Here is a 288,358-nt window from a genome sequence, read left to right as displayed (position 1 = left end):
AACAAACAGCAATTGCTTTTATCAGATCCAGACAGCCATTGTTGTCCACTGCATGCCATCTTCTCATTATTCATTACCTGTTCCACTTTTTGTCCGCATCTTCTTCTGAAAGTGAGGGCCCACAGGGCAGCCTCTCCTGTCAATTTCAGAAGTAATGTCAGCAATCAACAAGCATGTAGTCAGTAATTCCAGTCCCACTTGAGGGGACTCGTCTACGAAGACAAAGTTTCTTGATTCTGCGTAATCCAGCCATCTGCTTTGAGGGAAATGGATAGGGGGAGTCTGGAGGAGGAGGATAGAGGATCATGATTGAGTTGTGAACTTGTGAACCTCAGGAATGCAGACCGCGGCACCTTCAAATCAATAAGGAAATAACATGAAGACAGTGCTGCTGATGGACTTGTTGTGATCAGGTGATTAGAGTTTTGTTGTGGTAAAAGTTGCAAAACAAAGAAAGACACACAGCATTTTAGCCAGCTTTGCGTTATACAGACGTGCTGTTGGGCGGTTGCGTTCAAATGGCGCCTCCGACAAAAACATGCTTTTTATGGTGGTTTGGACCATTTTACATGATGATGATGATGATGATGCAGACTTCTTCAAACTAGTTAGGCTCATTGATGTACTTTTTCATATTGGTGTCTCTCCCAGACTCTTAGTGTGGCTCATACATGTTGCTGGGGTAGAGAGTGTGGGCGCTACCACTGCAGTGCTGCTGCCAGGGGTACTGGGTGCACCAGAAAAAATGTCTGTCGCTTCTTCACTTCCCCTCTGCACGATCAGCCCCTCGTCATCATCAGATGCAGTATGAATGGATACATTTGGATTTGTTGTACTTATTTATTCCCGGATCTTCCTTAGGTGCGCCTCCCAAATGATAGTGTGGTGTTTCTGGAGATGACCTCTCTGGCCTCTGGTACCATAGTTGGTACCAAGCTTACCGCGACTAACTACACTTTTACAAATCGAACAAATGACCCTGTTTTCAGACTTTTTGCTCACACTAAAGAAGTCCCAAACTGGGGACTGGAGATGTCTGCTGGTGGTGGAGGTGCTACTTTCAATGCCAGATGAAGTGGAGGATGGGCATGGATGAATTTGACTCTGTTGTGCACTTACAGCACCACTACTTGAGGTCAATGAGGTCGAGCTGGATTGAGGTCCCTGCCGGCCCTTATGACAAGAAAATATGGAAGCTGTAGATCGTGTTGGTGTAGTAGTTAACTGCATTGGTGTCGGTGGTGGTACCAGTGCCACGCCTCCCACATCACACTCAGCAGCATTTCGGGATAGGGTGAAAATGTCTTTCTGCTGCATGTCCGCTGGGACTGGAGTTACGACTGTGATGACTGGGTAGTCGTCAGACTGTTCATCAGCGGCAGAATACACCACTTCTTGTTCGTCGTCATCACCCATAACTGGAAGGCTTGCGGGAACCTTCCTTTTAGGCTTAGCTACCTTTGTCGGCTCATGGCGTGCCTCACTCTCAGACTGCATTGGTGAGTTCCAATTGACATCAAGATCATCAGAAGGAAGGGTGCTTGAAGAAGTAGCCCTCCTTGACCTTTTTCTTGCTGGGGATCTGAAAGACAATGGATCATCATCAGGAGGAGTGGCTTCCTCGGATGATACCTCCGCTTGAATCTCGATTTCCTGATGTTCCCCTGCCTCTGGAGGAAGAAGCAGTTGTGCCGCTCCATGCACCTCTAGTTGCGCCTCTCCATGCGCTTGCGCCTCTCCTTGCGCCTCTCCTTGCTCCTCTCCTTGCCCTTCTCCTTGCGCATGTACTTGCGCTTGTACTTGCGCTTGTACTAGTTGCACCTGTGGTTGTCGTTGCGGCTGTGGTTGTTGAACACTCGTCAGATGAGTTACACTATGCATTGATTGGATGCTACTTTCTTGCGATGAGCCAACATCACTGGTCGATGGTGATTGAACAATTACAGTGGCTGCCTCTGCAGCACTCATGGTCTTGGACCTAACTTGGCGTGGTGGCACTGAGCCCAATGAAGCGGAGGTGCTGCTCCCAGCCTGGTCCCCGGCGGACACCGCTGCTGCTGCAGGTGTTGGTTTTTTTCCCCCAAAAAGGTGTCTGTGGGCACACTAGTCTCCTTGGTAGGTGGTGCCACTTGCTTCTTCTACTCCTTCTTACTGGCAGTGGCACTGGCAACTTTTTTCGTAGAGGCGTTACGGCCACCTTTCTTTGGGCCCATCTTCTTCAGATGTCAGAACAGCAGGCCGCAGTTGCACGAGTTGCAGAGTTGTCTGTGGCCACACGTGACGTCACGTGACGTTGTGCTGCACACACCGCTGCAGGACTTCTTCCTGGCACTGATGATGAACGATGACTGATGTGATTCTCTTGTGCACCTAAAAGCAAAGGAAGCCAGAGGAACATCAGTTAAATAAATGTTGCATATGTCGTGCTTCAATTAATATTTGCAACTAGGCATTGCATTTATTATTATTACGAAAACACACCCAAAAACGGAAAGACACAAAATAAAAATTGCAAATCTAATCCCAAAAATGGATGTTTAAATTAATAAAAGAGGTACCACACAGAGAGAGTTGGTGCATGCACCACTGACTACCCCTGGGCATAATGGATGAAAGCAATTCAAACTGGGTGCAGGCCTGAGCAAACTCCCTGGCTTCAAAATGGCCCCTAGACACCCAGCCACAAGGCCAGGCCCTGCCTGGACCAGGCCTCAAAATGGCCCCCGACCACATGGCCAGGCCCCAAAACCAACCCAAGAAGTCGAAAAACACACAAAAATCACCACAATCCAATGCCATCCATGCCCTCAATGATGTTTACATTACAAGACACCCCACAGAAAGACTTGGTCCATGCACCACTGAGTACCCCTGGGCCTAATGGATGAAAGCAAGGCAAACTGGGTGCAGGCCTGAGCACACTGCCTGGCTTCAAAATGGCCCCTTGACCCCCAGCCACATGGCCAGGCCCTGCCTGGACCAGGCCTCAAAATGGCCCCCACCCACATGGCCAGGCCCCAACAACACCCCAAGAAGTAAAAAAACACACAAAAATCACCAAATCCAATGTCATCCATGTCCTCAATGATGTTTAAATTCAAGACACCCCACAGAAACACTTGGTCCATGCACCACTGAGTACCTCTGGGCCTAATGGATGAAAGTAAGGCAAACTGGGTGCAGGCCTGAGCACACTGCATGGCTTCACAATGGTCCCTTGACCCCCAGCCACATGGCCAGGCCCTGCCTGGACCAGGCCTCAAAATCGCCCCTACCCACATGGCCAGGCCCCAACAACACCCCAAGAAGTCAAAAAACACACAAAAATCACCACAATCCAATGCCATCCATGCCCTCAATGATGTTTAAATTCAAGACACCCCACAGAAAGACTTGGTCCATGCACCACTGAGTACCCCTGGGTCTAATGGATGAAAGCAAGGCAAACTGGGTGCAGGCCTGAGCACACTGCCTGGCTTCAAAATGGCCCCTTTACCCCATGCCATATGGCCAGGCCCTGCCTGGCCAGGCCTCAAAATGGCCCCCACCCACATGGCCAGGCCCAAAACACCACCCCAAGAAGTCAAAAAATACACAGAAATCACCACAATCCAATGCCATCCATGCCCTCGATGATGTTTAAATTCAAGACACCCCACAGAAATACTTGGTCCATGCACCACTGAGTACCCCTAGGCCTAATGGATGAAAGTAAGGCCAACAGGGTGCAGACCTGAGCACACTGCCTGGCTTCAAAATGGCCCCTTGACCCCCAGCCACATGGCCAGGCCCTGCCTGGACCAGGCCTCAAAATGGCCCCCACCCACATGGCCAGGCCCCAACACCACCCCCAAAAGTAGAAAAACACATAGAAATCACCACAATCCAATGCCATCCATGCCCTCAATGATGTGTAAATTCAAGACACCCCACAGAAAGACTTGGTCCATGCACCACTGAGTACCCCTGGGCCTAATGGACGAAAGAAAGGCAAACTGGGTTCAGTCCTGCACACACTGCCTGGCTTCAAAATGGTCCCTTGACCCCCAGCCACATGGCCAGGCCCTGCCTGGACCAGGCCTCAAAATGGCCCCCACCCACATGGCCAGGCCCCAACACCACCCCAAGAAGTCAAAAAACACACACAAATCACCACAATCCAATGCCATCCATGCCCTCAATGACGTTTAAATTCAAGACACCCCACAGAAAGACTTAGTCCATGTACCACTGAGTACCCCTGGGCCTAATGGATGAAAGCAAGGCAAACTGGGTACAGGCCTGAGCACACTGCCTGGCTTCAAAATGGCCCCTTGACCCACAGCCACAAGGCCAGGCCCTGCCTGGACCAGGCCTCAAAATGGCCCCCACCCACATGACCAGGCCCCAACAACACCCCAAGATGTCAAAAAACACACAAAAATCACCACAATCCAATGCCATCCATGCCCTCAATGATGTTTAAATTCAAGACACCCCACAGAAAGACTTGGTCCATGCACCACTGAGTACCCCTGGGCCTAATGGATGAAAGCAAGGCAAACTGGGTGCAGGCCTGAGCACACTACCTGGCTTCAAAATGGCCCCTTGACCCCCAGCCACATGGCCAGGCCCTGCCTGGACCAGGCCTCAAAATGGCCCCCATTCACACGGCCAGGCCCCAACACCACCCCCAAAAGTCGAAAAACACACAAAAATCACCACAATCCAATGCCATCCATGCCCTCAATGATGTTTAAATTCAAGACACCCCACAGAAAGACTTGGTCCATGCACCATAGAGTACCCCTGGGCCTAATGGATGAAAGCAAGGCAAACTGGGTGCAGGCCTGCACACACTGCCTGGCTTCAAAATGGTCCCTTGACCCCCAGCCACACGGCCAGGCCCTGCCTGGACCAGGCCTCAAAATGGCCCCCACCCACATGGCCATGCCCCAACATACCCCAAGTAGTCAAAAACACACAAAAATCACCACCATCCAATGCCATCCATGCCCTCAATGATGTTTAAATTCAAGACACCCCACAGAAAGACTTGGTCCATGCACCACTGAGTACCCCTGAGCCTAATTGATGAAAGCAAGGCAAACTGGGTGCAGGCCTGCACACACTGCCTGGCTTCAAAATGGCCCCTTGACCCCCAGCCACATGACCAGGCCCTGCCTGGACCAGGCCTCAAAATGGCCCCGACCCACATGGCCAGGCCCCAACACTACCCCAAGAAGTCGAAAAACACACACAAATCACCAAAATCCAATGCCATCCATGCCCTCAATGATGTTTAAATTCAAGACACCCCACAGAAAGACTTGGTCCATGCACCACTGAGTACCCCTGGGCCTAATGGATGAAAGCACAGCCAACTGGGTGCAGGCCTGAGCACACTGCCTGGCTTCAAAATGGCCCCTTGACCCCCAGCCACATGGCCAGGCCCTGCCTGGACCAGGCCTCAAAATGGCCCCCATTCACACAGCCAGGCCCCAACACCACCCCCAAAAGTCGAAAAACACACAAAAATCACCACAATCCAATGCCATCCATGCCCTCAATGATGTTTAAATTCAAGACACCCCACAGAAAGACTTGGTCCATGCACCATAGAGTACCCCTGGGCCTAATGGATGAAAGCAAGGCAAACTGGGTGCAGGCCTGCACACACTGCCTGGCTTCAAAATGGTCCCTTGACCCCCAGCCACACGGCCAGGCCCTGCCTGGACCAGGCCTCAAAATGGCCCCCACCCACATGGCCATGCCCCAACATACCCCAAGTAGTCAAAAACACACAAAAATCACCACCATCCAATGCCATCCATGCCCTCAATGATGTTTAAATTCAAGACACCCCACAGAAAGACTTGGTCCATGCACCACTGAGTACCCCTGAGCCTAATTGATGAAAGCAAGGCAAACTGGGTGCAGGCCTGCACACACTGCCTGGCTTCAAAATGGCCCCTTGACCCCCAGCCACATGACCAGGCCCTGCCTGGACCAGGCCTCAAAATGGCCCCCACCCACATGGCCAGGCCCCAACACTACCCCAAGAAGTCGAAAAACACACACAAATCACCAAAATCCAATGCCATCCATGCCCTCAATGATGTTTAAATTCAAGACACCCCACAGAAAGACTTAGTCCATGTCCCACTGAGTACCCCTGGGCCTAATGGATGAAAGCAAGGCAAACTGGGTACAGGCCAGAGCACTCCGCCTGGCTTCAAAATGGCCCCTTGACCCCCAGCCACATGGCCAGGCCCTGCCTGGACCAGGCCTCAAAATGGACCCCACCCACATGACCAGGCCCCAACAACACCCCAAGAAGTAAAAAAACACATAATAATCACCACAATCCAATGCCATCCATGCCCTCAATGATGTTTAAATTCAAGACACCCCACAGAAAGACTTGGTCCATGCACCACTGAGTACCCCTGGGCCTAATGGATGAAAGCAAAGCAAACTGGGTGCAGGCCTGAGCACACTGCCTGGCTTCAAAATGGCCCCTTGACCCCATGCCACATGGCCAGGCCCTGCCTGGCCAGGCCTCAAAATGGCCCCCACCCACATGGCCAGGCCCCAACACCACCCCAAGAAGTCGAAAAATACACATAAATCACCACAATCCAATGCCATCCATGCCCTCGATGATGTTTAAATTCAAGACACCCCACAGAAACACTTGGTCCATGCACCACTGAGTACCCCTAGGCCTAATGGATGAAAGTAAGGCCAGCGGGGTGCAGGCCTGAGCACACTGCCTGGCTTCAAAATGGCCCCTTGACCCCCAGCCAAATGGCCAGGCCCTGCCTGGACCAGGCCTCAAAATGGCCCCCACCCACATGGCCAGGCCCCAACACCACCCCCAAAAGTCGAAAAACACATAGAAATCACCACAATCCAATGCCATCCATGCCCTCAATGATGTTTAATTTCAAGACACCCCACAGAAAGACTTAGTCCATGTACCACTGAGTACCCCTGGGCCTAATGGATGAAAGCAAGGCAAACTGGGTATGGGCCTGAGCACACTGCCTGGCTTCAAAATGGCCCCTTGACCGACAGCCAATGGCCAGGCCCTGCCTGGACCAGGCCTCAAAATGGCCCCCACCCACATGACCAGGCCCCAACAACACCCCAAGATGTCAAAAAACACACAAAAATCACCACAATCCAATGCCATCCATGCCCTCAATGATGTTTAAATTCAAGACACCCCACAGAAAGACTTGGTCCATGCACCACTGAGTACCCCTGGGCCTAATGGATGAAAGCACAGCCAACTGGGTGCAGGCCTGAGCACACTGCCTGGCTTCAAAATGGCCCCTTGACCCCCAGCCACATGGCCAGGCCCTGCCTGGACCAGGCCTCAAAATGGCCCCCATTCACACGGCCAGGCCCCAACACCACCCCCAAAAGTCGAAAAACACACAAAAATCACCACAATCCAATGCCATCCATGCCCTCAATGATGTTTAAATTCAAGACACCCCACAAAAAGACTTGGTCCATGCACCATAGAGTACCCCTGGGCCTAATGGATGAAAGCAAGGCAAACTGGGTGCAGGCCTGCACACACTGCCTGGCTTCAAAATGGTCCCTTGACCCCCAGCCACACGGCCAGGCCCTGCCTGGACCAGGCCTCAAAATGGCCCCCACCCACATGGCCATGCCCCAACATACCCCAAGTAGTCAAAAACACACAAAAATCACAACCATCCAATGCCATCCATGCCCTCAATGATGTTTAAATTCAAGACACCCCACAGAAAGACTTGGTCCATGCACCACTGAGTACCCCTGAGCCTAATTGATGAAAGCAAGGCAAACTGGGTGCAGGCCTGCACACACTGCCTGGCTTCTAAATGGCCCCTTGACCCCGAGCCACATGACCAGGCCCTGCCTGGACCAGGCCTCAAAATGGCCCCCACCCACATGGCCAGGCCCCAACACTACCCCAAGAAGTCGAAAAACACACAAATCACCAAAATCCAATGCCATCCATGCCCTCAATGATGTTTAAATTCAAGACACCCCACAGAAAGACTTGGTCCATGCACCACTGAGTACCCCTGGGCCTAATGGATGAAAGCAAGGCAAACTGGGTACAGGCCAGAGCACTCCGCCTGGCTTCAAAATGGCCCCTTGACCCCCAGCCACATGGCCAGGCCCTGCCTGGACCAGGCCTCAAAATGGCCCCCACCCACATGACCAGGCCCCAACAACACCCCAAGAAGTAAAAAAACACATAAAAATCACCACAATCCAATGCCATCCATGCCCTCAATGATGTTTAAATTCAAGAGACCTCACAGAAAGACTTGGTCTATTCACCACTGAGTACCCCTGGGCCTAATAGATGAAAGCAAGGCAAACTGGGTGCAGGCCTGCACACACTGCCTGGCTTCAAAATGGTCCTTTGACCCCCAGCCACATGGCCAGGCCCTGCCTGGACCAGGCCTCAAAATGGCCCCAACCCACATGGCCATGCCCCAACATACCCCAAGTAGTCAAAAACACACAAAAATCATCACAATCCAATGCCATCCATGCCCTCAATGATGTTTAAATTCAAGACACCCCACAGAAAGACTTGGTACATGCACCACTGAGTACCCCTGGGCCTAATGGATGAAAGCAAGGCAAATTAGGTGCAGGCCTGAGCACACTGCCTGGCTTCAAAATGGCCCCTTGACCCCATGCCACATGGCCAGGCCCTGCCTGGCCAGGCCTCAAAATGGCCCCCACCCACATGGCCAGGCCCCAACACCACCCCAAGAAGTCGAAAAATACACATAAATCACCACAATCCAATGCCATCCATGCCCTCGATGATGTTTAAATTCAAGACACCCCACAGAAACACTTGGTCCATGCACCACTGAGTACCCCTAGGCCTAATGGATGAAAGTAAGGCCAGCGGGGTGCAGGCCTGAGCACACTGCCTGGCTTCAAAATGGCCCCTTGACCCCCAGCCACATGGCCAGGCCCTGCCTGGACCAGGCCTCAAAATGGCCCCCACCCACATGGCCAGGCCCCAACACCACCCCTAAAAGTCGAAAAACACATAGAAATCACCACAATCCAATGCCATCCATGCCCTCAATGATGTTTAAATTCAAGACACCCCACAGAAAGACTTGGTCCATGCACCACTGAGTACCCCTGGGCCTAATGGATGAAAGCAAGGCAAACTGGGTTCAGTCCTGCACACACTGCCTGGCTTCAAAATGGTCCCTTGACCCCCAGCCACATGGCCAGGCCCTGCCTGGACCAGGCCTCAAAATGGCCCCCACCCACATGGCCAGGCCCCAACACCACCCCAAGAAGTCAAAAAACACACACAAATCACCACAATCCAATGCCATCCATGCCCTCAATGACGTTTAAATTCAAGACACCCCACAGAAAGACTTAGTCCATGTACCACTGAGTACCCCTGGGCCTAATGGATGAAAGCAAGGCAAACTGGGTGCAGGCCTGAGCACACTGCCTGGCTTCAAAATGGCCCCTTGACCCCCAGCCACATGGCCAGGCCCTGCCTGGACCAGGCCTCAAAATGGCCCCCATTCACACGGCCAGGCCCCAACACCACCCCCAAAAGTCGAAAAACACACATAAATCACCACAATCCAATGCCATCCATGCCCTCAATGATGTTTAAATTCAAGACACCCCACAGAAAGACTTGGTCCATGCACCACTGAGTACCCCTGGGCCTAATGGATGAAAGCAAGGCAAACTGGGTGCAGGCCTGCACACACTGCCTGGCTTCAAAATGGTCCCTTGACCCCCAGCCACACGGCCAGGCCCTGCCTGGACCAGGCCTCAAAATGGCCCCAACCCACATGGCCATGCCCCAACATACCCCAAGTAGTCAAAAACACACAAATATCACCACCATCCAATGCCATCCATGCCCTCAATGATGTTTAAATTCAAGACACCCCACAGAAAGACTTGGTCCATGCACCACTGAGTACCCCTGAGCCTAATTGATGAAAGCAAGGCAAACTGGGTGCAGGCCTGCACACACTGCCTGGCTTCAAAATGGCCCCTTGACCCCCAGCCACATGACCAGGCCCTGCCTGGACCAGGCCTCAAAATGGCCCCCACCCACATGGCCAGGCCCCAACACTACCCCAAGAAGTCGAAAAACACACACAAATCACCAAAATCCAATGCCATCCATGCCCTCAATGATGTTTAAATTCAAGACACCCCACAGAAAGACTTAGTCCATGTCCCACTGAGTACCCCTGGGCCTAATGGATGAAAGCAAGGCAAACTGGGTACAGGCCAGAGCACTCCGCCTGGCTTCAAAATGGCCCCTTGACCCCCAGCCACATGGCCAGGCCCTGCCTGGACCAGGCCTCAAAATGGCCCCCACCCACATGACCAGGCCCCAACAACACCCCAAGAAGTAAAAAAACACATAAAAATCACCACAATCCAATGCCATCCATGCCCTCAATGATGTTTAAATTCAAGACACCCCACAGAAAGACTTAGTCTATGCACCACTGAGTACCCCTGGGCCTAATAGATGAAAGCAAGGCAAACTGGGTGCAGGCCTGCACACACTGCCTGGCTTCAAAATGGTCCTTTGACCCCAGCCACATGGCCAGGCCCTGCCTGGACCAGGCCTCAAAATGGCCCCAACCCACATGGCCATGCCCCAACATACCCCAAGTAGTCAAAAACACACAAAAATCATCACAATCCAATGCCATCCATGCCCTCAATGATGTTTAAATTCAAGACACCCCACAGAAAGACTTGGTCCATGCACCACTGAGTACCCCTGGGCCTAATGGATGAAAGCAAAGCAAACTGGGTGCAGGCCTGAGCACACTGCCTGGCTTCAAAATGGCCCCTTGACCCCATGCCACATGGCCAGGCCCTGCCTGGCCAGGCCTCAAAATGGCCCCCACCCACATGGCCAGGCCCCAACACCACCCCCAAAAGTCGAAAAACACATAGAAAGCACCACAATCCAATGCCATCCATGCCCTCAATGATGTTTAAATTCAAGACACCCCACAGAAAGACTTGGTCCATGCACCACTGAGTACCCCTGGGCCTAATGGATGAAAGCAAGGCAAACTGGGTTCAGTCCTGCACACACTGCCTGGCTTCAAAATGGTCCCTTGACCCCCAGCCACATGACCAGGCCCTGCCTGGACCAGGCCTCAAAATGGCCCCCACCCACATGGCCAGGCCCCAACACCACCCCAAGAAGTCAAAAAACACACACAAATCACCACAATCCAATGCCATCCATGCCCTCAATGACGTTTAAATTCAAGACACCCCACAGAAAGACTTAGTCCATGTACCACTGAGTACCCCTGGGCCTAATGGATGAAAGCAAGGCAAACTGGGTATGGGCCTGAGCACACTGCCTGGCTTCAAAATGGCCCCTTGACCCACAGCCACATGGCCAGGCCCTGCCTGGACCAGGCCTCAAAATGGCCCCCACCCACATGACCAGGCCCCAACAACACCCCAAGATGTCAAAAAACACACAAAAATCACCACAATCCAATGCCATCCATGCCCTCAATGATGTTTAAATTCAAGACACCCCACAGAAAGACTTGGTCCATGCACCACTGAGTACCCCTGGGCCTAATGGATGAAAGCACAGCCAACTGGGTGCAGGCCTGAGCACACTGCCTGGATTCAAAATGGCCCCTTGACCCCCAGCCACATGGCCAGGCCCTGCCTGGACCAGGCCTCAAAATGGCCCCCATTCACACGGCCAGGCCCCAACACCACCCCCAAAAGTCGAAAAACACACAAAAATCACCACAATCCAATGCCATCCATGCCCTCAATGATGTTTAAATTCAAGACACCCCACAAAAAGACTTGGTCCATGCACCATAGAGTACCCCTGGGCCTAATGGATGAAAGCAAGGCAAACTGGGTGCAGGCCTGCACACACTGCCTGGCTTCAAAATGGTCCCTTGACCCCCAGCCACATGGCCAGGCCCTGCCTGGACCAGGCCTCAAAATGGCCCCCACCCACATGGCCATGCCCCAACATACCCCAAGTAGTCAAAAACACACAAAAATCACCACCATCCAATGCCATCCATGCCCTCAATGATGTTTAAATTCAAGACACCCCACAGAAAGACTTGGTCAATGCACCACTGAGTACCCCTGAGCCTAATTGATGAAAGCAAGGCAAACTGGGTGCAGGCCTGCACACACTGCCTGGCTTCAAAATGGCCCCTTGACCCCCAGCCACATGACCAGGCCCTGCCTGGACCAGGCCTCATAATGGCCCCCACCCACATGGCCAGGCCCCAACACTACCCCAAGAAGTCGAAAAACACACACAAATCACCAAAATCCAATGCCATCCATGCCCTCAATGATGTTTAAATTCAAGACACCCCACAGAAAGACTTAGTCCATGTCCCACTGAGTACCCCTGGGCCTAATGGATGAAAGCAAGGCAAACTGGGTACAGGCCAGAGCACTCCGCCTGGCTTCAAAATGGCCCCTTGACCCCCAGCCACATGGCCAGGCCCTGCCTGGACCAGGCCTCAAAATGGCCCCCACCCACATGACCAGGCCCCAACAACAACCCAAGAAGTAAAAAAACACATAAAAATCACCACAATCCAATGCCATCCATGCCCTCAATGATGTTTAAATTCAAGACACCTCACAGAAAGACTTGGTCTATGCACCACTGAGTACCCCTGGGCCTAATAGATGAAAGCAAGGCAAACTGGGTGCAGGCCTGCACACACTGCCTGGCTTCAAAATGGTCCTTTGACCCCCAGCCACATGGCCAGGCCCTGCCTGGACCAGGCCTCCAAATGGCCCCAACCCACATGGCCATGCCCCAACATACCCCAAGTAGTCAAAAACACACAAAAATCATCACAATCCAATGCCATCCATGCCCTCAATGATGTTTAAATTCAAGACACCCCACAGAAAGACTTGGTCCATGCACCACTGAGTACCCCTGGGCCTAATGGATGAAAGCAAGGCAAACTGGGTGCAGGCCTGAGCACACTGCCTGGCTTCAAAATGCCCCCTTGACCCCATGCCACATGGCCAGGCCCTGCCTGGCCAGGCCTCAAAATGGCCCCCACCCACATGGCCAGGCCCCAACACCACCCCAAGAAGTCGAAAAATACACATAAATCACCACAATCCAATGCCATCCATGCCCTCGATGATGTTTAAATTCAAGACACCCCACAGAAACACTTGGTCCATGCACCACTGAGTACCCCTAGGCCTAATGGATGAAAGTAAGGCCAGCGGGGTGCAGGCCTGAGCACACTGCCTGGCTTCAAAATGGCCCCTTGACCCCCAGCCACATGGCCAGGCCCTGCCTGGACCAGGCCTCAAAATGGCCCCCACCCACATGGCCAGGCCCCAACACCACCCCTAAAAGTCGAAAAACACATAGAAATCACCACAATCCAATGCCATCCATGCCCTCAATGATGTTTAAATTCAAGACACCCCACAGAAAGACTTGGTCCATGCACCACTGAGTACCCCTGGGCCTAATGGATGAAAGCAAGGCAAACTGGGTTCAGTCCTGCACACACTGCCTGGCTTCAAAATGGTCCCTTGACCCCCAGCCACATGGCCAGGCCCTGCCTGGGCCAGGCCTCAAAATGGCCCCCACCCACATGGCCAGGCCCCAACACCACCCCAAGAAGTCAAAAAACACACACAAATCACCACAATCCAATGCCATCCATGCCCTCAATGACGTTTAAATTCAAGACACCCCACAGAAAGACTTAGTCCATGTACCACTGAGTACCCCTGGGCCTAATGGATGAAAGCAAGGCAAACTGGGTGTGGGCCTGAGCACACTGCCTGGCTTCAAAATGGCCCCTTGACCCACAGCCACATGGCCAGGCCCTGCCTGGACCAGGCCTCAAAATGGCCCCCACCCACATGACCAGGCCCCAACAACACCCCAAGATGTCAAAAAACACACAAAAATCACCACAATCTAATGCCATCCATGCTCTCAATGGTGTTTAAATTCAAGATACCCCACAGAAAGACTTGGTCCATGCACCACTGAGTACCCCTGGGCCTAATGGATGAAAGCACAGCCAACTGGGTGCAGGCCTCAGCACACTGCCTGGCTTCAAAATGGCCCCTTGACCCCCAGCCACATGGCCAGGCCCTGCCTGGACCAGGCCTCAAAATGGCCCCCATTCACACGGCCAGGCCCCAACACCACCCCCAAAAGTCGAAAAACACACATAAATCACCACAATCCAATGCCATCCATGCCCTCAATGATGTTTAAATTCAAGACACCCCACAGAAAGACTTGGTCCATGCACCACTGAGTACCCCTGGGCCTAATGGATGAAAGCAAGGCAAACTGGGTGCAGGCCTGCACACACTGCCTGGCTTCAAAATGGTCCCTTGACCCCCAGCCACACGGCCAGGCCCTGCCTGGACCAGGCCTCAAAATGGCCCCCACCCACATGGCCATGCCCCAACATACCCCAAGTAGTCAAAAACACACAAAAATCACCACCATCCAATGCCATCCATGCCCTCAATGATGTTTAAATTCAAGACACCCCACAGAAAGACTTGGTCCATGCACCACTGAGTACCCCTGAGCCTAATTGATGAAAGCAAGGCAAACTGGGTGCAGGCCTGCACACACTGCCTGGCTTCAAAATGGCCCCTTGACCCCCAGCCACATGGCCAGGCCCTGCCTGGACCAGGCCTCAAAATGGCCCCCACCCATATGGCCAGGCCCCAACACCACCCCAAGAAGTCGAAAAACACACACAAATCACCAAAATCCAATGCCATCCATGCCCTCAATGATGTTTAAATTCAAGACACCCCACAGAAAGACTTAGTCCATGTCCCACTCAGTACCCCTGGGCCTAATGGATGAAAGCAAGGCAAACTGGGTACAGGCCAGAGCACACTGCCTGGCTTCAAAATGGCCCCTTGACCCCCAGCCACATGGCCAGGCCCTGCCTGGACCAGGCCTCAAAATGGCCCCCACCCACATGACCAGGCCCCAACAACACCCCAAGAAGTAAAAAAACACATAAAAATCACCACAATCCAATGCCATCCATGCCCTCAATGATGTTTAAATTCAAGACACCCCACAGAAAGACTTGGTCTATGCACCACTGAGTACCCCTGGGCCTAATAGATGAAAGCAAGGCAAACTGGGTGCAGGCCTGCACACACTGCCTGGCTTCAAAATGGTCCCTTGACCCCCAGCCACATGGCCAGGCCCTGCCTGGACCAGGCCTCAAAATGGCCCCAACCCACATGGCCATGCCCCAACATACCCCAAGTAGTCAAAAACACACAAAAATCATCACAATCCAATGCCATCCATGCCCTCAATGATGTTTAAATTCAAGACACCCCACAGAAAGACTTGGTCCATGCACCACTGAGTACCCCTGGGCCTAATGGAGGAAATCAAGTCAAACTGGGTGCAGGCCTGAGCACACTGCCTGGTTTCAAAATGGCCCTTTGACCCCCAGCCACATGGCCAGGCCCTGCCTGGACCAGGCCTCAAAATGGCCCCCACCCACATGGCCAGGCCCCAACACCACCCCCAAAAGTCGAAAAACACACAAAAATCACCACAATCCAATGCCATCCATGCCCTCAATGATGTTTAAATTCAAGACACCCCACAGAAAGACTTGGTCCATGCACCATAGAGTACCCCTGGGCCTAATGGATGAAAGCAAGGCAAACTGGGTGCAGGCCTGCACACACTGCCTGGCTTCAAAATGGTCCCTTGACCCCCAGCCACACGGCCAGGCCCTGCCTGGACCAGGCCTCAAAATGGCCCCCACCCACATGGCCATGCCCCAACATACCCCAAGTAGTCAAAAACACACAAAAATCACCACCATCCAATGCCATCCATGCCCTCAATGATGTTTAAATTCAAGACACCCCACAGAAAGACTTGGTCCATGCACCACTGAGTACCCCTGAGCCTAATTGATGAAAGCAAGGCAAACTGGGTGCAGGCCTGCACACTCCGCCTGGCTTCAAAATGGCCCCTTGACCCCCAGCCACATGGCCAGGCCCTGCCTGGACCAGGCCTCAAAATGGCCCCCACCCACATGACCAGGCCCCAACAACACCCCAAGAAGTAAAAAAACACATAAAAATCACCACAATCCAATGCCATCCATGCCCTCAATGATGTTTAAATTCAAGACACATCACAGAAAGACTTGGTCTATGCACCACTGAGTACCCCTGGGCCTAATAGATGAAAGCAAGGCAAACTGGGTGCAGGCCTGCACACACTGCCTGGCTTCAAAATGGTCCTTTGACCCCCAGCCACATGGCCAGGCCCTGCCTGGACCAGGCCTCAAAATGGCCCCCACCCACATGACCAGGCCCCAACAACACCCCAAGAAGTAAAAAAACACATAAAAATCACCACAATCCAATGCCATCCATGCCCTCAATGATGTTTAAATTCAAGACACCCCACAGAAAGACTTGGTCTATGCACCACTGAGTACCCCTGGGCCTAATAGATGAAAGCAAGGCAAACTGGGTGCAGGCCTGCACACACTGCCTGGCTTCAAAATGGTCCCTTGACCCCCAGCCACATGGCCAGGCCCTGCCTGGACCAGGCCTCAAAATGGCCCCAACCCACATGGCCATGCCCCAACATACCCCAAGTAGTCAAAAACACACAAAAATCATCACAATCCAATGCCATCCATGCCCTCAATGATGTTTAAATTCAAGACACCCCACAGAAAGACTTGGTCCATGCACCACTGAGTACCCCTGGGCCTAATGGAGGAAATCAAGTCAAACTGGGTGCAGGCCTGAGCACACTGCCTGGTTTCAAAATGGCCCTTTGACCCCCAGCCACATGGCCAGGCCCTGCCTGGACCAGGCCTCAAAATGGCCCCCACCCACATGGCCAGGCCCCAACACCACCCCCAAAAGTCGAAAAACACACAAAAATCACCACAATCCAATGCCATCCATGCCCTCAATGATGTTTAAATTCAAGACACCCCACAGAAAGACTTGGTCCATGCACCATAGAGTACCCCTGGGCCTAATGGATGAAAGCAAGGCAAACTGGGTGCAGGCCTGCACACACTGCCTGGCTTCAAAATGGTCCCTTGACCCCCAGCCACACGGCCAGGCCCTGCCTGGACCAGGCCTCAAAATGGCCCCCACCCACATGGCCATGCCCCAACATACCCCAAGTAGTCAAAAACACACAAAAATCACCACCATCCAATGCCATCCATGCCCTCAATGATGTTTAAATTCAAGACACCCCACAGAAAGACTTGGTCCATGCACCACTGAGTACCCCTGAGCCTAATTGATGAAAGCAAGGCAAACTGGGTGCAGGCCTGCACACTCCGCCTGGCTTCAAAATGGCCCCTTGACCCCCAGCCACATGGCCAGGCCCTGCCTGGACCAGGCCTCAAAATGGCCCCCACCCACATGACCAGGCCCCAACAACACCCCAAGAAGTAAAAAAACACATAAAAATCACCACAATCCAATGCCATCCATGCCCTCAATGATGTTTAAATTCAAGACACATCACAGAAAGACTTGGTCTATGCACCACTGAGTACCCCTGGGCCTAATAGATGAAAGCAAGGCAAACTGGGTGCAGGCCTGCACACACTGCCTGGCTTCAAAATGGTCCTTTGACCCCCAGCCACATGGCCAGGCCCTGCCTGGACCAGGCCTCAAAATGGCCCCAACCCACATGGCCATGCCCCAACATACCCCAAGTAGTCAAAAACACACAAAAATCATCACAATCCAATGCCATCCATGCCCTCAATGATGTTTAAATTCAAGACACCGCACAGAAAGACTTGGTCCATGCACCACTGAGTACCCCTGGGCCTAATGGATGAAAGCAAGGCAAACTGGGTGCAGGCCTGAGCATACTGCCTGGCTTCAAAATGGCCCCTTGACCCCATGCCACATGGCCAGGCCCTGCCTGGCCAGTCCTCAAAATGGCCCCCACCCACATGGCCAGGCCCCAACACCACCCCAAGAAGTCGAAAAATACACATAAATCACCACAATCCAATGCCATCCATGCCCTCGATGATGTTTAAATTCAAGACACCCCACAGAAACACTTGGTCCATGCACCACTGAGTACCCCTAGGCCTAATGGATGAAAGTAAGGCCAGCGGGGTGCAGGCCTGAGCACACTGCCTGGCTTCAAAATGGCCCCTTGACCCCCAGCCACATGGCCAGGCCCTGCCTGGACCAGGCCTCAAAATGGCCCCCACCCACATGGCCAGGCCCCAACACCACCCCTAAAAGTCGAAAAACACATAGAAATCACCACAATCCAATGCCATCCATGCCCTCAATGATGTTTAAATTCAAGACACCCCACAGAAAGACTTGGTCCATGCACCACTGAGTACCCCTGGGCCTAATGGATGAAAGCAAGGCAAACTGGGTTCAGTCCTGCACACACTGCCTGGCTTCAAAATGGTCCCTTGACCCCCAGCCACATGGCCAGGCCCTGCCTGGACCAGGCCTCAAAATGGCCCCCACCCACATGGCCAGGCCCCAACACCACCCCAAGAAGTCAAAAAACACACACAAATCACCACAATCCAATGCCATCCATGCCCTCAATGACGTTTAAATTCAAGACACCCCACAGAAAGACTTAGTCCATGTACCACTGAGTACCCCTGGGCCTAATGGATGAAAGCAAGGCAAACTGGGTGTGGGCCTGAGCACACTGCCTGGCTTCAAAATGGCCCCTTGACCCACAGCCACATGGCCAGGCCCTGCCTGGACCAGGCCTCAAAATGGCCCCCACCCACATGACCAGGCCCCAACAACACCCCAAGATGTCAAAAAACACACAAAAATCACCACAATCTAATGCCATCCATGCCCTCAATGGTGTTTAAATTCAAGATACCCCACAGAAAGACTTGGTCCATGCACCACTGAGTACCCCTGGGCCTAATAGATGAAAGCAAGGCAAACTGGGTTCAGTCCTGCACACACTGCCTGGCTTCAAAATGGTCCCTTGACCCCCAGCCACATGGCCAGGCCCTGCCTGGACCAGGCCTCAAAATGGCCCCCATTCACACGGCCAGGCCCCAACACCACCCCCAAAAGTCGAAAAACACACATAAATCACCACAATCCAATGCCATCCATGCCCTCAATGATGTTTAAATTCAAGACACCCCACAGAAAGACTTGGTCCATGCACCACTGAGTACCCCTGGGCCTAATGGATGAAAGCAAGGCAAACTGGGTGCAGGCCTGCACACACTGCCTGGCTTCAAAATGGTCCCTTGACCCCCAGCCACACGGCCAGGCCCTGCCTGGACCAGGCCTCAAAATGGCCCCCACCCACATGGCCATGCCCCAACATACCCCAAGTAGTCAAAAACACACAAAAATCACCACCATCCAATGCCATCCATGCCCTCAATGATGTTTAAATTCAAGACACCCCACAGAAAGACTTGGTCCATGCACCACTGAGTACCCCTGAGCCTAATTGATGAAAGCAAGGCAAACTGGGTGCAGGCTTGCACAAACTGCCTGGCTTCAAAATGGCCCCTTGACCCCCAGCCACATGGCCAGGCCCTGCCTGGACCAGGCCTCAAAATGGCCCCCACCCATATGGCCAGGCCCCAACACCACCCCAAGAAGTCGAAAAACACACACAAATCACCAAAATCCAATGCCATCCATGCCCTCAATGATGTTTAAATTCAAGACACCTCACAGAAAGACTTAGTCCATGTCCCACTCAGTACCCCTGGGCCTAATGGATGAAAGCAAGGCAAACTGGGTACAGGCCAGAGCACACTGCCTGGCTTCAAAATGGCCCCTTGACCCCCAGCCACATGGCCAGGCCCTGCCTGGACCAGGCCTCAAAATGGCCTCCACCCACATGACCAGGCCCCAACAACACCCCAAGAAGTAAAAAAACACATAAAAATCACCACAATCCAATGCCATCCATGCCCTCAATGATGTTTAAATTCAAGACACCCCACAGAAAGACTTGGTCTATGCACCACTGAGTACCCCTGGGCCTAATAGATGAAAGCAAGGCAAACTGGGTGCAGGCCTGCACACACTGCCTGGCTTCAAAATGGTCCCTTGACCCCCAGCCACATGGCCAGGCCCTGCCTGGACCAGGCCTCAAAATGGCCCCAACCCACATGGCCATGCCCCAACATACCCCAAGTAGTCAAAAACACACAAAAATCATCACAATCCAATGCCATCCATGCCCTCAATGATGTTTAAATTCAAGACACCCCACAGAAAGACTTGGTCCATGCACCACTGAGTACCCCTGGGCCTAATGGAGGAAATCAAGTCAAACTGGGTGCAGGCCTGAGCACACTGCCTGGTTTCAAAATGGCCCTTTGACCCCCAGCCACATGGCCAGGCCCTGCCTGGACCAGGCCTCAAAATGGCCCCCACCCACATGGCCAGGCCCCAACACCACCCCCAAAAGTCGAAAACACACAAAAATCACCACAATTAAATGCCATCCATGCCCTCAATGATGTTCAAATTCAAGACACCCAACAGAAAGACTTAGTCCATGTATCACTGAGTACCCCTGGGCCTAATGGATGAAAGCAAGGCAGACTGGGTGCAGGCCTGAGCACACAGCCTTGCTTCAAAATGGCCCCTCGACCCCCAGCCACATTGCCATGCCCTGCCTGGACCAGGCCTCAAAATGGCCCCACCCACATGGCCAGGCCCCAACACCACCCCAAAAAGTCAAAAAACACACAAAAATCACCACAATCCAATGCCATCCATGCCCTCAATGATGTTTAAATTCATGACACCCCACAGAAAGACTTGGTCCATGCACCACTGAGTACCCCTGGGCCTAATAGATGAAAGCAAGGCAAACTGGGTGCAGGCCTGAGCACACTGCCTGGCTTCAAAATGGCCCCTTGACCCCCAGCCACATGGCCAGGCCCTACCTGGACCAGGCCTCAAAATGGCCCCCACCCACATGGCCAGGCCCCAACACCACCCCAAGAAGAAAAAAAACCACAAAAATCACCACAATCCATGCCATCCATGCCCTCAATGATGTTTAAATTCAAGACTCCCCTCAGAAAGACTTGGTCCATGCACCACTGAGTACCCTTGGGCCCAATGGATGAAAGCAAGGCAAACTGCATGCAGTCCTGAGCACACTGCCTGGCTTTAAAATGGCCCCTTGATCCCCAGCCACATGGCCAGGCCCTGCCTGGACCAGGCCTCAAAATGGCCCCCACCCACATGGCCAGGCCCCAACACCACCCCAAAAAGTCGAAAAACACAAAAAAATCACCACAATCCAATGCCATCCATGCCCTCAATAATGTGTAAATTCAAGACACCCCACAGAAAGACTTGGTTCATACACCACTCACTACCCCTGGGTCCACTGGCTAGTGTGGATTTATAGGCACCCAAAATTAAAAAAAAGATTCCACATATAGTGAGCTAAAATTCAATGACATAAATGAGATTTAAGTTCAACAAAACTCACAGAAACAGTTGTATCATGCACCCATGACTAGCCCTGGGCCTACTGAATACTGTGGCTACCCACAATATATTTTTAGGTCTCGCTGGCGTTGCAGCGCGAAGCGCTGCACCAACGAGACTTATAGTCACCGTGTTTGCCTCCAAGGGACACATACCTGGAGACAGACCTGTGCACGAGCCGATTGTAGTATGGGCACGAGCCGATTCAGGTCTGTGAACGCGCTTCACAGTGGAACAGCTTGTGCGCCGCAAGTAACAATTATCACAGCATGAGACCCCACTTATTACAGCATGTCAACAGGCGCCCCAGGCTGCTGGAGCACTCAACTATAATTAATGCGCAGTTGAGTGCTCCAGCAGCCTGGGGCGCCTCTCTGCATGCTGTGATAATTATCACTTTGGGGCCTCATGCTGTGATAATTAGGGTGGCATGCTCTATTTGCAACACTGAACATTTTCAAAGAAGGCGAAGCCGGGACATTCATTGGAGACACGACCTATTTGAAGACGCTTGTTTCACTGGGGTAAGTTCTGAGAACTGTTTAGTTTGTTTACTTTATTAAAGTCTAACTGGCAGGGTTGGCAAAATTTTGCGAGAAGAGGAAAAAAATGCAGGAGATGATAGTATGACCTTGTACACCTTATAACTTTCGGCCACTTTCGAATTACAATTCTTAACATTTTTGCACTGCTAATCCTCGACTGTCACTCTTTGCTGTTAGTCTCACAGTTTCTCTTGCTGTAAGGAACTCGAGTTTAATATATTTATTTTACAGTGCTTCCAACTCCTCCCAATGTAGGGTGTCGGAATGCCTTCGGTCGTATGCACACATTATACATTGCCAATAATATTATATAAGTGGTAATAGTATTACTTTATTTGATTCAATTAATTAAAATTGTTATAAAAGTGTCAAAGCACAAAAAATTCGAAAAAAACCCATTAGTTGGCATGATGTTCTCTTAAAGGTTTTGGACGTTATTGTGCAAGTGTATAAATCAATGTGAAGGATGCTAGTAGATGCTAGCTGTCTCTGCCAGGTGCTAGCTGTCTCTGCGCCTGTCAGGTGCTAGCTGTCTCTGCACTTTGAGATGCTCTCTGCTTCTGCATTTGTGAAGGTTTTCTGGAAATTGAGATGTTGCCTGTGCCTACAGTTGTGAGATCTAGGCTTTGCAGCATTTGTGAGGCGCTCTCTAGGTCTGCACCTGCGAGATGCTGGTTGTCCTTGCACCCCTGAATCTCGGCTTTCAATTGACTTGTGAGAAGAGGGCTGTGTCTGCACCCGTGACATGCTGTGTCTACACCTGTGACTTGCTTTCTCTGCACCCGTAACATGCTAGCTGTGCGTGTGACATGCTGGCTGTCCTTGTGAGAAGCTGGCGGCTGTGCTGGTGGTATGCTGGTTGTGCATGTGACATGTTGACTGGTTGCCCTTGCGCGGTTGATGTAGTGCTGATATTAAGACTACACCTGCAGTCCTGGCCTGGCTGAGGATTTCTGGGGTGCAGGAGTGGAGTGCGCTGTATGTGTGGTTGGGATACGGTACCGTGCAGGGGTGTGCATGGACTGGTGTGGAATCATGCGTCACCTGACCTATTTCATTTCCAGGGTGCGAAGCTATAAAAGAGGTGGGTTCGAGCTGTGTGCTGGTGCTGGGGCAGGCCCCCGAGTTCCCACAGACCCGCCAAAGATATCATGGACTCTATATATATGTGCAGGAGCATGGAAGCAGGTAGGACTAAAGCATCTTCTAGGTACCTGCGTCGGTGTACGCACTGACCTGCCAACATGCGCAGGTGTGTGCAAAAACGACGTGTAATGCATTAAAGGGTTTCAAACGCATGTTTTCTCTTATTTAAAATATACCACATACTGAGACTGTTATGGCCATGCAGCTACAGTAAAAAATACTTTTATGTGTTAAGATTGACAGGCGAGCAATACGTACAACCCCAAATTACGTTATTTTTTTACACACTCGGCGACCAAATGTCGCCCAAAAATGAAATGTGCACTCTGTTGTACCATAATTAAACACATTAGTAGCCTATTAAAAATAAGGAGCAATGACTACGCAAGAAATGCCCAGTTTGAAACACATTTTCAGTGCTTAAATTAGTGCCGGTGCTCAGCACCAGCAGTTAATTCAGAGGGCCGGGAGTATAAATTCCTTCTTTTGCGGTCAACATTTCGGATAACTGTTTAAAATAAAATAAACATACCTGCAAATATAACTGCCTGAGAGAATTCCTCATATGTCTCCACAGACTGGCTCACTGCTTTCACTGACTGGCCCACCACCGCGTTACTGTTCCGGCATTATGAGTGTTTATTTGTATTCTGTGAGTAAGGCCATCATGTCTTCGTGCCTCAGCCCTCGTCAATTAGTCAATAAACAGAGCAGGGTTTGCGCATCCAATCATCCATGCCCTTGCTTGATGCAGCCTGTCTTCGCCCTCCTATTGGAAGATTTCAGATGAGGGCTGGATCATTGCTAAACATAGGCAAGGTAGGCTGTGAGACCACAGGCAAATGTAACGTAAAGGCATGTGAGGAAAAAGTAAAAGCGCAAACTTTTCTTTCGCTTTGCTTCCTAGAACTGCCAGCGACATGTGGTGTTCATGGTTCACAGCACCCGAACTCCTCCTATTAGCATTCTGCTTAGGGCTGTGCCTGCTGGCCTCACACCTTGAACGGCGCCCCATTTATCTAGGCCTAAACAATCGGTAACACATGGAAGAACTGGTGACTCTCTTCGCATATTCTGCAGTCGGGCACCATCAATTAAGCGTTAAGCCGCTGCCGCACACTTCAATTGCTGAGCTGGGCAAGGGGAACGAACATTGGGCATCAGGATACCAGGCCTGGACTGATTAATGACCTCACCAGCGCCTGGATGACCAACTGTGACCCGCCATCCTCGAGGTTTGCATGGAGCGGGAGCAGAGGAGACCATGGTTGGCAATACGTTTCCAGTGTGCCTCACAAATCTGAATATCCCACAGTCCAGAGATTCCAGCACTGTTTGAGCAGCAGCAAAGTGTGTGAAAACAGGGCCCGATTGACATACAGACATTACAAGCCATGCAGAGAGCCAATGCCAGGAGGTTAGTAGATTATTTTCCAGTGGTAATCTAACAGCTCAGAGTAGCTCACATCATCAGATGGCTTAGTGGTTGGCCACTTGGTTGCCAGTGATATAGAGCGCTTAAGAGTCCCATATTCATTTGTGCGTGACGCATTTAGTTCAGAATGTACATGTGCATTCTGGTATTTGTATGCCAGTTGATTTCTATCAAGAAAACAAGATTACAAGTTTGTACATGTGGCACAGTGTAACACACACTCTAAGAGGCTGTTGTTTGCTGTACATGTTGGCATTTGTATTGGGTATGGGTATGTGTAGATATACCAGGATGAGCTCTGCGGAAGTGCCGTAAAGAGTGCCAGTGTATATTCACATAACTAATAGGGACATTTAAATTCTACAGTGAAGTGACAGATTAGGTTATGGGTTAGTACAACCCCAATTGACAAATGTAGTTCCCCTATAGATGTGTCCTGTGCTTGTGTAGTCCTACTAACGTTCTGCATGTATGCACCACAGAAACAGGTGTCTTATCTCCTCCTCACCAGTCAAAGATGTGTCAATCACAAGTAACACTGAAGTCAGAACCAGGTAAATCACTCCGTTAGGCTAATTATTGTTGAGTTTCCGGTACAGTTTAAATTTTGTGAAACGAAGGTGCAGGGTTTCAAGGCCTCAGTGTACAATGTTTACTCTCCGTGTGATTTCACATGCTCTGCTGATGGAGCCTTTCAGATTGTGTAAACAGCTTTGCCAGTTTTGTCTGTGTTAGTTTTAAAGACCTTCATTAGTTTTGATGTTCATGGCTTGTTAACTGAGCAGACTCTGCACTAGTCTGTCTTTCATTTATACTTGGACCTTTTGCACTTGCTTTGGAGGCAGACTATATGTTGTTCCTCTTACCAAACTATACTTTGATTCTGGCTTCTACGTACTTTAGAAGTATACCTTTTGTTAATTCTCTTGCATTTTTTTATATTGACTTATAATTGCTGATTTTCCATAATTTGGCTACTTTTTCCCTCTGAAATATTCCTAATTTTGAAAAAACTCCTATGGGTTTGGCTTAGATTCTTGTCCTATGGAGGTTTCATTTCTTGGTTTAGGACCTAGTCTTATGACAGCTTAGACAATCCCGATCCAACGCCTCAACCCTCTTGTTTTAATTAGAGCTTTGACGCATGTTTTGGATTCAATCGTGAGCACTGATTTTAGTTAAATAAATCGCTTGTTGTGAATTTTTTCTTGTAAAGCGTTGTTGCCTACTTAGATTTATTTTCACTGAATACCTTCTGCTTATTCATTTTCACTGAATATCTTCTGCTTGGGTGTACATTATTTAGCAAGGATTGGTGCAAGGAAGATGGATGAGAAGGTAATGGTCTGTTAGTTACTGGTAATCTTAATTACACTCAGTCCTGGTTTTCATTGTCATTTTCATGTTATCACATGAAGCTCCTTTTCTAGGTTAAGAGAAATATCTGGTTACATCGGAAGCTATATGGAAAGGGTGTGACATACTTGTGATGTTTTTTCATTCAGAATGTTTTCTTTGAAACCTCAGGACTCTCTTTGGTTCAGTTGAGAGAAGCTGTCTGTGGGCGAGATACTATATCCATTAAAGGCCAGCTCCATCGGTAAAAGGCCAGAGCCGAAAGCTATGGAGGGCTATGAGGCTGTGTGTGTGGTGCTGTGAGTTGTGGCGCTGTGTGGTTGTGGCGCTGTGTGTATGTGGCGCTGTGTGTGTGTGGCGCTGTGTGTGTGTGTGTGTGGCGCTGTGTGTGTGTGGCGCTGTGTGTGTGTGTGTGGCGCTGTGTGTGTGTGGCGCTGTGTGTGTGTGGCTCTGTGTGTGTGGCACTGTGTGTGTGGCGCTGTGTGTGTGTGTGGCGCTGTGTGTGTGGCGCTGTGTGTGTGTGTGTGTGTGTGTGTGGCGCTGTGTGTGTGTGTGGCTCTGTGTGTATGTGTGGCTCTGTGTGTGTGTGTGTGGCTCTGTGTGGCTCTGTGTGTGGCTCTGTGTGTGTGTGTGTGTGTGTGTGGCTCTGTGTGTGTGTGTGTGGCTGTGTGTGTGTGGCTCTGTGTGTGTCTGTGTGTGTGTGTGGCTGTATGGGTGCAAATGCAATAGGTTTCGCATTTGCGCAAGATTAAGCTATTGGCATTGTAATTGACAATGTCATTTATTTATCTGTTTTCAAAACCAACACATAAATAATAATTTTGTCATTTACAATGCCAATAGCTCTACGTTTTGCAAAGGCGAGACCGTTGCATTGTAAATGCTTGTTTTTTAAGTTGTGAAAAAGTTTTCAAATTGTAGTTGCAGCAACTGCAATGCCCCAAACAAACAACACCAACTTACTTGTAAAATCTCAAATCCAAAAGTGATCCAAAGACTCCAAAGTCCAAAAAGTCCTCAAATACAAATATCCAGCAGCAGCCACAAAAAGTAATTCTTCCAGCTCCAGATCCAAATGAAAAGTGACCAGGAGATGGACAAAGCACTGGGAGGAGCCTGCTGGACAGGAACAGGAAGTTGGAGACTCTGGGGCACTTCCTTCCTCCCAGCCCCCCCCATAAAAATGGACTCCTTGCACAAAAAAGTGCAGCCAAATGTCAATCTGAGGAGTTATTCTGATCAAAATCATAATTTTCAGAAGGTTTATGCTGCCTGCGGTGGATTTCTTGTGCAGAATTGCAAATCTTTGCAAGTTCGGGAAAGCGAGCTGTTCAAATCTTCCGCCGGATGTCAGCTGCGCTACATCTACATGTTCGCAATTGTTTACTCCCGTGATACGTGATCGCAAGCCCTTAAGACGTACTCAAGATAGTGGGCTGTGATGCCGTACACGCGGTTGAAAAACTCTTGCGCGATCACGCCGCAAGATCCAAATTGGCGCAGCACACGCAAACTGGGAGAACAACAACTCGGCGGACTCAGAATCACGGTAAGTCAATGCAGCGCGCGCGATATTGTATTTTTCAAGCGCGACCAAGCAAAAAAATCTGCCAGCTTGCGAATTGCGGATTTTTGGGCAAATTCGCACGATTCGTGGATCGCGAAATTGGCAAAAATCCGCAAATTCCGCGAGCGGAACGGATTTTACGCACATACTTAATAACTATACTAGGAAAAACAACCTCCTAAGCATAAACACACATTTAGAGGTATAGGCAAAAAGGTAATGTATATATCACATTAGACAAGTATCACATTTGCGCAAAAGATCACAGAACTGACCCCATGCCAACTTGGCCTCTCAGGGGCTCACAGGCCCAATGTCCAGAAAGTCTGGGCTGGCTGCCCAGGTAGCCAAGGAAGAATGTGCAAGGGCCTAAACGATGCAGCTGCCCACTAAGTGCTGGGCAGCTGGAACTGAGCCTGGCACCAACGTGCCTCTCGGCTCTCCTCTGGCCTCTAATAACCTAACAGTGCCCAAAAACAACATGGGAACCTCGTGGGCTCTATACCAAAATGCCCCCATTGGAGCCTCGTGGGCTCTGGAGTAAAAGGCGGCCACCAACGTTGGAGCCACAAGGCTCTGAACGGCCAAGAAATGCCCCCGTATCAGATGGGAGCCACGGGGCTCTGAATTAAACTTGCTGCCACACTGGGGGAGCGGCCCGCTGCCAACTGGGGCCGCTCTACCTCCAGAAATGCCCCAGGACGAAGTTAGCACAACCGGGGGGGCGGGCACCTGATGCCCCTTCTAGCCTCAATGCACCCGGGCAAAGGTGGGGTGGCCCATTGCCATCTGGGGCTGCCCTAACTCTGGGTTCCATGGGGGAGAGGGTGTCTCGTTGGGGCAGCCCTCTATCAAGCGGGGCTACCCTGGAGGCAGGCACCGGCGTGGTGCTTCCCTTTTACCTTCCCCTCTGCCGGCTTCACTTACCGGCTTGGCACGGGGAGGCTCTCTCTTCCTCGGGCGGCGGTAGAGCTTTGCGGGCTCTCTCTCCTCATGGGATCCCCGCCTTCACTTTGCCCGGTCTTCACCCGGTCCCCCACTCGGGACAGGGACTTAGTGTGTGGAGCCTTCGTGGCTCCGGGCAGCAGTCTCCTCTACCGGCCGGGTGCCGGCCAATCCCAGCACGGCGGCGGGCGGGGCTTCCTTTGACAAACCGGAAGTCCTGCCTACGGTCAGGTGCAATGCTGCCTGACTTCCGGTTTCGCCTTCGGCTGCGGTGCTGATCTCTCAGGGGCAGAATGAGGGGTAGGCACCCTCACTAGCACAAAATAAGTGGGGTGGTCACCCGCTAGGGGCAAAACAATCGGCACCAGGTCCCTGGCGCGGTGGGCACCTGCTAGGGATCTTAAAGTACGGCAAAGATGCGAGGTGGGCACTTGCACCAAAAATGAGCAAAAGGGGGATCCCCACGCCAGGGAATCCCTCGAGAAAGGGATCGCTGCGCAATGCACTATTTTCGAGGGGAACCAGCGCTTTCCAGGCGCTGGCAGGCAAAACTCCAGAAGCCTTTTAGGAAGCAGGGGGGGCAATGTAGGGCCCAGGGGCCAGCACACAGGGCACTCCAGCAAGGAGACAGCCCCAATGGCGGTCCTTCCTGGGCCCCACCATCAGCAAGGCCCCCTCTGTCAGGAATCAAAAAGTAGAAGGGTCCCAAAGAAATCCTCCACCATCCAGGTCATCCAGGGGCTGGGCAGGGCCCAGGGAGGCAAGACTTCCCCTGGGCCCCAGCAGCAGCACACCTCTTGTAGATTCAAGTTGAGCACAAGAACATTTTACATGAGGTCACTGCCTCTTTTTATACACCCAATTCCTTTGTCTATAGGGTGCAGGGTGGGGAAAAACCAGACGCAGCTTGTTCTGGAACACTCTGTTGTGCTCAGCCCCTCTCCCCATTCACAGGACAGGCTAGGAACATCAGTCGCACCACAGGGGGCGGAGCCAGCATTGTGTAGGGAAGGCCCAGCCCTATTCAGGTCCCAGGTGCACTCCTCCCACCCATCTGGCTGTCAATCTCTCTATTCACCACCGGGGCAGACCCATCCTGACTCCTGGAGCCAGGCACACCAGCCAGCTCCAGCCAATCACAAGTCAGACAGTCAATTCACATTTATTACACAGACATACCAACTTCTAGAAGTGGTACTTCCACCCTAGACACATTAACGCTGCACGCATCATCGCACAGCATTTAATCACACGAGTCCACACATACCAAACTCGACCCTGCACTCCCCACACACTAGGAACTACGATGGACACACATATCTCCCATGCATTCCTATGGGAGGCCAGGCCAATCTCACACATGCACTCAGAGAGCGCACGCACTTTACACTGGGAAACAGTGTCAAAGTGCGCAAAGACCAGAAATCACTATAATGATGTAACATTAAAAGGTAAAAGTTCATGGGTGAACCTGCCAGAAGGGCCAAGTCCAACAACTTTCTTTCCCGAAGTTACCAAAAATAGCCTTGTAGCAGCCTCGTCTGTTTGGCCAGCCTAGGATGGGCTGAGCCAAGCTCCTGATTAGGTGTGAAGAGGCTTGGGCTAAAACAAGGATACTGTCTGGTAGGAGGAGATCTGCTGCTGCAGATGTCAGGATAGGTAGGGGGCTGAGTAGCCAAACCTGTCTTTGTGGTATGTGGTGTCTAGTTCCTGCCTGCTTAGCATCCGACTTATGTCGCAAGAGGTTCTAAGTTTCTAGGTTCCAGGTGGAGAAGGAGTGAAGTGAGAAAGACGGTTACAGGTTGGAGTCCTTCTACGTGAAATAAATAGATATTATACTTATTCTACCTGAAGTCTCTGCGTTTATTTGAAGTTCTAAACCACAATTTTCAAAGGGAGAAATACAGATTTTACAGGAACCAGGCACATGCCGACTTCCTGCACCCCCAGACAGACAGGGGCCTCTGTGATTCAATTAGAAGAGGTACTGGAAGGGAGGTGTAGGGAAAGGTTAGCCACACCTGTGTGTTGGGTTAGTGGACTTGAACATTTAGGAGGGATTTTCTCCACTTTGATTTTTAGTAAAGAGTGCAATCTGCAACATAAATATGCCATACATCTAAGGAAGTGGTAATCACAGAAGGTGACAACTGGAACCCCATTGGTCAGGGGTGCCCCCTGTCACATCAGAGACCCTCACACAACACGCAGGAGACGGTAGGGTTCCAGCAGGCATTTCCTTTATTACAATAAACGCATCTCTGTACAGCATGCTCTGTGCCCTGACCTCTTGTCTCGAGGTCCAGATCCCAACTGACCCCTGATCCCCTCCCCTGACCGGATGTGGTGTCCGGTGTCCCTGTCCCCAAGTCCTGAGTCCCCAGGGTCCTAGTGCCATCGTGTGGGCACGACATCTCCCCCCTTGTTGCGAACAAAAGTTGCTTGCCAATTGTCCCATGGCTCATGTCAGTGATAGAAAAGCGTAGAGAGAAAGAGAGAGAGAGAGATAGGGAGAGAGAGAGAGAGAGAGAGAGAGAGAGAGAGAGATATACATCGGAATATGCGGAGAGATGTGTTGAAGGATATTCCTTCACATCTCTTCGATCAGTCTCTTGGTCTCTTTGCATTCTCTCCTTGGTCGCTGTTCTCCGACGTCTGGTGCTGGGTCTTCCTGCGATGTATCTCTGGTCTGTTCTTGCTTTGGCGTCTCTGTTTCTTCTTTGGTTTTCACTTCCTTAAAGTGGGAACTGTTTCTAGTGATCTGGCGTTGGCTGGCTGCAGCTGTGATCATGGGCCCCTTCACTTTCACCACTTTTAGTGGTTCCCTTGCGAACGCGCTGTCCGACTTTCTCACCTGCCGCTGTTTCACAAACACCATGTCCCCTTCCTCTATCTTGTGGTTTGTTGCATGTTTTCTTTGATCCGCGTGTTCTTTCATCTTCGATTTCTGCCCCTTGTCTTTGATGGCGATGTCTTCCTGGTCCGCTTTTTTTTCTTCCTTTATCTGTGGCAGTCGTGTTCTGCTCACTCGCCCTAGTACCAATTCGGCGGGACATCTTCCCGTGGAACTGTGGGGTGTGTTCCGATAGTCCCTAAGTACCTGGCATAAGGCTTGTCTGTAGGAAGGTGGCTACCTGACTATGGTTACCCCAGATTTTTTGCCCTGTGTTTAGCTGGTTTTCGACTTAGTTGGCCTGGTTCCCTGCTAATCAGGGCCCCAGGCTATCTGCTCTCTCTGTAAAATGGATTCCATGTACCCTAGGTGCATAACTAGATTGGCTTGGGTCACCTTATCAGCCCCTGTACAGAGCACTATAGGTGCCCAGGGCATAGGTGCATCCAAGGCCTACCAGGGGCTGCAGCATATCTTTTGCCACCCCTGGCTGGCTATCTAAATTGACACAACTGGCTGATCACTCAGCTGGGGCAAGTGGGTGTAATCACCCCTTGCTTAGATATAGTATACCTATATCTAAACCTATATCTGGACACATATATAGCCTGTAAGCCACTCCTATGGAAGGCCTCCTCAATCCTGGAGGCAGAGTGCGTGGTTTTATGTGAGATGGTGCTCTGGCGTGAGCTGAGCCTGTCTGCAGCTGTCGGGAACAACTCCCTAAGCTGATCCGGGATAATGCCATACCATATACTCTTAAGCGCATTATAATCCTCGCGGTTATATAGCAACTTTGGTTTGGCTTTATCAAAACATGTCGTGTAAGGTGTCATACGAATTGGAATACTATCCCCTCGCCAGTTCTGGCGACGGGGATAGCATTCCACCCTTCTAGAGGGAGAAGACATGTTACTTTACTGAAACGCGGTTGATTTAAAATGAGCCTCAGATCCACAAAATGGATGCCCCTGCCACAGACACGGGTCTGACCTCCTGCTGCTGACCGAAACCCGGCAGAGGAGGCCTGGACAAAGAGTTTCCTGTCACAGGGCGGTGTCAAACCACCCCAGACAGGAGATAGTGGATTGGAGTAGGGAGGTTTCAATGAAACCAGACACTGCCTGGGGAGCACAAGGCTGCCCCTTGCAGGATCCGGCCAAACCGGTTCTGGGGCCTCCCAGCCCCTGTCCCAGCGCGGCCAGGATCAAAGGAGAGGGGTGTAACCACCCCCTTCCTGGGTCCCACCCATAGGAGGGGACCTAGCAGGATGTCCAACCCCCTAGATTCGAATAAGAGGGGGAGCAGTCCCAACGGACCTCAGATCATCCTGAAGAAACATAAGAAACGAAATCTGGACCCTTCGACTTTCTACACGACGTGAGAAGACTGAAGAATCTCCCTTGTGGTCAAGGAGTGACCACCCTGTGCAAACAGGCACCATCCAGCCCTCGACCCTTGCTTTGTTGCAGTTCCCGCCGGAACTCGAGCGACAGAGATCGACGAGATCAAGCTTGCCTGCCTTCTACCTGCCCGATCCACAGTCCCTGCCGAGCTGAGACCCGTGGAGGCGACCGGAAGCGTGGGGCACGCCATCTTGAAAAGGCCACGAGACGCTGACCGTGCGGCCCCCGAGTGACCCTCGAAGCTGTACACCGGGGTTTGAGAAGCCCCAGCCCCGAGCTCCACTTGCACCAAAGCTCACCCCTCCACACTCGCTGAGTGCTGCGTGGGGCCCTTCTGCTTGTGTGCGCTCGACGCGTTGGCCCGGTCACTTGCCAGCTGGCTTGTGGCCCCTGTGCCGACGAACTTCGAAATACGACTTGCTTTTCTGGTTGCTCCAGATCTGCACCAGCTCCTGTGAAAAGGAGCACCCACTCTGACCCTCCTGGTTCGAGTGATAAGCAATCTCCCGGTTCCGCGTGGATTGCTTTTGCCAAGTGCTGTTTGCTACAATCTTCAAGCCGACGGTGCTGACGGCGAGAGCCTACGTGGGACAGATCGTGACCTGCTCCTGGACGTCGCAGATGCCCCAGAGCCCACGTGACAGCGGAGAGAAGCCTATCGACAACCGCCTGATTGCGCCCGACATTGCCTGGTTCCGTCCTGGTTCCACCCTGGTCACTGCTGAGTGACCCAGACTCTGTCCCCTCTGCTTTCAGGTACTTTTCTACATCGATCCACCCTTGGATCGCACCGGACACTTCTGCTTCACAGCGCCTGCAGCTGCAACAGCTCCAAGCACCCAGAACCTGCGTGACAGAACCCGACGCCACTTCGACCCTGTGCACCCACGGCCTGTGGGTGAGGTAACTTTGCAACGCCGGTGTCTTTACACTGGCACACACCTCTAGGGTCTGTGTCTAAAGTTTTGTGTTCCTAGGTTCAGCGGAAGTATCTTTTTATTCACTTTAACTGACTTTTACGCACCATTGACAGTGCATTGGTGCGCGCTGCACTTTCCGTGCTGCACCCGTCTCCTGTGGGCTACTCCCGACTTCTTCATTGCTTGTCCTGACTGCTCCCAGCGAATCTCTAGGCCCTAGGCCTAACCATTGTTCGTAAAGTGTTACTTATACCACTTTTTTGATATATGGTCTGAGTGGCCCCCCGCCCTCAGCCATAATTGTGCCAACTTTCTATGTGTAACAGTGCTTTTGATTTAACGCTTGTGCCCCTTTCCTCATAAAGAGTACTGGGGAGTAATTTAGTAATAAATACATATATTTTTATAATATATACTTGTGTGGTGTCCTTTCATTTGATTACAGGATTGTATGTGGTAAAACAAGCTCGCTTAACACGACCTCTTAAGTTAAGCCTTTAAGGCTGCTTAGTCCATGCTACCACTAGGATAGCTTGTCTACAAGGTTGACTTACAACCTGACATCTCTGGGGTTTGTTTGGACTGATAACCAGTGGTTCCAGAATTGGAAACACTACCTATCAGGCCAACTTCTCACATTGGTGTGCAGCGGTGCGGATTTGAGCTTGCTGTTTGTTTTACCATTGCAATCTTTATCAAATTGAAAGATCACATCAAGTACCTCTAGGTACATATAAATCAAAAGCTTAGCATATTAAGTTCTACTGAACTTAGTAGTTGTAGATTAAAGGGATTAGCACACCCTGACTACAACTCACTAGCAAGGTACAGTAGGAAACCACTTAGTGTAGGTAAGTGCACCACTTACACCTCACTAGCAGTCATGTCTGATACAGGTAGAGCCTCAGGCTCTGCTCCTGTAGAAGTTGATCCTATAGGGACAACATCCAGATATGACAACCTTAGCCACAAAGACCTGAGTGCCTTGTGCACAGCCAGGGGGCTAAAAAAGGGCAGAGGCCCTACCATTCCTTCCCTAATAGCTCTCCTAGAAAAGGATGACCTAGACAAGGCGATTCAGACTCCCTTAGAAACAGAGGAAGGGATAAACTCCCCTGAGAATGAGGATCTTCAAGAAGGAGTAGAGGAGGAAGAGGAAGACCCAGAAGAAGGCTCTGATGTAGATGAGCCTGAAGATCAGGATCAGGTGGGAAACCAGGTACAGGTTGCCAGGCTTAACCAGGCCAACTTGGACCTACATGGGAATGGAGGGGGCCAGCACCACTCCAGATCTCATAACCAAATTCCCCCAGGTAATAGAAGGGAGAGATCTCTGTCAAGGGACTCTCACCTTTCTAGTGCCTCAAGAGAATCTCAAAGAGGGATGACTCCCTCCCAGAGAAAAGAGCATAGGGCCAGGATGAGGGCTGTCCAACTCCAAATAGAAAGGGAAGAGGTAGCCTTGGCTCAAGCTAAACTTGCTTTAGCAAGAGAAAAAAAATTGTGTGGCTTAGATGCCACTGGTGGCAGCAAAATTCCTAAAGACAGGTCCTATGATAGTAGAAACCTGACAAAGATTGTGCCCCCCTACAAGGAAGGGGATGACATCCACAAATGGATGACTGCTCTTGAGAGAGCCTGCATGGTACAGCAGGTTCCTGAGGAACAGTGGGCAGCAATCTTATGGTACTCCTTTTCAGAGAAAGGGAGGGATAGGCTCCTCACTGTCAGACATGAGGATGCCAGCAATTACAAAGTCCTGAAGAGTGTTCTGATAGATGGGTTTGGCTTAACCACTGAACAGTACAGGTTAAAGTTCAGAGATACCCAGAAGACACAGACTCAGGACTGGACTGATTTTGTTGATTGTGCAACTAAGGCTCTGGAGGGTTGGCTGAATGGCAGCAAAGTACATGACTTTACAGGATTGTATAATTTGATTATGAGGGAGCAGATCCTTAGTAATTGTCAGAACCAGCTCTTACACCAGCACCTGGTGGACTCAGATTTGACCTCTCCCCAAGAATTGGGAAAGAGGGCAGATAAATGGGTCAGAACCAGGATTAGGCCTAAGAATCAGGACAATAACCAGAAGAAGGAGTCTACCAAGCCTCAAGATAAGGGTGGGGATAAAAGTAAAGAAAACACTTCCCCAGGGCCCCAAAACTCCAAGAAGGGGGGTGGGTCCCAAGACACTTCTTCAACAGAGAAAAAGCCTTATTGCCATGCCTGTAAACAGGTTGGGCATTACAAAACAGACAGCTGTTGTCCCAAGAATGGCAATAAAGAAAACATACCTCCAAAGCCAGCTCCAACACCTCCTGTTACTGTCAGCAGTAATCCCCCAGGAAGTGGGAGCACACCCAGGAATCTGGGTGGGTTTACTTTTGGAGCCCAAGGAGACCCTGGCCTATCCAGGTCTCCATCCCCAAATAATCTTGTCTATGAGACTGGCATGGGGTTTGCCAACTTCTCTGTTTGCCCAAATACCTTGAGCAAATATAGACAGGAACCCATCATCAATGGTTTGAAAGTTGAAGCTTTTAGAGACACAGGGGCTAGCATCACCATGGTGGCTGACTGTATAGTCCCCTCTAAGCAACTTTTACCAGGTGCCACATACCAGGTAACAAACATTGATGGTATCCAAACAAATCATCCCATGGCAGTAGTAAGTCTCAGCTGGGGAGGTGTCATTGGCCCAAAGAGAGTGGCAGTGTCACCAAACTTGCCTGTAGACTGTCTACTGGGTAATGATTTGGAAATCTCAGCCTGGGCTGAGGTTGAACAGGAAATCCATTCTAGAATGGTAAATTCCAATGGAAAGGTTAGTGGGGCTGTACTGGCTATAGCCCCAATTCAAGATGTCCTTCCTGAAAAGGTTGGTAGGGCTGAGCAACTCTCTGCCCCATCTTTACCAGAAACTCTTCCAAGACAGAATAGCAAAGCTGTTATGATAACAGCAGAAACCCAAACTGAGTCTCCTCCTGAAAAGGTTGGTGGGGCTGTGATGGCCACAGCCCAAACTCAAACAGATATGTGTGTTGTGAAGCCTGAAATGATGGATCACTCCACCCAAACTGAGAGCATAGAGGAGGAAGAGAAATCTCCCCCTCACCAGACAGTAGGACAGGATCAGCCTCCTCAGGGAACTGATCTTACCCCTGATGAAGGAACTGCCCCAGAGGTTGTTAGGCCTGGCCTGACAGAGCCTCTGATGGCAGTGGACCCTTCTCAGGTGGGATCCAGTCTGGAGCAGGTAACCTGCCCCTCTCTACCTTGCCTTAGTCAGCCCAGGGCTGCAGAGGACAAGAAGGACAGTGAGACCCAGAGGGCCCCCTGTCAAATAAAGCACCCCCATCAACAGATTAGGGGCACCAAAACTAGTAGGCCTAGTAAGGTGAAAACTTTAAAAACTCCTGAGGGAGCCCCCTTAAAAACAGTTAGGGACCTCCCACAGATGGATTCTGTTGGGCACAGCCAAACCTGGGACCCAAAGGGCCCAAACCTGAACTGTCCCTCCAGCAAGCCAAACAGAGGGACCCAGCCTCCAGCTTTAGGTAGCCAGAGGTTGACCCTGAGAGCTCAGTGCAACTCAGTTGAAGAAAGAAAGGCACATATGGTGGAAGATAATTGGAGGAAGTTGAGCCCAAAAATAGTGGAGCCTCACTTCAATACTCCATATCCAAACCAGCCTTTAACTTTGCATAAACACACCCCAGGTAGTGATTCCCTATGGTGGAGACCCTCTAATACCCCTAGGGTGAGGGACTGCTTAGTGGACCATGAGACAGGGGGTACCCATGCTAGTGCAGGTACTTCCTTATATGGCCACTCAGGCAATAAAGGCTTACCTGGCCAAGGATAGCCTTATCTCCTTTCGTTTGGGGGGGGGTTATGTAGGAAGGTGGCTACCTGACTATGGTTACCCCAGATTTTTTGCCCTGTGTTTAGCTGGTTTTCGACTTAGTTGGCCTGGTTCCCTGCTAATCAGGGCCCCAGGCTATCTGCTCTCTCTGTAAAATGGATTCCATGTACCCTAGGTGCATAACTAGATTGGCTTGGGTCACCTTATCAGCCCCTGTACAGAGCACTATAGGTGCCCAGGGCATAGGTGCATCCAAGGCCTACCAGGGGCTGCAGCATATCTTTTGCCACCCCTGGCTGGCTATCTAAATTGACACAACTGGCTGATCACTCAGCTGGGGCAAGTGGGTGTAATCACCCCTTGCTTAGATATAGTATACCTATATCTAAACCTATATCTGGACACATATATAGCCTGTAAGCCACTCCTATGGAAGGCCTCCTCAATCCTGGAGGCAGAGTGCGTGGTTTTATGTGAGATGGTGCTCTGGCGTGAGCTGAGCCTGTCTGCAGCTGTCGGGAACAACTCCCTAAGCTGATCCGGGATAATGCCATACCATATACTCTTAAGCGCATTATAATCCTCGCGGTTATATAGCAACTTTGGTTTGGCTTTATCAAAACATGTCGTGTAAGGTGTCATACGAATTGGAATACTATCCCCTCGCCAGTTCTGGCGACGGGGATAGCATTCCACCCTTCTAGAGGGAGAAGACATGTTACTTTACTGAAACGCGGTTGATTTAAAATGAGCCTCAGATCCACAAAATGGATGCCCCTGCCACAGACACGGGTCTGACCTCCTGCTGCTGACCGAAACCCGGCAGAGGAGGCCTGGACAAAGAGTTTCCTGTCACAGGGCGGTGTCAAACCACCCCAGACAGGAGATAGTGGATTGGAGTAGGGAGGTTTCAATGAAACCAGACACTGCCTGGGGAGCACAAGGCTGCCCCTTGCAGGATCCGGCCAAACCGGTTCTGGGGCCTCCCAGCCCCTGTCCCAGCGCGGCCAGGATCAAAGGAGAGGGGTGTAACCACCCCCTTCCTGGGTCCCACCCATAGGAGGGGACCTAGCAGGATGTCCAACCCCCTAGATTCGAATAAGAGGGGGAGCAGTCCCAACGGACCTCAGATCATCCTGAAGAAACATAAGAAACGAAATCTGGACCCTTCGACTTTCTACACGACGTGAGAAGACTGAAGAATCTCCCTTGTGGTCAAGGAGTGACCACCCTGTGCAAACAGGCACCATCCAGCCCTCGACCCTTGCTTTGTTGCAGTTCCCGCCGGAACTCGAGCGACAGAGATCGACGAGATCAAGCTTGCCTGCCTTCTACCTGCCCGATCCACAGTCCCTGCCGAGCTGAGACCCGTGGAGGCGACCGGAAGCGTGGGGCACGCCATCTTGAAAAGGCCACGAGACGCTGACCGTGCGGCCCCCGAGTGACCCTCGAAGCTGTACACCGGGGTTTGAGAAGCCCCAGCCCCGAGCTCCACTTGCACCAAAGCTCACCCCTCCACACTCGCTGAGTGCTGCGTGGGGCCCTTCTGCTTGTGTGCGCTCGACGCGTTGGCCCGGTCACTTGCCAGCTGGCTTGTGGCCCCTGTGCCGACGAACTTCGAAATACGACTTGCTTTTCTGGTTGCTCCAGATCTGCACCAGCTCCTGTGAAAAGGAGCACCCACTCTGACCCTCCTGGTTCGAGTGATAAGCAATCTCCCGGTTCCGCGTGGATTGCTTTTGCCAAGTGCTGTTTGCTACAATCTTCAAGCCGACGGTGCTGACGGCGAGAGCCTACGTGGGACAGATCGTGACCTGCTCCTGGACGTCGCAGATGCCCCAGAGCCCACGTGACAGCGGAGAGAAGCCTATCGACAACCGCCTGATTGCGCCCGACATTGCCTGGTTCCGTCCTGGTTCCACCCTGGTCACTGCTGAGTGACCCAGACTCTGTCCCCTCTGCTTTCAGGTACTTTTCTACATCGATCCACCCTTGGATCGCACCGGACACTTCTGCTTCACAGCGCCTGCAGCTGCAACAGCTCCAAGCACCCAGAACCTGCGTGACAGAACCCGACGCCACTTCGACCCTGTGCACCCACGGCCTGTGGGTGAGGTAACTTTGCAACGCCGGTGTCTTTACACTGGCACACACCTCTAGGGTCTGTGTCTAAAGTTTTGTGTTCCTAGGTTCAGCGGAAGTATCTTTTTATTCACTTTAACTGACTTTTACGCACCATTGACAGTGCATTGGTGCGCGCTGCACTTTCCGTGCTGCACCCGTCTCCTGTGGGCTACTCCCGACTTCTTCATTGCTTGTCCTGACTGCTCCCAGCGAATCTCTAGGCCCTAGGCCTAACCATTGTTCGTAAAGTGTTACTTATACCACTTTTTTGATATATGGTCTGAGTGGCCCCCCGCCCTCAGCCATAATTGTGCCAACTTTCTATGTGTAACAGTGCTTTTGATTTAACGCTTGTGCCCCTTTCCTCATAAAGAGTACTGGGGAGTAATTTAGTAATAAATACATATATTTTTATAATATATACTTGTGTGGTGTCCTTTCATTTGATTACAGGATTGTATGTGGTAAAACAAGCTCGCTTAACACGACCTCTTAAGTTAAGCCTTTAAGGCTGCTTAGTCCATGCTACCACTAGGATAGCTTGTCTACAAGGTTGACTTACAACCTGACATCTCTGGGGTTTGTTTGGACTGATAACCAGTGGTTCCAGAATTGGAAACACTACCTATCAGGCCAACTTCTCACATTGTCCAATTGAGATTTCTGTTATCTTTGCACCGCCTTTTTGATGGTCCTCATGAACCTTCCAGCCATTCCGTTTGCTTGCGGCCACAGGGGCGTTATGCGTCTGTGATGTATGCCTAGGTATGCCATGAATCTCTTGAATTCTTCGTCTGAGAAAGGTGGGTCATTGTCTGTTTTTAATGTCTGCGGCGAAACCCATGCCACAAAAATGTCATCCAACATTGGCAGCGTTGCGTTCGCAGACGTCGATGACACTGGCTTTACTATGGGAAACCTTGAGTACTCATCGATCACTACTAGAAAGTAATTTCCTGTTTCTAGAGGCCCGTAGAAGTGTGCGGCCAACTCTGTCCACACCGCTTTTGGTAGTGGAGACATTTTCAGTGGTTCCGGTCTTGAGGGTGGCCCTATTATTTGACATACATGGCACTTTGTCACCATTTCCTCTACCATGCTGTCAAGTCCCGGGAACCACACCTTTTCCCGCAGCATCTTTTTGGTGGCCACCATGCCCCGGTGTGACTCGTGCGCCAATTCCACTGTCCTTCTTTGGGGCATCACTATTCTAGTGCCTCTCATTATTGTTCCGTTTTCACATTCTGATAGTTCCTCGTTTATTCTTTTGAATGCCAGCAGTTCTTCTTTGTCTACTCCTTTACCTACGCACATGTTACTATTCACGTGTCTCCATCGTTGAGCCTTGTTAATCCTCATTGCCTCTTGCATGGTGTCGTCCTGTCTCGTTGCTTGTTCCAGTTCACTCACTGTTATTGTCGCAGGTGTACTGAGTTTCAGTGCAAAATTTAAGTACTCTTCTGCCATTGTGGTCGCTTGCGAGTTTTGTGGTAGGGGGTGTCTTGACACGTAGTCTGCTGGATTTTGTTCTTTGCCTGGCTTGTGGATGATTTTAAAGTTGTAGTCCATGAGCCTGATTCCCCATCTTTCTATTCTTGGCGGTATCTTTGCATTCCGGTTGCCATATATTGTGATCAAGGCCTGATGATCCGTTATGATCGTGAACGGCTTTCCGTACACAAACATGTGGTAGTGTTCACAGGCCCACACTACCGCCAGACTCTCTTTTTCAGGTTGTGAGTATCCTTTCTCAACGTCTGTCAGACTCTTGCTCCCGTACGCAACGATGTGTCTTGGGGAATCTCTCCCGGGTTGATGTTGTGCTAGAATTGCTCCCAAACTCACGGGGCTTGCATCCACTGTCAGCTCTGTGCATAGTTTCGGGTCGAAGTAGGCCAGATGATCCACTGCTGTCACTGCCTTTCTTATCTCCTCGAACCCTTTGTCACACTCGCTGGTCCATCGAAAGTTCTGTCCCTGTTTCGTCAGCTCTCTCAGTGGTGCGCTGACGGTGGCGAAGTCCTTGATGTAGCGCGCGCAGTAGCTCGCTAGCCCCAGAAACGATCTCACTTCTGCCACGTCCGTGGGCTTCCTTGCCTTTTCCAAAGTTTCCACCTTGCTGTGGTCTGGCCGCATTCCTTTTTTGGAAAAAATGTGACCGAAGAACACCAGCTCATTTCGCCCCAGTTCGCATTTTTCTTCATTCAGCGTTAAACCTGCTTCTTCTAGATGTGAGCATACCTCTCTTAGGGCAGTGTTGTGTTCTTCATCCGATTTGCCGAACACCAGGATATCATCACTGTAATTCAGGCTGTTCTTGACCGGCCTGATGACTTGACGAATTGTCTCTTGAAAGATTTCCGCAGCTGACGAGATCCCGAAGCTCAAACGCTTGTATCTGAATAGCCCTAGGTGGGTGGAGAATGTCGTAATATATCGCGACTGAGGGTCGAGTAAGTTCCAGTTGGAGGTACCCTTTGCATAGATCCAATTTTGAGAATCTTCTTGTGCCCGTGAGACAGCTAATCATATCGTCTAGGTGTGGGCCTGGGTGTCGCTCACGTTCGATTGCCTTGTTCGGAATCCTCATGTCCACGCATATTCTTATTTTTGATTTGTCTTTCTTTGGGACGGCCACGATGGGTGACACCCACGATGTCGGTCTATCTGCTGGTTCTATGATGTCCTGTTTTAAAAGGGCTTGCAGCTCTTCCTCCACTTGTGGTTGTAGATGTATGGGCACCCTTCTGTGATGTTGCGCAACTGGTCTTACTGTTTCATCAATGTGTAACGTTATCTGTCGACCTTTCAGTTTTCCTAACCCTTCTATCAGCCTTGAATATTCTTTTAGAATATTTTTTTCTCTGACATGTGATACGTCATTTCCATCAGTCCCATCACTTGTGCTGTGACGTTGCTCAACAAGCATGGCACGGGGATGTCTCCTTTGAGCACATGTATCTGTTCCATTAGCCTTTGATTCTTGTATCTTAATTCTTCTTTGAATTTCCCCAGGTTGATACCTGGTCGCTTTGCCCCCCATGTGAAGACTTTCACTCGGGATGGCTTCAAGGTCGGCTTGATTTTCATTTTCTCATACTCAGAGACGCACATAATATTGCACGTTGCACCACTGTCCAAAACAAAAGGGGCATCATGTGACCCCACTTTTATTGTTACCGACTCCGTTTTCTTTATTTTCTTCTTGTCCACCAGGCGTATTGTTTCATTGCACTCTTCCTCATCTTCCTCTGAGTCTGTGTTAACCTCTGTCATGAGGTACAGTCGCTCTGTTTTCTCTTCTTCGCAGTCTTCCCCTGACTCTGCGGATGAACTTCTCACTCCAGTCTCGACATGCCTGATGTGTCTCCGGGTCGACATTCTTCCTCTGCTCGTTCTTCCACGGTCGTTCCTGAACTGTGTTCCTCGACACACGCTTGCATAATGGTCTCTTCCATTGCATTTTCTGCACGTCTGGCCAAATGCTGGGCATTGGCCTCGGTGTGGGAACTCTAGTCCGCATCTGTAACACGTTCCTTCATTCGGCTTCCTCACTGTCTGGTCACCCCTGTCTTGTCTCCAGTTTCCTGTTTTGCTGTTGCTCGCCATCCGATGAATTTGTTCTCCACCTCTTCCTTTGCCACGTTTCATTACTTGTGTGTGTGTTGTTGCTCGCGCTTCTGCCCTCCCTAGTGTGAGGATGTTCTCTAGGGCTATCGGTTCTTTTAGTATTCTCGTTCGGAATTCTATGTCCCGACAGCCTGTGATGATTAGTAGTCGTATGGCCTGCTCCTTATCGAATCTATCAAATTCACAGTGGGTCACTAATTTCCTCAACCTCGTTGCGTAGTCGTCTAGTGATTCCTCAGCTTGTTGGAAAGCAATCGTGAAGCTGTATCTCTCAAAATCCACATTTCTTTGTGGGTCAAACTTGTCCGTTAGGCATTTTATTAGTTTTTCATAGGTGTCAATGTCTTTGGTTGGCAGTGTCACCAGCAGGTCCTCGACCTCATCACCCACTAAATTTAGAAACAGTCCTCGTTTTTTTGCCGCTGTGACATCTGTTGCCTCTGCATAGTTTTCAAAACGCCTGAGCCATTTCTCCCATCTTATCCCTGTTTGCGGTTCAGACAGGCTGAATGGCAGTGGTCTTCTATATTGCGCGCTTGGTTTTGGGTCTGCCATTTCTTGTTTCTGCTTCTTTTTCTCCTTCTTATGTGTGTTTCCTTGTTGTCTTTGGCTTTTTTGTCTCTTTATTTCCTTCTTTATCGCCTTTGTTAAACTGTTATTGCTTCTATTGCTTTCTGTGTGCTTGGTGCTCTTTTTCTATTACTTTTGCTTTTTGTTGCCCTTCTATTTGCCTTTGTTAGCCTTTTCCTTCTTTGTGTGCCTCCTATTGTGCTTATTTGGGTGTTTTTCTGAAAACACCGGCACTTTCCCTCGAAGATCGATCTCTTCCTGACCGTAAGATGGCCGCCGAGCCGTTCTGGCTTCCTATTGGTCTATTTGCCTGGTTCCAAGATGGCCGCCAATAATCTCGCGGGACTTCGCGGCCAATCCTATTCTTTCCTGACTCTAAAATGGCCTCCGGTGCTTTTCTGCCTCCTGATTGGTCCTTGCGCCTGCTTCTAAAATGGCCGACGAGACTCTCGCGAGAGCTCGCGCCACAGACCCTTAAACTTTGCGCTTCTTCACTCAGCGCTTACCGGCACAATCGGGCACTCCTCACAGCGATCGGGGTGGGCTCCCGCATCGCTGCGTTTCTTCTTCTCTCCTCACGTCGGCTTCTCCACTGGGCACGACGATGCGCTCCCGACACGAGGGACGCTCTTTTCATCGATGGGCACGCAGGTCACTGCGGTCGCTTTCGTCGCCAGTTGTCACATCGGAGACCCTCACACAACACGCAGGAGACGGTAGGGTTCCAGCATGCATTTCCTTTATTACAATAAACGCATCTCTGTACAGCATGCTCTGTGCCCTGACCTCTTGCCTCGAGGTCCAGATCCCAACTGACCCCTGATCCCCTCCCCTGACCGGATGTGGTGTCCGGTGTCCCTGTCCCCAAGCCCTAAGTCCCCAGGGTCCTAGTGCCATCGTGTGGGCACGACACCCCCCTTCTTAACAGCTCAGAAACTGCAATTAATATGGGACAGGTTCAGAGCACCTCATGTCCCTGCCTGGAAACCTCAAGAGCAGAAAGACTAACCTGCTCAACCCCTGGTCTACACAAAGAGAAGAGTGCACTCACAAGGACTGCCCCTGCTGCACACTCTGTGCTTCACAAAAGAGTACTTTGCCTTGTTCCAAAAGATTAAGGAGTGGGCTCCCTGAAAGCAACAGGTAAAAAGGAGCTAAAAGTAGTCACCTTCAACAACTGCATCACATACAAGCCCAGCTGACTGACTCACTTCGACTTTAAAGGATTTCACCAGGTGTATTGTGGTAATTCTAGTCCCAAACCTCCAAGTAGCAACTTAGACCTTCTGGACCCTTGGCTGTGGTTTTGGACTCCCAAATTCCCTCAAGAGACCTTCTGTAAGAAGATCCAGACGTTTGAGAAAATTTGGACAACTCTTGTGAAAAAGCTCCTTAACTTCACCGACCTCAAAGACGAGAGTCAAGCCATCAACGTTGAAGTGTGATTCGGCCCAAATTTCAGGCTTTCCCTGCTGAAAGCTCCGGAGCTCTTCTCCATCGACAATGAAGACAAAAACCTTCAGGAGTCACAGAGGCATAGTGCTGAAGCAAGCCACCATTATTAAACTGAAAGCTAGATTGAAGAGTAGGCTTGCTCAATGTCGGGGTAAAAAGATCCAAAAAAGTGACTGAGTGCGACCACACTCACCCAAAGTATCAGACCTGCGTTCCATCGCGGATGGCCTGAAACTATAACTTGGTCCCAGCCCAGTGTGACCAGATAGCGATGGTTGGTGTGATGGAGCAGGGGTGAGATAAAAATGTATGTGTACCCCTTGTAAAATCATACTAACATAACTATAATCAATGTAATCGTTTGAAGCATGAATAACTAACCAACAGCAGTACATTTAGACATCATGAATGAATGAATGAAATAAAATGTCTATAGCGCGTAACTACCCTGAGGCCTCGTAGCGCTTATGACCAGACAGAAGAAAGCACAGCAAGTTATTGAGTGGCATTGAAGAGGTGGGTTTTAAGCAATTTACGGAAGATTAGTAGATAGGATTCCCTACAGAGAATGAGAGGAAGAGAGCTCCAGAGATTGGAAGCATTCAGAAAAAAGGAGCGTCCGATCCATCTGGATCTTCATACCTTCCTTGTAGTAGCAAGGAAGGCATCACTAGAGCGAAGACTCAAGAGAGATAGGTAGGGGAGCACCAGAGGATGAATAATGGCAGGTCCAGTTTTCCGAATAGCTCCATGGGTAAGGCACATGGCCTTAAAATGTGTTCTAGACTGGATGGGAAGCCAATGAAGTGACCTCAATGCGAGGTTCGCAGACTGCCTCCGGGGAATCTGGAGGAGTAGGCGGGCTGCACAATTCTGGATCACTTGAATTTTTTTGACAGTGCCAAGAGGGGTGCCCAGGTATAGGGGCGTTCCCATAATCCAGTCGGGACAGGATAAGGGCTTGCACCAAAATCCTGCACGCCTGAAAGGGGATTAGAGGTAGAATTTTTCTTAGCGTCCTCATCAGGCCAAAGCAAGTAGCTGAGAGCTTGGCAGCCTGATAGTTGGAACAGAGGGCACTGTCAAGCTAAATGCCCAGGCTCTTAATCTGCTGCTTTGGAACGGGAATAGTGCCAAGACAGGTCATCCAGGATAGTTTCAGAGAGGGAGAAGGTGATTTGCCCAAGAACATTAGTTCTGTCTTGTTCCTGTTTAGCTTAAGGTGGGATAGTTCCATCCATTCGGCTACCGTCTCTAGGCAAGTGCCTAGGGCACAAGATGAACCCTCCGGGTGGTTTAATGCCACCACCAGTTGGGTATCATCTGCATAGGTAATGCTGTGAATGCCGAATGGAAGTACTATCCCTGCCAATGGAGCCATATGGGTGTTAAAAAGCGTGGGGCTCAGGGAAGAACCCCGCGGAACCCCACAGCTGAGAGGCCATTGGTTAGATGTTACAGTATACATAATAACCTGAAAAAATCGATCCTTTGAAAAGGACTGGAGCCAAGTGAGAGCCATGTGTGTTACTTCCAGGTTTTTTAAACGTTCAAGCAAGATGGTATGATCAACAGTGTCAAAAGCGGCACTGAGACCAGCAAGATAATTGCTGCTGAGCCGCCCTGGTCTACCAGTCTCCTCGCCTCTTCTGTTACTGCCAGTAAGGCAGTCTCTGTCCCAAACTTAGGATGAAACCCTGTCTGGGACTCATGTAAATGTAAATGTAAATTGATACTTGTATAGCGCACTACTCACCCACAAGGGTCTCAAGGCGCTTGTACGAATACCGCTGTGGAACCCATCCTGGTTTTCCCTGTGGGGCGTCCACTCCTGGGCACCCCCAAGGTGGAGGCCAGGCATCCTTAGCGTTGTGGGGGCTGTTGTGGAGATTAAGCAAGCTATTGCCCAGAGTTGCAGAGTGGGACTCCATGATTGGAATAGGCACCGAGGCGAGAATTATCAGGTCCGTGGAATTTTGAGCCCAAGACCCGCCGAGGCGGGGAATTGAACCCTGGTCCCGGGCTAGACCTCTGCATCAGGGTCTGCCTCTCTAATGATTGATTGTTTGATTCCAAGTAGTGGACTAGAGTGGAATTCATGTGCCTTTCGGTCAGCTTACTCAGCCAAGGAAGAAGAGAAATGGGACGGCATTTGGCCAGGTTGGAAGTATCTAGGATTGTTTTTTTCAAAAGAGCTCTGACCTGGGCACATTTCTAGGCTGAGGGTACCTTTCCCGTGGTGATGGAGACATTTAGGGCCTTTAGAATTACTGGGCAGATGGCTTCCGTAACTAGAGTAAGATAGGTGAGCGGGAGGTTACCCTAGGGATAAGTGTGTTCAACGTCACCTCGTCTAACAATCAAAACTCGGCTAGTGAACACTGTGGTTTGGAGAAGGAGCTCTTGCTGCTAGAGGCTGCTAACTCACTCCGGTGGGGAGGGAATGATTGGGATATCAAGTGAATTTTTTGATGGAAATATTTTGCCAGATTATCACAGCAAACTTGTGCATCGTCTGGGTTGGGGACTTTATGTGGTATAGTTGTGAGGGATTTAACAATCCGGAAAATTTATTTCGGTGAGTTCGCAGCTGCATTAATCTTCTCCTGGTAGAATGAGGATTGAATGATTTTAATTTCAGCCTTGTAATTCCTTATTGCCTCTCTATAGACATTTTTCCTTTCATCTGCCAAGTCATATCTCCAACTCCTTTCAAGTTTCCTACAAACTTGCTTAAGTTCTCTTAATTTAAGGGCGAACCAAGGGGCCAGCTTTTTGTTTGGATTTCTTACAGGAAAGTTTTTTTGGAAGAAGTGTGTCCAGTGAGTTTTGAATCCAAAAATGTAAGTTACTATTTGCCCTTTCCAGATCCAGATAAGCAGAGGGAGTAGTGGCGGCTAAAGTTGTAAGCCACCGACTAGGGGACAGATTTGCCCATTTCCTTTCTAGCTGCAGAGTAAAACTCTGCAAAGGAGGAGAGACTGCAGTTTCCCAAGCCAGGGGAACTAGTAAATGATCAGTCCAAGGGAGAGGGATGGGGGAACCTACAGAGAGAGCCTGATCATTGCTGCGCGTCTTCTTCATGGTAGTTAAATAGGCCGGTTCGAGTTAGCACTCAAGCGTCAGCCTCCTAAGATGGCCACTTGTGAATGTCCCACCGGAAGTGAGGGGAATGCCTCTTCCTCCTAGCGTCTACTCCCTCCACACAAACAGCATTGAAAGCTGCGGGGGACCGGGGAGACTGACGCGCACAACACAAACAAGCGCAAGAGTGCACAATTAGTAAAAGTTAAAGCACAGATGTTGCTATTAAAATCAGGTGAGCAAGGGGGTAAGTATTATGCAAATACAGTAATTTTCTTTATTAGCGCTAGCGCAGCTCAACGTTCAGGTGAACTAGCCTGCCTGTCCATCATTATTATCATCATAATTACATGTGGGTATTAAAAGCTTATTTGCAAAGACTAGGGCCCAGATGTAGGTAATAGCAAATTACCGAATGGTAAATACCGAATGTTACCGATTTCGGTATTTACTATTCGGTAATTGCTATGTAGGTAAAGTATTCAGTAAAAATACTGAATCAGTAAGATTCGGTAGTAACCGATTCGGTAAATACCGAATCAGTATTTGCTATTGAATCCTATGGGCCTTGAAGCCCATAGGATTCAATAGCAAATACTGATTCGGTATTTACCGAATCGGTAAAAATACCGAATTGCAAAGGAGGACATGGTGTCACTTTGACACCCTGTTGCACCCCTGTAACTGGCTTGTGCCAACTCCAACGACATCACCCCCTCTCAAGCCCTCTGCGACTCCCTAGCCTCATTCTTCCACAACAAGACTGCAGAAATCCACAACAGCTTCGACAACCGACCCGAAGACCAACCCACCCAACCCTCTGCAGGACCCCCACCCCCCTTGAACATCCTCAACGACTGGAACCCAATCTCCACTGAGGACACCATCCGCCTGATGAACTCCATCCACTCAGGATCCCCCGCAGACCCATGCCCTCACCACATCTTCAACAAAGCAGACTCCATTATAGCACCGCACCTCCGAGACATCATCAACTGCTCCCTCAACTCCGCTATCTTCCCGGAAAGTTGGAAACATGCCGAACTCAGCGCCCTACAGCTGACCCCACCGAACTCAAAAACTTCCGCCCCATCTCGCTCCTTCCATTCCCGGCCAAAGTCATCGAGAAAGCTGTCAACAACCAACTCGCCGCCTTCCTCGAAACCAACAAGTCCCTCGACTCCTCACAGTCCGGCTTCCGAGCCAAACACAGCACTGAGACCGCACTCATCGCAGCAACTGACGACATTCGAACTCTGCTAGACAACGGAGACACAGTCGCCCTCATCCTCCTCGACCTCTCCGCAGCCTTTGACACAGTTTGTCATAGCACCTTAATACAATGCCTCAGAAACATCGGAATCCAAGGAAAAGCACTGGAATGGATCACCTCGTTCCTTGCCGGAAGAACTCAGAGAGTCCGCCTTCCACCATTCAAATCAGAAGCCACAGAAGTCATCTGCGGCGTGCCACAAGGATCTTCACTCAGCCCCACCCTCTTCAACGTATATATGAGCCCCCTCGCAGCCATCGCACGCCAACACAACCTCAACATCATCTCCTACGCTGATGACACCCAATTGATACTATCACTCACCAAAGACCCCAACACCGCCAAAACCAACCTACATGAAGGAATGAAAGAAGTAGCCGAGTGGATGAAGTACAGCCGTCTAAAACTGAACTCCGACAAAACTGAAGTCCTCATCCTTGGCACCTCCCCCTCCACCTGGGATGACTCTTGGCTGCCAGAGGCCCTTGGAAAAGCACCCATCCTGACGGACCACGCACGGAACTTAGGTGTCATCCTGGACTCCTCACTTTCTATGAACAGACAAGTCAACGCCGTCTCATCTTCTTGCTTCAATATTCTTCGCATGCTCAAAAAAACATTCCGCTGGATCCCCACCGAAACTAGAAAAACGGTCACCCACGCACTGGTCACGAGTCGCCTGGACTACGGAAACACCCTATACGCCGGTACCACCGCAAAACTCCAGAAAAAACTCCAACGCATCCAGAACGCGTCAGCCAGACTCATACTAGACATCCCGCGTAAAGACCACATCTCTGGACACCTGAAAAACCTCCACTGGCTCCCCGTTAACAAGAGAATTACTTTCCGCCTCCTAACCCGCGCACACAAAGCACTCTACGAACTTGGACCCGAATGCCTCAACTCACGACTTTCCTTCTACACCCCTTCCCGCCACCTACGATCCTCCAACCAAGCCCTTGCAACTGTACCTCGCATCAACAAAACCACCATGGGAGGCAGATCCTTCTCCTACCTGGCAGCTAAAACCTGGAACTCACTTCCCACTCACCTTCGCCTCACTCAGAACCACCTTACATTCAGAAAGCAACTTAAAATCTGGATATTCGACAAGTAACTCCTCACCCTCCTCAAGCGCCTTGAGACCCTCTGGGTATGTAGCGCGCTATATAAATCTCTTGACTTGACTTGACTTGACATGTGGCACACAGACATGCCCTTAGGGCATGTCTGTGTGCCACATGGCACAGGTGTACATGCACAGATGTGCATGTACACAAGAATTCGTTATTTACCATGCAATTGTATTGCATGGTAAATACCGAATCCTAAAAGCCCTGTACCAGTGTTAAAAGTGCTACCTACATAGGAAAATACAGATTCAGTAATTTTACCGATCGGTATATTTACCGAATAGGTAAAATTTACCGATTCTGTAATTTTACAGAATCGGTAATTTTACCGATTTGGTAAAATTACTGATTCGGTAAAATTACCGAATCTGTATGCTTCCAGAGCCCCTACATACCAATGTCAAAATACCGGTCGGAAACGGCCGAAAATCGGTATTTTCGGCCGATTCCGACCGGTATTTTGACACCTACATCTGGCCCCAAGTTATTAACAGGTGTGAACGAGTCCTACTGATATAGTGCTACAATATGAAAACCGCATGTGTGTTTTGCTTTTATAAATGTGTATGTCATTGTGGCTAAAAATAAAATGAACGCGTATGGTAAGTATAAAGCTATACGTGTGTGTGCGCTTCAGCTAGGTAACTTACTAATGGGAATATTAGAAAGGCGGGTGGTTAACAGTGAGAATAACAATTCTATATTTTAATATTTTATTTGTGTGTGTTTCTCACTAGTTCTTATTAATGCCTATGTAGCCTGGTTGCTGAAAATGGCTACTGTCTGCAATGTTAGCGTTAGCCTGAAGCTGAGAGGTTGTGCGTGTGCGCATGAATGAAAATATAAACTCAGCAACAATTGCCTGGCAAATCGAGCAACGGATGTCAAGGCCAGCTTGACCCAGTAACGAAGGAGGATGGCAAGGGCTATGTTGCATCTGAGACCCTGGGAAAACAAGGAGAAGTAACAAATGAACTGAATGACAAAATCTGAAACGGACATGACATGTATGAGAACGGACATGAGTGACTATGCGTTTTGGAAAACCGGTTCTGTCAAGGTTGAATGAGGTGATCGTTGTCACCCCATTGCTGAACCAATCAGAATGAATAATGGACCCTAAAAGTTTTAATTTTAGTCAATTAGCTAGTGAAAAAGGGTATAAAAGATCTAGTTCGAAAAGGATGGAAAAAGCTTGCTCCTAAATTTATTTTGCACCACAACTTGCTGTCGGTCTGAATGATTTTAAGGTGCTAGAGACTTTGAAATATTTTTGGACTTTAACTTTTTGGAGCAATGAAGATGATCGAATGCAGAGAGTTTTTATTTGAGGCGTTAAGAAGAATAGAGAGGCAGATGGAGACTCGGGCAACTCTGTTATTTCTATATGGCAGAGTTAGGTATTATAATTTCTGATTTCCGTTTTCTTTTAACATGTACTAAATAAATGCTAAAATTCTTGGATGTATGTTGTTACAACGCATACTTTTACAACGCATACCTTTACAACGCATTTTTTACACCGCAACATCCATTACAACGCATTCCATTACAACGCATTCCATTACAACGCATGCCATTACAACGAATTCTTTAAAACTATCTTTACAACGCATTCCACTACAACGCATACCATTACATTGCATGTATGGTGAGTATTGGATAGTGTAGGGGTAAAAATTACTATTCTAACTCCAGGTGGTGCAACAGTAGGGTAAGTATTGGAGAGTGTAGGGGTAAAAATTACTATTCTAACTCCAGGGGGTGCAACAGTAGGGTAAGTATTGGAGAGTGTAGGGGTAAAAATTAATATTCTAACTCCCGGGGGTGCAACAGTAGGGTAAGTGTTGGATAGTGTAGGTATGCGTTGTAATGGTAGGCGTTGTAATGACTGCGCTGTAATGACATGCGTTGTAGTGGTATGCGTTGTAGTGACATGCGTTGTAATGGTTGCGTTGTAATGGTATGCGTTGTAATGGATGTTGCGTTGTAAAAGTTTCATTGTAAAGGTAGTGCGTTGTAAAAGTTGCGTTGTAAGTGTTGTTTCCCAAAATTCTTTTGTCCGAATAAACTAAATTTCTGTTTCCTAAAATGAGTAGATAAAATTACTTTACATTTTAATTTGAGTTGCGTATCATTTAAATAAAGTCATGACTAAGTAAATGTTAATGTTTTATTTGGATTATCATGATTAAGCTGGTCTTGATCGCCATCAACTAACTTCTACTAGATTATCTATTAGTGGAGTGCCTTGGTGTAGGGTTTTCCAGGTAATATGTTGACATATAATGAATAAAAGTTAATGTATATAGTTTAACCTAGGTACCCCGCTAACCTGCAGCTCTACCTTGTTGACACGGATTCAGATGCTGTGTATGAATGTGACTTGCGGTGTTATGAGCCCCACCGATGAGTAATAGGGATTGCGTCTGGCAAAGGTGAAATGTACATAAAAGGTTTTTAGAGAGCTGCGCTGGATCAGGTGCTAGAAAGCCAATTTTTACATTTAATCTGAAAAATTAATATCTCTGGTTCCCTCTATTGAGTTTTTGTCATGTTAGCGTCATTTTAATCATACAAATATTTCCTATTGTTATAAATTGGCGTCAGGGTTTTTTGGGGTGTTATGCCTTACTTATTTACTGTTTTGGTGAATAAAAATGTTTTATACATGTGTTTCCCAAGTTCAGCCTGTCTGCTCGCAGCCGACCCATCAAGGGTTGAGCAAGGATTTATTTATTGAGACTTCATGGACTTTATTTGTGATTGTGGTGTTATTACTAAGTGTAAGTACCTACCTGCACCTACCAGTAAACCACCTTCCAACAGTAGTGGTATCCATTGGTGGGTTATAAAGGTGACATTTTAGTGAAACCAGTGTGGGAGCCATGGACAGAACAATAAGGGATAGCTGAAACGTTATGTATATATGTCTTTATTTTCAATAAAAATTACTGAAATAAAAAAAAGAAAAGGGATGTGTAAACAAGGAGGTAAAGGAAAGGGTTAGAATATTGGGGAATTGCTAAATTGGTGGATGGTAAGGGCAAGTGGTAGGCCTGCAGTCTTTGTTTTTAGGATGAAAGGTATCATCTCTTCTAAACACTGTTCTCTGCATCTGTTGATAGCTAGGTGCAAAGGGCTCACAACATGTTATGTCTCTGTTGAGGGTTCTTCATGCTGGAGACTCTGTGGCACCAGCAGAGAATCCACGCCCCCTGTCTGCTGGGAGTGTGTAAAACTGGGAACCCTTGATCATCTGTCTGTGATCAGGAAAGACAGAGTACTCAGAGGAGGACCGAGCAGCCAGGGCAGTGTTTGCCTGACAGCCGGCTTCCCAGAGGTGGCCATCCCCTTAAGGCTTACCTTGCTCATAGAAGCAGATCCTCTGACCAGATGTTCCTAAAATCCAATCTGTCTGCGGAGGGAGGGCCAAGGTTGCAGTAGATGTGACTGTCCAGGGAGTGCCGGTATGAGATCCCAATTGAGTGTGGGCCCATCAGAAGAAAGAAGACTGGAGAGTGATGTGTGCCCTGAGGAGGGTGGGCCCAGTCTCCTTGTGATAGTGATTCTGGGGTGCAATAGCAGACATTGATATATAAACGGGACATACATCTATACCATCTCCAATCTCTTGGGGACCCATCAGAGGTGAAACCCCTCTCCCTTCATGCCTAACCTTTGACACAGTAAGGGCCACATGTACAAAACCTTTCTTGTGGGCTGTTTGTGACCGTAAAAACATGTTTTAAATGTACAAAAGCCAACTTGCTATGCAGTAACATGCTACTGAATCACAATTTGAGTTTGCAAATCGGCAAGGGGCGTTTTTAGGGCGTCCCCTCCTAATACCGATTCATAGTAGTATTTTTGAATGTTTTGTGGCCAATTTACAGTCACAAAACATGATTTTTTTTACAAACAAATCATTCTTAATTTGATTAGATTGGAATTGATTTTGGGTTTTATAGAGTGCTCTGATGCCCAAGGCGTCTTGGAGCTAGCCTGAAACAAGAGAGTTGTGCATTCACAATAAGCTATTAAATTCCTGGCAGTTAGATCCTATTGCTTGCTGTAAAGCCAAGTTTTTTATGTTTTCCAAAGACACAAACGAGTGGGGGCTCTGTTTATATCAAGAGGCAGTTCATGCCCGAGGAGTGCAGTGCTGTTCACTGAGCCTCTGCCGCCACAGGCAGCCAGTCTGTCTCGGGGCACAGCACGCCTCTCTCCAAAGCTGGATCGGAGGAGTCTCTTTAGAAAGAACCATCTGAACTTGTGTTTCAAGTAAGCAGGGCCTGTTCCAGCTAAGGCTTTCAAGGCGATACAAAACGATTTCAAAGTGGCTAGCTTTTCCACGGGGAGCCAGTCTGTCTCGGGCACAGCACGCCTCTCTCCAAAGCTGGATCGGAGGAGTCTCTTTGGAAAGAACCATCTGAACTTGTGTTTCAAGTAAGCAGGGCCTGTTCCAGCAAAGGCTTTCAAGGCGATACAAAACGATTTCAAAGTGGCTAGCTTTTCCACTGGGAGCCAGTCTGTCTCGGGCACAGCACGCCTCTCTCCAAAGCTGGATCGGAGGAGTCTCTTTGGAAAGAACCATCTGAACTTGTGTTTCAAGTAAGCAGGGCCTGTTCCAGCTAAGGCTTTCAAGGCGATACAAAACGATTTCAAAGTGGCTAGCTTTTTCACAGGGAGCCAGTCTGTCTCGGGCACAGCACGCCTCTCTCCAAAGCTGGATCGGAGGAGTCTCTTTGGAAAGAACCATCTGAACTTGTGTTTCAAGTAAGCAGGGCCTGTTCCAGCAAAGGCTTTCAAGGCGATACAAAACGATTTCAAAGTGGCTAGCTTTTCCACTGGGAGCCAGTCTGTCTCGGGCACAGCACGCCTCTCTCCAAAGCTGGATCGGAGGAGTCTCTTTGGAAAGAACCATCTGAACTTGTGTTTCAAGTAAGCAGGGCCTGTTCCAGCAAAGGCTTTCAAGGCGATACAAAACGATTTCAAAGTGGCTAGCTTTTCCACTGGGAGCCAGTCTGTCTCGGGCACAGCACGCCTCTCTCCAAAGCTGGATCGGAGGAGTCTCTTTGGAAAGAACCATCTGAACTTGTGTTTCAAGTAAGCAGGGCCTGTTCCAGCAAAGGCTTTCAAGGCGATACAAAACGATTTCAAAGTGGCTAGCTTTTCCACTGGGAGCCAGTCTGTCTCGGGCACAGCACGCCTCTCTCCAAAGCTGGATCGGAGGAGTCTCTTTGGAAAGAACCATCTGAACTTGTGTTTCAAGTAAGCAGGGCCTGTTCCAGCAAAGGCTTTCAAGGCGATACAAAACGATTTCAAAGTGGCTAGCTTTTCCACTGGGAGCCAGTCTGTCTCGGGCACAGCACGCCTCTCTCCAAAGCTGGATCGGAGGAGTCTCTTTGGAAAGAACCATCTGAACTTGTGCTTCAAGTAAGCAGGGCCTGTTCCAGCAAAGGCTTTCAAGGCGATACAAAACGATTTCAAAGTGGCTAGCTTTTCCACAGGGAGCCAGTGAAGCTCAATTAGGGCTGTGGTTGCAGGGTAGACCTTAGGGACGTTTAAAAGCATTGTAGCCGCAGAGTTCTGCAGAGTCTGTAATTTCTGCATGAGGTTTACTTGCAGATTAACACACAGGCCAATGCAGTAGGCAATGAACCAGTGCAAGGACTACTGTTTTCAGATGGTTGAATCGGATCAGATGCCACATTCTCTTCAAGGTTTTTAAAACGAAGAAGGGAAAGTTACTGCATTAACCTGGTTTTATAGGTTAGTCTGTTGTCCAACATGACTCCCATGTTCTTTGGAATAGGAAGACTTCCCATGCAATGCTGCCAGCGCGATGGGGTCCAGAAGGATGTGTTATGTCCGAACAGCATCACCTGTGTTTGCGTGAATTTAGTTTAAGGCAATTTTTGCCCGTCCAGTCACTGACTGCAGCCAGACAGTTTCGAAGGGGTTAATCAATTCGCCATGATTGGTGTTAGAGAGGGACACCACTATCTGGATATCATCAGCACACGACCCCAACGAGAATCCAAAGGATCTGGTGAGTGCTGCCAAAGGGGTAACACAAATACTAAACAAGGATGGACTTAAAGATTACATATGGGGAAAACCACGGGGTAAGATGTAAGGTTCTGAAGAGTAGTCATCTATACCTACTGGTTGAACTCTATAAGTTAGGAAGTAATTGAGCAGAGCCAGAGCATGGTCTTTAACATCCAATCTTCTCAGTCGGTCGACCAAACATGCATGGTCGACCGTACCAAATGTTGCGGAGAGGTCCAGTAGGACCAAGGCCGCTCTACCGTCACTATCCAAAGAGAAGTGAATCTCCTCTGTAGCAACTAGAAGGGCAGTCTCCGCGCCATGTCCACTATGGAACTCGAACTGGGATACATCCAAGTAGAGTCTTTGTTCAATGAAGGAGGTTAACTGTCTGTTCATTACCTTTTCCGGAAATTTGGCTGGAACGGGCGGCATTGCTATATAGGATGATAGTTGTTCATATCAAGGGGATTAAGATTAGGTTTTTTCCGGAATTTTATGCCATAGACAAAAGGATTTGCAATTACTGGTCTTTAAGGTACAAACAGTGGTGGAGAGAAGTTTGATTGTAAAGATCACTGCTTTATGATCAGACCACGTTAGGTCAAGCGCCTGCACCAATTTGACATTCGTGCTGTTAGTGAAAACTCAGTCCAGAGTACGGCCTGCGGAGTGAGTTGGGCAACTAAACATTTGAGAGAAAGAAAAAGCAATCATGGTGTGGGTGATGTCCACGGTGTCCTTGCCTCCAGTGTTCTCTTAATGGTCATTAAAATCACCAAGAAAGATGAAGTCGTTTTTAAGGGAACGTGATTCCAGCAGGCGGCTAATGTTCTGTGGGAATATAGCACTGGAACCTGGGGGACATTATAGCAATTAACAATAAAGGATTGATTTTTAGAAGGTTCAATGCCAAAGAGTAATGCTTCGCATTCATAGAAGGAGGCTGGTGAACATGAGACCGCGAAGGAGTCTCTGAGAAGTAATAGCAGTCCTCCCCCTTTCTTATGTGTTCTTCCCAAGCAGAGGAGGTGGTAACCATGCACCAATGCACCAATGGAAAGGGGTGTGTGGGGGACCTCTTCCCCTTTTCAATGACAAATATTTTTTAAGAGCAGGCAGTGGTCCCATGGACTTTTTGGAAGCATACTGTATTCCTATAGGGAAAACGGGCGGAATCTAATAAAAAAAGAATTTGCTTTATCAAAACGCTATCACAGACACGGTGATCTGTGATGGCTATCATTCCTAATGGGTTGCAAACTGCGACCTACCTCATTAATGTTCATGAGGTAGGTCGATTTGCAACCCCCTAGGAATCGCTAAATATAACTCAATGTGTCTCATACATTAAAAATGTCAATTTCCCAATTGCGATTCGGAGAAAATCGCAAATAGGTCATCGCTATCCCTAAACTTGTACAATGGCCCTTAGTTTCTGGCCAACTCCAGCTGCTAATAGTGCGAGAAGCCTGCTACAGTGTCCAGGCTCCACCAACACCATTCTGGTTGTGGCTAGGACGCCTGCTTGTGATCTTTAGGGTGTGCTGCCGTGCTGCCTCCTGCTGCTCCTGATGCATTCTCCTCACCCCTGTGTTCCACTTCCATCAGGGAGGCGCGAAATGAAAATCGAAAGAAAGCAAGGCCCACATGCGCACAAACACACTCAAATACATTGGTCAGTCACCAGGAGGAACCAGTTGAGGCTTAGCTGGCGCACGCTCAGCCCTTACCAAAACTCTACTTAGACCGACCATGAGCACAGCTGATAATATATGGCAGTGCTCCTGTTCTGCCAAATTCTAAATGACCTACCACCCTGATCATTGCAGGAGCATTCAACTCAAACCACAGTGCAAGCCAGGGAGATAATGCTGTGACTTAATGTGCGGAAGCCAGGCTAGAGTTTGCCGTGTGAATTGAGCTCTATATATTATACTCAAAAAGCCACTTTAAAACATGAAACAAAATAATGGGAGATATTGTGTTCAAATGTGTTTAGAGCAGATTTTCCATGTGTTATTAGTGGCTGTGCATGCCATTGGACAGTCACTAGCATGTAAAACCTGGTAGTGAGGGTGTGTGTTAATCTCGGAGCACTCATGACTAATCCTGAGCAAATGAAGGGCACTAGTGACAAAACATCTGCACCCTGCTCTGGAACTTTTTTAAATGATTGTTTTTAGAGTTTTATGTAGCACAAACGAGACCCGAGACATCAGGTATCAGAACGCTTTACATGAGCACCAGTTTCTTTACACATGAACACATTCATTTTTGTTAGGCTAAAGTGATTTGCCCAGAATCACAGGATGTTGAGCGTCGTTGCCGAGACTCGAACTGGGTTCCTCATGTCCAAGGTCGCCCACTCTAGCCGTAGGGTTACATCCTCTCCCCATTTACCTTTTGGGTCTAAACTACCCTCTAAATAAAGTGCCAACGTACAGTAGCTCCCTTACTCTGACACCTTTAGCTCCATGTAGAGTATGTGAATTTATTTAACTATCAAAGTAACCCATAATGTCCCAAAACTCTCTAAAATTTCACTAGAGCCTTTCTTGCATATCTCTGGTAGATCTGTGGGAACCACTGAATTGTTCTAATGTCACTCAGAGGTCTGGGGTATCTCCATACAAAAGAATAAGGTTTTACCTCGGCCTACTTATCTCGGTCATTTCCCCAAGAGGATCCTGACTCATGTCCATCCCAAAAGGTAACTGGCTTTGCTGTGTGGAGAAGTGTTTAAACCTGCTACACCACAGTGTAAGGATTGTTCTTGCTTCTTAAATGACCCTTCATGCTTGGGTCTGTCCTACTGGTGATCTATAGCTCCAGTTTTACCCAAAGGGTGTTTTGGGGTCATCAATAAATGATGAGATCCATACGTCAGCCATACGTCTTCTGCTGCTTCCGAGATCCTCCAGGGATCTCTCTGTCGAGCAGGTGCGTGCTCAAAGTGCTTTTACTCTGCACATTCCTGCCCAATGAGGCCCCGTGTGCTCGCCATCAAGGGCACTTAGGGCAGAGCTTCACAGGATCCCAGCGCCGCCATTACCGCCCCTGACAGGGGCCAGTACAATGGACATTGAATTTCCTACAAATGTTCAACCAAATGGCTGAGCCAAACTCTTTAGGGGCACAAATGTCAAATTCCTGACATGCTTCATGCCTTACAGCACAGTGGTCTGTCCCAGCTTGGAGAGCAAAGGATTACATCCCAGATAGGGTTAACTTCCTGGAGCAATTGATTCTGGAACAGGTTGTACCACCACTGACGTCCAGGAAATGACCCGAGGCCAGTGCCCGTTCAATGCTCCAGGAAGTGGCACATCAGAGTGTTTACACCATGGGGAGCCGGGATACTTTGCAGCGCGGGTGGTTGGCAGGAGTGCGGTGACTGACACCATTGTCAGAAGGGCAAATCATAGCATCGCATACGTCATTCACGCATCAGTGTGTTTGCATGTGAGATTTCTATAGCACTGCTCCTGCCAAAAGGCAAGAGCTCTTAAGTTGTCTAGTACAAGCCTAAGGTCAAAGACTAGGAGGAGAGAAAGATGGCTTGTGGGTGGGTGATACATTGGGAGGTAGAAGTGAAGCTTTAAGTCTTTCCTGACCTGAGCATCTTTGGCGCGAGCCTGGTGGATGCGAGGATGCTGTAGGTCTGTAAGTGACGCAGCAGCTTTTAAAGATGGCGCTGGCCAGCAAGGGGAGCCAGTGGATTTCCATCAAGACGGGGGATGGCCTCCCAAGATTTACTTCTCAGAACTTTGCATCTCGAGTTTTGTTTGCAGATGAAAGATCAGATTGTTGGGAGGTGCTTAACATGTTTTGGGCTTGATAGGGGGGAAATCTTGGAATCATGGAAAATGCGGTGAGCCGATCCCAGGTACTGCCTGACCTTCTGAGGTACTGCCTGACCTCAGAAAAGAACGATAGAAAGCATACCTTTGGAGATGAATCTGTTGTATTTCTTTACACAGATATATATGACACACACACAAACTGAGCTCACCCTCACCCTGCCGGGCTGCTGCTTCTCAACACACCTCCCACAGAAGGAACACGCACAGGTCCACCGCTTCCACTTCGGAGCATTCACACGCGGGTTTGTTTTTCTGCGTGAATTCTTGAATCGCCGGGATTATAAAGGAAGAGATGTACGGGCCTGTTGGTGTGAGGGAACCCCTAAGGTGTGCTTGCTGAGACCAGAGATCCGCACCTCAACGCCATGACAAGAGGCAGGCCCGGAGCAGGGGCGTCTGAAGCATTTCGGGGGCCATGGGCCAAACTCATCTCGGGGGGCCCCTGTTCAGAGCAGATTTGAATTTATGATCGCAGCTGAGCTCTGTCATGCCCTCTTTGGCTAGGTCACTGACGGGCACACAGGTCCAAAATCTGAATGTGTTTACATCCAATATGTAAGGATAGTGAGGCGCGTTTTCAATATTGTAACACAGTGGCAGTTCACGAATATTACTGTAAATAATCTATGACACCCTCCCATTTCCTATATGTGAGGTCCCGTATTAACCTAAAAGAAACTTTTTAAAAATGCTTGTAATATACTTTCACAGATTACCCACATTAAAAATAAACTAAAGGGAAGTAGTATTTAATACAGGCGTTTTAAGGAATATTGAAGGTTATCTGAACAAGACTCTGCAGACCAGAGCTGGTTGTATCAGGGGGCCTGAAAGGCTGGGCCCTGGGCAAAAGCCCACTTTGCCCATGCCTTAAATGACGCTGCACAGGAGAAAGGGGGTGTCAGGTCATGCTCGGGATGACGTGAGCCTCCCGAGGGCATAAGGCCATCATGCCGGGACCTGAATAACCAATACATGCTCACACGAACAGGGGGTGCTAACTGGAATTCCTCTCCCAGGCAAGGTATGCTATAAGAGTGCCGAGCGAGAGGGCACTAAAAGGTATAGATGATGGTCGTGTGAGAGCAGGAAAGGATAGTCTAGTCTATGAGTGACACACTTGGGTGAATTAGCAACACTCTAGGCTGCCTGCGCCCAGAGCGAGCTGAGCTATACTCCAAGCCAGATGCAAGCAGCGCGGATCGTGCTGTCAGCTTTCTGTCACTGTGCTAGTAATTTAGAAGTGCTCCGGCGTGTTCACAACCCAGGAGGCGCTATAATAAATGCGTGACTTTCCATTTTAGTGCGGTGATGCGGACCACCCCACTGAAGTGCGTCAGTCTAATGCATGATGCGTGATACTTGGCAGGGCTGAAGGATTGTGTGCCATCTCATGGCATAAGGGATGATTGCAGATGGCAAGAAGGCAAGCACCATAGAGATGGCAACAAGGATGTTTTAGAGCGCCAATTGAAGGGGTCCTCATGGGTGTGACACAAATGTGGTGAGGCGAGTGGTCCAGATGTATGAGGAAGAGACAGTGTCAGGGGCAGAAGGCCCATGAAAATGAGACGAAGAGACAAGGACATGGAGAGCCTACGGGGCAGCCTGTAGGATCCAGGAACTAGCCAATATAGGGGGACCTACAGATGAGGGGGCTGGGGACTCCCCAGGTTACAAAAAGGATTAACCACTGGAGTGTCGACAAGTCAGATGGTCTAAGGTGACAGCAGGAAAAGACCAGGTCAGTGGGTCAAAGTTGGGGTCTGTTAGCTCCACGAGGGCCTGGCAGTGTTGTTCCGAATCCAAGGAGGCAGAGCAAATCCGGCCGGTGGGAGACAGAAAACAATGATTCTTTGTGGCCAATGCTAAGCTCCTTGGCGCCCACCTGGTGCCCAACATGAAAGACGATATTGGGAGTGGGTACGTATGGCTGTGTGTAGGGGCCTTCACAGGAAACACCCTGTGAAGAAAAGCCAGAAGATAAACAGAGGGACCTGATGGGGGCGCACATGATTAATGACTATTATGTCTAGAATATTACTGGAAGGCTCCCTAGCAGTATTTCAAAGCATGGGTGTCATATTGACAGCTCTGGGGAAGGGCCTGGCTCCAGCATGATGAAGAATGACAGGCAAGAGTGACTAGCGGACCGCGGCGCTGCCCTCTGATCCGTTGCCACAGTGGAAGGTCCTTGTGAGCCCTTTGGCATCAGTGAGCATCCCCAGTGGCCTTTCATGTCCATACTTGCCCCAACCACCCCTCCTGAGGGTCCTCCGAAGGATGGTGGTGGAACACAACAAAGCACCTAGCAGACAAGCGCGCTGGTCGTGTAACAAGGGGTCTTGATATTGGCCACTCTGTTGTCCAATCTTATTCTAAACAACAGTGGTCATTAGGTTTACCGAGTCTACACATACCTGGGTATACTTACCTTCACCTTACGGTTGAAGTCAGTATTCTGGAGTCAATATTGGTGTGAGCTGATATAAAATGCTATTCGAGCTGAGTATAAAGATATGTTGAATTGTGTTCAGGGGATGTAGGGGTGGAGTCTTAGTCCAATAATGTGAACTCAACACAAGATGATTGTTCGCATGTTCCGTGTTGGCTGGGGATGGCTGCTATGAAGGCCCAACGCTTTACACAGCAGAGGAAAGCGCGGAGTGCTTTGTGCACCTTGATCAGGTTGCTGCGGTACCCACCTCTTTTGAGATGTGCTGACATCCCCCTGCCCTGTAAGGTAAGTGGCATGGGTTCCGTGCTCCCTGTTCCTATGCATGCAAGCGGCGCCTGACTGAAGAGGCCACTATTGGCCACAACTGCTCTGGAGCTGCTGTGTTTCTATTCAGGGAGGACCTGGCTTGGCAGTTCTGGGGGACCTATTACTATACAGCAGGGCCAAGACTGATTAGCATATGGCTGGGTCTAATCTGAGGTGGCATGGTGGGCAACAACGAGCCATGGCCGGGGATGAGGCTCTGAATATTTCCCTGTATCTGAGAGTGATTCGAGCATTCAATCTGCTCTGTGCTTCTCTGCACTGTAATGAGCCATCAGTGTAGATTAAGCTTTAACTACATAGGAGCAGAGATTTTTTTCTGCATGAATTCTGTTCAATAAAATAGGGTGAAAGGTCACTGATGTAGAAGACCTGAGTCACTCTTCTCACTAAAACTCTGAGGTCGACTATATGAGGAGAATTGTGAGAGGCAAATCCCTTACGTTGAGACAACAAATCACCTCAAATAATGACAATTCTCTCAAAACTCCAACATTTAGCAGACAGAATCACTCACATCTTCCCGCGTCACACTCACATTACTCCACACCTGAAGGAGCTCCACTGGCTTCCAACTCACAGACGAGCACTATTCAAACATCTCACCCACACTTTCAAGGCACTACATACCACTGGCCCAGCATATATTAACAATAGCCGATGCCCTCACAAACCCTCAAGAGACCTTTGCTTGTGCGGACTCCTTAGACACATCCCATGCACACAGAAACTCCAGCCTTCTTCTACATCACTCCAAACCATGGAATGAACTGCAGCTAAACATCAGAGCCTCCTCCTCACTGCTTGAATTAAAGACCTGGCTTTCCAAGAAGTCCTATGAAGCCTTAGGTCTGGCTAGACTCACACCTGCTCAGCACCAAGATACCTTCCTGGGTGTTAGTGCCTTCTGCAAATCTGCATATCATCTCAGACTGGCAGTCTTGAACTACAGACAACACTCCAACACACTGCAAAGTAGCAGACACACATTACCAGAAGCATTTGGACACCCCTCGCGGACCAGTAATGTAACCCAACAACTGGTCGCACACTGCAGAGAGCACTCACATCCTTCACAGAGAAGCAACCTTACACTGCAGAGAGCACTCACATCCTTCACAGAGAAGCAACCTTACGCTGCAGAGAGCACTCACATCCTTCACAGAGAAGCAACCTTACACTGCAGAGAGCACTCACATCCTTCACAGAGAAGCAACCTTACGCTGCAGAGAGCACTCACATCCTTCACAGAGAAGCAACCTTACGCTGCAGAGAGCACTCACATCCTTCACAGAGAAGCAACCTTACACTGCAGAGAGCACTCACATCCTTCACAGAGAAGCAACCTTACACTGCAGAGAGCACTCACATCCTTCACAGAGAAGCAACCTTACACTGCAGAGAGCACTCACATCCTTCACAGAGAAGCAACCTTACACTGCAGAGAGCACTCACATCCTTCACAGAGAAGCAACCTTACACTGCAGAGAGCACTCACATCCTTCACAGAGAAGCAACCTTACACTGCAGAGAGCACTCACATCCTTCACAGAGAAGCAACCTTACACTGCAGAGAGCACTCACATCCTTCACAGAGAAGCAACCTTACACTGCAGAGAGCACTCACATCCTTCACAGAGAAGCAACCTTACACTGCAGAGCACTCACATCCTTCACAGAGAAGCAACCTTACACTGCAGAGCACTCACATCCTTCACAGAGAAGCAACCTTACACTGCAGAGAGCACTCACATCCTTCACAGAGAAGCAACCTTACACTACAGAGAGCACTCACATCCGTCACAGAGAAGCAACCTTACACTGCAGAGAGCACTCACATCCTTCACAGAGAAGCAACCTTACATTGCAGAGAGCACTCACATCCTTCACAGAGAAGCAACCTTACACTGCAGAGAGCACTCACATCCGTCACAGAGAAGCAACCTTACGCTGCAGAGAGCACTCACATCCTTCACAGAGAAGCAACCTTACGCTGCAGAGAGCACTCACATCCTTCACAGAGAAGCAACCTTACGCTGCAGAGAGCACTCACATCCTTCACAGAGAAGCAACCTTACGCTGCAGAGAGCACTCACATCCTTCACAGAGAAGCAGCCTTACGCTGCAGAGAGCACTCACATCCTTCACAGAGAAGCAGCCTTACGCTGCAGAGAGCACTCACATCCTTCACAGAGAAGCAACCTTACGCTGCAGAGAGCACTCACATCCTTCACAGAGAAGCAGCCTTACGCTGCAGAGAGCACTCACATCCTTCACAGAGAAGCAGCCTTACGCTGCAGAGAGCACTCACATCCTTCACAGAGAAGCAGCCTTACGCTGCAGAGAGCACTCACATCCTTCACAGAGAAGCAACCTTACGCTGCAGAGAGCACTCACATCCTTCACAGAGAAGCAACCTTACGCTGCAGAGAGCACTCACATCCTTCACAGAGAAGCAACCTTACGCTGCAGAGAGCACTCACATCCTTCACAGAGAAGCAACCTTACGCTGCAGAGAGCACTCACATCCTTCACAGAGAAGCAACCTTACGCTACAGAGAGCACTCACATCCGTCACAGAGAAGCAACCTTACGCTACAGAGAGCACTCACATCCTTCTCAGAGAAGCAACCTTACACTACAGAGAGCACTCACATCCTTCACAGAGAAGCAACCTTACACTACAGAGAGCACTCACATCCGTCACAGAGAAGCAACCTTACGCTACAGAGAGCACTCACATCCGTCACAGAGAAGCAACCTTACACTGCAGAGAGCACTCACATCCTTCACAGAGAAGCAACCTTACGCTACAGAGAGCACTCACATCCTTCACAGAGAAGCAACCTTACACCGCAGAGAGCACTCACATTCTTCACAGAGAAGCAACCTTAAACTGCAGAGAGCACACACATCCTTCACAGAGAAGCAACCTTACGCTGCAGAGAGGTCTCACATCCTTCACAGAGCGGCAACCTTACACTGCAGAGAGCACTCACATCCTTTACAGAGAAGCAACCTCTCTCACATCCTTCACAGAGAAGCAACCTTACACTGCAGAGAGCACTCACATCCTTTACAGAGAAGCAACCTCTCTCACATCCTTCACAGAGAAGCAACCTTGAACTGCAGAGAGCACTCACATCCTTCACAGAGAAGCAACCTTACACTGCAGAGAACACTCACATCCTTCACAGAGTAGCAACCTTACACTGCAGAGAGCACTCACATCCTTCACAGAGAAGCAACCTTACACTGCAGAGAGCACTCACATCCTTCACAGAGAAGCAACCTTACACTGCAGAGAGCACTCACATCCTTCACAGAGAAGCAACCTTACACTGCAGAGCACTCACATCCTTCACAGAGAAGCAACCTTACACTGCAGAGAGCACTCACATCCTTCACAGAGAAGCAACCTTACACTGCAGAGCACTCACATCCTTCACAGAGAAGCAACCTTACGCTGCAGAGAGCACTCACATCCTTCACAGAGAAGCAACCTTACACTGCAGAGAGCACTCACATCCTTCACAGAGAAGCAACCTTACACTGCAGAGAGCACTCACATCCTTCACAGAGAAGCAACCTTACGCTGCAGAGAGCACTCACATCCTTCACAGAGAAGCAACCTTACGCTACAGAGAGCACTCACATCCTTCAGAGAGAAGCAACCTTACACTGCAGAGAGCACTCACATCCTTCACAGAGAAGCAACCTTACGCTGCAGAGAGCACTCACATCCTTCACAGAGAAGCAGCCTTACACTGCAGAGAGCACTCACATCCTTCACAGAGAAGCAACCTTACACTGCAGAGCACTCACATCCTTCACAGAGAAGCAACCTTACGCTGCAGAGAGCACTCAAATCCTTCACAGAGAAGCAACCTTACACTGCAGAGCACTCACATCCTTCACAGAGAAGCAACCTTACACTGCAGAGAGCACTCACATCCTTCACAGAGAAGCAACCTTACGCTGCAGAGAGCACTCACATCCTTCACAGAGAAGCAACCTTACACTGGAGAGCACTCACATCCTTCACAGAGAAGCAGCCTTACACTGCAGAGAGCACTCACATCCTTCACAGAGAAGCAACCTTACACTGCAGAGCACTCACATCCTTCACAGAGAAGCAACCTTACGCTGCAGAGAGCACTCAAATCCTTCACAGAGAAGCAACCTTACACTGCAGAGCACTCACATCCTTCACAGAGAAGCAACCTTACACTGCAGAGAGCACTCACATCCTTCACAGAGAAGCAACCTTACGCTGCAGAGAGCACTCACATCCTTCACAGAGAAGCAGCCTTACGCTGCAGAGAGCACTCACATCCTTCACAGAGAAGCAACCTTACACTGCAGAGCACTCACATCCTTCACAGAGAAGCAACCTTACGCTGCAGAGAGCACTCACATCCTTCACAGAGAAGCAACCTTACGCTGCAAAGAGCACTCACATCCTTCACAGAGAAGCAACCTTACACTGCAGAGAGCACTCACATCCTTCACAGAGAAGCAACCTTACGCTGCAGAGAGCACTCACATCCTTCACAGAGAAGCAACCTTACGCTGCAGAGAGCACTCACATCCTTCACAGAGAAGCAACATTACGCTGCAGAGAGCACTCACATCCTTCAGAGAGAAGCAACCTTACACTACAGAGCACTCACATCCTTCACAGAGAAGAAACCTTACACTGTAGAGAGCACTCACATCCTTCACAGAGAAGTAACCTTACGTTACAGAGAGCACTCACATCCTTCACAGAGAAGCAACCTTACACTGCAGAGAGCACTCACATCCTTCACAGAGAAGCAACCTTACACTGCAGAGAGCACTCACATCCTTCACAGAGAAGCAACCTTACACTGCAGAGAGCACTCACATCCTTCACAGAGAAGCAACCTTACGCTGCAGAGAGCACTCACATCCTTCACAGAGAAGCAACCTTACACTGCAGAGAGCACTCACATCCTTCACAGAGAAGCAACCTTACACTGCAGAGAGCACTCACATCCTTCACAGAGAAGCAACCTTACACTGCAGAGAGCACTCACATCCTTCACAGAGAAGCAACCTTACGCTGCAGAGAGCACTCACATCCTTCACAGAGAAGCAACCTTACACTGCAGAGCACTCACATCCTTCACAGAGAAGCAACCTTACGCTGCAGAGAGCACTCACATCCTTCACAGAGAAGCAACCTTACGCTGCAGAGAGCACTCACATCCTTCACAGAGAAGCAACCTTACGCTGCAGAGAGCACTCACATCCTTCACAGAGAAGCAACCTTACGCTGCAGAGAGCACTCACATCCTTCACAGAGAAGCAACCTTACGCTGCAGAGAGCACTCACATCCTTCACAGAGAAGCAACCTTACGCTGCAGAGAGCACTCACATCCTTCACAGAGAAGCAACCTTACACTGCAGAGAGCACTCACATCCTTCACAGAGAAGCAACCTTACGCTGCAGAGAGCACTCACATCCTTCACAGAGAAGCAACCTTACGCTGCAGAGAGCACTCACATCCTTCACAGAGAAGCAACCTTACACTGCAGAGAGCACTCACATCCTTCACAGAGAAGCAACCTTACACTGCAGAGAGCACTCACATCCTTCAGAGAGAAGCAACCTTACACTGCAGAGAGCACTTACATCCTTCACAGAGAAGCAACCTTACGCTGCAGAGAGCACTCACATCCTTCAGAGAGAAGCAACCTTACGCTGCAGAGAGCACTCACATCCTTCACAGAGAAGCAACCTTACGCTGCAGAGAGCACTCACATCCTTCACAGAGAAGCAGCCTTACACTGCAGAGAGCACTCACATCCTTCACAGAGAAGCAACCTTACACTGCAGAGAGCACTCACATCCTTTACAGAGAAGCAACCTCTCTCACATCCTTCACAGAGAAGCAACCTTACACTGCAGAGAGCACTCACATCCTTCACAGAGAAGCAATCTTACACTGCAGAGAGCACTCACATCCTTCACAGAGAAGCAGCCTTACACTGCAGAGAGCACTCACATCCTTCACAGAGAAGCAACCTTACACTGCAGAGAGCACTCACATCCTTCACAGAGAAGCAACCTTACGCTGCAGAGAGCACTCACATCCTTCACAGAGAAGCAACCTTACGCTGCAGAGAGCACTCACATCCTTCACAAAGAAGCAACCTTACACTGCAGAGAGCACTCACATCCTTCACAGAGAAGCAACCTTACACTGCAGAGCACTCACATCCTTCACAGAGAAGCAACCCTACGCTGCAGAGAGCACTCACATCCTTCACAGAGAAGCAACCTTACGCTGCAGAGAGCACTCACATCCGTCACAGAGAAGCAACCTTACACTGCAGAGAGCACTCACATCCTTCACAGAGAAGCAACCTTACACTACAGAGAGCACTCACATCCTTCACAGAGAAGCAACCTTACACTACAGAGAGCACTCACATCCTTCACAGAGAAGCAACCTTACACTGCAGAGAGCACTCACATCCTTTACAGAGAAGCAACCTCTCTCACATCCTTCACAGAGAAGCAACCTTACACTGCAGAGAGCACTCACATCCTTCACAGAGAAGCAACCTTACACTGCAGAGAGCACTCACATCTTTCACAGAGAAGCAACCTTACACTGCAGAGAGCACTCACATCCTTCACAGAGAAGCAACCTTACACTGCAGAGCACTCACATCCTTCACAGAGAAGCAACCTTACACTACAGAGAGCACTCACATCCTTCACAGAGAAGCAACCTTACACTGCAGAGAGCACTCACATCCTTCACAGAGAAGCAACCTTACACTGCAGAGAGCACTCACATCCTTCACAGAGAAGCAACCTTACACTGCAGAGAGCACTCACATCCTTCACAGAGAAGCAACCTTACATTGCAGAGAGCACTCATATCCTTCACAGAGAAGCAACCTTACACTGCAGAGAGCACTCACATCCTTCACAGAGAAGCAACCTTACGCTGCAGAGAGCACTCACATCCTTCACAGAGAAGCAGCCTTACGCTGCAGAGAGCACTCACATCCGTCACAGAGAAGCAACCTTACGCTGCAGAGAGCACTCACATCCTTCACAGAGAAGCAACCTTACGCTGCAGAGAGCACTCACATCCTTCACAGAGAAGCAACCTTACGCTGCAGAGAGCACTCACATCCTTCACAGAGAAGCAACCTTACGCTGCAGAGAGCACTCACATCCTTCACAGAGAAGCAGCCTTACGCTGCAGAGAGCACTCACATCCTTCACAGAGAAGCAGCCTTACGCTGCAGAGAGCACTCACATCCTTCACAGAGAAGCAACCTTACGCTGCAGAGAGCACTCACATCCTTCACAGAGAAGCAACCTTACGCTGCAGAGAGCACTCACATCCTTCACAGAGAAGCAACCTTACGCTGCAGAGAGCACTCACATCCTTCACAGAGAAGCAGCCTTACGCTGCAGAGAGCACTCACATCCTTCACAGAGAAGCAGCCTTACGCTGCAGAGAGCACTCACATCCTTCACAGAGAAGCAACCTTACGCTGCAGAGAGCACTCACATCCTTCACAGAGAAGCAACCCTACGCTGCAGAGAGCACTCACATCCTTCACAGAGAAGCAACCTTACGCTGCAGAGAGCACTCACATCCTTCACAGAGAAGCAACCTTACGCTGCAGAGAGCACTCACATCCTTCACAGAGAAGCAACCTTACGCTACAGAGAGCACTCACATCCGTCACAGAGAAGCAACCTTACGCTACAGAGAGCACTCACATCCTTCTCAGAGAAGCAACCTTACACTACAGAGAGCACTCACATCCTTCACAGAGAAGCAACCTTACACTACAGAGAGCACTCACATCCGTCACAGAGAAGCAACCTTACGCTACAGAGAGCACTCACATCCTTCACAGAGAAGCAACCTTACACCACAGAGAGCACTCACATCCGTGACAGAGAAGCAACCTTACACTGCAGAGAGCACTCACATCCTTCACAGAGAAGCAACCTTACACCACAGAGAGCACTCACATCCGTCACAGAGAAGCAACCTTACACTGCAGAGAGCACTCACATCCTTCACAGAGAAGCAACCTTACGCTACAGAGAGCACTCACATCCTTCACAGAGAAGCAACCTTACACTGCAGAGAGCACTCACATTCTTCACAGAGAAGCAACCTTAAACTGCAGAGAGCACACACATCCTTCACAGAGAAGCAACCTTACGCTGCAGAGAGGACTCACATCCTTCACAGAGAAGCAACCTTACACTGCAGAGAGCACTCACATCCTTTACAGAGAAGCAACCTCTCTCACATCCTTCACAGAGAAGCAACCTTACACTGCAGAGAGCACTCACATCCTTTACAGAGAAGCAACCTCTCTCACATCCTTCACAGAGAAGCAACCTTGAACTGCAGAGAGCACTCACATCCTTCACAGAGAAGCAACCTTACACTGCAGAGAACACTCACATCCTTCACAGAGTAGCAACCTTACACTGCAGAGAGCACTCACATCCTTCACAGAGAAGCAACCTTACACTGCAGAGAGCACTCACATCCTTCACAGAGAAGCAACCTTACACTGCAGAGAGCACTCACATCCTTCACAGAGAAGCAACCTTACACTGCAGAGCACTCACATCCTTCACAGAGAAGCAACCTTACACTGCAGAGAGCACTCACATCCTTCACAGAGAAGCAACCTTACACTGCAGAGCACTCACATCCTTCACAGAGAAGCAACCTTACACTGCAGAGAGCACTCACATCCTTCACAGAGAAGCAACCTTACACTGCAGAGAGCACTCACATCCTTCACAGAGAAGCAACCTTACACTGCAGAGAGCACTCACATCCTTCACAGAGAAGCAACCTTACGCTGCAGAGAGCACTCACATCCTTCACAGAGAAGCAACCTTACGCTACAGAGAGCACTCACATCCTTCAGAGAGAAGCAACCTTACACTGCAGAGAGCACTCACATCCTTCACAGAGAAGCAACCTTACGCTGCAGAGAGCACCCACATCCTTCACAGAGAAGCAGCCTTACACTGCAGAGAGCACTCACATCCTTCACAGAGAAGCAACCTTACACTGCAGAGCACTCACATCCTTCACAGAGAAGCAACCTTACGCTGCAGAGAGCACTCAAATCCTTCACAGAGAAGCAACCTTACACTGCAGAGCACTCACATCCTTCACAGAGAAGCAACCTTACACTGCAGAGAGCACTCACATCCTTCACAGAGAAGCAACCTTACGCTGCAGAGAGCACTCACATCCTTCACAGAGAAGCAACCTTACACTGGAGAGCACTCACATCCTTCACAGAGAAGCAGCCTTACACTGCAGAGAGCACTCACATCCTTCACAGAGAAGCAACCTTACACTGCAGAGCACTCACATCCTTCACAGAGAAGCAACCTTACGCTGCAGAGAGCACTCACATCCTTCACAGAGAAGCAACCTTACACTGCAGAGCACTCACATCCTTCACAGAGAAGCAACCTTACACTGCAGAGAGCACTCACATCCTTCACAGAGAAGCAACCTTACGCTGCAGAGAGCACTCACATCCTTCACAGAGAAGCAGCCTTACGCTGCAGAGAGCACTCACATCCTTCACAGAGAAGCAACCTTACACTGCAGAGCACTCACATCCTTCACAGAGAAGCAACCTTACGCTGCAGAGAGCACTCACATCCTTCACAGAGAAGCAACCTTACGCTGCAAAGAGCACTCACATCCTTCACAGAGAAGCAACCTTACACTGCAGAGAGCACTCACATCCTTCACAGAGAACCAACCTTACGCTGCAGAGAGCACTCACATCCTTCACAGAGAAGCAACCTTACGCTGCAGAGAGCACTCACATCCTTCACAGAGAAGCAACATTACGCTGCAGAGAGCACTCACATCCTTCAGAGAGAAGCAACCTTACACTACAGAGCACTCACATCCTTCACAGAGAAGAAACCTTACACTGTAGAGAGCACTCACATCCTTCACAGAGAAGTAACCTTACGTTACAGAGAGCACTCACATCCTTCACAGAGAAGCAACCTTACACTGCAGAGAGCACTCACATCCTTCACAGAGAAGCAACCTTACACTGCAGAGAGCACTCACATCCTTCACAGAGAAGCAACCTTACACTGCAGAGAGCACTCACATCCTTCACAGAGAAGCAACCTTACGCTGCAGAGAGCACTCACATCCTTCACAGAGAAGCAACCTTACACTGCAGAGAGCACTCACATCCTTCACAGAGAAGCAACCTTACACTGCAGAGAGCACTCACATTCTTCACAGAGAAGCAACCTTACACTGCAGAGAGCACTCACATCCTTCACAGAGAAGCAACCTTACGCTGCAGAGAGCACTCACATCCTTCACAGATAAGCAACCTTACACTGCAGAGCACTCACATCCTTCACAGAGAAGCAACCTTACGATGCAGAGAGCACTCACATCCTTCACAGAGAAGCAACCTTACACTGCAGAGAGCACTCACATCCTTCACAGAGAAGCAACCTTACGCTGCAGAGAGCACTCACATCCTTCACAGAGAAGCAACCTTACGCTGCAGAGAGCACTCACATCCTTCACAGAGAAGCAACCTTACGCTGCAGAGAGCACTCACATCCTTCACAGAGAAGCAACCTTACGCTGCAGAGAGCACTCACATCCTTCACAGAGAAGCAACCTTACGCTGCAGAGAGCACTCACATCCTTCACAGAGAAGCAACCTTACACTGCAGAGAGCACTCACATCCTTCACAGAGAAGCAACCTTACGCTGCAGAGAGCACTCACATCCTTCACAGAGAAGCAACCTTACACTGCAGAGAGCACTCACATCCTTCACAGAGAAGCAACCTTACACTGCAGAGAGCACTCACATCCTTCACAGAGAAGCAACCTTACACTGCAGAGAGCACTCACATCCTTCAGAGAGAAGCAACCTTACACTGCAGAGAGCACTTACATCCTTCACAGAGAAGCAACCTTACGCTGCAGAGAGCACTCACATCCTTCAGAGAGAAGCAACCTTACGCTGCAGAAAGCACTCACATCCTTCACAGAGAAGCAACCTTACGCTGCAGAGAGCACTCACATCCTTCACAGAGAAGCAGCCTTACACTGCAGAGAGCACTCACATCCTTCACAGAGAAGCAACCTTACACTGCAGAGAGCACTCACATCCTTTACAGAGAAGCAACCTCTCTCACATCCTTCACAGAGAAGCAACCTTACACTGCAGAGAGCACTCACATCCTTCACAGAGAAGCAACCTTACACTGCAGAGAGCACTCACATCCTTCACAGAGAAGCAGCCTTACACTGCAGAGAGCACTCACATCCTTCACAGAGAAGCAACCTTACACTGCAGAGAGCACTCACATCCTTCACAGAGAAGCAACCTTACGCTGCAGAGAGCACTCACATCCTTCACAGAGAAGCAACCTTACGCTGCAGAGAGCACTCACATCCTTCACAAAGAAGCAACCTTACACTGCAGAGAGCACTCACATCCTTCACAGAGAAGCAACCTTACACTGCAGAGCACTCACATCCTTCACAGAGAAGCAACCCTACGCTGCAGAGAGCACTCACATCCTTCACAGAGAAGCAACCTTACGCTGCAGAGAGCACTCACATCCGTCACAGAGAAGCAACCTTACACTGCAAAGAGCACTCACATCCTTCACAGAGAAGCAACCTTACACTACAGAGAGCACTCACATCCTTCACAGAGAAGCAACCTTACACTACAGAGAGCACTCACATCCTTCACAGAGAAGCAACCTTACACTGCAGAGAGCACTCACATCCTTTACAGAGAAGCAACCTCTCTCACATCCTTCACAGAGAAGCAACCTTACACTGCAGAGAGCACTCACATCCTTCACAGAGAAGCAACCTTACACTGCAGAGAGCACTCACATCCTTCACAGAGAAGCAGCCTTACACTGCAGAGAGCACTCACATCCTTCACAGAGAAGCAACCTTACACTGCAGAGAGCACTCACATCCTTCACAGAGAAGCAACCTTACGCTGCAGAGAGCACTCACATCCTTCACAGAGAAGCAACCTTACACTGCAGAGAGCACTCACATCCTTCACAGAGAAGCAACCTTACACTGCAGAGAGCACTCACATCCTTCACAGAGAAGCAACCTTACACTGCAGAGCACTCACATCCTTCACAGAGAAGCAACCCTACGCTGCAGAGAGCACTCACATCCTTCACAGAGAAGCAACCTTACGCTGCAGAGAGCACTCACATCCGTCACAGAGAAGCAACCTTACACTGCAGAGAGCACTCACATCCTTCACAGAGAAGCAACCTTACACTACAGAGAGCACTCACATCCTTCACAGAGAAGCAACCTTACACTACAGAGAGCACTCACATCCTTCACAGAGAAGCAACCTTACACTGCAGAGAGCACTCACATCCTTCACAGAGAAGCAACCTTACACTGCAGAGAGCACTCACATCCTTCACAGAGAAGCAGCCTTACACTGCAGAGAGCACTCACATCCTTCACAGAGAAGCAACCTTACGCTGCAGAGAGCACTCACATCCTTCACAGAGAAGCAACCTTACACTGCAGAGCACTCACATCCTTCACAGAGAAGCAACCTTACGCTGCAGAGAGCACTCACATCCTTCACAGAGAAGCAACCTTACGCTGCAGAGAGCACTCACATCCTTCACAGAGAAGCAACCTTACGCTGCAGAGAGCACTCACATCCTTCACAGAGAAGCAACCTTACGCTGCAGAGAGCACTCACATCCTTCACAGAGAAGCAACCTTACGCTGCAGAGAGCACTCACATCCTTCACAGAGAAGCAACCTTACACTGCAGAGAGCACTCACATCCTTCACAGAGAAGCAACCTTACGCTGCAGAGAGCACTCACATCCTTCACAGAGAAGCAACCTTACACTGCAGAGAGCACTCACATCCTTCACAGAGAAGCAACCTTACACTGCAGAGAGCACTCACATCCTTCACAGAGAAGCAACCTTACACTGCAGAGAGCACTCACATCCTTCAGAGAGAAGCAACCTTACACTGCAGAGAGCACTCACATCCTTCACAGAGAAGCAACCTTACGCTGCAGAGAGCACTCACATCCTTCAGAGAGAAGCAACCTTACGCTGCAGAGAGCACTCACATCCTTCACAGAGAAGCAACCTTACGCTGCAGAGAGCACTCACATCCTTCACAGAGAAGCAGCCTTACACTGCAGAGAGCACTCACATCCTTCACAGAGAAGCAACCTTACACTGCAGAGAGCACTCACATCCTTTACAGAGAAGCAACCTCTCTCACATCCTTCACAGAGAAGCAACCTTACACTGCAGAGAGCACTCACATCCTTCACAGAGAAGCAACCTTACACTGCAGAGAGCACTCACATCCTTCACAGAGAAGCAGCCTTACACTGCAGAGAGCACTCACATCCTTCACAGAGAAGCAACCTTACACTGCAGAGAGCACTCACATCCTTCACAGAGAAGCAACCTTACGCTGCAGAGAGCACTCACATCCTTCACAGAGAAGCAACCTTACGCTGCAGAGAGCACTCACATCCTTCACAAAGAAGCAACCTTACACTGCAGAGAGCACTCACATCCTTCACAGAGAAGCAACCTTACACTGCAGAGCACTCACATCCTTCACAGAGAAGCAACCCTACGCTGCAGAGAGCACTCACATCCTTCACAGAGAAGCAACCTTACGCTGCAGAGAGCACTCACATCCGTCACAGAGAAGCAACCTTACACTGCAGAGAGCACTCACATCCTTCACAGAGAAGCAACCTTACACTACAGAGAGCACTCACATCCTTCACAGAGAAGCAACCTTACACTACAGAGAGCACTCACATCCTTCACAGAGAAGCAACCTTACACTGCAGAGAGCACTCACATCCTTTACAGAGAAGCAACCTCTCTCACATCCTTCACAGAGAAGCAACCTTACACTGCAGAGAGCACTCACATCCTTCACAGAGAAGCAACCTTACACTGCAGAGAGCACTCACATCCTTCACAGAGAAGCAGCCTTACACTGCAGAGAGCACTCACATCCTTCACAGAGAAGCAACCTTACACTGCAGAGAGCACTCACATCCTTCACAGAGAAGCAACCTTACGCTGCAGAGAGCACTCACATCCGTCACAGAGAAGCAACCTTACACTGCAGAGAGCACTCACATCCTTCACAGAGAAGCAACCTTACACTACAGAGAGCACTCACATCCTTCACAGAGAAGCAACCTTACAATACAGAGAGCACTCACATCCTTCACAGAGAAGCAACCTTACACTGCAGAGAGCACTCACATCCTTCACAGAGAAGCAACCTTACACTACAGAGAGCACTCACATCCTTCTCAGAGAAGCAACCTTACACTACAGAGAGCACTCACATCCTTCACAGAGAAGCAACCTTACACTACAGAGAGCACTCACATCCTTCACAGAGAAGCAACCTTACACTACAGAGAGCACTCACATCCGTCACAGAGAAGCAACCTTACGCTACAGAGAGCACTCACATCCTTCTCAGAGAAGCAACCTTACACTACAGAGAGCACTCACATCCTTCACAGAGAAGCAACCTTACACTACAGAGAGCACTCACATCCGTCACAGAGAAGCAACCTTACACTACAGAGAGCACTCACATCCGTCACAGAGAAGCAACCTTACGCTACAGAGAGCACTCACATCCTTCACAGAGAAGCAACCTTACACTGTAGAGAGCACTCACATCCTTCACAGAGAAGCAACCTTACGCTGCAGAGAGCACTCACATCCTTCACAGAGAAGCAACCTTACGCTGCAGAGAGCACTCACATCCTTCACAGAGAAGCAACCTTACACTGCAGAGAGCACTCACATCCGTCACAGAGAAGCAACCTTACACTGCAGAGCACTCACATCCTTCACAGAGAAGCAACCTTACAATGCAGAGCACTCACATCCTTCACAGAGAAGCAACTTACACTGCAGAGAGCACTCACACCCTTCACAGAGAAGCAACCTTAAACTGCAGAGAGCACTCACATCCTTCACAGAGAAGCAACCTTACACTGCAGAGAGCACTCACATCCTTCACAGAGAAGCAACCTTACACTACAGAGAGCACTCACATTCTTCACAGAGAAGCAACCTTACGCTGCAGAGAGCACTCACATCCTTCACAGAGAAGCAACCTTACGCTGCAGAGAGCACTCACATCCTTCACAGAGAAGCAACCTTACGCTACAGAGAGCACTCACATCCTTCACAGAGAAGCAACCTTACACTGCAGAGAGCACTCACATCCTTCACAGAGAAGCAACATTACACTGCAGAGAGCACTCGCATCCTTCACAGAGAAGCAACCTTACACTGCAGAGAGCACTCGCATCCTTCACAGAGAAGCAACCTTACACTACAGAGAGCACTCACATCCTTCACAGAGAAGCAACCTTACACTACAGAGAGCACTCACATCCTTCACAGAGAAGCAACCTTACACTGCAGAGAGCACTCACATCCTTCACAGAGAAGCAACCTTACACTGCAGAGAGCACTCACATCCTTCACAGAGAAGCAACCTTACGCTGCAGAGAGCACTCACATCCTTCACAGAGAAGCAACCTTACACTGCAGAGCACTCACATCCTTCACAGAGAAGCAACCTTACGCTGCAGAGAGCACTCACATCCTTCACAGAGAAGCAACCTTACGCTGCAGAGAGCACTCACATCCTTCACAGAGAAGCAACCTTACGCTGCAGAGAGCACTCACATCCTTCACAGAGAAGCAACCTTACGCTGCAGAGAGCACTCACATCCTTCACAGAGAAGCAACCTTACGCTGCAGAGAGCACTCACATCCTTCACAGAGAAGCAACCTTACGCTGCAGAGAGCACTCACATCCTTCACAGAGAAGCAACCTTACGCTGCAGAGAGCACTCACATCCTTCACAGAGAAGCAACCTTACACTGCAGAGAGCACTCACATCCTTCACAGAGAAGCAACCTTACACTGCAGAGAGCACTCACATCCTTCACAGAGAAGCAACCTTACACTGCAGAGAGCACTCACATCCTTCAGAGAGAAGCAACCTTACGCTGCAGAGAGCACTCACATCCTTCACAGAGAAGCAACCTTACGCTGCAGAGAGCACTCACATCCTTCAGAGAGAAGCAACCTTACGCTGCAGAGAGCACTCACATCCTTCACAGAGAAGCAACCTTACGCTGCAGAGAGCACTCACATCCTTCACAGAGAAGCAGCCTTACACTGCAGAGAGCACTCACATCCTTTACAGAGAAGCAACCTCTCTCACATCCTTCACAGAGAAGCAACCTTACACTGCAGAGAGCACTCACATCCTTCACAGAGAAGCAACCTTACACTGCAGAGAGCACTCACATCCTTCACAGAGAAGCAGCCTTACACTGCAGAGAGCACTCACATCCTTCACAGAGAAGCAACCTTACACTGCAGAGAGCACTCACATCCTTCACAGAGAAGCAACCTTACGCTGCAGAGAGCACTCACATCCTTCACAGAGAAGCAACCTTACGCTGCAGAGAGCACTCACATCCTTCACAAAGAAGCAACCTTACACTGCAGAGAGCACTCACATCCTTCACAGAGAAGCAACCTTACACTGCAGAGCACTCACATCCTTCACAGAGAAGCAACCCTACGCTGCAGAGAGCACTCACATCCTTCACAGAGAAGCAACCTTACGCTGCAGAGAGCACTCACATCCGTCACAGAGAAGCAACCTTACACTGCAGAGAGCACTCACATCCTTCACAGAGAAGCAACCTTACACTACAGAGAGCACTCACATCCTTCACAGAGAAGCAACCTTACACTACAGAGAGCACTCACATCCTTCACAGAGAAGCAACCTTACACTGCAGAGAGCACTCACATCCTTTACAGAGAAGCAACCTCTCTCACATCCTTCACAGAGAAGCAACCTTACACTGCAGAGAGCACTCACATCCTTCACAGAGAAGCAACCTTACACTGCAGAGAGCACTCACATCCTTCACAGAGAAGCAGCCTTACACTGCAGAGAGCACTCACATCCTTCACAGAGAAGCAACCTTACACTGCAGAGAGCACTCACATCCTTCACAGAGAAGCAACCTTACACTGCAGAGAGCACTCACATCCTTCACAGAGAAGCAACCTTACGCTGCAGAGAGCACTCACATCCTTCACAGAGAAGCAACCTTACACTGCAGAGCACTCACATCCTTCACAGAGAAGCAACCTTACGCTGCAGAGAGCACTCACATCCTTCACAGAGAAGCAACCTTACGCTGCAGAGAGCACTCACATCCTTCACAGAGAAGCAACCTTACGCTGCAGAGAGCACTCACATCCTTCACAGAGAAGCAACCTTACGCTGCAGAGAGCACTCACATCCTTCACAGAGAAGCAACCTTACGCTGCAGAGAGCACTCACATCCTTCACAGAGAAGCAACCTTACGCTGCAGAGAGCACTCACATCCTTCACAGAGAAGCAACCTTACGCTGCAGAGAGCACTCACATCCTTCACAGAGAAGCAACCTTACACTGCAGAGAGCACTCACATCCTTCACAGAGAAGCAACCTTACACTGCAGAGAGCACTCACATCCTTCACAGAGAAGCAACCTTACACTGCAGAGAGCACTCACATCCTTCAGAGAGAAGCAACCTTACGCTGCAGAGAGCACTCACATCCTTCACAGAGAAGCAACCTTACGCTGCAGAGAGCACTCACATCCTTCAGAGAGAAGCAACCTTACGCTGCAGAGAGCACTCACATCCTTCACAGAGAAGCAACCTTACGCTGCAGAGAGCACTCACATCCTTCACAGAGAAGCAGCCTTACACTGCAGAGAGCACTCACATCCTTTACAGAGAAGCAACCTCTCTCACATCCTTCACAGAGAAGCAACCTTACACTGCAGAGAGCACTCACATCCTTCACAGAGAAGCAACCTTACACTGCAGAGAGCACTCACATCCTTCACAGAGAAGCAGCCTTACACTGCAGAGAGCACTCACATCCTTCACAGAGAAGCAACCTTACACTGCAGAGAGCACTCACATCCTTCACAGAGAAGCAACCTTACGCTGCAGAGAGCACTCACATCCTTCACAGAGAAGCAACCTTACGCTGCAGAGAGCACTCACATCCTTCACAAAGAAGCAACCTTACACTGCAGAGAGCACTCACATCCTTCACAGAGAAGCAACCTTACACTGCAGAGCACTCACATCCTTCACAGAGAAGCAACCCTACGCTGCAGAGAGCACTCACATCCTTCACAGAGAAGCAACCTTACGCTGCAGAGAGCACTCACATCCGTCACAGAGAAGCAACCTTACACTGCAGAGAGCACTCACATCCTTCACAGAGAAGCAACCTTACACTACAGAGAGCACTCACATCCTTCACAGAGAAGCAACCTTACACTACAGAGAGCACTCACATCCTTCACAGAGAAGCAACCTTACACTGCAGAGAGCACTCACATCCTTTACAGAGAAGCAACCTCTCTCACATCCTTCACAGAGAAGCAACCTTACACTGCAGAGAGCACTCACATCCTTCACAGAGAAGCAACCTTACACTGCAGAGAGCACTCACATCCTTCACAGAGAAGCAGCCTTACACTGCAGAGAGCACTCACATCCTTCACAGAGAAGCAACCTTACACTGCAGAGAGCACTCACATCCTTCACAGAGAAGCAACCTTACGCTGCAGAGAGCACTCACATCCGTCACAGAGAAGCAACCTTACACTGCAGAGAGCACTCACATCCTTCACAGAGAAGCAACCTTACACTACAGAGAGCACTCACATCCTTCACAGAGAAGCAACCTTACACTACAGAGAGCACTCACATCCTTCACAGAGAAGCAACCTTACACTGCAGAGAGCACTCACATCCTTCACAGAGAAGCAACCTTACACTACAGAGAGCACTCACATCCTTCTCAGAGAAGCAACCTTACACTACAGAGAGCACTCACATCCTTCACAGAGAAGCAACCTTACACTACAGAGAGCACTCACATCCTTCACAGAGAAGCAACCTTACACTACAGAGAGCACTCACATCCGTCACAGAGAAGCAACCTTACGCTACAGAGAGCACTCACATCCTTCTCAGAGAAGCAACCTTACACTACAGAGAGCACTCACATCCTTCACAGAGAAGCAACCTTACACTACAGAGAGCACTCACATCCGTCACAGAGAAGCAACCTTACACTACAGAGAGCACTCACATCCGTCACAGAGAAGCAACCTTACGCTACAGAGAGCACTCACATCCTTCACAGAGAAGCAACCTTACACTGTAGAGAGCACTCACATCCTTCACAGAGAAGCAACCTTACGCTGCAGAGAGCACTCACATCCTTCACAGAGAAGCAACCTTACGCTGCAGAGAGCACTCACATCCTTCACAGAGAAGCAACCTTACACTGCAGAGAGCACTCACATCCGTCACAGAGAAGCAACCTTACACTGCAGAGCACTCACATCCTTCACAGAGAAGCAACCTTACAATGCAGAGCACTCACATCCTTCACAGAGAAGCAACTTACACTGCAGAGAGCACTCACACCCTTCACAGAGAAGCAACCTTAAACTGCAGAGAGCACTCACATCCTTCACAGAGAAGCAACCTTACACTGCAGAGAGCACTCACATCCTTCACAGAGAAGCAACCTTACACTACAGAGAGCACTCACATTCTTCACAGAGAAGCAACCTTACGCTGCAGAGAGCACTCACATCCTTCACAGAGAAGCAACCTTACGCTGCAGAGAGCACTCACATCCTTCACAGAGAAGCAACCTTACGCTACAGAGAGCACTCACATCCTTCACAGAGAAGCAACCTTACACTGCAGAGAGCACTCACATCCTTCACAGAGAAGCAACATTACACTGCAGAGAGCACTCGCATCCTTCACAGAGAAGCAACCTTACACTGCAGAGAGCACTCGCATCCTTCACAGAGAAGCAACCTTACACTACAGAGAGCACTCACATCCTTCACAGAGAAGCAACCTTACACTACAGAGAGCACTCACATCCTTCACAGAGAAGCAACCTTACACTGCAGAGAGCACTCACATCCTTCACAGAGAAGCAACCTTACACTACAGAGAGCACTCTCATCCGTCACAGAGAAGCAACCTTACGCTGCAGAGAGCACTCACATCCTTCACAGAGAAGCAACCTTACACTGCAGAGAGCACTCACATCCTTCACAGAGAAGCAACCTTACACTGCAGAGCACTCACATCCTTCACAGAGAAGCAACCTTACGCTGCAGAGAGCACTCACATCCTTCACAGAGAAGCAACCTTACGCTGCAGAGAGCACTCACATCCTTCACAGAGAAGCAACCTTACACTGCAGAGCACTCACATCCTTCACAGAGAAGCAACCTTACGCTGCACAGAGCACTCACATCCTTCACAGAGAAGCAACCTTACACTGCAGAGAGCACTCACATCCTTCACAGAGAAGCAACCTTACGCTGCAGAGAGCACTCACATCCTTCACAGAGAAGCAACCTTACACTACAGAGAGCACTCACATCCTTCACAGAGAAGCAACCTTACGCTACAGAGAGCACTCACATCCTTCACAGAGAAGCAGCCTTACACTGCAGAGAGCACTCACATCCTTCACAGAGAAGCAACCTTACGCTGCAGAGAGCACTCACATCCTTCACAGAGAAGCAACCTTACGCTGCAGAGAGCACTCACATCCTTCACAGAGAAGCAACCTTACACTGCAGAGAGCACTCACATCCTTCACAGAGAAGCAACCTTACGCTGCAGAGAGCACTCACATCCTTCACAGAGAAGCAACCTTACGCTGCAGAGAGCACTCACATCCTTCACAGAGAAGCAGCCTTACGCTGCAGAGAGCACTCACATCCTTCACAGAGAAGCAACCTTACGCTGCAGAGAGCACTCACATCCTTCACAGAGAAGCAACCTTACGCTGCAGAGAGCACTCACATCCGTCACAGAGAAGCAACCTTACACTGCAGAGAGCACTCACATCCTTCACAGAGAAGCAACCTTACACTGCAGAGCACTCACAGAGAAGCAACCTTACACTGCAGAGAGCACTCACATCCTTCACAGAGAAGCAACCTTACACTACAGAGAGCACTCACATCCTTCACAGAGAAGCAACCTTACACTACAGAGAGCACTCACATCCGTCACAGAGAAGCAACCTTACGCTACAGAGAGCACTCACATCCTTCTCAGAGAAGCAACCTTACACTACAGAGAGCACTCACATCCTTCACAGAGAAGCAACCTTACACTACAGAGAGCACTCACATCCGTCACAGAGAAGCAACCTTACACTACAGAGAGCACTCACATCCTTCACAGAGAAGCAACCTTACACTGCAGAGAGCACTCACATCCTTCACAGAGAAGCAACCTTACACTACAGAGAGCACTCTCATCCGTCACAGAGAAGCAACCTTACGCTGCAGAGAGCACTCACATCCTTCACAGAGAAGCAACCTTACACTGCAGAGAGCACTCACATCCTTCACAGAGAAGCAACCTTACACTGCAGAGCACTCACATCCTTCACAGAGAAGCAACCTTACGCTGCAGAGAGCACTCACATCCTTCACAGAGAAGCAACCTTACGCTGCAGAGAGCACTCACATCCTTCACAGAGAAGCAACCTTACACTGCAGAGCACTCACATCCTTCACAGAGAAGCAACCTTACGCTGCACAGAGCACTCACATCCTTCACAGAGAAGCAACCTTACACTGCAGAGAGCACTCACATCCTTCACAGAGAAGCAACCTTACGCTGCAGAGAGCACTCACATCCTTCACAGAGAAGCAACCTTACACTACAGAGAGCACTCACATCCTTCACAGAGAAGCAACCTTACGCTACAGAGAGCACTCACATCCTTCACAGAGAAGCAGCCTTACACTGCAGAGAGCACTCACATCCTTCACAGAGAAGCAACCTTACGCTGCAGAGAGCACTCACATCCTTCACAGAGAAGCAACCTTACGCTGCAGAGAGCACTCACATCCTTCACAGAGAAGCAACCTTACACTGCAGAGAGCACTCACATCCTTCACAGAGAAGCAACCTTACGCTGCAGAGAGCACTCACATCCTTCACAGAGAAGCAACCTTACGCTGCAGAGAGCACTCACATCCTTCACAGAGAAGCAGCCTTACGCTGCAGAGAGCACTCACATCCTTCACAGAGAAGCAACCTTACGCTGCAGAGAGCACTCACATCCTTCACAGAGAAGCAACCTTACGCTGCAGAGAGCACTCACATCCGTCACAGAGAAGCAACCTTACACTGCAGAGAGCACTCACATCCTTCACAGAGAAGCAACCTTACACTGCAGAGCACTCACAGAGAAGCAACCTTACACTGCAGAGAGCACTCACATCCTTCACAGAGAAGCAACCTTACACTACAGAGAGCACTCACATCCTTCACAGAGAAGCAACCTTACACTACAGAGAGCACTCACATCCGTCACAGAGAAGCAACCTTACGCTACAGAGAGCACTCACATCCTTCTCAGAGAAGCAACCTTACACTACAGAGAGCACTCACATCCTTCACAGAGAAGCAACCTTACACTACAGAGAGCACTCACATCCGTCACAGAGAAGCAACCTTACACTACAGAGAGCACTCACATCCGTCACAGAGAAGCAACCTCTCTCACATCCTTCACAGAGAAGCAACCTTACACTGCAGAGAGCACTCACATCCTTCACAGAGAAGCAACCTTACACTGCAGAGAGCACTCACATCCTTCACAGAGAAGCAACCTTACGCTGCAGAGAGCACTCACATCCTTCACAGAGAAGCAACCTTACGCTGCAGAGAGCACTCACATCCTTCAGAGAGAAGCAACCTTACACTGCAGAGAGCAGTCACATCCTTCACAGAGAAGCAACCTTACGCTGCAGAGAGCACTCACATCCTTCACAGAGAAGCAACCTTACGCTGCAGAGAGCACTCACATCCTTCACAGAGAAGCAACCTTACGCTGCAGAGAGCACTCACATCCTTCACAGAGAAGCAACCTTACACTGCAGAGAGCACTCACATCCTTCACAGAGAAGCAACCTTACGCTGCAGAGAGCACTCACATCCTTCACAGAGAAGCAACCTTACACTGCAGAGAGCACTCACATCCTTCACAGAGAAGCAACCTTACGCTGCAGAGAGCACTCACATCCTTCACAGAGAAGCAACCTTACGCTGCAGAGAGCACTCACATCCTTCACAGAGAAGCAACCTTACGCTGCAGAGAGCACTCACATCCTTCACAGAGAAGCAACCTTACGCTGCAGAGAGCAGTCACATCCTTCACAGAGAAGCAACCTTACGCTGCAGAGAGCACTCACATCCTTCACAGAGAAGCAACCTTACGCTGCAGAGAGCACTCACATCCTTCACAGAGAAGCAACCTTACGCTGCAGAGAGCACTCACATCCGTCACAGAGAAGCAACCTTACGCTACAGAGAGCACTCACATCCGTCACAGAGAAGCAACCTTACACTGCAGAGAGCACTCACATCCTTTACATACTAGTAGTTTCAATGCAAAAAGCACTCCCTCGCCCACACAAATAGGTGTGTGAGTGGAGGGATGAGTGGCCAGGTGTCTGCATGGCAGGAGGTTGAGTGCACAGAGGGATGAGTGTTCCAGATATGAAAGAATCCCAGTCGTTCAGTCATAAGCCAGACCATTGGCTCTCATTGCTTGTTTTTAATGGTTGCTGCTGGATCCGGTGCAGATGACTGGTGTCGCCATGAAGTTGTTAGACCTGTGAGCTCATGTGAAAGCATTTAATTGAAATGAAGCCTGTATTGCAAATTCGATGTTGCTGAATAACCCAGGGCCATGTCTATGCAAAGCACCCTTAACTTACCCTATTCCACACAGACTTTCTCATTTATAATGGGCAACTGCGAGTAGCCACAGGTGAGATGAGAGAGAACATGGCGGTGTGGAGGAGGTGATAGTGAGACAGAAGACTGAGGAAAGATATCGGGCACGAAAGTAAGGCTGCATGAGGTGAGGAGGAGGAGGAGGAGGAGGCTGTAGATAAGAGACCAAGGATGCCTCGTTGAGTGGGTGTGGCTGGAGGAGGAGGAGGGTGAGGGAGTAAGAGGAGTATATCAAGAGCTGCCGGAGGGGCTGAGGGAAGAGTGACCTCTCGGAGCCATTGGAGAGGAGAAGGGAGACGAAGATCGAGAAGGCAGGTGAGAAAAAGAGAGAATGAAAGGAGGGCTGGACGAAGTTCGAGGAAAAGGAGGATGAATGGCACAAGAGGAGATGGAAAGGCACAAGAACCAGGGGCAGACTTACCACACAACAGCGCAGCAAGACACCCTGCTGAGCTGTGCTGCGTCACAGGGAGAGGGCAGAAAGGCACCATAGTTAACATTATAGGGCGCAATCCTGTCCTCGCTTTGAGCTGAAGCAGTATGCGCTGCCTTGGGCCGAATCAGGCACCCTCTGCATTGCAGGCAAGGCACCTGCCTGCTCAAAAACAATCATTTGAGGCATTTACCCCTCTTTACATGCGCTACAGAAAGAGGGAGAAGCGAAGAAGGATACATAAGTATATTTATTCTCTGTACACCCTACCTGGGAAGGCGTAGCACCATAACACATTCCCAGGTTTACATTCACAGAAAATCTGCAAGTGGGATACAATGCATGAGTGAGTGAGTGGGAACACCTGTGTTTCACCCATAGGACACCTCCCTGGGGCAGAGTGAAGCAAGTCAGCGACGTGCGCTGCCTTATGTTGTTCCAGATTCACCAAGCCACACACGGCCATGCATGGCGGAAGGGCGACACCAAACCTAGGAAAAATATGCTCCCCAGCATCAAATGGAAGGAGGAAGGGCAGTAGCAGGAAGAAGAGGAATATTAAAGACATGTTAAAGTAGAATCGAATAGGAAAAGCTTCCAAAGCAGAGAGAGTGAGGTTAGAGAGCTGAGGGAGGCTAGGGACACTGCAGGAGTAACCATGAGGGGCAGCAGCCAGTGACTACAGGAAAGACCGAGACACAGAGGGCTGCACAATGAGTAATTACAGAGAGGGGGAGGGGAGAGGAGAGGAGAAGGGAGGAGAGGAGAGGAGGGGAGGGGAGGAGAGGGGAGGGGAGGAGAGGGGAAGGGAGAGGAGATGAGAGGAGAGGAGGGGATGGGAGGGGAAGGGAGGGGAGGGGAGAGGAGAGAGGAGGGGAGGAGGGAGGGGGGAGGGGAAGGGAGGGGAGAGGAGGGGTGGGGAGGGGAGAGGAGGGGAGGAGAGAGGAGGGGAGGAGAGGAGAGGAGGGAAGGTGAGGGGAGGGGAGGGGAGGAGAGGGAGGGGAGGAGAGGAGAGGGGAGAGGAGGGGAGGTGAGGAGAGGGGAGGGGAGGTGAGGTGAGGAGAGGGGAGGGGAGGGGAGAGGAGGGGAGGTGAGGAGAGGGGAGGGGAGGGGAGGGGAGGAGAGGAGGGAAGGTGAGGAGAGGGGAGGGGAGGAGAGGGGAGGGGGGAGGAGAGGGAGGTGAGGAGAGGAGGGGAGGGGAGGGGAGGAGAGGAGAAGAGGGAAGGTGAAGAGAGGGGAGGGGAGGGAAGGGGAGGGGAGGGGAGGGGAGAGGAGGGGAGGTGAGGAGAGGGGAGGGGAGAGGAGGGGAGAGAGGAGAGGGGAGGAGAGGAGGGAAGGTGAGGAGAGGGGAGGGGAGGAGAGGAGAGGGAGGGGAGGAGAGGAGGGGAGGTGAGGAGAGGGGAGGGGAGGAGAGGGGAGAGGAGGGGAGGTGAGGAGAGGGGAGGGGAGGGGAGGGGAGGAGAGGAGGGAAGGTGAGGAGAGGGGAGGGGAGGAGAGGGGAGGGGGGAGGAGAGGGAGGTGAGGAGAGGAGGGGAGGGGAGGTGAGAAGAGGGGAGGGGAGGAGAGGAGAAGAGGGAAGGTGAAGAGAGGGGAGGGGAGGGAAGGGGAGGGGAGGGGAGGGGAGAGGAGGGGAGGTGAGGAGAGGGGAGGGAAGGGGAGGAGAGGGGAGGGGAGGAGAGGAGAGGGGAGGGAAGGAGAGGGGAGGGGAGGGGAGAGGAGGGGAGGCGAGGAGAGGGGAGGGGAGGAGAGGAGAGGGGAGAAGGGAGGTGGAGTGGGGAGAGGGAGAGGAGAGGAGAGGAGAGGAGGGGAGGGGAGGTGGGAGAGAGGAGAGGAGGGGAGGTGAGGAGAAGGGAGGGAAGGGAGGGGAGGGGAGGAGAGGGGAGGGGTGGGGAGGGGAGGAGAGGAGAGGAGGGGAGGTGAGGAGAAGGGAGGGAAGGGAGGGGAGGGGAGGGGAGGGGAGGAGTGGGGAGAGGGAGAGGAGATTGTTGTAAAAAGAATTATAAAGGCATTGCGTGAAAATGGAGCTCTGCTGTATATACTGCGAGAGCTCTGCCTTACTCTCTCCCCCGTTAATTGGGAGAGGGACTAGAGTGATATACTCATAGCTGCTTTATGACTTTAAAACCCTAAACTACATATAATATAGTCTTAACTATAAAACATGATTCCTGGTGGGCTGTGATCTTTAACACTTTATAGACCAGTGTTGTGTAGAAGAAATAACATCATTAAAAAGCAAACCACATAGCTGACGGATTAGCTTGCTCCATCTGGAATACTCTATACACTGCTATCCAACACATGATAGGCCATATATAGTAATATGCCTGATAATATTACCCACCACCTGCAATACACATGATTGACCAAACAAATCAATTAATTGTCATAATTATATAAATTGTGTATATAAATGTGTTAAATGTATGATGCCACAGTACCAAGTGATATTGATGTGATTGACTGTATATGGTACTGAACCACTATAAGATGGCCGCCACAAGTAATGTTGTAATTACAAGCTCTGTGCCATTTTTTATGTTTACCCTTTTAAAACACGTGACAGATTGTCACTATGAATTTTATTTAAATCACTTAACAACAAAAAATGCTGGTTTACACTGACGAAGGCGGCAACGTCGAAACGCGTTTGTAACCTTGCCAAAAACTGCAAGAAGTTTCTGCAGTAAAACTACTTGGCGAAACCACGCTGGAGCGGCTTTGAGTGCTCTTTTTGAAAATCGAGTCCCGAGGACCGTGGGACTTGGCGTTGGAAATATATGTATATATATACAGTCAGCAGCAATGGACCCCTGGTGATATGTGCTCTGTAATAAGAAATCCAAATCAGGCATGAGAGTCTATTGGCCTTCCCTCAGTCACCTCAAGTATGCCCTCAAGAAACAGTGAGCCTATCCTCACTCACCCCTAGCTGGTCCTAACACTCCTCCAACGAATCCTTCATGGCCTTCAGTGAGCCCAAAGACATATCCAGCTGACCTTCAAAAGGCACTTAGAGATCCTGAGAGGGGCCTCACACCTCACCTCCAGACACAGAGCATCTGCCCTCAGGGAGCACCAGTCAGTCTCAGACTTTGTCCACAGACACCAGTTCCATTGGCCCTTACAAACCTTCATTGGGTCAACAGTATCTTGGATTTCAGTGACAGCAGGACATGTTGAAACCCCTCATACTCCCTACACCCAAACTACTCCCCTTACATACCTTTATTTAGGTAACAAAATGTCCTGATCTTTATTGACTGGGGAGCAGGTTGGAACACCCTTGCACACATTCATTTGATCACAAATGTCCTGGTTTTCAGTGATGTGGCTCAGAATGATTATAGCTTCCCGCCCCCTGAAGTTACCCCCCTGGATGGAAACAATTCAGGTGGAATCGATGCACACATATAGGCCTAGGTTGGGGTTGAGTAAAGGCTCTTAAATTGTATAATGCATGCCAAACACTAACAGTTGTTATTGTGTCTCTTGCAGGATGGCATTATTGCATTCCATTGCAGCGTTTTTCTTCGTTCTCCTTCTTGAGACCCGCCAAGGCAAATCGGCAGGTAGGAATCCATCATGTGTGTCTCCTGTCCAGTATATCAGTTACTAACATACGAGAAAATATATTCAAGGAGGGAAAGGTAGAAGCTTCCCTTTACTGAGAAGACAGCTAAAGCCATCCACCTGCAAGGCTTGCAGCAAAAGGAATGAATGGGAAATACCTTTTAGTGAGGGACAGGTGTTGGGCCAGCGCTAAATCTTTTTGACACCACTGCATGTGGCCATGGGGGCTGCACGTATGCTGATTCTGGGTAGAGATTGTCGACTCCTAAATGTCCTAGTAGTGTTTGAAGCTGCGCCTTTCACCTTCACTACTTCTCTATGAACTCCATAGATTTGTAGGTTTTTTGGTGGTTTTTAAGGATGCATCATCCTGGGGGTTGCACCTGCCAAGTTTCTACGGGAAGTCTATAAACTCTTGCATCTCCTCTGGTTTCTTAGAGCCTATTTACAAGTGCAGCGGTCTTCTGACCTCCACACTCGCGGTGGTGCACCACTGACGGTCCACCATCTGCTCGATGACAGCTCTCAAAGTCGTTCCAGTGTTGGACCACTGCCTGCGCCGGGGAACAGACATTCCCTGGCAGTAGCAGAGTCGCCACACAATGTAACATGCTCAGCTGCTCTGGCGGAGTCCAGCTGAGCATATTACGAGTTCCTGCACTGCCAACATGTCCATGGCGGGGCTCCCACCATGAAAAAAACTGGCAGTGCAGAAACAAAGGCCTTCCCCTGCCATGGGGATGGGAGGTACTGACCGCTGCAGTTCAGACGGCTCATAGAGCTCGTCGGCCAAGCGGTCGGAATGTATTCCCTGTAGAAGGAAGCATGACCAGGCAAGCGGTATGCGTGGTGCGGCGAGGGTAGAGGAGCAGGAACAGACAGCATTTTTTTGCAAATTTAGTAGCTCACATTGTGTAGCCTCGAGCCAGGAAACGTTTGAAGTGCAAGGAGGTAAAAAACTGATTTATTCATCTCACAAATATTTCCTCCTAGCAGGTTTCTGAGCGTGTAAAGTTCTGTCCATACTTTTTACTTGCTTTTTTTTAGAGCCTTTGATACCCAGATCACAGCGCCTTATTAGGGAATTTTAAATTGCTATTTGCTTGTTTATTTGTGGTCTTTGTTCCGCTCCGAAAAGCTATTTATTGTGGCTTTTATTTTTCTCTGTAAATAAACAGCACATGGCCAAAATGTGAAAGTGAGAAGATAGGAGCGTTTCCCACGCCTCTTGTCTTGAGAGAGGTATGGTCCGAGCCTCAGGATCATGATTTCTACCCAGTACAAGCATTGGCAGAGCGGCCGCGAAATAAAATAAACAAGCATTGGCCACGCGCACATCGGCGCCGTGAAAGTGAAAGGAATTGCAGCTGTAAGGGTGCCCACGAGATGGCACCTGTGCTCTTAAGCGCTCCCCAAGTGCGCGTAACCACTCGCTGGTGGCCATAGAAAGCCATTCAAAAAGCCAGTTACTATATGTCTCGCTGACAGCGCATGTGCACTGGATCAGTGAGACCTAAAAATGGCACTGGCAGTTTTCTCCTCATGCATATGGGTCATTTGTATTACTTCCTCTTTGATACCACCAGGCTTTTCCTGATAGTCCTGCACAGGAAACATGTTTGCAGGAAAGACTGTCCTGAGTGAGGTGGGCCTTCGTGCATACATAGACTGATTGTCATATGTGGGTGTGAGGCTGGTCGAAGGTTTCTGATGGTGAAGCCAGCTGAGGCATGGCCACAGAGATCTGGCTCCTCCTCTGCCACGTCTAAGTGAGTTGGGAGAATGCCAGGTTTGGCAGGGTATAGCGGGGTTCTTGCTCCACCAGACTTTAAATGAGGCCCAAAGACTCTTGAAGGCTCAAGTTGCCCTCTTCAGCTTGCCCTTGTGTTAACATTTTAGCTAATGTTCCAGCTTTATTTCCCAGTAATAGCGAAGAGGTTGATTAATTAATCAATAACGTTTTACTTTGGTTATCTGCACGTAAGGACTTAAATATTTGCAATTACAATCAGATTATTTCTGAGAAGAAATCCCTGTTTTGGCCGTCCTCCAGGCCCTAAAATCCTTCGAAAGGGACTGAATTGTAATGAATTTTAGTCTAGAACCGCTATTTATGTTCTCAATTTGTTATTTTGGAATCACTTCTCTGCTATTAAGCAGACCTGTATTATTGGCCGCCAGTGCTGTTGAAACAGCCATGATTCCAGCTACAATCCCTGCGACCAGTGTGAAAATCATGGTCCATCACTCGGTGATAACAGCATTGAGTTAACTAATCGATATTCAGTCGTACCTAACTGGACCGTGGCGGATTGACTTGAACCGGTAGTAAACCCACAGCCGTTTAGAAAATCTGCTTTTGATATACCCACAATAAGGAATTCAATTTCTAATAGTGGCTCACAGTTCCATCATCATTTGATTACCCTTGGTAGCTGGGACATTGCGGGCATTCATTCAAATCCTTCGTAGCCTGCCTGGGTTTTTATGATTAATAACGATGATATAGTTTTGTTACAGAATTCTGTTAAATTGCCCCACTGTTATTAGATGGGTTTATGTTTTTCTGTTCATGGGGAGCCAAGGGAGGCCGCTTTGCATTGTTCAAATTGTCATTAAAGGCTAAGATAGCTTATTTGAACACTGTTTGTGAGGTGTTTCAAGCATTTTTAAAAATGGACTGAACAATTCCATTTTTGTAAATTAATTTTTACAACACCTCCCACGTTTGGCCCTCACCCTTACTGCAGGAATTCAGCAAGAAACTCAAGGCCTGGCTTTTCAACATGATCCAATCGAGCAGCAGAACCCCCAGCGCCTGGATTCCCTTTCTATACATTAGAAAAAAAAATGTCAACTTTTGTTCAATCTTATAATTTACCTCTCCAAAAAAAGGCTTCCAATCCTCAATCCAATTTGCTAATTTGCTGTGATTAACTGTTAATAATTATGTCAGCTGATTTGGTAATATTTTATAAAACACCATCATTTCCATTTGGGCATTTTACAAAGGTAATGCTTTACAAGATTAAATTCTGGCTAGGGACTTAATAAATATGCATGAGCTCCTCCCTTCCAAAAATGTATAAATTGACAACTTTTACTAGTTGAGGATGTGCCTCTACTATAGCCTTATAGCCTGCTATAGTGGGTTATACCGGCCATTAAAGGCCCCTACCAGTGTTAAAGGCCCGAGCCGAAGGCGATGGCCTTTAACAAGGGAGCGGGACTTTAATGGACGGTATAGTCCAGCCACAAAGGGTAGTAAGGCTATTAGAACATTCTGTCACTAGAGGGCAGAATGTTCTAACAAATTAAACAAAGACCTCTTGGAACTTGAGGGGGTTTAAATTTCCTCTAGCTCCGAGAGGCCTTTGTTCACAGCAACAGCTGTGAACAAACACAACAAGGAATGTTGCTCTGCAGGCTTTCACCGGCCCCTTGAACCTCAGAGCACTCCACTGTATTCAATAGAGTGCTCCACATTGCAATGTTCTAATATAGATTGTGTTTTTATGTCCTGTGGCTTTCTGAGATATTAACTATAAGGTGATATCTTGGATGCGGATTATGGGCATCATTATCCTTCAACTCTGGACATTGTGCCTTCTTCAAGCAACATTCGTAAATCTGTCGACTATTTATGTTCACTATCAGCTAAACACAATCGCATGAGGTTAGTATAAAATCTCCCTTCTCCTTCAGCATTTTGAAAGAAATTGGCAGAATCCAATCTCCACATTTGCTTGTCTTGCTCACCTGATACTATAAGCGTCTTGAAAATCAAAGCACTCCAGATGGTTTGATGCTTCATGCTCCTTTGCCAACTGGTATTTGAGAGAGACATTAGTGAGAAAACGTACAATTAAGGATGAAGTTAAGTTCTGTTAAGTACTCTATAAACTTGGTATTAAAACTAGGAAAATGAAATTAAAGAATATGATTTGGGACATTTTAGTGAATACTTTTCAAAGGTGTAACCTAAAGATTTTTTGGCAGACCATACACTTGATAAGGGCTAGTGACTGCACTTTGACCACAACGAGTACACTTTTTTCTGAATCCCAATGGGTCTCTCATTTTCAGTCTATTTATGGACCAATAATGTCACTCCATGTGTACAAACTAGTACCCTTGCCCAGATAGCTGCAAATTGTTTTTTTAATTATGATGAAGTATTTTTAGATATACTCTAAAGTTCTTCTAGAATTCCAGGAGCTGATGAGGCTCCAATGGACCTTATTAAAAGCAGGACCTATGGACCCCTCATTTAACTAATGTTTTTAATAACAGTAGTACAACAGAGCGGGTATTTTCCTGAGCAACATCTGTGATTATTCCAATCTTTGCAAGGGTAACAGATTAGAACCCCAATGCTATAAACCAATATCTTTCATTGATTCCTCAGTTAAAATCATAGAAAGAGTACATTTTAGTAGAATCCAGTAATTGGCTAGCATAAATAGTATTTTAAGTTCCGGTCAGTACAGTTTTACAGAAAATGTAGGCATTGTTGCACAATATCGTACCCTTCATTTGTTAATAGGGAAATATACCATTGCTTAACATCGACTTTTATATTTGGTTTTAAGGGCCAATGTAGCACATTTGAGAGGCTCACTTGGTCCAATTTATTTTATTCTGTCAACTGAGATGGGCCTTGGTATTGCTTTAGTAAATTTTCTTTCAGATTTGCATTGTAACCTGTTAGATTTGGGGGTATCTGGTTGGCACAGGTAAGTACTTGTGACAAACAGGGACCCTCTCCTCTAGTCAGGATAAGGGGATCACCCTTTCAAATAACCCCTGCTCAACCTTTAGGTAGTGTGGTGCAAGCAGACAAGGCTAATCTCTGGGCGTCATAGGCTAAGCATTTGTAAAACACATACAGTAAAAAATGACCCACCACAAATGGACACCAGGCTGTGCTTTATAAAAATATGTATGCTTTATATAAATATAGGTAACTCTTATGCAGACATATACAAGACCATAAATAATGTGTTATCTCTGATGCACACAATACTGTTATATTAAAAAGAGTTTTCTGGTAAGTAAGCTTAAGTTCAGGGTTGCGTAATTCCCAGGTACTGGGATGGCTCTCTGCTGGTGAAAAAGGACTGGAGAGCGTTTATCAAACAAATGGACTCTCTGGTCCGCGATGGGCACTCGTGGGTGTGATGCACAACAGTACCTGGTTGCTTGGGGGGAAAGTGCGGGCAAAAGGAGACGTTCCTCGGCAGTTTCCGTAGGGAGGTCTGGCTGTAGAGAGGCGCCGCGGTGCGGCGCGTCCCAGCGGGACTTCGTGCGGCGCTGCGGAGGGTTCGACTCGTAGGCGATCCTTGGTAACAAGCCCAGATCCTCGGAGGCGGCAATGCGGCATGAAGCGTGCGGTGTGGCCTCGTGGGGTGTCACTCAGTACGGGGCAGTGCGCTGTGAGATGTATGCACCGTACCCTCGTGGAGGAAACACCAAGGCTGGATTTTACGTAGGCGGCTTACGAGCCGTATCTCTTCTTGCAGGCAGGATTTACTGGGGCGGCAGTGCGGCATGTAGTGGCCCTGTACGGATCGTACCGGGCAGCTTCTCTCGTGCAGCTCGACCCCGGGAGGCGGAGACACAGTGCGATTGAGTGCGCTTCAAGTGCACTCGTCGTACCTTGCTGGATGCTTGTGGAGATCGCGGCGGCTGTCAGTAGTGCGGTGCGGCTCCAGCCGGGAAGAAGTCAAAGGCGAGGCAGGTGCGGGGCGGCCCTGGGGGGACATGGTGTGGCTACGGCTGCAACCAGCGGGGCACTGTAATGACCGGGTTCTCGAACTAGATGGGATCAGCTCCTGAGAGCCCCTCCAACCCAGCCGGAACGTAACCACCTCCCTCCTCAGGACCCATCTATCCAGGCACCTGGGTACCTACCTGAGGATGGGGAACTCGCAATATACAAGCTCATATCATTAGAAACACCACTAAATCTATAGGGATTACTAGGAATACTCACTGATTACTAAGGACGTCCATGCCCTACACCACACTCATACCTCATAGTCTCGCGACCACATGGGTCCAGACTAATCTACCCTGGGGCAGTTCTGATTATTTACCATTACACACTGATAACCATCAGTGCTCACTCGACACGCAATCCGGCGTGCCATACACACTGAGCTGCAGCCCCAGTGCTCTCTTTTTATCCGGTCCACAATCCGGCAGACCTACACACCAGTCTCCCACCTGGTGTTCTCATTAACGCCGCTTACCAACGACGATCTCATTACACACCGTATCCCCCCGGTGCTCTTCAAGCCACAATCTTGTGGGTATACACACTGACCACAATCAGTGCTCTCACTAACGCCGCTGCACAACGACGATCACTTTCCTATGAATACCTTCAGCTCTCTCTCTCTCTCTATGTTGGGAAGTCTCTCTCACTATTCACTAAAGGTTCGCTACTACAATAATATTATGGGTTGGCCGAATCACTTAGTGTCAATAATTCCCTAGCTCAAGGGCTCCTCTCGCTCCCTAATTATTCAGTGGCTACTTACCGGATCAGGGGCAGCATCTGTTCTGGCTGTAACACCTGACTAGAAGGAAAGGTTACCTGTACTTTAAGAACAAGAGACACACATTGTATGCAAGAACAACACATGCACACTGGTTCACTAAGAACTGGGGTATCTTTATTACAATAACAATAGAATACACATACACAAATCTGCGGGGTCTCTGTAACTAACAGGAACTGTAACACACCGCTGAAAGAAAAGGGATTAGACATACAATAGCCTAGGGAATAAAGACAAGATTAAGGTGTAAGTGTAAAGCAAGCTAAATTAGACTACCTCACCTATTAGAAGGAATGTTTCTCTCTGTCTCTGGTGGGATCAGGGCTCTCTCTGCTCTCCCTCCGTCACCACAGCTTCACGCCTCTGGCTCAACTGCTTCAGCTGACAGCCTCAACTCCTCCATCTGCTTTAATGCATTCTGATAAACTGGCAGCCCCAGCTGATAGTTCCAACTTTGTTCATATGACTGCTCTCTCCAGCTTCAGCAATCATCTGCCTTCTTTCTCCATTCCAGAAAACCAATAGAACTGAACTATACTTTTCAGCTCCAGCAAACATTCTACTCTTCACTCTTCAAGAACCAAACTGACCACTCCTCCTCTCCTGCAATTCGCTAATATGGAATCCTCTCCTCTAGTGGAAAGTTCCAGCCAGTAGCCTCCTCCCACCAGGCCCATGCACCGGGTTCCTTGCTCTAGACGCTCCCACAGTGATCAGCTGCTTGTTTCGTCTAGAGACCTGAGCCCAGGGACACTTCTTGATTAGATTCAGCTCTGGCCGGTTCTCTCCGGTTCGCTTAGGATGAACAACAGCTTTAACTATAAACATTACCTTTACCCTTCAAGCATCTCAGCTCTGCAGGGACAAAAAGCAAAATGGAGTCTCTCTAGTTCTGGGCCTTGTAGGCCTGAGAAGGATGAAATAACCCTTAGCTCTGTCAGAGTACCTACACAAACCATACCAATATGTAATATAAAGTCAGGACTACAGTATCCACCCTCTACTGTAGGCAGGATAATGAAAGGACTCATAATTATGTCAAAGCCAATAGTCAATAGATGGATTAGAGTCAAGAGTAAGGGATCTATCATCATATAAAGCAGCTATCCTCTTCTAGGTCTGGAAAAAGGGCTTAAAAGGGCCAACACAAGGTAAGAATGCAGACTATAGGTGTGAGCAAGCTTAAAGTCTTCATCACTCCGAAATAGAGCCAAAAAACCTGTCAAGACAGGCACACAATGTCGGGCCGCCACGGCACGGACTCAGGAACACTTCAGGGCTAAATCAAACTCGGTGAGGCACACTGCAACGGCGTTTCAACGGCGCGAGCATAGGCAGCCCAGCAGTTCGTCATTTGAAGGGGGAAAGAGAGCCCAATGGTCCCGAGCTCAGTTCAGGGGGCCAGCTCTCTTCCAGGCCCTTGGATATTGTTTTTGAAGCACAAGTTCTTTAAAAAAAGAAGTCAAAGCAAGTCTTTAAAAAGGGTTTCTTCCTCTCCTTTGGCAGCAAGGCAAACACTGTAGGCCAGTCCCCCAGGATAGGGACAGTCTTCCTCCTTCAGCTTCCCTGGTTCCTTCTCCTCAGGCAGAGGGGTATTCTTGGTTCAAAAGGCAGGATCTCATGTTTAGGAGCAGGGCTCCTTCTTTTATACACAGTTTCTTTTGTCTTTCCAGGCCAGGGGGCCTGAGCCTTGTTCAACCCAGTTTTGGAGCACTTTCTTGTTGAGCCTCTTGCTGTTTCTTTCAGGGTGCAGGGCAGGGACATCAGACGCTCCGCAGGAGGTGGAACCAGCATTGCGGTGGCATAGCACAGCCCTATTTAGAGTCAAGGGGCACTCCTCCCACGTACCCTGGGGGTAATCCCTCTATTCACCACCTGGCAGGCCACACTGTCCCCTGGAATCCCCCAGCCCTGTCACTCACAGAAACCAGACAGCAGATACACATCCTAGCAGAGGCGGGCTGAAATAGTCAGGCAAGCAAATGCTAACTTTCTAAAAGTAGCATTTGCAAACACAGGATATTAAAATAAACTTTACTAAAAGAAGTATTTTATTTTTCTGAGTTCAGGCATACTAAACTTGACTTTCTACCATGTTCCCTGAGCCTGCTGGGATTATAGAGTGTAATAATTCCAGCAGCCCATTCTGGCCTGTGAGAAAAGGTAGCCTTACAATAGTGAAAAACGAAATTGGCTGTAATTCACTATTAGGACATGCCACACACATCAGGGCTTGTCCTACCTTATTCCTGCAATGCACCCTGCCCTGGGGCCTACCATAGGGCTGACTCACATGAAGTAAAGGGAAGGTTTAGAGGCTGGCAAGTGTGTGCACTTGCCCAGCCAGCATGACAGTAACAGACTGCACGCAGGTTCTGCTATGGCACACCTTAGACACATATTAACAGGCTGCTTCTTTGGGTGGCACAACCAGAGCTGCAGGCCCCCCACTAACAGCATTTGTATATACAAGCCCTGGCACTCCTGGTGCACTTTACTGGGGACTGACAGTAAACCAAATAAGCCAATCATGGAAATCAATTATAGGTACACTTTTCATAGGGAGCACTTGCACTGTGGCACTGATTGGCAGTGGCACAGTGCCCTGAGCAGCTAATACCAGCAAAACATCTGAGGCACATCAACAAAAAGTGGAAGGGAGACTCACGCCAAGGTGCTAGGTCTAACACGTGTCCCCTCCAGATGAAATGTGGGGAGAACTACCCTACCCCAGGGAGTTCCTCATCACTTAGGCGGAAAAACCTGGATAGACCGTCAGCATTGGCGTGATCTATGCCAGGGCGATGTTCCACCATAAAGTCCATACCCTGTAGAGAAATGGACCATCTCAACAGCTTTGGGTTCTCACCCCTCATCTGCATCAACCATCTGAGGGGCCTGTGGTCTGTCTGAACCCGGAAGTGAGACCTAAACAAGTAGGGTCTTAGTTTCTTCAGTGCCCAGACCACAGCAAACGCTTCTTGCTCAATTGCAGTCCACCTCTGTTCCTGTGGAAGTAACCTCCTACTGATGAAGGCTACAGGTTGGTCCCAGCCCTCCTCAGTCATCTGCGAGAGAACAACCCCTACACCATGCTCTTAAGCGTCTGTTTGCACTAGAAATTCCTTGGAGAAATCTGGGGTCAGGAGCATGGGCGCCGTGCACATGGCAGTCTTCAGGGTGTCAAAAGCTTTCTGACAGGTGTCAGTCCAGATCACATTCCTGGGCTGATTCTTAGAAGTTAGCTCTGTCAAGGGTGCAACAATGCTGCCATCCCCTTGACAAACCTCCCATAGTACCCTGTGAGTCCTAAGAAGGCTCTCACTGCAGTTTGGGGTTTGAGAGGCTCCCAAGCCAGGATGGTTTCAATCTTGGGTTGCAGGGGCGCCACCTTGCCGCTCTCAAATTGGTGTCCCAAGTACACCACTGAACCCTGCCCGATCTGACACTTGCTTGCCTTGATCGTGAGGCTTGCCTTGCGCAGTGCCATCAACACTTCCCAGAGGTGGCGCAGGTGTTCCTCCCATGTGCTACTGAACACTGCAATGTCATTCAGGTAGGTGGCGCTGAACTCAGCCGGTCCGCCGGCATCGAGTAACTCTTCCATGTCTTTGACCATAGTCTAATAGTGGCTCCGCCCCCAACTCCGCGTAGCTGCCGGCGGAGTTTGCAGAGACGAGTCTGATTACCGCGACTTCGCCTCTCTGTGCCTCAGATTCAATTATCACAGAACCTTCCCCCGTAACGGAACGTTTGTACTTGGAAGGCCCGTTCCACTTAGCTCTGCTTTGACCTAATAAAGAATAGGTTTTCAAACAAGCGATTGAACACGCAACAGTGTCACAACAGAATCCACTTCGGTTTTGCCCAGAAAAATACAATTGGTTATATTGGCATTCTTTTAAGTGATAATTCATGAGGCAAAGTGACATCAGGCACCACATTCGAATTGCATAGACTACCAGTGTAACTACTCCTGTGTAGTTAATTTGGTGTTTTCTTGGAGCAGCTAGTTTTACCTGGAACAGTAACAAATTGGACATCTTTCCACTTCAGCAATTTGATTGTTCTAAGCTGAAATAGGACTGCCCCACCCTACTTCATCTTCCCTCCCCCCTGCACCTGTCCTGATGAAGACCCCGGTAAAGGACTGTGAGGTGGCGCCCCCGCGGGCCCCCCAGGAGGGCTGTTCTACCCCGCACCTACCTCGGTCTTTTCCACCACCGGGACTACAAAAGCACACACCATATCCTATGGTAAAGACAGAACTCGGCATTCCGGCCATAACCCACGAGGCTCCGCCCTTCTCTCTTCCCCAGGGACCAACCAGAACCATGAGCCCGGAGGAAGTATATCCCTCCGACCCCGGAAGTCCCGCCTTAGCGGCAGAGTCAGCACAGGATAAAAGCGGGATCCGAGTAGAACACCCCGTCGGAGTTTTGTGGCAGGAGATTCGGACTGGAGCTGAAGAAGGAGAGCAGACGTGTGACGGGGAGGTGTGGACCGAAGAGTGGTGGAGCCCACAGGAGGTGGCTGAAGAGCGGCCTTAACTCACTTGGAGAGTTACGGTGGACCGAGTGAGTGTCTTAAGCCTTCCTTACCCCTACTCATTAGGAGTCCTATTAACGCCCTGTAAATAAACCCTTCTCTTTAGCATCACGTACCCCTCACTGTAGTATACTTGTATAGCACTCGCACTGTTTGAAGTGGCCCCCGTGTCCCCGTTCCCACACACCCCTTCCCGACACCCTTTCTAAAAACCCCCTTGTGTTCCGGCCTCCCTACACCCTCCTTTCCTCACGGTCTCTTTTCTCTTCCCGCCCCCTCACGACCCGGGTGACGGTGTTCGGTATAGCATCGGATCATAAGGATAAGACTAACGGTCCTTTGTTTCTTCCTCTTACTGCCCTCCGTGGAACTCCCCTACACCGGAGCTGTCGTCGGAGAATCCCAGACCCTGGACTACACCCAAGACCCGGAGCGGACTGCAGACCCGGAACCCTCCTTACATTCCTTTTGTTGTGACGTTGATTCTGCCTCCTTGTATAATAAACCTACAGAATAGCACACTACATACGGCCTCCTCGCCTGCTTTTCCGGCCCGCAGATCGCCCAGCATTACAAGGACTTAATGTAGCCTACGGTTAGGGGTCGAAACGTCGACGACTTTTCTCACTTGGGACCTCCGGCACATCCCCCTGATTACATTGAACCATGTATGTGACCGTTGAATGTCCCTAGGTTAATAGTGTTACAATGCATGCCACAATTGTGTAGGCTTTTTGTTTTTGGGAATGATTCCAATTACGATTTGAAGATTGTAATAACCTAATTTCTTTGACTCTTTGTACCTTTCTTGACTTTACACCGCTTTGAGCACATTTTTCTCTTCCCTCTCCTTTCTCCCGTTTGGGGCCATTTACTTAATAATTATGAATGTAATGTCTTATTGATTTATACCTAGTGTTGTTAAATAAATGACAATACTGTTTATGAGTAACCCTTGATTATCTTTGATTAATGATTTTTGTTTCATAACTGTGTCAGTGTGTGTTTTATACAACACGTTCTCCTTGCGGGGACCCCTCTTTACACTTACCATATAACGCCCAGGTCCCCGCGACTGCATGGGTTCAACCCCCCTTTTTGTAATGAACTCAGCCAGCCCAGCCAACACCTGGTCGACCAACCTCTGGAAGGTGGCAGGGGCATTCTTCATCCCAAATGGTATAACCTGGAACTGGAAATGCCCATCTGGTGTGGAGAATGCTGACCTCTCTTTGGCCCCATCAGTCAAGGCGATCTGCCAGTACCCAGACGTCAAATCTAACGTGCTGAGGAACTGGGCAGCCCCTAACCGATCGATGAGCTCATCAGCTCTGGGGATGGGGTGCGCGTCAGTCTTGTTGACTGAATTGAGTCCTTGGTAGTCCACACAGAACCGGAGTTCAGGTGTGGCTCCCGGCGCTGCAGCCTTTGGGACCAAGACCACTGGGCTGGCCCAAGGACTGCTGGAGGACTCAACCACTCCAAGAGTAAGCATCTTTGAGACCTCCTCTTTGAGGCAAGCTCTGACCCTGTCAGTCACTCTGTAAGCCTTGTGCTTTACAGCAAGCTCTCTCCTGTGTCCACATCATGGACGCACCAATCTGTGACACCAAGAACCAGGGAGAACAGATCAGGAAACTGCCCCAGCAATTGGCGGCAGTCATTCTGTTGTTCAGGAGTCAGGGTGGGTGAGAGGTTAACTCCATCCACTGACCCATCTCGCTCTGAGGCTACCAAAAGGTCAGGAAGAGGGTCGGTCTCCTCCTCCATCCCATCATCGGTTGCCAAGAGCATGCCCCCTTCGGACCTCTCCAAGTGGGGCTTAAGGCGGTTAACATGTAGGACCCTCAAGGGGTTCCTGGGAGACTGCATGCCCACCAAGTAGGTGACAGGACTCTTGCGCTCCACAACCTCAAATGGACCTGTCCACTTATCCTGAAGTGCACAAGGCTCCACTGGGGCCAAGACCCACACCTTTTGTCCAGGTTGAAGCTCTACCAGAGTGGTATTCTGGTCGTACCACCACTTCATCTCTTCCTGGCTGGCTTCCAGATTTGCTTCAGCAAGTTGCCTGAATCGCCTAGTCTGGTTTCTGAAGGCCAGCATGTAACTGTATACATTCTGGGGAGGATTCCTGGGAGATTGCTCCCAGCCTTCCTTAACTAGACTCAGAAGTCCTCTCACTGGGTGGCCATACAGAAGCTCAAAGCGGCTGAACCCTAGAGACTTCTGTGGCACCTCACGGTATGCAAAGAAAAGACATTGCAAGAAGACATCCTTCTTACGCCTCATGGGTTCCCCCAAACCCATAATCATGCCTTTCAGAGTTCGGTTGAATCTCTCAACCAACCCATTTCCTTGGGGATGGTAAGGTGTGGTGAACTTGTAGGTTACACCACACTCTTGCCAGAGGGATTTCATATACTTGGAAATGAAATTGGTGGCCCTGTCAGACACCACCTCTAGAGGGAATCCCACTCTGGAGTAAATTCCAATCAGTGCCCGTCTCACCACGGGGGCGTCACTGTCCTCAGAGGGATGGCTTCAGGGTACCAGGTGGCATGGTCCACCAAGACCAGGAGGAACCTGTTGCCCATGGCTGTCTTGGGGTCCAGTGGCCCCACAATGTCAATTCCCACTCGCTGGAATGGGGTACTGACTACAGGGAAGGGTTGGAAAGGAGCCTTCTGCTTCCTCCCACTCTTCCCACTATCCTGGCAAGTCTGGCAGGACCTACAATGAGCATCTGAGCTCCTGTGCATTTGGGGCCAATAGAAGTGGGAGACAAGCCTGTCATAGGTCTTGTCCATCCCCAAATGTCCTGCTAAGGGCACATCGTGAGGCAGCCCCATTAGGAAGGCACTGAACGTCTGGGGTGCCACCAGCGCACGGGCTGACCCAGGTTCAGCAACCTTAGGCTCTGAATACAGGAGGTCATTCTCCCAGTAAATGAAATGTGTACCGGACTGATCACCATTGGCCTGGTCTGCAGCCTGCTGCCGCATACCTATGAGAGAAGGGCATTCTTTCTGCTCCCTACAGAATTCCTCCCTGGAGGGGCCTCCTTCCTGCTGCCAATGGGTAGCTCAGGTAGGTCCCCCAGTTCAGCTATCTGTTCCCCGGTAGGCTCCAGGGCATCCCCCTCAAGGTCTGCTTCCTCCTGGGCCATGGGAACTTCAGGGGCCGGTTTCCCGCGCCTCCTGCGCCTTCTCTCTAAGGCCGGTTCCTGGGCCTCTCCCTCAGGCTCCAGGACCTCTTGAGCACCCCTACTGGCTGCCATTGACCGGGTGGTTACGCACGCCCAGTCAGGTAAACCCACCATCCTCAGGTGAGTTGTCTTCTCCACTTTTTCCCAAGGTGAGCTCTCCAAGTCATTCCCTAGCAAACAGTCTACAGGCATGGCAGTTCTCACAGCAACCTGCAGAGTACCAGAGACCCCCCCCCCACTCAAAGGGAACTTGAGCCATGGGACAATGACTCTCTGTGTTGTCAGCCTTGACAACACGGCAGTAGGCATGGGGTACAACCTGCTCTTGAGACACCAGGTGCTGCCGGACTGCAGTCAAACTGGCTCCTGTATCTCTAAGAGCCTCAACCTTCTTTCCATTGACGGTCACTACTTGCCCATATTTCTTAGTGTTGGAGGGTAAGTAGTTCTCAGGGACGATCTCACTGTCTCCTAAAGAGACCAGGGTCATCTGAACAGGATTCCCCCCCTTGGATTGCTACTTGCTCCCCAAAGGATACACTAGCCATCTGCCGGGGCGGAGCACCAGTGGGTGCTGGTTTTCCAAACAGGCGACACTTAGGATCAGTGGCAAAATGACCCAGGTCACCACACTTGTAACATTTGATGGGCCCTCTTTGAACAGGATTACCTGTCAGGGCCCCGGTCTGCTTCTGGGGTGCGGGAGGCTGAGAACCTTTCCCTTGGTTCCCTTGGGGATTACTTTGGGGCCTCTTCTGAAACTCCCTTTGTTTACCCTTGTCCCCCCCACTCTTCTGCTTGGGTCCCTACCCACCCTTGGCTGAGTCTCCCACTTGACCTTTGTGGACCCTGGTGCTGAGCCAGTGGTCCGTCTCCTCAGCAAGCTTCCTCAGGTTAGTCAGCTTGCTATCAATCAGGTGCTGGCGTAGTTCAGGAAAACAATTACTGGACAAGTGCTCCCATGCAATAAAATCAAAGAGACCTTGGAAATCATTCACGTTGCTACCCTTTACCCAAGCATCCAGTGCTCTGCAGAAAAAGGTAACATACTCCACATAGATACCCCCAGGAATCTTAGTACAAGCCCTGAACCTCTGTCTATATAATTCAGGAGTTAACCCATACCTGGTCATGAAGGCTTCCTTCATGTGGGGATAAGAATTGTAAACTTCAGAGGGTAAATCTAGCAGGGTGACCCGCCCCTCACTAAGGAATCACCCCCACAACCCCGCTCCCCAATCTCTCTCAGGGACCCGGTGGGAGGACATGGCTACTTCATAGGCCTTGAACCACTGCCCTATGTCATCCCCCTTAAAGTATTCCTTTACCACATCTTTTGGCATGTACGCCCTTGACTCTACCTGCACCGGCGTTGTACTGCCACCAGAAGGAGTATTTTCCAAACTTTTGGCTTTCAGCTCCAACTCCTTCAATTTCATTTCATGTTCCATTAGGATCTTTTTCTCTTCCATTGCCAATCTTTGTTTTTCTATTTCCATCTGTCCATTGAGTTTTGCCATCTCAACTTCATGTGCCCTGGTGGCTGCCCTGTCTGCCAACTCCTCTGGCGACAGGACTCTGCCAAATTCATGGATACTTTCTGCGTGTTCAAGATCCACTCTATTCTTAGGTGCCCTTGACTCAATCCAGGCCCTCAGCGCCTTTAGGTATTGAGGCTTGTTTCTAAATCCAGTTTTGGGAACTCCACATTTTTCACAGAAGCCCTTTAGCTGTGGTACTGTGTAGCATTCTAGCCTTTCTTCTTCCCAATCTACTTCTTCTATTTCACTTCCACCAGAGAATATGGACGCTGCCTTCCCTACAGACTTTGGGGCAGGCATGATTTTTCAAAAAATTGAGATCTTCTTAGAAAAAACAAAAATCAATAGTATGTGGCTGCATTATTAGTCTGAACTCACTACGTGGCGTTCAATAATCACTGTACATAGATCACAAATGCAAATTCAGAATCCTCACCGCGGACCACCAATGTTAGATTTGGGGGTCTCTGATTGGCACAGGTAAGTACTTGTGACAAACAGGGACCCTCTCCTCTAGTCAGGATAAGGGGATCACCCTTTCAAATAACCCCTGCTCACCCTTTAGGTAGAGTGGCGCAAGCAGACAAGGCTAATCCCTGGGCGTCAGAGGCTGATCATTTGTAAATCACATACAGTAAAAAATGACCCACCACAAATGGACACCAGGCTGTGCTTTATAAAAATATTTATGCTTTATATAAACATGCAGACATATACAAGACCATAAATAACGTGTTATCTCTGATGCACACAATACTGTTATATTAAAAAGAGTTTTCTGGTAAGTAAGCTTAAGTTCAGGGTTGCGTAATTCCCAGGTACTGGGATGGCCCTCTGCTGGTGAAAAAGGACCTGAGAGCGTTTATCAAACAAATGGACTCTCTGGTCCGCGATACCTGTGGGTGCGATGCACAACAGTACCTGGTTGCTTGGGGGGCCAGTGCGGATAAAAGGAGACGTTCCTCGGCAGTCCCCGGAGGGAGGCCGGGCTGTAGAGAGGCGCCGCGGTGCGGGGCGTCCCAGCGGGACTTCGTGAGGCGCTGCGGAGGGTTAGACTCATAGGCGATCCTTGGTAACAAGCCCAGATCCTCAGAGGCCTCAATGCGGTATCAATCAATCAATCAAGAACATTTATATAGAGCACTACTCACCCGGAGGGTCTCAAGGCGCTTGGGGGGGGGGGGGGGGTCCGCTACTGCTCGACTAGCCAGGTCTTGAGCTGCTTCCTGAAGGTGAGGTGGTCTTGGGTCAGGCGGAGGTGGGTCGGGAGGGAGTTCCAAGTCTTGGCGGCCAGGTAGGAGAAGGACCTTCCTCCTGTGGTGGCTCTTCGGATGTGGGAGACGGCGGCGAGGGCGTTGCTGGTCGATCGGAGCTGACGAGTGGGAGTGTAGAAGTTGAGGCGGCTGTTGAGGTATCTTGGGCCTTGGTTGTGTAGGGCTTTGTGTGCGTGGGTGAGGAGGCGGAAGGTGATTCTCTTGTTGACCGGGAGCCAGTGCAGGTCTCTCAGGTGTCCGGAGATGTGGCTGTGTCGGGGATGTCGAGGATGAGTCTAGCTGAAGCGTTCTGGATCCGCTGGAGTCTCTTCTGGAGCTTGGCGGTGGTTCCGGCGTAGAGGGCGTTGCCGTAGTCCAGTCGGCTGGTGACGAGGGCCTGGGTGACCGTCTTCCTGGTCTCGGTGGGGATCCAGCGGAAGATCTTACGTAGCATGCGCAGGATGTTGAAGCATGACGAGGAGACGGCGTTGACTTGTCTGGTCATGGAGAGGGAGGAGTCCAAGATGAAGCCCAGGTTGCGTGCGTAGTCTGTTGGTTTGGGTGCACTGCCCAGGGCGGGGGGCCACCAGGAGTCGTCCCAGGCGGAGGGTGAGGAGCCCAGGATGAGAACTTCCATCTTGTCTGAGTTCAGTTTCAGGCGGCTGTCCATCATCCACTCGGCTACGTCTTTCATCCCTTCGTGTAGGTTGACTCTGGTGGTGGCGGGGTCGTTGGTGAGGGAGAGGATCAGCTGGGTGTCGTCGGCTTAGGAGATGATGTTGAGGTTGTGTTGGCGTGCGATGGCCGCAAGGGGGCTCATGTAGACATTGAAGAGGGTGGGACTGAGCGAGGAGCCCTGAGGAACGCCGCAGATGACTTCGGTGGCTTCTGATCTGCACGGTGGTAGGCGACTCTCTGTGTTCTTCCGGCGAGGAAGGAGATGATCCATTCTAGTGCCTTCTCCTGGATTCCGACGTTGCTGAGACGCTGCACTAGGGTGCGGTGGCAGACAGTGTTGAACGCCGCGGAGAGGTCCAGGAGGATGAGGGCCGCTGTTTCTCCGTTGTCGAGCAGGGCTCGGATGTCGTCAGTGGCTGCGATGAGGGCGGTCTCGGTGCTATGGTTGGCCCGGAAGCCAGACTGCGAGAGGTCGAGGGATCCGTTCGTCTCGAGGAAGGCGGCCAGCTGCTTGTTGACGGTCTTCTCAATGATTTTGGCCAGAAACGGGAGAAGCGAGATGGGGCGGTAGTTTTTGAGTTCGGTGGGGTCCGCTGATGGTTTCTTCAGTAGAGCGCTGAGTTCAGCGTGCTTCCAGCTCTCCGGGAAGGTGGCTGTGTCAAAGGAGGTGTTGATGATGTCTCGCAGATGGGGTGCGATGACAGCGTTGGCTTTGTTGAAGACGTGGTGAGGGCAGGGATCGGTTGGGGATCCGGAGTGGATGGAGTTCATCGTGCGGATGGTGTCTTCGGTGGTGATCGGGGTCCAGGCGCGGATGGTGGTGGTGGGGGGCGTCGGTGCGGTCGTGGGGTGCGTCGGTTGTGTGCTGAAGCTGTTGTGTATGTCTGTGATCTTGTTGTGGTGATAGGAAGCGAGGAAGTTGCAGAGGTCTTGCGAAGGGGTGATGTCATTGTTTCCGGCGCTGGGGTTGGAGAGCTCTTTGACGATGGTGAAGAGTTCCTTGTTGTTGTGTGCGTTGTTGTCCAGTCGTACCTTGAAAGCAGTTCTCTTGGTGGCGTGGATCAGTTGGTGGTGTTTTCGGGTGGCGAGCTTGAGGGCGGTCATGTTGTCTGGTGTCAGGTCTCTGCGCCATGCTTTCTCGAGGGCTCGACAGTTCGTCTTGGAGCTCTTGAGTTCGTCGGTGAACCAGGATGCTCTCTTGCTGCCGGGTCTGCTAGGCGGGGTCCTCAGTGGGGCGAGGTCGTTTGCGCAGTTGCTGATCCACTTCGTGAGGTAGTTGGCGGCCTGGCTGGGGTTCGCTGAGCTGGTGGGTGGGTCCTGGCTCAGGGATGCGGTGAGCTGGTCGGCTGTGATCTTGTTCCAGCTTCTGCGTGCAACCTGTTGCTGGTGGTGGTGGGTCGTGGTTCTTCTGAAGCCGAAGTGGACGCAGCTGTGGTCCGTCTAGTGGAGTCCGGTGGCGTGGCTGAAGACGATGTCCTTGCTGGAAGAGAAGACGGCGTCGAGTGTGTGTCCGGCGTAGTGGGTGGGGGTGGTCACCAGCTGCTTGAGACCGAGGTTGTCCAGCAGGGTGGTGGTGTTGCGGTCGTTGTTGTTCTCCAGGTGGAAGTTGAGGTCCCCGAGGAGGATGTAGTCAGCGGAAGGGAGGGCGTGCGGGCTGATGAAGTCGGCGATGTCTTCGCTGAATTGTGTGCGTGGTCCCGGGGGTCTGTAGATGAGGGTGCCTATGAGGGTGGTCTTGGGGTCGGTGTGGATCTGGAAGTGCAGGTGTTCGGCGGTTGTGAGGGTGTCGTTGGTGTTGGTCGTGATGCGGATGGTGTTCCTGTGGATGATGGCGATGCCTCCTCCCGTCTGGTTGGTGCGGTCCCTCCGGGTGATCTTGTATCCGTCCGGGATGGCGATGGCGATGTCGGGTGCTGAGGAGGCGTTCATCCAGGTTTCCGTGAGGAAGGCGACGTCTGGAGATGTGGTGTCGAGGAGGTTCCAGAGTTCGATGGCGTGCCTGTGGACGGAGCGGGTGTTGAGCAGGATGCACTTGAGGTGGTTGCTGCTGGTGTTCGGCTTGGTGGGTGCTGGTGTGGTGTAGGTCCGGCTGCAGGTGTACTTGCAGGAGTGGCAGCGGAAGGGTCCGTGGGTGCGTCTCGGGGTGGCTCGGTAGCATCCCGGAATTCGGCCGGCGTTGAGTGCGTTGAGTTCGGTGGAGTTGTAGGTCCGGCGGGTGGGCTGGTGTCTGCGGGGGCAGGGGTCCTGGCGCTGGGCACGGTCCAGGCGCGGACGGGCGCAGACGGGCTTACCTTTGGCGCACCTTTGGCGCTCAATCGGTGCTCCCGCTGCGCGCTCTGGGGGCGTCATAAGTAAGGAGCCGGGAGGGCGGGTCAGCTGGGTAGCGGGAGCGGGGCGGCCAGTGGGCAGGGGGGGCGGAGTCGCCGGAGGACAGTGGCGGGAAGGAGGGCCGAGGGCGGCTCAGCGGCGGCTGGGTCGTCCGGCGGCTGAAAAAGGATGCAGGTAGGGGGAGGGCAGCAGAGGGGGGGAAATGGGAGTACAGAGGCTACAGGGGACTACAGAGGCAAGAAACAAATGGCAAACGGCAAAAGGTGAGCGGGGCACACAAGGCAAAATACAGGGGCGAGAGGCAAAGGGGAATACAGAAGGCAAAACAGATGGCAAACGGCAAAAGGTGAACGGGGCACACAAAGGCAAAATACAGGGGCGATAGGCAGAGGGGAAAACAGAAGGCAAAAACAAACGGCAAACGGCAAAGTACACAGAGGCTATCGCAGTCAGCAGGGCACTGGCAACAGCGGGCAGGAGCAGCGGTGGGTGGGGGCGACCTCGCCTGGAGCAGGCTCAGCGGTCGCTCCCTGCCCCTGCACTCGGACCCCTTATGAAGCGTGCGGCGCGGCCTTGGGGGTGTCACTCAGTACGGGGAAGTGCGCTGTGAGATGTACGCACCGTACCCTCATGGAGAAAACACCAAGGCTGGATTTTACGTAGGCGGCTTACGAGCCGTATCTCTTCGTGCGGGCAGGATCCCAGGGGCGGCAGTGCGGCACGTAGCGGCCCTGTACAGATCATACCGGGCAGCTTCTCTCGTGCGGCGCGACCCCAGGAGGCGGAGACACAGTGCGATTGAGTGCGCTTCGAGCATACTCGTCATAGCTTGCTGGGTGCTTGTGGAGATCGCGGCGGCTGTCAGCGGTGCAGTGCGGCTCCGGCCCGAAGAAGTCAAAGGCGAGGCAGGTGCGGGCGGCCCTCGGGGAACACGGTGTTGCTACGGCTGCAACCAGCAGGGGCACAGAATGTCGGGCGGCCACGGCACGGACTCAGGAACACTTCAGGGCTAAATCAAGCTCGGTGAGGCACACAGCGACGGCGTTTCAACGGCGCGAGCGTAGGCAGCCCAGCAGTTCGTCGTTTGAAGGGGGAAAGAGAACCCAATGGTCCCAGGGCTCAGGTCAGGGGGCCAGCTCTCTTCCAAGCCCTTGGATATTGTTTTTGAAGCACACGTTCTTTAAAAAAAGAAGCAAAAGCAAGTCTTTAAAAAGGGTTTCTTCCTCTCCTTTGGCAGCAAGGCAAACACTGCAGGCCAGTCCCCCAGGATAGGGACAGTCTTCCTCCTTCAGCTTCCCTGGTTCCTTCGCCTCAGGCAGGGGGGTCTTTTTGGTTCAAAAAGCAGGATCTCATGTTTAGGAGCAGGGCTCCTCCTTTTATACACAGTTTCTTTTGTCTTTCCAGGCCAGGGGGCCTGAGCCTGGTTCAACCCGGTTTTGGAGCACTTTGTTGTTGAGCCTCTTGCTGTTTCTTTCAGGGTGCAGGGCAGGGACATCAGATGCTCCGCAGGAGGTGGAGCCAGCATTGCGGTGGCAGAGCACAGCCCTATTCAGAGTCAAGGGGCACTCCTCCCACCTATCCTGGGGGTAATCCCTCTATTCACCACCTGGCAGCCCAGACTGTCTCCTGGAATCCCCCTGCCCTGTCACTCACAGAAACCAGACAGCAGATACACATCCTAGCAGAGGCGGGCTGAAATAGTCAGGCAAGCAAATGCTAACTTTCTAAAAGTAGCATTTACAAACACAGGATATTAAAATTAGCTTTACTAAAAGAAGTATTTTAATATTCTGAGTTCAGGCATACTAAACTTGACTTTCTACCATGTTCCCTGAGCCTGCTGGGATTATAGAGTGTAATAATTCCAGCAGCCCATTCTGGCCTATGAGAACAGGTAGCCTTGCAATAGTAAAAAACAAAATTGGCTGTAATTCACTATTAGGACATGCCACACACATCAGGGCTTGTCCTACCTTATGCTTACAATGCACCCTGCCCTGGGGCTTACCATAGGGCTGACTCACATGAAGCAAAGGGAAGGTTTAGAGGCTGGCAAGTGTGTGAACTTGCCCAGCCAGCATGACAGTACCAGACTGCACGCACGTTCTGCAATGGCAGACCTTAGACACATTATGACAGGCTGATTCTGTGGGTGGCACAACCAGCGCTGCAGGCCCACTGGCAGCATTTGTATTTACAAGCCCTGGCACTCCTGGTGCACTTTACTGGGGCCTGACAGTAAACCAAATAAGCCAATCATGGAAATCAATTATAGGTACACTTTTCATAGGGAGCACTTGCACTGTGGCACTGATTGGCAGTGGCACAGTGCCCTGAGCAGCTAACACCAGCAAAACATCTGAGGCACATCAGCAAAAAGTGGAAGTGAGACTCACGCCAAGGTGCCAGGTCTAACATAACCTTACTGTAAATATTAGGTTAGAAGTAGAATTAAGTGATTTTTTCTGTTTGGAAAAAGGTATCCACCAAGGCTGTATACTTGCGCCAGTATTGTTCATTCTATGTATAAATAAATTCAAGGCTATCTGATGTTCCTGTGGTCCATGGTAAATCGACGCCTGTTCTGCTATATGAAAATGATGCTGTACAGTTTTGATCTTAGCACTAATTTCTCAAAGTCTCAGCTTATGCTCTGATGATCTTGAAGTTCCAATTTGCGCAACTTCAACACAGATAACAACAGATTGGAATTAGTTCCGATTTGTCCATATTTGGGTGTAGTTTTTCCATCTTGTTCATGCTTTGGGTCTAATATCGTTTTAAAACTCCTAAAATGTATTCATGCAATAGGTGCCTTGTTTAATCTTTTGTCATCTTTAGGAGGGAAATCAATTACACCGATTGTGGAAGTTTACAAGCTTCAGAGTAGAGGATTTGCCAATATTAACTCTTTACATTGATTTCTTTGGCATCTTCTCTCACTGCCACCTTGTTCTTCCATATACTTATGTAACACAAAGCTATGATTTTTCTATTTGGAGGACTTAATCAAGGTTTCCCCCTTAATATTATGGAAGGAAACGGCCTTTACATTGCAGTCATTACACTGTGATGCCATTACAATGCGGTCGTTACAGCGACCCAGTTGTAACCACACAATGCCAGTACTACGCAAGTCATAACATCGACTTGCAGTAGACGGCACGCTAACATAAGGATTAGTATAGTTTCTATTCCAACACCTTCCCTACTGTTGCTTAGACTGGAATCATAAACTATACTTTCCTAATGTTAGCGAGCAATGTACTGGAAGTCGATCTATTGACTTGCATGGTAATGGTGTTGCATGGTAACAACGCAGTTGTTGTGACGGCTGCGTTGTGAAGGCAAGCGATGTAATGGCACACGTAGTCATATTCATTATGGATCTTGATTTGGTCTAATTGGCAAGCAATTCCTTTTCAGTCAATAATTAATGACAGTTTGTCTTGTATCAAAGATCTAGAAAGTCTGTGGTTGTCATACATTGATGAACATTTAAAAAAATGCAATTGTTTGTTCTCCGTTTTAGAATCATTCTGCTATTATAAAGAAGGACAAACAATGGGTGAAAAGATTTTTTTTGTATATGCATTTTATAAGTGAGGGTGTGCTTATTTATATATTTAATTTATTGCGTGGGCCACTTTCACTTTAGCGGAAGTGCTGATTTATTAATTTAATTTAGAGCGCGACCACTTTCATTTTAGCATCTCTGTTACAAAAGCTTTTTTATTTATTTATTTTTACACTTTGTGTAAAAACGCTCCTTATGCGGTGTCACTTTATTGTAACAAGTCATATTCGTTATGGATCTTGATTTGGTCTAATTGGTAAGCAATTCCTTTTCAGTCAATAATTAATGACAGTTTGTCTTGTATCAAAGATCTAGAAAGTCTGTGGTTGTCATACATTGATGAACATTTTAAAAAATGTGATTGTTTGTTCTCCGTTTTAGAATCATTCTGCTATTATAAAGAAGGACAAACAATGGGTGAAAAGATATTTTTTTGTATATGCATTTTATAAGTGAGGGAGAAGAATTAACCTAGCCCTCTTTAAGACATGCTATTTTGAAGTCATGTGAGCCCTATTTGAAGTTGGTTCTAGGGCACTGGGAAAGAAATAACTTTATTGATTTGGGTCTGTCTCTATTTGATGGTCAATCTGATTCACATTAGGGCAATACAGCTCTTCTGACATCTGCATTTGCCCCTGTGTTGGAGTCTCAAGTCAGTCTCTGTTACATTTCACTTTTTTTGTAAATACTACCAGGGTTATGCAAAATGCCTGTTTTTGCCTCTTCTGAGAGTACATACCTTTAAAAGATGTCAGATTGCCTTATGTTTCCTTCAGATCTTAAGAGATGAGGTTACATTTTTAAGGTCGAGCCTAGGCAGCGCATGCGCTGCTCTGTGAGGCATGCTGTACTGAGGTATGGCATAGAAACTCTGCCCATTCCTTCATCTTTTCAATTGGCTCCTGTTACTCTCCTTTCAAAATCGTTACTTTCCATTTGTGAATAGGCTTAGTAGTCCCTCTTTGGTACCCCCTTGTCTGCATTTGTAGCCTCCCATAACAATTGGACTTTTTACTTGTGTTGTTACACAGCCAGCTTTTCTATCTGTGAGCACTATTTACTTGAACCTTTTCCAGGCTCATGACGAGGTCAGCTCGTCATGAAGCACGGTGCTCCGGTGCTCATGACGAGCTGAGCTTGTCATGAGCACACGAGCAGTGTGCCTCATGACAAGCTGACCTCGTCATGAGCATGGGGGCGCTGTGCGCACCACCCTGCCCACCAGCACAGCGGGGGAATTACCCCCGCTGTGAAGGGGCTAAAAATCCTTCATATTGATATTAGTCATGTATTGCTTTTATTTCCCGTGTGGTCCGCTTTTTTATAGCAGGCGCGCTTATTTAATTATTTAATTTATGACGTGGTCCTCTTTCACTTTAGTGGCTGTGCTTATTTATATATTTAATTTACTGCGTGGGCCACTTTCACTTTAGCGGAAGTGCTGATTTATTAATTTAATTTCGAGCGCGACCACTTTCATTTTAGCATCTCTGTTACAAAAGCTTTTTCATTTATTTATTTTTACACTTTGTGTAAAAACGCTCCTTATGCGGTGTCACTTTATTGTTGGCTGTGTCCCTTTCTTCAGACACTGCTCACTGTAACCTGAATATGGCGAGCAGTGTCTAAAGAAAGTGGCGCATCCACCATTAACCCCTTCGCTGCCTTGCCTCCCCCCACCCCCCGTGCCACACATTTTTTGGGCTATTTGAGGTAGATCACGCTTATGCCCCTGTAACATATTGACCACATAAGGTATCAACGCCAAATTTGCGTCCTTTTTTTCCAACATCATGGGGATTCTAAAGTTACCCAGGGTTTGTGGATTCCCCTGGAGGGGACGCAGAAATTAGCCAAAATACATTAATTTATTAAATGTTTTTTTAAAAATGGGAAAAAGGGCTCCAGATGAAAGCGTCTGTTTTTTCCCTGCAAATGGTATCAAAAAAGGAGTTGTAGTGCTGCAATCACCATCTTCCCAGCTTCCAGTGACAAGCAGACCTTTGTCTGAAAACCAACATTTTTTACACAGTTTTGTCATTTTTCTGGGACATAGCCTATTTTGCTATTTTTGTGCTTTCAACCTCCTTCCAGTTAATGGTACAAATGGGTATGAAAGCAATAATGGATCCTGGAAAGCTATACATTTTAGAAAAGTAGACAAAATTCTGAATTCAGCATGGGGTCATCTGAGTAGATCCTTCAAGGTTTTTTATAGAAACTAACAGTTGAAAATAGAAAAAAAAAATTAGTTAAAAAAAAAACAGCCATTTATGCCAACGTTTTCACTTTTAACACCTACTAAGTATGACAGATGTTTAAAACCAATATATCATGACATCCGCTGGATTGTTCTGGTTGTGCGGATATATAGGGCTTGTAGGATCACCAAGAACCCGAGGAACCCACAGCCAATAACTGAGCAGCGTCTTGAAATGGTTTCTTATTATGTACCGGGTATATAGCAATTATTTTGGGAAACTGTATACATGGGAAACATCGGTATGAAAGACACCTATGTATTTCTGAGATGGGAACAAAATATAGAGTTTTGAAACAGTAGATATTTGCACATTCCCGAAATTGGGAATACCCATACTAGCATGAAAATGATAGGTCATTTTTACACATTGTGTTTCATTTGGAAGGCAGAAATGCATTGAAAGTCAACAGGTAATAACAGTTGCTCTACAGTTCTGTGTTACCTGTAGTCTCCCGATAAAAATGGTACCTCACTTGTGTGGGTAGGCCTTGTGCACACAACAGGAAACGGCTCAAAACACAACGTGGACACACCACATTTTCGCAGTGAAAACTGACCCTTTTTTTGCAAAGTGCCTAGCTGTAGATTTTGAAATCTAGCTCTGCTGGCACCGAGGCAAACCTATACATTTTTGAAAACTGCACACCCAGGGGAATCCAGGATGGGGTGACTTGACTGGCTCTCACCAGGTTCTGTTACCCAGAATCCCTTGCACACCTCAAAATGTATTAAAAAATAACATTTTCCTCACATTTCTGTGGTGGAAAGTTCTGGAATCTGTGTGGATCCTTAAAATTCCACACACCCAGCGGTCCCCAAAGTCTTCCAAGAAAAATTGTTCCTCACTTGTGTGGGTAGGCGTGGTGCCCACGACAGGAAACGTCCCGAAACGCAAAGTGGACACACCACATTTTTACAGTGAAAAATACCCCCTTTTTTTGCAAAGTGCCTAGCTGTAGTTTTTTAACCCTAGCTCTGATGGCACCTAGGGAAACCTAGCAAACCTATACCTTTTTTAAAACTACACACCCAGGGGAATTTACGATGGGGTGAGTTGACTGGCTCTCACCAGGTTCTGTTACCCAAAATGCCTTGCAAACCAAAACAATTATCAAAAAAACAAATTTTCCTCAATTTCTGTGGTGGAAAGTTCTGGAATCTGTGTGGATCCACAAAATTCCACCTACCCCACGTTCCTCAATTCCGAGAAAAATGGAACCTCACTTGTGTGGGTAGGCCTAGTACCCACGACAGGAAACTGCCCAAAACGCAAGGTGGATACACCACATTTTCACAGTGAACAATGCCTCCTTTTTTTTGCAAAGTGCCTAGCTGTAGTTTTTGAACCCTTGCTCTGCCACACCTAGGGAAACCTAGCAAACCTATACATTTTTAAACTCGACAACAAGAGGAATCCAGGATGGGTGACTTGACTGGCTATAACTAGGTTCTGTTACCCAGAATCCCTTGCAAACCTAAAAAATTGTCATGGAATCTGCATGGATCCACAAGATTCGACCCTCCCTGTGTTCACCTAAGTCGTCCAAGAAGAATGGTATATCACTTGTGTGGGTAAGCCTAGTGCCCGTGACAGAAACCAGCCCAAAACGCAAGGTGAACACACCACATTTTCACCGTGAAAAGTTACCCTTTTTTTAAAAAAGTGCCTAGACAGGGAGGTATGGCTTGCGTGGATCCCCCGATTTTTTCTTACCCAGAATCCCCTGCAAGCCTCAACTTTAGCTGGAAAAAATCACTGTTTCCACACATTTTTGTGTGGGAAAGTTGTGGCATCACCAGGCTCACACAAATTTCCTACCACCCAGCGTTCTCCCGGGTCTCACAATAAAAATGGTGCCTCACTCGTGTGGAGGACCAAGTACCCGCGACAGGCAAGGGCCCAAATAGTATTGAGGCAACATCAAAATTGCCTATCATAAAATGACCTGGTTTTGCAAGAAGGGTCACCTGGGTTTTTGCCCCTTACTCGGCAGCCAGCTAGGGAAACCTACCAAACCCACACATTTCTGAAAACTAGAATCCCGTGGGATTCCAGGGAGGTATGGCTTGTGTGGATCACCCAATGTTTTCTTACTTAGAATCCCCTTCAAACCTCAATGTAGCTGAAAAAATCACCTTTTCCACACATTTTTGTGTGGAAAAGTTGTGGCATCACCAGGCTAACAGAAATTTCCTATCACCCAGCGTTCCCCCTGTCTCTCAATAAAAATGGTGCCTCACTCGTGTGGAACCCGCTTTACTTCTCAGCAGCAGTAATTTCAGCTCACTAAGTAGCTTCTATTTCCCCAAATAGATGTTTGCGTTCTAGGAACATTACAGTTTTATGTCCATCTGTGTGAAACGAAGGCTGAAAAGCACGTCTTTTAATTCTTTGGTTTATGGCCCTACCTTAATTCCATCATTTATTTTCTCTGGCTAATGTTTGTTTTCCAGCCTTTGCCTCTGAGGCACATCCCGGTTTGTAAGTGGGTGTTTGAGATTCACAAAATCTTCGCTGATGAGACCAGAGATTGTTTACCTGATGCAAGGTGAAAGGGCCTGCTCCTAGCTCATTTCACACTACTTTATATGTAATGTAGAGATTAAACAGGAATGTGAGTCATCACAGAGCGAGTTCACATACATTTCTAGAACAACTCTATACACCCTTTTAAGAATATGTTGATGGCTGGGGCCTATCCCTTGACTGCATTTGTGGCAGGCAGACCACTGGAATTATATAGCTTTGCTGATGCAGCGTTTTCTTCATAATTTTGGGATTGCGGCATTCGGACACTAACCCAGCATCAGATAAATATTCTGCAAATTAAATAAAATAGCTTCTAGCTCGAACAGATCAAAAGTTATTAAAAATGTCAGTGATTTAGTTTCTCTTTAAATTTCACTTCTACTTAATCTTGTATTCCATAGGAGTGCTCAATATTTCCAGGATGTTGTATTTGTGTATTTTTTGTGCAGCATATTTCTCTTGTGTAGTGCTTACTTAGAACTAACGGCCAGATTCATGAAAGACCCGTTTTGCGAGTCTGAAATAGCGATTCATAAGGAATCGCTATTACAGACTCGCAAAACGGGATTCATGTAGGAATCTCAAAATTAAATGCGATTCCTACAGATTCCTTATTTGCTATTAGCAAATTGCTAATCGCAAATAAGGAATAACTCCCCATTCATTCCTATGGGCCAAAAGGCCCATAGGAATGAATAGGGAGTATTCCTTATTTGCGATTAGCAATTTGCTAATCGCAAATAAGATAGCGATTTGAAGGGTGCCAGGGGTGTCCAAAGGACACCCTGTAGCACCCCTTAAATGCACATTTCAACAGGTGTTGCGCACACATATGTCCTAAGGACATGTGTGCGTGTAACATGCAACTTAGAAAAATGCTTTAAAAAGCATTTTTCTAAGTTTTCGCTATTTACCACAAGGTTTGACCTTGCGGTAAATAGCGGCCGAAATTTGCGATTTTGCAATTTTAAAATGTTTCAAGAATAGCATTTAAGGAATCTCTAATAGAGATTCCTTAAATGCTATTCCTCGCAAATTTGCGAGTTTCTAAATAGCGATTTTTGCATTTGGGATGATGAATCCCAAATGCAAAAATTGCACTCGCAAAGGGCCAGATTCTCAGAATCTGGCCCTTTGCGAGCGCAAATATGATTGATGAATCAGGCTGTAAGTCACCTTCAGGTAACCAATGAGAGATCTGGAGCAAAGGCTGAAGCCAGTGCGAAGTTCGCGCAGTGCCTGTTAGTGGGTCAAAAAGGTGTTGAGAACAAATAGTGCAATTGGCACTTATTCCAGTTTCAAATGGGATTGCGTGCAACTTTGTATAAAGTAGGAACATACAGCTAGATTCATCAAGCTTAATTGCGCTCGCAAAGGGCCAGATTCTGAGAATCTTCCCCTTTGAGAGTGCAATTTTTGCATTTGGGATTCATCATCCCAAATGCAAAATTTGCTAATAAAGAATTCGCACATTTGCGAGGAATTGCATTTAAGGAATCTCTATTTGAGATTCCTTAAATGCAATTCATGAACCATTTTGAAATTGCGAAATCGCAATTTAGGACCGCTATTTACCATGAAGTCAAACCTCGTGGTAAATAGCGAAAACTTAGAAACATGCATTTAAATGCATTTTTCTAAGTTGCATGTTACACACACACAGGTCCTTTGGACATGTGTGAGCACAACATTAGTGTAAAGTCACATTTCAGGGGTGCTACAGGGTGTCCTTTGGACACCCCTGCACCCTTGAAATCGCATCCTTATTTGCGATTAGCAAATTGCTATTCGCAAATAAGGAATAACTCCCCATTCATTCCTATGGGCTTTTAGGCAAATAAGGAATAACTCCCCATTCATTCCTATGGGCCTTTAGGCAAATAAGGAATAACTCCCCATTCATTCCTATGGGCCTTTAGGCAAATAAGGAATAACTCCCCATTTATTCCTATGGGCCTTTAGGCAAATAAGGAATAACTCCCCATTCATTCCTATGGGCCTTTAGGCAAATAAGGAATAACTCCCCATTCATTCCTATGGGCCTTTAGGCAAATAAGGAATAACTCCCCATTCATTCCTATGGGCTTTTAGGCAAATAAGGAATAACTCCCCATTCATTCCTATGGGCCTTTAGGCAAATAAGGAATAACTCCCCATTCATTCCTATGGGCCTTTAGGCAAATAAGGAATAACTCCCCATTTATTCCTATGGGCCTTTAGGCAAATAAGGAATAACTCCCCATTCATTCCTATGGGCCTTTAGGCAAATAAGGAATAACTCCCCATTCATTCCTATGGGCCTTTAGGCAAATAAGGAATAACTCCCCATTCATTCCTATGGGCCTTTAGGCAAATAAGGAATAACTCCCCATTCATTCCTATGGGCCTTTAGGCAAATAAGGAATAACTCCCCATTTATTCCTATGGGCCTTTAGGCAAATAAGGAATAACTCCCCATTCATTCCTATGGGCCTTTAGGCAAATAAGGAATAACTCCCCATTCATTCCTATGGGCCTTTAGGCCCATAGGAATGAATGGGGAGTTATTCTTTATTTGCGATTAGCAATTTGCTAATCGCAAATAAGGAATGTGTAGGAATCGCAATTTATTTAGCGATTCCTACATGAATCCTGTTTTGCAATTCCTTAATAGCGATTCCTTATGAATCGCTATTACAGACTCGCAAAACGGCCCTTTGATGAATGTAGCTGATAGTTGCTTAAATATTGAGAAGGCAAAACCAAATGAAAACACAATCTTTACAGGTGAGTCGGTGCGTTTGGGCATTGTGAAGTTAAGGAGATGCGAGGAAGTGCATTCAGGAGTCATTGAAAGGAGGCTTCAAAACATAATAACATAAACAGATGGTCGAGATGTGGTAAGAAAAGGGTGCAAGTGTCTAACAGGCATGACTGAGACACTCTGAAGACCACTACCCCTTCCACAAGCCTCAGTAATGTTTAATTCACAGACTAACTGCATTATTATCTCAAAGTCTGTTATGCAATTCTCTGGTTATACTGAATAAGCAGCTACCTACATCATTTTCATATGAATTCTCTCTATTAATTTGATAAATACACTTTCACAACTGATTTATTAACCTTCTTGCTTTCTCAAACTTGCTTGAAAACGCACAACTTTTGCACTCTTTTACCGGGGAGAACACCCCCAAACCTCGCTCACCAAAGGGCACTCATCCCAAGCTTTTATGCTCTCACCACTTTCAAATGTTACCCGTCGCCACTGCTAGGAGACAATACATATATTTTAAAATGTTACTTTAAAATGAATATCCTATCCTATTGGACGCAATATGTGTACAAACAGAATAGTAGCTGCAATTATTACAAGTAATGCGCACAATAGAAAATATTGCAACATATTGGCTTTTACATCAAACTCTCGCCCATATCTTTGGATTACTTAGCTAAAGTCAGCACCAAATGAAAAACCTAATTTGAGTTTTAAAAATGGCTCAAGCTTGCGTACCTGTTTTGAACAATAAAGTTACTGGTCACTATAATAGAATACTCTGTTACTCTCACCTGACCTGGAAGGCAGGCTAATAAGCTCAGCAAGTGAAGGCTAAATGTGCCTCTGCCAGCTTTCAGCAGAAATTCGGGAAGTGATTCTGTATGGCTGTCCCTTTTGGTTTCCATGAATGAAGTTCCTCTCTTCACTTTGCATTCTGCTCTTAACTTACATAATAATCTCTGGTCATTGTTAAAACTTTCTGACAAAACAATTAGCAGAAGGCCTGATGCCCTTTTGATTATTTCATTTTGTGAAGCTGAGCAATTTCTATAATGACAAATAAGAATTTAAACTATCAGCTTCCATGAAATCTTATTCACATCTCAAAAAATATTATTTAGAGCGGCAAATTCAATTCAGATTAAATACACTGAATATGTTATGTTATGTTATACCCATTTATAAAGCGCATAGCTGCCCCAGCAACAGGGCACCCCAACACCAGCAGACAGTAGCCAGAGAGAGACGAGCTAGATGGAAGAGAAAAGCCAGGTCTTAATCAGTTTCCTGAATGCCCAATGATCTTGTGAACTACGCGCAGCCAATGGAATAGAGTTCCATAGAACAGGGGCCTGGGCCTTAAAGGATTGCCCCCCTGCCCTACACCAGCGCACCGAGGTGTGCAAGCCAGATGCGGGTAGAAGCATCGAAGAACCCCAGAATAGGTTTTAGGCCACGTAAAAGGCCAAAACATGTACCAGCCACTTTTTTTGCATGAGGCTCAAATGAAAGGGCATTTTCGACCAGGACCCTTAAATCCTTCACCGTAGATTTAGGTTGGGGCGGTGTACCCAGAGCCGCGGGCCACCCTTTGGAGTCCCATTTATAGTAGGGGTGGGTGGAATTTGCGTAATTGCATTACGCAAATCTCCGCAAAATAGTAAAACATCTCCGCGAACACGCAGAAATTTCGCGAACATGCAAAATTGCTTTTTCGCGATGCTTTTTTACTGTTTGCAATCGCTGTTTGCGTGCTCGGGGGAAATATCTCGTGAACATGCATTTGGGAGCGCGAACAAGCAAAGATTTTCACGAAGTCGCAGAACGCTGAATTTTGGGCAATTTTGCGTTACCCAATTACCCAAATTACCCAAATTCCACGAGTGGAACGGAATTTACCGCCCAGGCCTAATTTATAGGTATCTCAGCCTACAAGGAGCACCTCTGTCTTGGCTGAATTAAGTTGAAGATATTGTCCGCCATCCAGTCTGAGATGGCCAGAACATCATCACAGAATTTTATTTGGTCCTGTGCAGGGGTGTTTGAAAAAGTAAATACCAACTGGGTATCATCAGCATAGGATACCAAATTTATGATCCGTGCTTTGCCCAGAAGCTCTAGTGGGTGGACATACACGTTGAATAACATGGGACTCAAGGCAGAGCCTTGAGCCACACCACAGCTAAGGGGGTGAACACTACACAAATAGGGTGGGGCGTGGACCTGAAATGAGCGCTCAGATAGAAAAGAAGCAAACCAGGCCAAAGCCCCTCCTGTAACCCCGATCTCCTCTAGCCGTTGCAGAAGGATCCTATGGGAGACTGAGTTGAAGGCCGCACTAAGTTCGAGTAAAAATAAAGCTGTAGTGTTACCCTCGACTAGCGTGCTCCACAACTGCTCTGTGACCGCCAGAAGGGCTGATTCCGTACTGTGTTTGGACCGGAACCCGCTTTGTGTACTGTCTAAAATCTCATTGTTTTACCAGTATTTGGTCAAAATGATGTTCACATGGGACTCCATAATCTTTGCCAAATATGGGAGCAAAGAGATTGGCCTAAAGTTCTCCGGCAGGGACGCGTCAAGAGTAGGCTTTTTCAACAGTGAAAAAACCTTAGCATGCTTCCATGTCTTAGGGATCACTGCCAACCGAAGCGATCTATTGATGAGTTCCCTGCCCTCAGTCATCAGACAGTCGAAAAATTTCCTGAAGGTATCCAGTTTGATGGGGTCGTCAGGAGGGCCTGATTGCAGCCAGTACATCCAAGTCTTTAGGAGACAGGGGTGGAAGGTTTTGCAGGGAGCAAGGGAAACCTGTAGGCACGGAGGTCAACAAGGATTCTGAGGTATTCTGCCTCATGTTGAGTGCACTGTAAATGCATTCAACATTGTTTATAAAATACCACACCAGTGATTCGCATTGTGTGCTAGAGGATATAGTATTGTTACTACCTGTCGGGGATTTTAACATATCCTTCATAAGGGAAAAATTAGTTTTAGATGGATTAGAGCTCGATACCATCGAGTTGGCATAGGCTTTGGTCTTTGGCACAAATTTGTGGTAGGCATTTATTGCCTTCCTATAGGTATTTTTTGCAGTGTCATTGTATCTGCGCCTCCAAGCTCGTTCTAGGATTTAACATTTTTTCTTATCCGCCAACAGGGTCTCGTTATACCAAGTGTGCGTTTACGTACGCTTAGAGCCTTTCAGTTTCTTCGGGATGCACTGGTCGAGCGTGTTGTTGAGCCAGCCCCTGAAGGCGGTGTCAGCTGCCTCCAGGTCAGTGGGCCAATCTGGGCGGGACGAGTTTAGAATAGAGACAAAAGTAGACTTGTCCAGTTAATGCCAAGGGCGTTTCAGGGATAGCTGGCAAGGGGACCTCAAAGGAGCGCCAACAGTAATGAGACGCCTAGAGATAAGAGAGTGATCAGTCCTTGTCAAAGGGAGGGGTGTTTTGACTGTCAAAGTTTGAAGATTTGAGAATATTGGGTCCAATAAGTGACCTGCCAGGTGAGAAGGTCCCACCACTAACTGAGTCAAATGACAGGCATCCAGGTCACCTAGGAATTTCGAAATCTCCTGGGAGTCCTGGCACTCTAGATGCAAGTTAAGATCACCTATAATGTTCAAATTCACTGACTCTAAGACAAGAGTGGATACAGTATGGACTAGAGCCTCTTGAAAGGCCCTCGCTGGGCCTGGTGGACGGTAAATAAGAAGCCCTGTTAATGTAAAATTGTGTAATATAGTGATTTTAAACAGAGCACTTTCACAGTCCGCAATAGTATGTGGGGAAAAGATACAGTGAAAAGCGCGTCTAAATATAACCGCTAGGCCGCTTCCTCCCCTGCAACGCCTATTCTGTGTAAGAAGCCTGGAGCCCGCAGGAAGAGCCAGGGCGGGAATCGCTACGGAATCAGTGGTTAGCCAGGCTTCTGTCAGAAATCGTATGTCTGGAGCAGAGTCCAGAAGGAGATCAAATATCTCAGCATGATGTTTTACAAGAGACCTGCAATTGAGACTATATAAATTGATGTGATTGGAGCCCGAAACCTTATCGGGGAACCTAGCACCCAACCTAATTTTGAACCGACATTTATTGCACTGTTTCGGAGTAGTGTCAAAATGCCATTTATAATGCTCACATGGCTGTTTAGGTTGTAGTGCGAGCAGGAGTTCCCGTGAATAAACTGTCCTGTGTAAAGACCCAGGACCAGGGGTCCTGGCGCCTGGCGATGTACAGGCGCGGACGGGCACAGACGGGCGCAGACGGGCTTGCCTCTGGCGCACCAGTGGTGCGCCCACTGCGTGCGCCTGCTGTAGCATTCAACTTAAAAGGTGGGGGCGGCGATGTGAGCCCGCCTCCTCCACGCCCCGGAATGCGTCACCAGCGAGGGGCAGGGTAATGGTCAGGTCTCTCCCTCCACGCAACTGGCATCAGCCGTGGTGCACTGGGGCACGACCAATATATTCAAGCAAACGTGATTATCACATTGCAAAGAATAATTATATTGATATATGTGCATCCTATATTAGTCAATTATATCTAAGCAGTGAACATGTGCAGCTTGGAGCAAAGGATACTTAGAATGGGAAAGGAATGATCATTATAACAGAGTGACTTCTGTTGACTCAGAGGTTTCACCTGTGCAAAACTACTGCTTCAATAGCTGGAGAACCAGTCACTAATTCTGTAAAGTAAAGGCCAATTGTAGTCCGCAAATTTACAAACTATCAACCGGGAACTCGAGGGGGAGAAAATCCACTTTTATGGGGACACTGCCAGATTTACCATTTATTTCAGGGTGTGATTTTGATCGGCTCTTCCTCTTTATAGTCGTGGCAGAGAGATTCTCCAACCAGAGGGTATGAGCTCATCAGTGGCATTGTGAGTCTGTACAGCTGCACCATTGGACTAACATGGCCAGATTAGTTCCATTTTTCAAAAGGACTGCATGATGTGCCAGACCAATTATTTGTTGTAAGTGCTGTATTAATTAGATTTTCTGTGTATGCTATTTTTTTGTCAGTGGCACCCGCAGCTCATACCAAAAACCTTCCAATACAGTTGGGGGCCAGCATTCTCTTGCCATTAAAGTTGCCATCATAAGGTGCAGTGGCTTTCTTTTCCCCATTAATGCGCAGAACCAAGAGAAAGAGTCTAACTCGGGCTCTTCCTGCTGCAGCCAGGCAGAAGGTGGACTCGCTCTTATATTATTCGTAGATTGCAAAATGTCCAACATAGCTAGAAAGAGCACCTTACAAAAAACAACCCTCCTCTTTACGAACAAGAGATACATTTACACTGAGTACTGCACAGTAGAGGTGAACGAAACAACACCCAGATAGCTGATATCATGGTGCAACTACCATTAATATCCATACTAATATAATAAAGAGAGAGCCCAAACCTTTGAGGCGGGTAATCTTAGGAACCACAGCACCAATCACAGCACCCAATACAGCGTTGGAAAGGGCAGTTGCAGCAGAAGGACATTGGCTATGCAGACGCCCACCATATACATTTAAAAGGTAAAAGAACCGTGCCAGCAAAGTAGTCCCTTGTGGGCGTGTCTGAGTTGTGCTATGGGCGTGTGCTGGGGCGTGACAAACGCTGGGGGCGTGTGGTACGTTCCGCCCTTCATGCCATGTCTCATATCGTGTGCTAATCCCACCCTGCTCCCTTTAAATACCCCTGCACCCCAAAATCATAACCCACCCTTACTCCTTAAAATACCCCAACACCTTTAAACACTAACCCATCTTAACCCTATAAATATACCCTGTACCCCAAAACCCAAACCTATCCCTAAACCCTAAAAATACCCCTGTACCCCATAACCCAAAACTATATCTGAACCCTTAAAATGCCCAAACACCCCAAAACATATACCTCAGTACCCCAAAACATATACCCCTATACCCATACTTACCTTATCCAAACATTAAAAAAAAAACATGCTTTTACCATTCATGCATTTACAACGAATTTCGGTGTAAATGTATGTGTGGTAAAAGCATATAAAAAGTAATGCCATGAGTTATAATGGCATTGCGGAGTCATGGTACTTTCGTAATGAAAGTATGCGGAGTGATGGTATACGGAAAGAAAGTTGCGGAATAATGGGTATTTACCTTCCCCCTGTAAGTACATTGGTGGCACGGCGACCCACATCTCCAGCAACATACTCATATTTTTTCACCACCGCTGTGAAAAATGCACAGGTCTCTCTCATTGATGGCCAGCACCGACATACACTTTTGGACACACCTCCCGCCACAAGTTTTAGAATTGCGTACTTTAGAGCTGGGGAGCTATGTTCGAATCTCGGCATCCGCTCAACATCCTGTGATTCCAGGCAAATCGCTTTGTTTCCCCGTGCCTACCACAAATGAAGGTGTTCTTCTGTAATGTAAATTGTGCTCATGCCATGTTGTCGAGTTCGCGCTATATAATATTGCAAGGAAAAATAAAGTAGGGAAACTCGAGTTCACACACTACTGAACGCGCACTCTTTACTGCTTCAGCAGTGCACTGTGAATCGGAGCGTTTCACAGGCCTGTCACAGATATGAAATGCTATCAAAACGAAATCCTACAAAACAATATACTACTGGCCGGCAGCAATTCATACCCGGACAACGTCGGGACGGGCTGCTAGTACTGTATAAATGTAAAAGAACACAACCAACTTCCAACATAGCAGAAATCGAAAAGTGAAGTATAGTTAAAAATTGTAAAGACATTAAAGAAGCTAGCACTTATACCTCAGCACCTACAGCATCACTAAATATTCTTTAAGAAGTAATGTAGCAGTTACCAACAATTCCAAAGGTTTTAAGGGCAAAAAGACGATCCACAGCCTATGGTCGTGCACAGTTGGGGGTGGGCCGCAAGGCCTGGCCCTGTGGACAGCCCCCTGCATGCAACTTACCCCCTGCTGCGCACAGCCTTTGTGCACAGCCTTTGCGCACAGCCTTTGTGCAGTGGGGTGTCTGCCACAAACCTGCAGACCAGGCCTGCAGTCCGGCCCTGTGGCCAACAACTCACTGCACCATCAGGATTCAAGCAAGCCGGGTCGAAGACGGCTGTAATGCCTGAAACCGGTCCCCGGAAGCTTGTTTCCTTTCCAGTAAAAGAATTGGCTTGGTAGTTTGGTCTGCCCTGTTCCCATGATGCACTGGGCCAGGGACAGACTAATTTGCATGTAGCCAGGTTCTGAGCTGGGATGGTGCAGTGAGCTAAAAAACGGTGATGGATCAAGCCCTGATCTATTGACTGGGTAGGAGTGTTCTGCTTAATTCAGATACTCTGTCCATCAAGACCCCCTTATCTGAATCGTTTTGCCCACCACAAGCGTGGAAGGGTATGCTCAGATGTGAGTCCCTTGCTTACTGCACCATCAGGATTCAAGCAAGCCGGGCCGAAGACGGCTGTAATGCCAGAAACCGGTCCCCGGAAGCTTGTTTCCTTTCCAGTAAAAGAATTGGCTTGGTAGTTTGGTCTGCCCTGTTCCCATGATGCACTGGGCCAGGGACAGACTAATTTGCATGTAGCCAGGTTCTGAGCGGGGATGGTGCAGTGAACTAAAAAACGGTGATGGATCAAGCCCTGATCTGTTGACTGGGTAGGAGTGTTCTGCTTAATTCAGATACTCTGTCCATCACCACCCCCTTATCTGAATCGTTTTGTCCACCACAAGCGTGGAAGGGTATGCTCAGATGTGAGTCCCTTGCTCACTGCACCATCAGGATTCAAGAAAGCCGGGTCGAAGACGGCTGTAATGCCAAAAACCGGTCCCCGGAAGCTTGTTTCCTTTCCAGTAAAAGAATTGGCTTGGTAGTTTGGTCTGCCCTGTTCCCATGATGCACTGGGCCAGGGACAGACTAATTTGCATGTAGCCAGGTTCTGAGCTGGGATGGTGCAGTGAGCTAAAAAACGGTGATGGATCAAGCCCTGATCTGTTGACTGGGTAGGAGTGTTCTGCTTAATTCAGATACTCTGCCCATCACCACCCCCTTATCTGAATTGTTTTGTCCACCACAAGCGTGGAAGGGTATGCTCAGATGTGAGTCCCTTGCTCACTGCACCATCAGGATTCAAGTAAGCCGGGCCGAAGACGGCTGTAATGCCAGAAACCGGTCCCCGGAAGCTTGTTTCCTTTCCAGTAAAAGAATTGGCTTGGTAGTTTGGTCTGCCCTGTTCCCATTATGCACTGGGCAGGGACAGACTAATTTGCATGTAGCCAGGTTCTGAGCTGGGATGGTGCAGTGAGCTAAAAAACGGTGATGGATCAAGCCCTGATCTGTTGACTGGGTAGGAGTGTTCTGCTTAATTCAGATACTCTGTCCACTACCACCCCCTTATCTGAATCGTTTTGTCCACCACAAGCGTGGAAGGGTATGCTCAAATGTGAGTCCCTTGCTCACTGCACCATCAGGATTCAAGCAAGCCGGGCCGAAGACAGCTGTAATGCCAGAAACCGGTCCCCGGAAGTTTGTTTCCTTTCCAGTAAAAGAATTGGCTTGGTAGTTTGGTCTGCCCTGTTCCCATGATGCACTGGGCCAGGGACAGACTAATTTGCATGTAGCCAGGTTCTGAGCTGGGATGGTGCAGTGAGCTAAAAAACGGTGATGGATCAAGCCCTGATCTGTTGACTGGGTAGGAGTGTTCTGCTTAATTCAGATACGCTGTCCATCACCACCCCCTTATCTGAATCGTTTTGTCCACCACAAGCGTGGAAGGGTATGCTCAGATGTGAGTCCCTTGCTCACTGCACCATCAGGATTCAAGCAAGCCGGGCCGAAGACGGCTGTAATGCCAGAAACCGGTCCCCGGAAGCTTGTTTCCTTTCCAGTAAAAGAATTGGCTTGGTAGTTTTGTCTGCCCTGTTCCCATGATGCACTGGGCCAGGGACAGGCTAATTTGCATGTAGCCAGGTTCTGAGCTGGGATGGTGCAGTGAGCTAAAAAACGGTGATGGATCAAGCCCTGATCTGTTGACTGGGTAGGAGTGTTCTGCTTAATTCAGATACTCTGTCCATCACCACCCCCTTATCTGAATCGTTTTGTCCACCACAAGCGTGGAAGGGTATGCTCAGATGTGAGTCCCTTGCTCACTGCACCATCAGGATTCAAGCAAGCCGGGCCGAAGACGGCTGTAATGCCAGAAACCAGTCCCCGGAAGCTTGTTTCCTTTCCAGTAAAAGAATTGGCTTGGTAGTTTGGTCTGCCCTGTTCCTATGATGCACTGGGCCAGGGACAGGCTAATTTGCATGTAGCCAGGTTCTGAGCTGGGATGGTGCAGTGAGCTAAAAAACGGTGATGGATCAAGCCCTGATCTGTTGACTGGGTAGGAGTGTTCTGCTTAATTCAGATACTCTGCCCATCACCACCCCCTTATCTGAATCGTTTTGTCCACCACAAGCGTGGAAGGGTATGCTCAGATGTGAGTCCCTTGCTCACTGCACCATCAGGATTCAAGTAAGCCGGGCCGAAGACGGCTGTAATGCCAGAAACCAGTCCCCGGAAGCTTGTTTCCTTTCCAGTAAAAGAATTGGCTTGGTAGTTTGGTCTGCCATGTTCCCATGATGCACTGGGCCAGGGACAGACAAATTTGCATGTAGCCAGGTTCTGAGCTGGGATGGTGCAGTGAGCTAAAAAACGGTGATGGATCAAGCCCTGATCTGTTGACTGGGTAGGAGTGTTCTGCCTAATTCAGATATGCTGTCCATCACCACCCCCTTATCTGAATCGTTTTGTCCACCACAAACGTGGAAGGGTATGCTCAGATGTGAGTCCCTTGCTCACTGTACCATCAGGATTCAAGCAAGCCGGGCCGAAGACGGCTGTAATGCCAGAAACTGGTCCCCAGAAGCTTGTTTCCTTTCAGTAAAAGAATTGGCTTGGTAGTTTTGTCTGCCCTGTTCCCATGATGCACTGGGCCAGGGACAGGCTAATTTGCATGTAGCCAGATTCTGAGCTGGGATGGTGCAGTGAGCTAAAAAACGGTGATGGATCAAGCCCTGATCTGTTGACTGGGTAGGAGTGTTCTGCTTAATTCAGATACTCTGTCCATCACCACCCCCTTATCTGAATCGTTTTGTCCACCACAAGCGTGGAAGGGTATGCTCAGATGTGAGTCCCTTGCTCACTGCACCATCAGGATTCAAGCAAGCCGGGCCGAAGACGGCTGTAATGCCAGAAACCGGTCCCCGGAAGCTTGTTTCCTTTCCAGTAAAAGAATTGGCTTGGTAGTTTGGTCTGCCCTGTTCCCATGATGCACTGGGCCAGGGACAGACTAATTTGCATGTAGCCGGGTTCTGAGCTGGGATGGTGCAGTGAGCTCAAAAACGGTGATGGATCAAGCCCTGATCTGTTGACTGGGTAGGAGTGTTCTGCTTAATTCAGATACTCTGTCCATCACCACCCCCTTATCTGAACCACTCAAAGGCAACCTATCTGTTGGCCCACACCCTGGGCCACTTTTGACCCCGGGGACCCCATCCCCAGCAGCCCGGCAACATATTTGAGGGGATGGGGGTCTTGCAGCTGCATTGATACAATAGCTGCTCCCTTCAGAGCATGGCTGGCTCCTGCACATGGGAGGAGATGGCTAGGACTGCAGGGGCCCTGAGGCTTGACCCTCCATCCCCAACGTGTGAATGGTGGGTGCCCTGGGTGGGCACCCAGCCTTGAAATAATGTGGGCACAGGGGGATGAGGTCCCTATGGAAATAATAAGCTCAGGAGCTCGCGGCCCCCCTCCCCTTTAAAATACATACGCTCTGGGGAATGGGGCCCCCAGAGCCTAATGTGGACCCCCTGTCCCCCCTCCACTTAAAAAGAAAAAAATGCCTTGGGGGATGGGTCCTCAGGACCTAATAAGACTTTTGGTGGGCACGTGTCCCACCTCCTTTTTTTTTTTAAAACAATTTTTATTATTTTCAGTGCGTTAAACCATACACATTGACAATCAGTACGACAATAGTTCTGCAATGTTCTAGATCTATAGTTATACATAATCGGAGGTAATAAAGACAGTTTCATGAGAGGCAGTCATTATACAGTCTGTTATGGTTAGCAGTTTTAATGTCACAGTCCCATTCCCCATCATCTTCTTCTCCTGAGTCGGCATCTTCCTCCTCTGGCAGTGGATCGCACAGTTCCCCCCTGTAAGTGTTCCAATGAGTCCAGACTTTGTTCCACTTACGAGGACAAGCCCTAGATACATACACCGCTCTTTCAGTAAACATCAGTAGGTCCATATTTCTGCACCATTGCGCCAGTGTGGGTAGGTCAGCTGTGCCCCACTTCTGCGCAATATCTCTCTTTGCCACCATAAGGGCCAACGTACCCCATATCAACCCATATCTGGATAAGTCATTTGGATCCCAAACATTCAAAATGCATTTACGTGGTTCTGGAGTCAGTGACACCTTTAGCGTTTGTGAAATCGTGCACAATATTTGGCGCCAGTAGGCTGTTATGAATGGGCAGTCCCAGAGGGTATGAAAAATGTACCTTCTTCACCACAGTTCCGAAGACAATAGGGATGTGGTGCCCTCTGAAGTTTGTGTAATGTGGTTCGAGTGTAGTACACGCGGTGTAAGATTTTTAATTGTACTAGCCTGAATCTAGCCGAGGTCCCACCTCCTTTTAATGTACATAGGCTTCTAACCCAGCAGTGCTCTTTTGGTTCCTCTCCTTTTCACTCACAGTGTGCGTTCAATATTTGTGAGCACCCACAAAGACATGACACGTTGGTCACCAAGTTCCAGGTGGCCATCATTGGGAATACCCAGGTCTCCACCAACATACCCAAAGCATAGTGTAGGACAATGCTGCCATGCTGCCAGGTTTATGTAGCCATAAGTAGCATCTAATGCGAGATAAATCCTGACATTCCCGTTCAGTAAATCAGGATTTGGGAATACTTTTTGCAGATGTATTGTATTTTATTTTAGTGTGGTTGATACGGGATGCAATTTATAATTTACCAACTCTTTAAAAACAAGGAAAACTGCTGCGTTACCTGTCTAAAAAGGAATTCAGATTAACGTGGCATTGTACTGTATTGTTTCCTACCTGCTCCTAAACGTTTTGTTTTTTTACATTGAACAGCTGTCCTTACTGTGGAAGGTCCCAGTAAACCTATCCAGGCTGCTGTTGGTGAGGATGTTACCTTCTTTTGCCATCTACGCAATGAAGTGAGTGCTGAGGACATGGAGGTGCGATGGGTGTTCCCCAGGCGGTCCTCCCCATCCCTCGTGCAGGTATACAGCAATGGCAGATGTGACAAACAAGAACAGGACCCCTATTTCCGAGGGAGGACAGAGATCCTTTCAGATGGCATCAGAAAAGGAATTGTTGGTCTGAGACTGAAGAACGTCCAACCTTCTGATGAAGGCACCTACTCCTGCCAGTTCCAATCAGGGGCAACAACTGCTGAAGCTACTACAGAGGTCACAGTGTCAGGTACGGGTCTATTTCAGTGACGTGGTGACGTCATACTCGAGGACCGAGGGGTCGTGTGCTCAGAATCGTGATGTCTAAAAGGACCGATGACTATGCAGATGACCATAATCATGGAATAGCTCCCAGAAGTAGACAGTACAAATAGGCCACGTTACAAGGCATGCCATAACAACGCGGTCATTACAACGACAGAGGTGTTACGCCACATACCATTACAATACAAGTCATCACAACGACTTGCTGTGGGGGGGGGGCACTGATTTTAGAATAGTATAATTTACTTTTCCAACTCCAGTCTGTGCAACAGTAGGAATGGTGTTGGATTTAAAATCCAACACTTCTGCCCCCTACAGCAAGTCTTTATAACGACTTGCGTTGTAATAACATGCGATGTAACAAGTAGGGATATGGAAGCAAACAATCACAGGAGCGGCTTTCATCAAATATGCCACTGTTCTAAACGGTCCGATTAGTACAGCGGCATATTTGATAAAAACCGCTCCTGGCCCTTTTTATTAGGTTTGGAAACAATACGTGAATAAAAGTGTTTGTTTGCTTCCATATCCTTTTTAATCTTTATATTTTTTGGCACTGCACATTATATTTCCATTGACTATCTTGAACATATGTTAGTATGAGTAAGTCTATCCATGTTTTCGATCCAGTTTGGTGGATAACTTTGTTACTGCTGTCTGACTAGTATGACTCTCAATCCACAGTGGCACCCCTCTTGGCTGTGAGGTGCAGTGGTAGACATGCAGGAATTCCAGATGATGACTCTGGCCACCATGGGCAGTTGATGGAAATCCTATAGCCCCTTGATTGTGTTATAAGGAATTCATCTGTATGACTAGTTACTGGATGTAAGACATGCGTTTGTGACTATATCTATAGAAGTTGCATTTCTCTTTGTCTGTAGTTGATTGACCACCAGATTCCACTTGTGTTTGTACTAGTATGGTCTTGGGGATTGAATCTGGATTTGGTCGGTAAACATATTTCCTTGGACCCTTCTTTCCTTCTGGAATTGTATATAGTATGCGATGTAACAACACAGTTGTTGTAATGACCACCTTGTAATGGCATGCAATGTATCCACATCGTTGTCTTATGTATCAACATAATGCAGATTTTAAAATGAATTTAGACACCAAAATGAACACAATTGGCTTCATATAAATGGAGTTATGGACTTTAGAAAAAATCATAAATCAGTGTAATTCAATACGGCAAACTTTAAAATTGAGGTCAATGGTAAAAAGGTACTAGTGACAATCGGTCACTTGCAGGTCGAGTTACATGGAATCCACGTGATGCAGGTCCCCGGACCAAGCCACAATAGTCAGTTTAATTTGACTCTGCTCGAGAGTCCCAGGTGCAGAGTTGTCATGGCTGTCCTTGGTGCTGAAGCGGGAGCCGCTGGAGAGCTGGGTTTACTGCTTAGACAGTGCTGGGGAGAAAAGTGATGCATAAGGTTGACAATTGGGCCACTGCTGTGGTCTGTTGAAGGTGTTGCATAATTCCCTCTTGTTGCAGCGTTGAAAAATGGAGGTGGTAACCTGGCTGGTTACCAATAAGCCTTGGTAGTAGTAAGGTCAGCAAGACTTCCGGAGGTCCAGGGGAAAACAGTAGCCACCTGAAACTTGCTGGAGGTCAGGGCTATGTTTCCCACAATGCACTACACCATCTACTTTTGGGTGATCCCTCAGAGGGCCCTATGGCCATCGATTCTTTGGTTCCAGGACATTGGTTTTACCTGCGGTTGCAGGGGCCTTGTGCCATTAGGGAGTATGGAGTTGCCTTTGGTTGTCAAAGGGATCCCTCAGTCTAGGGGGGGCAGACTTTCGTCCAAGAACAGTCTCAGTCATGCAGTTCCAGAAGCGGTGTCACCGGTGTAGAGTATCCCTCCTTTGGTTATGCAGCTACTGTTGTTGCAGACATGGGTCTCTTCTTTGTCCTTCGCTGCAGTCTTCACATATCTGAAGTTCTGGTGTCAGGGGTGTCCTTGAAATCCTAGAATTTGGGGCGTTTGAGGTGTGGGTGGAAGTGGCCAATGGACTACAAGCCCCAGCAGCTAATCCGCTCCTGAGGCGACCACATCCGGAGAGTTGTGGCGCCTTAAATATCCAGAATCCTCTATTCTGATACTTCTAATAATGACAGAAAACTTCCTTGGCTGTACAGACCAGGTAGCCCACCCTAGGAGTGTGGCTAGCCTTCTGGGGGTGTAGGCTGTGAGACCTTACAGACTTAGGGTGGACTGTCCCACAACATTTTGCATTCCTCCTTACATTTTTCTGATCTCGTTTTTGTCTGTGTTAGGACTCTGTGCACTTTACTCCTGCTAACCAGTGCTAAGTGCGTGTGCTCTCTCCCCTAAACATGGCAATATTGGTTTCTCCTCAATTGGCATATTTAGTTTATTTGTAAGTCCATAGTTATGTTATGTTATGTTAAATAATATTTATAAAGCGCACGTACGCCCTTGGGCTTCATGGCGCTGAGGTACGGGAACATAACAAAGAAAGGAAAAAAGACAGCCAAATTAGGAATAAACATTATTTGAAGGCCTGTCTAAAAAGCCAAGTTTTAAAGTGATGTCTGAAAGTGAGAATGTCAGGGCTCTGTCTGAGGGGCAGAGGAAGCGTATTCCAAAGGCTGGCGGCTAAAAAGTCAAAGCAGCAGCCGCCTGAACGTTTTTTGTTAAAGGAAGGAACAATTAAGAGGTCCTTCTTTGCAGAACGGAGATTAAGTGCGGGGGTGTACCTGAGTACCAAGCCTTCAATAAACTTAGGGCCAGTGTGTTGAAGAGCTTTGAAAACCATGCAGCCCGTCTTAAACATGACCCTCTGCGCCACCGGGAGCCAGTGCAGTTGTTCCAGGCCAGGGGTGATGGATTGCCACTTTGGCTGCTTGAGGATCAGTCTGGCCGCTTGGTTTTGAACTAGTTGTAGTCTCTTAAGTTGGCCAAGCGGAAGTCCCAGGTAGATGCTATTAGAGAAGTCCAATCTGGACATAACCAAAGCAATGACCACCTGGATCAGAGCTGAGTGGGTAAGGAATTGGGAAATCTTTTTTATTTTCCGGAGCTGAAAGAAAGCCCAGGAGACAACAGCACCAATTTGACCCTTAAGAGAGAGGTCGGCGCTGATTATGACTCCCAAGCTTTTCACAGATGAGGATTTGCACGGGGGCTGGCCCATGATGCTAGGCCAAAAATGAGGACCCCAACTAAGCTCACTTTTCCCAGGCAAGATCAGTTCGGTCTTGCCTGGGTTAAGTTTGAGGTGGTTGAGGTTCATCCATCTATGGATGTGATCCATAGCATTGTGGAATTCAGTGACTGAATCTGGTATATTGAGGGGGAATATAAGTTGTAGGTCATCAGCATAATTAAAAATGGAGACCTGATAATTCTTTAGTGAGTGAAGCAGAGGACGAAGATAGAGATTAAATAAGAGAGGTGACAGTGAGGACCCCTGTGGGACCCCACAGAATGAAAACAATTTAGGAGCAGAAAACGAACCAAGTGTGACAGATTGTGATCGGTCAGAGACAAAGGAGGTGATCCAATTCAGGGCCGAGCCCCTGAGGCCGGCCTGCTCGACACGGCTGACCAGGATGGAATAGTCAACCGTGTCGAACGCGGCCGACAGATCGAGGAGTATCAGCACCTGATGGATGCCTTTGTCAGTGTTCGAACGGAGCTTGTTCTGGACAGCCACGATGACGGCCTCTGTCTAGTGGCCGGGTCGGAATCCCGCCTGGTTGGGCTCCAGATACTGAGTTGTCTCGATGAAATTAGACAAACAGTTTGTTACATGAGCTTCCAGTACTTTTGAGAAATAGGGGAGTATGGAGATAGGTCTGTAGTTGGTAGGGATGAGAGGGTCAGTGCCTGGTTTCTTGAGAAGTGGAACAACAGAAGCATGTTTGAAGTTTTTTGGCACAGTGCCACTGGAGAGCGAGTTATTTAACAGGGTAATTATCCCCTGCGGGAGGGACAGACCGATATCTCTGAGAATGAGCGGAGGGCAAGGGTCAGATGGAGAGCCAGATTTGACCCGGGCAAAAAGAGTAGTCAATGTTTCTAAGGTAATAGGAGTAAATTAGTGCAGTAGCGACGGGTTAGAAGAGATATCACTTAAAGGGGTGGGTGAGGGGCAGGCCAGGATACTCTTTTTGATGGTGTCAATTTTTTCCAAAAAGAAGCTGTTAAGGGAATTGCACAGCTCTTGGGTGGGGATAACAGAGGGAGTTGTTCGGTCACAGCTGCTGAGTTCATGCACTATCCTAAATATGTCTTTAGATTTGTTGTGTGAGTTAAGGATAATTCCCGAAAAATACTCAGTTTTTTGTTTGAGAATGGCTTTCTGGTAATTTTTACGGGCTGCACAGTAGGCCACTTTATTTGGAGTAGAATAGCTAGCTCTCCATTTCCTCTCAAACTGGCGAACCTCCAGTTTCTGAGAGTTAAGTTGGGAGGTAAACCATTTGTGGGCATTATTGGGGCGGGAATGAGAGACTTTAACCCAAGGAGCATGGGTGTCTGCCGCGTTCACAAGCCAGTCCGAAAGGGATTTCTCCATCAAATCCAAATTTGATGGTAAAGCAGTACCCCTGGTACACAGGGCTTGTAGATTAAATGCTATCAGTGGGCATGCAGCACTGATTGTACCACCACTTAAGTACACCTTTAACAGTGTTTCAGGCTTGCCATTGCTGAGCTTGTGGGTGCAGTTACACTGCCATGTCAATCTGGCAAAACAAAAATGTTGCCAGGCCCAAACTTCAATTTTTATACATATACTTCACCTCTAAGGTATGCCCTGTGTATCCCTGAAGGCAGAGTTCAATGTATTTAAAGGGCTGAACATGCAATTCTATGTTGTACATGTCTTGGTAGTGAAAAACTCACAAAGTTGTTTTTCACTATTGTAATGCCTATCTCTTCTGCAGGATAACATTGGGATTACTTTTTTATAATTTATAAGTGTAATTTGTAATTGGAAATAGATAAGACTCCAAGTCTGGTGTCTCTGGAATCACATTTTAAAATGACAACTTATCGTGAGTCGAATTGTAATTGCAACTCCAAAAATGCCACTTTTACAAAGTTGCCATTTTCTGACTTTAGCAATTTGATGCCTGCTGCCTGTCTCTGATCAGCTTGGGGTGGGTGACAGCTAGGCTTTCTATAATCCCCCTAGACAGCCACATACAATGAGAGCTTAGGTGTGACCTAACAGGCCACCCTGGTTTGATGGGAGGGAGGGGCAGGGCACAGCATCACCCTCTGTGTCCTGTCTCCACAAAACGGGCTGTATATACCCCCTGTAGGGAGTCTAAAGCCAGGGCAGGAAGAGAGGACATCTGGGCATTTCCAAGCCCTGTCTTTAAAGTCTCCTTAAATTCAAAGACCTGACCAGGAATATATAGGGGTGGGCGGTAAACTCCGCTCTGCTGCCTTAGTTCACAGAGTTTTGCCACGGAGCATGAAGTTCAGCAAAAAACGTGTCCACCGCCGCATGGCGAAGTTTATCAGCGCACCCACCCCTGCTAGTTTCCTTTAATTCTATTTGTAGCAACATTCTTACTATGGCAGGCAGAGCTAAGGAGTAAATACACAGCAAACTGTTTGTAAAAGTTTAATAGTAACAAAATACATTCAATTTGTGGGTGTGCACCTATCTTTGCAAGTGCTGTAACCCTGAAATGCCCACTCTATTAATTTGCAAGTACAGACATAAAAAAAGCTCACTTATGCTGAACCCTCCTAGTTCACTGCAGGGGACCACATGATACAGAACTTGGAAGCAACAGCCGCGGCTGTGGAGGGAGTTTCAGTGGGGCAGAGAGGCGGGACGGGGGAGGCGCAGGGTGGGGGATGTTAAAAACAGGAGTATGGATAATTGAAGGTAAGTAAACAATTTAATAAATAAAACGAATTTCGTAGCGCTCCCTGCATCACATTTTGCGATGCCCCACCAAAACTCCCTCTACGGGCCGCGGCTGCTGGGATGATGGAAGCCATCACCCCTCTTACTGAATATAATAATATAATACCAGTATTTGTAAAGCATGAACAATTTCGCAAGGGTGTCAAGGTGCTGGGGGCCGCCAGGAAGATTAAGCAAGCTATTGTCCAGAGTCACATGGTGCTGGGCTAACCTACCGCCGGCGCCGGGGATCGAACCAATAGGCCCGGTGTCCGAGGGTACAGCGTGACCCTGCAGGACATGCAGCAGAAGGTGGCATTCCCACAGCGGCTGGGGCAGCAGAACAACCTTAAACTCAGCCTCAACCAGGTAACCAATGGATACCATTCAATGGCCAATTATAGGAAGACAAAGACAAATGTGATTGACATTTTGAATCTGATCAGGTGAAAACCTGTGAATCCAGTGGTTTTATCGGTATTGCAGTTGTGATTCATGCTGAGCAGCTAGTTTGATTTGGCCTATTTTGCATGCTAATCATACCTTGGAAACAGCGCAGGGTTCACTTGCCTTCCTGCAGGTAATTGCCCGGCACATGCGTATATATCCTCCTCTGTGAAGTGCGCGCTGCAGCAGGGCCGGCCTTAGGCATGTGCAAGCTGTGCACCTGCACAGGGCCACCAAATCCGAGGGGCCACCACATCAATATATATCCTTAATATAATAATCCTCTGAGGATGGATACATATTTGTGTGGTGGCCCCTGGTAGGGATTTGGTGACCTCTGGCTCTATACAACTTCCAAACACCATGACCCTCCCTTTTCACTGCCTCCGCGCTCTGCCCCACCTGGACCCCCTCTTCCGGGGCCCCCTACCTACGCTTCCTGCCCAGGGCCACCATGAACCTAGAGCCGCCCCTGGCTGCTGTCACTCTAATGCTTGCAGATTCATCACGCGGGCAGCCGGGGGAGCTTTTTTGCAGAACGATGTTGCGAAACAAGTGTGCCACGTGGATTAATTTGCCGTTGCTTATTAAGGACATATGTTAATAATAGAATATTTGAGAGGAAATAGGTGTTTCTATGTTTTCCAGTAGGCTACATCACTTTGTTATGCGGTAGAATGTATGTAACAGCAAGTGCATACTTCTATATATGGACTAAGTTGCAAGGCTCAGGACTATCACCTGATCTGAAACATTGCATTGCAGCGAAACCATTGCTATATTTTTAAATATATAAATGCCACATAATGTATAACCTATTAGCTCTGACTGGTCAGTGCATAAACCTGCAAATCACTCAATTTGTTTTTTTTTCTAAACCATGCAATCATTCTATTATTTTTATTTTTTTATTATTAAAGTTTTGTACAGTGCGAACATGACCCAAGCAGGTATAAGAGCGTTTTACATACATGTTGTGGAAGACATCGGGTAGAATGCATAAGATACATATACATACAGGATGAGAGATACATAAAGTATCACATAATAGCTGGCGACTTCAAGGCGGTAAAACATGACATGTAGCAAATTGGTGGACTAATCCCGGAACGGGATAAAAGGAGAAAGTCATCTAGTTCAGCGCAGTCTTCATCAGTAGTGTTTTCACTTCCCTCATGAAGGCAAATGTTGAGGTGATCAGTCTTGTTCCAGATCCTCTGGGCAGTACCAGAGATGTCTGCTTGTAGATGTTCATCTTCTTGAATTTCTCGGCTTGAGCAGCAATGTGCTCGTTGAGGGCTGGGAGCCTCCTGAAAGTTTGTGCTTATTTGCCAGGTAAAGAGGAGTGTTGAAGTGTAGTGCTCTATGGGTCATACAGGCGATTTTTAGTCGGATCCTTGATTTAAATGGAAGCCAGTTAAGCGATTTGAGGTCCGGAGCGATGTGGTTTGTTTTCTTGGAGCCTGGTAAGAGCTTAGTCGCAGCATTGAGAGATGCTCTGAGGGGGGCTAAGCTGAGTTTCGGAAGTCCGCATAGCATAGCACTGCCATATTCTAGTCTTGAGATGACAAGTGCTTGAACAGCATATTTAAAGTTATCATACGGAAGGGAAGGTTTGAGTTTTCTAAGTATGCCAACTTCGACGTTCGCTCCTTTGGTGGAAGCTCTGATATGATCTTGCATATTTAGGTCCTCATCTAGTACAATTCCCAATGATTTTTTGGAATCAATGACGTGTGGTGTGGAGTTGAGGGCAGTGAGGTTTCTTAGATATTTCTCAACAGTGGAGGTTTGCCTAGTGGGAGAAATGAGGAGGAATTCTGTTTTAAGGACATTTAGTTTGAGGTGGTTCGAGGTTAACCAATTGAGGGTTTTGTGCAAGGTTTCGTTGAGTGACTTGATGTCTTCAGGGGAGGCGATTTTCATGTACAGTTGGGTATCATCCACATACATGTTGAGAAGTGTGGCTTAGGGGTTAGAGGCGGCAGACCTGGAGCTTGAGTTCGGCCCGGGACCAGGGTTCAATTCCCCGCCTCGGCGGGTCTTGGGCTCAAAAAATTCCACGGACTCGTTAATTCTCGCCCCGGTGCCTTCTCGACTCACGGGTTCACACTCTGCGACTCTGGGCAATAGCTTGCTTAATCTCCACAACGGCCCCTCGCGGTGGGATGCCTGGCTTTCACCTTGTGGATACCCTGCCAGGGTATCTCACAGGGGAATACCAGGACGGGTTCCCTAAGCAAGCGCTGAGATGCCCCAGGGTAAGTCGTGCGCTATATAAATCTCATTAAAAAATAATAATAATAATATTGGATGTTTTGAGGATTACCGTAAGTGGTTCAATGGAGAGGGTGAAGAGCGTCGGTGAGAGCGAGGACCCTTGGTGGACACCCAGAGTGCAGGGACTGGAGTAGGATAGAGTTTCATTGGATTTAACTCTCTGTGTCCTGTTGTTGAGGAAAGAGGCAAAACATTTTAACATAGTACCAGCTATAGCTCAATCCTATCTTTCAAAAGATTAAGTAGGTTGTCATATTTGACAGTGTCAAATGCAGATGAGAGATCAAGAAGTAATAAAAGGCAGGATTCATTCTGGTCAAGCAAAGTGAGGATGTTAACCACTATATGAGTGATGGCTGTTTCAGTGCTGTGGCCTGGATGGAAGCCCGATTGGAATTGGTCCAGAAGTTTGAATTGCTCAATGTGTTTGCGCAGTTGCTGGTGTACACATTTCTCAAGTAGTTTTGCCAGTGTGGGGATGTTTGCGATAGGTCGATAGTTATTCAGGTCTTTAGGGTCCGCCGTGGGTTTTTTGAGAATAGGGAGAACTAGGCCCACCTTCAGGCAGTCAGGGATCTCACCTTGGTGAAGAGAGGCATTGATGATCTTGGACCATAGCGGGACTAATGATCCTTTCATTTCCTTTAAAGAATTTGGGGGGGAGGAGATCATTGAAGTGGTTAGAAGGTGTCAGAGTCTAGAGTATGTTAAGGATGGAAGTGTCAGTGATGGGTGTGAATTGACTCCACGAGGCATTGTTTTTAGGGGAGAGACCGGTAGGGGTGAAAGGGGTTCACAGGTAGGGAGGAGTCAGGAGAGGGCAAGAGCTAAGTCAGCGCAGACTTTACATCTGATTCTATCTTACTGACCTTAGCAAGGAAGAAATCAGCAACGGCATCCCAGTTTGGTTGAGGGCAGGAGATGAGTGGAAATTGGTAGCTGTGTGTTATTGGATTGTGAGTTAATTAACTTGAATAGCTTTTTCTGGGGATTTTTGGCTTTGTCAAGTTGGGATTTGAAGACAGTTTCTTTCGCAGCTCTGATGAGTTTGTTGTATCTACTCCTTTTTAGCCTTAGGGTTTTTTGAAGAGCCGTGGATGGAGCGGAACTCCATGCGCGTTCTGCTAGTCTCATGTTGCCTATGTCAGTGTTTAGGTTGTCATTGAACCATAGTTTGGAGTCTTTGATGGATTGTCTTTTTAGGTGTAGGGGGGCTGTTGCATTCAGGGCAGACAGCATGGGGTTGTGAACGCTGGACATGTTTACAGTTGGGGGGAGGGCGATATTGCAGTGAGATATGAGCTTGTTGGCATTTGTGTCAAGGAACGTTCTTTTCACTTTTCCAATGTTTTTTTTGTGGTTGGGATCTGTTGGAGCTCTAGGTTTTTAGGATATGAAAGGAGATAGAGTGAGGGTCTGACCAATCACAGGGTAGAATGGATTTGAGCTGAATGAAATTGGGGTTGGAGATGATTAGATCTAGTGTTGAGCCTAGGTTGTGCATGGGACTGTCATAGAATTGTGTAAGTCTTGGATCGGTAATGACTTTTTTGAGACTGTTAACCGTCTGGTCATGCGGGTCATTCCAATGGAGATTGAAGTCACCAAGGAAGATTTGGGGGCAGTGTCGGCCCTGGTTGGAAAAGATAGTTTCCATAGTTTTTTTGATCAGGGCTCGGTTGTCTCCTGGGAGGTGGTAGAAGATGTGTAGATTGCATAGGGGTCTGTGTCTGCTCGCGAAGTTGATACATAGATATTCACAGGAGGAGAGATTTGCTAAAGGAGACTGCTTAGCTGAGAGAGAGTTGAGGTAGATGCAGGCTATGCCACCTCCCGTTCCCTTGATTCGATCAAGTCTAATAATGTTGTAGCTTGGAGGGAGTAGGATGGCAAGAATGGGAACAGAGGCGTCAGTAAGCCAGGTTTCGGTGAGGATAAGGAGGTCAAGTTCCTGAGCAAGGATGAGTTCGGCCAGGTCTGGCATGTTTCACAGCTTATTTACAGTTGAGTAACATGCATTTCAGGTGGGATTTGTGATTAGTGAGAGATGGTTGTGTTATGGGGATCTGCATGAGTTTATTGGTGTTTGTTATTGTTGTTGAGTCTGGGAGCTCTGTGAGGGTTAGATGTGATGGTTTGAATAGCCATTGTGTGTCCTTGTTTGGGATTAGTCACTCGAGTTGTAGTTGGGGGCACGGTTTGCAAGGTTTCTGCAGGGCCTAGGATGATTGTAGGAGAGGAGTTGTAATCCTGGAGTAGAGCGAGAATATCTGGATTTTAATATTGATTTATGGGTCAGGTGGGTCCAGATGTGTGTTAAGGTAGGGAGTGGACTTCCAAATGTGGCCTGGGGCTTTCTGCCAGAGGTCTAACGCTAACAGTGTGGAATGAGATGGTCATTTGGGGTGATGTTGGAAGATAGGCAGGATCTCCTGGGAGTTCTTTTTTGGCAAGAGGACATGGGCGAGATCCGAGGTGATGTTAGTGAGATTTAGTATATCATTTATGATTTTTTGGAGTTCACAATAAATTAGCTTGAGCTTAGAGGCAGGATCTGATTGAGGTACATAGCTCATATGGAGGAGAGGTAGCAAGCTGTTTACTAGGTATCATCCCCTGTGTTGGACTTCCAACTCTGTGATAAAGTAGAGCAGGGTAAGTGGATGCTAGTTTTGTTGTGCGGCCGAGGGGTGGGGGAGCGTCCACTGAGGAGGGCTTCCGGCTCTTTTGTAGTGTAGCATGAAGAGAGTGGGCGTTATAAATGTTGTGGTGGGGGACTTTGGGTGGTAGAGGGGCCTGACTCGAGGGGTGAGGATAAGATATGTCGAGAGGAGGGATTTGGGTGGAAGGGCAGGACTCGAAGTTTGAGGGTAGGCGAGGGAGCGATATCACTTGGTGTTCAGGTGGCAAGGTGGAACTGATTCACTGGTGTAGAGTGTGTGAGGTCGCTGTGGGGAAAGGGAGATATGGGGTGAGAATCAGGTAGATGGAGAGTGGTGTCATTGTGGGAGCAGTGGTCAGAGCTAGGGATAGCATTAGCACCCGCATTACCGGATTGGAGATGGTTGGGACTGAGTGTTTGGGGAACGGAAAGTGAGGCTGAGGTGCTTCGATTTGGCGGAGCTGGGGCCCTATGAGTGTTATTCGGTGTAGGTATGGTGGTCAGCGTGTGGTAGTGATCTGGTGTCCTCTGAATGTATTCAATGTAGGCGTGGCAGTCTTCATATGGTTGTGGCACTTAAGAGGGGGATCAGGAAGGTCTGTGATTGATATATGGGAGGCAATTTCCTCGCGTGAGTAGGCATGCCACTATGGTCCAACAATTAATTTATGAAGGTGAATCTGTCATCAAAGATGCCCAGGTTGCGATCGGAGGCCTGAATTAGGATAGTCCCATTGTTGTAGATGGATATGGTAGCATTGGCCCTGAATGTGGGTGATGACATAGCCAAGAATCTTGTGCTGTGAGGAAATTTCTTAGCCGATGCGATACTGAGTAGAGATTGGAACACTAATCTCCATTGAGCTCTTCTTTTAGTATAAAAGATCAGGTCACTGAAAATAGCACCTTTTTTTGACAGAAATAGGGGTCAGAGATGAGGGTTTCTGGATAAGATTTGAATAGTGTTTCATTATTTTTGTCGAATTTTTGGAGAGGTTGGTCTGGTTTTTATTTAAGTAGCTATTTGTACAAAGCTCTTCTAGTCTGGGTCAAGTTTGTCCTGCGTGATGGAGGTCATGGAGGAGAGTGCAGAGATCTCCAGTAATAATAGAGCGGTATAGGCGTATAAGATTGGAGGGTGTGGGCCTCATTGACAGGGGGACTAGCAAGACATAGCGGGTTCAGTAAGGTGCTGTCATGATGTTCCAAGGTAACAATACTAATATGGTCTCCATCTGAGTTAGAGACATATTTTTCTAGACAGTCAGGCCCATACCCGTGATCCTACAGATCTTGTGCCATAGGAGTAGGGCTGAGTCCTTTCTAGGGGTGTGTTACTCTTACAACGCAACTATTACAACGTAATGCTGTTACAACGCAGCTATTACAACGGAAATACCATTACAATGCATGCCATTACAACGCATGGCATTACATAGCAGATGCTATTACAACGCATACCATTACATCGTAAGTATTGGTAAGTATTTAATTTTTTTTAATTTTATTTAATATTTTATAATTGATTTAATTATTATTAATTATAAATAAAAATATTTATTTCGTTTTTAAATATTATAAATTAAATATATTAATTTAAGTAATTTTTTAAATAAGTATGAGTATAGGAGTATATGTTTTGGGGTACTGATGTATATGTTTTGGGGTGTTTGGGTATTTTTAGGTTTTAGGGCAGGGTTTGGGTTTTGGGGTACAGGGGTGTTTTTAGGTTTTAGGGCAGGGTTTGGGTTTTGGGGTACAGGGGTGTTTTTAGGTTTTAGGGCAGTGTTTGGGTTTTGGGGTACAGGGGTGTTTTTAGGTTTTAGGGCAGGGTTTGGGTTTTGGGGTACAGGGGTGTTTTTAGGTTTTAGGGCAGGGTTTGGGTTTTGGGGTACAGGGGTGTTTTTAGGTTTTAGGGCAGGGTTTGGGTTTTGGGGTACAGGGGTGTTTTTAGGTTTTAGGGCAGGGTTTGGGTTTTGGGGTACAGGGGTGTTTTTAGGTTTTAGGGCAGGGTTTGAGTTTTGGGGTACAGGGGTGTTTTTAGGTTTTAGGGCAAGGTTTTGGTTTTGGGGTACAGGGGTGTTTTTAGGTTTTAGGGCAGGGTTTGGGTTTTGGGTTACAGGGGTGTTTTTAGGTTTTAGGGCAGGGTTTGGGTTTTGGGGTACAGGGGTGTTTTTAGGTTTTAGGGCAGGGTTTGGGTTTTGGGGTACAGGGGTGTTTTTAGGTTTTAGGGCAGGGTTTGGGTTTTGGGGTACAGGGGTGTTTTTAGGTTTTAGGGCAGGGTTTGGGTTTTGGGGTACAGGGGTGTTTTTAGGTTTTAGGGCAGGGTTTGAGTTTTGGGGTACAGGGGTGTTTTTAGGTTTTAGGGCAAGGTTTGGGTTTTGGGGTACAGGGGTGTTTTTAGGTTTTAGGGCAAGGTTTGGGTTTTGGGGTACAGGGGTGTTTTTAGGTTTTAGGGCAGGGTTTGGGTTTTGGGGTACAGGGGTGTTTTTAGGTTTTAGGGCAGGGTTTGGGTTTTGGGGTACAGGGGTGTTTTTAGGTTTTAGGGCAGGATTTGGATTTTGGGGTACAGGGGTTTGTGTTTTGGGTTACTTAAATTATATTTACCATTTTTAAATTAATTAAAATATGTTTATTAAATTAAATTAATTTTATTTCATTAATTACATTTTTAAATTAAATTAATTAAATTAAATAAATTATTCCAATTAATTAAATTTCATATCAATTTTAAAAATATGTACATTAACTTAATTTTATTATTTAAATTAAATTAAATTATTCCCATTTTTTATTAAAATTACATTTATTAAATAGATATTATTTTATTTAATTAAATTAATGGCTATTTTAATATGTATTTTATTTAAATTAATTAAATTAAATTAATTAAATTAACTTTTTTTACATTTTTAAAAAAAGGTATACTTACCCATACTTACGATGTAATGCCATGCGTTGTAATACCATCTGCTATGTAATGCCATGCGTTGTAATGGCATCCGATGTAATGGATCCTGCGTTGTAAAAATTCCGTTGTAACGGAATGCGTTGTAATATTTCGCGTTGTACTGACACCAATCCCTTTCTAGGTAGAGCTCGTGATAGCAGGATAGATGATGCATTGATTGTAGTGGAAGGATAATGCCATTACCAAGAGTGGCAAGAGGGAGCCGGTCTAAGTGCGGCTAAGGAGACTGGGGCCAAGGGACAAGAAGGGGCAGAAAGGGCCCAGGTGCTAGCCAGAGAGGGCCTGAGGATGAGGCTCCATAGACTGGGGCTGGGCAGAGAGGAACTGAGGATGAGGCTAAGGGGACTGGGGCCAGGGGACAGCGAATGGCAGATAGATCCTCAGTACTAGCCAGAGAAGGCTAGAGGATGTACACCGTGATTAGGGAGTGGCCAGTTTAAGTGGTATGGTTATCATAGGGTGGCGGGGTCATGCACATAGCCGTGTTGTCATCAGAAGTGGAGAGCAGGGTGTTGGCTCTTACCCAGTTCACCGAGAATACTCAAAGATGAGCGGGCCTTAGGTATAATATAGAAGGCCATAAACTGGTGGGGTCACGCCAATAGTTCTTTTATGTAGATGTAATCAGGAATTGGTCAATTTTAGTTGGAACAGTTTTCGAAAGTTGGTGGGGCCAGGGAACAGTTTTCATGAGTTGGTGTGGTCATGTAGCCAGTCAGGTAATCCTCAAAGTTTGGAAAGCAGGGTGTGGGCACTAACCCAATTCTCCTTGAGTTGCAAGAGCAGATAGAATAAGAGCCAGGCCAAAATTCAACACACGGCACAAGGAAGAGCTCTAGTACGTTGTCCAATAAATAGTTAATGACCATGCAACCCTACCCCGCCTCCATAGAAGAGTGCCAGATATGGCAGGAGTATTATAAACACGGCATGCTAAAGTTCCCTCGTCTACTACAAAGGGGACCAGGGGAACACTTAGCCACATAGAAGCCAGGTGGAGGAGCAGGTGCGGCTTTTCACAACTGAACAAAGGCACATGAACATCAACAGCTCAGGACGGGTGTAGAGCAAGCAAAAAGCAAATCAAGAACTAGCAATTACAGTGCTAAGTCCCGGAAAGGGCTTTGGGAAGTTGTCACAGGTGATTGTCACGTGTGATAATTATTATTCTTGTACACCTGCTCCTCCACGCTAATTACCTTTGGATATGCAAATCAGGCCTATTGCATCATGCCCCTGGTCTCATCCCCTACAGATAAGAAGATGCTCAGATGCTGGATTTAAATAGGATAATGAACGGCAGGCCCACTGTGGCTTGGCAGTGGAGGGAGGAGGATGAGCCACAGCTGATCTTTTCTCCCAAAACAACAACACGTGTCTCTGTCTTTCTGGCACTCCAAGTCCCCTCCATCGCTGGGACATTGGTAGGAGCAGATTGGTGAAGTGTCATTAGAAGAGAACACCCAGTGGCCCCAGTGCCTTCTTCGGAGACCAGACGGCCATCCACAGCGTTCCGTTAAGATTTACTCTAAAGCAAGAAACCACGACGTGTGACAATTTAAAACACACAAGGAGCTGTTTTGACAGTTAGGATGGCCTTTGGTGCGCCCTCCCCCACATAAACAGATGATATTATTGATGAAAATCAGTTGTGGAGCCATATATATAAATAGATTCGAAAGGAGATCGGCTGATCTCTTACAGAGCTATTGTTCCTGATGAGAACTGGGTCTAATAACACCTCAGTTCGAAACGCGTCGACCACGCATCTCTGCTCAACAAGTGCTACCAAAGAGGAATCCCTTTGTCTGAGATACTGTAAAAAGGTAATGAAATAATTAGGACATAGAGAGGGTATATACAAAATAGGCACTGTTGACTTCAATATTGTATAGTCAAATCAAAAAGAAAAACTTTAATTTTTCAGTGTATGTAACTTTTTCATGTCTAATTTTTTTATGTTTAATTTTTATATGTTTATGTGTTATTGTATTTGTTTGTAGGTAATGTCCAAAATGATTTTGATTGTTTAACATGTTGTATAATAATTTTTGAAAATTGTGGGTGTGGGTTGTACATATGAAATTTGTGTGATTCAAAATATTCAAGTCTTTTGATACTAAGAAAAAACAAATACTAATTGAAAAATAAATAAAAAGTATGTCATTCAATTTGCCTTGGTTCACATTACCTCACAGATGTGTTGGCAATAGAAACTAGGACCATGAGTGCTTAACAGTATCGGCAATTGTATTGGTGTTGTTGTTCTTCGGTCATTGGCAAAAACAACATTGTATCATTTCTTTTAGTACATTTCGAACAATTACACAAGGCATAGAAGTAAGAGTCCATGAAATGTGGAATGTACCCACTAATCTGTCTACCTTTAGACCGAGGCTTGGTCTTTTCTTATGAGTTCTTTAAGTTGATATGCAAATGTAGCTAGCCTATCCAGTTCCATGGGTGTCTCGGAATTAAAAAGAAGTTTAATTGCATCTGGTCATGGGCGGGTGTCTTTATTTAGAAACAAAGGTTTCAATAAAGTGAGGCACCGTTATAGATGCTTAATGTGTCCATTGCTTTTTTGCAGACCCGTCTTTGTGTGGTCCATTAAGACCATATCGTCAGCATACTGCATTAAGAACAGTCTGGTCTGCCCAATTTGAGGTGATAACAAGTTAGCTTTTGATATTGATTTACCAAGGTCTGCAGTATATAAATAAAAAAATAAAGGCGACAATACGCAGCCTTGTTTCAGCCCTCGGTCCATATACACCTTCTTTGTTGCTGTGTTCCGGGTTAGTTTGATGCATACCCAAGTTCTTGTATAGAGGGCAATAATGGTGCTCAGCAGCATGATTGGAATCCCCCAGTTCTTTAGTTCTAGCCAAGTAAATTCCTATTAACACAGAAAAATGCTGCAGAATAATCTCTGAAGCATGCAAAAAGGGGGTGGTGTTTTTCCTGGGTGGACTGTTCAACTAGGCAATCCAGGGCTAGAATGTTGTCTATTGTTGAGGATCCAGCCCTGAAGCCAGATTGATATGTTGGTAGTATTCCATCCTCATTAGCCCAGTGGTGTAGTCCTTGTAAAAGGATGCTTGCATGTGCCTTTGCCCCAATATCCAGAAGGGCTATCATCCTGTAGCTGGTTAGATCTGCAGTGTCGCCTTTTTTGTGGATCTGTTGTAGTAGGGAACCTTTCCAGTCTTTGGGGTTTGTTGTATTGGTCATGCAAAACTGGTATAATGGGGTAAGTATAGTTGCCCAGAACTCATAATCATCTTTGAATAGGTGTACAGGTAGACCGTTGGGCCCCGGGGCTCCGTTGCTTCTGCTGTTCTTTAATATTGTTAGCACAGGGTTGTGCACCTCGAAAGATTCAGTTGTTCCTTCAGTGATTGTATGCTTTGCCCCGCTTCTTTCCCAGTGACGTTATGCTGGGTGGTGCTTGTAAACGCTCGTTGGTAGTCAGGAAGGGTGCTGGAGATAGACTTGCAGTACATTGTTTTCACATGGATGATCCATGTGTGGCTTGGAACTCTGTTTTGTCGGTCATGCAGAGCCCTGTAACCTAGGAGACTTCTGCCACAATATATATTGCTGAAAAATGACATTGAAATTTAGATTCCAAATTTTCAGACAAAACAAGTGAATGTAAACAATATAGAACTTTTCTATCACTACATCGTAACCGACAATCCACCACCCGCACCAATAAACAAAGGTCATCATCATATCCATAGTCCCTCACTCCACAGGTCCGGACAACTACCCCAGGATAGGGGAATCTACTGGGGCTATGGGTTGTAGGTGGAGACCTTGATAGTCTTCCCATCACTTCCAGATCTTTGTGCTGGCATCCCTGGCTTTAAATATCGGGATTTCCAACCCCATGCAGGAGTCAAGGCATTTCTTCCATGCTGACAGAGAGGGTGGAGATGCTGCTTTCCACTGTCTGGCAATGTCTCTCTGGGGCCAAAATAAACCCCAAAAGCAATAAATGACTCTTGTATATATTTCCCAGATACCCTCCATTATGTGTAAAATTACCAACTTTGGTGAGGAGGGGAGCTCCCACATTAATACAGAGGTATTGGGGTGGGAGCTCCCCTCCTCAGGCTAAAATCCCTCGCCAAAATCTAGCAAGTGCTGTGCAATGCCAAATCATATGTATGAGAGTCCCCTCTTTCCGACCACATCGTAGGCATGTCCGGGATAACACTAGGCCCACCTGCACAGCTTAACCCTTTTATAATGCACCCGGTATTTAAACTGAATGAGGTGTTGCCACATCGAAATCGCAACTTCCCAAGGGGAGGCCAGCGCCTCTGTCCGATCGTCTCCCTCTAGTGAGACAAGGTCCCCTTCCCATGCCTCTCTAACTTTATCTAACATGGTAGAACTAATTGTCACTAAGGACTGATACATTTTGGAGATTTATGGTCTTGAAGATCGCCCATAAACACATTGGCTTCGAATGGGCTAAACTCAGGAAGGGTCTCCAACCCATGAGGCTGGGGGAGATGGCATGTCTAAATAGAGGTGCTTGTAAAATTGGGTCTTCCGCATCTGATATTCCTGCTGGAGATCCTGGAATGACTTCAAGACCAGAACGTGCATCTCATCCCCTAGAGAAGAGATACCTATTTTGTCCCACCCACAAAATACATGTAACCCAGCCAATTGTGGCAGATGCGCAGATGCACCACAGAGGGGTCTCCCTTGTCAATTTGTCCCACCACCCCATCTTACAGAGAGCCTGTTTCCATACCTGGAATAACACCCTTGTGGCTGGTGGTAGAGAGTTACGCAAAGGCGCCGAATATAGGATAGTATGTAGAGTAGAGTCCCCCATACATCTTCGCTCCACCACATATGCGGGATCCGATCTGTCCTCATACCACCATTCATTAAATACCAGCAGGTGTGAAGCCATATAGTATGAATGAACATCCAAGGTAGCTAACTCCCCACAGTACATCGTCTGAAAACAGGTCCGCAAGGCAACTCTGGACGCTCCTCCAGCCCACAAAAATTTACCAGAGACTGCGTTGAATTGTCAAAACCATTTTGGGGGACGGGGTATAGATAATTTTGCAATTGGTATAGCAGACGCAGCATAGGTACCTTCTTGAAGATGGCCGACCTGCCATAAATGGAAAGATTCAGAAAAGGGGGTGGTGATGAAAAGAGTGTCTGAATTAAGCAGACCACTCTTACCCAGTCCAAAGATCAGGGCTTGATCCATCACCGTTTTCTAGCTCACTGCACCATCCCAGCTCAGAACTTGGCTATATGCAAATTAGTCTGACCCTGGCCCAGTGCATCATGGGAACAGGGCAGACCAAACTACCAAGCCAATTCTTATACTGGGAAGGAAACAAGCTACCGGGGACCGGTTTCTGGCATTTCAGCCGTCTTCGGCCCGGCTTGCGACCATGCTTTTAACTCCTCATGAACCCGAGCCCATATTAGAACAATATTTCTATCCCAGGACACTCTTGATGAAGCCGTTAGAAAGACTCCCAAATACTTCACCCATACCGTAGTGACCTGCACCGCAGAGGCCCAAGACCCCAGTTCTGTCCTTTCCCCCAATACCCACAGGGTCGACTAACAGGAATTCATAAAAAGGCCCGAAGACTCCCCAAAGATTTGCATGATGCAGAGCAGCCTTGACGCTGTCCTATTGATGTCTGTTAAGAAGAAGAGAATATCATCAGCATACAGTGCTAGGTGGTCCGTGAGTCCATGTGCCCACTCAAAGCCTGACTATTTGCATCTATCCGCACCCACGCTGCTAAAGGTTCCATTGCTAGAGCAAAAAGGTATCGTGACCGGGGACAGCCCTGATGTGTGTCCCTGCCAATAGAGAATGTGATATAGCCAGAATGCGTGGGCCCATATTTAGACGATCCAAAAGTGCAAATAAATGTACCCAACAATGGGAATCGAATGCCCTATCCATATCAGCCAGTAAGAGTGTGGCTTGTTTGACCAATCCCTGGATAGCAACTATGGCAATGTGCGTGCAGTGAATATTATAGCGCGTAGCTCTCTGGGGCATAAAGCCAACCTGATCAGGGTCGTTATATGGGATTGGAGGCGATTGGTCAATGCTTTTGCCAAGATTTTTGCCTCGACATTCAATAAGAAGATGGCACGATACAAGGTGTGCTGGCCCAGGGGTCAGCCCAGTTTTTGGAACACTACCACCTCTGCGTGTCTCCAGTCTCACGGGAGGCAGCCCTGCTCTCTCGCCTCATCGATCACCCGAAGAAAATGGGGCCCCAGTTTCGAGAAGTATTTCTTAAAAAACTCACATGGGAATCCATTACGACCTGGCACCTTCCCTGAGTTAAAATCTCCTAGTGCTGTGTTAAGCTCCTCTTCAGTGAGCGGGAGATCCAGCTCTGCGTGTGCCTTGTCTGAAAAGGGCCGGGCGGTAGGCCTTCTATAAACGCGGTGTATCATACCTTCCTGAATAAATTCCTTGGGAGTATATAGCTCCGCCTAATAATTGGCAAAGATCTCCACTATCGAGGAAGGGTCCCCAAGAATCCTTCCATCAGTGCCCGGTATGCTAGGAAGAGCCTGGGGGCACAAGTCACCCTTGCACAGTCAATGGAGAAGTTTGCTAGACTTATTCCCGCACTGGTGAATCCTACTGCAGGATGCCAGCCACGCCAAGTGGGCTTCATCTATGAGGAGGTCTGCATGAGTCTGTCGCCCCAGTAGCAACTGGTGGCATATCGGACCTCCTCCTTCCTTCCTGCTATTCCGTTCGAGTTCTTGAATGTTAGCCTCCGGGAATGTGGCTGAGTGGCGGAGCAAGATGGCCGCTAGTTGAGGTACCTCCGTGACTCCCTCCCCGTACCACGAATCGGTCACATCAATCCATTCCTCTGAGGCCACAATCATCAGCCGAAGGAACTGCTGAGTGCACCGACCCCGGTATAGGGGAAAACAGACACCCAGGGCCAAAGATACAGACATTCTCAGCTGAGGCCTATTCGGACGCAGGAGCCGGGACCTTGAGTGATGGCCATGCCTGGAAAGTGGTTGTGACTGGCGGAGTGTCTCCTCTCCCTTCCCCCGGTGACCCTCGCAAACCAGAACTGCATTCGGGGCTTCTGTGCGGCCCAGAACACTCTAGAACCTTGAGGGCCCCAGCCTTTGTCTGTCCTCCAGGCACGAGCTCTGAGGAACAGAAATCGGCACAGCCTGCGAAACTGCGAAATGTGCACGAAGTACAGATCCTGGCGGTAAGAGGGCAGCGCATCACAAGAGCCCGCAGTGGGGCTGGAAGCTGTGGACGTGGAGTGGGAACCGGGAGAAGGTGGCAAAATTTACACAGTACTCGGGTGAGGCACACCCACCTGTGACTTGACTGAGGTGATCCTGGTTGCGCCCCTTAGAGACTACTGCAGCACCAATATCCCAAGACCTGCCTCACATATTGAAGCACCTGTATTCTGCGCCCAAAGCACTGTAGTGGCCTGCTCGGGTCCTGAAATGGTGCTGCGCTCTCTGTAACCAGGCTAGGAGTGTGCAGCACCACTGAGCCTGATATTGTAAGAGGCCCTTGTGTTTCGCTGTTGGCTAACAGTCAGCCTTACCGGGCTGCCCGAAGGGCCCGGCCAAATCTGATGGGCTTCAATTGACACAGAGGTCGCCTAAAGACAAGTGGAATACACCCCTGGGACTAGTGGTGTCAACTCCAGTTGCGGAGCTCGGACTAGGCGACCCCACAGACTGCGCCATATCTGGTACAAAGGGCATCAAATCAACCCAGCAGAGCAGACTGGACCATGACACCTGCCCGAAGGCGGACTTACCCGATCATAAGTTGATGAAAGATAAACAACAAGGAGGTGCAGAATGCAACTCTCCAGACCTTATGTTAAAAGACGTAATGGAGGCCATAAATGGGGTGCGCACCTCAATGGAGCAACGGATGACACCCTTTCCTCAGAAATGACGCTTATCAGAGCCGACCTCGCCAAAAACAGGGAAAAGGTCAAGCAATTGGAAATCACCACCATGAGTCTAGTGGAAGATACCTCGCAATTGCAATCTAAAATCCAAGAACTAAAAGCGTTTTGCAAACTCACTAAAAGCAAACTGGATGATTACGAAGGGCGCACGAGACGCAATAATGTACGCATTCTTGGCGTGCCGTAAAAATCGGAAGAGCCTGCCACAGATCTTTTTGTGGAATATCTATTCACTGCACACCTGTAACCAAAGGACCTATCCAACCTGTTTGTGATCGAAAGAACACACGGGGTGCCGGGGGGCCGCCTGAGACCAGGATCCCCCCGTCCCATATTAGCCAGGCTGCTGAACTACAGAGATAGAGACACTATCCTGCAAGCCGCCAGGGCTGCCCCAGCAATCAAGTTAGACAACTCGAAAATCACGTTCTTTCCAGACTTTACGCAAGCTGTGTGAAAGCAATGGCGCTCATTTCTGGACGTCAAAAAGAGACTGGGACAGGGGCCAGAAATACGCCATGCTCTTCCCGGCACGTCTCCAAGTTGAAGCTGAGGGAAAGACCAGATTCTTTGATTTCCCAGAAGCCGAGTCTGACTAGCTTGACAGATGGAGGAAGACGAAGGAGAAAGGCTCCAGTGGCCACTGGAGCTGATCGCCTAATTTCTACAGTAAGACTCTCAGAGATCCCTGGTCGCTCGCCCTCCCTCCCCTCTCCGCTGATTTGGCAGTCACCTGTTAAAATCTGATTCAGGTAGAAAGCTCCTAAGAGAGGTGTGCACCTATGGGCTTCGACGATAAACTCATATTGTAACTTTGGCCCTCCTGGGCCCAGAAAACATTTGTCCTAGAGTAACGGGGAGGTGGGATGGAGGGTTACCTTGTTCTCCCCCAGTTTCTTCTTTTAGTTACTTGTTGGGCGACAGGCACTCTGCATTTGGTAAATTATGGGCAGTTTTGAGCCCAGACTGCAGGGAAGCAGGGAGGGGGGTTGTTGGGAGGGATTAATGTTTTTTTGAATGGTTTTTGGGTTTGCATCGACAGTACAGTTTTGATGTATCCTATATGCAGCCACACCTTATTTTGTTATAAATGTGTGCTCAGTGGAAGGAAAATATCAAAATTTTGAGTTGGAATGTTAATGGTCTTGAGGACAAGATTAAGCGCTGTGTCGTCCTTAAGAGACTTGCACCAGACACTGTCCTGCTCCAGGAAGCACATTTGGTTGGCAACACGTGTAAGGCAATGCACAGATGGGGCTACTCAATGATCGCACATGCGGGTTTCACAACAAACTCTCAAGGGGAGGGCATTATGATGAAAAAGATGTTTTCCCTGTCGCTTATCTCCACATGGACTGATGATCGGGGTAGGTACATCGGGGTCACAGGCACATGGGAGGGGCAAACCATAACGCTTCTGTCCATATATGCACCACCAGGCTTACATTCCGCCATGCTTAAAGATTTAAGCACTATGTTATTGGCACTACCAGACAGGTTGCTGGTACTTGAGGGGGATTTCAACTGCGTACTTTCAGGCACACTAGACTGTACCCCCCTCGTGTACTATCTCAGTCTTCAAATTCGCTATCCGGCTACCTGGAAGCCATGGGGCTGGTCGACGGGTGGAGAACCTATAACCCAAGCAAAATTCAGCATACCTTCCATTCCGGGGAACATAATAATCTCTCCCGCCTGGACTACATCATAGTCCCCGCACCACAGGTCACGAACATCCACAAGATCAGGCTCCTAGCCAGGTGCATCTCCGACCACTCCCCATTATGGGTACACATAGTCCTCGATCACACGCAGGTGGGAAGAGTTGCCCCCATCAATCCATGGTACTTACGAGATCCTAAACTCCGTAAAGACCTGATCAAATACATAGACAACTACTTTCTAGAAGATAAGGGATCACTTTTGGAGGCTTTTAAAACTGTGCTCCAATGTCAGGCCCTCTCCCTGATAGCTAGAACAAAAAAAGATGGACTCAAAGACATCTCCGAAGCAGAGCAGGAGATATATCGTCTAGTACAGGACTTGGACTTGAATGTGACACCTGAGGTACTCCACGCACTCTGCCTCAAACAAGACAAATACAGGGCACTAGTAACTGACAAGCCAAGGCACTGGGATGGGACAAGATGGGCAGGATCTACGACTGGGGCGATAAGGCAGGGAAATTGATAGCCTGGCTTAACAAAAGGGAATGGGCTAGCAGACTTGTCCCCGAGCTTAAAGACGCTGAGAAGACTCCCATAACGGACCCACAAGCTATTGTTGGACATTTTGCCGATCACTTCTGTACTGTTTACACCTCCGTTGACCCGCACACTGAAGCTGACTCCGCAGATCTTCTCAGGGACATTTCTCTACCCACTCAATTGGTCGACGACCGGTCGTACCTTGATAGTAGCCTTTCCACAGACGAAATAGCACTTGCGACATGCACACTACATCCTGGGAAGGCCCTGGGACCAAATGGCATCCCTATTGATCTTTACAAACTTTGACCAGACAAACTGGCTCCGTACCTAAAAGCCATGCACGAGGAAAGCCTCAAGAGAGGATTGTTGCCCACAGACCAAAGAATTGCTACTTGTCACTATCCATAAAGAAGGGAAACTTACAACTGACCGCGCCTCACACCACCCTATCTTGCTCTTAAACGCTGAACCTAAAATTCTAGCAAAAATTACTAGCTAACAGACTAATCAAAGTCATAGGAGGCCTTGTACATCCTGATCAATCTGGCTTCATGCCATGTAGGAACACTGCATTAAACCTGCGCAGGGTCCATTGCATTTTGGGTAGGGTGACCACCATACTAGAACAGGCGACTATTGTCTCCCTGAATGCCACCATGGCATTTGATACGGTCGAATGGCCCTACCTCTTTGCTGTTCTCACGAAGATGGGATTTGGACCAGGCTTTATTGAGTGGGTACGTCTCCTATACTGCGACCTGTGGCTCAAGTAGTCGTAAACAACAAAAAATCGGACACCTTTATACTCAGTCGATGGACTCGACAGGGATGTCTTCTATGCCCCTTGCTATTCGCACTTGCCCTAGAACCCCTCGCGGCGTAGATCCGGAGAGACCCAGTCATTTGCAGAATGCGCTTGTCCCCGGATTGGGAAGATCATATTTCCCTCTACGATGATAATACTCTGCTATACCTCATGTCCCCCAAAAAGTCCCTGGCCATCTTCGGTAGATACTCCGGGTTTAGTATTAATTGGCAAAAATCCCTCCTTTATGTCATCTGGGAAAAGCCTCCTCCACTACCACCAAATACAAACCGTCACAGATTGTTTTAAATACCTGGGAATATTTATCTCTCTAGACCAGATGCTCCGTTATTCCCACAACCTCATCCCCCACTGCAAAGACTCAAACAAGACATTGCGAATTGGAAGTTACTTCCACTCTCAATGTTGGGCAAATCGTCCCTTTTTAAAATTATGTGATTGCCCCGATTTTTGTACCTGTACAAACTTCAGCTGCCCCTGTACCTAATTCATATTTCAAAGCAATAAAAGGACCCCAGCGCGAGCTTCTGTGGGACGGTAAACCACGTATCGCCTTGCACAAACTCACACTAAACTGGTACAATGGGGGAATTTGTTTACCGGATATTAAAAAATATTATTGGGCTGCGTACCTTGCAGCCATCATTCACAGCATCTACGGCTGCCCAGATGACCCGGGATTCAATATGGACAGGTGGCTCTTCCCCAGAGGTGTCTACAATCGAGTGCTCTACTCCAAACTGGGTAAATACCCACTCACGGGACATACCAAACACGCTGTTGATGACTGGTACTTAACTAATAAATCGCTGAATGGGACCAAAAACGTACACTAGCAACGCCCCTATGAGATTCTCAGAGGTTGGGTGAACTGTGGAAATTAAAGGGCTTTGACAAGTGGGAGCTAATAGGCATCTCGCGTCTAATGGACCTCTGGGACAAGGGTGAAGTGAAATCCTTTGCCATGCTCCAGCACCAGCATGAGTTGGCGGAATTGGAACGGTTCCGATACCTACAGGTCCGTCATGCTCTTCAGTCGACTTTACCCAAAGGGTCCTCCCCCCCGGCGCTTCCCCACTAGAGGAAAGGATACTTGACGGACATTTGCCTGAAAAAACTGTTTCCCTCATACATAAAAAACTCTTAAACAACATGGAAAACCACCTCCGCACACGGCGGGAAAAACGGGTCAGAAACAGCATCGAACTAGATGATGAAGAGTGCCAGGAGGCTTTTTCCTCCCCAGAACAGTCGCAAACCCAGCAGGTCTCTGATTAATACAATTTAAAATTCTCCACAGAATCTATATCACAGGACCTCAACTACTGCACATGGGGGTATCCAATGATGGGAACTGTAGAAGGGGTTGTACTCAACTGGGTACTTTTAGACATACAATCTGGCACTGCAAACCTATCCAACGTTACTGACAGGAGTTGCATGAAGTGATCAGTGAGGTTCTGACATTTGCTTTCCATCTAGAGTCACACAGGTGCCGATTAAACATTTGGGAACCCACTGACCTCAACACTTACACAACTCAATGGGTTACACCTGGACTTATGGTAGCCAAGAGGATCATCGCTCAGCTCTGGGGAGCTACACAAGCACCAACAATAGCAGACTGGAAGAAAGACCTCGACTGGTGTATGCACAGGGAAAAGACAGTCTACATAGCCCGTGGCTGCCCCCGCAAATGGTTCAAGATTTGGGACTCCTGGAACTCGTATAGTGGTAATATTTGTGTCCCGCCCCGTAGTATTGTCTGTGATGATGCCCCTTCTCCATGACATCGGATGTAATATCCTATTGTATTTGTGATTGTATTTGGTCTCCACTGTGTTTTTCAAATGTCTTATTCATTGTACTGTAAGTTTATGTCAATACATGTTAATAAAAAGATATAAAAAAAATAATAATGGAATGTGAGACTCCGACCTCAAAATCTACCTCCTCCAGGCTTGATGTGGCGCTAAGCAAAATGATATATCAATACCCCGTATGGTTTCATTGCCTCCCACACAGGTTCGGCCTCTGCTACTGATCCTACATTGATTTCCAAGTATCCCTCGATCGCCTGCCCAATATGTTCCCAGTAGTTCGCTGGACCCAACAGTAGCATGAGAACGACTTGGGAATGATCTGATGGACCTCTCTGGACCTCTCTGGAGGATCTCTGCGGCCCTTACCCTACTGGCTATACCTGGCAACTGGCTATACCTAATGGCACAAATATAAGTCCAGTCGGGAATATGAGTCATGTACCGCCGACAGATATGTGTAGCCCTGCTCCTCCTCGTGTAGGCGATGCCAAGTATCTGCCCAGCCTAACCCCTTCGTTTGGTGGTTTGACAAGTATTGGAATGATCCCCTTGCCTCCATCTATCCCTGATCATGTCCATAACATCATTCCAGTCTCCTCCTCTTATTGCCAAACCCATCGGGTACATCCGCCCACAGGGACATAAGGCACTCAACTAGCGCCTAGGATAGCGGTGGGGGGCATAGACACAAACCAACACCACTTGCTCTTCGTATATAGTGCCCTTGATAAAAACGTATCTCCCCTGGGTATCTGTCCATGCCTTGGAGTGTTTATAGGAACCATTCAGTGGATTAAAATGGCAACCCCAAGAGATCCCCTCATGAACCCAGAATGAAACGCTTGAATATAACATATCTAAGAAGGCACAAGGTGTCTCCTGCAACATCAGGATGTCTGCACAATAGTGTTTGGCCTGTTAAAGTATATTTACAACAAGGGTTGGTGAGGGACAGAGTCTCTGAATTAAGCAGAAAGCTCTCACCCAGTCAAGAGATCAGGGCTAGATCCAACACCGTTTTTTAGCTCACTGCACCATCCCAGTTTCAGAACCTGGCTGTATGCAAATTAGTCTGTTCCTGTCCCAGTGCATGATGGGAACAGGGCAAACCAAACTACAAAAGCCAATTCTTACACTGGGAAGGAAACAAGCTCCTGGGGACCGGTTTCTGGAATTACAGCCGTCTTCGGCCCGGTTTGCTTGAATCCTGATGGTGCAATGAGCAAGGGTCTCACATCTGAGAATACCCTTCCACGCTTAGGGTGGACAAAAATATTTACAACAAGGGGTGGTGAGGGACAGAGTCTCTGAATTAAGCAGAAAGCTCTCACCCAGTCAAGAGATCAGGGCTAGATCCAACACCGTTTTTTAGCTCACTGCACCATCCCAGTTTCAGAACCTGGCTGTATGCAAATTAGTCTGTTCCTGTCCCAGTGCATGATGGGAACAGGGCAAACCAAACTACAAAAGCCAATTCTTACACTGGGAAGGAAACAAGCTCCCGGGGACCGGTTTCTGGCATTACAGCCGTCTTCGGCCCGGTTTGCTTGAATCCTGATGGTGCAATGAGCAAGGGTCTCACATCTGAGAATACCCTTCCACGCTTAGGGTGGACAAAAATATTTACAACAAGGGGTGGTGAGGGACAGAGTCTCTGAATTAAGCAGAAAGCTCTCACCCAGTCAAGAAATCAGGGCTAGATCCAACACCGTTTTTTAGCTCACTGCACCATCCAAGTTTCAGAACCTGGCTGTATGCAAATTAGTCTGTTCCTGTCCCAGTGCATGATGGGAACAGGGCAAACCAAACTACAAAAGCCAATTCTTACACTGGGAAGGAAACAAGCTCCCGGGGACCGGTTTCTGGCATTACAGCCGTCTTCGGCCCGGTTTGCTTGAATCCTGATGGTGCAATGAGCAAGGGTCTCACATCTGAGAGTACCCTTCCACGCTTAGGGTGGACAAAAATATTTACAACAAGGGGTGGTGAGGGACAGAGTCTCTGAATTAAGCAGAAAGCTCTCACCCAGTCAAGAGATCAGGGCTAGATCCAACACCGTTTTTTAGCTCACTGCACCATCCCAGTTTCAGAACCTGGCTATATGCAAATTAGTCTGTTCCTGTCCCAGTGCATGATGGGAACAGGGCAAACCAAACTACAAAAGCCAATTCTTACACTGGGAAGGAAACAAGCTCCCGGGGACCGGTTTCTGGCATTACAGCCGTCTTCGGCCCGGTTTGCTTGAATCCTGATGGTGCAATGAGCAAGGGTCTCACATCTGAGAATACCCTTCCACGCTTAGGGTGGACAAAAATATTTACAACAAGGGGTGGTGAGGGACAGAGTCTCTGAATTAAGCAGAAAGCTCTCACCCAGTCAAGAGATCAGGGCTAGATCCAACACCGTTTTTTAGCTCACTGCACCATCCCAGTTTCAGAACCTGGCTGTATGCAAATTAGTCTGTTCCTGTCCCAGTGCATGATGGGAACAGGGCAAACCAAACTACAAAAGCCAATTCTTACACTGGGAAGGAAACAAGCTCCCGGGGACCGGTTTCTGGCATTACAGCCGTCTTCGGCCCGGTTTGCTTGAATCCTGATGGTGCAATGAGCAAGGGTCTCACATCTGAGAATACCCTTCCACGCTTAGGGTGGACAAAAATATTTACAACAAGGGGTGGTGAGGGACAGAGTCTCTGAATTAAGCAGAAAGCTCTCACCCAGTCAAGAGATCAGGGCTAGATCCAACACCGTTTTTTAGCTCACTGCACCATCCCAGTTTCAGAACCTGGCTGTATGCAAATTAGTCTGTTCCTGTCCCAGTGCATGATGGGAACAGGGCAAACCAAACTACAAAAGCCAATTCTTACACTGGGAAGGAAACAAGCTCCCGGGGACCGGTTTCTGGCATTACAGCCGTCTTCGGCCCGGTTTGCTTGAATCCTGATGGTGCAATGAGCAAGGGTCTCACATCTGAGAATACCCTTCCACGCTTAGGGTGGACAAAAATATTTACAACAAGGGGTGGTGAGGGACGGAGTCTCTGAATTAAGCAGAAAGCTCTCACCCAGTCAAGAGATCAGGGCTAGATCCAACACCGTTTTTTAGCTCACTGCACCATCCCAGTTTCAGAACCTGGCTGTATGCAAATTAGTCTGTTCCTGTCCCAGTGCATGATGGGAACAGGGCAAACCAAACTACAAAAGCCAATTCTTACACTGGGAAGGAAACAAGCTCCCGGGGACCGGTTTCTGGCATTACAGCCGTCTTCGGCCCGGTTTGCTTGAATCCTGATGGTGCAATGAGCAAGGGTCTCACATCTGAGAATACCCTTCCACGCTTAGGGTGGACAAAAATATTTACAACAAGGGGTGGTGAGGGACAGAGTCTCTGAATTAAGCAGAAAGCTCTCACCCAGTCAAGAGATCAGGGCTAGATCCAACACCGTTTTTTAGCTCACTGCACCATCCCAGTTTCAGAACCTGGCTGTATGCAAATTAGTCTGTTCCTGTCCCAGTGCATGATGGGAACAGGGCAAACCAAACTACAAAAGCCAATTCTTACACTGGGAAGGAAACAAGCTCCCGGGGACCGGTTTCTGGCATTACAGCCGTCTTCGGCCCGGTTATTTTGAATCCTGATGGTGCAATGAGCAAAGGTCTCACATCTGAGAATACCCTTCCACGCTTAGGGTGGAAAAAAATATTTACAACAAGGGGTGGTGAGGGACAGAGTCTCTGAATTAAGCAGAAAGCTCTCACCCAGTCAAGAGATCAGGGCTAGATCCAACACCGTTTTTTAGCTCACTGCACCATCCCAGTTTCAGAACCTGGCTGTATGCAAATTAGTCTGTTCCTGTCCCAGTGCATGATGGGAACAGGGCAAACCAAACTACAAAAGCCAATTCTTACACTGGGAAGGAAACAAGCTCCCGGGGACCGGTTTCTGGCATTACAGCCGTCTTCGGCCCGGTTTGCTTGAATCCTGATGGTGCAATGAGCAAGGGTCTCACATCTGAGAATACCCTTCCACGCTTAGGGTGGACAAAAATATTTACAACAAGGGGTGGTGAGGGACAGAGTCTCTGAATTAAGCAGAAAGCTCTCACCCAGTCAAGAGATCAGGGCTAGATCCAACACCGTTTTTTAGCTCACTGCACCATCCCAGTTTCAGAACCTGGCTGTATGCAAATTAGTCTGTTCCTGTCCCAGTGCATGATGGGAACAGGGCAAACCAAACTACAAAAGCCAATTCTTACACTGGGAAGGAAACAAGCTCCCGGGGACCGGTTTCTGGCATTACAGCCGTCTTCGGCCCGGTTTGCTTGAATCCTGATGGTGTAATGAGCAAGGGTCTCACATCTGAGAATACCCTTCCACGCTTAGGGTGGACAAAAATATTTACAACAAGGGGTGGTGAGGGACAGAGTCTCTGAATTAAGCAGAAAGCTCTCACCCAGTCAAGAGATCAGGGCTAGATCCAACACCGTTTTTTAGCTCACTGCACCATCCCAGTTTCAGAACCTGGCTGTATGCAAATTAGTCTGTTCCTGTCCCAGTGCATGATGGGAACAGGGCAAACCAAACTACAAAAGCCAATTCTTACACTGGGAAGGAAACAAGCTCCCGGGGACCGGTTTCTGGCATTACAGCCGTCTTCGGCCCGGTTTGCTTGAATCCTGATGGTGCAATGAGCAAGGGTCTCACATCTGAGAATACCCTTCCACGCTTAGGGTGGACAAAAATATTTACAACAAGGGGTGGTGAGGGACAGAGTCTCTGAATTAAGCTGAAAGCTCTCACCCAGTCAAGAGATCAGGGCTAGATCCAACACCGTTTTTTAGCTCACTGCACCATCCCAGTTTCAGAACCTGGCTGTATGCAAATTAGTCTGTTCCTGTCCCAGTGCATGATGGGAACAGGGCAAACCAAACTACAAAAGCCAATTCTTACACTGGGAAGGAAACAAGCTCCCGGGGACCGGTTTCTGGCATTACAGCCGTCTTCGGCCCGGTTTGCTTGAATCCTGATGGTGCAATGAGCAAGGGTCTCACATCTGAGAATACCCTTCCACGCTTAGGGTGGACAAAAATATTTACAACAAGGGGTGGTGAGGGACAGAGTCTCTGAATTAAGCAGAAAGCTCTCACCCAGTCAAGAGATCAGGGCTAGATCCAACACCGTTTTTTAGCTCACTGCACCATCCCTGTTTCAGAACCTGGCTGTATGCAAATTAGTCTGTTCCTGTCCCAGTGCATGATGGGAACAGGGCAAACCAAACTACAAAAGCCAATTCTTACACTGGGAAGGAAACAAGCTCCCGGGGACCGGTTTCTGGCATTACAGCCGTCTTCGGCCCGGTTTGCTTGAATCCTGATGGTGCAATGAGCAAGGGTCTCACATCTGAGAATACCCTTCCACGCTTAGGGTGGACAAAAATATTTACAACAAGGGGTGGTGAGGGACAGAGTCTCTGAATTAAGCAGAAAGCTCTCACCCAGTCAAGAGATCAGGGCTAGATCCAACACCGTTTTTTAGCTCACTGCACCATCCCAGTTTCAGAACCTGGCTGTATGCAAATTAGTCTGTTCCTGTCCCAGTGCATGATGGGAACAGGGCAAACCAAACTACAAAAGCCAATTCTTACACTGGGAAGGAAACAAGCTCCCGGGGACCGGTTTCTGGCATTACAGCCGTCTTCGGCCCGGTTTGCTTGAATCCTGATGGTGCAATGAGCAAGGGTCTCACATCTGAGAATACCCTTCCACGCTTAGGGTGGACAAAAATATTTACAACAAGGGGTGGTGAGGGACAGAGTCTCTGAATTAAGCAGAAAGCTCTCACCCAGTCAAGAGATCAGGGCTAGATCCAACACCGTTTTTTAGCTCACTGCACCATCCCAGTTTCAGAACCTGGCTGTATGCAAATTAGTCTGTTCCTGTCCCAGTGCATGATGGGAACAGGGCAAACCAAACTACAAAAGCCAATTCTTACACTGGGAAGGAAACAAGCTCCCGGGGACCGGTTTCTGGCATTACAGCCGTCTTCGGCCCGGTTATTTTGAATCCTGATGGTGCAATGAGCAAAGGTCTCACATCTGAGAATACCCTTCCACGCTTAGGGTGGAAAAAAATATTTACAACAAGGGGTGGTGAGGGACAGAGTCTCTGAATTATGCAGAAAGCTCTCACCCAGTCAAGAGATCAGGGCTAGATCCAACACCGTTTTTTAGCTCACTGCACCATCCCAGTTTCAGAACCTGGCTGTATGCAAATTAGTCTGTTCCTGTCCCAGTGCATGATGGGAACAGGGCAAACCAAACTACAAAAGCCAATTCTTACACTGGGAAGGAAACAAGCTCCCGGGGACCGGTTTCTGGCATTACAGCCGTCTTCGGCCCGGTTTGCTTGAATCCTGATGGTGCAATGAGCAAGGGTCTCACATCTGAGAATACCCTTCCACGCTTAGGGTGGACAAAAATATTTACAACAAGGGGTGGTGAGGGACAGAGTCTCTGAATTAAGCAGAAAGCTCTCACCCAGTCAAGAGATCAGGGCTAGATCCAACACCGTTTTTTAGCTCACTGCACCATCCCAGTTTCAGAACCTGGCTGTATGCAAATTAGTCTGTTCCTGTCCCAGTGCATGATGGGAACAGGGCAAACCAAACTACAAAAGCCAATTCTTACACTGGGAAGGAAACAAGCTCCCGGGGACCGGTTTCTGGCATTACAGCCGTCTTCGGCCCGGTTTGCTTGAATCCTGATGGTGCAATGAGCAAAGGTCTCACATCTGAGAATACCCTTCCACGCTTAGGGTGGAAAAAAATATTTACAACAAGGGGTGGTGAGGGACAGAGTCTCTGAATTAAGCAGAAAGCTCTCACCCAGTCAAGAGATCAGGGCTAGATCCAACACCGTTTTTTAGCTCACTGCACCATCCCAGTTTCAGAACCTGGCTGTATGCAAATTAGTCTGTTCCTGTCCCAGTGCATGATGGGAACAGGGCAAACCAAACTACAAAAGCCAATTCTTACACTGGGAAGGAAACAAGCTCCCGGGGACCGGTTTCTGGCATTACAGCCGTCTTCGGCCCGGTTTGCTTGAATCCTGATGGTGCAATGAGCAAGGGTCTCACATCTGAGAATACCCTTCCACGCTTAGGGTGGACAAAAATATTTACAACAAGGGGTGGTGAGGGACAGAGTCTCTGAATTAAGCAGAAAGCTCTCACCCAGTCAAGAGATCAGGGCTAGATCCAACACCGTTTTTTAGCTCACTGCACCATCCCAGTTTCAGAACCTGGCTGTATGCAAATTAGTCTGTTCCTGTCCCAGTGCATGATGGGAACAGGGCAAACCAAACTACAAAAGCCAATTCTTACACTGGGAAGGAAACAAGCTCCCGGGGACCGGTTTCTGGCATTACAGCCGTCTTCGGCCCGGTTTGCTTGAATCCTGATGGTGTAATGAGCAAGGGTCTCACATCTGAGAATACCCTTCCACGCTTAGGGTGGACAAAAATATTTACAACAAGGGGTGGTGAGGGACAGAGTCTCTGAATTAAGCAGAAAGCTCTCACCCAGTCAAGAGATCAGGGCTAGATCCAACACCGTTTTTTAGCTCACTGCACCATCCCAGTTTCAGAACCTGGCTGTATGCAAATTAGTCTGTTCCTGTCCCAGTGCATGATGGGAACAGGGCAAACCAAACTACAAAAGCCAATTCTTACACTGGGAAGGAAACAAGCTCCCGGGGACCGGTTTCTGGCATTACAGCCGTCTTCGGCCCGGTTTGCTTGAATCCTGATGGTGCAATGAGCAAGGGTCTCACATCTGAGAATACCCTTCCACGCTTAGGGTGGACAAAAATATTTACAACAAGGGCTGGTGAGGGACAGAGTCTCTGAATTAAGCAGAAAGCTCTCACCCAGTCAAGAGATCAGGGCTAGATCCAACACCGTTTTTTAGCTCACTGCACCATCCCAGTTTCAGAACCTGGCTGTATGCAAATTAGTCTGTTCCTGTCCCAGTGCATGATGGGAACAGGGCAAACCAAACTACAAAAGCCAATTCTTACACTGGGAAGGAAACAAGCTCCCGGGGACCGGTTTCTGGCATTACAGCCGTCTTCGGCCCGGTTTGCTTGAATCCTGATGGTGCAATGAGCAAGGGTCTCACATCTGAGAATACCCTTCCACGCTTAGGGTGGACAAAAATATTTACAACAAGGGGTGGTGAGGGACAGAGTCTCTGAATTAAGCAGAAAGCTCTCACCCAGTCAAGAGATCAGGGCTAGATCCAACACCGTTTTTTAGCTCACTGCACCATCCCAGTTTCAGAACCTGGCTGTATGCAAATTAGTCTGTTCCTGTCCCAGTGCATGATGGGAACAGGGCAAACCAAACTACAAAAGCCAATTCTTGCACTGGGAAGGAAACAAGCTCCCGGGGACCGGTTTCTGGCATTACAGCCGTCTTCGGCCCGGTTTGCTTGAATCCTGATGGTGCAATGAGCAAGGGTCTCACATCTGAGAATACCCTTCCACGCTTAGGGTGGACAAAAATATTTACAACAAGGGGTGGTGAGGGACAGAGTCTCTGAATTAAGCAGAAAGCTCTCACCCAGTCAAGAGATCAGGGCTAGATCCAACACCGTTTTTTAGCTCACTGCACCATCCCAGTTTCAGAACCTGGCTGTATGCAAATTAGTCTGTTCCTGTCCCAGTGCATGATGGGAACAGGGCAAACCAAACTACAAAAGCCAATTCTTACACTGGGAAGGAAACAAGCTCCCGGGGACCGGTTTCTGGCATTACAGCCGTCTTCGGCCCGGTTTGCTTGAATCCTGATGGTGCAATGAGCAAGGGTCTCACATCTGAGAATACCCTTCCACGCTTAGGGTGGACAAAAATATTTACAACAAGGGGTGGTGAGGGACAGAGTCTCTGAATTAGGCAGAAAGCTCTCACCCAGTCAAGAGATCAGGGCTAGATCCAACACCGTTTTTTAGCTCACTGCACCATCCCAGTTTCAGAACCTGGCTGTATGCAAATTAGTCTGTTCCTGTCCCAGTGCATGATGGGAACAGGGCAAACCAAACTACAAAAGCCAATTCTTACACTGGGAAGGAAACAAGCTCCCGGGGAACGGTTTCTGGCATTACAGCCGTCTTCAGCCCGGTTTGCTTGAATCCTGATGGTGCAATGAGCAAGGGTCTCACATCTGAGAATACCCTTCCACGCTTAGGGTGGACAAAAATATTTACAACAAGGGGTGGTGAGGGACAGAGTCTCTGAATTAAGCAGAAAGCTCTCACCCAGTCAAGAGATCAGGGCTAGATCCAACACCGTTTTTTAGCTCACTGCACCATCCCAGTTTCAGAAACTGGCTGTATGCAAATTAGTCTGTTCCTGTCCCAGTGCATGATGGGAACAGGGCAAACCAAACTACAAAAGCCAATTCTTACACTGGGAAGGAAACAAGCTCCCGGGGACCGGTTTCTGGCATTACAGCCGTCTTCGGCCCGGTTTGCTTGAATCCTGATGGTGCAATGAGCAAGGGTCTCACATCTGAGAATACCCTTCCATGCTTAGGGTGGACAAAAATATTTACAACAAGGGGTGGTGAGGGACAGAGTCTCTGAATTATGCAGAAAGCTCTCACCCAGTCAAGAGATCAGGGCTAGATCCAACACCGTTTTTTAGCTCACTGCACCATCCCAGTTTCAGAACCTGGCTATATGCAAATTAGTCTGTTCCTGTCCCAGTGCATGATGGGAACAGGGCAAACCAAACTACAAAAGCCAATTCTTACACTGGGAAGGAAACAAGCTCCCGGGGACCGGTTTCTGGCATTACAGCCGTCTTCGGCCCGGTTTGCTTGAATCCTGATGGTGCAATGAGCAAGGGTCTCACATCTGAGAATACCCTTCCACGCTTAGGGTGGACAAAAATATTTACAACAAGGGGTGGTGAGGGACAGAGTCTCTGAATTAAGCAGAAAGCTCTCACCCAGTCAAGAGATCAGGGCTAGATCCAACACCGTTTTTTAGCTCACTGCACCATCGCAGTTTCAGAACCTGGCTGTATGCAAATTAGTCTGTTCCTGTCCCAGTGCATGATGGGAACAGGGCAAACCAAACTACAAAAGCCAATTCTTACACTGGGAAGGAAACAAGCTCCCGGGGACCGGTTTCTGGCATTACAGCCGTCTTCGGCCCGGTTTGCTTGAATCCTGATGGTGCAATGAGCAAGGGTCTCACATCTGAGAATACCCTTCCACGCTTAGGGTGGACAAAAATATTTACAACAAGGGGTGGTGAGGGACAGAGTCTCTGAATTAAGCAGAAAGCTCTCACCCAGTCAAGAGATCAGGGCTAGATCCAACACCGTTTTTTAGCTCACTGCACCATCCCAGTTTCAGAACCTGGCTGTATGCAAATTAGTCTGTTCCTGTCCCAGTGCATGGTAGTTTGGTCTGCCCTGTTCCCATGATGCACTGGGCCAGGGACAGACTGATTTGCATATAGCCAGGTTCTGAGCTGGGATGGGGCAGTGAGATAAATAACGGTGATGGATCAAGCCCTGATCTTTGGACTGGGTAAGAGTGGTCTGCTTAACTCAGACACTCTGTTCATCACCACCCCCTTTTCTAAATCGTTTTTGGCCACTATAGGTGTGGCAGGGTATACTCAGACATGAGTCCCTTTCTCACTGCTCCATCAGGATTCAAGCAAGCCGGGCCGAAGAAGGCTGAAATGCCAGAAACCGGTCCCCGGTAGCTTGTCTCCTTTCTGGTGAAGAATTGGCTTGGTAGTTTGGTCTGCCCTGTTCCCATGATGCACTGGGCCAGGGACAGACTGATTTGCATATAGCCAGGTTCTGAGCTGGGATGGGGCAGTGAGATAAATAACGGTGATGGATCAAGCCCTGATCTTTGGACTGGGTAAGAGTGGTCTGCTTAACTCAGACACTCTGTTCATCACCACCCCCTTTTCTAAATCGTTTTTGGCCACTATAGGTGTGGCAGGGTATACTCAGACATGAGTCCCTTTCTCACTGCTCCATCAGGATTCAAGCAAGCCGGGCCGAAGAAGGCTGAAATGCCAGAAACCGGTCCCCGGTAGCTTGTCTCCTTTCTGGTGAAGAATTGGCTTGGTAGTTTGGTCTGCCCTGTTCCCATGATGCACTGGGCTAGGGACAGACTGATTTGCATATAGCCAGGTTCTGAGCTGGGATGGGGCAGTGAGATAAATAACGGTGATGGATCAAGCCCTGATCTTTGGACTGGGTAAGAGTGGTCTGCTTAACTCAGACACTCTGTTCATCACCACCCCCTTTTCTAAATCGTTTTTGGCCACTATAGGTGTGGCAGGGTATACTCAGACATGAGTCCCTTTCTCACTGCTCCATCAGGATTCAAGCAAGCCGGGCCGAAGAAGGCTGAAATGCCAGAAACCGGTCCCCGGTAGCTTGTCTCCTTTCTGGTGAAGAATTGGCTTGGTAGTTTGGTCTGCCCTGTTCCCATGATGCACTGGGCCAGGGACAGACTGATTTGCATATAGCCAGGTTCTGAGCTGGGATGGGGCAGTGAGATAAATAACGGTGATGGATCAAGCCCTGATCTTTGGACTGGGTAAGAGTGGTCTGCTTAACTCAGACACTCTGTTCATCACCACCCCCTTTTCTAAATCTGTTAAAGTATAGCCCCTAATTTCACTTTATCTAGCACTCCCCTAACATTCCAGCTCACTATCCGGAGATCTCCATTATGGGTTGGCAACCTATCAGTTGGGACTGCCATCAATAAGGCCTGTGATGTTGTGCGTGAGACCATCAACAATCTGTGTGTGAGTAGTGGCTCTGTATGGCAGTGATGTAGTGCAATCGTAAACAGGAAAACTCCAACTTCCCCCCTTATACCTCAAAACTGCTGAAGTATTTGTCACTACAGGAGTACCCAGCCCACCCCCGCTAATGGATCCCCAATAACTGGCCCATAGTCAGTGGCCGTCCCCGCTGTCAATTGATTCCTGGCAAAGGTACTAGCCCCTCCATGTGTTTCTCTGGCCTAAGCAGCTGGCTCCAACAACCCCCTATCCGGGGGAATTCCAAGCCAGCTATGAGGCAGATGTCCCTTGCTGAGGGAGAGATGTGGACTGGCCAGGATCACTTCAGGATTGAGATCGACGTCTCCTATAGCTTTGGGCTTGGGTGGTCTCCAGACGACATCACTGTATGATGAATCTGATTCCCTCCTACGCTGTGTGCGGGGTCGAACCTTCACTGTAGCGTCTTTCCAGTTGGAAACATCCTTGGGGGATTGAAAAGAAGAGGGTATGGGATTTATAAACCACCCGCAGTCTGGCGGGGTACAGCAAGGAATATGGGAGTTTCAATTCCCGCAGGTGTGCCTTGGCTGCCAGGAAGGACTGCCGCTTCTGCTCTATAAGTTGCGTGTAGTCGCAAGAATGCAAGCATTGTCATGGGTCAGGGGCTCTTTGGCTTTGGCTTGCTTCAGGATCGCATCCCTGTCATAGTAGTTTAAGATCTTGGCTATGATGGGCCTCGGTCTGGCTCCTAGAGGCGGCTTCTGCGTCTGCGACCTCTGCGCCTGGTCAACAACAAAACTGCTGGACAATGACTCTGGGGAAAGCCAGCTGGTGAGCCACTGAGTCAGGGACCGCTCCGCATCCCCCCCCCACAACCTTCAGGGAATCCAACAGACAATAGGTTGTTCCTTCAGGCCCTGCCCTCTGAATCTTCTACTCATGTCGCTAGATCTCTGGTAGCCGCTTCCAGCAAGGCGACTTTTTTGTGTAGGGTAGTGACGGAATGTTTCACTTCTGAAATCTGGTCTCGGCCTCTGTGATACGTTCCACAAATCTTGCCACAGGAGCATAACATCAGGGCCCACTGCCCCGATTTTCATGACTAGAAGATCACTAGATTGCGTAATGGCAGTCATAAGGGCTGCATGTCTGGCATGCCCCCAGTTGCGCCTCCTGCTTGGCCGCTGCTGCCCCAGTGCATCTGTACAAAGTGCTCTGTGTAGGGAAGCCAAATAATCACGCAGGAGAAGAGTTAAAGATGGACGGGGGTTTATTTAGATGCTCTCGTCTTAAGTCTCAATTCAAATGACAACACAGTATCCCAATGCACGAGCTTGTCACGAGCTACCAGACACCTGAACGCTCGTGACAGCTCACATGAACATATATACATACCCAACACTCTGCTTGGTGGAGCCCCCACTGCTTTATCCCTCATCATGATTGCCTCAGATACGTGCCCCCACAAGATGGCTGCACCACCACTCCCAGCGCAATCTAACTAGATGATCCACGCTTATGTAGATTGGGCTGTAGAAAGCTTTGTTCCTTGCCTGGTCCACAGACCAGCGTCATCTCTGGACCAGATCACTTAGGAATTGCGGGCTCGGGCGGAGACCCCTTGCCCACTAGCTGCACCGAGCACTGACCCGGCTGCCTCCTTAGACAGACATGTCCCCCCTCCCCTAATGGGTGCCCCGCTGTCCACCTGCCTGGCACTCGCTCCAGCCGGGGTTAATACGGTGGCAGACCCACTTCAAAGTCTAGCGCTAGAAGGGTGTAGTAGGCCCGGCTGTCCATTAGACAAAAGTCGGCGACAGGGGCCAGCCAGCACAAGCAGTCCACCTCTCCACCAAACTGCAATATGCAGTCCTCCAAAGGGAAAGCGCAGTGTTTGACGCGTGAGGAACAGCAACGCATCAATCAGCTGCACCCCGTGTCTTTATCGTCACAAACCAGGATTAAGGTACTTTTGTTCAGCGGGCCTCACTGGGTCTTGGTTCTGGTTTCCCCTCCATTGCGGTTGTCCTGAACCTTTGACTTTGTACCGGTCCGGCGCAACCAGATATCCCAAGTAAGCACTGTAAGAAGCTGGCTCTGTATATACTATACCAAAGAGAAGTGTGGTGTCCACAGAATCCAGGGAATCCTAAGAGGTATAGCTGAGGCTAACATAGATAACACCTTACTTTCTTTTGTGGTAGTGTGGTTGAACAGTTAGGTTTATCAGAGGGTAGTGTTAAGCATTTGTTGTACACACTCAGGCAAGAAATGATGTTACACATTCAAAGACTGAATCCAGACCATTTGGTACGTACAAAAAGTTATACTTTGTATTTTATTGAAGAACCAAGGGTTACTTTAATGTAGATAAGTTGTAATACTTTCAAGGTATGAATGCTTTCCAGTACAAATGCAGTTCAGGTTTTAAGAATGTTGAAGTACACTTGTACAGTTGACTTTTATAATTGTAAAACAACTACAGTTTTAGTCTAGGCAGTGAAACAGATAGACAGTGGAAGGCAATAGTTGAGAGTTCATTGTAATCCTTTGGAGGAAAATGAAGTTAGTAACTTACAGGTAACTAAGCAGTCTTGTAGTTCAGTCTCGGGCTAGTAGCACTTACACTGGACAAGGGTCAGGTAGGAAAAGAGTCTGCAACCTCGGCGGCACAGTGGTGGCCTGGTGCAGAGGTCAGAGGGGAGGTTGAGACCGAATGTAGTGCAATGGAAACTTGGGGTACTCTGAAAAGCACAGGTAACAGGCAAGTCCCTGCGAATTTAGGGCCAGCGTCCAGGAAGTGAAGATCAACACAAAGGGGGCCAAAACAGAGCACAAACAGCGCACCTCCAGCGGCACTCGGGCGGCAGGGTGTAGTGTGCAAATTAGCGTTGGCATTCCAATGGAACTGAATTGGGGATGTCCGTCACGAAGAAATGCTGCAGACTCGACACAGGAGACTTGGAGAAGAGACCCAATTACTGGAAGGTGAGGTTGAAGGGCTGCTGGATAAAGGGGCACTATAGGTTGGTTGCCCCAAGGCCAGGGGGAGGTGGGTGCAGGGGTGTCTTTTCGTGTCAGGTTTTCTCACCAGAGTTGAGTTGAGGCTGCAGGCGGTGAGGTGAAGATCAGAGGAGGTCCTCCAATGCTGGATCCCAGGTGAGGATCACTGAGGAGACCTCTCTCTGGTGTTGGGCCACTCAGACTCAGGCCATGGGCTTCGGGTGTACAATGGTGCAGCCATGCTGTTCGGTACTGATCCGGTGTTGAACTGGAGTTGGTTGTTGGACAAATCTGGTGTCCACTGGAGATCAGAGTCTGTCTTTGAAGGCAGGGCAGGTTGCTGGGGCTTATGGAGGCTGCTGCCTGCAGAACTAACTGGGTTCAGGTTGCGGGTGTTTCTGAAGCAGGAGACAGACTGGCAGGACTGGGGCCAAAGCAGTTGTCATCATCCTCTTCTCTGCAACACAGCTCTTCGGTCTTTCTTCTTCTTCTTGTCGAATCTGAAAAGGCAAGGGTCAGTTGAGCCCCTAAATATTAGATTTTGGGATGTTACAATGGTATGAAGGTAGGGACCAATGAGACCCTTCCCTGGGGTGTCTACGGTCCCAAGTATGCCACTCTCCTGTGAGAGGGGGGCATAGAACTCTGCATGATTGGGTATATCCCCATATATTCAAAATGGAGGAGATTGAGATGTGTGCTTCACTTTGCCTCCACCACCTGAGAGGTGTGGTTGATAAAGGCAGGCACACCTCCCTTCCTGGATAGGTTTTCCTGCTGGGTCTTGCCCCCAAATGGGGGTCAGAACCGGAGGGAGCCAGTTGCTGATAGCAACAAAATGCTGGGGTTAGCTAACAAAGGCGGAAGCTCCCTCCAAGTTGACCCTGCCCATCCTTGGGAAGGAGACGCAGAGACACAGAGGACTCTCTACACCAGATTTGATAATTTTTCAGGGGCGTCTAAAAGATGCCCTCTGTGTGCACTTATTTCTTCAACCCCTTCCCTGCGGGGCATATTCCCCAGCTGTGCTGAGAGGAGGGGGGCGCGCACAGCGCTCCCATGCTCATGACGAGGTCAGCTCGTCATGAGGCACAGTGCTCGTGTGCTCATGACGAGCTGAGCTCGTCATGACCACACCCGTTTGTGTGGAACACTTGCACAGCAGGGGAATTAGCCCAGCATGCGAGCGTTCCAACGGTCATGACGAGCTCAGCACGTCATAAGCACACGAGCATCGTGGCTCATGAAGAGCTGACCTCATCATGAGCATGCAAGGTGTTAAATCCAACACTGGCATCAGTGTGGGTTTAATGTGCTGGGAAGTTTGGTACCAAACTTCCCAGTTTTCAGTAGATCTGTGATTACAATGCCTGTGAGTGGTATATTGCTAATCCAGCTATGCCCTCACCTTTGGTGTGGTGCACCCTGCCTTTATGGATTTACGGCTGTGGTACTTTCCTTAGGGGCCGTGAACCCTGCAGGTAATTTAATGTTCTGAAGTTTTTTTTTTTTTAAAGAGTGTCAGTAGGCACTAAAGAGGGTCGTGGGAGCATGGCCGATAGCAGATTAACTGCATATGCTCCAGCGGGCCTCTTCTGTTTACTGATCACCTCTCACATTCCACAAAGGCCCTTTAAGGTCATCTGTTGTGCTTTCACAGCTGCTTTTAGGGGGCCTTATGGAAAGCTTCCTGCTTCCTTTGTTGGTGACGACGTCTCCGCCCTGTATCTTTTGATTGGCGTGCATCACAATGAGTATTTCTTTTATCAAGACAAGATAAACAGTGCACCGAGGTTCTGGACCTGAAACTCGTAACATTCATGATTTACTTTTGGGTATGTAATTTGTTAATGAACAAATTCATCACTTTCATGAGATGCACCAGGATAATATGTTCTCCAAAGCAACACTATAAAACGAAAATTACAATCATTAATTTAAAATGCGTCTCTTTGAATTTTGACAGTTTGCCCTTTACCTCACACACTCTCATGTCTTTTCTTTGATTTCCAACAAATGGGGTGCTTGTTAAGTAATGACTATTGCTATTTTTTTTATTTCATATTAGTAAAAATGTCACAATAGCTATACTTTTCAAAGTGTAAAGTTAATGGAAAGAAACTAATGAACTGTGGATGCACATTACCGAAAACGTCACAAGAGGTGAGAATTGATAGTTTTTGACCTTGATTGACAGCTCACAGGGATTGACGTGCTCTGTGGCCTAACGCATCTGGGGTGAGCTGTTGCTGTCTGCAAGAACACCAGTGGCAGCAGTGGAAGAGACTTGAGAGCTGAAGCATTTGTGAAATGCAAACTTTATGTTGCGCCAAAAGTACGATTTACTAACATTGCAACGTTTAAAATGTTGAGACTGCGTGCAACTGTATTCGTCATGAGCCAGAGAATGGTAAGAAGATAGTAACTGGTGTTATAGGGAGTCGAACCGTCCTGACTCTGCTGGACACGGTCGCTCCCTCCTGCCCTGCTCTTCCCTTAACGCTGGCTGGGTATCGTTAGCGCTGCTACTGTGCATACTTTGTTTGAAGCATTATTTAAATGCGCCTCTGCTTGCTGGAATTTACTGTATCTCGCTAGCGCTGTAAGAGTGCCTACATCGATTGTAGCCTGCTATTTTGCACAGTGCCTTGCTCCTAGAGATAGCGCTTTGTCTGGCTGCTTGACTGTCTGCGCCCCGCTACTCACCACAGATTGATTAATTATTTAACTTTTTCTCCCCAACCCGGTCGGCTATTGCCTTTGAGCCGCCATTACCTGGGTTGTTGTTGTTGTGGCCGGAGCCCGCCCCCTACACCACGCACCCGCCTCCCAGCAGCTCCTCCCTCGCCCCTCCCCCTTCCACTATCCTTATATGACAGTTGTCCCAACGCGCAGCGTGTACGCGCAGCGATCGCGCCCAATCCGCGCCGAAGGTGCGCCAAAGGTAAGCCCGTCTACGCCCGTCCGCGCCTGGACCGCGCCCAGCGCCATACCCCCTGGTCCTCGTAATGCCCACCCCACCCGCATTACGTACGATGCCACCACCCTCCTAGCCCTCAACCCCGGCCGTTCCCCCAACTGCGTCCAAGCTGCCCCTGGACACACCCATGGACCCTTCTCCTGCAACTCCTGCAAGTTCGACGGCACCAAGAACAACTCCTCATCCACGAACACAAAACAGATAACCGACCCCAACCATCTAAAATGCATCCTACTCAACACCCGATCGGTCAACAGACACGCCATTGACCTCTGGAATCTACTCGACACCATCTCTCCGGACGTCGCCTTCCTAACAGAAACATGGATGAATGCCTCTTCAGCCCCAGACATCACCATTGCCATCCCGGAAAGCTATAAGATCATTCGCAAGGACCGTACCGGCCACACAGGAGGAGGCATCGCTATCGTCCATAAGAAATCCATCCGCATCTCAACCAGCTCAGACGTCAATCTCACCAACTCTGAACACCTTCACTTCCAGATCCACACCGACCCCAAGACCACGCTCAGAGGCACCCTCCTTTACAGACCACCAGGCCCCCGCGCACAATTTAGTGAAGACATCACGGACTTCATCACTCCACACGCGCTCCCCTCCGAGGAGTACATCCTTTTGGGAGACCTCAACTTTCACCTTGAAAAGAACAACGACCGCAACACCACCACCCTTTTGGACAACCTCGCCAACCTCGGACTTAAACAACTTGTCACTACCCCCACCCACATCGCAGGTCACACACTCGACCCTATCTTCACCTCCAGCAAACATGTCTCCTTCAGCCACACCACATCTCTCCTTTGGACTGACCACAGCTGCGTTCACTTTACCTACACCAAGCCCACATCCAACATCCACCCCCAACCCACCCTGCGAAGAAACTGGAACAAAATCACCATCGACCAGATCTCCTCATCGCTTCTGCAAAACCCCCTAGCCCACTCCTCAAACCCAGACCAAGCAGCCACCAACCTCACCCAATGGTTATCCAACAGCGCCGACATCCTAGCACCACTGAAAAAACGACAAATCAAACTAGGCAGCAAGAAGGCCTCCTGGTTCAACGATGATCTTCAGAATTCCAAGAAACTTTGTCGCTCCCTTGAGAAGGCCTGGAAAAAGACCCAACCACCAGCACCAAGGACGCCTTCAAAAACGCCACCCGCATACACCACCAACTGATCCGGAATGCCAAGAAAGCCGCTTTCAAGGACCGACTAGATAACAACGCCCACAACAGCAAGGAATTATTCAACATCGTCAAGGAATTTACCAACCCCTCGGCCAACTCCAACGACATCACCCCCTCTCAAGCCCTCTGCGACTCCCTAGCCTCATTCTTCCACAACAAAATTGCAGACATCCACAACAGCTTCGGCAACCGACCCAGAGACCAACCCACCCAACCCCCCGCAGGACCCCCACCCCCCCCGAATAGCCTCAATGACTGGAAACCAATCTCCACTGAGGACACCATCCGTCTGATGAACTCTATCCACTCAGGATCCCCCACAGACCCATGCCCTCACCACATCTTCAACAAAGCAGACTCCGTCATAGCACCACACCTCCGAGACGTCATCAACTGCTCCCTCAAATCCGGCACCTTCCCGGAAAGCTGGAAACATGCCGAACTCAGCGCCCTTCTGAAAAAACCCACAGCTGACCCCACCGAACTCAAAAACTACCGCCCCATCTCGCTCCTCCCATTCCCGGCCAAAGTCATCGAGAAAGCGGTCAACAACCAGCTCGCCGCCTTCCTCGAAACCAACAAATCCCTCGACTCATCACAATCCGGCTTCCGAGCCAAGCACAGCACTGAAACCGCCCTTATCGCAGCAACAGACGACATTCGAACTCTACTGGACAATGGAGACACAGTCGCCCTCATCCTCCTCGACCTCTCCGCAGCCTTCAACACGGTCTGTCATAGCACCCTTTTACAATGCCTCAGAAACGTCGGAATCCAAGGAAAAGCACTGGAATGGATCACCTCGTTCCTCACCGGAAGAACCCAGAGAGTCCGCCTTCCACCATTCAAGTCAGAGGCCACTGAAGTCATCTGCGGTGTACCACAAGGATCTTCACTCAGCCCCACCCTCTTCAATGTATACATGAGCCCCCTCGCGGTCATCGCACGCCAACATAACCTCAACATCATCTCCTACGCCGACGACACTCAACTGATCTTATCACTCACCAGAGACCCTAACACCGCCAAAACCAACCTGCATGAAGGAATGAAAGAAGTAGCCGAATGGATGAAACACAGCCGTCTGAAACTGAACTCAGACAAAACAGAAGTCCTCATCCTAGGCACCTCCCCCTCCGCCTGGGATGACTCTTGGTGGCCAGAGGCCCTTGGAAAAGCACCCATTCCGACAGACCACGCACGGAACCTGGGCGTCATCCTGGATTCCTCTCTTTCGATGAACAGACAAGTCAACGCCGTTTCTTCATCTTGCTTCAACATTCTTCGCATGCTCAAAAAAACATTTCGCTGGATCCCCACCGAAACTAGAAAAACAGTCACCCACGCTCTGGTCACGAGCTGACTGGACTACGGAAACACCCTTTACGCCGGTACCACCGCAAAACTCCAGAAAAAACTCCAACGCATCCAGAACGCTTCAGCTAGGCTCATATTAGACATCCCGCGTAAAGAACACATCTCTGGTCACCTGAAAAGCCTCCACTGGCTCCCCGTCAATAAGAGGATTACTTTCCGACTCCTAACCCACGCGCACAAAGCACTCTACGAAATCGGACCCGAATGCCTCAACACACGACTGTCCTTCTACACCCCCCCCGCCAGCTACGATCCTCCAACCAGGCCCTTGCCACTGTACCTCGCGTCAACAAAACCACCATGGGAGGTAGATCCTTCTCCTACCTGGCAGCTAAAACCTGGAACTCACTTCCCACTCACCTTCGCCTTACTCAGAACCACCTAGCATTCAGAAAGCAACTTAAAACGTGGATATTTGACAAGTAAGTCCCCACCCTTCCTCAAGCGCCTTGAGACCCTCTGAGTATGTAGCGCGCTATATAAATTTATTGACTATTGACTATTGACTATTGAACTGAGTATGCCAACAAGAAAATGTGTATATAACAGCAAATATTGCGTGAGTGCAACCATATGCAGTATCTTGCAGCTGCTCACCAGACGCACTAGAAGCAGGCCTCTATGTGGGTTTTGTACATCACAAAAGAGGAAGTGGTGTGAGTCTCCTTTCCTGGACAAAACATCTCGGCTCATCAGTCCACACATGAAGTAGAAGTAATGATGGCGCAAGATTACCAGCTCAGGTTCACTATAAACTGCCAATGCTCAGCTGGGCCCATACGCATTCATACATTGAGCCAGTAATTCTCGCTGCAATCAGTTTGAATATACCTGTGTGCTGACTTTACCTTTACCAAGTCTTACCATTCCCGTCTCCTTGAATCTTATTTCCTCTGGGCAATAGATCTGGGTGTTAGAAGAATAAGCAGAAATAACATGAAACTTTGTTCTTCGAATAATCACAGACTCAACTGAGTTTTAAAAGCTTTATCTAGTCAATCATTTTGTGAGTTGAGTTCCAATATACGTTACACACAAACTTCAGGAAGAAATCAATCAGATCAATATAAGACTTCCACGACTTCTCCCTAGGTGATAGGATTCTTCTTAGGCAGTATCTCGATTTCTTTGGGCCTCAGACAGCGTCTTTGACCGCTGGAGCATCTGCCATTAGTATAGAGTCTTCTGTGACAGGTCTCTCATGGCAGCTATCTAATTAACCTACCCCTGTTATACTATTCTAAGTGTATGTACCACTCCCCAATGTTTCAATATCGTTTAAACCCCTACTTCTGATTGGGCAAGGAGATGGAGAGAGGTCTTCTCACCATACTAATGTAATGCCTTTTCTTTAGTTCATTGTTCAATATTTCCGCCCCTTAATTTTACTTTCCCAAGCTTTATTCCCACCCATATTTCACATAGATTTTCATATTGTATACAAAATGTATTTAATTCTCTTCCTTTTGTAGGGTCACGAGGTAATGTTCTCAGGCGCTTCTTGTCGGAGCGTCCTTGGCTGAGTTTCAATTGTGGAATCACTATTCTGGATGGGTTTGGGTGCACATGGGCACAATGGGACAGGATAGGGTTTTCAGTCATCATCCAGGCCCAAATACGAACTAGTAATGAAGTCAAAGAAAAAAATGTTGATATACAGAAATAAATGAATGCACTGTATACTAGCTATCTCTACTCTATTCCCTTTTACTTATTTAATCTAGCGCATTAGCAATATTAATAAAACGTGCGGGTTTAGTTTTAAGCATAGCATGTGCATTATCATGTGAGTTTCAAGCAGCAATATTGATAGCTTTTGCGCAGCTGCAAAGTTTCCCCCCAAAAGCAAAAGTACGTCATAATACGTAGATGCAGTATATGCATGTGCAGAGAAATCCCACGTTTTCGGTGGCCATCTTTAGTCACTCTGGTTACTTCTTAGTAAACACATATGCAAGCTTCAACTAGATCCTATATATATATATATAAAGTGTAATACAACATTAGTATTAATGAACAGATTGATTACAGTGTTAAAATACATTGAGAGGATTGCTTCCAAGCAAGTTTTTTTATTTACGAAACCTTGCTCCATCAATCCCCTCTCTTCTGGCATTTAATGCTATCAATAATTTCTATTACCAAATCAGATGCCAGCTTTAGCAATTTTCCATTTCAATTTATTCTTCAACTCTTTCATTTTTCCCTTTTCCTTTCTTATATTGTAAACCTTTCATTCTTTTATAAATATCTCCTCTCATCTCTTCTAACTGAATTTCATCATATTTTCTCTTTTTCCCTTTCTCATTCACTTCATATAGTTTTCTTTTCCTGCCACATTTGCACCAAAACATTATTGCTAAAACTAATAAGGTTATTCCCATTATCGGCATTATTATTTGACCTATAATACTTTTACCTAGGTTAGAAAACCAACTACCTATGAAGCTAATACCATTTGTTAGTTTCTTCCATACACTGTCAACTTCCAGTGGTTTCAAATCTTCTTCCAATTTTGTACTATTCTATATGTATCATCCAATTTCAACACTTTTATCTGGAATATAAGTGCAACAATGTTGCGCTTTCAACATTTTACAGACTCCGCCCTCTTTTGCCAAAAAAATATCAAGAGCAAGTCGACTTTGCAAAACCATAGATCTGACCGCAACCAATTCGGTATTGATCAACAAAAATCCTCCAGCAGTGTCAGTTGATAACCGATAAACTACTGTAGACAATTGACAGATTTTTCATGAATTCAAAAGAACTCACACTGAAGGTATCAATGCACCAAATATATCACCTACTATTTCAGAAAAACTAGCCCTTCTATTTCGTGTTAGCCCGTTATTTTCTGCATTGCTTCCAGTGATTCTTTTAACATGTTATAGTTTAGGGAATACTATTCCAAAATAGTAACTCTCATATCAATGGTCAGGCAGCCTAAAATATGCCTTGTTTCCAATACATAATAGATTCCAGGAAATACTGGATCTATTCCACCTTTTAGTTCTCATCCCCCAATTACTAAAAAATTGTTTTCACATTCACTGGAACCATTAAAGATACATGTAACTTACATGTTAAATTGTTATTGTATTGCTTCAGCTATATCTATTGTTTTCATCATTTGAAAATATTCACCCATGAATTTTGAGTCTCTAGTACTAAGAACTGGGTTCATGCACTTTCGCATAGGAACCTCAGAAAAAATCACATCTTCGTTAGAATAATAATGTTGTGACTCTCCAGTCCGACAAAATAAACTGGCTAAAACATTACATGAAATTCCATATGTCAAAGTTAAATGATTATATGTTACACTTTCGGCTACTGAGGTTGGCAGTTTCATACATACATAACAATCACTAACTCCCATGGTTTCTACATAGTGTACTAACAGATTTGCAAAAACATTTAAATCAGAATAATTTTTGTTCACTGTGTGATGTAGATCTAACTCATCTGGTGCTTCTAAGTTTACTCTGTCTTGTTTAATGTTTGCCACTCTTCATGTGTATTAGTGCTATTCTGCTTATTCGTACCCATTAAATAGGGAATAGGTATGGTCAATACTTATCATATTATTAGTATTAAAATAGGCTACATGTACATATTCTAAAGCATTTCTTTACACAGTTTCGTTTTGGTTTTCCAGCAGCTCGATTGTCAGGCATATTTGGGGTAAGGGAATTCCACCCTCTTTCTTAAAATATAGCACAGATTATAACCTAAGGAGTTTGTCTTTTACTCAAGTTGGTCTCACTTCTTCGTCAATTCTGCATTCAATTCTTCGTCACTTTCTCCACCTATTTCAAGAGTCTCAAAATCTTCAAGAATTACATATGTCCATTCAGGACCTTTGAATTTATTATTCAATCTCTTTAGTCTTGGACTTCTTCTTTAAGGTTTTTCAGTGGGCTGTCCAGATTGACTTGATACTTTGTTTACTTGGTCAGGTTCTTCACTTATGATTTTAAGTTGATATTTTAGTCTTTTGATAACACAATGCCAATTGTCGCCTTTCCTGACCCTATTAGCTTGCACAGCGCTTTCAGTTTCTTCACAAGTTCTTTTATTTTCATTTATTTGTGACCCAACTTGATTATTTTCGTCTTCAGATTTCCTCTCTATCTGACCATGCCCAGGGCTTATCACCTTATCCCCTTCTGCCTAGATGTGTTCTTCTTCCCTAATCTGACCCTGTTCAGGATTTGTTTTGATTTGTGTTTCTTCTTCTTCTTGAACTTGTTTTTCTTTTCCTCAGTGGTCCTGCTCAGATCTTTCTGTTTCTTGATTTTCTTCTGCCTGAACGTATTCTATAAAACCTATCTGTCCCTCCTCAGACTCGTGGATGGGGATTTTAAATGTGTCTCTGAGTAGATTGTTCTTTCCTTATCTGATCCTGCTCAGGTTCCCTCACATCTATTTCCTCATTTAACCGAGCACGTTCTTCTATTCCTACCAGGTCCTCGCTCTCATCCTGTCTTTCTAATCTAGTTTGACTTCTTGTTCTCACAATCACTTCAGGTATGTCAACTAATAGGATTCAGTCATCCTGACTAGTGCTTCGTTGTTCCTGATCAGCTACTTCAGGATCGGTTATTTGTGATTCCTCAGCTGCACAACCTTCAGCAACCTCAACTTCTTGAGTCAGTTGTGGTTCTTACTCGTCAGGTGCTTGTACTCTCTTAGTATGGCTTGCATGAATCCAGTTAGGCAAGCCTGCCCATTTTACAGCTGTTGTGGTAACCAATATAACCTGATGTTGTTTTTCTCACCTTGGTGATAGGCAGGTTTCTCGAGTGTGTTTCTTTACAACTGCCCACTCACCGGGATTCAGATCATGCCCTTGGTTTGACTGCCTGGCAACTGCGTCTTCCCCAACCTGGTGAGAAATAGAATGCACTTGGTCAGCCAACTCTTTGCAATACCCCAGTACCAAATCATCAGATATATTCAACAGCTTGTTGTATTTCTATCTAGGACCCTGTTTCGATATTCCCGATTTATGTCCTTATGTGGTTATAACAAACGATATCCTTCTAAAGGCATATGAATCATATCCATATTTAGTAATAGCCCATGCAGTCCAAATACGGGAAGGCTACTCCCCTAGACTCCTAGAAAGTACAACGCGTTCTTTAAACAAACCAAGCCTCCAGCAGCCCGGGAAATCCCCCTGCTTTTGTTTTGATTTGAACAAGAACTCCTGGAGTCCAGAAAGAACTGTTAGTTCTTAGTGACGTCTTATGTCCAACCTTACGTCAAACCCGGCACCTTTCAGGTATAAATATACCAACGCTGCCCTAAGCAAACACACGGTGGTTTGGAGCAGAGCGGCTATCTACTTGCCCGAGAGCCCAGCTGATGCGAGAGCCCACGGAAGCCGCCCCTCCCCTTTGACGCACTGAGAAAGACGCTGTCTTTTTCTCCAGCCGAGAAAATCCAGCTCTGGTGTTTCCAGCCACCCTTGCGGGTCGCTGGGAGATCGAGTCTGAGGAGAGAGATACAAGACCTCCCACATTCTATTACCAAGGTACGGAGCTGACTAAACCCTTAAGAGAATTCTTGATTCAGATTCTTGGCAAAACCAACTTAACTTAAACTGCTACTTAGTTACTCCTTCCCATGTATTAGGCTTAGGTCAGGTACACCGGGGTAGGCGTATTTAGAAGCACCAGTTGAGTACGTTGGTCAATGTTTTATGTATGTATATATTTTATCCATTTTAAAGTATCATATGGCTACGAAACCATATCAATGCTTTTACAGTATTATTTCATAATAGTACTTTTACTGTACGCACTTTACTTCATGTTAAGTATTGCAATTGTGGCAATTCATTTCTCTTGCATGAGAAAGAAGACTGCTCAATAAATAACACCTTTTATTGAAAACACCCGTCTCTCTATTTCTCTGCACTCTGGTGAAACTAAGTACGCACGATTGACTGAGTAAAATAGCTGTCTATTGTTTTCACACGACTCTAGAGATACACTCTTATTCTGAGGGAGCAAAGTTGTCATGTTATATGGTTGTCAGAAGCTAATCCCTTCTTGTCTAAGTCTGGAGAGTGAACTCTTTCCTGAACATTCGAGAAAGTTTCTAGCGACCTCTGAGCTAGCTGGCAAAACTATTTAAGTCTAACATAGTCAGTAGAGACCTAGTCGACCTCCGTCCTACGTCTACACTGCTGTTTATATTATTCCAATGCGCAGAGCCTATTGGGAATATAGGAACTACACTACATGGCGCCCAACGTTTGGTAAGGCGATAATCCAACGCAAGACACTAGAGTAACTCAGTCGTGCTTTTTCACACAGAACCCTTTTCCCGTAAAAACTCCAAAAGACGTCTGGAGTGGGTAAAAGGTTAAAATCCGCCGGAACTTAGTAGGAAGAGATTCCTATGTATTAGTTTTTGGTTTAGTCAACTTTGAAGGATACAGTGTTCCAAAATATTGTGCACCTAATCTTTGTTTCCTTGAAACTTGATCTGCAACAAAACTTTCTTTCAGTAAAATGGGGGAACGTGAAGACGAAAGAGAGAGAGCTAGAATAGCAGCTCAGCTCGTAGCCGATGACACAACTATCCAACAGAATGACCCGGATGCTCTAATCATCCCGGCAAATATAAGAAGAACTATAACTCCTAAACTTATAGAAAATGGACTAACAGCAAGAGGTGGTACAGTCATATTCATGGTAGAGGCCCATGAATATCGGCAGACAGAGCTATTCTATTCATGGATAAACTTTCCAGCAGCAAACGCTGTAACACATGAATTCCACTATTACAAAATAGAGGAACCTCTGGATGAATACACTCCTTTCGAGGACGTTGAAATCCCACTTAATTACCAAGAGCACCTGCTCTGGTTTAAAGGCACCCTAGAACATCATAATCACATCACTAGGCTAGGTCCAACAGATAGACCAGGAGCCACATGGCCGGTTCTAGCCAGCTACACACCACATCCAGACATTGATAAAATGTCAGACCGGGAACTTTTAGCTCAGCTAAAACTATTAATTAAAATACATAGACAATTGGTCCAATATGTAATGCGGACTTCCACAGTCCAACCAGTGATTAACATTCCACAGCTGACCCCTCATCAGGGGAACACAAACAAAATTGCACCACAGAACATACAATCATGTCTTGGTAAAATACCCTAAAAACGGGAACAAATCCCATTCTGGTTAGCACAAAATATCACTCAAATAGAGACAGTATTTCCTAATACTACAGCTCATGAAAAACACAGAATTCTGACTATCTGTCTTCCAATGGGGATCACACCACATGTGGTAGACTGTGACACTTGGGGCACAGTCTTTGCTTCAATATACACAAAAACACATGGTGTTCCGTCTATGGCGATAATACCAGATGTACTAAGACAGATTCAAAATGAATACAGTCCAGAACCTGCTTTAACTCTGGGTATGAAATTACTGAAAGACTTCAAGCAGGTCTCGGCTATATTATTAGCCAACATAAAAGGAGAAGCAGCATCTGTGGCGATCCGCCAGAAATTGAAAGAAACAGATATAGCAGACCAATCATTTGAACTTGCCAGAATCATAGAAAAATCCTATTCAGAACTAGGTAGAGATAGTTTGGGTGGGAAACCAGTAAAACCCCAACTAACTGAAAAACCTGAAAAAACATTTATTAAAAATAATCTAAATACTCCAAAAAAGAGTTGGGATGGTAATAAACAATCCACTCCCAGAAAAAAAATGATTCCAGTCCAGAGGAAGGTCTCCTCAAAGGAGAGAAAGATCTCCTGACCGAGGAAACAAGTATCCCCAGAGGGAGCCCTCTGAGAAAAGATACAACCTTAGAAATAGGGATAATTTGAAAAAACCTGATAGATATCAAGATATTGATACATGTCCCTCTCGATCTTTTCAGACTTCCTCACAGAAATCGGAAAGAAGAGGACGGTCAGAACACAAGGAAGAGCACGTCAAGTCCAAAGACAAGGAACCTGCTCATCAAAGTAAAAAATTAAAATTTCCAAGAAAGAAGGTAGCCAGCATTAGAATTAAACATGCCGAGGATTCTGAGGACACAACTGAAAAACGGAGAGACAATGCTAGACAGCGCAGCAGAAGTGACCATAGCTCGCAAGATCCTGATGAATCTTCTGGAGACAGTGGACACGAATGAATACATTCAAGTGGAAACTGCAGATACCAGAGTTAGCAAACCTCAGAAATTATACGAAATAGCATTGCGTATAGAGGGGGACAAGACTAGGAAAGTAAGGGGTCTCTTTTGGGATAACCTTTCTAAAGGCTATGACATCCTTCTAGCTGAGAAAGACTGGCCACCAGAGTTTGTCAGGGAGTGCCCTCATGGCAAGAAATGATTATGCCTGCCTTCTCAAATCATATTCCAATTCATAAAAAATATACACTTGCAAGAAAATGGGCAGTAGCCCAAGCTCCTGCATTATATAAAAACCATGTAGGATGGAATGAGGACTCTCATCCTCACAAAAACCAGTTAAAAAATCAACCCACTGCACAAAGGCAGTACCCAGTTAAACAAGAAGCTAAAAAGCAAGTCTGGGAGATCTGAGATCAACGTGAATATCAGGGGGTGATTGAAACATGCACCTCACAAATGAACAATCCTTTGTTTCCTGTCTCCAAGCCAGACAATTCATATCGTCTAGTTTTGGACTACAGACACCTAAACTCCTGTTGCAAAACATTTGCAGTACAAAACTCATACAGTGCAGCACTAATGAATAACATCGTGCGCAAAAAATACAAAAAGACATTGGATATCTCTAATGGATTCTTTTGTCAAAACATTGCACCTGAAAGCAGGTATTTGACCGCTTTCTCAATAATGGGGTCGCAGTAACACTTCTGTCGACTCCCACAGGGATTCAAGAACAGCCCAGGATTATTCTCAGCAAGGGTAACGGAGTTACTACAAATATATGATGATGAGGCATTATCCTCTGTCGATGACATCTATCTCACAGATGATGACCTGGAGACTCACTTGAAAAGAGTGAACACCATAATACTTGGGTTTGCAGCTGAGGGTTACAAATTCAACTTTAAAAAGTCACAAATTGCCCATCTAACTGTCCTGTTTTTAGGATATGAATTATCATGTGAAGGCAAAAGCCTAGCAGACAACTTCTTAGAGAAGTGCGCTGTACTCCAAGCACCAAAAACGCTGAAGAATTTACAATCAGTACTAAGTTTCCTGAATTTCGTAAGAACATACATTCTAAATTATGCAGAGAGGGTTAAACCTCTCTATGAATTAATAAAACCTGATTTCAAACCAATAAATTGGACTCAGAAACACACAGAAATTTTAAGATCACTGCAAACAGACATGTTAGCTAAAACAAAATTGCAAACTCGCGAAAACGAATGCAACCTTATAATCCGAGTCATCCCAGGAAGAGGCGGATTCACGTACCTGACCTCTAATGAGATAGAAACGGTACCAATAGCTTACAAATCACACTTGTCCACACAAGCTGAAATGAAAATCAGTTCTACTGAAAAAATTCTAATAGCGGTTCAAACTGCTGTAGCAAAAGAAAGAACTCAAGCCCAAGGCAGAAGGATAACTGTTTTAACAACAGAATCAGCCTTTGAGGCATTAACAAGCCCACGCTATTTCACTGCTGTGGCATTAGATCCAAAATGGATACAATGGGAAAATTCTCTTGCTGCAGAAGACGTGAAATACTATTTTGACCCGAAAATGAAAAAAACTAGATCTACAATATGAAGAAGAATATCCTCTGCCAATCGAAATTCTGCCTCTCGAACAGTACACATGTGTAATCTACATGGACAGATTTGCACAACATTACGATGTAGAGAAAAAATCCTACAACGCAGCGTGCGCAATTGTTAAAGATCGCTGGCACTTTGATAAATTCAGACCAATAATCACCAAAACTGAATCACTGAGAAACTGTTCAGCTCAGCGAGCTGAAATCAGGTCTTTAAAGATGGCGCTTGAAAATGACGATCGTGAATTCCTGACACTAATAGTGTGTGATTCGCATTTCTGCGTCAGGTCTTACAATAATGACTTGCAGAACTGGGTTCAAAATGATTACAAAGATGACACAGGTGCCACAATAAAGCATAAAAAGCTTTGGGAACAAGTAGTTCTTTTGCAGAAAGAACTACGAAAGACTCACGTGATACATACACTGAGTCATCAACGTGATGGCGTTCACGTTGCAGGGAATTTATTGGCTAACAGAGCCACAGCGGAAGCAGCTCAACCGGCTTCCGTAGCCACAAAAAAGCGTTCTAAAAAATACATAAACGGAGAAACCATGCTGGCGGTAAAATCGTCTTTAAAAGGCGACTATTCAGCATTACCTCTGAACTATCCACTCAGTAATACATACATAATTGATGCAAACTCCGTTCATTTTGCTCAAATCCCTGGAGTGGGGGATAAAGTAATTCCAAACACGAACCGGAGAGTCTTCTTGATTGAAGGGGCACACATGGGATTGGGTTTAAGGCACCAGAGATCTTGAAATCTCTTAAAGAATTACAATCAGAATACTGGTGGCCGGGGATGAGCCTACAACATTACAAATTTGCGAAGGGCTGTCCAGACTGCAACAGAGATCGCAGTCGTGAACCGACCTGAGTATTGCCAGGACCCTTTTATTAGAAAAGTATCAGGCTATCTATACGCAGAAATCCAGTAGGAAAAATGCATCCCCATAATATTTAAGACTAGATTCACTTAAAATGTAGACACCAGCGCTGGGCTGACGCCAGAACTGTTATACAAAGATTTGCGAGTCTTTATCGGCATATACGCAATTGGCATGCTACATTCTGACCAGGGTCCTGCGTTTAGCTCTCGGGCTTACAAGGAGGCCATGGCCAGCATGGGCATTGCATTGCAGTACTCTTCTGTATTCCATCCTGAGGGAAATGCGGTAGTGGAAAGAAAAAACCGGGACATAAAGCAATCTATAACGGCGAGGGTATTAGGTTCGGGTGATGGGTGGGTCCAACATTTAACAAGTGTCCAACGTAGTCTTAATAATCTGTCAAGAAATTCTCTAAAAGGTTTCACTCCATACGAACTATTGTACGGTACTAGAATGCACATTCAGGATCTTGATTGTCACACTTCAGTGTTAGAAGAAAAATCCTTTGATATCAAAGACCGTTTTCCTGTTTTACAGGACTTAAATGAAATAAGAAGCCTGAGTGACATAAAGTTAAAGCAACAGCCAACAGCCACTGAAGAAAAACCACCTGTCCCAGCAAGACCTGTCTGGATTCCAAAGATTGGGGATCTGGTCAGAGAAAAGATCGCGGTGAAGAAGGAATTTGGGCCTTCTTACAGAAAAGCAGTACCTGTCTTAGCTGTCAGCGGAACAAGATCAGTTGTACTACTGCCCCTTGCTGATAAAAAGGAGAACCGAGTTGTATCCATTGACCTGGTAAAACCACAATCATATGGCCAATAATAAGTAGTAGGCCCAGTGGACTCCCAAGAAATAGCAGAATACCAAAATTTGCTACAATCCAAGAGGTTCAAACTTAGAGACTAATCACATTTGATAAACCTGCAGTGAATAAAAAAGGACTATGCAACAAAGCAATGGAACTTGTGCCTCTTGAAACCCAAATTGCAACAGTTCGTCAAGAAAAAGCTGTCTACAACGATGTAGCCTCAGACTATGCTAATGAAACAAAGAATGATCCAAAGACAATCAAAAATCCGGAAGCAATTCCAACAGTTGACAGAACTGCATCTGGCTACTTCATCAATTTCGACAACTTTTCCGAAGATCCAAGCGAGCATGAAGAAACGCCAGCAACAAAAACTTTCAAAGAAAAAATGACTGAACTTTTTCACCAACTAAAAGAAACATATCTGATTTCACCATGGATTGAATTTTGGGTGGTGCTAGGTGTACTTTTCCTCCTGCTTTGGCTCATCATGGTTCTATGTTTGGGAAAATTTATTGATGGAAAATATAGTACAATGGACACAGCAAGTCAGAACATCAACTTGGTCCTAAAGCCTCACACATCCTCTCACATCGAGAAAAGAGAACTGTCATCAGTGAACATCACAGCCAATCCAATACCCGGTGGGGTAGCATGGGACAGAACTGATTATGACATTTTTGGCCCGATTGAGCTCTTGAAATATCCACACCAGTTTAAGGTCTCCTTAAGTGACTTTGTGACACCAAGTACTGTCTCTGATGAGTGGGACTTTGAAAACATTAATAATATGATGTCAGATTTAGTAATGTCAGCAACATTTACAGAACATGATTATTTGCAGGGTTCATCAAATTATGAAGAGTTATATTGTTATAATCATTTTGGTGATCACTATTTGCATAAAACTGCTCAGCCTAGAAATGTTTTTACTTATAATAAATGGGAACATTGTCCAACTCCGCCAAATGGCAGCTCGAAAACATTTTATGACAAATTCCAATACTTCTCAGGGTTTAACAACAGTGATCCAGAAACGTTTTATTTCAAAACTAGCAGCCCGCCCCTGCCTTGACCGGGGAAGAAAGGGGCTGGGTGCAGCATTGCAGCAGGAGAGGAGCAGCAGAGCGGCCGCTTCTGCCCAATCTTTGTCTCCCCCGACGTCCCGACTTTCACTCTCTGTTCATGGCCCCCGCCCGGTCATCTCTGCGCACCTGCGGCTGCTTGACTTACCTCATCCACCACTCCTCCCCGCGCTGCTGTGTTTACCGCTCCACTGCTCCCCTGCTTTCTCGACGCTCCTGACCGCTTGTCCGCTACCTCATCCGCCGCTCCTCCCCGCGCTGCCACTGCTCCTCCGCTTCTCGCCACTCATTTCCGCTTGTCCTCCGCAGCTCCTCCCCGCGCTCATGTCCTCCGCTCTTCCTGTTGCTCCTGAACGCCGCTCCTCCCCGCGCTCCCGATGTCATCACGCAGACGTCGCGGCCGGCGCTACTTTCTAGGGACTACTTCATTTTCATTTGTAAATGTTTAAAATAACGTATATTTTTTATTTTTATTTCGCCTATGTCCTTCTGCTTGCCCTGAGGTTTTCATAGATGTCTTGGGTGTGTAGATTGGTGGTGTACTTTTCGAGTTTACCTGGCTCGAAGGACAGACTTCTGTCTTTAATAATAGTAGTATAGATAGTATAGATTATGGATAGATACAATTGATTTCACAAGCACAGCGCAAGCGTTATGCACGAATAAACTAAAAAGTGCAGACAATCAGGGGTGGCTGGTGACATTTGAAAGTGGTGCAGCGTAAACTAATTTGCATATTGCACCGCAGCGAGCGAGCCCGAACCACCTTGCATCCATCCATACATCATTCATGCATCCACCCATCCATCCACCCACCCACCCATCCTGCATCCATACATCATTCATTCATGCATCCACCCATCCATCATGCATCCACCCATCATGCATGCATCCATGCAACCATACATCATTCATGCATCCACCCATCCATCCACCCACCCATCCTGCATCCATACATCATTCATTCATGCATCCACCCATCCATCCACCCATCCTGCATCCATACATCATTCATTCATGCATCAACCCATCCATCCATCATGCATCCACCCATCATGCATCCATCCATGCATCAATCCATACATCATTCATGCATCCACCCATCCATCCATCCATCCACCCATCCTGCATCCATACATCATTCATTCATGCATCCACCCATCCATCCATCCACCCACCCATCATGCATCCATCCATACTTCATTCATGCATCCACCCATCCATCCTGCATCCATGCATCCACCCATCCATCCGCCCACCCATCCTGCATCCATACATCATTCATTCATGCATCCACCCATCCATCCATCATGCATCCACCCATCATGCATGCATCCATCCATACATCATTCATGCATCCACCCATCCATCCTGCATCCATACATCATTCATTCATGCATCCACCCATCCATCCATCCACCCACCCATCATGCATCCATCCATTCTTCATTCATGCATCCACCCATCCATCCTGCATCCATGCATCCACCCATCCATCCGCCCACCCATCCTGCATCCATACATCATTCATTCATGCATCCACCCATCCATCCATCATGCATCCACCCATCATGCATGCATCCATCCATACATCATTCATGCATCCACCCATCCATCCTGCATCCATACATCATTCATTCATGCATCCACCCATCCATCATGCATCCACCCATCATGCATGCATCCATCCTGCATCCATACATCATTCATGCATCCACCCATCCATCCATTTACCCACCCATCCTGCATCCATACATCATTCATTCATGCATCCACCCATCCATCATGCATCCACCCATCATGCATGCATCCATCCTGCATCCATACATCATTTATGCATCCACCCATCCATCCATTTACCCACCCATCCTGCATCCATACATCATTCATTCATGCATCGACCCATCCATCCATTATGCATGCACCCATCATGCATGCATCCATCCATACATCATTCATGCATCCACCCATCCATCCACCCACCCATCCTGCATCCATACATCATTCATTCATGCATCCACACATCCATCCACCCACCCATCCATCCTGCATCCATCATTCATACATCCATCCACCCATCATGCATGCATCCATCCATGCACCCATCCACCCAACAATCATTAATGACCCACCCTGCATCCATCATTCATGTATTTTTCTGACCATATAACTTGCACACAGCTTAGCACCACAGTCTCATAAACTTGGGCTTCTGGTCGCAGTGGTGTCTGCAACCCTCGCCAGGGGGTGTGTAAAAACGCATGTTGCAATGTCACTGTAATGCTGACAAACCTTAACATGTGCAGACAATTTATAATGCCACAATTCCCGTAAACTGGGGCCTCTGGTCGAAGTGATGCTGGTATCTTCACGCCCTGATTAAACGCCTCATTGATCACTGTAAAGCAGCGCTTTGGCAGAGACCTGATAAAACCTCAGCACCCAAATTGTTTGCGATGTAGAATTCCATTTTTTATAAATGTGATTTTATAACAGGAGAGACATTTACTGTGCGTGGTGTTAAAGTGGAAACAGCACCAAATATGAAATGGAATTCACACCCAAGGCCGTATTGAAGCGCAACCGCCCAGAGAAAAGCTGAAACCATGATGCCTTAAGGGAGAACCAGGAAACTCTGGAGGTTATGGCCGTTTTGGGATTTACTGCAATCCTTTGGCGCTGAAGGCCTTTTAGAATGTTCCAGAATCCTTGTGGGAGTTTAGGCCATTTCGGAAACTTTGAGGAGCTGAGATGCTTAAGGAAGTTTCCAGACTCCTCTGGCAAATGAGTGCCATTTTGGAATATCGTGAAATTGTTTTGGGAGTGGGTCCACTTCAAAAAGTCTCAGAATCCTTTGGGCAGTGGGGCCCATATGCTATGAACGATGCCAGCGGCTGTCTGAAAGTTTGACAGCACGAGATGGTACACAAGCTTTCACTAACTTTGGTTCTCATACCTCCGTTTTTTTTCTTTTTACTTCCACCATACATTATTTTTGTCTTTCTCTCACAGGATCTCATACTTGCTGCTGTTCTAAATTGATTTGTGTGTCAGTCTGGGCAGGTGTTGTACGGAATACCCAGACCCTTTGCTGTGGTTTGAAAAGAAATGTGTTGTGTTTTTATGTATTCATCATTCCAACTACTGATAGCAAAGGGGCAAAAGGCATGTGTACTCTGTTAATGTCCTTTAAATTATTGCGATTTTCGTCCTACTTACATGTACACATATAGTGACATTTTCCCCATGTAAGGGGAAATAATAAAAAACCGTAATCAAACAAATATGAAATGACTTCACCCGATGAATATCACAAACCACTGATTCTCTCTCCCCACCCTCCCTCCCCCGCCTGCCGCGTCCATGTTCCGTTATCAGGTGTTTTGATCAACTATCTCTGCCTCTTGTGAGTCTCCGTAGCTCCGGGGGGGGGGAGGGGATGGGGGGGGTGGGGATGAGGGGGGGGGTTCAATCCGGGCCTCAGTCCCTGTATTCCTGCACACTTTTTCCGATTCCGAGTAACCACAGGGCTGTTTTATTTATTTTTCTGAGTTGTCGAGGGGCCTTCTTTTTCCCTGTTTATTCATTTATTTGTAGCCCGTCACGATGTTGTCCGGGAGCAAAAGGATGCTTCTGGGCCCCCGGCCGCCCCAACGTTAAGGCTGCTTCAGGGCCCCCTGCAATACTGACACCCGTCACAAATGGTCTGCTCCTTTCCGTGCTCCAGGAAGTCCCTTACCTCGCGTCCCCACTGTCGCCGCTGCTCTCTTCCGTGCTCCTCCCGCCGAACGCCGCATTAGCTGTACTCCTCGTGCTGCTGATGATGTCAGCACGTTCGTGCACACGGCCGGCGCTACTTCCAAGGGACTATTTTTTTTGTAAGTTATATTTTTTAAAGAACGTATATTTTTGGGGGTTATATAGCCTATGTCACTCTGCAGACCCTGCCAATTCCAATGATGTATTGGGTGTTTGGATTGGCGCTGTGGTTCCCGAGTTTACCCGCCTCAAAGGTGCCCAGTTCTTACTTTATAATAGTAGTATAGATGTTAAATAAGACAGGAATGAAAACAATGTTGACAAATACTAAATTGATTTATTCTGAAAAGTTTTATGATAGAATGTCTACATTTGGTTTCGAATTTTGGAAAAACAACATTGAAACAAAAACCATCTGGGGTGCCAAAGATTGGCAGGTACAAGGCCTGGAAGCATTATTTAGGGCCTGCATGATCCCAGAACAAATGATATTTCTTTGTTTAAATCTGTTTTTATTGTGAACACAGCGATAAGCCTACAACCTCGTGCCGAGGCCGGCCGCGCAGAGGAAAACTTGTGTGTCTATACCAACTGGGACGGGAAAGAAGCTTTAACACGGCGCCTTGCCTACAACCCCTCGAGGGGGGCCGGCCGCGTGGCTTAAGGGTGAAATACGCAGAGGTTGGCCTCGTGCAAGTGCTTTTCTGCTTCGTGAGGGAGGCGCATGGTGAATAGCTGACTGTAATGTCACAGAAATGAAAGGCCCAACAGGGCGTAACTGCCTCGTAGTGAGGCGAAAGCCAGATTGGCAAGTAGGAAAGGAGGGAGAATCAGAGGGTAGCTAGCCTGAAAGTAAGGAGAGACAGCGAGAAGGTGCGGCGGTTTTGTTCGGTGGTTCAGGGGGCAGGGTGTGGGAGGACATGTGGAGCTGCAGCAGCGCTTGTGGGGAGAATGGTGATCAGGGGCAAAGTCTGGCGGGGTCCGCAGGGATGAGGGCGTCCTCAAAGAGGTGCAGAGCGCGGAGTCTAGGAGGCATATGTCGCGCGTAACTGACAGAGCAAAGGTGGCGCACTAGGGGCTCCCAGACCGCTTTGAAGCGTGTGTCCCTCGCTTGTATCCGCGCCGTAAGCATTTCCATTGCCAGGACCTGCCAGAGACGCACAAACCAGGAAGCTATTGGCGGTGCCTCGGCCCGCTTCCAGTATAAAGCGATGAGTTGCTTAGCTGCGCCTAGCATTTGGAGCGTAAGGATCCAGTCGCTGCGTGTGAGTGCCCTAAGCGTGGAGGGTCGGACGCCAAGCAATATCGTGCTCACCTCCTCAGGTAGGGGAAAGCCCAGCACCCTTTTAATGTGGCTGAGTACCTCCTTCCAGAAGACAGCTAGGGTCGGGCACGTCCACCATATATGCACAAAGTCACCAGTCGCAGATCCACACCTCCAGCATAGCGGCGAGGTGGTAGGGAACATCTTGCTAAGCCGCAGTGGAGTGTAGTACCATTGAGTGAGCAACTTGGATGCGTTTTCCCTCTGGGGGGTTCTGCAGTAGATTTTGGGGATGTCGCTCCACAGCCTGTTCCATTGGGAGGGTTCAATGTCTATGCCTGCTGCTAACTGCCACTGTTTCTGGTAGGAATGTGCAGGTGTTGAGGTAGGGTGTTGCAGTATGTGGTATATTTGTGAAATAAGCCTCTTCAGCCCCCCTAGGGAACGTGCCAGTTTCTCAAAGGGTGTGTAGGCCCTAGTGGCCGCCTGGTACATGTCGTCGCCCATAGTCCAATGGCGTAGCTGGGCGTATTGTAGGCCAGCTGTCGATGGTATTCCGAATTCCTCCCTGCAGTCCTTCCACGTTTTGGGCGATCCTCCGATGAAGAGGTCCCCAATGACCCTGCAGTCTCCGTTCGTCCAGCTGTCAAATGCTCGAGTCCGGAAGGCCGGGGGGAAATGCGGATTTCCGGCAATTGGGGTGTGTGGGGAGGGGAACGTAGTCAGACCTCTAGGCACCGATATCCTGTCCCAAATATCCAGGACCGTTTTTGTCGGGACCGCCATGTACGCACTTCTGGAGCGCGCCACTCGCGGAAGCCAGGGTAAGTCCCATATAGTACGCCCTGTGACCGCTCGGTCCATGTGGAACCAGTGCTTGTCGCTTTCACGTGCACCATATTCCACCACGAAACGGAGGTGTGCCGCCCAGTAGTAGTGAATCAAGTTCGGGCATGCTAGGCCGCCCCTGTCTCTCGGTTCCATAAGGACCTTCTGGGAGAACCAGGGGTGTTTCCCGCCCCAGATGAAAGACGTGATCTCACGCTGAAGGCTCCTAATGCAATGAAGTGGGATGGGGTGGGTAGACATTGAAAGACGTAGAGGATTCTGGGAAGGATCGACATTTTAACTGCGTTAAGGCGCCCCAGCCACGAGACCATCAGGGGTCTCCACTTCCGAAGATCTGCCAGTACCTCTTTGCGGCATTCTGTCCAGTTTACAGAGGACCAAGATTTTAAATGAGGTGTCAAGTCAAGTCCCAAGTACTTGATGTGATTCTCCGCCCATTGGTAGGGCACAGCCCTCTTTAGGAACGGGATCTCTTCCTCAGGTATGGTGAGGTTGAGCGCCCAGGATTTGGTATGGTTTATTTTAAGGCCAGATGCCCGTTCGTACAGGCAAAGCACCTCGTGAACCGCTGGGAGGGATTCGCGAGGGCGCGTAAGAGTGAGGATCAGGTCGTCCGCGAACAGCGCCACCTTGTTGTCTCTTCCCCCATGAGTTATTCCGTGGATGCTGGGGGTACGCCTTATCAGTGCCGCCAGTGGTTCTACCGCGAGAGCGAACAAGAGCGGCGAGAGTGGACACCCCTGCCTCGTGCCCCTGTGTATCACGAGCGGCGGCGTCAGTTGGCCGTTGACCCTGATTCCGGCTTGTGATCCTATATATGGGGCCATGATCCTCGCGATCATTTTGGGGCAGATACCGACTTTCTGGAGAACCTCTTTCAGGAAGGCCCAGTCCACCCGATCAAAGGCCTTCTCCGCGTCGAGCGAGAGAAGACAGGCAGGGATGTCCCAGTGTTGCACCTTCCCTACCAGATGTGCCAGCCTGCGCACATTATCAGCCCCCTGCCGGTCTCGAATGAACCCCACCTGGTCCGGGTTTACCAGTCCTGGCATATACGGGTCGAATCTTTTTGCCAGTATCTTGGTATATATCTTCAGGTCGGTGTTTAGAAGGGCGATAGGGCGGTAGGAAGCACACAGTGTAGGGTCTTTCCCTGGCTTAGGTATCAAGGCGATTTCCGCCATGCCCATATCGGGGGACGGGCCAGAGGTGTCTGAGAAAGAGTGGTACAGCCTCAGTAGATACGGGCGGAGCTGAGTCAGGAAGATTCAGTAGAAGGTCATCGGTAGGCCATCCGGTACCGGAGTTTTCCCGGTGGGGAGGTCTTTGATAGCCGCAGAGATCTCCTCTTCCAGTATGGGTTCTTCTAGCTCAGCCGCACAGACCGGTGGCAGCGGGGTCCCTTCGTAGTCAGCAAGGACATACAGGGAGGAATAGTATGCAACAAAGGCATCCTGCTTGGCTCTTTCAGTAGTGGCACAGGTGCCATCCTGCCGTTGTTCATTGGCTATATGGGCTCTAGCCGTTCGAGCCCGCAGTCTACCAGCCAGGAGGCGCCCTACCTTGACCCCACCCTCGTAGTAGTTTTGTTTTAGTGCTAGCAGAGCGCGCTCCGCCTTGTTGGTGCGCAGTGTTTGGAGTTGTCCCCTAAGGCTGGCAAGGGTTCTCCTAGACGCCTGAGAGGGACAATCTCTGTCTCGGGTCTCCGCCTGTTTAATCTCGCTCGTTAAGTCGTTCTCTAGTTTAAATGCCTCTCGTCTTCTCGCTACCGCCAGGGAGGTAAGGTGGCCTCGGATAGTGGCCTTGAAGGCATCCCAGACTGTCGGGAAGGGCGTTTCCGAGTTGTCGTTAACGGCGAAGTACGAGTCTATGGTTTCCCGTATGTTGGCAACATCTTCCGGGTCCCGAAGGATGCTCGGAGGGAGGGTCCATCGCCGCTCCCGAGGGGTGTGGGCCAGCGGGTCTTGTAGTAGGAGTTCCATATGCGCATGATCCGATAGCGAGATATCTGAGATGGCGGCCTTCAGCATATCTCGAGTCACGTCAAGGGAGGTAAAGAGATAGTCGATACGTGAGTACGTTCTATGAGAGTGCGAATAAAAGGTGTAGTCTCGGAATCCCGGGTTATGGTAGCGCCACGTGTCAACGAGCCCTAGGTCTGTGATCTGTGCCCTAAGAGCAGAGGACATCGCGCCCGTGCCTTTAAACGCAGCCCCCGCACGGTCCAGCTCCGGATCCCACACTAGATTGAAGTCCCCTCCCAGTATCGTATGCGAGTCGCCAGCCCTAAACTGGTCTCGCAGGAGCGTTTGGAGGTATTTATCTTGCGACTGGTTGGGTGCATATACACAACCCAGGGTGAACTGTGTGCCCCCCAACTGTACCGTGGCCCGGAGGAAGCACCCATCATTACTCTTGTAGGGTTTAGCAGGTCCCCGCTTAAAGCCAGCTCTACACAGGATAGCCACCCCGCCGTTTTAGTGTCAGCTGATGCCCAGAATTGTGTGGGGTACCTAGGGTGCGCCATGCGACTAATGTCCCCCCGCATAAGGTGTGTCTCCTGGAGAAAGATGATGTCAGGGGAGTGATGAAGAAGATAGCGCCATATCTGATTCCGCTTATTGGGGGAGTTAAGTCCTTTGACATTGAGCGACAGGATCTTTAGGGGAGTGGGAATGGTCGGCGTCATGGCACTAAGGGGGTCGAGGCCGCTCTATCGCCCAGTGCCCACCACCCACAGCGGTTAGGGCAGTGCCCTCCTCCCTTCACCTCAGCTGCGCTGGCACCTGTGACAACCACCAGACCACCACACTACACGGATAGAATAGGGGCCAGGAGAAGGGATAGCGCAGGCGAGAAGTAGGAAAAGTAGAAAAAGTAGGAAAATAGAGAGTACTTAGAAAGAGTATAACTGCAACAGGCCAACAGGGCCACAGTACAATGTCCCAGGTACCGGGCATCCTCTTCCCGAGGGTTTGGATGATCACAGGAATGTCACTTCCTATGGGACAAAGTGGGGGGCGGTTTTCTGGAGGGAAGAATCCTGATCGTCCCGCTGCCCGTCTGCCCCGCTGCCTCGGGCAAGTTCGGGGGCAGCAAGAACTGTGACCTCTCAAAGGTAGATACGTCATGTCTAGAGATTCAAATGGCATCAGGGCCCAGTAGGGAGGGTCTGATCACCAAGGGAGAGGGACGTCGCGTCTGGCCCCCTCGGTTTCTCTAGAGGGGGCGGTAGTGCCCCTTGAAGGAGGATTTGGGCCCCCTTCATCGCTGGTAGCATGGCAAGTCCGTCTTCAGTGACTGGATAGCCCCGTACAGCTGCATGGCAGATCCATCCTCTGGGGCATGTGCCCTCCTTGCGTTCAGGGCGGATGGATTCAGAGGAGTTGCCGGGGTGCACGGATCATCTTACTGCGTTGAAGGGGGCATCCTTCTCTGTGGTAGGTGTAGAGGACTGTTAACTAGGAGAGTGTCAGCCGTGTCCTCGCCAATCAGTGACTATCTGAAGTCAGGGGCTGGTCCTCCCTTTCGGTCTCAGAGGTGTGGGGCTGTGAGGCCTGTTCCCCGCGGTCACCTTCAAGAGAGCGGATGTGCGCTATAATGTCTTGCTTGGCCTGAGATGTGGAGCAGCCATCCACCGGGGGGGTTCGACGACGTCGGCGCACCGAGGTCCATTCCGGTCGGGAAGGGGCCCTTTCCTGATGGTGAGAGCGGAAGGGGCTGTGCTCCGGGGACTCCGACATGTTGAGCACTTGGGCCTCCTCGGGATAGGACCGGATGGCCCTGCGTTTGTCCTCCCAACGAAAGATGAGGGCAAAGGGGTATCCCCACTGGTAGGGAATGTTGAGGGCCCGCAGTCGCTCAGTCACCGGACGGAAGACTTTCCTCCTGTGTAGCGTGTTGGGGGCCAGATCCTGGAAGATCTGGATCTTGTGTCCTCCATAGCGCAGGTCCGGTTTGTCCCTCGCCGTCTTCAGTATGGCCTCCTTCTCTGTAAAATAGTGCAGTCTGGTTACGATGTCAGGTAGGAGGCCTGCCTTGTTTCCTGCCCCAAAGACTCGGTGGGCATAGTCTAGGAGTGGCGGGGAGGCGTCATCTTTGCCCCACACCCCGTGCAGGAGTTGGGCCACATAGGCCATGGCGTCAGTCCCCTCCTCTCCGAGTGGTACACCCCGTATACGGAGGTTATTGCGACGTCCCCTATTTTCAAGGTCCTCCTGCTTGACCTGGAGCTCGATGTTTTGTTCCTCCAGGGCCGCCACTCTCTGCCACAGCTGCTCCAGGTCTTCCGTGTGGGTGTCGACAACTTTCTCAAGGCCATCGATCCTATCGCCCAGGTCGGTCACCTCCTTCCGCAGCTCTTTGACACACAAGTGTACCTCCGATCTCAGGGAGCCAATTTCGGATTTCAAGTCGGTCATGAATGAGGACATAAAAGCCTGGGTCACCGGGGGGGAGTCGGCGGGCGGCCGTGGCGTTCCTCCAGATGATGGTGGCGTGCCCACTTTGCCCCACATGGTGGCCACCGACATGCCCTTGGTCGCCGCCACCGGCGGGTCTGTCTTACCCCCTCTGCCACGGGTCATCGCCAGCTCCGAGTGTAAGGCACCGTCACCTAGTGCGTCGCCCTCAGCCGTGGGTGCGGACCTCTGTAGTCGCTACAGCAGCGTGGGGTTGAGCGATTCGCCACCAGTGGCCTCTTGCCCTCTCAAGCGTCGTCTCTATTGAGGATCCCCTTAGTCCGATATGTGGAGTACAGGCCACGTCCCCAGGGGTCTTGAGGGTGCCTCAGCGCGCATAGGATCCGTCGTGAGTGATGGACCCCACTCTCAATCAGAGGCGCTGCACTGACCTCCCTTATAGAGAATGAGGGCACCCCCGTGGGCATGCAAGGTGCCCCCCAGCTCCCCGACCGCTAGTGGCTTACGTCTCCCAAACGTCAGGAGAACCGCGTTCCAGTCCGCCCGGGCTGCTTGAGTAGGTGGAGGGGTACTCACGCGTTGCCAGGCAGTCCTTCCGTCTGTATCCAGGGAGGGAGGGAGAAGCACACAGTCCCCCTCTGTAGCCCCCAGGCGATGTCGTCCGCTTCAGGGTGTGGGTCCAGCACAAATCTGCAGGTATGGGTGGCAAAGGTGTGTTGCGAGCAGGGGTAGGGCTAGTGTGAGTCTCCCCAGGCCGCAGTGCCCAGCTGTGGCGCTCCCTCGTGCTCGGTGCCCTCCCACTAAGTGGCTGTCACTCACCGGGGCCCCGATAGTCAGTTAGGCCAGGTCCCAGGGCCGAAGGCGCCAAGCAGTGGATCAAAAATGGCGGGCAGAGTCAGGGGTCCCCCACGGGCAAGGGGGAGGGCATCCTAGCTGCTCCCTCTGCCCCCTAGATGCCAACTCGATGCCAACGGGGGACAGCATGGTCAGGTGGGATGACCTCCACAGCATCAGGTCTCGCAGCTGTGGGCGCCTGGCGAGGGGGCAAGATGGCGGTCAGCACCGCTGTGAGGCCCGTATGTAGCAGGGTGCATCCGTCTGCAGACGGGGGAGGGAGACTCAGGGAGGGCAGCTCACCAGAGGTTTCCTGCGGCAGCCAGAGGGATCAGAGCAGGGCCTCGCAGTGACAGGTCCGTCGGCGGCTTCTCCGGGCGCGGCCGTCTGACTCCGCCGAAGCGGGGGCCTCTCGTGATGGTCGTGCCCGGGTGGTCGCAGCGCCTCCGTGCGGGGGTTGTCCCCGCATCGACAGCCGCGTCCCCTCTGCCCGTCGGACCCCCGACAGCAAGTCGTCCCCAGGGGGGTCCGTTGTAGGCGGTTCACTGGCGTCCTCCGCTACCTCCTCGATGTCAGGGGTCGGCCGCATGGTCAGCAGGGCCAGGCGTCTTGGTGGCAGACCCGGCAGCAAGATGGTGGCCAGAGGTTGGTCGCGGAGCTTCCAGGTCTCCGGCAGTTCCCAACAGGGTCTCCCACGCCCGGGACACTCTCCGAGGATCTCATTGCAGACAGGGCTCACCTCGTAGGGGGGGCGGGGGCCCAAAATAGCCCCCGAACTCCGCTTACTGAAGCTTATGATGCAGCAAGGCGACGGAGCTCGCTCAGAACGCGTCCGCTCACATCGCTGCCTCGGCCACGCCCCCACAAATGATATTTGTGAATGATATAATTCATCAAACTACTTGTCTTGGTCTAGCTAAGATAAAAGACTTAAATAAACCTTCTATTCCAAAGCCAACACCTGACAGTAATAGCACTACAGATGTCAAGATAGACGTATCCCATATTTTACACCAAAACCGAACACATCCTGATTGGAAAAAATGGTTGATCTGGCCCACAGACACAAATAACTGTCAAGATAGAAACCTGAACAAAACACAGGGGTTCAAAATGACCAGGCCAGACCCAAGATACTCCCAGAGACAACATCCAGGGATAGTTACAACATACAGTGTAGGGAAACTATGCCTTGAGTGGCTACAGAAATCCACACTGGCAGAAATTAAGCAACACTTGACTTTACTTAAAGACGGTGCTGACTTGTGTGATTTCATACTGGGACCACACAAACAGCGTCAAAAACGTTTCATATACGCCGGTATATACCCTGCTTACAACGAGGCTTGGAAAGTAACACAAATTGAAACAGCAGAAAAAATACTAGAAATTGATCGTATTAATTTGGAAAAATCACTTTCTGTAGTGGACAATGGGTTAATGACTCTGTCCTCCAGAATATATTCACTGGACAGCATTGTATCATCTGCTATTGATATAATAGAGCAGGGCTTGCTAATGTTACAACATGGTTAGTCCCAATTGCGTTCTATTGTACAGCTTGGCTGGACGTTGCAAAATCTGCGTTCAGGCTACGTGCCATGGCATTTAATCAACACAACATCATTATTCTCAATCTTTAACCTTACTGATAAACAAATCAGCTTGGCACAAAAAGGAGCGGACTTTACGATTCTGAGCATTGAAAAACTTGAGAGATTACCATTGACAATGTCAGAAAGACCTGTCATTGAATGGATAATACACGGAACAATCACAATTCCGATAACAACTTTCCAGTTTAAATATTGCCAAGAGTATATACCAGCAGGCCTGTATGAAAAGTTGGGTAAAGGATACATCAAATCAACCTGGGATTTACCTTACACACACAAATGTTATAGTGAAGGAAAAAAGGAGGTATTCCTTAGTGGTACACTTCTGTGTCAAGGTATTAACTTGCATGGAGCCTGCGAAGGGTCTTCAAATAACCTTTCATGTCACCTGCGTGGCACTCCTGCAAAACAGATAGAGCCGTTTTTCAGACAGCTTTCCAAAGGCAGCTACGTTCTAATAAGTGACCACAGCTGTTGTGGAATGGTGCCAGGAAATCCCTATCTCGTAACCGTTAGCTCCAGGGTCATTTGCTGTATGCAAGTATTGTATCCACACAGCAATCCAGACATGGAGGCTGCGTTGTGGCCTTATTTGAATATCTCTTCCATTCGAATTGATACTTTAAGCAGAATGAAGTCTATTCTTTTACAGACAACTGTGCCTTTAACCTCGTCCAAAGAGACGTATGATCTGCAAGTTGCAAGGACAGCGGCAGAGATACATTCCTTATTATCAACAAATTGCCCCATCCATTTTGTAGAAATGTTAAGTCAAATCTTAAACATGTTAGATACCAGTGGCATCACACATGTATTTAAGACAGTTTTTTCGGGACTGTTAACACCCTTTGAAACAGTTCTGGGCCTCTTTCTGAATTTTGTCCATTCTGTCTTTGGCGGCCTACCTCTACTTTTGGGACTCGTAGCAGGAATTTTATTTTTGATCCTTCTGCTTCGATATGGCAAGCCAAGCCGCAGACAAGACTAACGCAACAATGGGAGAAACGATCCTAGCTATACACTACCGGGACCGCATCACTAAAGTCCTCGGATTAGCCCGGCTAAGAGATATGAATACGACCTGGTTTCTTTCATTCAGACCAATCTGGCAAGATTGCATCTTACCTGTGCTTCGATGTATGTTATGCGGAGAAGAATGCGTGTTGGACGTCTGTCTTACACTACCATCAGCAGTACCAATGGATATAGATACCTTGCTAGGTCCGGTAACGACTCATGCATCGTGTTGTCCCCAGCGGTTACCTATTCTGATGACGGCATTCGTTGAGACTTCACCACTACGAGTATGTGGCAGTGGAGTACAAGATGAGAGCAGCACCACACAGGTACAACCTTCTGTGAGCATTGCTGATCCTGACATCGATGATAGCAATCATTCTCACACATGCACTGTTTCGGAATTTTCAAACTTGGTCGAACTTTCACCTGATGTTGTAGACCAATTTTTTGCGAGTCTGTCTGATATGATGTTCTCTTCAGTCAACGAGAATCACTTTTAAAAACAATGAGCACACAGCGTTCCCTGAACACTGAATTTGGCCTTCGGTTTTGATAAACACAGCCACTGAAAACATTTGGAACTATTTTTCCCCTGAAAGCGAAATTAATTTTTTTCACTTCCAAAATATTTACCCTTTTCTGGCACATGTACTCTGCTTAAAGTAAAACTATTCTTAAAGAACAGAGCTTCTATTTTTAGGATACTAGAGACAATATTTTACCTCAGCCTCTAGCATATATACAGTATCTTGTATAAATATGTGATGAAATGGTCTCGAATTCTTTTCTGTATTCAGAGCCATTTCATGTGTAATTTTCGCAATTCATTCAGCTGATATATATATGCATTTTAACTGAATGATACCACTGCTTGAAAAGCGTACAGTACAAATACTCATTTTCGTGTATTTACCATATACCATTTCAAATGCCATTTATGTATTTTGGGGTGGGTTGGAAAACACACATGCATCGTTATATGGTTACTATTGCTTAGTTTTAGTAATGATGGACATTAAATCGTGGAGTGGGTGTTGTATTTCTATCTAGGACCCTAATTCGATATTCCCGATTTATGCCCTTATGTGGCTATAACAAACAATATCCTTATAAAGGCATAAGAATCATATCCATATTTAGTAATAGCCCATGCAGTCCAAATACGGCAAGGCTACTCCCCTAGACTCCTAGAAAGTACAATGCGTTCTTTAAACAAACCAAGCCTCCAGCAGCCCGGGAAATCCCCCTGCTTTTGTTTTTAGTTGAACAAGAACTCTTGGAGTCCAGAAAGAACTGTTAGTTCTTAGTGACGCCTTATGTCCAACCTTACGTCAAACCCGGCACCTTTCAGGTATAAATATACCAACGCTGCCTTAAGCAAACACACAGTGGTTTGGAGCAGAGCGGCTATCTACTTGCCCGAGAGCCCAGCTGATGCGAGAGCCCACGGAAGCCGTCCCTCCCCTTTGACGCACTGAGAAAGACGCTGTCTTTTTCTCCAGCCGAGAAAATCCAGCTCCGGTGTTTCCAGCCATCCTTGCGGGTCGCTGGGAGATCGAGTCCTGAAGAGAGAGATACAAGACCTCCCACATTCTATTACCAAGGTACGGAGCTGACTAAACCCTTAAGAGAATTCTTGATTCAGATTCTTGGCAAAACCAACTTAACTTAAACTGCTACTTACTTACTCCTTCCCACGTATTAGGCTTAGGTCAGGTACAACGGGGTAGGTGTATTTAGAAGCACCAGTTGAGTACGTTAGTCAATGTTTTATGTATGTATATATTTTATCCATTTTAAAGTATCATATGAAACCATATCGATGCTTTTACAGTATTATTTCATAATACTACTTTTACTGTACGCACTTTACTTCATGTTAAGTATTGCAATTGTGGCAATTCATTTCTCTTGCATGGGAAAGAAGACTGCTCAATAAATAACACCTTTTATTGAAAACGCCCGTCTCTCTATTTCTCTGCACTCTGGTGAAACTAAGTACGCACGATTGACTGAGTAAAATAGCAGTCTATTGTTTTCACACGACTCTAGAGATATACTCTTATTCTGAGGGAGCAAAGTTGTTATGTTATATGGTTGTCAGAAGCTAATCTTTTCTTGTCTAAGTCCGGAGAGTTAACTCTTTCCTGAACAATCGAGAAAATTACTTTCTAGTGACCTCTGAGCTAGCTGGCAAAACTAATTAAGTCTAATATAGTCAGTAGAGACCTAGTTGACCTCAGTCCTACGTCTACACTGCTGTTTATATTATTCCAATGCGCAGAGCCTATTGGGAATATAGGAACTACACTACAAGCTTGTGTCCTGGTATGCATGCCTGCCTCATTACCCTTCCCATAAGTATTGCCCAACCCAGTTTTTTTGTCTGGGATACTTCTTAGTCCCATCGGGACAAGAGGTAAAGCATCAGGCCAGTCCAGTGGGGTGGATGCACACACCTTTCACAGTCTTGACTTGATCGTGCCATTTATCTTTTCTACCACTCCAGAAGCCTCTGGACGGTATGCACAATGCAGCTTTTGTTCAACTTTAAATGCTTCACAAATCAATTGAATTATTTTATTATTAAAGTGAGACACTCTATCTGATTCAATAGTTACTGGGAAACCATAATGAGGAATGAGTTCCCTTCATAGGAGTCTGGCCTCTGTCAAACTGTCTTTTCGTCTGGTTGGGTATGCTTCCACCCACTTTGAAAATAAACAGACTATAACACGTATATATTTCAGTCCTCGGCAAGCAGGTAGCTGAATAAAATTGATTTGGAGTCTTATCAATGGGCCTTCTGCCTTTCCAATTTTTCCGGTATAAACTACTGTTTTCCCTCCTGGATCCATTTGTTGACATGTCAAGCATCTCTGGCAAAGACTCTCTGCAACATGCCTGAACTTTGCATTAAAACAGTCTTGTCTGAAATGTCTAACCATAGCATCTCTGCCTATGTGAGTGTCTCCATGATACATCCTAGCCATGGGTGCAAGCATACAATCTGGCATCACTGGTCTGCCATCCAAATAGACACACACCATCTTCACCTATTCTCTGACAACCTACTTTCTCCCACTCCTCTTTTTATTTTAATTCACTTGCCTCTTTTAGGTCTTTTCCTTCCTCCCATCTTCCTATACCTCCAAGTAGCATTACGATTACCTGCTGTCACATGATCATATCCTGACTGGTGAGCAGCACATTTGACCACTGCCACTTCTTTCGGTAATTTAATTGCCTCTAGATATTCTCTCACAAAATTTAAATTTTTAATAGGGGATTCTGAAGAAGTCATGAATCCCCTCTGCATCCATAGCTGGCCGAAGTCGTGCACAACCCCGTAACCATACTGACTATCAGTGTAAATGGTTACTTTCCAATTTTTCCCAATTTTGCATGCTTTAATTAAAGCAATCAATTTGTCTTCTTGTGCAGACCAGACTCCTGGTAAATAGGATGCTTTGACTACTCCAGCCACTGTACACACAGCATAATCAGCACTCAATCCTCCTTCCTCATGGCACATACATAAACCAGCTACAAAAAGTTCATGTTCTGCATTCTGCATGGGCTCTTCTTGTATATCTGGACGATGTTTAGTACTAAGCTCTGTCACATCAATACACTCATGTTCGACTTCATCTTTCACCTCTTCGTGATATTGATCAGGCAGCAATGTAGCTGGGTTTAGAGCAGTACACTTGACCATGGTCACATTTTCAGCGCCTAGTTTGATCCTTTCATATTGTGTTAATCGACTAGGGGTAAGATATTGAGTTTGAGTTCTTGTCAATAGAATTACCACCGCATGAGGGACATACACCTTAACAGGGTGTCCCATCACTATTGATTCACTTTGCTCCAAACTCACGCATGTTGCAGCCATAGCTTTTAAGCAACCTGGCAATGCGGATGCTACGGGGTCCAAAGTAGCAGAAAAATATGCCACAGGGTGTTGCATTAGGCTATGTCTCTGAGGAAGGACTGAAAGTGCGCAGTTATCTCTCTCGTAGCATAACAATGCAAATTATTTCGAGTAGTCTTGCTTACCTAAAGCAGGTGCTTCACATAGACAATTCTGTAATTTCACAAAAGCTTCCATGCTTTCGTCATCCCATTATATTGGGTCTTTTGCTCGTTTCTTGGTCATTTGTATCAAGGGTTTAGCCAATAATAAAAATCCCACAATCCACTGCTTGCGGAATCCTACAACTCAGAGAAACATCCTTATTTCTTTTTTATTTTGTGGTGATTTGTCTTATTATTCTTACTCTTTCTGTATTTACTTTTCTAACTCCTCTTTCTATTTGGTGTCCTAAATACTTCACTGAATTTTTGCAAAACTGTAACTTTTCTGGTGATACTTTATACCACCCTTTTGCCAGATGGTTCAGTAAGGCAAATGAGTCAGTGACACAGTCACTTTGTGTTTTTGATGCGACCAGTAGGTCATCAATATATTGCACCAAATGAGATTCTCTGGGCAACACCATTGATTCGAGACATCTTTTCAATATTTTGTTAACCTGAAGGACTGTCAGTGTACCCTTGAGGAACACGATTCCAAACAGACATGCTCTTCAAATTTAAATGAAAATAAAAACTGACTGTCAGGATTCAATGGAATGGAGAAAAAGGCATGGCATAAATCAAATACAGTAAACCATCCTGCTGCCCTTGGTATCTGATATAAAATCACTGCTTGATTTGGCACAACAGGACAACATGGTTTTGACAATTTTATTTACCTTTCTCAGATCTTGACCCACTTCATATTTTCCATTAGGTTTTTTTTATACCAATCATGTGTGAGTTACAAGGACTACTCATTATTTTTCTCAGAATGCCTTGTTCGACTAATCGAATAATTTCTGCTGCAATACCAACTTTAATTTCTGGACTCATCTTGTATTGTTGGGTATTTGGGTAAACTGCACCTTCTTTCACAGTCATTTTTACTGTATTTACATTGGCTATTAACCGTACTTCCTTTCCAGTGAAATCTCACACTTCAGGATTCACAGTGTCTTTGACCTCATCTGGTAGCTCGTTTTTGTCATCATGGAATACATTTCATTTACTTCTGTTCCTTGTTTCGCTAGCATGATTTTGCAAACTCTGTCTTCATCTGGGGTCTGCATTGCAACCCCATCTGGTGTGCAGAAAATCATTAAACTCATTTTGCGCAATAAATCTCTTCCTAGTAAATTGACGGGACTTGAGTTGCACACTACAAATTTGTGAATTTCTTTGAAATTGCCAATCAATACCTCCATTGGTTTTGTAATAGGGGTCCAGATGTGCTTATTAGAAATGCCCACTACTTTGATAGATTCTCCCAAGAGGGGTAGGTTTGGGATGTCTGCTGTTCTCACAGTAGAACGGCTAGCACGAGTGTCCAACAAAAAGGTGATATCATTCCCTTCAACCTTGTTATCTATATATGGACCTGACTGATCTACCAGCAAGGATGCACCGAGTACGCACTCCGCTTCCTCCCCTCTCACGCACCGTCATTGACTTTCACTATTGAAATAGGAATCCTGCAAAAGAAACTGTGGTGTTACGAAATTTTTCCTACCACTTCCTTCCTGGAATCCGGTGTCCACACTTTACTTGGCTTGACTCACCAAATTTGGCATAGAGGCAGGTGACAATTGACTCTGTGGATTTATAACCTGCTGCGGTTGACTCATTATCACCTCATTCTGCTTCTGTGGATTTAAATTTAGATTTTGATGTTATTCTGTATGGTTTTACACTTGTTTTTCCAATGCCCCAATTTTCCACCCCCGTGACAGGGAAACGTTTTCTTTGCCTTTTCCCTGCTCATTCGCCTTCTCGGTTTACCCCCACTATTTTCATCTTGTCCCTGCCCTTTTCCTCGATTTCCTGCCTGATTATTTATCTGGAGTTCTTGTTCTGCTCATTTGACTTGAGCCCACATTACTTTCTCTTCTAAATTCTTTCGTCTGTTAAAAATCTCATCTCCACAGTACTTTGCGTACTTAAGAATCTCATCTATAGGCTTCGCTTGCCAACACAGCATATGCTGTTTAATCATTTGAGATATATCTAATCTTAACCAGACACAAATCGGTACACGAAATGAGTCATGTCTTTGTTTTCAATACTCTCGAATCCGCTGTACTGTTTAAATACCTGCAAGAGGCGTTCATAATATGCATGCACAGACTCATCTTTCTCCTGAGTTGTTCTATCTATCTTTACCCAAACTGTTTCTTTTGGGTGAATTTTCCCCTTCAGAAATGTAATCACCTGGTATTATTTTTTCATTACTTCTTCTGATAGAACTCCAGTCTTTTCATCCCTAGGGTACTCATCATTTGGCCAATATGCAGTAATTTTACATTCTGTCCACAAATCGGCAGGTACAACTATAGCAAACAGGCCATCCAAATCTTTTTAAAAAACCTTTGAAACCTTCACAAACGATTCCACTGGCTTCTCTTTCAACTTTGGAAAATTATTTGTAAGAGACAAAAGATCCTGTCCGGACCAAGGAACATGCACATATCCCTTTCCTGGGACTTCTCTCATTGGGTATAATCTTTCAAATTGTTCTGTTTCTTTCATTAAATACTAAGGTGTTGACCAGATTGTCTGTGCCTCTTCTTTTTTCTTTGTCCATCTTGTTTTCCACCTATCTAAATCTCCCGATTTCTGTAACAGCGTCAACAATTCTTTTATCTGTAACTTCCTTCCTGACACTTTCATGTTTACCAAATCTTTATCAGAAAATTCTGCTCTATAGGGTTTCTGTAATACATTAGACCTCCCTATGTCAATTCCCATTTCTGAAGCCAAATTCATTAACTTTTCATCAAATATTTTTGTATTTTGGGCGATGCTTCTGCATATGAACAATAACTCTTCTTCACTAAAGGTGTTTAATCTATCTAATTCCACATTCACAGCTATCATTTCTTCCAGTTCCACTCTTAATTTAAAAATGTCTAATATTTTTGGTTGGGGTTTTGGTCTATTTCTTGCGTCCACCTTTCTATTTCTTCTGGGGTTACTATTGTGGCACTTTTTGTTCCTGTGGATGTCTCTATTCTCACTTCTTTTGAACAACCTGGCGTAACTCTTCTGGGAGAATCGTCTATTTGCCCTCTTATTGATAAATCCATTAATGAAATTACAGATTTACATTCACTAACTTCATCACCAACTGTTATGTTTTCTTTTCTAGGTTGCGTGATTGGTGTAGTCATGACAGGTGGTTTAGGACAACTTAGCTTGTCCCCACATAAGGGAACAACAGGACCTATAGTTACCGGTATTGTCAATGCTCCAAGGGGCGTCTTTAACTGAGTTATTTTCTGTTTTAAATCACTTCTGTTCTTATTTATTGCTTCCTTTTCTTTTTCTTGAAGTACCCTTTCAATTTTAGTCTCATGAACAACGTGTGGAATCAAAGGTGTTTTCAAAATCGGGGCACAAGGGACAGTTCTATTTGTTTCTTCTTGGAAAGATGGAGGATTTTTCATTCATATGTCTTCTAAATAATCATCTTCTGAATCTCTGCTTCCTATCATTAAATGTTTAGTTTTCTCTGTGCATTTACTTCCTGTCTGTTCTTCAGTTAATACAGGATATAATCCTTCCGCCACCATAGCTTGTCTCCATTGTTTCATCTGGCTATCTCGGGTTTCTCGAGGAAATTTGGGATAAAATGTACTAAGGTTTCTATCACTTCGTAATCTATCACGCTCAAATGTTTCCATTTCCCATTCCTCTAAGGCCTCGTACTGGGTCATTCTAGGTCTTGGGTTTAACTCATTCATACGAGTTCGTAAATTATGTAAAACTCTCCCATTAAAGGTTCCAAACTCAGGAAATGCTAGCACTTCATCATCTTTTGTATATTCTATCCAATTTTCTAGCCATACACGGGTATGATAGCCTCTCTCCATCATGATTTATGATGCGGGCATTTTCGGGGGAGGGATGAGAATTCCTTCTCTAGTATTAATAGATTTAACCTTTTTAAAATAATTTTTGATTTTCTACATAAAGGACATTTTTCTTTTTTCTCCGTACTTTGCGGGCTTGTGCTGGTTAAGATACTGTTTGTAAGCAAAAACCTTAAATATTCTATCTGGATGAGTCCCCATTTATGTTGGATCGTACATACAAACTCCGCTATCTATTATTATTACCAGGGCTTCTATTTTGATGACTAATCAAATGTTTGCTTTTACTCTAATGCTTCTCCAATACCAGTGTGTCTTTTATTTCTGGTGTCCAATCAACTTCTAGTTTGCTTATTCACCCAACCAATGCCTGCGCTACTTTTCTGTGATGTCAATATCACTCCTCACTACTGACCTCTGCTATACAACTTCGCATCAGCAACACGCCAGCCGTCTCGACCAATCCCAGCGAGGCTCTTTGTGACTACAGTACAGCACCCGCAACTGACATAAAACATTCGCTACTTTGCCTGATTCCACTAAATTCAAAGTATAGACAGTTTCTTTCATTACGTGTAAAACTTTCAACGTACTCTTCACATACTATGAGTAAAACATCTTCTGCTTACTCTTCACTCAAGCATCAAAGAACCTGCTACTCCTTCAGTATTACCCTTTCTATGTGATATAAGACCAAAGTTTCACCAGCGAACTCCTTTGCTACCAATCACTCTCACGTTTAAAGAAAAATAATCCCTAAATTAGTGCTTCTAGTTTTGCGTACCTTTCCACACTTTCCTAATCAAGGCAAGTAACCTCACGTCAGTATGGCTTCCATTTACCACCCGCTATTCAATATTCCCGGGAATTTCCAGACAACATGTAACAAACATGCGGATGTGGTTAATACATAAATCAATAATTCAATACACACACATTCTACCTAACTAACTAAACCCTAACCATAGCTCTGCTACAAAGGCGTGAGATTACCAGCTCAGGTTAAATATAAACTACCAATACTCACCTGGTGATCCAAGGTAGATCAGGACAAATAGACAATATTATGATTGAGTCACATAAGAAATTCCCAGAGTCGATAGTTTTTTTGTGATATTTTTCTGCTGATAAGAAAACTCCTGAATAGAAGATTATTCCAAAAAGGTAGCCAACATGTGTTACCCCCCTTTACATGGCCATCCGGCCTGGGGAATCATCAGGGCGTTTGTACATATAAGGTCAATGTCCGTCCTGGCAGTTCCGGGTAAGGGTCCTACAACTATAGTCACGGCGTGAGTGCCTGGCAAATATGAGTCTCAGCACCCAAAGTCAGAGCCCGCCTTTTCTCAATACTCACCTGGGCCCATACGCATTCATACAATGAGGTAGTATTTTTCGCTGCAATCAGTTTGAATATACCTGTGTGCTGACTTTACCTTTACCAAGTCTTACCATCCCTATCTCCTTGAATCTTATTTCCTCTGGTCAATAGATCTGGGTGTTAGAAGAATAGCCAGAAATAACATTAAACTTTGTTCTTCGAATAATCACAGACTCAATTGAGTTTTAAAAGTTTTATCTAGTCAATAATTTTATGAGTGAGTACCGATATAGGTTACACACAAACTTCAGGAAGAAATCAATCAGATCAATGTAAGGCTTAGTTAAAATATCATGATGACAGTACCTGGAAAGGGAGGAAATAGAGAGCAGTACAAGGACATACAACACAGAATTATATTTACCTAGAATGATGTGACTACTAACCCCTGGCCATGGAGCTGGATAGAGACCTCTGATACAAACAGGAGACCAAGGTTCAGGACAGGTTCAGGACAGGATAGGTGACCTCTTCTAAGTGAAATGCCAGTGTCGCACCCCTCTCTGGCACTACTCTCTTTGATTTTCCCCTTCCTCGAATGCGCCTCCTCTATCTTCTTCTGCGACTTCTCCCTAAGTGATGGGATTCTTCTTAGGCAGTATCTTGATTTCTTTGGCTGTCAGACAGCGTCTTTGACCTCTGCAGCATCTGCCATTAGCATAGAGTCTTCTGTGACAAGTCTCTCAAGGCATTTGTGCGACTAGCTAAATAACCTACCTCTGTTATATTATTCTACGTGTATGTACCACCCTCCAATGTTTCAATATTGTGTAAACCCCTACTTCTGATTGGGCAAGGAGATGGGGAGAGGTCATCACACCATACTAATGTACTGCCTCTTCTTTAGTTCATTGTTCAATATTCCCGCCCCTTAATTTTACTTTCCCAAGCTTTATTCCCACCCGCATTTCACATTGATTTGTACATTGTATACAACATTTATTCAATTTGCTTCCTTTGGTAGGGTCAAGAGGTAATGTTCTCAGGCGCTTCTTGTCAGAGCGTCCTTGGCTGAGTTTCAATTGTGGCATCACTATTCCGGACGGGTTTGGGTGCACATGGGCACAATGGGACGCGGAAGGGTTTTCAGGCATCATCCAGGCCCAAATATGAACTAGTAATAAAGTCAAAGAAAAACATGTTGATATACAGAAATAAATGAATGCACTGTATACCAGTTATCGTTACTATTTTTCCATTTACTTATTTAATTTTTCCCATTAGCAATATTAATAAAACGTGTGTGTTTAGTTTTAAGCCTAGCCTGTGCATTATCATGTGAGTTTCAAGCAGCCATATTGACAGCTATTGTGCAACTGCAAAGTTTCCCCCCCAAAAGCAAAAGTACGTCATACTACGTAGATGCAGTGGACGCATGCGCAGAGAATTCCCATGTTTTCGGCGGCCATCTTTAGTCACTCGGGTTACTTGTTAGTAAACACGCATGCAATCTTCAACTAGATCCTATATATATCTAAAGTGTAATGCAACATTAGTATTTACGAACATATTGATTACAGTGTTATAGGTTATTCTATAGGATTGCTTCCAAGTAAGTTTCTTTATTTACGAAACCTTGCTCCATCTGTAACAAAACAGAGTAATCCTCACATTTATGATTGGCACTGATATAAACATATAATTCATTTTTCTCGAGGCCAATTATTCCGTCACTAGAGTAACAAGTATCCCCCTGTCAGAGCCATGGGCCAAGCAGGAGTTACTGGGCCCAACTGTGGGGGCTCCGGTAAGTCTTTCACCTGTAGCCCAGGTGGGCTGTGGTCAGCTATCATCGAGATCCTCACATGGCAGTTGCCTGGAGAATTCTCAATGCTACTCCGATGCTGGGTAAGTTCTTTGGTACCTCCCACAGGTGGGGAGGGTGGAGATCCTGGTATTGTGTTACTTGTAGCTTTGAAGTTACTTCTGCTTTTGAAATACAGCATTTTCTAGTAATGTTTTGAAAAGGTGGTGTTTTTTTCAACTTTAGCCGAACCTCCACTGACCCCACCCTCACCCCCACACTGACCCCACCCCCTCTGGTGTGGCCCTTCTTCCACAAACCACACTGTAAGTTTGTCCAATGAGAGAAAGTTAGTGAGTTTCCATGCTTTAAGTCCAGCTAGGGGGTGACTTACCTGTGCCACAGGCCGTGTGGGGGGACATGGCACACAGGGATGTGTGCCATGTCGACCCTTCAGTTTGGTCTTCACCATAACATGTAGCCTGCAATGGCAATATATGGGTGTTAAGGTGAGGGGTCTCTGAGGTTAAATATATAACAAAAGGAGGGAGGGAGAGGGAAAGTGGATTCGGTCTCCCCTGGTAAATCACATAAACAAAATGGAATCCACTCTGGTAGTGGTAGTGGTCCCCACAGTGGTGGGAAGCACACAGTGTTGTTTTGAATACCCCTCACACACCAACAGGCCCCTTGGTGTCATGCTTCATCATTGGGGTCTTCACACCCCTCTACGGGATGCGGCGTGCTACGACTCACAACTACGTAGGAGCACTTTAAAGTGTACTATGTGTTGGTGTGTGTGAGAAAGATAGGTGTGAGTGGTGAGGTAGTGAAATGTGATGCTTAAAAGATACCTGGCTCGTAGGTAGAAAAATAAAATGTATTAAGTCCTCGGCTGGTATCGTTAAAAGGGGTGCAGAGTGAGGTTGTTACTGTGTATTAGGGTACATCAACCTCAGAAAGTGCGTCGACATGTTTCGGAGTATGAAAACTTCTTCTTCAAGACGAGGATATGCACAGCTCTCCTCATGGCCTCTAGGAACTTCCTGAAGAAACGGGACAGGCTGCTCTGGGACACCCCACCTATCGCTGCAATTACACTCTGGTAGCTGCCAGAGGCAAGCAGGTTTAGGCTACAGAGCACCTGCACATGGGGTGGGATGGCATGCGCCCTTGGGGTTGGGTGGTCCAACAGTGGGTGCAGGTCCCTGATCAGGTCCAGGATGGTGTGGGGGTGTAGCCTGTACCTTTGTAGGATCTCTGCCTCAGTCAGTTGGAATAGGGTGATCCTCTGCCTGTAGACCTGCTCCTCCCTTCTCCAGACCCTCTCTCCTTCTACCTGTAGCCATAGCCGCCTCGCTATCACGTAGAATGCCGCCATTCTGGTCAAACTGTTGCATTTTGGGCCTTTTTTTATAGCCTGCACCTGGTTACCACCTGCTTTCAATCCATGGTAAATACCGACTCTTAAATACCGAATTTCATGCAAATCCGTAATTTAGAGGTTACCTACATCTCAATAGTCATTTTTTCCACTTCTTAGTTACCGATTCGGTACATTTACCGATTCAGTAATTTTACCATTTCGGTAAATTTACCGATTTGGTAAAATTACTGAATCAGTAAATTTACCGAATCTGTACATTTTTTGCCACCTACATCTCGATTTCCAAATACCGGTCGGTAACCGACCGGTATTTGGTTATGTACATCTGGCCCTTAGTCTTGTAATGACTGGCTTATTGCCCCCATGTGTAGGGGATAAGGAATCTATATTCAGTCCTGGTCAGGCTGACTAACAAATATACATTCAGCAGCCTGGGTGCCCTATGCTGCAGTTCATTATACACCAGTGACCCAGTCATAGCATGGGCCCTTCTTTACAAGCCACAGCTGTCTGGAATACCTCACTCACTCAGAGAAACACATGACATATCTGCTGCTTCCTCCTTCCCCTAGACCCTTGAGGGATATACCAACATGTGAGGCATCACCCCTAATTTCCATCATTGGGAGGGGCACTTCCTTTCTCCTGGTCTCATACCCAAAAGCTTTCTGTCCAGCTGCTCTGGGGTAGGACATAATGACCCAATTGAGAGGTTGCATCTGATATTGGGTCTGTCTCTGCTGACTTCTCTCTGTGGTCTGCATTTTACATCAGATGAAGATAGCAGGGACCCGGTCCTTGCTTTGCACCATCCCAGAAGAGTATGGGAAAGGTTTCGCTGCCTGCAGCTCATCTGCAAGCTCCTCACTCATTCCCTGACAGTAAACTTGAGTACCTATGTCCTCTCACACAAGAACCACTCACTTCGCTGCATGAGCACACCACAAAGATCACTGCAGGCTCAGTCACCCTGGAACATGCCCATTGCATAGCTGAGTACCTCAACTTTCCTTCCTGAGTACAGGTGCACTGAACCTTCATCAAGGGCTGGCTGTTGGGGCCTCAGGGACCTGCAACAAAGGCGCATCTGCTGTGATCACACTGAGCTTTACACACACATTCTGCTGGGAAGATGGCCCTGTGTCAGCGGAGCATTACTCTGCACAGTCAGTCAGTAACTGTTATTGGTGGCCTGCATCGGATTTATGGTCCAGAGCCCAAGGCAAGGACATATAATCATTGCAGGGGACAGTAACAAGCAGCACTGCCTAGTACCCATGTCAGTGATACCTGCAACGTGTGGATGTGCCAATTGTGTCCCCCCCTTTCCAAATCTTAGTAAACCTGGTCGAGTTGGGATCAGCACCTGTTCATTTTCATGCGACCTGGGACTCGAATTCAAATTCTCCAAGTTAATGCATGAACTTTAAACAAAACTAGTTGGTAACAGGGAGCAGGGACATCTCTAAAGCACAAAAAGACAGGTGTATGGCCCAACAAGATACGGCCTCGGGCCTTAGGTCACATAAATAACTTGACAAAGCCAGGTCATTTCAGAGACTGAACAAGTAATCATTTGGAGCAAAGATGCCAGCTCCATGATGCTCTCTATATTCGAAGCTGGGCTTGTTTCACAAACCATTGAGCTGAGACAATTAATACTATAATCAAAAGCATATTTAGGCAAGAGGATAATTTGTTTGCAATTATAAGAAGCATTTTGCCTTTCCTCTGAATTTGTTTTTCTTTTTCAGGTTACAAGAATGATTGCGAGTCAGAGGGTGTATCTCCTTCCACGAAATTAATTTGCTCTCCCAAGGGAATCTCCTTCTATATGGACAACGGCAACTACTGGAGCTCAACGCCGGATGCGATCCGAGGAAACAAACAGATAGACGACTCCTGCTGGTTCCAGGTGTGCCTGCTGGACTGTGGGAGAGCGCACATCACCGACCACGATGGCGCATTCCTGAGTCTGGATTTAAATAGCCGGCTCATCAAGCCCTTGAAAGAGAAGGATGGACCCAACTCTGAATTTAATGTTCAATATAAAAAGGGAAACGTACTTTTCCGGACGTCGAATGGATTGTTTATGTGTGAAAGTGGAAACACTTTAAAGGCTTTAAAGGGTGAAAACGATTACGACAATACGTGCTTTTTTAACCTGATCGAAGCTCATACCCTAAAGATTTAAAGGGGTTTCAACACACCCATCCTGAGATTATTGAATAATGTTCCAATCAAAAATAAATAAACACATTGGCTTTATTGTCAGGCAAATACGTTACAAGCAACAGAGATGTTGATGAATAAGTGTGCAATCTGTAAAGTATTGAGATTTCAATGTACACCACATAATAGAATGTTACCATAAAAGAAAATTAAGCATCTGCACATTTGATGTCACATTTTTGATTTTTGTCTTTGGTTAATCGAGCTATTTTATATTGACTCTAGCTTTCTCTTTTTGCAACTTCAATACTAAACAAACGTAGCACAAAATACTGTATCTGTTTGCTTCCTGAATGTGCTAATTTGAAAGAATGTTCAAGTAGTGTCCTACTGTGATGATGAATAAAATTAATGCAATTAAATATAAAAAAGGTGGACTATATTGATATTTCTTTTCTCTGGTATGTATTCCTTTAGTTTGGATCACTGTTCTACTGTTCTATCAGATGTAGGGGCTGTGGGCAATGCCTACAAATAACATGACTTTATCAAGCTAAGGAGTTAGGTCCATATCGGGCATGGGGTAGGCTGGACCTTATTATTAATGAAAAACAACAATTTGCCTCCACCACCCTTATTTATAATTCCTCTTACTTATAAAGGTCGACCAACAAAATGTTTAGTTTGACCTGGTACTTTTATTTATACCATTCTGTTTTATTTTTTCTTTTGAAAAACTTTTTTTTGGTTTATTAAGGCAGAAAAATTGGAAAATACTGTACATTCATATATTTACACTAATATACAAAAACACTTTGTAGACATCAATTTACATTGCATATAAACACTAAATTAAAAAATACAAAAATACATCACAAAAAGGACATTCAAAAAGGCCTTTCAATTGTTTAATGAAATGGATGCAAATCGTTTTTATTCTAGGTTCGGCAGTTCAGTGCTGAACCAAACGTCTTCCATCAAAGAGCTGATTTCAGTAACTGCTCTCTTCGCCTTGTTTTGTTCAGGCTAAAGCGGTCCCTTTTCATGGAGCTCCGCCACAGTCTGATTCTCTATCATAAAAACGATTTGCATCCATTTCATTAAACAATTGAAAGGCCGCGTGGTATATTAAAATTGGAGACGGGGCCCACATTTCGAGATAAATAACACTACGGATATGAAGTAATTCTTTGACCTTCCATTGATACCATGAGTCACTGCATTTTGGACTAAGGAAAGGCTGTATTAAAGCCCCCTATCTCAAAAAATCGATAAATGACAAAGCCCTGATGAGACTCCGGGAACTGGTTTCCCGGATTAGAAACGCGTCGGCGAATTACAAGGAGTGAAATTTATCATCTGCAATTCAAACTAGCAAGTGCTAGCGCAAAGATTGTTTTCATTTAATGATTGTACTCCTTGCATCTTCTTTTTGACTTTATCTTTCATTTTTTGAAATCGAAAACATATATAAGTATATAATGTTTTGTCTTTTTGAATGGTCTTTTGTGATGTATTTTCGTATTTTTTGATTTAGTGTTTATATGCAATGTAAATTGATGTCTGTGTTTTTGTCAGTCAGTCAGTCAAAACTCTTTATTTCGATTAATTAAAATCATAAAAGAAACAACAATACATAAATTCATTTGTGCATAAAATCGATAAAATTGATGCAATTAAATAAATATGTATACAATTGTGGACATTCATATATATACAATATTTACATCTCATGAATTGTGCAAAACAATACGTTGACTATAGAACCACAATGTGTACCATGATACAAGAGTATAAAAACATCAATTCACTTTACAAAATTAAAAAGACTCGGGAGCTCCCCCTCTCCTTTCAGATTGCTTTGCTTAATGCATGTCAATTTCTTTTTTATTGTTTACTCTTGCTGAGGCCACCATGAAACTGGCTACGCTAAAAATGATACGCACGCTACTCAACAGTTGCAGAAATAGAAGTGCGGGTCTGACCTGCATAAACCCCGCTTCACGTAGTATTGGACATAAGAATCTTTTACGCGCTTTTGAGAATTTTTCACAGAACATAATCAGATGTAGAGTGTCCTGTGTAGAAAAATTGTCGCAGGAACATGGTAGGGAATCCTCTGGTTTTCCCCAATATGGGAAATTTCCTAAGGTGAAATGAATTAAGTTAAACCTGAACCTTGTCAGCAAAAAGCGATGGAAAGGCTTGGTGACAATCTTAAGGTAGGGTTCAATGTCTGGGGAGGACTGTAGGATGTGACTGTAGGATGTAAATGCTTCTAACTCCTGGTTTTTTCAGCTCCGTTTCTTCCCTATCTGCCTCTAGCATGGTTCGGAAGTTGTGTTTAATCCACGCCAGGTCCTCTTTCCTTATATCCTCCGGGGTTGTGTATAGCTCAGGGCGTCCCAATCTAGCACACACCGCTCTAATGTATGCCGGCCATGGGATACTATCTGCTCTATCAAGTGCCAGGCAATCTTTAAGAATAAGATGGTTAAGGGTAATTTCCTCATTGAGCCACGTCTTGGCCCAACAGATCAATGGGGCTGCTTTTAAATAATCTGTTATATAACCCAGTCCTAATTCTGAATGAACAGACAGAGTCGGAGACGACTGAGGTACCGCCAGTAATGATCTAAGGAACCTATTTTCAACTATTTGTATTTTGTCCACAGGTGCGTACCCCCAGATTGCTGCCCCATAGGAGGCTATTGCACAGCACTTAGATTTGTATATCTTTAGCATAGCTTCCATGGGCCTCGAACCCAACCTTTTAGCAAAGCTAAGGAGGGCTGCTGTTGATCTTGCTACAGCATTACTTTTATGTTTTTGCTGAGGTCCCCAGTTGCCCTTCTCGTCGAAGAGTACCCCCAGGTAAGTGAACACCGGAACCCTAGAAACCTCCGCACCCAGACATTTGAAAGTTTTAACCTTGGGGATCTTTCTTCGGGCCCGACAATCATAACATGGGATTTGTTGCTATTTACTTTTAGGTCTAGCGACTCCATAAATGTACCAAAGTTGTCCAGCAACCTCTGTAGACCCAGGCCTGTGCGTGCAATCAGTACGGCATCATCCGCATACAGGAGGACTGGTATATCCGTTCCCCCTGCACGCGGAATATCCTTACTTGCCCCAACAAGAGATTTCTCCAAGCCATTGATGTAAATCGTAAACAATAGGGGGGCTAGAATGCAGCCTTGTCTGAACCCCCCGTTTGGAACTGAATTTGTCTGTGCATCTACCTTCCTGCGTGACCCTAACGGCCGCCACTAGGTCTTGGTGAAGGTCGCTCAGGAAGTGCACCAAGGGTGCATCTACTCCCATGTCCAACAGAATAGACCATAATTTGGAGCGATTCACCAGGTCGAAGGCTGATGACAGGTCCATGAACCCAAGATATAAAAAGCCCTCTTTTGCTACGGTGTACTTATTAATCAGAAGATGTAAATTTAGGCATTGGTCCATGGTGCTTCTATGTTGCCTAAAACCATACTGGAGGTTCGAGAGCACCCCCCTGTCCGACATCCAATCTCCCAGTTTCTGCAAAATGACTCTGCCCATGATCTTAACCGCAGAGTCCAACAGGGAGATTGGCCTATAGCAAGTGGGGTCCCCTCTGCTCCCCTTTTTGAAAATGGGCACGATAACGGACGAGGCCCAAGAGACAGGAAAGCCCACTGTCGCTGCTGCATTAAACACATTGGCCAAGATCTTTGCACAGAAGTTAGGGTACATGATATAAAGGTCGACAGGGACCCCATCTGGTCCAGGCGCCTTGTTTTTTAAAGTGTCTCTAATGGCCCTTTCCACTTCCCCCGGGGCAAAGTTAATTGAGTTACTGGGCATACGGAAATGCCTAATCCCGAAGTTATCTTCTGATGTTCATTATCTCCATAAATGCTCTTGAAGTGCTTAAGCCATATCTCATCTGGTATAGCACAGTCTGTGTCCAAATTATCGCTATCTGAAAAGAATGGCTGGTTTATTGTGGCCCAAAACATTCGGCTGTCCCTAAGTACATCGGTAGATCGTAAGTTGTCCCAGGCCTCTTCTTTGATTATGTTTTTCCGCCTGTTAATTGTTAGTTTATATTCTTTGCGGAGAGAGGTCACTAAGGCCTTGTCTCTCGGGGACCTCTTCAGAGCGTTTAGTAGAGCCTCATGTGCCCTGGAACATAGAGAATCAAACCATCTCCGTGTCTTCCTGTTGTGGGGCCTGCCCCCCTTGTGTAAGTTTAAAGCAACTTGCTTGCATATTGCAGAAAAGGCGGTTATTGTTCCTAATCCCACGGCATGCTCATCCAGACAGATGCATATATTTGTTTCTGCCTTAGCGACCAGTTCCTCAAAAAAAGCCTCCGGGACAACCGCCTCCCACTTTAACCGTCTGCCTTGATCTTTTGTAGTTAGGTCCCTTGCTGATTTTAATCTTTGATCAGTGCTGAGTGTCTTGCACCCCAGATCTACAGCCAGTTCCAGAGGGTTGTGGTCACTGAATGTTGACATAAGCACTTTGTAAGTCAGGGTTTTGGTCAGTACTAGGGGGGATAGGAAGATGTAATCAATGGTAGAATTGGCTCCTCGTCCTATGAAGGTTGGAATGCTCTTGTTATCTGTTTTTTTACCTGGTTCAAGTAAATTTAAATTAGAGAGTAGTTCCTCCAAGTCTTCACCCTGTTTGCCATGTTCAAAATAGCGTGCCCTCCCAAACATATGCCCATCAAGACCATCCCCATAGCAATCATATAGACAGGGATGTATATTAAAATCTCCCATTAATAAAATCTCTGACACAAAAGAGTTATTGAGCCTGTAGACTGACAAGAATTGTTCTAAGACATTAAAATGCTCTTTCTGTGTGGAGCCTTCCATAGCCTTATATAGCTTGATCAACAAATAATGTTTATCAGAGATGGTCCATTCAAGTATGAGGAAATTGTCTGACACCCCCTCTAATTTTCTGAATGTTCCAGCCAGGTTTAAAGAGATAAGGAAGAGTAAGCCCCCCTTTGGTCTTCCCGCAGGCCCTCGAACTGCCGGGATGATAAAGCTATGATAACCGTCCAGGACGAAGTTAGATTCCGGGTCCCAGGTTTCCTGGAAAGCCAGAATGTCAAATTGTTGAATGAATTGCAGCCAAATGGGGTCAGTGTTTTTAGATTTAATTCCTGTCACATTCCAGCTTAAGATATTACATGCATCTGACTGATTATTTTCTATTGAAATTGCCCCACCTGACCCAGGCCTTTGTCTCGAAATATCGGGGCCCAGTCAGTCATTCCATTCCATTTGGGAAAGGGGTGAAAATCGGTTGCAGCAGTCTACCTCCCCCCTTGGTTGGTAATGTGCCGGGGATGCCTCTGTGATAGGTGTTGGTGCAGAAACTCCTCCCTGAACATATCCCTGTGTCTTTCTATTCTGTGCACTCATCATGGCCTGATATGATAGTGTACTGTTGTTGATTGGGCGGGTATGAGACCTGGTGGGTGGCTGCGGGTTTCTATAAGCCCTCACTGGGGGGTAAAAGAATCCCAAAGGAAGTGGTCTTATGCCTTTGTTGTGTAGATCCGAACCGTTCCAAAATAGTCTATCAGCCACATGCCTGTTGTTAAAATTCACCACCACGCAGTCACCCGGAATGTCCTTAGGGCGTCGCCCCACCCAGCGGACCCTCCTTGCCATGGTAACAGGGCTTGCAATATCACCTCCTCCTGAACTAAATTGTTCACACCACTGTCTAGCCGAGTTCATTAGATCAGTCGAGGTCTCACCCCGGCCCCCTCCAAGAGGGGGGACCCCAGTGAAATCCGCCACCAGAGGAGCTGCTTCTGGGGGTAACTCCAGGGTGTAGCCAAGGTGGCGTGTACGTATATTAGTATCATCCGCTTGGTTCAATTTGGGGTTTAATTCGGGCGTGTCACTCCCTGGTCCATCCCTTATAGTTGACAGACCTATTATAGTTGAGGACCCCTCTAAACCGTGAGGTCATCAGGATCTAGAATTAGACAATTAGACAATTGTCAATGGGGCCAGCAGACTGGCACGGGGCCTCCTTTAACACTCTATGTTGTCTCATTAGTTCATCAATTTTATCACATTTAGAAAGAAGCCCCGCCACACAGGTATTCAAAGTGTCTACAATGTCCTTAGCAACGGACACAAGAGCTGGTTCCAGACGTGAAACAAATAGGTCCTCAATTAATCTTCCAATTTGACCTTTAAGACGATGATCGAGTCGATTAGTTTGTATTGAGTCTTTTCTCAACCTGCTCGTTGTGCTTAGCAACTTTCGCTTCTTCTGTGGTTTCTCGATGGTGACTGCTGGTGTTATGGGCAGAAGGTGGGATGGGGGCTCTTGGGGAGTGATTGAAGGATTATGTGTTGGGGTTGCTTTCCGATTAATGATAACAATATCAGGTTCCAGTGGTGTCACCCTACTATGCTCTAAAGGTATGTCCGTACCATCATCCCCAGAGTTCAGGCCCAGCTCTTCCTCTGCATTCGCGATCTCTTTTTTCAAAGTCCCTACTGCGGAGGTTAAATATGAAATAATGGATTCTGACTTTCTGGGGTGTTTCGCTTTAGATCCCCCATCTTCCTTGGCACATACCTGTTTCCTCTTGCCCATTATAGATGTTAGGGAGGTAGCCCAGCCCGGCCTCCTTCGGCCCCTGACGGCCACAGACGGCCCGCCCTCTGCCCGAGCTCAGCCCGGCGCCACCCACGCGCGTCCCGCGATGTGGGAGGGGCTGCTTGCTCTTGTCTGCCTCCAGGCGGGGAGTGGGAGGTGAAAGTCATGGGTCGCACTCCGACTCCACCCACCAGTGGGTGAACCCCAGGAGCATCACGGTAGATGCAGTCTTTGTAGCGAGTGCGCTATTTCGAAGGGTTGTGTGTTTTAGCAAGTTTGCAGCACCAACTCTGGACACCGGTGTTTCGGAATTATTGTTCCTCGTCAGCAGAGTGTAGGTCGTTCAGGGGTTTGCTGTGCAGGCTGCCAAGTGTTCTCAGGTTGATACCTCTCAAGGCGCGTGGGTGCGGGATCTGAGCTCGTCAGCTCTTAGCTCGAGGGAGCCATTTAACTGAAAGTCATGGGTCGCACTCCGACTCCACCCACCAGCGGGTGAACCCCAGGAGCATCACGGTAGATGCAGTCTTTGTAGCGAGTGCGCTATTTCGAAGGTTCGTGTATTTTAGCAAGTTTGCAGCACCAACTCTGAACACCGGTGTTTCGGAATTATTGTTCCTCGTCAGCAGAGTGTAGGTCGTTCAGTGGTTTGCTGTGCAGGCTGTCAAGTGTTCTCGATTCGATTAGTCTTTATTTCGAATGGTAAAAATTCATAAAAGACAATACACAATCATATACACTATAAAATTCACTAGCAATCCCTTGTACTAAAAAAGCACAAGCATGACAGTATACATAAAATACATCAAAATGGAACGATCAATGCAAGGGTGCGTTCAGTTTCTTAATTCGAATCAGCCAAGACCATCCCAGGAATCTTGCAACACAAATCACCACTATTTCAGATCTTATTACTTGCATTTTCCTAAGTGCATCACGAGAACCACTACAATTCAGGGATGCACAGATGGGTTTTAGCCACTTATTCCTAGGATCACGATAAACAGGGCAACCAAAGAAGAAATGACCAATGCTTTCTTCCTGGTCCAAACACCAAGGACATTTGCTTCCTGACTTCGAATCCCATTTAGCAGTAAAGGAGTTGACTGGCAAGGTGCCAGTACGAAACTGATGATAAAGCTTACGATCTAACACCTTGGGTATCAAATCCCAATACTGCTCTAGTGCAGGAGTGACCTTGTGCGACAGAAATATTCCTGTTAGATTAGTGTCCAGGGATTGGGATACCAAAATAGATTTTTTCCATGCCCAAAAAAGAGCTTTAAACTCAGATTTGGATGGAAATGTGGACCCCCCTGGATTTGACCAGAGCTCTGGAAGGCCCATCATATGTAGGGTGATTCTAACTTCCCTAAACCAGTGTAGTTTTTGCGCGCCCCATAGTGATTTAACCTCGTCCAGTTCCCGGGCAAAGAGACTAAGCTCGGGAGTGGACCAAAGGCGACGCCAGAGTGACACTATACGATACTGGGCCAGATCATTAATTGGTCTACAACCTAGGTCTAGTAGCAAAGGTTTTATAGGTGCAGACTGTGGAAGACCAACCAGGTTCCGTAGGAACCTATTTTGTGCCACAGCCAAACCTGATAGGTCTTTATGACCCCAGACTTCGGCTCCATATAGGGTTGCGGAAAGGACTTTTGCCTCATAGATCTTAAGGGCGGGGGTGATACGTTTTGTAAACGAGTTCTTTTGCTCAAGAACCAAACAACCGGCCAGCCTATTAAATTTTAATTTAGATGTCTCCAGTTGGGAGTTCCAATCAAGATGCTGATCAAGAGTCACACCAAGATAAGTCATAACTTTGACCTGCTCAAGTTGGACCCCGTTTAGAGACACCGTACAGGTTGGGGGGGTTTTCTTACAAAAGACCATAAATTTGGTCTTTTCAACATTTATTTGTAGGTCGTTTGCATTACAAAACTCCGAAAATCTATTCAGGGCAACCTGGAGCCCTCCTCTTGTTTTAGAAAGAAGGAGGGTGTCGTCAGCAAATATAAGCATAGGATATTTGCGACCACCCAACATTGGTGCATCGGACTGGATATTGTTAAAATAATCGATGACCTGATTAATAAACAAGAGGAACAGGGTGGGTGCCAGGACACAACCTTGTCGCACCCCACGTTGTACAGGGAAACACTCTGTTACCTGGCCCTGGCTGCCCCATCTTACCTGGGCGAAATTATCCTCGTGTAAGCGCTGAACGAAACTCAAAAGCTCTAAGGGAAGACCCATTGATCTAAGAGCTTCCCATAGCTTCTTCCTTGGAACTAAGTCAAAAGCCGACTTAAGGTCGACAAACGCGGCGTAAATTACGCCACCACCCAGCAAGACCACTTTCCAGAAAAGAAGTGAGAACCGCAGAACCTGGTCAATAGTACTAATGCCAAACCTGAATCCTGCCTGCATAGGAGAAAGTATGTTATTGGTGTCGATCCATTCCTGGATTCTTACTAAAATCATCCTAGACACAATCTTCTGAAGTGCATCGATCAGACTGATTGGCCGATAATTATTTGGGATGGAGCGATCACCCTTCTTATATACTGGCAGGATTTCCGCACCTTTCCAGGATTTTGGGATCTCTGCGCCTGCGGCTATGTAATTAGCCAATTGCGTGATATAAGGGACCCATAAACCAGGATTTAGCTTAAAAAGATCAGCGGGAATGACATCGAGGCCAGGGGCTTTTCCCGACTGGACTGACTCCAAGGCTTGTGAGGCATCAGTTTCCAGAAAGATAAGTCTATCTCCTGGCAAATATAGAGGACTCTGTGGGATGGTTGCTATTGTGTGATCTAGGGCTATATTTGGGTCATTAAATTGTGCTGCAAAGAATTTAACCCAAGATTGCGCTGACACGTGATTATTGGGTGTTTGGGCGACTGAAGCCCTTCCCCTCCTCACAATCAGCCAAAATTCAGTTGGATTGGAGGACTCACAGGCCCTAAGAAGAGCGAGCCAGTAAGAGTCGTCCCAATCCCTCTTGGCCACCCAAAGAGTTTGTTTATAACGCTGCCTAGCAACCCTAATATCTGCGGTGTTCCTGGCCTTGACAGCCTCTATTAGGCTGCTATGAGCTACTCTGCAGCTCTTGTCATACCATTTTTTGTGCGCCTTAATGGGGGCGGCTTTAGAGGGCTTAGTAAGGAGGTTTTTTAAACTCATAAAACACTCCTCATGGAGATTGATAAAGGCTGGGTCAACTGCACCAAAAGAGGATAGTGATGGCATCTTACTCCTCGTGCTCCTGACCTTCTCCTCTAACTCGGCAATAAGCGCTGGATCATCCAACACTCTGGTCCACTTTACGCGTCGTCTATTGTCACACAGGACCACGTCAGATGTCAGGCAATTAGTTCCACAGGCTTGCTCACCCAGGCCGGTGACCAAAATCTCGAGTGAGAGAGGATTGTGGTCACTCTCTGGACGGGGCTCTACCACCATATCGCGCACAATCGACCAAAATTCAATATTGATCAAAATGTAGTCGATACGGCTGGAGCTTAAGCCATTGTCAAAAGTATGTGTCCCTAATCTATCAGAGCGCGTGCGCCCATTGACAGCCCGAAGGCCCCGTTCCAAACAGAGGCCCAGCCAATGAAGTGCTGCCTCAGTACCCCTGACTCCCTTAGAGATAGTTAACGGAGGAATATTCCAAGCTGTGTCCTCCTCAGCGCCCACGTCCTCAGCCAAAGTAAGTATAGGCTCAAAGGAGGAATTCAAATCGCCCGCTACCATAACGATCTTATCGGCAGTGAGGTTCTTCAGTGCCAGGTCAAGGTGGGATGTGACAGTTTGTTTCCTCCCACCCTGGCAGCCACGAGCATAAACATTAACCAAAAAGAGATCGATGGCATTAACCTTGCTCAAGGTGATACACAGAAGGTCCAGGCTCTCTACCAAGGTTTCCTTGCCATAAAAGCCCAGATTATTTTTAATCCAGATGGTTAATCCACCTGAGGCCCTACCCTTAATACTCGGAGTGGCGGGTTTTGAGAAGTTAAGGTAACCCACCCTATATAAGGGGACTGTTGACCAAGTTTCCTGGAAGATAATGATATCATACAGGTCGATAAAGTTAGTCCAATCATCATTATCCAGGCGTCCCCTTAGCCCTGCAATGTTCCATGATACCACTCTCAATGGGTTATCCATACCGTTTACTAGGTGGATGGAAGCCAGTCCCTGCGCGTCAACCCCAGACATAGCCGGAACAACGCTAGGGTCTGGCGGTGAATACAGGTTTCCAGACATAATGGGTCCACAACTTAACGAGGTTAGAATGGTGGGTTGAGCTACCTCCCTAGTATAGGGAGAATTCGTCAAATTTCTGGAAGAAGTTGGACTTACACCAGATTTTACGGGGGTGGTAAATGAGCCTGTATCCTGAGTAAGCGGGAGGTTATTTAATGGCGATATGTCGACCGACCCCCCATGTCAGTCGACGTCCTCCAGACAACCAAACCTATTTGATATCGGTACCCCCTGCCACCAATTGTGCTGGGTGTACCCATCAGCCACATAAGCTGGCTGTCTAGGGTGCTGAACATTTGACCATAGAGTGTTCTTCATAGGTTGATGTCTAGGAGGGTAGAAAAAAGTAAGGGGCCTCACGACAATGGTGGAATTAGCTCCATGGGAAGGCCATGTACAGAGATGCTGGGCTGAGTGAGGGTCGGCAAAGGATACCACAACACAGTCACCCGCTATAGACTTATGCGTGGGGCCTATCCAAGGCACTCTCCGTACCATTAGGACACTACTTCTATGCTGACCAGGGAGCTGGGCATTAGTATTAAGCCAGTGAATGACCTTGTTTTTTAGGGAAAGATCATTCTCCTGGGAATGAGGGTCCAATTCAGGAACACCAGCTAAAATGATGACATAGGACCCTACTTCAGGGGGAAGGTCAATAAACCCTCCACGAAAGTTAGAGCGGGTAGCCTGTCGAGGTAGATGTTTCGTACGTTCTGGCCTTGAATGTTGGTGAGCTACTACTCTTGGGACAAGATTCTGTCTAATGGCTGATTTTTGCAAAGGAGGAGATAAAGGGACAACTAAACTAGGGGTAGGTACTGCAGGATTGGGAATAATGGTGCGGGGCTTAGGTGTTGGTTTTGATACTAACTCGGTCACAGGATTACTTACAGGTGCATGTGGGAGAGATGGTATGGTTACAGGTGCCTTAGGTTGGAGATCAGGGTCAGTTACACATGGAAGCTTAGCTTCCATGCTTTTTAGGCTTAAACTAGCCAGGGTGACTATTGTCCTGTCCATTTCCAACAGATTGTTCTCTATGCGGGAGAGTCTTAATTCCAAAGGGGATAGTAATTGCTTAAGCGTACCCCAAACTAACTTGAGGAATTCTTCATCCCCCTCCCTTCCTTTCACGGGACAGCTCTCCCGACACTCTGGATTAACCACACTTTTCAACTCTGGAGAGATGACAAGGATGGTATCTTCCACCAGGCTAGGAGAACTGGGAACGTGTTCCCCCCCCATACCGCTAGGAGCTATATTCTGGCTATCAACTTTCGCCCCAAGAGAGCCCATGGTACGTCTGTGGTTAAAAAACTGTGATCTTGCCATTTTGGCTTTCTTTCGTGCATAAATGGACCTCGCTAAACATTTCTTTTTAAGGGTTGCTGCTTTCTTAGCACTACCCGATTTGGTAACTAGGTTAGTTTTAGAAAAGAAAGAAGAAATAGTGCCTATGCCTTTAATTAGTGGGGCAAGGGCTTTGCTTTGCTGCACTGAATGTGGAGTGGGGATGGGGGGGGAATTTATTAGGGTTGATGGCGGTGCGGGATGAATAGCTGCCGTTGTTACTATTAAGGGCCGAGGAGCTATGGTACGATCAGGAGTACGGGCAGATGCGATATTTCCCAAGGATGATTTTTTTGTGTTGGCAATATGTTCTGACAGCCTTCTTGCAGCATCAAGTTCTAGGGAGACCTTGTGCTGCATTTTGCTAATTTCTTCGTCAATGGCCAAATTGGTCTTGACCAAGAAATCATCCAAGGTTCGATTACAGTTGCTAGCAGCCATGAGGGTTTTGCTCCGACTACCCCGTGAGCACATATTACAGAATACAAGTGGATAAATAACAATACAAACAACAATAAAACTGTAAAGTGTACCAACAAGGGGGGGTGGCCCAGCCCAGTCCTCTTAGTCCTCGAACGGCCTCAAACGGCCCGCTCTTTGCCCGGTCTTCGCCCCGGGCTGCGTCCCGCGCTGCGGGAATGAAGGGACAATAAGTAAGTGGACAGGTAAGACAAGGGGGCGTGGCAGCAGGGAGAGCGGACCGGATGTCAATCAAAGGTCTCGCAGGGGCTCCTGGGCAATGGAGTCCCCTGCACGCTCGCAGCCCCGCTGACCGCACTCACCCGGTGGCCGGTGTCCAAGACAGCGAAGCGGCACCCGCGGAGCGGGTGCGGCGAGTCGTCCTGCTGGGTCCTGAAGGGTACAAGGAATACCACAGGGTCAGCGTCCAAGAAATCCTCCAAAGTGCCTCTGTGCAGATAAATGCGTCCCGCAGGTGAAGAGAGAAAGAGGGTTTTTAAAACAGCCAGGGGCGGGGGGCGGCAGCAGGGAGAGCGGACCGGATGTCAATCAAAGGTCTCGCAGGGGCTCCTGGGCAATGGAGTCCCCTGCACGCTCGCAGCCCCGCTGACCGCACTCACCCGGTGGCCGGTGTCCAAGACAGCGAAGCGGCACCCGCGGAGCGGGTGCGGCGAGTCGTCCTGCTGGGTCCTGAAGGGTACAAGGAATACCACAGGGTCAGCGTCCAAGAAATCCTCCAAAGTGCCTCTGTGCAGATAAATGCGTCCCGCAGGTGAAGAGAGAAAGAGGGTTTTTAAAACAGCCAGGGGCGGGGGGCGGCAGCAGGGAGAGCGGACCGGATGTCAATCAAAGGTCTCGCAGGGGCTCCTGGGCAATGGAGTCCCCTGCACGCTCGCAGCCCCGCTGACCGCACTCACCCGGTGGCCGGTGTCCAAGACAGCGAAGCGGCACCCGCGGAGCGGGTGCGGCGAGTCGTCCTGCTGGGTCCTGAAGGGTACAAGGAATACCACAGGGTCAGCGTCCAAGAAATCCTCCAAAGTGCCTCTGTGCAGATAAATGTGTTCTCAGGTTGATACCTCTCAAGGCGCGTGGGTGCGGGATCCGAGCTCGTCAGCTCTTAGCTCGAGGGAGCCATTTAACTGAAAGTCATGGGTCGCACTCCGACTCCACCCACCAGCGGGTGAACCCCAGGAGCATCACGGTAGATGCAGTATTTGTAGCGAGAGCGCTATTTCGAAGGTTTGTGTGGTTTAGCAAGTTTGCAGCACCAACTCTGGACACTGGTGTTTCGGAATTATTGTTCCTCGTCAGCAGAGTGTAGGTCATTCAGGGGTTTGCTGTGCAGGCTGCCAAGTGTTCTCAGGTTGATAGCTCTCAAAGCGCGTGGGTGCGGGATCCGAGCTCGTCAGCTCTTAGCTCGAGGGAGCCATTTAACTGAAAGTCATGGGTCGCACTCCGACTCCACCCACCAGCGGGTGAACCCCAGGAGCATCACGGTAGATGCAGTCTTTGTAGCGAGTGCGCTATTTCGAAGGTTCGTGTGTTTTAGCAAGTTTGCAGCACCAACTCTGGACACTGGTGTTTTGGAATTATTGTTCCTCGTCAGCAGAGTGTAGGTCGTTCAGGGGTTTGCTGTGCAGGCTGCCAAGTGTTCTCAGGTTGATACCTCTCAAGGCGCGTGGGTGCGGGATCCGAGCTCGTCAGCTCTTAGCTCGAGGGAGCCATTTAACTGAAAGTCATAGGTCGCACTCCTACTCCACCCACCAGCGGGTGAACCCCAGGAGCATCACGGTAGATGCAGTCTTTGTAGCGAGTGCGCTATTTCGAAGGTTCGTGTGTTTTAGCAAGTTTGCAGCACCAACTCTGGACACCGGTGTTTCGGAATTATTGTTCCTCGTCGGCAGAGTGTAGGTCGTTCAGGGGTTTGCTGTGCAGGCTGCCAAGTGTTCTCAAGTTGATACCTCTCAAGGCGCGTGGGTGCGGGATCCGAGCTCGTCAGCTCTTAACTCGAGGGAGCCATTTAACTGAAAGTCATGGGTCGCACTCCGACTCCACCCACCAGCGGGTGAACCCCAGGAGCATCACGGTAGATGCAGTCTTTGTAGCGAGTGCGCTATTTCGAAGGTTCGTGTGTTTTAGCAAGTTTGCAGCACCAACTCTGGACACCGGTGTTTCGGAATTATTGTTCCTCGTCAGCAGAGTGTAGGTCATTCAGGTGTTTGCTGTGCAGGCTGCCAAGTGTTCTCAGGTTGATACCTCTCAAGGCGCGTGGGTGCGGGATCCGAGCTCGTCAGCTCTTAGCTCGAGGGAGCCATTTAACTGAAAGTCATGGGTCGCACTCTGACTCCACCCACCAGCGGGTGAACCCCAGGAGCATCACGGTAGATGAAGTCTTTGTAGCGAGTGCGCTATTTCGAAGGTTCGTGTGTTTTAGCAAGTTTGCAGCACCAACTCTGGACACTGGTGTTTCGGAATTATTGTTCCTCGTCAGCAGAGTGTAGGTCGTTCAGGAGTTTGCTGTGCAGGCTGCCAAGTGTTCTCAGGTTGATACCTCTCAAGGCGCGTGGGTGCGGGATCCGAGCTCGTCAGCTCTTAGCTCGAGGGAGCCACTTAACTGAAAGTCATGGGTCGCACTCCTACTCCACCCGCCAGCGGGTGAACCCCAAGAGCATCACGGTAGATGCAGTCTTTGTAGAGAGTGCGCTATTTCGAAGGTTCGTGTGTTTTAGCAAGTTTGCAGCACCAACTCTGGACACCGGTGTTTTGAAATTATTGTTCCTCGTCAGCAGAGTGTAGGTTGTTCAGGGGTTTGCTGTGCAGGCTGCCAAGTGTTCCCAGGTTGATACCTCTCAAGGCGCGTGGGTGCGGGATCCGAGCTCGTCAGCTCTTAGCTCGAGGGAGCCATTTAACTGAAAGTCATGGGGGAGTGGTAGGTGGCAGTAGGCGTCCCCATCCCAGGGGACGCTGGGAAGTGTAGTCCGGTTTGACCTTCCCCACTCGGCGACCGCGTTGGTGGACCTGCGGCAGCGGGGGAAGGAAAGGAGTGTCGCGTTCCTGCAAGGGCTCGGTAGGTTTTGCCCTGGAAATGTCCCCCGCTCAGCCGGAGGGGCTGCTTGCTCTTGTCTGCCTCCAGGCGGGGAGTGGGAGGTGGCAGTTGGCGTCCCCGTCCCAGGGGACGCTGTGAAGTGTAGTCCGGTTTGACCTTTCCCACTCGGCAACCGCGTTGGTGGACCTGAGGCAGCGGGGGAAGGAAAGGAGTGTCGGCGTTCCTGCAAGGGCTCGGTAGGTTTTGCCCTGGAAATGTCCCCCGATCAGCCGGAGGGGCTGCTTGCTCTTGTCTGCCTCCAGGCGGGGAGAGGGAGGTGGCCGTCGGCGTCCCTGTCCCAGGGGACGCTGGGAAGTGTAGTCCGGTTGGGGACCTGCGGCAGCGGGGGAAGGAAAGGAGTGTCGGCGTTCCTGCAAGAGCTCGGTAGGTTTTGCCCTGGAAATGTATATTAGTGTAAATATATGAATGTACAGTATTTTCCAATTTTTCTGCATAAATGAACCAAAAAAACTTTTTCAAAAGAAAAAATAAAACAGAATGGTATAAATAAAAGTACCAGGTAAAACTAAACATTTTGTTGGTCGACCTTTATAAGTAAGAGGAATTATAAATGGGTGGTGAAGGCAAATTTTTTTTTTTCGTTTACAAATAACATGACATCATAAGCACTCTGGTTTTCTGTACTACTGACCATAAACTCTACAGAGATTCTATGTCTAATTTTTCCACACTATGGGGGTCATTATGTTCCGTCCGCCATCATAGCAGTGGCTGGGATCGCCAGCCTGTAAGGCGGCGGTTCCTCACCATGTATTACCATGCAACCGTCACGATGGTGGTTGCATCCAGCCTGTTTAACATTGCGGCAGGTGCTGCTGGCTGCAGCACCCACCGCATTGCTAAGCAGCTTGTCATGCATTTCCCTGCACTACTTGGCAGGCACTACAGGGTACCTGCCACTTGGTGCAGGGAAATGTTGGGAGGTACCATGGGTACTCACCCCAGGGCACCACCACCACCACACAAGGCATCTGCAACAGGCCTCCGAAGCCAATCCCCGCCAGCCATTTCATGGCGGTTTCTACCCATGGAAAGGATGGCTTCAGCCAGCATTGTAATTTGGCAGGCGATGCCTTCTTGGCACTGCCACCATTTACAAAATGCAGGCCGGTACGCCAGGCAATCGGAAAGGTTGCCGTGGCGGAACCATGGTGGGCGGTCTTTGCGACCACCACGGTACCAGAATGATTCCCTCCACTATCATAATATGGCAGGGTGAAAATTGGGAGTTATATTTATAGATGTTGTGGGACTCTTCTTGTAATTCAAGATGGACCTATTCATAGAGCTAATTGTAGGAATCTGATGATAGGCTATGACTCCTTACATAGGGGTTGATATCACAAAGGCCGACGGTCCGTCACCACCAGCCGTGCAGTGGCGTGCCCTCAACCATCAGACAGCAATTTTCACCCTGCCATATTATGATAGTGGAGTAGTAGTAAATGTACACAAGATCAAGAAATACTTGCAGAAGAATACTATTAATATTGATAACATCAATGCCAATGTGCATAATAATACACTTGCATATACAAGTGAAATTGGATCACTATTAACAAGTTCGCCCATCATGAACACTCCATCAACCCCAACTCAGAAATACGTGGTCAAGCAGGCTCTGCAGCCTATGCCCGAAGTAACGTATTGACAGGTTTCAGGTGGGGTGGCACATAGATAGCAGACAAGCTCACGAACAGGAAACTCGGGTACATTCCCCAGATAAGCTTAGTGACACCACAATGGTCCAGGGAGATTGTCCTCTATAAAGTAAATATGTCTGGAGGGGAGCGTGCATTCCAAAAACATCATAAAGTCAGATTCTACATGAAGTTAGACACAGATAGCCATTCTGGACACAGCACACACAGTATATGCAGTGATCACGCGCCCCTCATGCTGGACATCTGAACACGTTATTCACTGGCCCATATTGCTTCCAATCAAGGTCGAGGCCCACCTGCATTTGTTATAAGCGCCTTTATTTACGACTCCACAGACAAGGCCCACATAATACCCAGCAATTGTATAAAACCCGCTCAGCTTGATTGTACTTAGAGACAGTCAGACCTTTTTCTGTAACTGTGCTTCCGGCTTAAGTGTTTAATAAACCAATTGTCGAAAATGGGAACTACTGGGGCTTGAAAAATTAGGTGATGTCTGGAGGAAGCAAGAGTACAAACTAGGACCAGGGGAGTGGTTAAGATACCTGTAGCTGGGCCATGCCATCAAGGAACACATTTGTGAGGGTGAAGATTTGAGTGAGTCCTCCCCCTTGGACGATAGCCTGTTAACAGCCGTCTTGGAGAGGAAGGTGATACACAAAACTGGTGAAAAATGCATCGGACTGTGAAAAGTTGGCCTGGTATATGATGCTCACTAGTTCTAGTGATCACCTTGTACCATGCCAAGCAACCATTATGATGAATGGTTGTAAGTCAACCTTATAGACCAGCTATCCTAGTTGCGTGGACAAAGCAGTCTTAGGCTAAACTCTGTAAAGTCATGTGAAGCAAGCTGTTTTACCATACACAATCCCCTTGAATACCAAATGAAAGGACACCACACAGATATATATTGAAAATATATATATATTTATTACTACAAGTATCCCCTATACTCTTTATGAGCACAGAAGCAAATGCAATAAAACAAAAAACAGTTTAAATACACAAAAGTTGCACAATATGGATGAGCCCTAGGGGCCACTTAAACCATATACTAAAATAGTGGTATAAGAGTCACTATCAGGAAAGGAAGTAGGCCTAGGGCCTGGGGAATCGCTGGGTTTGTTCGGGACTAACAGTGAAGAAGTCAGGAAAGGCCCGCGGGACTCGGGTGCAGCGCTTAAAGCACACGCATACACCAATGCAATGTCAATGGTGAGTAAAAGTTACAAAGTTAGGGTTTAAGGAACCTTCCGATGGACCTACAAGGACAAAACTTTAGATCTAGGCACTAGAGAAGTATTCCAGTGTGGGAACACCGGCGTTGCTGAGTTACCTCACCCACAGGAAGCGGGTGCACAGGTGCGAAGTAGTGTCGGGGTTCGTCACGCAGGTCGATGGTGCCTGGAGATGAAGATGCTGCAGGCGGGTCGTCGAGGAGAGTTCAGGTGGATCCAAGGGTGGATCTGAAGTGGTGAAGACCTGAAAGCAGAGGGGACAATGTTCAAAGTCACTAGCCTGTGACTACCGTGGAACCAGGATGGAACCAGGCGATGTCGAGTGCAAACAGGCGATGAGGTGAAGATTGTCTCTGCAGCCACGTGGACACGAAGAGGTCGAGGACGTCCAGGCATCGGTCACAAGCTGTCCCACAAAGGCTCTAGCTGATGGGAGTGTCAGCTTCTTGATCGGAGGAAACAGGCCTTGGCTAATGCAAGCCACGCAGGAATCAATGCAAGCTTGTCACTCGGACCAGCAAGGTCAGAGCGGGTGCTCCTTTTCAGGGGAGCGAGGGCCAGTCTTGAGCAACCAGGCCAGTGGTGTAGTTTGTAGATTTCGTTGCCAAGATGGCCACCAGCCGCGTGGCTAATGATTGGGATGGCGCATCAAGTGGCAAGATGCAAAAGGGCCCCACGCAGATCATGGAGATGCTGGTGGGCTGATCTTCGGTGCAAAAGCTGCTCCGTGGTGGGGCTTCCCAAACCCCAAAGCACAGCATTGAAGGTGCCTCGGGTGCTGCGCAGTCAGCTTCTCGGGGGTCTTTCAAGAGGTCCGGTCTCAAGTCTCTCGGTGCCTCCACGGGTCTCTTCTTTTCAGGGACTGTGGATCGGGCTCTGAGATATCTGGGAATCTAGGTCTTGTTGGGCTCTGGGCTCCGGCTCCGGCGGGAGGCAGCGGCAAAGCAGACATTGAGTTGCTGGTTGGTGCCTGTATTCATAGGGTGGTCACTCCTTGGCCACAAGGGAGATTCTCTTCAGACTTCTGTGCAGCAGAATGTCAAAGTCCAGTTTTCTTCTTAGTTTCAAGTCGAGTTCAGGATGATCTGAATCTTAGGACACAGCTCCTACTATTATTCCAAATCTGGGGGCCGGATCACCTGCTAGGTCCCTCCCCTGGGTGGGACCAGGAAGGGGGGCGGTTACACCCCTTTTCCTTTGTCCAGCTCCATGCCAGGACTGGGGCTGGAAAGCCCCAGCACCGGTTTGGACTGGCTTATGCACTGGGACACCCTGTGTGCCCCAGGCATGTCTCAATCTATTCAGCCCTGTCCTACCCAATACACAAAACCCTGTCTGGGGTGGTGCTCGCACCTCCCAAGGCAGGAAACCCTTTGTCCAAGCCTCCCTCGCTGGAAGGACTCCCAGTAGCAGGAGGTCAGACTTGTGTCTGTGGTGGCAGCATCCATTTTGTGATGCTGAGGCTCTGGTTAACTTTAACCGGGGTTCAGGTTATGTATATGTTGTGTCCCTCTTGAAGGGTGGAATGCTATCCCCGTCGACAGAAATGTCGAGGGGATAGTATTCCAAAACGTATGACACCTTACTCGACATGTTTTGATAAAGCCAAACCAAAGTTAGCAAATAACCGCAAGGATTATAATGCACTTAAGAGTATATGGTATGGCAATATCCCAGAACAGCTAAGGGAATTGTTCCCGACAGCTGCAGACAGGCTCAGCTTGTGCCAGAGCACCATCTCACATGAAACCACGCACTCTGCCTCCAGGATTGTTGAGGCCTGCCATAGGAGTGACTTATAGATTACCATGTGTCCAGATAGGTTAGATATAGATATACTATACCTAAGTAAGAGGTGATTACACCAACTTACCCCAGCTGAGTGATCAGCCAGTTGTGTCAAATACGGAGGCCAGGCCAGGGGTGGCACAATACATGCTGCAGCCCCTGGTAGGCCTTGGCTACACCTATGCCCTGGGTACCTATGGTACACTGTTACAGGGGCCTATAAGGTGAACCAGTTCCAATTGTGTCTGTGCCTAAGGTACATGGAGTCCATTTTAAGGAGAGAGCAATTAGCCTGGGGCCCTGAATAGCAGGATCCCAGGCCAACTATGTCAAAAACCAGCTAAACACCAGGCAAAAAGTTTGGGGGTAACCATAGTCAGATATCCACCTTCCTACACAACCCCCCCCCCCCAAACGAAAGGAGATAAGGCTATCCTTGACCAGGTAAGCCTATATTGCCTAAGTGGCCCTATAAGGAAGTACCAGCTCTGGCTTGGTTACCCCCTGTCTCATGGACCACTAAGCAATCCCTCACCCTAAGGGTATCTTAGGGCCTCAACTATAGGGAATCTATACCTGTGGTGTGTCTTGGCAAAGTTAAAGGCTGATGTTGAGGTGGAGTACTGAAGTGAGATTCCTCTGTAGGACTCGGCTTCCTCCAATCACTCTCCACCATGTAGGCCTTTCTTTCTTTGACTGAGTTGCACTGTGCTCTCAGGGTCAACCTCTGGCTACCTAAAGCTGGAGGCTGGGTCCCTCTTGTTGGCTTACTGGAGGGACAGTTCAGGTTTGGGCCCTTGGGGTCCCAGGTTTGGCTGTTCCTAACAGAATCCATCAGAGGGAGGTCCCTAACTAATTTTAAGGGGGATCCCTCAGGAGTTTTTAAAGATTTCACCTGGCTAGGACTGCTAGCTTCGGTGCCCCTAATCTGCTGATGGGGGTGCTTTATTTGACAGGGGGCCCTTTGGGTCTCACTGTCCTTCTTGTCCTCTGCAGCCCTGGGCTGACTAAGGCAAGGTAGAGAGGGGCAGGACACCTGCTCCAGACTGGGTCCCACCTGAGAAGGGTCCACTGACATCAGAGGCTCTGTCAGGCTAGGCCTAACCACCTCTGGGGCAGTTCCTTCATCAGGGGTAAGATCAGTTCCCTGAGGAGGCTGATCCTTTCCTAAAGTCTGGTGGGAGGGAGATTTCTCTTCCTCCTCAATGCTCTCTGTTTGTGTGGAGTGATCCATCTTTTCAGGCTTCACAACACATGTATCAGTTTGAGTTTGGGCTGTGGCCATCACAGCCCCACCAACCTTTTCAGGAGGAGACTCAGTTTGGGTATGGGCTGTTACCATCACAGCCCTGCTAATCTTTTCAGGAGGGAAGCTAGCTAAAGATGGGACTGAGGTTTGCTCAGCCCTACCAACCTTTTCAGGAAGGACATCCTGGATTGGGGCTGTAGCCATCGCAGCCCCACTAACCTTTCCATGGAGATTTACCATTCTAGAATGGATTTGTTGTTCAACCTCAGCCCAGGCTGAGATTTCCAAATCATTACCAAGTAGGCAATCTACAGGCAAGTTTTCTGACACTGCCACTCTTTTTGGGCCAGTGACACCTCCCCAGCTAAGATTGACTACTGTCATGGGATGTTTAGTTTCTATTCCATCAATGTTTGTCACCTGATATGTGGCATCAGGTAAAAGTTGCCTTGAGGGGACTAGACATTCAGCCACCATGGTGATGCTAGCCCCTGTGTCTCTAAAGGCTGCAACTTTCAAGCCATTGATGAGGGGCTCCTGTCTGTACTTGCTCTAAGTGTTTGGGCAAGCAGTGAAGTTGGCAAACCCCATGCCAGTTTCATAGACAAGAGTATCTGAGGTGGGGGACCTGGTTAGGCCAGAATCCACCTGAGCTCTAAAAGTAAACCCACCCAAATTCTTGGGGGTGCTCCCACCACCTGGGGGACCACTGCTAACAGTGACAGGAGGTGTTGGAGCTTTACTTGGAGGTATATTCTCCTTATTACCATTCTTTGGACAACAGCTTCTGATTTCCAATGTCCAACCTGTTCACAGGCATGGCAGTAAGGCTTTTTCTGGGTAGAGGAAGTGTCATGGGACCCACCCCCATCCGTGGAGTTTTGGGGCCCTGGGGAAGTTTTCTCTTTGCTTTTATCCCCACCTTTCTCTTGAGGCTTGGTAGTCTCTTTCTTTTGGTCACCACCCTGGTTCTCAGGCCTGATCCTGGTTCTGACCCATTTGTCTGCCCTCTTACCCAATTCTTGTGGAGAGGTCAGATCAGAGTCCACCAGGTGCTGATGTAGAAGCTGATTTTGACAATTACTTAAGATTTGCTCTCTCATAATTAAATTATACAATCCTGTATAGTCTGTAACCTTACTTCCCAGCAACCAGCCCTCCAGAGCCTTAGTGGCACATTCAACACATTCAGACCAGTCCTGAGTCTGTGTCTTCTGGGTATCTCTGAACATTAACCTATACTGTTCAGTGGTTAAGCCTAACCCATCAATCAGAGCACTCTTCAGGACCAGGTAGTTTCTAGAATCCCCATCACTAACTGTGAGGAGTCTGTCTCGGCCTCTACCTTCAAAGGAGAGCCACAAGATTTCTGCCCACTGCTCCTGAGGGATCTCCTGTACTTTGCAGGCTCTCTCAAGTGCAGTCATCCATTTGTGGATATCATCCCCAGCTTTGTAGGGGGGCACAATCTTACTCAGGTTTCTGGGGTCAAAAGACCTGTCTTTATCCTTAGGGATAGTGCTGCCACCAGTGGATCCTAATCCACTCTCTCTAGGCTGTCTTGCTCTAGCAAGTTTCTCTTGGGCCAGGGCAACTTCTAATTCTTGCTTCTGGATCCTAAGCTCAGCCTCTCTCATTCTGGCCTCATGTTCCCTTCTCTGAGTGCTAGTCATCCCCCTTCTGGAGTGACCAAGAGAGCCTCTAGAAGCTTGGGAAGTATTGGATCCACCTGAGTGGTTCCTCCTCCTCCTGGGCTCCTGATTAAGTCCACTTGGGGGTCTGGGTAAGGTCATCCTTAGCTCAGTCCCAAATACACTTAAGTTAGCCTGGCTAAGCCGGCTGGCTGGCACCTGACTAAGTCTACCATCATCAGAATCACTGCTCCCCCCTTCTGTCTCCTCTTCTTCCTCCTCCTCCTCATCAGGCTGAGTATCTCCAGTGACTTGGTCATCCTCATCTAGCTGGACTACAGGGACAGGGGTATCAGTATTGTCATCTTCAGTGGGAGAGCCTCCTTCAGCATTCCCTGTGGGGTCTGCTTTAGAGGTCTTTAGAGCTTCAGACTGGTCTAAAAGCTCTCTAGGGTGGTCTGTAGTAGGGGTTGGACCCGTCTTGAGACCTCTTGAGGCACAAAGCTGCCTCAATTCCTTAAAATTAAGCATAGCAAATTTGGATGGTGCCCTCGGAGGGTCACTCTCAACAGGAGTAAGTCCACTGGACCCCTCTGCTCCAGACATTGCTCTAGTGTGGGTGGATATGTTGCAATCTACCTACACTGGTGTTTACCTACTAAACCTATCTAGTAGTTGTAGTTAGGGTGTGCTACTCCCTATCCTCTACAACAACTAAGTTCAGTAGAACTTAAGTGTACTATTCTTGTTTTATTATGTACCTAGCAGGTACCTGTATGATCTTTCAAATGATACTCTCAAAGATTGTAATAGTGAAACAAACAGCAAGCTCAAATCCCAACCGCTGCTCACCAATGTGAGAAGTTGGCCTGGTATATGATGCTCACTAGTTCTAGTGATCACCTTGTACCATGCCAAGCAACCCTTATGATGATTGGTTGTACGTCAACCTTACAGACCAGCTATCCTAGTAGCGTGGACAAAGCAGTCTTAGGCTAAACTCTGTAAAGGCATGTGAAGCAAGCTGTTTTACCATACACAATCCCCCTGAATACCAAATGAAAGGACACCACACAGATATATATTGAAAATATATATATATTTATTACTACAAGTATCCCCTATACTCTTTACGAGCACAGAAGTAAATGCGATAAAACAAAACACAGTTTAAATACACAAACGTTGCACAATATGGATGAGCCCTAGGGGCCACCTAAACCATATACTAAAATAGTGGTATAAGAGTCACTATCAGGAAAGGAAGTAGGCCTAGGGCCTGGGGAATCGCTGGAGCTGTTCGGGACTAACAGTGAAGAAGTTGGGAAAGGCCCGCGGGACTCGGGTGCAGCGCTTAAAGCACACGCATACACCAATGCAATGTCAATGGTATGTAAAAGTTACAAAGTTAGGGTTTAAGGAACCTTCTGATGGACCTACAAGGACAAAACTTTAAACCTAGGCACTAGAGGTGTATACCAGTGTGGGAACACCGGCGTTGCTGAGTTACCTCACCCACAGGAAATGGGTGCACAGGTGCGAAGTAGTGTCGGGTTTCGTCACGCAGGTCGATGGTGCCTGGAGATGAAGATGCTGCAGGCGGGTCGTCGAGGAGAGTTCCGGTGGATCCAAGGGTGGATCTGAAGTGGTGAAGACCTGAAAGCAGAGGGGACAATGTTCAAAGTCACTAGCCTGTGACTACCGTGGAACCAGGATGGAACTAGGCGATGTCGGGGGCAAACAGGCGATGAGGTGAAGATTGTCTCTGCAGCCACGTGGACACGAAGAAGTGGAGGACGTCCAGGCGTCGGTCCCACACTGTCCCACGAAGGCTCTAGCAGATGGCGGTGTCGGCTTCTTGATCGGAGCAAACAGGCCTTGGCTAATGCAAGCCACGCAGGAATCAATGCAAGCTTCTCACTCGGACCAGCAAGGTCAGAAAGGATGCTCCTTTTCAGGGGAGCGAGGGCCAATCTGGAGCAACCAGGCCAGTGGCGTAGTTTGTAGATTTCGTCGCCAAGATGGCCACCAGCCGCGTGGCTAATGATCGGGATGGTGCGTCGAGTGGCAAGATGCAAAAGGGCCCCACGCAGATCGTGGAGATGCTGGGGGGCTGATCTTCGGTGAAAATGCTGCTCGGTGGTGGGGCTTCTCAAACCCCAAAGCACAGCATCGAGGATGCCTCGGGTGCTGCGCAGTCAGCTTCTCGGGGGGTTTTCAAGAGGTCCGTTCTCGAGTCTCTCGGTGCCTCCACGGGTCTGTTCTTTTCAGGGACTGTGGATCGGGCTCTGAGATGTCTGGGAATCCAGGTCTTGTCGGGCTCCGGGCTCGGGCTCTGGCGGCGGCAAAGCAGGCGTCGAGTTACTGGTTGGTGCCTGTATTCACAGGGTGGTCACTCCTTGGCCACAAGGGAGATTCTCTTCAGTCTTCTGTGCAGCAGAATGTCGAAGTCCAGATTTCTTCTTAGTTTCAAGTCGAGTTCAGGATGATCTGAAGTCTTAGGACACAGCTCCTACTCTTATTTCAAATCTGGGGGCCGGATCACCTGCTAGGTCCTCCTCTGGGTGGGAACAGGAAGGGGGGCGGTTACACCCCCTTTCCTTTGTCCAGCTCCACGCCAGGACTGGGGCTGGAAAGCCCCAGCACCGGTTTGGACTGGCTTATGCACGGGGACACCTTGTGTGCCCTAGGCATGTCTCAATCTATTCAGCCCTGTCCTACCCAATACACAAAATCCTGTCTGGGGTGGTGCTCGCACCTCCCAAGGCAGGAAACCCTTTGTCCAAGCCTCCCTCGCTGGAAGGACTCCCAGCAGCAGGAGGTCAGACTTGTGTCTGTGGTGGCAGCATCCATTTTGTGATGCTGAGGCTCTGGTTAACTTTAACCGGGGTTCAGGTTATGTACATGTCGTGTCCCTCTAGAAGGGTGGGATGCTATCCCCGTCGACAGAACAGTCGAGGGGATAGTATTCCAAATCGTATGACACCTTACTCGACATGTTTTGATAAAGCCAAACCAAAGTTAGCAAATAACCGCGAGGATTATAATGCACTTAAGAGTATATGGTATGGAAATAACCCGGAACAGCTAAGGGAGTTGTTCCCGACAGCTGCAGATAGGCTCAGCTCGTGCCAGAGCACCATCTCACATGAAATCACGCACTCTGCCTCCAGGATTGTAGAGGCCTGCCATAGGAGTGACTTATAGGTTACCATGTGTCCAGTTAGGTTAGATATAGATATACTATACCTAAGTAAGAGGTGATTACACCAACATACCCCAGCTGAGTGATAAGCCAGTTTTGTCAAATATGGAGGCCAGGCCAGGGGTGGCACAATACATGCTGCAGCCCCTGGTAGGCTTGGCTACACCTATGCCCTCGGTACCTATGGTACACTGTTACAGGGGCATATAAGGTGAACCAGTTCTCATTGTGTATGTACCTAAGGTACATGGAGTCCATTTTAAGGAGAGAGCAATTAGCCTGGGGCCCTGAATAGCAGGATCCCAGGCCAACTATGTCAAAAACCAGCTAAACACCACGCAAAAAGTTTGGGGGTAACCATAGTTAGATATCCACCTTCCTACACGGACCCCCTGGGATCATTGAGCTCCGCAAGGGTGAACGATGTTGGCCCGACGGAGGACGAAGATTGGATGAAGTCCCTACAGGAACCAAGAGAGGTAGCAATAAGCTCCAATTTCATCTCATTCAACTAAAGGTCTTCCACTGCATATACTGCTCCAGAAAGTTATTACATTGTTTGGGTAGAACAGAGTCATCACAGTGCCACAGGAGCTGTGGCCAGGAAGGAATATTATACCACTTTATATGGTACAGCCCACAGGCACAGATATACTGGGGTATAATTGGAAGAATTATGACACAGGTGGTGGGGGTGGAGATTCCCCAGGAGCTTAAGTGGTTCCTTTTAAAGATCCCTGGGGAAGTTACATGTCCGAGATACACTAGGATCTGCCTGGCATTGACTGCGATGGTGGCCAAATGCAACCTGGCTAGATGCTGGGGAGCCGGGGTTCTACCAAGGGTTGAGGACTGGCAGACTGATTTAGACTGTTACTGGTTGGCAGAACGAACAATCTATTATAACAGAGGTTGTCTGAAAAAATGGGAAAAGATCTGGGGGTAGTGGCAGACCTATAGGGGATTGTAACAAGGACTTGAGACGCATGTCCCTCGCACCAGAAAGAACAGATTGGGAGGCCACTCCTTCTCCTTCCTTACGGCCAGAGCCTGGAACAATTTTCCGCTCTACCTCAGTCAGACAACATCACTCCCCATCTTGGCGAGAAACCTCAAGACCTGGCTCTTTGACAGACCACTCCTTTATGGACTGGAACCTGCACGCCCCCACCCTCCAGTGCCTTGAGACCCTTACGAGTGAGTTGTCACACTTAACAAACACCTGGTAATTAATTGATGGGGAGGGTAGTGTATTAATGGCTGGAAGCCCGCTTTGATAATAGAAAAGAAAATGTAAACCACTTGCTTGTATTATAAGAAAAATGACAATATTGCTGATGTACTGCTATTATGTTGTTTGCAATAAAACGTTTTTTTAAATTAAACCAACTGTTCCTGTTTTGTCAAAAACCTCTTGTCTTTTGTTTTTTTTTAAGGTAAATTCATTTTCGAGGAACTATATCACTCGTTCCCCAAACAACTTCAAACATCCTCTTTCCATCCCTCACGTTTTTCCATGTCACACATAAACATGCATAGCCTCTTTTTGGCCAACTTTCTTCCAATAGGGCTACAAGACAATTTAAGGCCTGCACAAACCAAGGGCCCCATTAAGATAGCGGGCGGAAAAACACCCCGACCGCCATGGAGGTGGAAAACAACCGCCCGCCGGGACCCCGGACAAACCGGCGGTCAAATTAGGATCAACCGCCAGCAGTAGCGGGATAACAAAAACCGCCCGACGCGGGCGTTGACTTCCAAACACCGACTGAGGCGGTCGGAAACGCAGCGGAAAAGCTATAACCCGCGGCAAGCAAATAGGAGACACCGCACAGGAAATTAGGATATAACCTATGGCCCCGCGGTACGATCCGCTGTTTCCGACTGCCGCAGTTGCACACAAGAGTGAATGGGAGAGACAGCGGAAGAGCTGCAGCATAGCCACCACAGCGGACGGTACATGAAAAACATGGCGGACGATGCCAATACACCACAACAATGCCTAACTTAGCACAAATTAAAGTAGCCATGCCCTACAAATACACAAAACACATACCAATGATAAAACAAATGCCTACAAATTAAATACAATTCCCAGGACAACACCCACAACACACCTGACAGCAAAATCCCATTTGGACACACCCGCACAGCTGAGTATAAAACAAGCCCCTTTACTGACCCCAATGCTTTGCAACACTCTAGAAGAGAAGGGCATACACCACTTCTGACAGGAGAGGCAAAACAAAACAACACACACCCCACCGATACCGACCGACACCACCACTCCCACAATCACACCAGCACACCAGCACACTAGCACCAGCACCAACAATCCCCCAGCACCCATCACACCTCACACATCAACACAACACCCACCACACACCCCCTGCACTCATAAACACTGCAAACACCACGCACCATGGCAGCACAGAAAATGCCAAAATTCACAGAGGATGAGTTGACAGTAATGGTCAATGAGTTAGTGAAAGTGGAACCACAACTGTTTGGTAGCTTGGTCCAACAGACACCATTAGCCATAAGGACACAAATGTGGGAAAGGATAGTTCAAAGGGTCAATGCAGTAGGGACCACCCCGCGATCCAAGAAGGAGATCATGAAGCGGTGGCATGATCTCAAGAAGGTTGTCAAGGAGAGGAGGAGCAAGAACTGGGAGCTGGCTAACCGGACTGGCAGTGGCCCTCCCATCCCACAGAAAACATTCACACCATGGGAGGAGAAGGTGCTTGCCATACTGCATCCTGAGAGTCTCACATGAGTTTCAGGGGGAATTGAGGCTGGTAAGTACAAACAAATGCCAACCAACACACTGATAAGTACTTCCTTGCACAACCCAAACACCATTGCATTGTTCACCCTCACCTAACAGGTATCTAGCCATCTTGCTTGGGAGGCTTCTTTGTGGATGGTAGGCATGTACCACGACTCCCACCATGCCCCCTGTCCCACACCCCAGCAGCATGGAGGTCTCCCCCACCCAGGAGCATGTGTCAGCCATTGCACTGTTCACCCTCACCTAACAGGTAGGTAGCCATCTTGCTTGGGAGGCTTCTTTAGTGGTGGGAGGCCTGTAACACGACTCCCACAATTAACCCTGCCCCACACCCCAGCACCATGGAAGCCTCCCCCACTAAGGAGCATATTTCAGCCATTGCACTATTCACCCTCACCTAACAGGTAGGTAGCCATCTTGCTTGGGAGGCTTCTTTAGTGGTGGGAGGCCTGTACCACGACTCCCACCATGCCCCCTGTTCCACACCCCAGCAGCATGGAAGCCTCCCCTACCCAGGAGCATGTGTTAGCCATTGCACTGTTCACCCTCACCTAACAGGTAGGTAGCCATCTTGCTTGGGAGGCTTCTTTAGTGGTGGGAGGCCTGTACCACGACTCACACCATGCCCCCTGTTCCACACCTCAGCAGCATGGAGGCCTCCCCTACCCAGGAGCATGTGTCAGCCATTGCACTGTTCACCCTCACCTAACAGGTAGGTAGCCATCTTCACTGGGAGGCCTGTTTGGGAGTGGGAGCCCAGTACCACAACTCCCACCATGCCCCCTGTCCCACTCCCCAGAAAGATGGAGGCCTCCCCCCACACCACCCAGGAGTACATGGAAGCCATTACATTGTTCACCAAACAAACTTACAGGTAGGTAGCCATCTTCACTGGGAGGCCTGCACTCCTACCCCACCATTTCCCCTGTCCCACTCCCCAGAAAGATGGAGGCCTCCCCCACACCACGCAGAAGCACATGGAAGCCATTGCATTGTTCACCAAACAAACTTACAGGTAGAATAGCCATCTTCAATGGGATGCCTGTTTGGGGGTGGAAGCCCACTACCACGACTCCCACCATGCCCCCTGTCCCACACCCCAGCATAGAGGGTTCCCCCTTCCAGGAGCACCTGGAAGCCATTGCACTGTTTGCCAAACACACTTACAGGTAGGTAGCCATCTTCACTGGTCTGGCAGTTTGTGGCATCACTACACACTGCACCAATTGCATGCAATGCATCGATACCTGACATGTATGATTAATTGATGTTCTTCTGCACCATGTAATAACACCCAGTATTGCACTTAACAATAATAGTGAAGTTGTCTCAATTGTGTAGTGTACAGACAGTGGATGACATGCAGCTAACAGAATACTTGCACAGTGCCCAACACTGACCATTCCCATCTAATCCACAGGTGATGAAGATCTCACTGCTGAGGACAACAACGATCACCAGAGTCAGTCTCCACCCCCGGTACATGGACTCTCGGATGTAGACTCCCAGGATAGTATGGACGATGAGCTAAGGGCCGGCCCATCTGGTGTGCCAAGGACCAACAGGTCCCAGGAACCCATCCTCCCCACCACCATATCTTCTGTACCAACAACAGCACAGCAGACCCCTGAAGTCACGGCCTGTGCCTCCATCGCTGCCACCTCGGCCACCACCACCACAACCCCCACCAGCACCCTCCCTGTCCCAGAGGACGACCAGGACACACCACCAACTGTGGAGGGCAGGGAGAGCGTGCGGGGACCCACTGTGGCGAGGCAACAGGTCCGTGGCAGCAGGGCAGGTGGGAGGGCCAGGGTCACCCCCAGACCTCAGGAGGTTGGCACACTATCCCTGGACCACTTCACCAGAGTCATTGGTGCATATGAACAGGTCCAGGGACAAAGAGGCCGGTCTGACGAACTATTACGTGGGCTCATCCTGCTGATGAGCTCCTTCGGTACATGCATTGGTCAAATGGTGGACCTCATGGCCCAGCAAGTGGCGTTGCTGAGGGACAGGCCTGCCTCCCAAACAACACCTCCGCCCCCTCTGTTGTGCTGCAGGATGACAGTGCACCATTGTGAGAAGTTGGCCTGATATGTAGTGTTTCCAATTCTGGAACCACTGGGTATCAGTCCAAACAAACCCCAAAGATGTCTGGTTGTAAGTCAACCTTGTTAGACAAGCTATCCTAGTGGTAGTATGGACTAAGCAGCCTTAAAGGCTTAACTTAAGAGGTCGTGTTAAGCGAGCTGTTTTACAACATACAATCCTGTAATCAAATGAAAGGACACCACACAAGTATATATTATAAAAATATAGGTATTTATTTCTAAATTACTCCCCAGTACTCTTTATGAGGAAAGGGGCACAAGCGTTAAATCAAAAGCACAGCAAAACATATAAAGTTGCACAATTAGGGATGAGGGCGGGTGGCCACTCAAACCATATACTAAATAAAGTGGTATAAGGAACACTTATCGAACAGTGGTTAGGCCTAGGGCCTAGAGATTCGCTGGGAGCAGTCAGGACTAGCAATGCTGAAGTCGGGAGTAGCCCACAGGAGACGGGTGCAGCACGGAAAGTGCGGCTCGCACCAATGCAATGTCAATGGTGCGTAAAAGTTAGATAAAGTGAGTTAAAAGATACTTCCGCTGAACCTAGAGGAACAAAACTTTAGACACAGACCCTAGAGGTGTGTACCAGTGTGGGAACACCGGCGTTGCAATGTTACCTCACCCACAGTCCGTGGGTGCACAGGGTCGAAGTGGCATCGGGTTTTGACACGCAGGCTCTTGGTGCTTGAAGCTGTTGCAGCTGCAGGCGATGTGAAGCAGAAGTGTCCGGTGCGTTCCAAGGGTGGATCAAAGTAGAAAAGTACCTGAAAGCAGAGGGGACAGAGTCTGGGTCACTCAGCAGTGACCAGGGTGGAACCAGGACGGAACCAGGCAATGTCGGGCGCAATCAGGTGGTTGTCGATAGGCTTCTCTCCGCTGTCACGTGGGCTCTGGGGCATCTGCGACATCCAGGAGCGGGTCACGATCTGTCCCACGTAGGCTCTCGCCGTCAGCACCATCGGCTTCAAGATTGCAGCGAACAGCACTTGGCAAAAGCAATCCACGCGGAACTGGGAGATTGCTTATCACTCAAACCAGGAGGGTCAGAGTGGGGGCTCCTTTTCACAGGAGCTGGTGCAGATCTGGAGCAACCAGAAAAGCAAGTCGTATTTCGGTTTTCGTCGGCACAGGGGCCACAAGCCAGCTGGCAAGTGACCGGGCCAACGCGTCGAGCCGCCACAAGCAGAAGGGCCCCACGCAGCACTCGTCGAGTGTGGAGGGGGTAGCTTTGGTGCAAGTGTAGCTCGGGGTAGGGGCTTCTCAAACCCCGGTGCACAGCTTCGAGGATCACTCGTGGGCTGCACGGTCAGCGTCTCGTGGCCTTTTCAAGATGGCGTGCCCCACGCTTCCGGTCGCCTCCACTGGTCTCAGCTCTGCAGGGACTGTGGATCGGGCTGGGAGAAGGCAGGCAAGCTTGATCTCGTCGATCTCTGTCGCTCGAGTTCCGGCGGGAACTGCAACAAAGCAAGGGTCGAGGGCTGGATGGTGCCTGTTTGCACAGGGTGGTCACTCCTTGACCACAAGGGAGATTCTTCAGTCTTCTGCGTTGAGTAGAAAGTCGAAGGGTCCAGAATTCGTTTCTTATGTTTCTTCAGGATGATCTGAGTTGCATTGGCACTGCTCCCACTCTTATTCGAATCTGGTGGGCTGGACATCCTGCTAGGTCCCCTCCTATGGGTGGGACCCAGGAAGGGGGTGGTTACACCCCTTTCCTTTGATCCAGGCCGCGCTGGGACAGGGGCTGGGAGGCCCCAGAACCGGTTTGGCCGGATTATGCAAGGGGCAGCCTTGTGCTCCCCAGGCAGTGTCTGGTTTCTTTGAAACCTCCCTACTACAATCCACTATCTCCTGTCTGGGGTGGTTTGACACCGCCCTGTGACAGGAAACTCTTTGTCCAGGCCACCATATGCTGAGTTTCGGTCAGCAGCAGGAGGCCAGACCCGTGTCTGTGGCAGAGACGTCCATTTTGTGGATCTGAGGCTCATTTTAAATCAACCGCGTTTCAGTAAAGTAACATGTCTTCTCCCTCTAGAAGGGTGGAATGCTACCCCCGTCGCAAGAACTGGCGAGGGGGTAGTATTCCAATTCGTATGACACCTAACACGCCATGTTTTGATAAAGCCAAACCAAAGTTGCTATATAACCGCAAGGATTATAAGGCGCTTAAGAGTATATGGTATGGCATTATCCCGGATCAGCTTAGGGAGTTGTTCCCGACAGCTGCAGACAGGCTCAGCTCATGCCAGAGCTCCATCTCACATAAAACCACGCACTCTGCCTCCAGGATTGATGAGGCCTTCCATAGGAGTGGCTTACAGGCTATATATGTGTCCAGATATAGGTTTAGATATAGGTATACTATATCTAAGCAAGGGGTGATTATGCCCACTTGCCCCAGCTGAGTGATCAGCCAGTTGTGTCAATTTAAGAACCAGCCAGGGGTGGCAAAAGCTATGATTCAGCCCCTGGTAGGCCTTGGTGGCACCTATGCCCTGAGCACCTATAGTGCATGGTACAGGGGCTGACAAGGAGTCCATTTCCAATTGTGGTATGTACCTATAGCACATGTATTATAAATTTAGAGAGAGAACAGCAGGCTGGGGGTCTGATTAGCAGGCCCACAGCCTCAGTAAGTCGAAAACCAGTGAAGCAAAAAGCAAAAATTGGGGTGACCATAGGATAGCAGACCCTACTCTCCTACAACCATCCTCCCCTGCAGCCACAGAAAGGGGTAAGTCCTCAGACGCCGCTGGCCATGCAGCAGGCCCCACACCCGCCCAAGCGAACAAGGGGGCTTCCAAAGAAGAGCCTGGGAGTCTCTGGATACAAAGCACCAGCCACACACCAGTCACAGAGCCAGCCCTGATGGCAACCCTCTTCCCCACTGCATTGACTGTTTGGACTGTCCTGCCCTACACTGCCTTGTGAATGGCACTTGTCTGTTGGATTGGGTCACCACATCCATGTGGTGTCTACTCCTGCATCTCATCTACCATGACTGTAAGTATGGGCGAAATTTGCGAATTCGCGATCTGTGAATTAGTGCGAAAGTGAATTCGCGATCCGCAAAATTCACAAATTCGTGCGAATTTGTGGATTTTTTTTTGCTTGTTCGTGGGTTTTTTTGCGTATTCGCGGGCTGCTTGCAGCGCACCGACCGCGAAGTTACCCATGCGGTCAAATATGGGCACGGCCATCTTGTGCGCGTTGCGTATTTCCGTTTCCGGTCGCTATTGGCAATCTTGCGTTGTGTGCGGCGCGGTATTACGAGTTTGCGCGTGTTTTTGCGTACTCGCGGGGAAAATATCGCGTGAACTTACCCACACGGTCCTCAATGGGCGGGGCCATCGTGTTTTTCATTCATTGCTATGGTTCTGGGCATGCTTTTCCTATCCAGCTCTGATCTTTGCCATCCTTTGTATGTTTGAAGTTTTTATTAATCTTTTTTACTTATTATCTATCTCTCCTATTTTTCTAGATCAATATTTTGTGTTTTCTTCTACTTTTGGTTACTTTAAAACTACTTTTTTTGCCTCTTCTTTTATTTACTTTTTCCCTATTCTCTTTCCTATTCATTATTTCCATTCCTGTCCAGGACCATGGCAAAGGGAGCCGGGAAGGAGAAAGGGAAGGGTCCCGCACCCCGTACCCGGCTCCCATGCGGGCGATTGCGGGGGGAGCAAGTCACAGCCCGGGAGATCTTCAGCGCGGAGGAGGTGGCCGCACTGGTCTACTATGTGCAGCATCGCCTCTCCAAGACCATCGCGGCAGGTGGCAGGATCGCTAGCGGTTACGGGCTCCGGGAGCGTCGGAAGCTACGGGAGAAGGTGTGCCTGGCCATGTATAAACACTCTCGGGTCCGGCGCACCTACAACCAGACCACGCACCGGTGGTCCGACCTCCTGGACCGTGAACACGACCTGCACGACCTGCTAGGCATCGAGATCCTCGGGCTTGGTGAGTAGTAGTAGCTATTTAATCACTACTCTGTTTTCTCCTGCTCTATGTGTTATCATATTGCAAATTTTTGCTTTTTCCGAAGAGCAATAATGCTGCCGATTAGATTGTGGGTAAATTATGTTTCAAAATGTTCTGTGATTGCATTTCAGGTGCACTGCTCTCCTGCTCAGTGGCGGTGCTACTATGATTATTTGTTTTCGATTTTCTGTGCTCATTTCATTGGCCTGAGTAATTATGTGTGAATGTACTTTAACGGAACTGCGTAATGCTAGACACCAAGGGGCAGATTTATAATTACTGGCGCATCCCTGCAAATTAGCAGGGATCCGCTAGTATTTGTGCGCCACACCTCCACCACCCATGGTGCGCGCATTTACAATGCGGAGCACCATGGGGCAAAAACAACACAGAAGTGTCACGCATCTGTGCCCTAAAGGCAGCGCATTACTGGAGTTGCGTCGCAACCACGACGCAGCTCCAGCAATGCCCTATCTCCCCAATGCTGAGTCAAGCCGTACATCTGCTTCAAGCAGGCGCAGGGTTTTGAGTGACGCAACATTGGCCTAAAAGTGACTAAGTGAAATCTTGTAGATTTCACTAAGCCACTACTAGGATGCATTCCTGAGCAGGAACGCACTCCCTTGCGCCGGAACACCCCCTGATGGTGCAGGGCTTTACAACGTGATGCATCTCCCAGATGCATCACGTTGTTAATATACCCCGCACCATGGCGCCTCTTTTGCGCTGCCGCTGCGTCACAAAAGTCACGCAACGACGGAGCAAAAGAGCCGCAAGGGACTTGTAAATCTGCCCCTAGAGACTCAAGTCCAGTCCTTCCTTTGTACACCTGCCACTAAGAAGAGATAGTGGTGGTGGATTGATAGTTTGAGTATTTTAATGACTGGTTATGTAGTAGGAAACTTACTTTTTAGTGTTCTCACTGGTCTGCAATCACGATGGACTTTGTCTGTCACTTCGCGTGCTGCGTAGTGCTGCCTGTCAGTCCCAGTCGAACCTTTTTGTAGTTGGTTTAGTGAGTTACATAACTTTCCAAGTCGACGGTCCGCGAATCCAGCAATACTAATATCCTAGTAGACCACATCAGATAGGTCAATAAATGTAGTGCAATTGTTGTCTATTTGCTATTTCCCCGAAATAATTTGTTATTGTTCTTTTTGAAATGTTTGATTTGGTTGACAACAATCATCCATGTTTGGGTCTTTCTTTCATGTTGTACATTAGCTTCCCCCAGGGGCAAGAGGACAGAAGAGGAGGTAGCGGCGCTGGCGGAGGAGGACCAGGAAGGCCAGGATCGGTCTGGCGAGGGCTCTCTGCTGGCCCCAGTAAGTTTTCATGTTAATATTAATAATTATACTTCCCTATCTTTTAGAGTACCTATTTTTTACTAACGTTCCTCATTCAATTTTTTCTAAATTGTTTTGATCTTCTTGTAGACTGTTTCTAAATTCTTATCCTGCCTCTACTATGACTCCCTGTGGTACTACTAGATTATTATTATTAGTCTGTCTGTGTAGCTAACTAAGCTTGCACAGTTGGCAAAAGGTGTTAAATGAAACTCCCATTCTATTCAGCAATAGCTCTATGCACTGAGTGCAGTCCTCTGGGTTGTCCATAATGTCTTTTGAAGTCTTCTAAATGTTTATGCTTTGACAATTCCCAACAATAAACTGTCAATGACCACCAAGAAAGAATAAGATACTAGTTTACTTTTTGATTGGATAGGAGGACAATCCATACTACTATTGTTGCAGGGACAATTCTGCACAAACAGAACTATGGACACTAAATAGTGCATTGTTTATCAATTATAATAGGCGCAGTTAGACTTTCCACATACCTCAGTCATAACAGAATTTGAACCCCCAATCTCCTTACTGATTTAGCTCCCTAATTCATCGATGATTGATCCCCAATGATGATTATCCAGCCCAGGACATAAGACTACGGAGTCAGAGTCCAGAACTGTCAGAGCCACGGACTCATGCTTGCAAATTGCAAACCCTTTCGCTCACTCACTCATGACTAAAAACCACAGAGTCTATGTAAGTTTTAAAGCTTTATTAAAAGTAAAAATATTTATTAAAATCAAGTTCATCATACAACATAAACGGTGGATTGAAAATGAAAAGTGCTTAGTGATTTCACACATTAATTGTGGACGAGCCCTCACCTGGTTGGAACTTCAAATCTTCTTTGTGGTGCTAAATCATTGCTGACTCCGTCCTAGTGATATGATGATCTGATCTTGCTCTTGTTCTTAGAAGGGAAGCTTCTGTCTGTTATGAGAAAAACGGTGCGTGTTAAAAAGCAAGCATTCATCAGTTGTGCCAAAAAGTGTAGCAAGACAACACCCTTCCCTGAAAAAAGTGCAATTTTTAGTTTTGACTAGACAGTCACAAAACATTGAATTTGTTTGTGTAGTCGTAGTGATATTTTTTCATTCCTAGACAAAATACTAGGGAGTGGTGTATATGGCATCTAAGAATCTGAAATGTATTTTCTAGGCGGAACATCAGCACAACCATCCACCGGTGCCGGGGCCAGCGCGAGGTGGGCACTCCTGGGGCGGAGGCGGCGCAACAGCCAGCGGAAGCTGCTGTGGGGGATGCCACAGTAGTGGCGGACAGTAGTAAGCTATTATATTCCTTACTTATTCAGATAGCAGACTGCAGAGTGTGCTCTCTGCACAGGTGTATATGTTGTACAGTACAAGTATACTATACTGTTAAGAAGACTTACAAATTTAGAACTAAGTTTTTATCAACCAGGTAGTAGCCTCCTCTAAATTGACTTCAACTCAGCTGTGAAAGTTTTTTCGAGAATCCAAGTCAGATCAAAGATGAACTTAATGGATGGGATGAACAAAAAGGGAAAGAATGGTGTAAGTAAGTGTGGAAGGACGATCGAGATAAAAGTAATGATGACTGGCAAAGAATGATATGTGTTTTTGAATGCTGCCCGAGGTGGCTGGGAATATGATGCATGGCCGGTTGAAGGATGAAGCAAGGATGGGTGGAAGGAGAAAGGGAAGAGGACTGCCTGGGTGGGTGAAACAGAAACTGTATGTGTGCGCAATATATCCTTTGGTTGAAATTCAAATGCAAGTCAAGCACGGATGCATGGCTTGCGGTTTCCAAAATAAAATGAAAATGTTGTTTTCCCGTGAGAAAAAGTAAGGTTTGTCCAGTTGAGACATTAAGAAGAATGATTGACATTTACTTTGAATGGATGGATGCCTGTATCATGGTACTATCTGACTCATAGATAGCATATGTGTATGTAGAGAGAGTAGACGGTCACTGGATGAACTAAGTGTTACTTTGAAGAGCATGTAACACCGCACCCGCACGTCCGTTCCACTGTAGGAAAGGCAAGGAAAAGAAGTTGTAATTTTTTCGAATACTACCATGAATAGTGGCAGTAGTTTGCATTGCAACCACAGCATATATCCGGCGAATACGGGGGCCACTCACTACCGCTGTTAATAAGTTTAGTAGAACTCGGTCATTCATGTGTGGATGTTTCACTGTTCACTCAATAAAAAACAAAGCACCTAATGTCATCCCATATGTAAGCAAATACATATCCTGTGAAGGGATAGATAATCATATTATTTATCTTCTTCATTTTCCTTTTCTAGTAGTCATTGGCACTGTAGGGTGAAAGTTAAATTAATTAAGCAGTAGCCCTTGTAACAGAGTATTCTCAGTGCCACCCGTAATAGAAAAGTAAGAGCTTCACCACCTGCATGTACTGGACTGGTACAGTAACGCAAGTCTGTATCACTCATCATGGCGGCCGTCTGTTGGGTGCAAGTTGACTGCGCTGGCATTATGCCGGCTTCCAGAAGTTTACGTACCAATTTCGCAAAACAAGAGAGAAGAAGAAGAATAAGACTGGTGTACTGTCATAGCCGACTCTAATGTAGTGAGTCCATAGTGCTCGTAGAATTGATTCCTGAAACTTCCACTAATGTTAGAGCAAGGCTGAAAAAGTGGGAGGTTAGATAGATACAGGCCACAAATGTTATGTACTGTGCTTGCAAGTTGCTAGTTCTACTGTGACACAACTTTCTGCTGAATTATTTTGTGTTAATCTTAAAGAGCATTGGTTACAGACTATGTTTTTCTTTCTTCATATAGATGCTCCTTCCAAACTGTCACGGAAGGAGCTGGCTAGACGGGCCCGGCAACGGAAACTGGAGGCGACTGTCGCCGAATATCGGCGGCTGGTGGCCCAGGAGGAGGAGGACACGCAGTCGACCTCCAAAACATCCACAGCGACAGCTGCATCCTCCTCCACGCTCCCTGGGTCAGCCAGTCAGCGCAGGCCTCCAGCGGTACGGAGCCGTGGTACCGCAGCCACCCGCCACCGCCAAGCAGCCAAAAAATCAGCTGCCCCCCACAGCAGGTGCAAGGCACGCGTGCACCGCCTAACCCTCAGGGTGTCCTACCTTGAGCAGGAGCAGAAGAAAATGAGAATCCTGCTCAAGAACTTCCGCAAGGAGCATGACCACCTGGCCCAAAAAGTACACTGCCGGCGGCATTAGAGGAGGAGAGACTGTCCCTTGCCCCTTTTTTAAAGACTTTTGGGGGTGGGAATTGGGAGTTGGGTTTTTTGGACTTTGGGGACTTTTTATGTCACAGACATTCTTTGGGGTTAGGTAGGGGGGGGTGGGTCGGGTCTTGCGGGATAGTTTATTTTTGTTAGGGATATAAATAATTATTACTTTCAACTTAAACATAGCATACGTGTTTTTATTGCAGTTTAGGCTGGAGGGGGGGTTAACTGTAAGTTTGTTTTCCTGAAACTTAAGTGGCTTCTTGATTCAAATTGTGTAAGTAATTGCCCAAATGTTTACAAAAGTAAGTGCCTCTCACAGAGTTAGTGAATTCAATTGTCCTAGGATTTTACTAGTACTACCGCCAGTCTCTCGTCTCTCCTACTACTCCATTATTCTTCCTCCCCCCAAACGCTTATCTTACCTGTAATTCGTGTTTAAAAATAGGCTAGGCACAGGGCTGGCTGCATGGCAAATGGCGATTAAGGTTGGCAATCCTGGGCGGTTGAAATGGCATCATTGCGGTGGTACTAGTGGTGGTACACAGACTGGCAGTTGCAGCATATGAAAAAAAAGAAATTGAAACCTTGATTGGCCTGTGCGGAGCATTAGAACGGTATGACAGATACTATAGCACATGACAGTACAGTAGAACAGTGCTAAATGTAGCCTTACAAATGCTAAAGTATTGAAAGTATAACTACTACTTGCGTGGAATTTGACATTGGCTACTACTACAAGAAATAGTACTGAAGGGGAAGGACACAGCAGCGTAATCATTTGCCACGTGTAGGAGGAGGATGTTCTTCATGATCAATCCAGTTGATGGCGCCCATGAAAATATGCTTTGATTTGCGAATAGTCATGGGTCTGTGTCAAGCTGAGTAAGAATATATCCTCAGATTCCTTCACCAGCCTTGAAATGTAATTCATTTTCAGTTGCTATGACCTTATCCTCCCCAGCAAGTGTGTGGAATTATTGCTGTCATTTACTCACACATCAATGAAAACCACACAGCCCGGGGCAAGAGGGTTAGGGTTTGGAAATTGGATGGGAATGGGGTTTTTTGGGAAAGTTTTGTTGAGAAAGGAAAAAAAAACACAGCATGGACAAACACCAAATGAAGATAAACAAATCTTTGGATACGAAGACATCCATAAATATTTTAAGGGACATAAAGGAAGAGCATGCACTACTGCAGGCATGAAGTTGATTTCTAAATGGATGGTTTAGGTTACTTAAACTAAGTAGTACGTTCTAATGAATGAAAGAATGCGACAGTACAGGGCTGCAGTAATTATGGGTTTTCACTTCCCTATCTCTGCACTCAGAGAAACACTTTGTTCATTAAATTAGTTTGAAAAATAGCAAAGTAAAACTATACAATGGCTGGAGGGATGAATTTAGAAGCAGAGAGCAAAGAAATGCAGAGTCACACTCATAGAAGTTCACAGCAATAACATTACTTAAAAGATAAGTAGAAATGAATGGATACTGTTACTGTATGTTGTTGTATTTGTCCTGTTGAAATTGGGAAGTTGCATGCATCCAGCCATTCCTCTTATTTGCAGTACTCCTCCGTTCCATCTGACGCTCCGTCGATCAATGTTGGTGACCAGAAGACACCCTGTCAACTGCCTGCCTGGGGGATGCTGAATTGCGGGTAGCTAATGTGAAGCTTGACTTCATTCTTTTTTCCATTGCACAGGGTAAAAGCCGCCCTGTAAATGTTGATGGAAAAACAGGAAGTGAGATTAAAACACAACTGAGAAAAAAATATAAGGTATGTACGCTGTGTAGTGCAAAAAGTCACACTTTCAGTTTCAGAATCGACAGTACAATAGTTTCGAAAGGGCGTACTCTGAGTCTTCTTTTGAAGGATAAATAAGTATGGGCGAATTTTGCGGATCTTTCCCCTCAAGCTGGGTGTACTGTAAACTACGATTTTAGAACAAAATTAGACCTTCCAGCAGTGCTCCCAGTCCCTTAAACACAGACGCTAAAATGTAGAATACCCCCAATCAGACCCCAAAAAACGTGCGGTACTGCTACCTGTTTGAGGCCTAGTGGAAAATGGTGACAAAATGCACTTTGACAGTAAAGTAGGCTCAAATCCCCCCTTTACCACCATGGATTTTCTTCAAACCACTTGCAACCAAAATTAGACATTTCTCGACAAGTGCTCCAAGAGTAGACCCCAGAACACAGTTGCCAAAATCTCGAACACCCCCAAACACATGCAATACTGCTCACCCTAACGAGCCCTAAGTTAAAAATAGTGTCAAACGCTTTCTTCAACTAGGCCCTAACTCCCCTTTTCCACCATGGATTTTCTCCAAACCACTTGCAATCAAAAGTATCCATGCCCAGCGTTGCTCCAAGACCCCCCAACCCCCCCCCCCAAATACCAGGAACCCCCCCAAGCAGGCCCCCGAAAACACTAAAGTGAGCGAAAACTCTGAAAAGTTTAAAACTTTTTCACCATGGATTTTATCCAAAACACTTTTATCCGGTATTAGACCTTCCTAGCAGTGCCCCCAGACCCGTCAACCCAGGCGAAAACAAGTTTAACCCCCCCAAACAACCAAAAAGAAAAAATGCAAAAATGTGGACTTTGACAAATTTATGGCTAGTTCCCGATCACTACGGGCGTGCTCTGCAGCTAGGCCCAACTTCCCTTTGCCACCATGGATTTTCTTCAAACCACTTGCAATCAAAACTATCCATACCCAGCGTTGCTCCAAGACTCCCCAACCCCCCCCCCCCCCCCAAACACCAGGAACGCCCCTAAGCAGGCCCCCGAAAACTCGAAAGTGAGCGAAAACTCTGAAAAGTTAAAAACTTTTTCACCATGGATCTTATCCAAAACACTTTTATCCGGTATTAGACCTTCCTAGCAATGCCCCTAGACCCGTCCACCCAGGCGAAAACAAGTTTAACCCCCCCCCAAACAGCCAAAAAGCAACATTGCAAAAATGTGGACTTTGACAAATTTATGGCTAGTTCCCAGCTCACTCCGTGCACGCTCTGCAGCTAGGCCCTAACTCCCCTTTGCCACCATGGATTTTCTCCAAACCACTTGCAATCAAAACTATCCATACCCAGTGTTGCTCCAAGACTCCCCAAACGCCCCCCAAACACCAGGAACCTCCCCCAAGCAGGCCCCCCAAAACACGAAAGTTAGCGAAAACTCTGAAAAGTTAAAAACTTTTTCACCATGGATTTTATCCAAAACAATTTTATCCGGTATTAGACCTTCCTAGCAATGCCCCCAGACCCGTCAACCCTTGCGAAAACGAGTTTAACCCCCCCAAACAGCCAAAAAGCAAAAATGCAAAAAATGTGGACTTTGACAAATTTATGGCTAGTTCCCAGATCACTGCCTGCGCGCTCTGCAGCTAGGCCTTAACTCCCCTTTGCCACCATGGATTTTCTTCAAACCACTTGCAGTCAAAACTATCCATACACAGTGTTGCTCCAAGACTCCCCAACTCCCCCCCCAACACCAGGAACCCCCCCAACCAGACCCCCAAAAACCCGAAAGTGAGCGAAAACTCTGAAAAGTTAAACACCTTTTCACCATGAATTTTATCCAAAACACTTTTATCCGCTATTAGACCTTCCTAGCAATGCCCCCAGACCCACCAACCCAGGCGAAAACAAGTTTAACCCCCCCCCAAACAGCCAAAAAGCAAAAATGCAAAAATGTGGACTTTGACAAATTTATGGCTAGTTCCCAGATAACTCCGTGCGCGCTCTGCAGCTAGGCCCTAACTCCCCTTTGCCACCATGGATTTTCTTTAAAACACTTGCAATCAAAACTATCCATACCCAGTGTTGCTCCAAGACTCCCGAACCCCCCCTAAACACCAGGAACTCCCCCAAGCAGGCCCCCGAAAACACCAAAGTGAGTGAAAACTCTGAAAAGTTAAAAACGTTTTCACCATGGATTTTCTCCAAAACACTTGATTCCGATATTAGACCTTCCCAGCTATGCCCCAGACCCGTCAACCCAGGCGAAAACAAGTTTAACCCCCCCAAACAGCCAAAACACAAAAATGCAAAAATGGGGACTTTGACAAATTTATGGCTAGTTCCCAGCTCACTCCGTGCACGCTCTGCAGCTAGGCCCTAACTCCCCTTTGCCACCATGGATTTTCTCCAAACCACTTGCAATCAAAAGTATCCATACCCAGCGTTGCTCCATGACCCCCCAAGCCCCCCCAAACACCAGGAACCCCCCCCAAGTATGCCCCCGAAAACACAAAAGTGAGCAAAAACTCTGAAAAGTTAAAAACTTTTTCACCATGTATTTTCTCCAGTACACTTGATTCCGATATTAGACCTTCCCAGCTATGCCCCCAGACCCCTGCAGCCACCCGCAAAAAAGCAGAAAACCCAAACAGACAAAAATCAAAAATGGGCCTACCTGGAATTCTGTCCAAATGCGCTCTCTAGCTAGGCCCTAACTCCCCTTTTCCACCATGGATTTCCTGAAAAACAACTTCAATCAACATTAGACTGTGCCAGCAGTGCTTCCAGACCCCAAAACCCACCCACAAAAACCTAGAAGCCCCCCAAACAGCACCCCAAAGACAGTCAAGTGAGCAAAAACGCAAAATCTTTTTCACCTCTGATTTTCTCCAAACCACTTTTATCCGATATTAGACCTTCCCAGCAATGCCCCCAGACACGTCAACCCAGGCGAAAACAAGTTTAACCCCCCCAAACAGCCAAAAAGCAAAAATACAAAAATGGGGACTTTGACAAATGTATGCCTAGTTCCCAGATCACTCCGTGCACGCTCTGCATCTAGGACCTAACTCCCCTTTGCCACCATGGACTTTCTTCAAAGCACTTGCAATCAAAACTATCCATACCCAGCATTGCTCCAAGACTCCCCAACCCCCCCCCCAAACACCAGGAACCCCCCAAGCAGGCCCCCGAAAACACGAAAGTGAGCGAAAACTCTGAAAAGTGAAAAACCTTTTCACCATGGATTTTCTCCAAAACACTTGATTCCGATATTAGACCTTCCCAGCTATGCCCCAGGCCTCTGCATCCACCCGCAAAAAAAGCAGAACACCCCCAAATAGGCAAAAAGCAAAAATGGGCCTACCTTCAATTCAGTCCAAATGAGCTCTGCAGCTAGGCCCTAACTTCCCTCTTCCACCATGGATTTTCTGAAAAACAAATGCAATCAAAATTAGACTGTGCCAGCAGTGCTCCCAGACCCCAAAACCCACCCCCAATAACCTAGAAGCCCCCAAACAGCACCCCAAAAACAGGCAAGTGAGCAAAAACTGAAAAACTTTTTCACCATGGATTTGGTCCAAAACACTTGATTCCGATATTAGACCTTCCCAGCAATGCCCCCAGACCCCTGCAGCCACCCGAGAAAAAAGCAGAACACCCTCAAACAGGCAAAAAGCAAAACTGCTAAAACTCATACTTAGAATATTTTCAGCCAACCAGTCAACATCGGTTCAAACGCGCTCTGCAGCTAGGCCCTAACTCCTCTTTCCCACCATGGATTATCTTCAAATCACTTGCAATCAAAATTATGCTATCCCAGCAGTGCTCCCAGACCCCCAGACCCTCCTGCACAAATCTAGAACACCCCCAAACACGCCCCCAAAAACATGCAATACTGGTATATTCAAAACATGGCAAATCGCGCTGTTCACAAAACATTGCTGTTTTCAGCACTACTACTACTTCGATCCTCTTGAAACTTACCTGGACAGTCACTTGTTCCAGCGATTCACAAGAATCTCAGCAAGGCAGAACAAAATCGAACCACTGCGCTCTTTGAAGATGAAGAAGAAGAAGGTCTACGACTAGTTTTCACTTAGTTTTCACCCATACACACGTGCCCGCAAAACACACAAAAATTCAATTATTCTTCCAATTCTGGACCAAAGAACATTAAACCCCCCTAAAACCTTGCCAACATCATTATGAACGAGCCTGCATCGGGCCCGAGCCCTAGACTCAGCGTGAACCATACCAACTTAAACCCAAAAACCCTAGGAAATCGCATTGAACCCTAAACCCTAGATATGCTTTATCTGTCTGTGTCAAAGAGCCTAGGTATACTACGTCAGGAGGATGCTTCTCTCAGTGGTGCCTGCCTTGACCGTCTGCATGGCCCTGCCGCAAGCATGGGCCAAAAATCTGTTCCGCTCAAGAATTAGCGATTTTTCGGTAATTTCGCGAGATTTGCGAAATACCGAAAAAATGCAAATTTTGCAAACATAACGGAGGTTTGGCCTAAGCTTGAGGCAGTGCCATGCATATGGTCAAGGCAGGCACCACTGAGTGAAGCAACCTGATGTAGCATACCTAGGCTCTTTGTCAGACAGACAAAGCATATCTAATTGTATGCAGCAAGCCACATAGCCCCAATTTTACATGAACTGCTGTCTGGAGTGGACTCTGCCTGGCATAACACCAACAGTACACTGCCTGCCCTCGAAGCCACTACATACCACGAATAGACAGACATGTAGTTCTGCTGTAGTAGTTGTTGTAGGCTGGTTTACCTGTTTGCCACTCACGAATTGGCCATAGTTGTTCCGTAAACCCAACCGACGCTGATGATCCATCCATCCCAGTGAGTGACTGTAAAGAAAAAAGATATATTATGTAATCAATCATCATGGTATATTGAAAAGTGAGTCCGCTCCAAGGACATTTTGCATATTGTGATTCGTGAAATACAACATAGTGGCCCCTGAATTTGAAGTACAATTTGAATTAAACACGGTAAAAAAAAACAGAGTAGTTGACACAATTACTGTGTAAAAGATTAAATAATAACTAAGACAAGACATATGATTCATCATTTCATGCACAAAAAACAAACAGCAATTGGTTTCATCAGAGCCAGACAGCCATTGCTGTCCACTGCATGCCATCTTCTCAATTATTCATTACCTGTTCTACTTTTTGTCCGCATCTTCTTTGGAAAGTGAGGGCCCACAGGGCAGCCTCTCCTGTCAATATCAGACGTAAGTCTGTCAGCAATCAGCAAGCATGTAGTCAGTCAGTAATTTCAGTCTCACTTGAGGGGACTCGTCGTAATCCATCCATCTGCCTTGAGGGAAATGGATAGGGGGAGTCTGGAGGAGGAGTATAGAGGAGCATGTTTGAGTTGTGAACCTCAGGAATGCAGACTGCGGCACCTTCAAATCAATAAGGAATATAAGATGAAGACAGTGCTGCTGATGGACTTGTTGTGATTAGGTGAATAGAGTTTTGTTGTGGTAAAAGTTTCAAAACAAAGAAAGACACACAGGAATATAAGTGAATAAGGACGAAAAAAAGGAAGTCATTTTCAGGCCTCTGTGTCAGGGAAGTAGAGCTCGTCCTCAAACTCCATGAATTGAGACAGGAGTAAGTCAGGTAACAGAGCAGAACTTCCGTCACCTAAGTCGGTGTCCTCGTCTTCCTGCGTGCATTCAAGTACTTTGTAATCTGGTGGTATGAAGTGCTGATTCATCTTAATCAGTGTTTACCTCTCCACATTTTTGGCCGAGAGGCGGGTCCTTTTTGAAGTTACAATGGCACCAGTAGCACTGAAAACAAGTTCAGAAGACACGCTTGCGAGTGGGCAAGACAAATAATTTAGAGCCAGGTTGGTGATCAGTGGCCATAGAGCCATTTTCCTGTACCAATACAGCAATGGGTTCTTATTAACAAAGACCTCTGTTGGGTCATCCAGATAGGCCTGCACCATCGGCTCAAGGTTCTCCACGGTTGCTCCACTTTGCGTACCATCTGTGGCCTTTGCAGCACTGGAACGAGCAAACCCTTGATGAGTTAGCCAATCCGCTTCCGACAATATTATGGCTGGGCCTGGTGCAGGTGAGGATGATGATACGGTTGCTGAAGGTGTCGTTAACGGCTGTGAGGGAAAGTGACTCCCTTCGCCCAGAGATTCAGAAGTGGAACTTGACGCCAGATGGCCTGCTGATTCAGTTGGACTTCTGCCGGCTCCTTGAATTTTCTGTCGATCTTTTTCGAACCGAGTGGCTGACACAGCTAGCCAATGTTTGTACTTTGAAACATCTGCTTCATCAAAAGGAATGAATGCCTTGCTGGCCACTGCCTTTTTGTACCGTGGATCCAGAATAGTGTCACAAATGCAATGTTGTTCTGTATGTATGTTTTTAAGCCTTTCATTGGCAACTAGGCGGCTTAATAACCTCTCCGCCAACTGATATGCGTCTTGCTTTTCAACATCATCTCTGAACGTTGAAGACACCGCCTTCAGTTGGTGCTCTAGCATGACCCACAATGGGATAGCTTTGCCCAAAGAACACACCTCCCTGATAACTTCACGCGTGAAGACCTCAAAAGGACGAAGCATGTCTGTCAGGCTTTTAACTAGCTTCCATTCCTCCAACTCTAGCCCCATGTCTTTCATAGTAGAAACTAGTTGAAAGACATAGTCATTGATTACCATGCACTGCTCAGACAGACGCTCAAGCATGTAAAAGGTTGAGTTCCAACGTGTTGCCACCTCCTGGATGAGTCCTTTGACTGGCACTTTACGTTTATGTTGAATGCTCCTCAGCTCCTTCCGGGCCTTAAAAGAATGGCTGAAATATGTGCAGATTCTTCGGCAGGTGGTCAGTAACTTCTTGACTGTTTTTTCATTTTTCAAGAAATCTTGCACAAACAGGTTTATACAGTGCGCCAAACACGGCCCTCTGAAATATTCACCTTGCTGCATGGCCTTAACTATATTACTGCCATTATCCGTGGAAACATAACCAACTATGCGATTTCTTGGTTGCAGCCATTCAGAGACCTTACTGTTAAACTCCTCCAAAATGTTTTTTTGCAGTATGAGTTTTCTCCATTGCAAACATGGCTAATGTTGCATGTTTCCGAGTAGCTTGAAAAACTGTGTCCAGGTCAACAACTGCACTTGACTTGTCTCTAACCTCTGCAAAAGACCCTGCAAAATAGACCCAGTGTGCAGTGATGCACATGTAATCAAGGGCTTGGCAATTGGTCCACATGTCTGTTCTCAAGTGGATAGTGTGAACAGCACTCTTCTGCAAAGCTGCACCAATCACCTCCAGCACATCTTGATGTAGTCCTGTAACCGCAACTGTGGCAAAATAGGACCGGCTAGGGACCTTCCACTTAGGGCAGAGTGTTGCCACTAATTCTAGAAACCCCACCCCTTCCACAAAAGAAAAAGGGAGAAGGTCCAGCGCTAGCATTTTAGCCAGCTTTCCGTTATACAGACGTACCGTTGGGTGGTTGCGTTCAAATGGCGCCTCCAACCAAAACATGCTTCTAATGGCGGGCTGGACCGTTTTCGTGATGACCATGATGATGATGATGCGGTCTTCAAACCAGTTAGGCTCATTAACAGACTTTTTTGCATTGGTGTCTGTCCCAGACTCTTAGTGTGCCTCATACATGTTGCAGGGGTAGAGGGTGTGGTGGGCACTACCACTGCAGTGCTGCTGCCAGGGGTACTGGGTGTACCAGAAGAAATGTCGCTCGATTCATGACTTCCGCCCTGCACAATCAGCCCCTCGCCAGCATCAGATGCAATGTGAATGGATACATATGGATCAGTTCTACTTAGTTGGTACCAAGCTTACCCCGACTAACTGATGTTTTACAAATCGAGCAAACGACCACGTTTTCCGCCTTTGCGCTAACAGTAAAGAAGTCCGAAACTGCGGACTGGTGATGTCTACTGGTGGTGGAGGTGCTACTTTGACTTTCAATGCCAGATGAAGTGGAGGATGGGCGTGGCTGAATTCGTTTCTGTTGTTCACTTACAGCACCACTACTTGAGGTCGAGCTGGATGGAGGTCCATGCCGGCCCTTCTTACTAAAAAAGATGGAAGCTGTAGGTCGTGTTGGTGTTGTAGTTAATGGTGGTGGTACCAGTGCCACGCCGCCCATATCCCGCTCAGCAGCCATTTGGGATAGGGTCAAAATGTTTGTCTGCTGCATGCCCGCTGGGACTGGAGTGACGACTGTGATGACTGGGTCGTCGTCAGACTGTTCATCAGCAGCAGAAGACACCACATCTTGTTCGTCGTCATCACCCATAAGTCGAAGCCTTGCGGAAGCCTTCCTTTTAGGCTTAGCTACCTTTGTCGGCTCATGGCGTGACTCACTCTCAGACTGCATTGCTGGGTTCCAATCACGATCAAGGTCATCAGAATGAAGGGGGCTTGAAGAAAAACTTGTAGCAGTAGTAGTATCCCTCCTGGACCTTTTTCTTGCTGGGGATCTGGAAGACAATGAATCATCATCAGGAGGAGTGGCTTCCTCGGATGATACATCCTCTTGAATATCAATTTCCTGATGTGCCCCTACTTCTGGAGGAACAAGCGTTGTAGGCAGTTGTGCCGCTCCATGAACCTCTAGTTGCACCTCTCCATGCAACTGTCCATGCGCCTCTCCTTGCGGCTCTTCTTGTGCCTCTCCTTGCCCAAGTACTTGCGCTTGTACTAGTTGCACCTGTGTTTGTGGTTGCGGCTGTGGTTGTTGAACACTCGTCAGCTGAGTTACACCCGGCGTTGATTGGATGGTACTTTCTTGTGATGAGCCAAGATCACTGGTCGATGGTGATTGAACAATGAAAGTGGCTGCCCCAGCAGCGCTCATGTTCTTTTACCTAACTTGGCGTGGTGGCACTGAGCCCAATGAAGCGGAGGTGCTGCTTCCAGCATGGTCCCCGGTGGACAACGCTGCTGCTGCAGGCGTAGTTTTTTTCTTCCCAAAAAAGGTGTCGGTGGGCACACCAGTCTCCTTGGTAGGTAGTGCCACTTGCTTCTTCTGCTCCTTCTTACTGGCAGTGGCACGGGCAACTTTTTTCGCTGAGGCGCTACGGCCAACTTTCTTTGGGGCCATCTTCTTGAGATGTCAGAACAGCAGGCCACAGATGCATGAGTTGCAGAGTTGTCTTGTCTGTGGCCACACGTGACGTCACGTGACGTTGTGCTGCACACACCGCTGCAGGACTTCTTCATGGCACTGGTGGTTCTCTTGTGCACCTAAAAGCAATGGAAGCCAGAGGAACATCAGTTATACACCCCAAAAAGTCGAAAAACATTTAAAAATCACCACAATCCAATGCCATCCATGCCCTCAATGATGTTTAAATTCAAGACACCCCACAGAAAGACTAGGCCCATGCACCACTGAGTACCCCTGGGCAAAATGGTTGAAAGCAAGGCAAACTGGGTGCAGGCCTGAGCACACTGCCTGGCTTCAAAATGGCCCCTTGACCCACACCACATGGCCAGGCCCTGGCTGTCCCAGGCCTCAAAATGGCCCCCACCCACATGGCCAGGCCCCAACAACGCCCCAAAAAGTCGAAAAACACACAAAAATCACCACAATCCAATGCCATCCATGCCCTCAATGATGTTTAAATTCAAGACACCCCACAGAAAGACTAGGCCCATGCACCACTGAGTACCCCTGGGCATTATGGTTGAAAGCAAGGCAAACTGGGTGCAGGACTGAGCACACTGCCTGGCTTCAGAATGGCCCCTTGACCCCTACCACATGGCCAGGCCCTGCCTGTCCCAGGCCTCAAAATGGTCCCCACCCACATGGCCAGCCCCAACAACAACCCAAAAAGTCGAAAAACACTCAAAAATCACCACAATCCAAAGCCATCCATGCCCTCAATGATGTTTACATTCAAGACACCTCACAGAAAGACTAGGCCCATGCACCACTGAGTACCCCTGGGCATAATGGTTGAAAGCAAGGCAAACTGGGTGCAGGCCTGAGCACACTCCATGGCTCCAAAATGGCCCCTTGACCCCCACCACACGGCCAGGCCCTGCCTGTCCCAGGCCTCAAAATGGCCCTCACCCACATGGCCAGGCCCCAACAACGCCCCAAAAAGTCGAAAAACACACAAAAATCACCACAATCCAATGCCATCCATGCCCTCAATGATGTTTAAATTACACCCACCCCACAGAAAGACTAGGCCTATGCACCACTGAGTACCCCTGGGCATAATGGTTGAAAGCAAGGCAAACTGGGTGCAGGCCTCAGCACACTGCCTGGCTTCAAAATGACCCCTTGTCCCCCACCACATGGCCAGGCCCTGCCTGTCCCAGGCCTCAAAATGCCCCCCACCCACATGGCCAGGCCCCAACAACGACCCAAAAAGTAAAAAACACACAAAAATCACCACAATCCAATGGCATCTATGCCCTCAATGATGTTTACATTCAAGACACCCCACAGAAAGACTTGGTCCATGCACCCCTGGGCCTACTGGCTAGTGAGGCTTTACAGGCAACCCAAAATTTAAAAAAAAATCTACATAGAACAGTGAGCTAAAATTCCATGACATAAATGAGAATTAAGTATAAAAAAAATCACAGAAACATTTGTATCATGCACCCATGACTAACCCTGGGCCTACTGGATACTGTGGCTACCCACAGTATATCTTTTGTTAAAGTTGTGAAAAAAGTTTTAGAACTGTAGTTGCCTCAACTGCAATGCCTCAAACAAACAACACTAACTTACTTGTAAAATCTCAAGTCCAAAAGTAATCCAAACTCCAAAGTCCAAAAAGTCTTCAAATACAAATATCCAGCAGCAGCCACAAAAAGTAATCCTTCCAGCTCCAGATCCAAATCAAAAGTTACCAGGACATGGACAAAGCACTGGGAGGAGCCTGCTGGACAGGAACAGGAAGTTGGAGACTCTGGGGCATTTCCTTCCTCCCGCCCCCCCAAAACAAAATGGACTCCTGCACCAAAAAGTGCAGCCAAATGTCAATCTGAGGAGTTATTCTGATCAAAATCATCATTTTCACAAGGTTTATGCTTCCTGCGGTGGATTTCTTGTGCAGAATTGCAATTTTTGCAATTTCGGGAACGCAGGCTGTTCAAATTTCCCACCGGAAATCAGCTGCGCGCAGCATCTACGTGTTCGGCATTGTTTACTCCTGCAATGCGTGATCGCGGGCCTTTATGACGTACTCGCGTTGTCAAACTCTCGCTGTGCAAGATGGCAAGCCGCGATAACGTAATTGCGTTAGAAAAACCCTTGCGCGATCACGCAGCAAGATCGAAAATGGCGCAGCACACGCAAACCGGGAGACAAACAACTCGGCGGACTCAGAATCACGGTAAGTCAATGCTGCGCATGCGATATTGCATTTTTCAAGCACGACCAAGCAAAATAATTCGTAGCTTGCAAATTTCCAGATTTTTGGGCAAATTTGCGCGATTCGCGGATCGCGAAATTGCCAAAAATCCGGAAATTCGCCCGTGAAACGGATTTTACGCCCATGCTTACATGACTGTCAACTCACTGCTCCATCACCACCTTCATCTAAATATGCCCGCACCCCTCACATGTCAACTTTGCAAATAAAATACCTTACACACTAGAATTTGTGCTGTTTTGTCTATAGTGCAATATTTACAGTGTTGTAAATGTCCATGATGTATCCAAAAGATGTACAGTATGTAAGGCAGGATAATTTTGAAGAACAACAGTCACTGGTGTCAGTGTGGCATCACAGACATAACATTACACAAAACATACACATAAGTCTACAGGCATACAACACAATGTGCAGCAAGTGTCAACAAACAGAGTTCTGCATATGTTGACATGTGAAATGTCACTGCCACTTTTCCACACACAGGTGACTCAACATGTGCCAGTATGTACCATCCGCTCATAGCCCTTCACAACAACAGCAATCACACCAGACAATGTGTAAGTCGTACCTCTTCACCCACCTTCAAGTGAAGTAGCGGGTGATTAGCTGTTGACGCATATCAACTCCTTCCTCCTCTCTACTGTCCTCATTACTGGACTCAGGCCCTTGGGCAGGTGGGGGCCTTGGGTCCTCGCCATCATCCAGGAGCAGGGGAATACCCTTGTGAATGGCCATGTTGTGCAGCATACAGCATGCCACAACGATCTTGCAGACCTTCCCAGGCGAGTATGCCAGTGCACCTCCAGTCCTATCAAGGTAGCAGAATCTTGACTCTAGCAGGCCAAAAGTCCGCTCAATGACACGTCGGGTCCTGCCATGGGCCTCATTGTACTTGACGTCAGCCGGGGCCCTGGGATTTCGTAGTAGGCTCAGCAGCCATGGACGACTGGGATATGCAGAGTCACCTGTGATTGACAAACACACATTGCAATGTTGCACAGGCAGGGGGCTGCTGGTCACACACACACAGCACGCCATATCACTAGGCATACTCACCCACAATCCAAGCATGCTCGGGAAGCAGATTAGCCATCATCCGGGAGACCAACAACATGGGGGATGTGCCCAAGGGGATAGAAGTCACCCTTCACACCGGCCAATTCAGCTCCCCTGGGAAAATGTATGTATTGCTCCTTATATATCATCATGGCTGCAAGAACATTCCTCAGCACCATGCTGAACATGGATTGCTACATCCCTGCAGCACCGGCCATGGTCTCCTGGAAGGAACCAGTTGCAAAAATTGGAGTGCTCCCATCACTTTGTATGTGGGTGTGAATGCTGTTGGTTAGTGGCGACGAGGATGCAGGTGGGGCTCCAACAGATCACAAAGGGTCTTCATGGTTGGTCTGTCGAGGCGGAATTTGTGAATGATTGCTATGTCCTCCATGTCCTCCAGCACAGTCAGGTGACGTATGAGATTTGGCCTCCTCCTAGTTGAGATGTAAATGTTCAAATGTCAATGACAACCATCATGAAGTGGCTTCAGCACATACCGTTAAGGATGTCACGCAAAACCAAAAAATGCCATGAGAGATGCGTGGCACACAAGGTTACATGGGTGGATATTTGAGACACACAGAGGACACACCTCTCCATTTACAATACACAAGTGCCGCAAACAACACATAGGTCAATGGGAATGCACAAATACGGAACCCCACATTCCACATGTGCACGCCATGTACAGTACCATCCACAAAAGTGTGTAAGATGACCATGACTGTCTCATACCTATCTGCTGTACCTGTCACACCTCAATGCATCATGTGAACCTGGCACACATCAAGACCCCAATGATCACAGTAGCTGGTAAACTTGTGTGCATGAGCTGATATGGTAGCACAAGTAAGTAACAACACCATACAGTGAGACAAGCCTTGCCAAGGTCAGCACTGACCCACAGCACATTGATTTGTCACACATCATTGCCATCAGCTTATCACTGTCAAGCATCATCAACCATCAAATGCATAAGTGACATTGCTGGGCCCACAGACCAATGTGCGTCACACATAATGTGCGACCACCTGTGCATTATATAGAATAATGGCATTAAACATGTTTGCTGCTGTGTACTGTTACAGAGTTCACGATGGAATTTGTCATTGCATGTGGCCAAAATCGCGGTTGCTACCGCCTGGCCACGGCGGTGGGCATGCTGCGCCACTCAAATGGCGGTTACTACCGCCTGGCCACGGCGGTGTGACACCAGCAGCACCCCCTTCACTAGTGCGGTAGGCAATGGCATGTGTAGATGGCGGTGGGCAGGCAGCGCCACCCAAATGGCGGTTGCTACCGCCTGGCCACAGCAGTGGGCATGCTGCCCCACCCAAATGGCGGTTGCTACCGCCTGGCCACAGTGGTGTGACACCAGCAGCACCCCCTTCACTAGTGAGGTAGGCATTGGCATGTGTAGATGGCGGTGGGCATGCTGTGCGACCACCTGTGCATTATATAGAATAATGGCATTAAACATGTTGCTGCTGTGTACTGTTGCAGAGTTCACGATGGAATTTGTCATTGCATGTGGCCAAAATCGCAGTTGCTACCACCTGGCCACGGCGGTGGGCATGCTGCGCCACCCAAACTCCTGCCTGGCCACGGCGTTGGGCATGCAGCGCCACCCAAATTGCGGTGGCTACCGCTGTTGTAGTGGCTGGGACGCCGACTGGGATGGCGGCGTGAGCCTGTAGCTCCGTGCCAGATCCCGTAATACTCCTGAGTTCCCTCGCCTATAGGCCGGCGGAACACCCGAAATTTGGCCTGCCACACCGAGCTCACCAAGATACACTCCGGTGATCGAGTGGTTTGGCCATGGAGGAGCGGGGAGCCGACATCGCGACCCGGGAGATCCGGGGACAAAGACCTAAGATGGCGGCCGCCCGGACTGGTGAAGACGGAAAGGAGGACCGAGGCGCTCTGGAGATGCGGTGAGGAGGGAGCTGCTGCCTGCCGGGTCCTGCGGAGTGGGAACCCGCCCCGTGGAGGCAGGCAGAGGCCGGCAGCAGAGGAGGACGCGGTGGGCTTTCTGCGGTGCGGCGGCCCTGCGATCGGGGAGCCCATCCCCCCATCGCGGACATCAGGGGCTCCTTGGCAGTGGAGCGGCTCGAAGGCTCGGCAAGGTGGAGACCGGTGCGGCTTCGGGCCGCTGTGAACTGGAGAGTGCATCGGAGCTCCTGACGCTGAGGCACTGCAGGCAGGGGCGGAAGAGCGTGGCACCCCGGAGCCTGCACTACTCCCGGAGGGGCTAGGGAGCTGCGGCGCGGATTGCACCCGGCTCCCGCGGTGTACAGAGGCAATCGGCTGCCATAGGTGTGAGGAGGCAGCCAAGGAGCACAGGTCAGACGGGTAGACAGGCCTGGGTGCCGGCGGCGGCTGCAACGATGGGTGGCTGTGGACTCGAGTGCTGCCTAGTGGGCTAGGTGGAGCGAACGCCTCCCTGCTGGGGACACCACATTTATCATCCCGCATTGTCAGTCAATTGAGCTGCGGCGACCCTGCACCTAACGAGGGGTAGTGGAGGGGGTTGACCCCGAGAAGGACCGGGTTGGAACCGCAGGGAGGGTCCCCCCATGAACAAGCAGAGCCAGGAGATCCACTCCCGGAGGGCATAGTCGGAGTACGGCCATATCGGACGATGGCGCAGTGCCCCTCAGGCACGTGCAGTCTGCACTTCTGATCGGGTGACAACTGCCTGATAACCGTGTGGTGAGAGGCTGGGGGCACGAGCGGCTTGGCTGCATGGCAATTGAGTAATACACCCGTATAAACTATCGAGACACCCTACCGGGCCACCGCACGTGGGGATCGGGATGGCCGCAGTCGGAGGAGCAGCCGCAGCAAAGCGGACACAGGACCAGGCAACGATGCCGGATACAGCTAGCACTCTCCAGGAGAGCCCTGACACGTCGGCACAAGAACGCAGATTGAATGCACGCCTGGACAGCATATTGGAGGCGATCACTGCGACCAAGGAGTCTCTGCACCAGGACATTGCGCAGGTGGCGACGGGGCTGGGCTTGCTGAGAGCGGACCATGCCAAACTCTCTGACAGGGTGAAGGGGAATGAACAGCTGCTCCAGGAACTAAAACCAGCGGTGGTCACTGCTGAACATAAACTGTCCAACATACTTACCCGACTAGCAACGCTGGAGAAAAGAGCGGAGGATTCCGAAAGCCGCAACCGCCGGAACAACGTAAGGGTAGTAGGCCTTCCGGAAAAAGTTGAGGGGGACGATGCAGTGGCGTACATGGAACATTGGTTCAAGTCAGTGGTTGCCCCGAATGGCCTGTCTCCATTCTTTTCGATTGAGAGGGCGCACAGGGTCCCCGCCCGCCCGTCCATGCAGGGTCGGCCCCCCAGACCGATGGTGATTAGGCTCCTACACTACAAAGATCGCGACCTACTGATACAAAGGGCGCGGGCTACGGGGCCCTTCAAGGTGGACAATAGCTCGGTAACGATCTTCCCGGATTACACCCAGGAAGTCCAGAGGAGCAGGGCATCTTTCCTGGCAGTGAAGAAAGAGCTGAGAGAGGAAGGGATACAGTACTCACTGCTCTTCCCGGCTCGACTGAGAGTGATCCTTGATGGCTCAACCCAACTTTTCCAGACCCCTGATGAAGCGTGGTCCTGGCTGGAGTTATACCGCGCAGGCTTGGACCGCCAGAACAGAGGAGGAATGGAGAAACAGAGGCTAACCCAGGTTCGCAAGTCTCAGCGCATCCGATCACGCAACAAACTTAAGAAAGCGATGAGTGAGGACCTGATGGCAGCGGACCGTAGGGGGGCGCTGGCTGCCACAGCAACCATCACGGGGTCGCAACAGGAGAAGTTGCTGGAGGGCTCGGACTCTGAAGAAGAGGAGAGAAAGTCTGGAGGGGAACTTTCGGAGGTGGACAGCATGGGAGGGCCGACGGTCACCCCACAAACCGCGGATGATCTGTTTAATGAATAGTGTTGGGAGGGGTCGTTGGCTCTTCATTGGAACTGACAATTCCTGACGCTTGGCGACTGGCAGGTACTCTGTTGTGTCTATTATATGGGATCGTAGGCGGGGGGTGAGGGCTGGGCGCGCCCCGGGTCGGCCCTGAGACACACCCCCGCTGCCCTTAAGGCTTACTGTGGCAACTACCACAGGATAGTGAATAGCGTGTGTTGTTGCAGGTTTGGATGGGGTCTACAGCAGTGTTGTTGGGTCCAGTCCTGGGGAGTGGGGTTGGGGTAGTTTGTTGGGGTGTTTTGGGAGGGGTACTGCTGCGCTGATGCGGGGAGAATTTTCTTCTTACTGAAATGGGTGGGGGGATGGCTGCGATGTGGTCGTTACCTGATTTAAAGTGCCTCACATGGAATGTTCGTGGGCTCAGGACCATTGCTAAGAGATACAAAGTGCACGCCTATTTGGTGAGGAGGGGCATCCATGTAGCAATGTTGCTGGAAACTCATTTGACCAAACTTGAATGTGGTGCGTTGCAGAAACGGTGGCGTGGGCAGGTGTTTGGCACTTCTTACTCGGCGTTTGCGAGAGGGGTACTGATATGGGTCAGGGCGGGGGTCCTGTTCCAGGTCACGAGTCAGCTGGTGGATCCTGAGGGTAGGTTTGTGGTGGTAGGAGGGAGGCTGTATGGCAAGGAGGTGGTCCTATGTAGTGTTTACGCCCCCAATGTTGATCAGGCCCGATATTTTGATAACCTCACGGGCTCGCTGGCCCATTTCCTGACAGGTCCCGTCATATTACGGGGGGACTTTAATTCTATCACGGATGTGACTTGGGATAGATCGCACCCACCTTTGGCCGACTCCCCTGTACACAGGCTGGCAGCACACAGGAGGGACTGGCAGGAGAGATGGGGCCTGATGGACGTGTGGAGGGAACAGCATCCTAATGTTAGAGATTACTCCTTTTTCTCGGCTTTGCACGCACTACATGTCAGACTTGACTCCATCCTATGTAGTGGCACCCTGGCTGCCATGGTGGCGCGCACTGAGTACCTTGCTAGGACCATCTCAGATCACAATCCGTTATTGATAGCGATGACGTGGCAGTTGGCGAGGTCAGCGGTCCCGACGTGGAGGCTGAGGCCTGATACCCTTTAGGACTCAGTGTTTAGCGACAGGATCCAACAGGGCGTGGAGCTTTATTTTGGGGAGAACGAAGGATCTGCCACCACGAGATCGGTGGAGTGGGATGCAATGAAAGTGGTGGTGAGGGGAGTCTGTATGGGTAACTTCTCGAATGTGCGAACGACTGTCTTGGCGGAGCTAGAGAAGGCGGAATGTGTGCTGCGAGCTTGAACGACGCAGGCCTGAGAGGCCGGACCTGCATGAACGCTTGTTGGAAGCGAAAGAATTAGTGGCGAAAGACACGGAGCGACTGAGATGCTTTGATTACAAACTGTATCTTACTAAGGTGCATGCGGAGAGGGACAAGGTGGGCACACTGCTTGCGAGACTTGCCAAACCGGAGTCTGGGAGCAACCCGATCATGGGCATTAGAACTGAGTCAGGAGAGGTGGTCCACTCGCAATCGGCCATACTGATGAGATTTCAGAGGTACTATACGAACCTCTATGATACGCAGTTGGAAGCGGAGCCGGCTGCAATAGGAGACTTCCTAAGATCCATGCAGCTTCCGGTGTTAGAGGCAGAAACAGCGAAGGCCTTAGGTGGACCTATAACTTTAATGGAGATAAGGGGGGCTATCAAGCAGATGGCCAGGAATAAGACGCCGGGGCTGGACGGCCTTCCAATTGAATTCTACGTGAAATTTGTTGATGTGTTGGCGCCCAGGCTGCTGACGGTGTACTCAGAGGCATTGACCCTGGGTCGCCTACCGAGCTCCATGAGGGAGGCGCTAGTGGTGCCGCTGCTGAAACCTGGCAGAGAAGCATTGGATGTGACGTCGTATAGACCCCTCTCCATGCTGACCGTCGATTACAAGATCTTAAGCCGTATCCTGGCCACCAGGTTGCTCCCACATATGACCTCGTTGGTGCACGACGATCAGGCAGGGTTTATTCCTACTAGGAACACGGCTAACAATACCCGCCGGTTGCTCCGCATTTTGCACGGCGCTCTGGGCTCCGATCAGTCCTCGGCTGTGCTATCGGTAGACATTGAGAAGGCCTTTGACAGCCTTGAATGGTGTTACCTAGATGAGGTACTAGGAAAGTTCGGACTGGGTGGAGGCTTTGGGCGGTGGACGAGGGTTCTTTACTCTGCTGCAACTGTCTCCCACCTATCCGGTACGCAGGGGAACGAGGCAGGGGTGCTCGCTATCGCCCCTTTTGTTCGCTCTTGCAATGAAACCACTGGCGGCGCAGACTAGAACCAGGGCTTCCTTTTCCGGTATTGGATATATTGACGACACCCATTATATCTTGTTATATGCCGATGATCTGCTGCTGTATTTGGAGGATACAGTGGTGGCTCTTAGGGGTGCCATGGCGATGCTTTCATCCTTCGGCAGCTTATCAGGCCTTAGAGTGAACTGGACTAAGAAATGTGTTTTCCCGCTGCGCACGGATGTGCCGTATCCCCCACTGGCAGACGATGTGGTCTGGGAAGACAAGTGCTTCACGTACCTAGGAGTCAGGATCTACCATGACGCCGGGAGTCTCCTTGAGGGTAATGTCGGCCGATGCATAGGGGGGCTCCGGGGTTGCATGTCCTTCTGGGCCTCTCTCCCTCTGTCGGTGCAGGGCCGGGTAGCATTGTTAAAAATGGTGGCTCTGCCTCGATTGCTATACTACTTTAGGACCTTACCCGTCTGGATCCCTCAGCGGATCTTCAAGGACCTGAGATCGTTGATCATTGACTTTCTTTGGGGACATGGCAGGCGTAGAGTGGCATTACACAATATGACCACACCCAAAACCGCGGGAGGGATGGCGGTGCCCGATTTTGAATTATATTACCTTGCGGCCCAGCTCCAGATTCTGACACAGAACGTTGCACGGGAATTCAGGGGCCCGGACCTGGACCGAGGGAAGGGTATCCAGAGGCACGTCCTGTCTTATATAATCATGCAACAGAAATTGATCTTAAGAGAGCACACGATGGAGGAGAACACCGTCCGGTTGTGTTGGCACAGAAGCCTGAAGAGAGCAGGGATCGCGCGACCTTATGCTCCGGAGAACCCCATAGGGATGTTGACGGCGTTGCCACACGGGGCGACTGGTCTCCGCTTATGGAATGGGAGGAGTTGGGCCTCCAAGTGATTGGGGACCTGTTTGTGGAGGGGCAACTGGCCCAGTTTGGGGTGGTGCAGGAACAATTTGGACTCCCGGATGGGGGGTATCTTTTACACGCGGCTCTCTCTGCAGCGATGCAAAAACACTGGAAAGTAGGTTTAACGGAGCCGGAAACAACCATGGCATGCCAGTATGTGGTAATGGCGGCGGGCACGATCAAGGCGGTCACTTGTCTCCACTCGCGGATGCTTAATGAGGGGCTCGCACCACTCACGACGCTGAAAGCCAAGTGGGAGGACAGCATAGGCAGGCCTATTCCGGACACGGTCTGGGACCACATATTGGTACGTACGTGGAAGGGTAGTAGGAACACCAGGTTCCAGCAGGTGCATTTTTTCATCCTGCACAGAGCATATTTGACCCCGGGGAAACTCCGGCGGCACTTCCGGGTGCAGGATGCAGCGTGCCCGCAGTGCTTGGCACCCGGGGTTGAGCTAGATCATATGCTATGGAGCTGCCCAAGGTTGGGCACATACTGGCCGGAGGTGGGGGAGCTTCTGAACGCGATTACAGACAGGGAGGTGGAGTTTGACATGGCGGCTTGTCTGCTACTTTAGTTTCCCCACACGGCGAAAACGAAAATTACAAGCAAGTTTCTCAATTTAGGGCTCATGCTGGCCCAGAGAGAGATTACATGGCGCTGGAAGTCTAAGGAGGGCCCGTCTGTCAGGAGATGGTCGAACGAACTGTTAAAGTGGTCTAGGTGCGAGAGTGTGCTGAGACTGCGTCAAGCCACCAGCACTGGCAATGAAAAGAGCCTGGAGATGGCTAGAGCTTGGGAGATGATTGTGCAGGCGTTGTGTGACCACTTGACGGAGGATGAGGATGAGAGGGTTCTTGCGCATGGACTTCCATGAACTAGGGGTGTGTAGTTGTATTCCATATAAATAGCGTGCCATTCTGTCCGGAACCCACAGTTATAACCCGCATCATTTGCAGCAGGGGGGAGGAAGGGGGGGGGAGGGAGTTGTTACAAGCACCCAGATAGGAATGCGCCTACGCCAATGACTGGTACAGCAGTTAGTATCCGGAGTAGGGGGTTGTGGGCCTCAGCAGGGACCGTCAGGAATATCCGATTGGTAGGCACAGCCGGGTGGTCAAGTGGGGGGTCGTTAGCGGATTCCGGATATACAGTACCGGTGGGTCCGTGCGAGGCCAGCAGGGGGGGTACGTTCTTGTCTAAGGGTGACTGGGGAAGGGGGGGGAGTTGTTGGGGGGTAAAAAAGCAGATGCTACATTGGGCTGACGACCGTAAACCACTCTGTAATACTCATGACGATCTTGTGTTGGTACTCGATGCTGCGCCACCCGGCCTCCGGGATGTGGGCTGAAGGGCCGTGTACAACCCTGAGAATGTATAGTGCCTTATATTAATGTGGAGAGGATGGTCGTATTGTATTGATAATTTTGTTGATAATTCTGCAATAAAAACAAATTTAACTAATAAGGCTACCGCTGTTGTAATTTAGCAGCGATTAGATTAGGCATTAGCAGAAGACATCTTGAATTTAGAGACTATCTTGTCCGTTTTGCGGAATCCATTTTGTATTTATGGCAGCCATTTTGTTTGCCATGTGCTTGCCATGTGCTCTGTCCTACCTCCCTGTTAACTGGTCTTGAAATCTGTCTAGAGAGGAGATATATTTAGCCTCTTCTGCTCTGCACATGCTCAGTAGAGCTTGCAGCTGTTGTCAATTAATATCTGTCAAGATGTGTTTACTAGAACCTAGCCACTGCTGGCTCCTCCTACTTGTCAACCCTGCATTTTCTGTATGACCTTATATGTACATAAAAGTAGCACTCTGTACAGGTACCACCTATATTTCAGCCCCAGTGTGGGTATTAAAGGACCAAGCTCCTTCCAGTCAGAGTGTTACTTAATGCATTACCGAAGGGTGCTGTGTGAATGTAGTTCCACCTCATGAGGTTTAATAAACTCTGTCTTTTTTATTCCAGTTTCTGTGCCAACTTCTTACTATTGGTCTGAGGACTCTGTGCAGAGAAGGGCGAATCCCTTGCACTGGTAGGCCTTGCTGAGGCCCACCACCCCTAAAAAATAGATTTGACCGTATTAGCGTTGTGTAAGCAAAAGGCAGATGAATCGGTTTCAGATTTCTTTACACGCTTTGAGGAGGCATTCCACGACTTTAGTGGCCAGTCGTTGACATATGACACGGGTAGGCATCTGTTTGTCGATAAATATGTCGCAAACCTTTTGCCAGGAATAGCTAGTCACCTAAAGGCCAGTGAGAGTTCATGGACTACCTCTTCTCCGGTTTCTCTCTTGACTATGGCTCAGCATTATGAACGTCAGGAATTAGGAACAAAGGGTAATGAAGATAAAAAGACTAAAGAGTTAAAAGCAAAGATTATGTTGGCCCAGGCTTATGGTCCGCCTTCTAAAGGTAATGATAGAGGTGGACGTGGATCCCATGGTTCATCTTTCCCTTCCTATTCTTATTCAAATTTGTCTGTTGACCAGAGTGCGTACTGCAAGAAATTTGTACATTGGCTTTCGGACTGTCCAGTACTACGTGCTCAGCAGGGTTCACGTGGTCGGGGACAAATGAGAAATCGTTCAGGATATTCAGGGCCTAGAGGAAGCACACATGATCGTGCTAGGTTTGATGCCAATACACATGGACAAGATGGGTCTAATACTTTTGATAGAAGGAACCAATATCAAATATCCGACTATGTGCCGTCTGATTCGCAAGAATTTGCTTATGGATAGGATTGCCTAGGTTGGGGTAAGAAATCAGTTGAAGTTCCAGTAGATCAGAGGGGTCCCTATGTTACAGCACATATTTTGGGTTCTACTGATCAGTTTCTGGTTGATACAGGA

General features: G+C 48.1%; 1 protein-coding gene across 1 annotated transcript; it reads left to right on the top strand.

Moving 5' to 3' along the window:
• Positions 1-87,885: 87,885 nt before the first annotated feature.
• LOC147710075 (butyrophilin subfamily 3 member A2-like) lies at positions 87,886-224,378 on the top strand. The gene is made up of 4 exons (XM_086919936.1): positions 87,886-87,991; positions 91,608-91,681; positions 135,055-135,408; positions 223,527-224,378. Exons 2-4 carry the CDS (start codon positions 91,609-91,611, stop codon positions 223,964-223,966), a joined length of 867 nt encoding a protein of 288 aa, XP_086776062.1. The 5' UTR covers positions 87,886-87,991; position 91,608; the 3' UTR covers positions 223,967-224,378.
• Positions 224,379-288,358: the final 63,980 nt, after the last annotated feature.

This window comes from Lissotriton vulgaris, chromosome 5 (genome assembly GCF_964263255.1).
Source record: "Lissotriton vulgaris chromosome 5, aLisVul1.2, whole genome shotgun sequence".
Lineage (NCBI taxonomy): Eukaryota > Metazoa > Chordata > Amphibia > Caudata > Salamandridae > Lissotriton > Lissotriton vulgaris.
This window is presented reverse-complemented; position numbering and strand designations above follow the sequence as displayed.

Coding starts and splice junctions, on each gene's coding strand:
- LOC147710075 (XM_086919936.1), top strand. CDS start 91,609: ATGGCATTATTGCATTCCATTGCAGCGTTTTTCTTCGTTCTCCTTCTT. Junction 91,682..135,054: donor CCGCCAAGGCAAATCGGCAG/GTAGGAATCCAT, acceptor TACATTGAACAG/CTGTCCTTACTGTGGAAGGT. Junction 135,409..223,526: donor TACAGAGGTCACAGTGTCAG/GTACGGGTCTAT, acceptor TTTCTTTTTCAG/GTTACAAGAATGATTGCGAG.